This window comes from Mauremys reevesii, linkage group 8, assembly GCF_016161935.1.
Source record: "Mauremys reevesii isolate NIE-2019 linkage group 8, ASM1616193v1, whole genome shotgun sequence".
In the NCBI taxonomy this organism is placed as follows: domain Eukaryota; kingdom Metazoa; phylum Chordata; order Testudines; family Geoemydidae; genus Mauremys; species Mauremys reevesii.
The window spans coordinates 90,074,198-90,362,555 of NC_052630.1; the positions used below are offsets into that span (position 1 = coordinate 90,074,198).

General features: G+C 40.9%; 5 protein-coding genes across 38 annotated transcripts in view; 2 read left to right on the forward strand and 3 right to left on the reverse strand.

Annotated features, from left to right (window-relative positions):
- Window positions 1-3,898: 3,898 nt before the first annotated feature.
- MIER1 (MIER1 transcriptional regulator) lies at window positions 3,899-62,191 on the reverse strand. 9 transcript variants are annotated; one of them, XM_039484665.1, is made up of 14 exons: window positions 61,915-62,191; window positions 35,168-35,192; window positions 33,189-33,227; window positions 31,702-31,847; window positions 28,212-28,382; window positions 21,132-21,264; window positions 18,465-18,529; window positions 15,959-16,031; window positions 12,811-12,962; window positions 11,406-11,487; window positions 9,360-9,454; window positions 6,896-7,023; window positions 5,889-6,028; window positions 3,899-5,005 (listed from the first exon to the last, which is right to left on the reverse strand). In XM_039484665.1, the coding sequence occupies exons 3-14, from the start codon at window positions 33,205-33,207 to the stop codon at window positions 4,680-4,682; spliced, it is 1,530 nt and encodes a 509-aa protein (XP_039340599.1). In that variant the 5' UTR covers window positions 33,208-33,227; window positions 35,168-35,192; window positions 61,915-62,191; the 3' UTR covers window positions 3,899-4,679. The 9 variants fall into 9 exon arrangements, with proteins under 9 accessions (XP_039340599.1, XP_039340597.1, XP_039340600.1 ...); XM_039484663.1 differs by lacking the exon at window positions 61,915-62,191 and adding an exon at window positions 55,213-55,372; XM_039484666.1 differs by lacking the exon at window positions 61,915-62,191 and adding an exon at window positions 55,022-55,139.
- A 534-nt stretch (window positions 62,192-62,725) lies between these two features.
- On the forward strand, window positions 62,726-92,807 carry DNAI4 (dynein axonemal intermediate chain 4). Of its 2 annotated transcripts, none has more exons than XM_039483097.1 (17): window positions 62,726-62,891; window positions 63,669-63,858; window positions 66,071-66,264; window positions 67,628-67,737; window positions 67,966-68,122; window positions 75,423-75,562; window positions 77,616-77,783; window positions 79,549-79,746; window positions 81,586-81,842; window positions 83,322-83,408; window positions 86,004-86,155; window positions 87,031-87,188; window positions 87,393-87,514; window positions 88,548-88,646; window positions 89,413-89,508; window positions 89,594-89,639; window positions 90,475-90,568. In XM_039483097.1, the coding sequence occupies exons 1-16, from the start codon at window positions 62,842-62,844 to the stop codon at window positions 89,597-89,599; spliced, it is 2,184 nt and encodes a 727-aa protein (XP_039339031.1). In that variant the 5' UTR covers window positions 62,726-62,841; the 3' UTR covers window positions 89,600-89,639; window positions 90,475-90,568. The 2 variants fall into 2 exon arrangements, with proteins under 2 accessions (XP_039339031.1, XP_039339030.1); XM_039483096.1 differs by adding an exon at window positions 92,709-92,807 and having other exon boundaries at window positions 62,842-62,891; window positions 89,413-89,639; window positions 90,475-90,628.
- Window positions 92,808-102,879: 10,072 nt separating this feature from the next.
- Window positions 102,880-104,869, forward strand: INSL5 (insulin like 5). The gene is made up of 2 exons (XM_039483099.1): window positions 102,880-103,251; window positions 104,625-104,869. The coding sequence occupies exons 1-2, from the start codon at window positions 103,074-103,076 to the stop codon at window positions 104,867-104,869; spliced, it is 423 nt and encodes a 140-aa protein (XP_039339033.1). The 5' UTR covers window positions 102,880-103,073.
- A 6,540-nt stretch (window positions 104,870-111,409) lies between these two features.
- DYNLT5 (dynein light chain Tctex-type family member 5) lies at window positions 111,410-124,007 on the reverse strand. Of its 2 annotated transcripts, none has more exons than XM_039483275.1 (5): window positions 123,750-124,007; window positions 122,811-122,963; window positions 121,377-121,462; window positions 114,118-114,242; window positions 111,410-112,803 (listed from the first exon to the last, which is right to left on the reverse strand). In XM_039483275.1, the coding sequence occupies exons 2-5, from the start codon at window positions 122,921-122,923 to the stop codon at window positions 112,600-112,602; spliced, it is 528 nt and encodes a 175-aa protein (XP_039339209.1). In that variant the 5' UTR covers window positions 122,924-122,963; window positions 123,750-124,007; the 3' UTR covers window positions 111,410-112,599. The 2 variants fall into 2 exon arrangements, with proteins under 2 accessions (XP_039339209.1, XP_039339208.1); XM_039483274.1 differs by having other exon boundaries at window positions 122,811-122,934; window positions 123,750-124,006.
- Window positions 124,008-129,448: 5,441 nt separating this feature from the next.
- Window positions 129,449-288,358, reverse strand: part of SGIP1 (SH3GL interacting endocytic adaptor 1) — a 189,887-nt gene continuing 30,977 nt past the window's right edge. For 5 of the 24 annotated variants that reach the window (XM_039485429.1, XM_039485418.1, XM_039485420.1 and 2 more), the window contains 26 exons: window positions 280,369-280,413; window positions 227,428-227,491; window positions 218,467-218,491; window positions 214,401-214,478; window positions 212,323-212,379; window positions 210,671-210,725; window positions 208,532-208,707; window positions 200,384-200,395; window positions 193,980-193,991; window positions 193,086-193,110; window positions 192,041-192,092; window positions 189,973-190,058; window positions 189,144-189,236; window positions 187,586-187,660; window positions 184,878-185,333; window positions 178,528-178,655; window positions 176,664-176,790; window positions 171,703-171,762; window positions 170,733-170,792; window positions 151,318-151,429; window positions 141,634-141,789; window positions 140,220-140,352; window positions 139,717-139,919; window positions 138,847-138,911; window positions 137,941-138,105; window positions 129,449-136,410 (listed from right to left, as the gene is read on the reverse strand). In XM_039485429.1, coding sequence (XP_039341363.1) covers window positions 136,388-136,410; window positions 137,941-138,105; window positions 138,847-138,911; window positions 139,717-139,919; window positions 140,220-140,352; window positions 141,634-141,789; window positions 151,318-151,429; window positions 170,733-170,792; window positions 171,703-171,762; window positions 176,664-176,790; window positions 178,528-178,655; window positions 184,878-185,333; window positions 187,586-187,660; window positions 189,144-189,236; window positions 189,973-190,058; window positions 192,041-192,092; window positions 193,086-193,110; window positions 193,980-193,991; window positions 200,384-200,395; window positions 208,532-208,707; window positions 210,671-210,725; window positions 212,323-212,379; window positions 214,401-214,478; window positions 218,467-218,491; window positions 227,428-227,491; window positions 280,369-280,378 — 2,508 coding nt within the window. In that variant the 5' untranslated portion in view covers window positions 280,379-280,413 and the 3' untranslated portion in view covers window positions 129,449-136,387. Of the gene's footprint in view, window positions 136,411-137,940; window positions 138,106-138,846; window positions 138,912-139,716; window positions 139,920-140,219; window positions 140,353-141,633; window positions 141,790-151,317; window positions 151,430-170,732; window positions 170,793-171,702; window positions 171,763-176,663; window positions 176,791-178,527; window positions 178,656-184,877; window positions 185,334-187,585; window positions 187,661-189,143; window positions 189,237-189,972; window positions 190,059-192,040; window positions 192,093-193,085; window positions 193,111-193,979; window positions 193,992-200,383; window positions 200,396-208,531; window positions 208,708-210,670; window positions 210,726-212,322; window positions 212,380-214,400; window positions 214,479-218,466; window positions 218,492-227,427; window positions 227,492-248,077; window positions 248,250-280,368; window positions 280,414-280,788; window positions 280,907-288,358 lie in introns of those variants that run through there. The other 19 variants (XM_039485426.1, XM_039485421.1, XM_039485428.1 and 16 more) reach the window with 19 other exon arrangements.

A 288,358-nucleotide genomic window follows, 5' to 3' on the forward strand; every position in this document is an offset into this window, starting at 1 on the left:
ACAAACTGTATTTAAAACTGGTGATCGACCTGAGGCTTATGTTTCTCTAAAGAACAAAACTGAGGCTATGTTTTAAAATGCTCTTTTTTCAGCCCAGCTCTTAAGGAAAAAACATCAGTAGAGATTGAAATAATTTTGCTGGCATAGCTGATGGGTCAGAAACACAGCTTGTTAGCGTCACAGCAATTTTTATGTAGGGAAATAGACACCAATGGCCCTAGCATTAACACAAGCCATCAGGTTTATGCCATTCAAATTACACTCATATTAATTTATTTTTCTAACCCCTCTGTACAGATCATAGTTGAAAGAACATGTATCAGTTTCTATATTCCTTAGTGAAATGGGATGGAAGTCTGAAGCCATGGGCTGAGGCCAGGCAAGAAGCTTGCAGTGAAACAGGCAGAGTATGTGATCAAACAATTCCATTTTATATCCAAGACCCCATGTCAGAGCAGAGCACTTCGCTCACGCTCCAGGCCTCCCTATCTCAATCCCTACTTCTTCTTCCACTTTCCCATACAGTCACTCACCATCTTCCCTGCTGATTTCCCTCAGGGAACACGGGGCCCATAATCAGGGAGGGCACCCAATGCCTCTGCACAGAGGCAACAGTGGGTGGCAGGACTTCTCTAGCATGGCCATACTGGTCCTCCAAAGCCATGGTCAGCAGCACTATGAGAACCCTTAATGTTCAGATAACTAAGTGCAGGAGACAGACACTGGGCTCCTTGCACCTCAGGCCTCCCTCTCTGACCACCAGCTTCCCGAGTAGGCAGCCCTGTGTGGGGCTAGCTGGATTCTAGGAGGTTTGGTAGACATGTTGTGGGGACTGAGGGAAGGTGAACAAGGGGCCTGTGAAAGGGGAACTGCAGTTGAGCTGATAGCCTAGGATGAAGGTGGAAAAGGCAGTTCCTCTGGGCTAAGGCATCTGTACTTGATACCTCCATCATGGAGGAAGGAGAATCTTGGTGGGGAGCCCTTAGTATGCCAATGCCTTGGTGCAGAGACCCTGCTCACCCTGTGCTGCTGTATGGTAACCAGAGCTGGAGCAGCTCTCTGTAGAACCAAGGCCCCTCACCCCCAACCCCAGGTTCCCCTTCACATAAACCTGTTCCGCCTCCGACCCTCTGCACATCCCTCACTAAATCTCTCTCATCCCTCAAAGCCCCACCAACTTGTCTGCCCTCCCACATTTCTCTCAGAGCCCACCCCTCACAGCCCTGCTGTGGTCTCTGAAGGAACTAGTGAGTCAGGAAGGCAGGAGGCATTGGGAAAGAGAAGTAGCTGATGTAACTGCACAAGTTTGTTGGTTCAGTGTAGCCCAATTAGATAATCACAAATTAGGGAAATAACTGAGTATGAGAGAAGTTTGGAGTTTCTGGTTACATAGTTAGAAAAGGTAAAATTTGAGAAGGTACCTTTCTCAGCTGTTTCCTCTGCAACAATTAGGAAACACAAAGAAAATTCAGTTGTTCACAGAAGTGAGTCTAAACTTCGGAGACTAAACTCAAACTGGAAAGTAGAGGGAATTTCACAATCACAATCTTCCCTATGGAATTGCTACCAACTCCCCATGACTATACGCTTGCATGTACTTCAGAAGCACAGCTATTCACTCAATTACAAGTTCTGCTCTGAATTTAAATACCTCAATAATTGTATACAAAGACAATCCATTTAAAAAAATATTTTAATAAGCTTTTCCAGAATTGCAGACAGGGAATGGGGAAAGGACAAGGGAATTACTAACAGTGCAAAATTACTATGCGTGAAAAAAATGTATAAAACTAATTTGTAAATTTTTAATGTTTTTTTTTCAAAATATCGCTTTAAATCCTTTATAAAGCCCAACAAAGGTTTGTTCTGTTGAACTGAATTTTTGATTCAGGCTGCACTCTTAAAGCACTTCATGAACCAGGCCACCTGATCCAGCTGGATACATCATGACAGTGCTTGAAAAATATACTAAGTCTTACACACAAGCTACTGTCTTTTCAATGCAGTTTGGAAGCTGGTTCAAATATTCCTTGGTTCCAAACTGTGCTGAATGTTTCTAAAATGAATCAAAGTTACTATATTACTAGAATTTTAAATAGTACTAGTAGTGCAATGACTTATCAAATTATAGTGGCTGCATTTTGAAGAACATGAACCAAATATTGTATAAAACACAATGCAAATTATAATTAAATACTTCTTTAAGAATAGCTGAGCATTACATATTATATGATTATGGAATGTCAGATCTCTTTAGGCATACCATAAAAAGATTAAAAACAAATCAACATTTCTGAAAATGTACACAGTGCCATATTTTACACACAAGCCTGAGACAATTTACTTATAAACTCTCCTATAAAATGTTTTTGCAAGTATTTCAACTTGCAAACAAAAATGCATACAAATACATTGAAAATAGGATTCTGATTAAAGTTGTAAAGATTTTTAGAAGCACTGCACTACCTTCATTCTGAAACTTTCTAAATACCATCTTTGATATAAGACTTGATACTTTGGATTTCTGTTAAACCAAATTTTAAAGTTGACAATGACTTTCTCCTAAAACAATCACTCCACAAGATTAATGCAGGCTATACATTAAACGCTCTCTTGATTATGTGTCTCTGTATAAACTGCTAGTTTTAGTTAGATTAATGTCAAGGCCCTAATGTTGGCTGAACTCATTAAAGAGATCTCCTAAAACCTCTGAGAAAAATGGGCTAATTTCACACCCAGCCTAACTAATTACGTCAATGGAGTTACACCAGGTCTGAATTTGGCTCAGTGTATCTAACTGTGCCTCATGATCATTTGTGAAAAGCAAAAACTGGTGGGGAGGAGGAGTTGTGTTTTTGTAAGTCAACATGATAATTAAATTAGTTTGAAACCACATGACCATAATTTTCAAAGTAAAGCTCTGAAGATGTATATAAACTTTTGAAGACCAGCAGACATAACCAAGTTTAAAAATAAGGTAACAGTATATTTGTAAAACCACAGAAGTAGAAGACAACAGTTTATAAATTAGACAATCAGGGCAATGTTTCTTCTGGGTTTCTTTACACTATTTTGTGTAGCTGTGGCTAAAAAGCACTGGTACTGTAAACTTTGTACTTCACAGATATAACCTCCCACCTCAACAAAATTTCAAACATTTACTGGGAAAGCTAGAAAGAACAGATTTAGCATCCCCCTACCTTGATAAGGGTTTTTCTTTCTAGCACCATCTCTTAAAATAGATACCGACACTTACTATTGCCTCTTACATGTATATATGTTTACATACATGCTGTGCCAACTATGTACATAGATTCTGCTTCTGCACCTGAAGTAGTCAATAATATGAATCCCAACGGTTCACACAGATGCAAGATCAGGCCCACAAGTAGCCAGCTGTGCCTTAAATTCCTAACTTACACAATCAGAATCACTTGACCCATTTCCTACCCCTTCTGTGGTCACTGAAATGCACAAGATTATTAAAAATCATCAATGAATAATCTAATGCCTGAACTTGGCTAACAAAGTTTAAACATATTTAAGGATTTGGCTGAAATTAAGCTTTTGTCTTACCTCAAAAATAAAATTTGAAAATGTATAATAAAAGCAAGAAAGTTTGTGCAATAAAAGCATCATGCTTAACTCCAAAATTCTCAAAATCACTATTTGTCCTTAGACAGAAATTTGAGAAGTCAGATTCTCATAATTATGTGACTGCTTTAACCATCCTATTTTAACCATTAATTTTAATGGTTTGCAGTTTTCTGAAAAGAAAACATGACTTGGTAATAAACTACATAAACACTTAAAAATTTGTTTTTAGTGTTTTTTTGTTGTTTTTTTTTTTTAAGAAAAACTTTAGTAAAATAAAATGAAGCTGACAAGACTCAGAATATCTATTTTCTCATAAAAGTTTACCAATTGTACAAGTTAAGAAAATTATACAAGCTTTTGTTTTAAGAAAAGACAGCTCAATCAAGACATAAGTACTGTAAAAATCTTTCAAAGGCTACAAAGAAATCTGGAAAAATACAGAATGTATTTCTTTAGCCCAGATAAGAATATGGAAGACATCATTGATGTCAACAATTTTACATATACAAACCTGACTTGGTTTATTTTTTAAAAACTTCTATATATAAAAATAATCGTGCTCATAACTTTCAGGATTCATAGGAGTTCCTTAATTGTATACCACTTCTCTTCATCTAGACTGAAAATCTACACCAGCTTCTCCATTGTGTCTTGGAATTCTAAAATTTCACATTAACTACTTGTGACAATTTAAATTTGAATCAGCTCTCCTCTTTAAAAAATATAATTTGTACAGTAGAACTATAGCTACAAACAATTTGAAGAATGTGTATAATAGAAATTTCCTTAATAAATTAAGCAGGAAATGTGTTTACCATATAAACAAGTTTATGGATTCATTTCTCAAACACCTTAAAATACTTAAGTGTTGCCAGAACAGTAATAGTCCATAGGTCTGTGAAACAAAATATTCCAGTTCTGCATTTCAGGTGTGAAAAAACAGCAGAACTTCAGAGCCAACTAAAAGGTGTAGAAAAATCTCAGATTGTTTCAAGGAGTTTGATTTTGTAAGGTAACCCATCAACCCTGAAAATTTTAGGCACCCCAGAATTTACTCCAAGGAATAAAATCAGTTCCCATATTCAATCATCCAAAGTCTCTAGTTCTTCAAACTTCCCATGTGATATTGCTTCTTGAAAATACTCTGAGGAACCTGGACTTTCTTTTCCATTGCTGTTGATTCTTCTCCTCTTTGCAGGTCTTTCATTTTTTTCTTCAAAATCATTTTCATTTCTTGCAGCTGAATGAGCAAGTTTAGGGTCAATGGAAAGGTTTTCAGTTTCATATCCATTTGTGTCCAGATCTGTGTGAGGTGTTTTCTTACCACCTGTAGGTCCATTCACATGCAATCCTTCAATTTTTACTTCATCTTTACTGGATATCTCACCGGGCCCATTAGTGGATACACCTGCATTACAGAAGAAATATGAACTAGACATTTAAGCAATTTCTATCAATACAATAGACCCTTAGGTCCATAAAACCAAAAGCCATCCCTGAAGCTATGCTAAGCTGTAGCTCATATACAGACACAACAACATCCTATAGAATACAGCAGTACCACAGTTTTGCTGGATAATCAAACGTTTTTTTCTCTTGCTGATAGCCCATCTTAATTGATTACTCTCATTATAGTTGGTATGGCAACACCCATTTTTTCATGTTCTCTGTATATGTATGTGTGTGTAGATACAATCTTCCTACTGTATTTTCCACTGCATGCATCCGATGAAGTGGGTTTTAGCCCACGAAAGCTTATGCTCAAATAAATTTGTTAGTCTCTAAGGTGCCACAAGTACTCCTGTTCTTTCTACTTCGGATGCGTTACCTGAAGCAAGCACCGGAGAAGCATTAACATGTCACATACTTAACTTTAAAGTCAATGGAACTATTCAGTTAAGCACCTGCACAGATGCATGTAGGACTGAATCTGAAAAGACTAAACTTTAAAGTCAATGGAACTATTCAGTTAAGCACCTGCACAGATGCATGTAGGACTGAATCTGAAAAGACTAAAGCTCTTAAGAGGAAGAAAGTTAAACTTGCCAAACATTTTGAATTGAAATGTATGCGCAAATATGGTCTTTTAATTTTGTAATTTACCGCTGATATCTTGGCCAAAACCCCTTGGAAATAAGATATTTCAAGGGTTCTCTCTATGCTCATCAAAAAAAAATTCCTTTTACAGCTTTTCAGCCCATTTCCAAGATTGCTATGATGTGGCAACTTTTTATAAGTGAGCAAGATGAGGACCAAAAAATAAATAAATAAAAAAATTAGTGTTTACTTACCATTTTGATTACTGTTGCTAGTTGTGCTGTCCTCCCTCTCAGACTGGCTGGTGCTGCTGTTAGAGGTTGTAGGGGGAGGGGACGGAGCTCGACTAGAAGCAGCACTTTCACTTTCATCTAAAAGACGGTCCATGTAATCCCTAAAAATGAACACTACAGTCAGCACTGGCTTGGCTTTTTAGAAGTTTATTGTGTGTGTAATATATTGTGTACACACAGTTCTTTTTTATACCTGCTTCAAGTATTTAGATGGTACCTTATACAGTCAGTTAATATTATAATCTCCTTATACTAATTTTGATCCTCCTGTTATTTGTCCATGGGAAATAAGGGGCCATGTATAACCTTGGCATGAAGGTTGTATATACAGGGAGTCCCCGAAATAGAATGTGATGGGAGGCTGGCATACCGGGGAGGGAATACTGAGAATACAAGGAGCTCCTGGCTGTGTGCAAAATGCGCTCAACATACAGAAGCAACAAAAAGTGTGACCATCTAGTCAAATACTGAAAATAGTTACCTGCAAACATTTAAATGTAAACGAACAGGCTTTGCCTGTGTGCGCACACTATTATTTGTTCTCTGAATATTCAAGTGAACAAAGTTTATTGGCATGAATGTTTGCCAAAACAACAAATTTGAAGTAACTACTGCAGAATACTTGCAGAAAGCCAAATTAAAATTTGTGATTGTGATGGGTTTGCATAAAACATCCATCAATGAATGCAGCTGTAGAGGTTGTGATCTGTTCAGACAATGCACAACCAGAAAACAGGCTAAATTAAATTAATTGTTCAGTGTAAATGGTTAGCCTTAATACTAACAGGTGTTCTATTTTAGCAATTACACTAAATGGAACTGATTGCATTTCTTCTCCTTCGGCCACTGTCCTGCTGGAAACTGAAATTATGGCGTAATCAAGTTATTACTCTATTTTAGAAGAGAGCAATATTAAGAAAAAAGACTATAAATCTGACATGTATGTAAGAAAAGATAGCATCGCTTACGTTACACCAGGATGGAGATTGTACTTCTTTTTCCCAAATCGGGTCTGCTGTGCAAAGAAGTCATACCGCTCTGATTTTTTCCACATGTAATAAAATGCTACACACTCACCAACTGATCTTGTTCGTACCTGTGAAAAAGGTGCCACACAAAACATTGAAAATCCAGATGTATTTTCTGCTAGAGACCATGAGATAAATTATACTTCTGCATGCCTAGAGACTCAAAGCATATTATGAATGATTCCCTTAAGATTTTTCAGCTTTATATGATGAGTGACAGGGTGACAAGATAAAAGTATATAAAGTAATAAATTGTATAGAGAAGGTAGATGGAGAACATTTGTTCTCCTTGTCTCCGAACACAAGAACAAGGAGATGTTCAATGAAATTTAAAAAAAGTGAGAAATTCAAAACCAATGAAAACCTTTTCACACAATATGTAATTGAACACCATGTAACTTACTGACATAAGAACTTGTTGCAGCCAAGAAATTAACATGGAATTGGCCATCGATATGGATATCAAAAATACCCAGCATTGTGATAATTCATGACAAAAGTTTTGGAAAGGATATTTAAACCACGTTTCAGGGTTTAAGCCCATCTCTAACTATTAGACATTAGGATGAGAGCATTAGGATGGGGGTGTGGAAAGCGGATTATCCCACATCCGCCTATAGGAGGGATTTTACACTTTCCTTGGCAGTATCTGGTGCTGGCCACTGTCAGACAGGATACTGAATCAAACCAGAGGTCCATCTAGCCCAGTATGGCAATTCTTATATAGATGTAATATACCTTTTTGCATAATTCAGAAATATTCTGGAAGTTACTTTTCCAGATAAAGCTAAATGCCAAATCCTGATTTTGATCAATTAAAAAGGAGCAAGTTAAACAGGGAAGGCAGGCTTCCCAAGCACATGCCTTTGTATTCAAACATTAATTCACAATGGCAGAAAATTTCTGTGCATGTCCATATCCACACATTTTAATGACTAGTTTAGCTCAAAAAAACACAAGGGGCATGGGTTCAGGTGGAAATGGACACACCCACGAGCAAAATCATGGCATACTACCAGTCATGCAACTATCATGCAAATACAGCTTAAGTATCTAGGTGGGAAACAAATATTTAATAATGGGCTCTTCAATCTACCAGAGAAAGGTATAACATGATTCAATGGCGGGAAGCTGAAGCTAAACAAATTCAGACCAGAAATAAGGTGTACATTTTTGACAGTGAGGGTAATTAACCGTTGGAACAATTTACCAAGGGTCGTGGTGGATTCTCCATCATTAACATCATTAATTTTTATATCAAGATTGGATGTTTTTCTAAAAGATATACCTCTAGGAATTATTTTGGGGAAGTTCCATGGCCTGTGATATACAGGAAGTCAGATCAGATGATTAAAATGGTCCCTTCTGGCCTTGGCATCTATTTCAAATAGCGGAGTACTTTATCGCAGTACTGAGCTGGAGCAAGTCCAGTGGTGACAGGAGGTGTGCTCTGCAGGAAGAGCACTCAAGTGACCACGGGAAGCATCAGGCGCATGCTAACACAGAGGATGCCTCAAGCCCTGACTATTAAAGGAAATGATTTGTGAAGCAGGTTTCATGCCCCTAGGTATGGCAGAGGGAACAACTTTTAGGAACCTGGAGCAGATGTAATATGTCAAATGCTCATTTGACTTCACATTTTACACCAGCTGAGGATCTGCCCTAGAGACTGCAGGTGGGGTGGGCAAAAACATACAATGGAAAACTGTAGAAAGCAGATTCTGAAGCTCCCCTTTTATGGGTTTTACATATGCTCTGACACCCCTCTGGACAAAAAGCAAAACCACCACTGTGCCAGTATTCCTGCAGATTGCAATATGAATTTTTGTTGCTTACTAGAGGGAGACTCCACCTATATTTTATTTCCCAGTGGGTTCTGTAAAAAAGCTTTCATTACCCTTCCACGGCTCTGAACAAGGCATACAGTCCAATCCTGAACTCAACTCCAAAATGTCCAGGTAGTCAATCAGTGGAGAAACTCAAGAATTATTACAATGTGAAAATTCCTACTAACATTGCTGTAACAACCTTGGTTGCAGCATTTCTGAAGATGCCTACCACCCTCTACAGAATCTTAAAGGTTATTTAACAAGATTATAATACATTCTGACCAGTTAAGCATTAGGTGATATTGACGATAAACTCCTTTTTGTAAACAGACCCATTTGAGGCCTTGCACAATGAAAACTTGGCGTTTCAGAATTGTTTTCCCACATCCCATACAATGTCAGCTAACTCTTTAAGCTAATCAGAACACCCTCCTGTGACAGATCAAGTGAAAGAAGGATATGTATAGTACAGTGACTAGAAAAAAACGGATTTGGAAGAAAGTCAAAAAATATTTAATATCTTTTCAGCTACAAAAAAAGTAGGAAAGTAACTTTTTAAAATCAATCATCCTTACCTTGTTTGCCTGAATCAAATGAAAATCCTTTCCATAGGCCTTCAGTCCTTGTTCAAAATTCCTACATTCTTCCTCTGTCCAAACAGCTAACTCTTCTGAAATAAGAAACAATACAGAAAACATACTTTAAAGTTACAGCATAATGATAACAAATGGAAACTCAAAATTCTGATACAAGAATCACTCTATTTAAGTTTCTTAAAGACTCAAAAGCGGAGCAGGCAGGGAGTGCTAAAAGATGAGTGCATGAAGAAAAGAACAGAAAGAACTAATTTAAAAATTTTATTAAGATGATGTTAAAAAAGTGAACGGTACAGAGTTTAAGCATAGATGGTTCTGGTCATCAGGGAATAACATACAGATTATCGAGGGTGCAAAGTGTGGTTTAAGATCGGGTGGCATACGGAATACATAATCTGTAATATCCCCGATTGGGGGTAAAAGGTTGATGGGTCAAAGTACAGACACTGAGATACGAGGGTATGAAGTTCATAAAGTGGCTATGTTCGGGTGTGGAGCATAATGAGTGGATAGGATGATGTACTAAGACAGAGGGTAAAAAGTTAAATGAATGAAGAAGAAACAACAACAGACAGAAGGATACCAAGGAAAGATCTGTACAAGGACAGAAAGTGCACAATGCAGCCAAAGCCACTTCTATAGATTTAGGTTAGTTTATTAAAGTTCGGAATCTTTTTCTGTCAACAAATAAGATTTAGAGCAGGGGTCGGCAACCTTTCAGCAGTGGTGTGCCGAGTCTTCATGTATACACTCTAATTTAAGGCTTCGCGTACCAGTAATACATTTAAACGTTTTTTAGAAGGTCTCTCTATAAGTCTATAATATATATATATATAACCAAACTACTGTTATATGTAAAGTAAACAAAGTTTTCAAAATCTTTCAGAAGCTTTATTTAAAATTAAATTAAAATGCAGATCTTATTAGTTTAGTGTGATCCTTGCTCTTGCTTTTCCTTGCTGAGTTTTCCAATGTCTGGTGGCACGTATTTGGATACTTTAAGCTGCACACAGGCTTCTGAGTGATCAGTTGCTTATTGGCTGGAACTCCAGGTCGGCAGCTGAGGTGAGTGGAGCTGGAGGCTGGTAGGGCTGAGCAGGGCTGGAGGCCGGGACCCTGTCTGGCAGGGGGCCTGCACTGGAACTCCAACCAGAAACAAGGTGAGTGGGGCTGCGGTGGGGACCCTGGCAAGGAGCCAGCAGCCGGAACCCCAGGGCGGTGGGCCAGCCCACCCAGCTCTGGGGTTTCGGTGGTGGGCTGAGCATATCCACCCGCCCCCGCTCTAGGGTTTCAGCCGTTAGCTCCTGCCAGCCGGGATCTCAGCCTGCTGCCAGTCTGGGGTTCCTTCCCCCAGGCCAGCAGCGGGTGCCGAGTGGGACTACTGGCAGGACCCCGGCTAGCAAGGGGCCAGCAGCAGGAACCCCAGAGCGGTGGTGGGCTGAGTGGCTCAGCCCGCCCCACGTGCCATAGGTTGCCAACCCCTAATTTAGAGGCCTAATCTTTTTTTACTTTGAATTTTGAATTCTTGTGTATTTCACACACATTAACTTTAGTGAATTATATAAAAGTCCAGAGGCATGAATATAGAGAATAAGCCCTCCACAATTCCTATTTTAGTTGGGTGCATTAAAATTATAAATTTAGAAAGTTACAAAGTAATGAATAAAAATGTCAAGTTTTTATTCATAAACCCTCTTCTCGTGAGCTATTGCCTAGGTACTTATATATTCATACTATGCCCATCACTTCGTCCTCCAAAATCTCATTTTGGCCCTCAACTTTTAGAAGCAGCGTCAAGCTCATATGGCTGCATTAGAAGTGAACTCTGAACATGGGGTCAGAGTTCATTAATTCCTGGATTTGAGGAAGAGTGATAATAGTGCTACACAATGATGATGTGAAATCCTGCCGTAATCGGAGATATCTGACAGCAGCAATCAATGCCCAAATTTTAATGATTTGCCAAATTAAAGGAGGCATGGGATAAAAAAACACAAGTACATTTAAAATTTGATGTATTCTTACCTCTGGCTGCTTTTACATTAAATCTTAATCTTCTCAATGATTCTTCTGTATCAAAATTGCACTTAACCAATTCATACAATGCCTGGAAAGGTGAAAAACTACACATTTAATATGCATGACTCCATATACTACTGAATTTGTGTATTGCTACAATGGTGCAATTATCAATTACTTATTCTGAACAGTCTAATTTCTCTAAAAATCCAGTAGAACAAACTGTTTTTAAAACAGCAATATAAGTATACAGAAGACTTACAGATAACTTTTAGGTTATTCACCTCCTGGATAGCGTATGTATAACACACACTTTTCCCTTCTTCATTTCTTGTTCTAAAATATTGTATTGCAGCGTTATGTACTGTAAAAATAGTTTCCTTTCTTTACCCTAATTTATAGGACACATTTTTACAACTGATCTCTAAGGGTACGTCCAGACTACCCGCCAAATCGGCGGGTAGCGATCGATTTTGTGGAGATCGATATATCGCGTCTCATCTAGACGCGATATAGCGATCCCCGAACGCGCTCCCGTCGACTCCGGAACTCCACCGGAGCGAGTGGCGGTAGCGGAGTCGACGGGGGAGCCGCGGACGTCGATCCCGAGCGGTGAGGACGGGAGGTAAGTCGGGATAAGATACTTCGACTTCAGCTACGGTATTCCCGTAGCTGAAGTTGCGTATCTTACTGCGACACTGCCCCCCAGTGTGGATCAGGCCTAAGATGCAGAAGTGAGACAACAGGTATAGCCTATGCCCACTCTGTGGCGAGACTCAGAAATGAAATTCTGATATCCCAATAAACGTGCACATATGGTTAGTTACACAAAGAGTAACCAACCTGGGCTGGCAATTTTGTTTTTACCATACATCCTAAAGCTTAGGAAATCTGCAGGACTGGTGATCTTGTGCTTTAAGGAATTTATGCACATTTCTTCACAGGTCCAGACCCCCTCTCCAAAAGATGCATATTAACAAGATTTACATTGTTCTGACATCAGAATTGGACACGTGCACACATCAAAGGGCTCATCAATGCACACATTTGTCAAGTCCATGTTCTTTTGTTCGGGGCAAGAGCAGAATTTGGTTTTATTTAGTAAAGTGCTATAAATTACAACAGGAAGATAGAGACCAGAACTTAGGTTATTGCAGATAAAAAATGTTTCTTAATGCACTTAATTTTAAAACTGAATACGCATTGTGTTATTGATTTGGGTTCTTAAACATTTGCTTTTGTTGGGGACAAGAGGGGTGGAAGCAATTCAGTTCCTCTGATGGGGGGGGGGGGAAGGATAAGATAAAAAAGAAGCAACCCCAAATCAGATTTTGAGGTATGGGTGCAGCAAATGCAATAGTTACAATACAAATTATAACACACTATGGTCACTACAAATGCGAATATGTACCTGTTCATTGTCTTTAATATGTGATCCTTCAGGAATTGCCTCTAGTCCTTTCTCATCTCCTGTTCTCCTGGAGGCTTCATTGAGGAATTCAATCACTTTATCTTCTGTTAAATAATCAGGATTCCACAGCAGCTGGTCATCATTTTCATACACTAAATTAAGAAAAACAAACATAAGTGTAGCCTATTCTATAAGACTCCAACTTCTACTCAACCTCAAAGAATTGCTAGTTTAAAACACAAGAACATTCAAAATTACGAACATGACTAAATACATTGTGCATCTAATCAGATCGGTTTCAGAGGGCTTGTCTACACTTAAAACACTGTAGTGCTTCAATGAAGATGCTACCTACACTGACAGGAGGGCTTCTCGCATCCGCATAGGTAATCCATGTCCCAAGAAAGATGGTAGCTAAGTCAACAGGAGAATTCTCTGGTCAACTCAGCACTGTCTACACTGGGGGTTAAGTCAGTTTAACCGCATCATTCAGGGGTATGGATTTTTTACATCCCTGCGCGATGCAGTTATACCAACCTAATTTCCTACTGTAGCCCAGGCCCTAGAATCATCCCTATATTCTACAAATAGCCTACATGTTCTTCAGAACAACTTAGTTCTGCCCACATATTAACAACGTGCCCTCTTAACAGTAACGCAATGCCGCTTAGCCTCTCTTGGCAGTGGATGTGGCTTGGGGTAAAATATGGAAATCTTTCAGTTCCCAGAGTGACTCCTCCATTTCCAAATCAAATAGCTCTGGATATCATCGTCCACCTCTGCTTGCCCATCAAGGGGATGATCTGAAGATTTTAGCAAGAAAAAAAAATCTCTTCATCATAGATAAAATTCACTTTTCTGTCATGTCAGAAACAAACAGCTCTGAGCATATTCTTCACAACTTGGAGGTCCTCAGCAATGATACACTGGGAGCCCTTTTTGCCTTTTCTGTCAGTTAGTCTAACAATGAAGTCTCAAAATCAAGTAGCCATATTATCTTAGCCAGCTCAGTAATTTGCTGTGCACATCTGAAGAGTAGCATTTTCTTCCCCAAGGGTTTAGGAGCTTTTACACTTTTGTCCTTGGCAGCGGACCGATAACGACGAGTCTTCTTCGAGAGGAGTAAAGAAGTTCAGCGTGTAGATGAGAAGCATAGTTGGGAAAGTAACAAATACTTTCCTGATGTCTTGTATTTTCTAAATGGACAACCTACCCTAAATTCTCAATTACTGAGGGACAATTTTCACTCATTGCTATATTTGCTTCCCACAACCAACTCTCTGTATAACTTTTCATGAGTGATGTACCCGAATACTTGGATGCTAATATCTAAATTGTATTCTTTAATTTATTCACCTAAATTTGGGTTATTACCAATTATGCACTACATGTATTTTATTACTTTAAAAACAAACTTGTATTTGTGGATAATCTAAGCACTAAGCACCAGATGTACAGAGACACTTTTCTTAACCTGCGTATTATATAATTTAATGTTAGCTTTAATAACATTTTTAAATCTACTAAAGTTCCCTCAGAGACCTGGGTCAGATATTTCACTGAATAAATTTTCCTAGTGCCAAGGGATCCGACACCAACATACTCCGCTCTTCCATTGTCCAGGCACCCAAGGGTGAAACATGAAACAAACATCAGATACCAAAACACGACTGGAGCTACATTGATCATGGTGTTAACTAAACTCACCAACCTCATGTATTCATTACTTATTTTTCCTGGGCTCTGCTCAGCTCAGGGCAAAAGTGCTTGCCTTATGAGACACAGATGCAGAGTCCCTAGGTATAAACTCTTTCAATTAACAACACAGGAGTCAATAAAATTGGATTGGGATATCCACAGAGAACGTGATGTACGTCTGTGTGTGTGTGTGGGGGGAGAAGAGATGAGGCCTGCATAATCACTTCAAGGAGCTGGAACTTGTAGACTCAGTTTCAGTGGGAACAGTTAATAAAGGCCCCACAAAAAGATCATTTATAAATATCCATCTCCCTGAGAGAAAATAGGTAGCTAGTGTGTTCATCCTCCACAGACACTGTGCAGTTACGGGAGGGACCTGGCTTAAAGGTAGCAGACTTGGCCTGTATTTCCAAACAGAGAGGGGACCCAAGAACTAAAAGGTATAAAAAACTGCCAATACGTAAGCTGCAGCGCTTATGTACCAAGGCATATGCATCACTTAGACTGGAAATCCATATAGGAAGAATTCAAACAATAAATTATACCAAACTGCATTTGTTATGAAATCTTCATGGAAACAGAGTAAGTCATTAAGCTACTATGTTCAGCCAAGTGCTAAATTTCCTAGATGGTCACAATAATGTAATTCTACCCAAAATTACAAATGTTTATATTAGCAGTACATTATAAGTTATACTTTAAGAACAAGATCTCATCAGCTGAGAGCCAAAGGGTATGATTGCACATTGTCAGTCTCATTTATTTTCCCATTGTAAATGTCAACACTAGTCCAATTTGAGGCCCATGAATAAAGGTTTCATCATGACACACATTTTCAGTTCTCAAACCAGTGATTGGATGCAAGGCCATGAAAAGCTGGTTTTTGTAGGCTTCTGCAGTGAAAAAAAAGCTATATCGTTTTATTATAGGAGGCCACAAGTCATTTTCAGTACAGTAAACTAATAAGAATGGATGAATCAGCAGCAAATTACAAGTATACCTTGTTGAATTTCAGAGAAATACAGAGTTCAAGCTCTATGTTAAGATACCTACCAGATAAAGAAAGGAGCACCAAAAGTAGTTTCTCCACAGCTAGTAGCACATACTTCATCTTTTAGTGCATTAATATTTAAAATAGATTTACTCCTTCCAGTGACATTTTTTAATAGCAAAAGCAACAACCACACCATTATAGCTAGAGATGCATTATGGCTTCCATTTTAAACCCAGATTCATTTATCTGGAACTTTCAACCTATCTAGCTGTAATTTTTTGGACTTGATCTCTGCCTGATTTTTAATTTTTTTTTAATTCAAGCAAAGAAAGATCTGCCATTTCAATTAATAGCATTTAATTTTTTCTAAGATGCCTTGACTGAAATCCACCCTCAAACTTTAGTACAGAAATTCGAACAAATCATTTCAGAAACGCTGACAGCATCAAAGCTCACCTCTCTCATTCTCCTTGTATTTGCATATGCCAGCTGGAATTTCAGCTTGAAACATAGAACCCACCATGATTTCCTGTTTTAAAAACAAAAACAAACAAACAAATATATATATAATGCATTTGACAGTCTTATTTGTTTTCTATAGAATGAAAGAGTGACAATATCCTTTTAAGCACTAAAAAGTCCTGCCACCAATAACCTACAAAATATGTGACAAAAACTAATAGGAATTAAAAAAAAACAATATGGAAATTTACTTTTTGTCTATGAGGCTTTCAGAAGGTATTAAAAGAAACATACATTAACACTAAAGCTGTTCATTTTTTAATTGTTGGGAAGATCAGGAGAGGAAGCAGATAATTTATAAAACTCAAAGTTATCATGAGTTAAAACAAACTTCAATCCTTTTCCTCTATTTTGGGAATTAAAACCCTTCACACTGTGCAGAAAATGTATTATGGCTATTACTTTATGTGGCATAATTGGCAGAGGAAAAAGAAAAGTAAATATGCATTCTTTTACATCTACTTATTGAGATTAAAAACAATTACATGTACTTCATATAATGCTTAGGTTGTATTAAAGCACCCCATCTATAATGATAATTAGAACAAAGATAGCAATTATTTCAGTGTGATTTCTCACTTAAATCACAGAATTTATTTCACTAAATGAAGTTACATTCTCCTGATTGGTCAGATGGAGACTGATGGATATAGAGCTGCTCTGTGATAATGTATGAATACTGTATGTGACATGGTTATCGGGATTTCACAGTATGAATATGTTGGTTTAGTTTAATAGCAGGCTGCTGGAAAATACAAGCAGGAAGTGAAACAATAGTGTAGTAAGAGGAGGCCCTGAGATATAAACCTTGGTATCAGAGGCCTGGTATGAGGCCTAAGGCCTGAACTAAAGTAATGGTCAAGACTTTGCTAACATAAAGCAAAGTTAAGCTGTGAGCCGGAGCAGGCCCTGCTCACAGAAGCTGGCAAGAAAAGGGCTGATGCTGCAAAAAGAGACATACCTAAAAAGGTACTGGACACCAGATATCAGAACATTTGCATACTTGTACACTCCACACAGATAACAAGGAACAGGCTGATCCATCCCAATGACAGGGCCAAAAGGGTAATATGATGGATAGAGTTGTTTTGTTTGAACCAACATGTAAAAGGTGAGAGGCGGCACCTTACTAAGTAGAGGGGTTGCACCTCAATACGTCAGGAGTGATGTGTAACTCGTGTGTACCTCTATAAGAACGCACCTCTGAGTGGATGTCTTGGTCCAGCCCAGAGGGCAGTGGAAAGTCCCGCCACTGACTGAGATGAGTCCATTGTCAGGGAGCACATATGTACTAGCTAGCAGCACCTTAGCAGCATCTTGGACTTCTATGCCAGGGAAAGCTGGAGACTGTTTCTCTTCAACAATAAATCTGGCCCGACGTGCCTTCGTACCTTACTAGAGGCTGTGGTCATTGGGGGGTCTCTCGGGGTCTGCTGTGCCAATTATCTGCGCAGAGCCGGAGCAGCACACAGAGGGAACACACGCATGCAGCCAACTGATATCAACATTGAACAGAGCACAGCACCACACCGGGAGCGTCTGACGACAAATAGCTCAAGATACACTACTCAGTAAACGTTTCAGCATGGTTAAAACACAAGGCCTGAGCTATAACTGAAGATCCTACCTTCAGGTTACAGCCTAAGTTACAGAGACACAGCTAGGGGCCAACAGATCAAAGAGACTACAATACAGTGTTCAGAGATCAGGGAAGTTGTTGCCAAGAAGCTGTTTGGACTGACACCCCTCTCCACCCCCCACGGGACGTCCGAAGAGGTAGGCCTCCCTGGGTCACCACACCGATGGTAGATCTTTAAGTAAGAAACATGCATGTAGACTGTTTTAAAATCCTTCTTCTCCTCGTGTTATGCTTTATTCCTACTGCTAAGATTAAACAACACTTCGGTTTGAGAAGACTGATCACTGGTAAAAAGGAACCAAACTCTGCAAAAGAACTGCAAGTGTCAAACCCAGTCAGACATACTGGGCTAAGCACAGCCTGGACTCCAGGCAAGGAAGTCAGAATGGGGGAAATCTAAAAAACAGAGGCTACTCCTATGCAAAGCAGTCCTTGTCCCTGAAGGGAGTGAAAATAACCATGAATTTCAGAAAATAGACCGTGAAGAGAAAGCGAAGTTTAAAAGGCTTAACTTGGCAGTATTTGTATTTTACCTGCAAAAGTATTATGAAATGATTTATTGAAAACAAGCTAAAGATGACAAGCTGGTGGTTTTAGTTAAATCAGATGATCTTTTCCACCTTCTGGATAAACTGAAAATTAGCAAAAAAGGAGCCTGTGTACAGGAATTAATTCCAGTGAACTCTTATTTCCTGTCTCCTTCTGCTGATAGGATGCAATGCTCACTTATGCTTGGAATAACCAACAGTAAACTACATTTAATAAAGATATATCCTTAACAGCAAGTCCTCAAATGTTTACCTTTTTCCAGTCTTCTGAAGGAATATAATCTTCATCTTCCTCAGATTCTTCTTCTATTTCACTGTCTAAAGAAATTTTTCAGACATTATTTACATGGGAAGTACTACCATAAATCCTGTTCAGGCCAACATTATATGCCAGTAAAGTATGCCTTGAGACAGACTGCTCAACGCCACTGCTGGCTGTGACATCACAACCACCTTTCTGTGAATGAACATACAGCTGGGATCTCACCAAGGAGCAAAACAGGAGACTACCACAACTTGGTCTGTTTTCCAGTTGAAAGGCATCCTATTGTGCCTTAGAAGAAAAAAAAACAACAAACCAACCAGCTAATGTGCTTACCCAGAGTGGTTAAATATCCTGTTAATTGGAAAAACAGCAAACAGGAAGAAGGTTGTACGTTTTTAAGATGCAAGTAAGTAAACAGTCTATCCATTTTTGGGCCTCACCATAAGACTTAATTCCCCTTCATCCAACTCTACCTGTATAGGCAGACAACATTCCAATTGATCAGGTACAGTTTTCTGCAGGCATGCCAGTGTCTTCAATGATTACACTGAACACCAGGTTCTCCTTACTATCAACATAACTGGCAGGCTTCTAGGCTAGTCACCCTCATTTCATTTCAGATCCTGCATCCATCACTGTCTTTTCTCATCCTTACAGCAACACTGGCACCACTGCCAGCCTCTGTTGAACTGTTTGTACACTAGAGCACAACATGTGGGTCACTCCAAATCCAGCTGTTAGGCAATGACATTTAAAATTGCTGGACTTCACAGCACTGAGAAAGCATATTCCTTAATACCTGTGACATTCGGTACTTGCATTTGCTATAGTGAATTTAACATTTAGGGGATGTGTGTCTCTAAGGAATGTTAGATAACAGTCTGTATTATGAACTATCATTTGCATGGTGTTGAAAGTTGCCACAGTAATGTCAGCACGTGAGGATCAGGTAGTAGAAAGACAGACCCTTTTATTAAACGCAAATCAGCGCTCTGTTAAACATTGGCAGAGGAACCAAAAGCTAACCTAGGACATCTGTGTTAGATAAACATTAAAAGCAGAATGTTACTCAGATTGTAAGCTCTTTGGGACAAGGGCTGCCTTTTTCTGCTGTGTTTATTGTGTGCCTAGCACAAGTCCTGGTTCCTGACGGGCTCCTAGGTGCTACCGCAATCCAAATAATAAACTTGAAAATGACATTTCTAATGACATAACTAGTGATGCAGATGTGAAGAATTTTAAATGTTAATTTCCTTTATTTTAAAGCACTGGGTATATGGAGCTATAAGCAACCTTTAACTATAAGGTGATAATGTTTGTTGTAAACTCCAAATACCAGGAATGATACATTTTACCTTTCTCTGGTATAAACGGCTACTCCACACAGTGAAATATTTGCTTGTCCAAATGACTTGGCTGGTAATACCAGATGCTACTCATTAGGAGAATGCAGGTTTGAGACCCAGATAAGTGATATTACAACAGCAGTGAGGGCTAAAGGGAGGGTTACATAACATTAGATCAGCAGTTCTAAGTGGCTGCAAGAGTGAATTTTAAGCACAGCTGAGAAACAGACACATGAACGAAGAGTGGAAGTATGGAGCAGGGAAATGGCAGCATTGAAAATGACATTGGCAAGATAAATATTTTAAAAGCAAATTTCCTTCTCTGTATTGCTATCCCCACCGCAGTTTATTAAAACCTGAAATAATTTTTTAAATCTATTTTAGTTTGATTATTTTTATTCATTTTTCCATTACTGAGATTAGACAAAAAAATAAGCTGTTTTACTTTTGTTTCTTGTCAATTTCATTTTCTAGTTCTCACTCACTAACACACGGGTCTCAAAGTTTTTCATGGAGTAGACCACAACTTAACGGATACTGTCTTGTGGACCAGCACCTCTCCCATTTATAATTTAGTCTGCATGTAGCAACTACAGCAATTGCTTACTTGGAATATTTATATAAGAAAACAAACTATGTTATGGTCTTTTTAGGGTGAATTAGCTATTGAAAATAAGGAGGTGAGCCAGCACCCTGCAGCCAGCCAACTCTTCTTGGACCATCAGCAGTGCTCCACAGACTACAGCTGGGGAAATGCTACAGTTGAGCAATACAGCAATGCAAGGTTACAAACACAGCAGGGAATATTCACACTGATCCTTCAAGCTGGTCCACATGGGAAGACCACTGAAGTCACTGGGGCTCCAAGGGGATGGTAAGGGAGCTCTGCAGAGGTGTAGAGGCATGCCCAGGTGGACCTATTTGCAGGACTGGGGACTACATTTCCACTGAAATGTTAAGAAGTTATTGAAAGCATTTCCATTGGCCTTAGGTTTTGCTTTTCTTTTTAAATTGTGCACCAGATTTAATTCTACACTTTTCCTTTAATAAAACAAATATACAAAGTCCATGACTTGTAAAAAAAAAGAGAGGCTTTATCATATGCTAAGGAGAGTGGACAACAAAAAAAAACCTATGTCTAAGTGAATTGATAATAAAGAACAGCAGTGAGAGAAGAAAAGAAATCTGATGAACACTTATAAGCTGTAAGACTTAGATATTTTTTAGTAACTCAATATTTCATTAATTCCAGATCTTAATAAAGTTATGACAATTTAGATGATGGTGCATAGTACTAAACAGCACATACTTGCATCAAAATATTTACATCGACGTGGGTGAATTATCTCCTGTGGATCTTGAGAAGCAACAGATGGTGCTGGGTCATCATTGGAGGATTGTGTCTCATCCTCCTGACCTGATGAATCCTTTATGGTCTCCTCCTTAAATACAATAAAGCAAACAGGAGACCATTTACACCTTCTGCATTAGAAATAATCATCTCTCTTTTTTGATAACATTTTATTTATATTTCCAGAAATTTCAAACAAAAGAGGCTGTTGGACACATAATAAAGTATAGGTTGTAGTGTTGCAAATGACAGGTACTGGCTGTGGACAGCCACAAAGATTGTTTAGATGCATTACACAGCATTGATATAGATTCTGACAAAATATTTTAAGCAGGTCAGGTTTAACATTAAGTCTTAGATGAGCTAACCAGAATTAATCACTGTATCTAGTTTTTCCAGCATGGAAATTTAGGGTTAAAGTTTTATACCATGAGCAACAATAAGTACTGTCACACTTATGTGAAGTATCCTATACCTAAACAGGCTTTGAGCAGGGATGGGGATATGTTGGATTTCCATTACTGAGTATTTCTATGTTTCGCTAGGAGCAATTCTGGGTGTACAGACCTAACTTTTTGTTAAGCTGTTTGTAAGGATATGCAACTTGTGGATCTTTGAACCAAAGGATAGGTCAATTTCACAATCTTATTCATGTGAAACACTAGCTTTTCACAACATTCTCATACTGGGCACTCAAAGTGTGTCAGTGAACCTACAGATAAACACTGAATGGTACAAATTGCCTTCACCTTTAAGTAGTGAGGTTTTTTTTATGTTTGATGGAGTAAGTTATATGCAATAAGCTAAAAAAATTGAAATTATAAAGGCATAGAGTTCTTTACAGCTCTATTGCTCTTAAAATATACCCCTATCTTTAAAATCATTCCCCCAGAATTTTGGATGTTCTTTTACTATCAGGATTAGGAAACACTGGATAATCATTTCTAATCACATGGAAGGCTACAGCTACATTACAAGCTAGGGATGAGATTCCCAGCTCGCATACACATACAGAGAGCTGGCATGAGTAAAAAATAGTGCCACAGCCACAGCAGCACAGCTCAGCATGCCAAGTATAAACCTGCTTGAACCTCATGTGGGCACGTACTTGGCACAGCTAAGATGTGCTGTTGCCCATGCTACTGCAGATATGCTGCTATTTATACTTGCGCTAAGTATGTGTATGTGAGCTGGGAATCACACCCCTACCTTGTAATGCATATGTAGCCAAAAAGAAAGTTACTCTTCAAGGTGTGAGGTGTCATACAAACCTTCAATAATTAGATTTCACCTCTCAAGAAAAACATACCAGCATGCTCCAATTCTAACATCACTGAGTTAAGTAAAAAATGGTAAAAAGATCAAATATTAAAAGAACAGATGCTGTACAGAAATGAAACCATCATAGTGGGAGATATTAGAATTAAAGAAAGTTACATGAGAAGGGTTAAAAAAATGAGTTAGTGGATTGATTTATGCATTTGGTGAAGATCACTAATGCAACTTGCTCAAACTTATTTGTTGCAACATCTCAGACACATTATGCACATCCTGTATGCTTTTAGTGATAAAGCAGAATATTAGCTGCAAGTTTAATAAATAAACAGGAAATCAAAAAGAGTCCAAATGCAATACAGCCAAATCAATGGTTCCATAGGAACTTTTTATTTTGTAATTTACTGTCATTTCTTTTAAATTTCCACCCTCTACGTTGCATTAGGTACACCTCTCCCCCTCTTTGTTTTCTACGGCTTTGTTTGTTTCCTTAAGTACAATATCTGTACCTTAAAAATTTCTTCTCTCAGAGTTATTCAATGTGCACAGACTTTGCAATTTTTACCGGGGAGCTTTTAAATCACAAGAACAAACTTTCATGCTTTAAAGAGCTGCTCATGTACTCAATGCATTTCATCCAAAGGCTCCAAACCTGTAAACTGATACATGTGGGCAAGAGCCCCATTGATACAAGGCATGGAAGTGTCAACGGAATATTGACAAGTGGACAGAAGGTCCAGTCACACACACGAGCTTGCGGAGTTGTGGCTCTATTCAGCATGAAACTTACAAATGGTCAGAACTTTGATAGGTTTTAACAAAAAATTGAGGTTGACGTAAGGCACTGATGCTCCTTAAGAAGCAAGCAAATGCCATGTTTTGGCCATTTTTGCTATAGCCCTATTTTTAGAAGTATAGTTAGAATTTTACAACATAATTTAATCTTTTAACTAAAAATTGCTGCTAGGATTTCACTCATATGTTGAGCAGAGACCGAACATGTAAGAGTTTGTGTTAAAGAGCACTATTCTTTGCTCATCCAAACACCCAAGTAAGGCAAGCGGCCTACTGTAGTGTGTCCTAGCGTGTATCAGGACCTGCTCAAGATATTTTGCCGCCCCAAGCAAAAACACACACACCACACTGCAAATGCCAGAATGCCGCCCCTGAAATTGTGCTACCCCAAGTATGGGCTTGGTTTGCTGGTGCCTAGAGCCGGTCCTGGTGTGTATAAACTTTTATTTGCTTTATCTTACATGGGATTTACATTACAGGATCTCAAAAACAGCTGTGTCCTTAGCATGTCCTTAGGTCTGGACAAAAGTAAAGGCAACCTTTTAATTAGAGAACTGACAATTTGTGCAAGAACTAATTTCTTGCTGTGGTACGGGCGCTAACCTTTCTAACTTGTGAATATATGTGAACATGTAGATGTTTAAGCAGTAGCACTATGTAAATCTATATTAAAAAGAATACAATTAGATACCAACTCAAATTCTAAGCAGGTGACAGATCAGAGTGTAACCCTTCATTCTTAAAGGTATCAGCATTAAATTACTCTACCCGCTAGGGGAATCATGAGTTGCTGATCACCACTGTATTAAAGTAGATAAGTTAGCCAGAAGGGGGAGCAAATAGAGTACATCATTCAATTAACGATACTTTGAAGGAGTGTAATCATAGGCTATGGGGAAAAAAAGATCGATATAATAACGTCAGCCACTGAATAACGAGCTGAAGAAGTAGATATTATTATACAACTTACCCTCCCGTCACGACGCGCGGGATCGATCCCCGCTCTCCTCTCACCGACGCCACGCCGCCACCGCCGGAGGAGTCGAGGATAGAAGCGTCGAGGGATCGTGGATATCGTATATAGAGCCAGATGATGATATATATCGATAAAAAAAAAATCGCTACCACGCCCATCACGCGCGGTAGTGTAGACGTAGCCATAGTTCAAAAGCTGAGAAAAACTATGCCTCCTCGACTGTATGGGGTTAGTATGTGTAAGGTTAGAGTCAGAGTTGATGGCCAGAAGGGACCACCAGATCGACTAGTTTGACCTGTTGTGTATCACAGGACACCAACACCTCATCCACATACTAAATCCAAGAGCTGAAATTAGACCAAAGCAATCAACAGGAGACCAAAGATTCATCATGTATTTCATTGACCTCCTGATATGACTGATTGTGTTGATCTGATCAACTGTAGATCTCATTTCATTTTGTTAATATCTTGATTAATCAATTCAACCTCAACTGTAGCCTTAATCATTGTATTGTTCCATCCTGTTTGTTTAGGAAAATTGTATTAATTTAGCCAGTGATATGTTGATTTAAATTATATTTGCTTTCACATGATCTTAATAGAATCCATAAATCATACCAAGTTGGTTTCTTTTTCAAAACAGCAACAAGGCTAAATAACCTCAAAGGCACAGGTGATCGTGGCCATAATTTATATTTCACTACCCCGTACACCTATCGTGCAACCTTGTGAGTCACTTAATCTACGTCTTAGTTTCCATATCTGTAAAATGGGTAAGATAGACCTCAGTTGTGAGTACTATAATAAACAGTACATTATTCATATTAAGGACAATATTTCCTTTTCCAATGCATACTAAGCTTCCTAACATCCCTTGATCCTTTCAGTATTAACCATACAAAAGATTTTATATTACAACTGTAATACTGTAAGATTATATGCTTTAAAAGGCTACCAACAATGGCCAAGTTATAATTATGTCATGACACTACAGAACAAATCAAAACCAGAATAATTACAACTATAGTTAAAGGCAGGGTATGGAGAACTGCAAGCAGAAAAATGCCTTCTAAAATAAAAGATGCTTGTTTATCTTAAGAATTCATAGGACTGCATTTTAAAGAGGCCATGATTATAATGGTATATTCTCACAAAATATTTGAGCAATTATATTTATTTTTAACTATTTATTATACAGGAACAATCACTGTCAGTCTTTAATGTCAGTCAAAAGTCATTTAAAACGGATAATTTAAAAAGTTCAGGCAATCTGAAACCATCATGGGATGACTATTTCAGTACCACCCCTCATCAATAAAATAATTACTGAATTATCACATCCATAGTGATAGGCTCAAGTATATAAAATACATTGTTTTCAGAAGAGTCAGACACTATGCTTTAAAGCCAGGGGCGGCTCCAGGCCCCAGCATGCCAAGTGTGAGGTCCACCGAAGCTGCGGGACCAGCGGACCCTCCGCAGGCAAGCTGCCGAAGGCAGCCTGCCTGCTGTGCTTGGGGCGGCAAAATCCCTAGAGTCGCCCCTGTTTAAAGCAGACTATGATCTTGTTGTATATAACTCTACAATATATGCAATTTATAATTTGTCTCTATAGCATCCAGAATTGATGCTATAAAGACGAAATACACCAAGTCTTTATGGGATTCAGTAGATGTTTAGAGCTCACTCCTGAACAAGTGAGCAAAGTTCAAGTAAAGGTGCCTTTCATAGGAGAATAGAAATTGCTAGACTGGGTCAGACCGCTGGTCCATCTAGACGAGTTTATGCTGGATCTGACAGGGACTAGGTATTAGATGAAGCGGCAAGAACCTTGGCAGACAACAGTTATGGTTCAACATGTGTAAAAGGGCCAAAGCTCATTAGTAGTTGATCCTTAACCAACTATAACTGGATATAAAGCAAGAGGGATGAGGGGAATAACACCTAATTCAGCCCTCTGATAAAACCAACTCAGGTTTGGGCCATGTGGACCTCTTACACACAGATCCATTGGCTGTACCATTTGTTGCTTCTTCTACACTTCTATTTGGAGACCTTTTGAAATCAATTCTGCAGTGTTTAAGAGTGCAGTAATCATAATAGATTTGTCTCCCAACATAGTGCAAACTACTTCTGTTTCAGCTTCTCTACCAGATGACTGGAGATAGTTAATGCAGCACCTGTTTTTAAAAAAAAGGCTCCTGAGGCAATCTTGGCAATTTCAGGCTGGTAAGCCTAACTTCAATACCAGGCAAATTGTTAAAAAAATAAAAACATAACATTAGAATACAGAGAACTAGAGATTGAACATGATTTGTTGGTGAGATTCATTTAAAGGGAAATCATGCCTCACCAATCTACTAAGATTGCTCAACTAATAGACATGTGGATAAGGGAGATATGTACTTGGACTTTCAGAAAGCCATTGAAGCCTCACCAAATGCAAAACCAAAAGCAAAGTAAAAAGTTAAGTGAAGTGAGAAGATCCTCTCTCTCATCAAAGAGAAAGAAGAGAGAAAAGAAAAAAAAAGTAAATAAAAAATCAATTTTTTCAGAGAGAGAAGAGTATATAGGGATCTCTCGGATCTGTCCTGGGACCAATGATTTTCAACATTTTCTTAAATGATCTAGAAAAAGGGGTAAACAGTGAGGTGGCAAAATTTCCAGACAATACAAAATTACTCAAGATAGTTAAGCTGAAAACAGACTGTGAAGAGTTACAAAGGGATCTCACAAAACTGAGTGACTGGGCAACAAAATGTCAGATAAATTCAAAATGTTGATAAATGAAAATAATGCAAATTGGAAAACAATCTGAACTATACATACAAAATCATGGAGTCTAAAAATTAGCTGTCACCACTCAACGATCTTGGACTCATTGTGGATAGCTCTCTGAAAACATCCGCTCAATGTGCAGCGGCTGTCAAAAAAGCTAACATTAGGAACCATTAGGAAAAGAACAGATAATAAAACAGAAAATATCAAAATGCCACTATATAAATCCATGCTATGCTCATACTCTGAATACTATATGCAGTTCTGGTCACCTCATCTCAAAAAAGATATATTAGAATTGAAACAGGTACAGAGAAGGGCAACAAAAATGATTAAGAGCATGGAACAGCTTCAGTAGGAGAAAAGATAAAAACGACTGGGGCTTTTCAACTTGGAAAAGAGATGACTAGAGGGGATATAATAAAGATCTATAAAATTGTGACTAGTATGAAGAAAGTGTTATTTACTCATTCACATAATACAAGAACTAGGGATCACCCAATTAAATTCATAGGCAGTAGGCTTAAAACACACAAAAGGAAGTACTACTTCTCACAATGCACAGTCAACCTGTGAAACTCATTGTCAAGGGATGTTGTGAAGGCCAAAACTATAATGGAGTTCAGAAAAGAACTAGATAAGTTCATGGAGGATAGGTCCATCAATGGCTATTAGCCAAGATGGTCAGGGATGCAACTCCATGCTCTGGGTGCCCCTAGCCTCTGCCTGCCAGAAGCTGGGAGTGGATGATAGAGGATGGATTGACTCAATGATTGCTTGAGAGATAGCTCAGTGGTTTGAGCATTGGCCTGCTAAACCCAGGGTTATGCGTTCAATCCTTGAGGGGGCCATTTAGGGATCTAGGGCAAAAATCTGTGTGGAGACTGGTCCTGCTTTGAGCAGAGGGTTGGACTAGATGACCACCTGAGGTCCCTTCCAACTCTAATAATATTCTATGATCTGCATTCCTTCTGAAGCACCTGGCATTGGCCACTGTCAGAAGACAGGATACTGGCGTAGATGGACCACTGGTCTGACCCAGGGTGGCTGTATTTATGTTCTGCTGTGGTTTGGCATCTTGTATCTCCATGAACGGCTTTTATGAGCTATTAGTGACTAAACTAGAAGGAGCATGCAAACTAGTTCAGAATTTCAGGACATAGTACTAGACAACTAAATGGGAATTTTTTTCCAATTAATACAGTCACTTACTTTGTTTTCTCCACTACACCCACTGTTGTCATCATTATCAACATCTTCATCATCTTCTGCTTCCTCTTCCTCCTCTTCCTCCTCATCTTCGTCATCTTCATCTTCTGGGAGTGGGACTGTACCATCATAGCCATAAAGGCTAAGTAGTTCATTAATTGGCATTTCACCTTCCTGAATAACATCCACCAAGCAAAGTTTTGACTTCCACAAAGACATTTCACATTACACAGACCTTCTCCACATTTTACACATAACCTAGCATGGGTAAATATTTGAGGAATGCATGTGTTAAGGCTATCTGAGCTAACATGAAAATGTGGTCATTGGGAAAAAACTGGAAAGCTTACAAATCTGGGGAAAATTACTAGCAGTATAGGAATTTAAACCTGATTTTGCATACATATTCCCATGCACAATACTGACTAGCAGGTCACTGTTCACACAGATACCACTCAGCTCTTCATCACGGGCAAGAAGTAAATACTACTGAGCACAGTGTTGCACTACTTTTCAAAATAAAACTACTAAAAATTGTCTACAAATGTGCACAGTTAAAAGTAACCCTTTAAAATACACCGCCACCTCGATATAACACAACCCGATATAACTCAAATTTGGATATAATGTGGTAAAGCAGTGCTCCCGGGGGAGCGAGGGGGGGAAGGGGCTGCGCACTCGGTGGATCAAAGCAAGTTCAATATAACACGGTTTCACCTATAACACAGTAAGATTTTTTTGGCTCCCAAGGACAGCGTTATATCGAGGTAGGTGTATTTGTCCATTTTTAGGTCTTTTAAATATAAAGAGGTTCTATTCTGAAAGATGACTACATATGGCTCCTAATTTTTTTTTTAAATCATCAACAGTTGTGTCGATACACAAAGAAGCAAGGAATCCAGCTGACAATCCCTTAGCACTGTAGTGCTCCCAAAAGCAAAAAAAGTAAAAATGTATTTTATCATGAAGCCAGTAGACAGGACACAAGCAGCAGATCAGTTGAGTAAGGTGGCAAATTTTTTTACATATTCTTCTTTTGAAGAACTCTGTATCGCTTGAAAGCTTGTCTCTCTCACCAACAGTAGTCCAGTGAAAGCTATTACCTCACCCACCTTGTCTCTCTTTACTTAGGTGGATTCTCTCAGCTTGCCGTACCCCATTACACTCCAAAAAGCTTTGGGTTCTAGCAACTGTTTGTGACAAGGTGGGGGTCAGTTGGTATCAAATTATGATCTCTCTGTTATCCTATTTGTAGAAATATAAGCACTGTAACTGCACAAGTCTGAACTTTCCCCAGGACAGTTACTGTATCCCCGAGAGCTTCCCTGCCCAGGAAAGATGTATGGCACCTTGAAGGGACTATAACTGATATCCATCAAGACTGTAATCTAGGGCCATCACTTCATTTCTCAGCTACTGGCCCAGCCCCATGAAACAATGTGGTTTTTTTTCCCTACACAGGGGCCTACAAAAGGTGCTTAGTGTGGCCGTGTGCACTCGACTTTATACAATCTGTTTTACAAAACCGGTTTATGTAAAATCAGAATAATCCCGTAGTGTAGACATACCCTGGGAGGGAGAAAAGAAACACAACTGTTAGATCTGGAGCTTCTTATTGTGAGCACATGGCACAGAGTCTGAGGCCCTATTTAAGACCATGGAGAGTATACTCTCCATAGGGGCCAATCACCACCACATGTCAACTTCAAGAGAGACTGCCCAGCCTGAGATGCTGACAAACCATGGACTCAAATAGGAGTCAGCTCAGACTAGGGGATGGTATGTCTCTGGACTGTGTTATTTTTAAGGATCTATAACTCTTGAATGCTTTAAAAGTAAAGTCACTATGGTTCAGCAATTCCTTTGCTAAACTTGTGTTTTTTTCTTTCCTACTACATTGTCTCTGAAGGGGTTAAACTAGTAAGCCCGGAGGGCCCACAACCTAAGTGGAACTCATGGAACATGTGACCTGGGAGGTCTGACACTGGTTTCGGGATATACAGGAGCTGGATGGTGGCATTCCACATCTCAAGGAAGGGTGTCAGACAAGAGATCTGAGCCTGGGAAGAGTGTTCCAGAGCTAGAACCAGTGACTAAATTCTGCCCAGACCTAGTTGGCTTGGGTCCAAGAAGGATCCATTCACAACAGGCTGATAACTGTACAGTGGAATACAGGGCCAATTTATAACACCCTTCCTCTACAGAGGGATAGCACATGGCTCTCTTTAGATCTAAACAGAGCACTGTCTTGCTCAGCAGAGAGCCAAAACATGGAAACCCACCATAGTTTCCAACTCCTGCCAAGGAACAAACTCTGGTCCTGACCTTTGAGCACTGCCATGGCATCACAAGGTAGTACACAATTATACCACCAAGTTGATCCTTTAAAAAGTTATATAAAACATAAGGAAGGAAAGCAATTGTATTGAAAGCTCTCTACATACTTGAGGAATCCTATTTCCCAGAATTCACCCTTTCTAGACTAAGTGTCTCGAAATTTGTAATAAACTGATTTACTTAACTTCATTTTCATCTTTAATATCAAACCTGCAATTACAAATGTAAGTGACAATTCGTTATTGTTACTAAAGATTAAACAGGCTAAACAGCTTTTTAAAGTTGAACAGGTGGTGATTTACTATAGTTGAAGAAAATTGTACTTTAGATATAAATGTGAAGATAGTTACATGTGCTCAAAGCCTTTCAACCAATGAAATCACAGACTACATTTAAACTAGTTTAGAATTCATTATGCACGTCCTTAAACCATGAAGTATTGTTCCTGACTGAATAACCAGTTGCAACTGAAGTCAAAATTCTGCCAAGTTCATATCCCCTAAGAGCCCACTTAAAGTAGTATTTAAATGACAGCAAGAGCCTAAGATAAAAATAAATCTTAGACCGCAATTATTTTCAGTACACATTTTAAGATGTATGCATAGTCATCATTAACTGGCGTTCTAATCTCAGCTCTGCTGACAATTCATTATGTGGTCTTGGGCAAATTGCTTAATCCTTGTCTCAGTTTCCCCACCTACAGAATGGGGCGAATATTACTTACTTCATCACAAGAGTGGAATGAGAATGAATGTTTGTACAAAGAATTTAAAATGTAAAATTTAAAAAAAAAGTTATGGGATGAAGGAGTTTATTTACTGAAACTAACGTACTATCAAATGAACAGGGAATAATCAATTTATGTAAAACAAATATTTACCTAGAGCACTTCATTTACGATAGGTCTAAAATATGACATCTACACCAATAGGTATAAACAAAAAAACTATACCTCAACAAGCATTGCAGTCTATTATATATATATATATATATATCAGCTTCTTTGCTACAGATTTTTTAATTGCAAAGTACCTCAACAGGTCACCATTCTTTGGATTTATTTGTTTGCCAATGTATTTGTGATCAAAATCCAACAAAATGCAACCATCTTGCATAAAATGGTATTTTTCTTTTATAACCGATAAGTGCCATTTACCCTTGTAAGATCCTCTATTTCAGAACTGAAGTTTGTTTCTCCTTCCATCATTTCCTCCTCTTCTAATGTCCGTTCATCATCAAAATCATGAACCAGCATATCAGCTGATGGGTCAAATTCATGGTCATCAGATGTTGCTGAACCTCCTAGTATAAAAAATTTGAAAAGAATTTGATCAATCACATCATGGGTTTAAGGAGTTAGCTTGGTATTAGGGATGTCAAGCGATTACAAAAATTAATCATGATTAATCACACTGTTAAACAATAATAGAATACCATTTATTTAATTTTTTGATTTTTCTACATTTTCAATTGCACTACAGTACTTGCATGAGGTGAATTGAAAAATACTATTTATTTTATCATTTTTACAGTGCAAATACACCTCTACCCTGATATAATGCGACCCGATAAAACACAAATTTGGACATAATGTGGTAAAGCAGCGCTCCGGCGAGGAAGGAGGGCGGCGTGCTCCGGCAGATCAAAGCAAGTTCAATATAACGCAGTTTCACCTATAACGCAGTAAGATTTTTTGGCTCCCGAGGACAGCATTATATCAGGGTAGAGGTGTATTTATAAAAAATATATAAAGTGAGCACTGTACACTTGGTATTCTGTGTTGTAATTGAAATCAATATATTTGGAAATGTAGAAAAACATCCACAAATATTTATTAAATTTCAATTGGTATTCTATTATTTAACAGTGCAATTAAAACTGTGATTAATCGCAATTAATTTTTTAAAATTGCGATTAATTTTTGAGTTAATTGCGTGAGTTAACTGATTAATCAACAGCTCTACTTGGCATTAATAAATATTTCAACAATAACCAAACTAAAAACTAAAATAAAATCTAGACATTGAAACTGAAGATGTTTGCAAAGTCTGAAGTTTTAAAGAATTCAACTGTCCTATTTATTCAAAGGAGAGGTTCATACTCTGTTTAGATCGTCAAAAGCTATAGAAAGAATCAGAGGTGAGGGTTTGACTTCAGTTTTCAAAGTACTGCACAGCTGCACACCAACTGCTGCTACACGCAACCCTCAGCTTAATCGCTATACAACTGATAATTTAGGGGTTGGTGTCTTCAAAGGCTCAGATATTCAACAGCCTGCACCAGGAGTTCTACACTGGGTAAATTACTAGAAATATTGACCATGATGTACATGAAGGGAATTTTCTTGGCTTCTTGGAAGGTACCACTCTTAAAACTGAAAGGGCATGAATGTAGTATTGTTATTCATAATTATAGATTAGAAGGAAGTTTTAAGACTTTGCACACTAGGCATTCAGGCAATTTCTACCTAATTTTTGTTTTTCCCCCCTTTTGCATGATTCTTTGTAAAAAAAAGTCTAGATAAAGTAACTATTAGCAGTAATGAGTGAAAAAATAAATGAAAGGCAGACTGCTAACAGACTGAGCACAATGCTGAAACCCGCAAACTATTGATTTATAATCCCAGCACTTCTAACTACTTGCCTTGGGCAAGTAACTTCATCTGTGTTTCAGTTTCCAAATCTGTAAAAAGTGATAATACGTAGCTCACAATGGTGTTATGAGGATTAATGTTTATAAATCCATTTTAAAATATAAATGCATCAACTATCATCATTAAATGAGTTTTAGCAATATTTAAGTTTTCAAATATGTTGTAGTCCAGGGATATTAACAGTGAAATTTAGCATCTACTTTGCAATGGGAAGCTTAGTAAATGTCTTCAGGTTATGAAGTCACTGCAGGTGACAATGTCCATCACAGAAAGACAATTAAGAGATTTCCAAGAAAAAAAACAACTGTTTAAAACATGAATTTAAATGTTAAAGGAATGGAAAAAATTCACTTATTTTAATAAACATTTCCAACTTTTTATAGTACCTAACACTTCAAGGTAGTCATGTATGCTGCTATACAATTACATGATATACTGAATTTTGTTTGGTATTTTCACTACATGAAAGAACACTACTGAACAACGATGCTCTGTAAAATCTTAAAAATTTGATTGCTTTTGTTGATGCAGTAGCTTCCAATGCCAAAACCTGATCTTTTGTAGGACTTGCACCAGAGCAGAGTCTGGCTTTCATTTGAAAAACTCTCACCATAATTTGCAGAAAAACATCTATTTGATTAACAGATAATTTCATAACCAAAAGCAGCATATTCAGTACCTAAAGTAACAAAAATATCCACAGACACTAATTCTAAAAGAAACTCCAGTTTCTCACGGAACACCAGTATACGTAGGTGTGATTTTTTGCTGAAACAGCTATACTGGTACAGCCCCTAGCGTGGATATAGTTACAGAAGTATAAAAGGCCTTATACTGATATAACTGAATCTACACTAGGGGTTTGTACTGCTTTTATTACTAAAGCATACTTAAGTGGTATAACTATTCAAGACAAGGCAGTCCAACAAAAGTGAAGCTGATAATGTTGGAAGACTTGCATTTAAACTACTAGGATGTTAATCCTGACAAGGGCAATCATCTTGGACAAAGCGTTATAAAATTAACTCTGGTTACTGTAGTAGCAAGGTGTGAAAAAGCAAGCACTCAGTATTTATTACAACACTGCACATTAAAAAGCCCAGCAGAAATGAGTTAATCATATCAGAACATCAGACACCAACCAGTTTTTAAAAGATATGATGGAAATTCCTGTTTTTCAGTAATCCATAGAAGCAAATATGCTCCTATAGATATGCTCCTATAGCTCCACAGAGTGTACTGCAGGATCAGTGAAAAAAAGCTTTTGTTTTTCCTGTTAGTGTGAGTGAATTTCATGCATGGAAAACATGGGACAAGTATAACTGTCACTAGTCAAGTACTAGACTATGTTTTCACCCCTCAGCCATGAGTAGCAGCTATGCAAACTACAATGCTCTGTAAATTGATCTTAATCTTGACCCACATCAATTTCTGCACTTTCAGTACTGGTCATCTACTAATCAAAGGCTGCCAATTATGTTAAATTGTGTGGTGGTTTTGTGATGTATGCAAATGAAAAATACAGTTAGTATACATATTCCTATTTGTGTCTTTTAAATGACAAATATAAAATATATCTAATAACTAGGACTAATTACAATCACTACAAATAAAGTACACCAGAATGTAACCATGATTAAAAATCAAATCGGAAGCTGTCATATTCACTGTCTAATGGTTTACATAAGACAACATAAGATGCATAGGAAAGACACTTTCAAAGGTATATGTTATTTTTAAGATTAATTTAAAAGTGATTTAACTATTCAATTAACAAACCTAATTAAAAATTAGAACCATACAACAGTGAGAAACTTGTAGTAACTGGGAATATTCAATGCCTCTAATTTCAACTTTGCACTTAATTCCAATAGCAATAATATTAAAAAAAAAAATAGAAGGTAATGACTAGCATTTTACTGAAGTGTTCCCCTCCCTCTCAAACATAATATTACATTAAAATTTTTACCTGGGCTTGAAGACTGAAGAGAAGGCTACAAAGGAAAAAAAAAGTTAGTTTTTCCTTATTAAGTCTGTACAAACAAACATAGAAGGTGAATTCAATAGCTGATTTAATATAAACGATTATAAAAAAGCAGTGAATTGACAGTCACGTTTTCACCAATATATCAGAAACACCTTAGACATTCTAAGTGGGTTTAAAATGACAAACAAGATTCATTTCCTTCTTTATACTTCCAGCCTTGCTATATTTAACCTAATGGGAAGAATTCCCCATTTTGTGAAGCAGTGACTGAGTTCCTGAGAGTATAAAATACAGCAATTCTGAAACCAAGGTAAATAGCCCCCATCTCCCAAATCATAAGTAGTACATCACAAAAAAAGCCCCATTTATATTTAGATAAAATACTAAAAACTCGCCCGCCCCTCCACCCCCCGAAAAAAGAAAGAAAAAAGGGGAAAAGAAACTGCAATAGGAAGTCCCTGGAAAGCTTAGGAAAGAGAAACTATTAGATATCAATCTGTGACCCAAAACTGGGAGAAGTTTGAAAGTTTTCTTAAAAGCCATCTGGTCCTGCCCAAGCACTAGTGTAATGCTAGTTTGTCAGCAAAACAGGGAATTGTATTGACATTATACTGCAAACAATATTTTAGAATTCTGGAATATAAAAAAGTCTGTACTTCAGCAAAGACCTTTTATTATAGAGGTCCTCCATTGGTTCTAGTGCTCTATATAGGTTAAATCTCCTCCATACTGACTCACTTTAGCAGCCCATGACCTGCATAAGGCATTTCCAGGACACCCGCTACCGTAACGTAAATTGCATTGAAATAAACCTTCTAATGCAACTTGGAAAGAAAGCTGCTTTCAGATTAGCAATTTTTCCAAATGTGAAATACTAATATTTTAAAAGGACTAGCTAAAAATGTTAGTTTACTTGACAATGTTTTGTGTTAGAGCTACAGATGTGCACAAAAGTTACCTGAATATTTTTGCCCTTCTCTTAAGCTGCATCCTACTTTAATGGTCAAAAAGATTTGGAGGTGCGTGTAAGGGGGCTATCGTGGCCAGCAGGATTCACTATATTAACATATACATACCAAAAAAGATAGTGAACGTACAAATATTTATTTCAATGGAGCTATTACAGTTTATTTTAGTCACCTAAGAACAGTCATCCTGGGTCAGACTAATGGTCCATCTAGCCCATATCCTGTCTTCTGACAGAAGCCTGTGCCAGATGTTTTAGAGAATGAATAAAACATGGCAATTACAGAGTGATTCAACCTCACTGCCCAATTCCAGCTTCTCGCAATTAGAGGTTTAGAGACACCCAGAGCATGGGGTTGCATCCCTGACCCTTTTGTCTAGTAGCCACTAAAGGACCTATCCTCCATTAACTTATCTAGTTCCTGTCCTCGGGAGCCAAAAAAAAAATCTTACCATTGTTATAGTTGAAACCGCATTATATCGAACTTGCTTTGATCCACTGGAGTGCACAGCCCTCCACCCCCGAGCACTGCTTTACCGCATTATATCTGAATTCATGTTATATAGGGTTGCATTATATTGGAGTAGAGGTGTACTACTTTGTTTTAAACCTGCTGCCCATTAATTTCAGTGGGTAACCCCCTAGTTCTTTTGGTGTATAATGGGGTAAATAACACTTTCCTATTCACTTTCTTCACAACATTCATGATTTTATAAACTTCTGTCATGTCCCCCCATAGGGTTGCTTTTCTATATTGACCGTCCCAGTCTTTTTAATCTCTTCTCATATGGAAGCAGTTCCATATGCTAATTATTTTTGCTCTTTTTTCAAAGACGTCTTTCTTGAATGGTAACAGCTAATTTAGACCCCATCATTTTGTATGTATAATTGGGATTATGTTTTTCAACGTGCATTACTTTGCACTCATCAACACGTTTTGTGAGATCCCTTTGTAACTCTTTGCAGACTGCTTTGGACTTATCTTGAGTAATACAGTAATACAGTAACTCCTCGCTTAACGTTGTAGTTATGTCCTGAAAAATGCTACTTTAAGCGAAACGATCTTAAGCAAATCCAATTTCCCCATAAGAATTAATGTAAATGGTGGGGGGGCTAGGTTCCAGGGAATTTTTTTTTGCCAGACAAAAGACATATTATATACCAGGGGTAGGCAACCTATGGCACGTGTGCCGAAGGCGGCACGCAAGCTTATTTTCAGTGGCACTTACACTGCCCGGGTCCTAGCCACTGCTCTGGGGGCTCTGCGTTTTAATTTAATTTTAAGTGAAGCTTCTTAAACATTATTTACTTTACATATAACAACAGTTTAGTTATATATTATAGATTTATAGAAAAAGACCTTCTAAACGTTAAAATGTATTACTGGCATGCAAAACCTTAAATTAGAGTGAATAAATGAAGACTCGGCACACCACTTCTGAAGGTTGCCGACCCCTGGTCTACACATTTGACACCATGCAAAGTTGTGGATCTAGTCAAGGCAAGGGCAAAACAACATTTGAGTTTTTTGCAGCAAGATCTTAATATGGGCCTAAAAGTTCAAACTCTAAAAATCCATGCAATAGCTGTTGTCTGCTTGCTATTTCTAGGATGCTGAGGTAGAATTTCATCTCACTCAGGCATAATATTTCACAAAGCTGCCTTGCTTCTCAACCCTTTGCCAATAAAGAGAAATCCTTCTTGGGACCTAAACCTTGTATTAAATGCCCAGACTAAATATCCCTTTGATCCCCTGTCAGAAATGCCCTTATTTTTTGTCTTCAGCACACAGATATTTTGCTGAAATGGAAAGCAGCTAAAGATGGGTAGATGCTGTGGAACGTCATAGTTTGGAGAGGTTTGATCTGTAGTCAGTGCATGTTCTCTCATGGCTTATTGCTTTGGTTCCATGGCTTGTGAAGCATGGCATGCTGTAGTGTAGATCTGCAGAGACTGTTTTTGGAGAACATACGTTGATTATTGGTAGCTGGACTTTTCTTTTTATCCATCCCCTCTTTTACCTTCAAGCAGTGAAACATTCTTCTCTTGCAGTTCACAACACTCTTAAGCAACACCACAGAATGTAAGAAACTGGCTAGTTTCTTTGCTTCTGAGAACACCCTAGGTAGCATCAATTAAGCTGAGCTGTTTATTATAAATTAAACGTTGCTGCTACCTGCATTAGCCAGAGTTCCCACTCACCACTACATATGCCCATTTCAGATTTATACCACAGGCTCTCTTTTGTAGCTATTCTATAAAATTTATCCTTGAAAATAAGGCTTTTATTTGGAATTTTCTTACTCAGTAGTTTCCTTCCCCCCTCCCTCATGTTTACTTTGCATAAACTAAAATTTAATTCTGTCTACTCATTTCTTCAAGCATTGTTGATCAAGCTAAAATAAGCAGAGTTTGAATTTCTTAATATGTGGGCATACTGCAGCAGGTACACAAGGGCCTCATTAATTCACAATAATTGATGGACCAATTGTGTATTGCTCAGTTTTGCAAATTTAAAGTAGGGAAACATAAAAAGCAATATTGTGCACTGAATTTTGTAAAAGTAATGTAGTCAACAGGAAACCTCTTTCAGTACTGTTAAGTCCTTGCTGAAAGTGATGGGAGAACACTGTGTTCCATGTGCCCAAACAGTGCACTATGGAGAATCAGTGGCAATCTATTGCTTAATTTGGATATTAGTAGATTACTAATTTAATTGCCATCTGTATGTGAAATATTTCAAGTATAAAAATATAATTAGGCAGGCCAAAAAAAAAAAATGTGAAGTGTAACTAGCAAAATACACACAAACTAACAGCAAAAAATTAAGTACAGCAGAAGCAGGAAGCCTGCCAAACAGTCAGTGGGACTACTGGACACCTGGGGTGCTAAAGGAGCACTCAAAGAACACAGCTATTGCAGAGAAGCTAAGTGAATTCTTTGCAGTTGTCTTCACTGCATTGGCTCAGGTGTGGGAATCACCCTCAGCTCCTTTCTCTTTCAGGTGACGGATCTGAGGAACTGTCTCAGTTTGAGGTGTTGGTAAAGGAGGTTTTGGAACAGATTGATAAATTAAACAGTAATAAGTCACCTGGACCAGATGATGTTCTGAAGAAACTCAGATGTGAAATTGCAGAACTACTAACTGAGATATGTAACCTATCACTTAAATTAGACACTGTACCAGATGACTGTAAGGTAGCTAATGTAATGCCGACTTTTAAAAAAAGGCTCCAGAGGCAATCCTAGCTATTACAAGCGAGTAAGCCTAACTTAAGCTCGCTTAAGCACTAAGCAAAATGGTTGAAACTATAATAAAAAACAAAACTGTCACCAACATAGGTGAACACAACATGTTGGGGAAGAGTAAGCAGGGCTTTTAAAAAGGGAAATCATGCCTCACCAATCTACCAGAATTCTTTGAGGGGAGTCAACAAGCATGTTGATAAGGGTGATCCTGTTGGTATAGTGTACTTCAACTTTCAGAAAGACTTTGACAAGGTCCCTCACCAAACGCTCTTAACCAAAGTAAACAGTCATGGGATAAGAGGGAAGGGTCCTCTCATGAATCAATAACTAGTTAAAAGATAGGAAACAAAGGGTAGGAATAAATGTTCAATTTTCAGAATGGAAAATGGCTAATAGTGGGGTCTCCCAAGTATCTGTATTGGGACCAGTACTATTCAACATATTTATAAATGATCTAGAAAAAGGGGTAAACAGTGATGTGGCAAAGTTTGCAGCCAATACAGTACAGTAACTCCTCACTTAACATCGTCCCAGTTAACGTTGTTTTGTTATGTCACTAATCTATTAGAGAACATGCTCATTTAAAGGTGTGCAATGCTCCCTTATAACATCGTTTGGCAGCTGTCTGCTTTGTCCACTGCTTGCTGGAAGAGCAGCCTGTTGGAGCTAGTTGGTGGGGTCTTGGAACCTGGGTGGGCCGGCAGCCCCCTATTAGCTCCCCTAAATTCCCTGTGCGGCAGCCGCGCAGCAGGCTATCAAGTGCTGGGCAGTTCAAGTGTCTCTCCCCCCACTGATGTGGGCTGCTCCTGCCCTCTGCCTTGGAGCTGCTTCCGGGCACTTCCTGCTTGCTATGCAGGAGGTTTTCGGGGGGGAGGGGAAGAGGGGTGCTGATGTCAGGGTGTTCATCCTCCCCCCACTCCTGTAGCCGATTTCCGCAGGGTGGGGGGGAGGGGGACATGACAGGGCTCAGGATGGAGGGAGCTTACTGGCAGCAGCTGCTGTCTCAACTTGCTGATATACTTTAAAAGGCAGTGTACTTAGAGTGGGGTCAGCGTACTTAAAGGGGCAATGCACATCTCTCTCTCTCTCTCTCACACACACACACACACACACACACACACACACACACAGACGGTGTGTGTGTGTCTCTCACACTACCCAGCACTTTGGAAAGTGGAGGGAGTGGTGCGCTCCAGTGGGATAGCGTGGGTTCATCATCATGTTCAATTTCCTCAGGGAATATTTGAAACCACTGCCATGCGTCTATTGTGTCTCCTCCCTACATTCGTGCTGCCTTGTAGAGTGTGAGGCTACATTAACAACGTGTTAACCCTTGAGGGTTCAGCTGAGTGTTAGTTCATCATTTAGCAGCAAGGCATTCCCTGGGAAATATCCCACCCTCTGACTTCACCACCTCAATCAAGCTTCACAATCATCATTACTGTGTACAGTATTAAATTGTTTAAAACTTATACTGTGTATGTGTATACAACAGGGGTTGGCAACCTTTCAGAAGTGGTGTGCCAAGTTTTCATTTATTCACTCTAATTTAAGGTTTCGTGTGCCAGTAATACATGTTAACATTTTTAGAAGGTCTTTTTCTATAAGTCTATAATATATAACTAAACTATTGTTGTATGTAAAGTAAATAAGGTTTTAAAAATGTTTAAGAAGCTTCATTTAAAAATTAAATTAAAATGCAGAGCCTCCTGGACCTATGGCCAGGACCCGGGCAGTGTGAGTGCCACTGTAAATCAGCTTGTGTGCCGAAGGTTGCCTTCCCCTACTCTAGAGTGTTGATTTCAACACCTGGGAACTGCAGGAAAACTGGCTGCTATCGTAAAAACGACCCTACCTAAGAATATTTTCAAGAAATTCCTGTACCTCTGTGTAAAATAAGGAACATGCAACAACCATAAATAGTGCAACAAACAGATGGAAAGCCTCGCTGTCAGAATGAAACATTACGAAAAATACTCATCAGAAGGCAATGGCTGAAGATGATGTGCACGTCTGAACAATCTGGACCAACTGATTAGTAAACTTATATTTGCACCATTTTTATGGACTGCCTACCATGTCTTACTATGATAGTCTTCATGGGTGGAGGTATATACACAATGATCCAGTAATATGTGCTTGTGTGACAACAGATGAAGGGGTTGTCTGTCTCACAGAAACAAACAATGCATCAGGAAATGCCCATACAGCAGAATACTTAAAAGTAACAGCAGTAAAAGCTATAACAAACTGTGAAAAAAAATTCAAGTGTCAAGTGTGCAGCTTTGTCACAGTCAATGTTGCAAATATAGCAAAGATAATGATGGGAACCTGAAATTTGACAAATGGGTGCAGTGCTCATTTGAGGCATCTTTTACCCAAAGACTAAAGTACAACTACAGGAACACAGGGAAAATGTTGCTGAATTTACAAAATACTTCCCCAACAAGTTATTTGTTTCAGCTTCACTGAAGAGAGATGAAGACGCTAAACTAATTCTCCCCCAAGATCCATGAAGGAATCCAGTAATTGACTGTTTCAAGCTATTTATTAAGAACTAGCCTATTCTGATGACTATTTGTGAAGAAAATACATATGGTACTATCAGAGCTAACGTAGTCAACATCCAACTATGGGAAAAATGTAGTACAGGGGGGAGTCACATCTTACGTGAGGGTTAGGTTCCGAAGTCAGTGCACAAGGCAAAAATAACGCTCATTGAGTGGAATGATGGGCGAATGGCATGCACTACAGGTACAGTATTTAAACTGTTATTTTTCTCTTTTTTGTTTTGTTTTGCCAAGCGCGTATAGTTAAAAACACATAAGTTAAATGTGCCTATGATGCGACTCCACTGTAGCAGGTATATAGCAGACAGATACAATGGAGGGTGCTTAGGACTAAACTACTCTATTCAGATGCAAACATCTGGTGCATCCTTACAAAACCAGTTTAGCTGACTCATCTGAAGGAAGGAGCAGTAGAAAGTTAACCAAAAGACAGAATAAAGGAAGTTGGGGGAGGGGAGAAGGCAGAGAAAGAAGGTGGGGATTAACAGCAAGCCAAATAGGAAGAAGTGACGTGGTACAGAAGAGAGCAAGATCACCCAGCATGTAGCAACCTCACAGAATCATAGAATATCAGGGTTGGAAGGGACCTCAGGAGGTCATCTAGTCCAACCCCCTGCTCAAAGCAGGACCAATCCCCAACTAAATCATCCCAGCCAGAGCTTTGTCAAGCCTGACCTTAAAAACCTCTAAGAAAGGAGATTCCACCACCTCCTAGCATTCCAGTGCTTTACCACCCTACTAGTGAAAAAGTTTTTCCTAATATCAACCTAAACCTCCCCCATTGCAACTTGAGACCATTACTCCTTGTTCTGTCATCTGCTACCAACGAGAACAGTCTAGATCCATCCTCTTTGGAACCCCCTTTCAGGTAGTTGAAAGCAGCTATCAAATCCCCCCTCATTCTTCTCTTCTGCAGACTAAACAATCCCAGTTCCCTCAGCCTCTCCTCATAAGTCATGTGCTCCAACCCCCTAATCATTTTTGTTGCCCTCCACTGGACTCTCCAATTTTTCCACATCCTTCTTGTAGTGTGGAGTCCAAAACTGGACACAGTATTCCAGATGAGGCTTCATCAACGTCGAATAGAGGGGAATGATCACGTCCCTCGATCTGCTGGCAATGTCCCTACTTAAACAGCCCCAAATTCCGTTAGCATTCTTGGCAACAAGGGCACACTGTCAACTCATATCCAGCTTCTCATCCACTGTAACCCTTAGGTCCTTTTCTGCAGAACTGCTGCCTAGCCATTCGGTCCCAGTGCATGGGATTCTTCCGTCCGAAGTGCAGGACTCTGCACTTGTCCTTGTTGAACCTCAGATTTCTTTTGGCCCAATCCTCTAATTTGTCTAGGTCCCTCTGTATGCTATCCCTACCCTCCAGTGTATCTACCACTCCTCCCAGTTTAGTGTCATCTGCAAACTTGCTGAGAGAGCAGTCCACACCATCATCCAGATCATTAATGAAGATATTGAACAAAACCGGCCCGAGGACCGACCCTTGGGGCACTCCGCTTGATACCGGCTGCCAACTAGACATAGAGCCATTGATCACTACCTGTTGAGCCTGACAACCTTATAGTCCATTCATCCACCCCATACTACTTTAACTTGCCGGCAAGAATACTGTGGGAGACGGTATCAAAAGCTTTGCTAAAGTCAAGGAATAACACATCCACTGCTTTCCCCTCATCCACAAACCCAGTTATCTCCTCATAGAAGGCAATTAGGTTAGTCAGGCATGACTTGCCCTTGGTGAATCCACACTGACTGTTCCTGATCACTTTCCTCTCCTCTAAGAGCTTCAGAATTGATTCCTTGAGGACCTGCTCCATGATTTTTCCAGGGACTGAGGTGAGGCTGACTGGCCTGTAGTTCCCCAGATCCTCCTCCTTTCCTTTTTTAGAGATGGGCACTACATTAGCCCTTTTCCAGTCATCCGGGACCTCCCCGGATCGCCATGAGTTTTCAAAGATAATGGCCAATGGCTCTGCAATCACATCCGCCAACTCCTTTATCACCCTTGGATGCAGTGCATCCAACCCCATGAACTTGTGCTCATCCAGCTTTTCTAAATAGTCCTGAACCACTTTTCTCTCCACAGAGGGCTGGTCACCTCCTCCCCATGCTGTGGAGACATGGGGCAGAGGGACTCAGCCTACTTTCCTGAACAGAGATAGCCTCATGGACTCTGGACAACAAAAAGGACTCAGACTCCAGTCAAAAGAATATCCTAACGTGATAAGGAAACTACGACAGGAACATGCATTTAGAATTTATTGTTTTATATGACCTGTGCTCATCTGTGCTTTACATGATCAAGAGAGCATAAGTGTGTTAGACTGTGCAAAGCATGTGAGTGTGTATTATCTGCTTTGTGCTTCTGAGACAGCTAAACTGTAAACCAGAAGCACCACACCTTTAGGATGGAGTTCTGGGACAAGGTGTGTGCAAATAACTGGTATCTTGAGGGTCAGCACTGGTCCTGGAGACCTAGGGCATGTGGGCTGATGAGTCAGTGCCCAGGAAACGTGCCAGGGAGGCCAACGGAGTGAACAGTGCTGCGGAGGCTCCAGTAGCTTAAGACACCCAGGAATTCAGCAGCAGAGGCTTGGATTCCCCTCACAGCAGACCTAGTTGGTGTCCATGAAGAGACACTTGCTAGGATCTGTGACAAGTATATCTTGGTTGATCAAGATAGGAGTTAGAGCTCCTACAGCGCAGGTGGACAAACTTTTTGGCCCAAGGACCACATCTGAGTGGGGAAATTGTATGCCGGGCCATGAATGTAGGGCTGGGGCTGGGGGTTGGGGTGCAGGAGGGGGCTCAGGGCAGGGAGTTGGGGTGTACGAGGAGGCTATGGGCAAGGGGTGTAGAGTTCAGAAGGGGGCTCAGGGCAGGGGATTGGGGTGAAGGAGGGGTGTGGGGTGCAGGAGGGGGCTCAGGGCAGGAGGTTGGAGTGAGGGAAGGGTGCAGCAGGGGGTTGGGGTACAGGAGGTGCTGGCTCCAGCCCGGCGCCGCTCACCTGGAGCGGCTCCAGGGTGTCAGCGGCACGCAGTGGGGCTAAGACAGGCTCCCTGCCTGCCCTGGCCCATGCTGCTCTGGAAACGGCCGGCACCACGTCCCTGCAGCCCCTGGGGGAAAGTGGGGTGGGTGTAGAGGGCTCCACGCGCTGCCCTCGCCTGCCGATACCTCCCCCAAAGCTCCCATTGGCCGCGGTTCCCCGTTCCCGGCCAATGGGAGCTGCAGGGGGCAGAGTTTGCCCACACCTGTCCTAGAGAATAGCTAATTGCTCTAAGCTTGAACTGGTAGAGTTTTGAAGCTCTGTTCTGACATTATCTTGGATGAAACTGTCCCTAAATGAGCTTCCCTGCTCTTGAAGCTAGCACAGATGGTCTCCACCAACGCTCTCAGATTCGGAAAGTGTGACCCTTTGAATACCTGCTTTCTTTTAGCCCCTAGAGAGGGACTGTCAATACCCCTTTGACACTAGGACCAGCAAGGACAAGGATGATGGGTCCTGGGCTCCCAGGAAAATAAACGGCTAGAGAGAGAGGATGCATGTGGAACTTCACAACAGCATGATGGTGCAAGAGACCACCATCCTGATCAGAGATAAAGCCCAAATAAATGTGACTGAAGAATCGATGACACGATTGTTGTCACCACTGGCTTCTGAATCCCATCCTCCTGTAGAAAAAAAAATGTCCTTGGAGATTGGTATCTACAATTTGTCTCAAATATAAACCATATGAGTAATTCATCTCTTTATGGAATTGACAAATCTGAGTTGTTTCAGAAGAAAATCTGGACTGTGCCAAAACTGCTTGGGAGTTTTCTCCAGGAAGGGTGCTCTCATGAGCAAGTCATCACAGAATGGGTATACATGTATCCTTTTCTGCCTGAGGGAAAACACAACATTATCTAGCATTTTGGTAGGGCAATTAGTAAGGCAACATACTAGCAACACTATCTGCCACATGTGGAGCTGAGATCTTCCTGTGTGGTTTCATATAAAAATCTAATCCTTCAAAGACTAATTATTATAAGTGTCCATAAAACATTGATTTCACACAAAACCAACAAAAAATATTTGCACTGAACAAAAATGTGCAGACTGGCAAAGCAAGAAAAATGCTGCTGGAGAACATCAGAGTTTGATTTAAGGATATTTACTTTGGATATTTTGACATGTGATGTTGACAATTTGTGTTTTAACAGTCAAGGTTTTAATTTTTTGAATCTCAACATTTACTGTCATTAATTATCTCACCCCCACACAGTTTATTGCAATTGTGAAAAATCAATAGAATAAAATGCTTAAAATATAATCCATCAAAATTACAAAAAAAATTGATTTCTGCCAAGCCTAATAATAATAATAATAATGTGTAGATGGTTGATCTGAAGAACACCTGACAATGGAAAAAATCTCCTTTGGAAATTGCTGCTATGGTGGAATTAAAGGTCTCAGTCCTGAACTGTGACTTTGAGAAGAATCTATTCAAGAACTTCAGGTTGAGCACCCATCTGTCTTTAAAAAACCTGAACACTAGAAAGAGGATGAAGTAGAATCTTAAGCCTTCTTGTTCCCTGAAAACTCAATTACCCAAATTAGAAGATGATATATTGCAGTCTACATACTCTGTTATTTCAATAGGTTGAAGGAAGAAGAGGATGTCAATGTAGGCTTTTGAATTGGCAAATATAAATATAGTCTATCTGAAGCATTTCCTTTAAAGGTGGTTATAAGACAAACACTAGAAAGAAACTTATCAAGTTGCAAAGGCGGCTAAATTTGCTTTATGGGTAGAACAGTACAGAATATCTTGATCAAAGATAAAAATCTAAAAAATTGGAACCGGGAAGTTTGTAAAGAACCATCCAGAATATACATCTACTCCATTTCAGAATGGAAGCTGGGCAGTCTTATAAAATTGCAACATGATGTTTTTAACTGCCACATCAGTATTCAGTAGTCTCCCTTGCTAAAACACCAGATTCATGGCTGCTAGGTGAAAGGACTCAAAACACAGATGCAGGATTTGATCTATCCTCAGAAAAAGATTATCAGAACCCAGCAGTAAGAAGAACAGCAGCTCTTAAGACAAAGTTAACAGGTGTGAGTGGCAGACATCATGAGTCCATGCTGGAACTGTGAGAGTTAGTCAGGTTCCATGTTCCTGGATTTTACATTAGACTCATTTTCTACCTAAAATCTTAAAGACGACAAACAGAAGGCCCTTTTCCAAAGTGAGAAGATTGTCATTGTCCTGGATCTCAGTCCCAGCAAAACTTTAGACATCTGGCTTCATCTTTTGTAGTAAAACTATGAATCTAAGATGATTTCAGCTGCAAAAGATTGTGTCTGTTACCATGCTGTTTAAATACCGTAACCAAAAGGTCTATCTAGCCAACAGTGGCGAATGCCAGGTGCCCCAGAGGGAATGAACATAACAGTAATCATCAAGTGATCCATCCCTTGTTACCTATTTCCAGCTTCTGGCAAACAGAGGCTTTTATTCAAGAGAGAATAGATTGCATGGAAAAGTTCTTTCTTGGTTTCCAGAAGCTGTGGGCTAGCAAATAGCCCGGTTAGGCACGGCATCCTAAACTGGATGTATCCATACTTATTATAAGAGATACAGATTGCTGAGTAAGCAATGAATGACACCCAAGACTCCAACGGCTTACAGGAGATGCAAAAAACACACCGGGTTTATCCAAAATGGGATGCATACAAAATTCAGCTAAGGTTGAAGAAGCCAGAGGTGCAGTCTTTAGAATACTAAGGGCAAAGAAGGCAGCCATTTGTCAAGAAAAGCAGGGCTATTCTTATCAGTTGAAATCTTGCCAGTTGCACTGATTTCTGAAACACAAAGAGAAGTGCTTCTAAAAAAGAAATACCAAAACTCTTCTACAGTCCAGAGTGACTATTACAAGTGTTACTCCTGGGGGGAATTCTGTGCTAAAACAAACATAATATTTTAAAATTCTGCATATTTCTCAAACAACCTCAATATAATCATACCAGTTTCAATTATTTTGATAATTAATTTCAAAATACCTGTTAGCAACTATGTCTGTAACAATACAGACAACAAAAGAGATTCAGGAAATTTTTTTTGATCAATAGATTCCTTACTAGGCATATTAATACAGAACTCTGAATAATAATTAATTTAAATTACAATACAGAAATGTATTTCCCACACCCCTCAGAAGCAGTGCAAAGGCTTGAGGGAGGTAGGCATAACAGAAGAGCTGAGGGAGGGGGAAGTGATTGCTGGGAAGGAACCAGAGTGTCAAATCGGAAAGGCTGTTGGGTGGGAGAAGTATGGAACAGGTGTTTTTCTGGGCGGGGAGGGATTGTTAGGGAGCCTCCACCATACAGATGCTGGCTGACCCCTAGCTTCTCTCATTCAGTCAGGCACATTGCCCGTCCCCTTGTGTCCTTGCACCCCCACTCAGCCACCCCTCCTCCCTGTGTGTCCCTGCACCCTCTCCCACAGTCCCCATGCTGATATAGGACCTCACACTGAAAGAAATCTTTACTGAACCGCCTATTCTGGCCTTCAAACAATCCCCCAACCTCATCAGAAACAAGCTCCCCACAGAACAGGACACACCTTTCCTCCTAATTACTGGAGGCGTGTTAACAGGTCACTTCAGCTTGAATGGTCCCTTGAAATGTGTTAACTACTTATGGTAAACAATCTGTTCCATATAGTATTTAGCTGTGACACTAAGGCTATATCTACACTAGAAACTTGGAACTGCTCCTGCAGCAGCGCTTTGAAGTGCGAGTGTGGTCACGGCGCCAGCGCTGGGAGAGAGCTCTCCCAGCGCTGCAGGTATTCCACCTCCCCGTGGGGATTAGCTTACAGCGCTGGGAGCTCCCAGTGCTGGGGCAGTGTTTACACTGGCGCTTTACAGCACTGTAACCTGCTGCGCTCAGGGGTGTGCTTTTTCACACTCCTGGGCAAGAAAGTTGCAGCGCTGTAAAGCACCAGTGTAGCCAAGGCCTAAGGCTACGTCTACACTAAAAACCTGGAAGTGCTGCTGCGGGACAGCTCCCACAGCAGCGCTTTGAAGTGTGAGCGTGGTCACACGCCAAGTGCGGCTCCGAGCAGTCAGAGCCTGTCCACACTAGCACTTTGAAACGCTCACACGTGCTGCACTCAGAGGGGTGATTTTTCACACCACTGAGCCAGCAAGTTAGAGCGCTATAAAATGTAAGTGTAGACAAGCTCTAAATTTTCCAGATCTGAAGAAGAGCTCTATGTAAGCTCAAAAGCTTCTCTCTCATATCAACAGAAGTTGGTACAATAAAAGGTATTACCTCACCCACCTTGTAGCCGTATTGATCCCAGGATATGAGAGAGACAACACTGCATACGATAATGAAGTTTATTTTTTTTGTTGCAAAATGTCAGTAACAAGTACACTTTCCTTTATCACTTCATTCGTCGTCATAGAATAAAATCACTGTTTTATGGACTTATTCCAGGTGTGTCCATACCCAAATATATGAACATCAAACAGGTTGAACATCAAAGTTTTGAATATATAGCTAGGCCATATACTATAACTGTTTCTATTACAATTTAACTCATACAAAGCTCACGGGCTCACCACCTTGGACAAATTCCATTTGTAAAACAAACAGCATTTACGCTCATGCAGCTTTTCATCCATTTATTTTACTAATGTTATATTTAGTTAATTCACCCATGACTAAATTGCAGACACCTCAGAGATAGAATACAGGAGCCATTTAACAGGCTACAGCAGTACTACATAACTATGGTACTTGGTGCAGGAAGTTAACAACTTAATTGGTGACTTGGAGGAAACAACCAGCTGAAATGGCAGATAATATCCTTTGCTCAAGATGGCGTGCCTTCCTCTTGTTACTTGGATATACAAACTGGAGTCTTGTTAGAACTCTTGTGCATTTCTGTATATTCAGGTAATGGCAGTGTTCAAGAACATTTACCCCCACTTGTGTTTGGCAAGAAGGTTGAACATTTGCTGGATTTGTACCTCCAGGCTGGTGTAAGATTACTACTTGAGTATACATCTGAACTCCACTTGGAAATTTCAGCTAAGACAAAAAAATGGATGCCCACTGAAGAATTTTACATACAGTACTCCGATGCTTGGAACTGATTTGGCTTCCTTGTCACCTCCAGATGAAATTTAAGGTGTTTATCTCAGTTTATGAAGGCTTGTTATTTGGCTACCAGATATTTAAGAGATCACTTCTTCTCCCAGAAAGTTGAGGTCAGTTGGGATACTTGAGTCTCCCTTCATACTGTTGAGGCCCATCCCTCCTCAACTTGGGAAATCCGAAGAGCTCATAGCCAGAGGTGATATGATTGTAAAAAAACAAGTGACAATACTACTATATTTCATATAGCATATTATGTTACTGTTAATTAGAACCCTCTTCCCTCCATGGAAGACAAAATGCTTCACAAAATTACATTATACAGAATTAGGTGGCATAACCAGGGGGAAATGCATGTATTCAACTGAGACTTAAAATAGATGGGAAACACATATAGGAAGGCAGTTCCAGATGCCAACTGCTGCAAAGGTGACGGTTCTCATTGCACCATTAATGCTGGGGGGGGGGGGGGGGGAGAGGGGAAGGATGGTGGGATATGAGAAAGCATACTGTCTTAAAAGCTGTGGTATTTAATACGGGCTGACTTCTGTACTTTTTTAGCTAAGGAAACTGCACATGCGTAATTACACTTGGACACAATTGCATCACTTTCTCCACAGCCTTTGTACTAAACCAGAATTCTGATTAACAACTGCATACCTATTTTTGAACCTTAAATACTCAAAATGTGGATACTCAATCAAAATAACATTATATATATGAGTTTTACAAAAGGTTTTAACAGTGAGACTGTCCCCTTCCAGCCAGTGTCAGCCCCTTTCTCCATATTAAAAAATGCAGAACTGCAAAGAGGTATTAATTTATCTTCAAAAGCTTATAATCAGGGAAAGAGTGAATTAAATTGCATCTATACCATTACTAAATGAATGTACAGTACAACCTCAGAGTTACAAACATCAGAGTTATGAACTGACCAGTCAAACACACACCTCATTTGGAACCAGAAGTACACAATCAGGCAGCAGCAGAGATAAAAAAAAACAAATACGGCACAGTACTGTGTTAAACTACTAAAAAAATAAAGGGAAAGCAGCATTTTTCTTCAGCATAAAGTTTCAAAGCTGTATTAAGTCAATGTTCAGCTATAAATTTGAAAGAACAATGTTTTGTTCAGAGTTACGAACATTTCAGAGTTATAAACAACCTCCAAGCCCGAGGTACTCGTAACTCTGAGGTTCTACTGTATAAGCCAAATGTTTCTTTAAACCCACGGCTCTTAGAGTTAATACTACTTCTCTATCTCAAAGAAAGCTGGAAGGCTAAATTCACTAAAATTTGTCAGGTGCTCCAATATCACAGAAATGCCTATAAATTAAAATAAATAAATATAGTCATTAGTAACTAAAACCAAACAATATAAAAAAGGAACATTCAAACCAGTATTAACTTAAAAAATTAGTTTCATTTTTGCAGATAAAAATCAGTTTCATTTTCTAGTCCCATTTACTAGTATAATGGGGTTTGAGTTCCCGTCAAACTATTTCAAGCCCAACATTCCATTAAATTAAAAATAATCCACAAAGTCTTTTCATATTCATATTATATTTGTTCAGCATTTTAAGTCTATAATTTTGGTCTTAAAAAGCCAGCTGTTTGTCTCTTGAACACAAGAGTTTACGATACTTCCTCACTTAAAGTATGTCTACACTGCAGCTGGAAGCTTGCTTCCCAGAGTGCATAGACAGAAACAGGGCTTTGAAGCTGTGCTCCGGCTCTGGGCTCCACTCTGGACAGAAATGCACTAGCTCTGCTTAAGCTAGTGTGCAAAAAATAGCAGTGTAGCCTTGGGTAGTCCAGGCAGCAGTTTGGGCTAACTACCTGATACAAACCCACCCAGACTGCCCAGGTACACACCTGAGTTGCTACCTGTGCTAGCCCTGGCTACACAGCTATTTGTAGCACACTAGCACAAGCAGAGCTAGTACATCTGTCTATCCGCTCTGGAAAACGCATTCCCCACTACAGTGCAGACATATCTTTAGGGTGAGACTGGACTGCCCGTAGGAGGGTCAGCACTGAATTCACAGCCTGTAGAAGAGAGGGATAATGTAGCTTTAAGACAACTTTGAGCCCTTCTGATCCTCAGCTTCTTCCTCACCCCAGTGTAATATAGACAGCCCTCGAGGCCTAAGTTATTAGCAACCCTTCTCAACAGTGCTACTTGATGTGACCCCCATTTAGTCAAATTTAGTCTAAAACTTCCCATCTGAAATCAAGCAAAATCTCTCAATATTGTTCCTACACAATCTGACATTCTCCCAAAAGTGCCCTTTCAGAGCCAGTGCTTCCTAACCCTGATATGACCTTCCAGCCTTGCTCCCAGTACACCTGCTACCACCACCTACAAAGCCAGCATTACAGCAGCATCTTCCTAAGCTCCTGCACCACAGAAATCTTTTTACAGCCTGATTCAGGGCTTCTGGAGCCCCTTTATGCTGCTCTAGCACTATAACATACCATCAAAGGGTCATAGTGAGGATGAGGATCTCCACCTAAGTCCACACTCCTAGAAACAAAGTTTTAAAATAAAGCTCTCTGAAGTTCTCCTGTGGCCTCTGAACAGTTTTTCTTTTATCCAGTAGCAAAATATCAAGCCCAACAGAATATAAGTATAGCTCCAGAACAAGGCGCATTAACATTAAATTAAAAAAAAAAAATCATGATTCACCAGCTTCACCAAGATGGCTTTCTACAGCTCTATCTATGCACTCTGGAACAGAAGTCTCATTGCACTGAGAATTGTATAATCTGTTACAATGTGAAAATACATCGAAAATACAGTATAGAAAATAACTTTTGAAAGGAATGCAGAAAGTACCAGTTACTGGCCCCTGCAACAACATGGTGAACTTGAGTTCACACCAGTGTAGTATGCAAAAGATTTCAGAACTAACACCAGTATTTAATTGACAAAATGTGCAAGCAGTTAGTGAGACTTTAACACACATAGATCCCACATGCTGTTATGTCCAAAACATCAAGTGTCCCTACATCTCTGTGGCCTTGAAGATATGGGAGGGAAGGGGAGTTACATATTTTAATTTCTTGCAGGTTATGAAAATACTGAGGGAGGAGATCTGTGACTCTCACTGAATCCACCCCCAAGATATTGAGAGAAAAAATTAAGGTGTTTATTTCCCAACTGTGGTGACACTGAGGATATGATAAACATATTGAGCACCTTATGGCACAGACTTCTATGGCAGGAAGGAGTCTGAATGCCAAATCAGGATCTTCACGGGGCAGGGGAGGGGAAGAAGGAATACACACTGAAAAGAGGTTTCAGAGGATAGCCATGTCAGTCAGTAAAAAAAACAAAAACAAACGAGGAGTCCTTGTTTTTAGAAACTAAAATTTATTTGGGCATAAATAAATAAGCTTTCGTGGGCTATAACCCACTTTATCAGATGCATGGAGTGGAAAATACAGTAAGCAGGTATAAATGTACAGCACATGAAAAGATGGGAGTTGCTCCGCTTACTCTATTTTCCACTCCATGTATCTGATATAGCCCACGAAAGCTTATGCCCAAATAAATCTGTTAGCCTCTAAGGTGCCACAAGGATTCCTCATTGTTTTTACATTGGAAAAAGAAAAAACTCTCCAAGTCAAAATAAAAGGAGGGATGAAAAAGCGGTGGTTTCATAACCCATAGTTTAAAAAAGGATAACAGATCTGATAAATAGTCTAAAGATGGAGGGGGCTCACTGAGTTGATTAAACTGAAAGACAGTTTCCCTCTACAGAAGAATGGCTTTACTGTATGAACTGCAAATGAACATTTCCAATATGATTCACTGAAATGGTTCCAACCAGCATATTAGTTGAAACTTCCAATTCCAAGTCAAAGAAAATCTCAGCAACATTTCTACTGCCTCTGTCCAGAACATGAAATGAGCAATTCCCCAAGAAGGGTAAAACACTGTCCTTCCATATCCGATCAGAAGAGGCAAATCCCTGCCACACAAACCTCAAGTGTGTCTTTTTACATCCCATTATACACGACCCACAAAACAGAAGAACTACAGATAGTTCTTCCCCATTCTCCCCACTTGGAGACCCCAGAGTAAGGGGGAGCTCTTCCTTCTTTCCCCACCAGGAAAAGCAGCGCCTCTCTCCAGGCACAGTGGTTACCTACCCACACCCAGCTGCTGCTTCCACTCCTGCCATAGGAGTAACACCCTCCACCCAAAGGCTTGCTAGCTGCCTCCCCAACTCCCTAATGGTAGGCGCCCCTACCGTGGCCGGCCGCACAGCCCCGCCCACAGGGGTGGCGCCCCTAACCCCCCCTCCCGTGGCGGGCGAGGCCCCCCCTCTACCATAGGGGTGGCGCCCCTAACCCCCCCTCCCGTGGCGGGCGAGGCCCCCCTCTACCATAGGAGTGGCGCCCCTAACCCCCCCGTGGCGGGCCGCGCTCCCCCCATAGTGGTGGCGCCCTTAACCCCCCCATAGGGGTGGCGCCCCTAACCCCCCCTCCCGTGGCGGGCGAGGCCCCCCTCTACCATAGGAGTGGCGCCCCTAACCCCCCCTCCCGTGGCGGGCGAGGCCCCCCCTCTACCATAGGAGTGGCGCCCCTAACCCCCCCTCCCGTGGCGGGCCGCGCTCCCCCCATAGTAGTGGCGCCCTTAACCCCCCCATAGGGGTGGCGCCCCTAACCCCCCTCCCGTGGCGGGCGAGGCCCCCCTCTACCATAGGGGTGGCGCCCCAACCCCCCCGAGGCGGGCCGCGCTCCCCCCATAGGAGTGGCGCCCCTAACACCCCCCCCATAGGGGTGGCACCCCCGTGGCGGCCGCGCCCCCGTCCCCGCCTCAGGGTATCGCTCCGGGCCCCGAGGCAGTAAGGGGCGCGCCCCTAAACTCACCAAGCACAACCCCCCTGTCCCGACGTAGGACCCCCCGCCACCAGGGGCGGGGCCCTGGCCCGGGGCAGAGGCCCGTGAGAGATACAGGGCGGCCTCCGCTCCCAGGTAACTAACTTGTGGGAAGCTCCTCTCGGCCGCAGCCCCGCGCAACAAGTTCCCGGCCAGCCCCCGCCCCAGAGCCGGGCTCTTACCTCCGCCATGTTCACTGAGCGGGCGGGCGGGACCGACAGGGAGCGGGGAGGGTCACATCGCCGCCGCGGCGGAGGCAGCGGCACCGGCGGCGGCGGGTCACGGTCTGTGCGGCGGCCGGGGGGGGCCGCCGGGGGCAAAGACAACAACGTCACTCCGTACAGGCGGCGGGCGCGCCCCCGACAGCACACTCCCGGCCGGGCCCGACACGGGAACGCGCGCTCCCAAGACGTACAGCACACAGCTGACGTAGAGAACAGAAAGCCCCGCCCTATCAGGTTCTACTCACCAGCAAATGGGGAAATCCTCCTTCCCCCACCCAGCGGTGCAGGCCTCTGGCCCTCAAAGTCCCTTAGGTCTAGGCACGAGCGTGCGAAGGCCGCTCCGGCTGGCATGTGGTCCCGGACCCCCATGTCACAAGCTAGCAGCACCCCTCCCCGTGTCACTCACGAGTCTAGCAAAAGAGTGGGTCCCTCTACAGCACTCACAAATGCTGGTATCAGTCACCTACAAATGGGGTCACTTGAATAACCAGCATAAGTATTCTCCCTTCCCCGGTGCAAATCACCAGCCCATATACATCCCACCCCACCTGTGCAAATCAAGACACCGGGACAAACAGTACAGTACTCAGTATTCACCTTCCCCCAAGCAATGTAAATCACCTGCACATTTACTTCCCCTAACCTTCTCCCTTCCCCGTGAAATCACTAGCACACATTCACCTCCCATGCAATCACCAGCTTACACATACTCCCGATGCAAATCACCAACCAGCAAACAGGGTTCATGCTCGTCTAAATCACCAGCAAATTATTATTTACAGTATAAGCACTGTCAACAGTAAATAGAGTCTCACTGGGTACCCGCCGCCAAAGTGCCCCGAAGACCCGCGGTGGGGTCCTTCCGCCCCAGGACCCGCCGCTCAAGTGCCGGGTCTTCGGCGGCAGTTTGGCAGCGGGGGAGTCCTTCCACTCTAGGACCTGCCCCGAAAACCCGAAGTGCCCCGAAAACCCGCGGCGGGGGGGGGGGGGGTCCTTCCACCCCAGGACCCGCCGCCGAAGTGCTGGGTCTTCAGCGGCAATTCAGCAGCGGGGGCCCCCCGCCGCCGAAGACCCCAGGCCTCCTGAATCCTCTGGGCAGCCCTGGGAAGGAACCTTGGATAAGTGTGTACATTCATTTCCCATTACAGTGCTGGTACCCCCAACTTAGCAGGATACAGCTATCAATTTTTCATTAATTTACTTGTACTAGAAGAGGTACAATAAAGAGAGTTAAAGTTGTTAACTGCTTTTCATTCTCCTCAAGAGTTAGGGGGGCTTGTGGAACAGTTTATTTATGTGCACAAGGATGTCCCTTCAATCCTTCTGAGAGATTTTGATTAAACTTCCATAGAGGTACTCTACAATACTCTCCCGGAGATTTCTAGGGATAGCAGCCTTTTTTCTTTCTCTGTGGTAGGACACTTACCCATGCCAGTCAGAGATAACATTATCAGGCACTATTGCAGTAAACAGGCTAGCAACATACAGGCCCTGGGTGGCTTCGGGACACCAGCAGCAGCAACTGTTCTCACTGTGCCTTTGTTACCCGAGTCAGGAGATACAGTAACTCCTCACTTAAAGTTGTCCCGCTTACTGTTGTTTCGTTGTTACGTTGCTGACCAATTAGGGAACATACTCATTTAAAGTTGTGCAATTCTTCACTCTTACATTGTTTGGCTGCCTACTTTCTCCACAGCAGCCTCCCTACGCTCCCCACAACACCTCCCACCTGCCAGCAGACCCCACGGATCAGCACCTTCCCTCTCCTCCCGTGCCTCCTGCCTGTGGCAATCAGCTGGCTTGCGGCGTTCTGGAGGCAGGAGGGAGGAGCGAGGACTCGGCGTGCCTCCCCTTTCTCTCCCCTGCCTCCAGAAAGTGGCAATCAGCTGGCTTGCAGCATTTAGAAGGGAGGGGAGGAGCCAGGACGCAGTGTGTGAAGTAAGCGGGGGGGGGGGGAGAAGAGATGGGTCAAGGGTGAGAGCTTGGGGGAAGGGGTGGAGTGGGTGGGCTGAGGGTTGAGCCCCCTGCCCCTGGTGCTTGCAGAGTAGGGAAAGCTGCCCTGGAACCTAACCCCCACTATTTACATTAATTTTTATGGGGAAATTGTATTTGCTTAACATTGTTTCACTTAAAGTCTCATTTTTCAGAAACATAACTACAATGTTAAGTGAGGAGTTACTGTATCAGCTAAAATCACCACCAACTGTGGAAAGTGGTGCCAGTATTCAGTGCCATTGCCCCACACTCCCATATAGTTTCATGCAACCAAACAATTCCCTCCTCATTTCCCTCACCCCTGGCAGGCTATACTCGCTATGGCTGGTGCTGTGTGTGGCACTATGCACAATCACTGCAAAGCAGAAGTGTCATGAGCAAGTCTTCTTAAAACTTTTGAGGAACAAAGGAAAAGAGTTATGAATTTTAATTTCTGATTCCTGTTATGACTATACTGACAATGGTAATTCTGTGTGTTTTATTTGTAGGTGTGGCCATTTTAGCCTTGAGGAGTTCCCCCTCTGCACCCATGAGCTAGATAAGGAGAAAAAAGAGGACTCAATGACATGTTCGGCAAAATCCTGCAAGCCACTGCTGCATCAGACCATGAACAGAGGGGCTTGGAGGATGAATACTGCAGACTGTATAGCATGGGAAAGAGCTGACAGCAGCAAGGTCCAGGAGGCCTATTAGGAAAAGGAGAGGGAGATGCACCACAGCAAACACAGATGCTGCAACCTTTTGTAGACTTACAGGTTCAACAATGCCAGGCTCGCCTCCCTTTGCAGTTCATGGAGAACTGAAGCATAGAAGCTCCTTACATGCCCCCCCCCTCAGCATTCCATGTGGCATCAAGGGCCGCATCCCTACCCCTGCCATTCCATCCTGTGATACAGTAAGGACAATCACAGCTTCACACAAACTGACCTGTGGGAGCCACAGTTGGTATATGTATAGCTAAAATGGACATGAATGTTCCTTCCTCTTTTTTTATGCTCTCTCCTAAATTTATTAAGGTTTTAATGTACTTACTTCTAACTCTTTTGTTTGGAAAATAATTAATCTTTATTACTTTCCAACAGATCTGCATAATGCCTGGTGGCAGTGAAAGCAGTGGTATTGTACATTATGACACAACACATAGGACCAGTGACAAACACAGTATAATAATCTTAAATTTAAAGCAAGCACCACAACATTAATAGGTGCATTGTCAGTGTTACATTCATAGATGTACAGCGAGAACATGCAGTTCCTAACAGGCCCCCAAACTGCAGGATCAGGCAGCGCACAGTAAACCACAAGGTATTACTGCACTCACTGTTGAAGTGCTCTTTCAAAGCCTCCCTGAGCTGTATAGCTCCATGCTGAGCTCTTCTGAGAGGCCCTACATCTGGCTGTTCTGACTTAGCAGACAGCCATTCTCTCTCCAACCCAGCAGCAACTTTTCCCCCTGTACTTCAAGATAATATGCAGGACACAGCAAGCAGCTATAACCATTGGGATTTTTTTTTCCCACTGAGATCCATTCTTGTGAGTAAACAACACCAGCGCCCCTTCAATCTACCAAAAGCAACTGTCATTCTGCACCTGCTGAGCCAGTAGTTGAATCTTTCTTTGGTGCTGTCAAAGTGGCTGATATATGTCTTCATGAACCAGGGAAGTAAGGCATATACTGAGTCCCCCAGGATGACTATTGGCATTTCAAACTTGTCAGTGATAATCCACCAGTTGGGAAAGAAGGCTCCTGCTTGTAGCTTTCTGAACAGTCCTGTGTTCTTAAAGATGCAAGTGTCATGCATATTCCCTGTCCAGCCAGCATTGTGGGTGAAGTGTCCCCCATGCATAACCACAGAAAAATAGACCTTTCTGTTGATATACTCTGTGGGTGATCTTGTGCCAAAATAGGGATATGTGCACCGTCTTTCACTTCATCAGTTTGGGAACCCTCCATTATGTCCTGCACGTTGCTGAGAGTCTCAGTGCCATATAGCAGGAGACAATTAATGGCCCTGCAGACTTGCAAGACAAGAGCCCTCACAGTAGATTTTCCAATTCCAAACTGATTTCCCATTGACTAGTAGCAATCCAACACAGGAAGTTTCCACAGTCCGATCACCACTTGCTTCTCCACTATCAATGCAGCACTCATTTTTGGTGTCCCTGCGCTGCAGGACTGGGGTGAGCTCGACACACCCAAAGGTTCTGCAGCCACTGCTTATCATCCCAAGGCTGCATTTGCTTCTTGGGCCCAGAAGTGGTGCTCCACCCTTTGCACTGCTCTGTGAGCACCACCACCAATCTTGAATTGTTTCTCTCTATATCCCACAGCAATCTGCCATCCAGGAAATCATCATGTTCCCCACAGTTCTCATTGAGGTTCTGCAAGGATCGTGCATCCTGTGCTTGCAGTGCTCAAGACACCAGTGCAGAGCTGTGCAGGCTCCATGCTTTGGTTAGAGATGGTAGACAGTGAAAATTCCTGTGCTGGTTTGTGGGATTTTCAAAACTGGTGTAAAAATTATGGGATGGAGATGGCATTATGGGCTAGAGAAAATTGCATGATGGGAACTTGATCCTGCATTCCCAGTCACCTCTGCGCTACTCATTTCTGCCCTGCCATGCATTGCCAAAGCTGCTGAAAACCCAGTGTTCTGGTGGTGGCAAGTTGCACACTGGGATACAACTGTACTCTACATCGAAACAAGCACTCCTGGTGAGTATGTGCACCACTGACGCAAAGAGCCAAGTACGCATAAGCATTAGCAATATACTAACTGTGACAGCTTTATGCTGACATAACTTGTTGACAAAAGTTTGTAATGTAGACATGCTCCTACTCACAGGTTAAATTACATATGTGAGTAGTCCCACTGAAGATGAAGCAAATAGGTCTTCTAAGAACCGGTGTTCACCATCTCCTGCTTTATGTGACAGTGTTGGATGGGATATAACTAGCAGAGGAAACCTCTGGATCCCACATTTGTCCAGTCCTAGTACTGCCTGTTTGCCCTACACTGCAGCTGCTACAGCGGCACAGCTATGGTCATACTGTAGACACTTCCTACATCAACAGAAGGGGTTTTCTGTGGATTTAATTAATCCGTCTCTCTTAGGCCTGGTTACATGAGGAAATTAGGTTGGTATGTCACTTGGGGTGTAAAAAATCTATACCCCGAGTGACACAGTTAAACCAACCTGTGGCCCCTGGGGAAGGTGGGGGCAGAGGGCTCCATGCACTGCCCTTGCCTGCAGGCACTGCCCCCCGCAGCTTCCATTGGCGGGGAACTATGGCCAATGGGAGCTTCAGGGGAGATACCTGCAGGAGAGGGCAGCACGCGGAGCGCTCTGCCTCGCCCTCTCCAGAGGCGTGGTGCCGGCTGCTTCTGGGAGCGGCACGGCACAGCGTGGGGCCAGGGCAGGCAGGGACACTGCCTTAGCCCCACTGCGTGTCACTGCCACCCTGGAGCTGCTCTAGGTAAGTGGCACTGGGCCAGAGCCCGCACCCCAAACCCCTGCCTGGAGCCCCCTGCCACACCCCACACCCCTCCTGTACCCCAACGCCCTGCCACACCCCACACCCCTCCTGCCCCCAACCCCCTGCCCTGAGCCCTCTGCCACACCCTGCACCCCTCCTGCACCCCAACCTCCTGCCACACCCCTCCTGCACCTCAACCTCTTACCCTGACCCCCCGCCATACCCCGCACCTCTCCTGCACCCCAACCCCTGCCCTGAGCCTCCAACCACCTGCCCTGAGCCCCCTCCCACATTCCATACCCCAACCCCCTGCCTTCAGCCCCCTCATACACCCACACCCCAACCCCTTGCCCTGAGCCCCTTCCTGCACACCGCACCCCCTCCCACAGCCCACACTCCCTCCCACACCCCAGTCCCCAACCTGCTGCCCTAGCCCTACATTCATGACCCTGCATGCAATTTCCCCACCCAGATGTGGCCCTCAGGCCAAAAAGTCCCACCCCTGACCTAGAGGCTCTGACCAAGACCAGGGCTCCATTGTGGTAGGGCTTTGGAGCTGTGCTCCGGCTCCGCTCCAGGCAAAAACCTGCAGCTCCACTGCTCTGGAGCTGCTCTGTGCTCCAGCTCCAGGCTCCGCCCCAAAGCCCTGGTGGTAGGCACTGTAAGAGATAGCAAGTGACAGACTCTGCTCCCAAGGAGCTTACCAACCTAAAGACTGGCAAAGTGTTGGCGAAAGGAAATGTTATTAGCCCTATTTACAGATGGGGGGATAGAGCTTAAATGACATGGGAAATTTGCGACAGCCAGGAATTAAACACAGGTCTAGTGCTTGAACCACAAGAGCATTCTTGACTATACATTGTATCCCGTTATCTAAAAGTCGCCCCACTACCTATAACAATCTAAATTAATACCAAAAATAGCTAAACAACGTAAGCTTTTTAATTTTGTAAATTTCCAATCTCCCCATGCCTCACATACACTCTCTCTCTCTGTCAAGGGCACATTGAGATTGCACCAAAATGTTGGGGAGGGGGAAACCTGCATCCACGCTGTCCCTAGGTGAGACTTTTTTAGTCTGTGGTTTGGGTTTTGTTTACCTTTTTTAGGTAAAATGTGTTATACAATATTTATAACCTATGATTATTACACTCAGACTCCAATGCCACCAGTTTTTCAATACTCACATTTTAAATACTTTAAGAAGTTCTGTTACTCTCGGGACTGTTTAGCCACATGGATGCATTGTTGCTTTCCTTACAAAGGGAGAGAAGAACACAGACTTGCCCCAAGTCCCCGTTAATTTGAAGGCAGTGTTTAACATCTCTCTTGCAAGGATTTTGGTGTTTCAATGAGAAAAGGGGGTTACAGGGCCCTGAGCGGTCAGGGGGGTCCAGCTCCTCAATGGTTTTGGGCGGGGGGAGCAGCTCCTGGCCCCTGGTGTGTGTGGGTCCGGACCCTGACCGGTGTTGGGGAGGGCTCCTGGCTCTTACTGTGCGGGGAAGCTCCTGGCTCTTGCTGTGCGGGGGTCCGGACCCTGCCCGGTGTTGTGGGGGGGCAGCTCCTGGCTCTTGCTGTGCGGGGGTCCGGATCCTGACCGGTGTTGGGGGGGGCCGCTCCTGGCTCTTGCTGTGCGGGGGTCCGGACCCTGCCCGGTGTTGTGGGGGGGGGGGCCGCTCCTGGCTCTTGCTGTGCGGGGGTCCGGACCCTGCCCGGTGTTGTGGGGGGGGGGCAGCTCCTGGCTCTTGCTGTGCGGGGGTCCGGACCCTGCCCGGTGTTGGGGGGGGCGGTGGTGTTGGCGGGGGGGGCGCCTGGCCCCTGGTGTGCGGGGCTCCTATCTCTGGGGGGGGGGGTGAGTCGCGAGCCGCGCGGCCCAACGGCCCCGGAGGCCGCCCGTCATGAACAACCTACCCCGCGGCGCCCACCCCGTGTTTCCGTCCCTCTCTGCCAGCCAATCACCTGGGCGCACGTTGGACGGCGGTTGCCATGGTTACCATGTAACCACGCTGCCCCTGGGCTAGCGGAGGAGCGCGCCGGGGCCGCTGGGACCGGAGCTGTATCGAGAGTCGCCCCCGCCGGGACACGGGCACCGAGCCCCCGGCCCGGCCAGCACCATGTCCTCCTTCACCCAGGCCGGCAAGGGCAAGAGGCCAAGCGTCAGCTTGTGAGTGCCCCGCCCGCCGCAGGGCCCTGGGTCGGTCACTGGCCCCCGGCGCTGGGCAGCGGGCTCAGGAGGACACGGGGCAGGCCGGGGGCCCGCGCTCTCCACGGGCCCTGGGTGCTGGTTGTCTCTGCTAATCCTGGCAGACCAGGCTCCATCCCAGTGCTATAAATCTGCGCTGAGAGTGCGGGGTTTTGTTGGTTACTCTTGGTTACCATCGCCTTAGTTTACAAGATCTCTCTCCTAGCTGATCTATGTGGCACGTTTCAAGTGCACCCACCCCTGGAGTAGCTAGGTCCCAGTAAGCTTTCTTTGCACGTAGCATCTTCCACACAAGGATCTCAGGGCATTTTAGAGCAGTGAATGGACTAAGCCATTCATAGCTGTCTTGTGAAAGAGGGAAATGGTAGTACAGATTTTGCAGATAGAGAAACAAAAGCACAGATATATGATTCACCAAACTCAAGCAGAAAATCTTCAATAGAGTTGAGAACTGTACCTATGTGGCCTGAATCCCAGTCCTACATTTTAATCCAAAGACTGTGCTTCTTGGTCCTTCATTTCCATACCAGTTGCCTTTCACCACACTTAGCCCCATAAAGAGACAAGAACTTTAGCATTTCTTCTGTTCTGTTATTTTCCAGTTAACATTTGCTTCTGCGTTTGTGAAGTTGACATTTTGTAGTAAAAATCCACAATTTCGCTACAGCTTTATACTGTTCATTATCTGCTAAATAGTCTATATACATTTCTTGATCACATTTTGTTTGGTTGAAATAGGACATCAAAGATAGAGTTAAATACGAAGAGGACATCTATTTCAGGAACTAGCAGCCAAAGACGAATGAGCTATGTTAGTGGTGTCAACCAAAACAGAGTTGGATCATTGAGTCGAAGAAGCATACTGATAGCTTCTGATGGCAAAAACATGGATAAGGGGTCTCTCATAGGGAGTAGGCATACCATTCAGGTAATGAACTTTTCAATACCAAATATTTTTAATTATGTTTGATTGTTAATCTTAAAAGTTGTCTGGAAAGAGGCTTGGATGGCGTGCAGGGGAAAAGAGGGCAGTGTGACAGGGTAACTCTGACTCTGAATGTGACACGGGTAGGCTTTCTAGGAAAAGGGGAAGCCACTGCAGATATTCCAGAAAGTGAGAAAACCCGTTGGAAAGGATGATGATCAGTGTTTAAAAAGTGACCCTCAAAGGAACAAACAAAGTATCTGTGTCCTTTTTGCTTCTTTACAATATATTGAGGAAGGCTGAAATTCCCCCCCCCCTCCTTTATTTTCTAACTTACAAATAGAGTTTCTGCCTTGTCTTCCCTGTTTTTTTCTAGGTGACACTTTGGAGGATTCCTTGGAAGTCCAGAGAACTAGTGTAGGAGATTCCCTTGCTCTTAAGGATCAGGGATGTTTAATCTTTAACAAAAGATCTTTTATCCCAAAAGGACATCAGTCATATGTGTTAATTTGATTTTAAAATAGTGATTAAAATTAATTTCTTTTGCAGGTGCACAGGTTTCACTCCCTTGGCACTGGTACGTTTGATGTCAGTCCATGGAGTGTTGGGGAAAAACAAGGGTAGATGAGACCACCATTTTTGCTTTTGAAAAAACAAGGAGGATTTTTCCCCCCTTAATCTTATGCATTCATCCATCATAAAGAAAAAGAGAAATATTTCTTCTGTCACCTCCTATATAGCAAATATTTGCTACATCTAGCATATCTATACTTGCTTGCCTTGATTTGGTTGTAGGCTGTATGCAAACAGCTACATGCTCAAGGAAAGCTTGATTCTAGATAAAATAAATGAAAGATAACTTTTATAAATTCAGCATGTTATATTAATATCCAACTAAGGTTTTGCATGCAAACTGATAAAAATTGTCAATCTAGGCTAAAGCATATTACATACATGCATTTCTCTGTTAGTGCAGGGGTCTTACATGGGCCCAACCCATTTCATTAGCCCTGAATGTGACACTAAGGCTGTGCACAGGAATGACTTTTACCCTTAGAGAATGTCAGGTTCCAGTTCTGTTAATATGCCATCTTTCACAAACATTTAAGAATTGTTCTCCTAATTAAACAAAAAGTGGAGAAAACGTTCTTTTGAAAAAAATTTTTTTTGAATTCTGTAATAATAATGCGTTGAATTACTAGAGAGCTTTTATCCAGTATTGTCAAGGCACTTGACAAATCATAATTGCCTCTCAGCACTCAACGTGGGGAGTTATTATCTCCATTTTATAAATGGGAGACTAGGGTAGGGAGATTTAAGTGACTTACAGGGGTACACAGTAACTCCTTAAATAGTCAAGGAATACATATATTTATTGAGCAGTGAAATTTACTTTTTCCGTTACTTGCTTGTGTTGATTTGAAAAATCAGCCATTTAGAGCAACAGTTTTCTTCTTAAGTTGAAAATAACCTGTGTTTAAATCCATGAAACATATTGACAGGAGCATTTGTGTTTCTTTACCTGACAGAGAAAAAATTCCAATATAAAGTATCAAGAAAATTCTGTTTAGAAACCTTACAATCCACTTACAGTATATTTTCTTGCAGAAGAAATTTTTTTAGGGGGCGTGACTAATAAAATTTAATAAAGTTGCACAATTTCATAATCTTAGCACTGTGAACCAGCTAGCCTCTGATTTATACCAGATTTTGCCAAAATGTAGGTCCTCTAGGTTTCTTCATCATGAAAGTTACTATAAAGCAGCACAGCCTGAAAAGTCAGCAGTGATGATCAGGGAGAAAGTGTGCCTCAAGTAGCTGGTGTCTGTAGTTTCTCAGCATATTCCTGAAACAGCCTCCACTTGCAGAGTTCCTAAGAAGCGCTTGGCAGAAACTAAAGATGTCCTCTCATGGTTGAACCCCTTCAGGGAGAGTGGCAGTACAAACAACATCTACCCTCTCAATGTATGCTGGCACAGAGAGGTTCCGTTGCCCCTCCCTATGTTAACTACTAGGGTGAATGTTCCTGTATCTTCTAACACTAATAAAGTTAAATTTTGCATAGCTGCATTTGTAGCTCAAACGTTTGTCTTTTTCACCAACAGAAGTTGTTCCAATAAGAGATATTACCGCACCCACCTTGCATAGCTACATATCATTTTCATTTATTTAGAGAACATAAGATAATTTTTATTATTGTTATTTAAATATTCAGGTATTTGATGAGCAAGGGAAGGATGTAACACCTCGTCCACTCTATCGACCAGAACCAAGTGCTTCGCTACACAGACAAAGCAAAATCTTATCAACACAGGATTTCTCTGGGGCCACTGGATCTGATTTTCTGTCTTCCTTATCCATGCATCAGACATCTGGAGTTAATGCTAGTTTAGTAGGTCCATTCTCAAGGTATGTTGTTGCATTCCTTGGGTCAAATCCTGGCCCATGCTATTCAGGATTCCAGAATGGCCATGTATGTAAGCTTCAGAAGTGCTAGTACCAGGAATAATTGGAGCCCTGGGTTCCAGTCCCTGCTCAACTTATTTTAAGGCCCCTCCCATCTCCTTGGCATTTCCTGTCAGCTAGCTTAGGTGGCTCCCTGCTCAACATGCTGGCTTTTGTGGATCCCAGTCTTAGGCACCTAACTCTCCCTATGTATTGTATAGGGAGCCTATGTGCTCAATTCAGGACTGTGGATTCCACTAAGCAGGAGGGGACTTAAAGTTAGTATCTAGCCCTCAGTTGCCATTGCAGTACTGCATAAACTTAAGGGTTTGCACTATCATTTTTGTCATTTTAAATTTTGGGAATAATAACCAATATAATGGAATCTATCTATAATTTCTCAGTCACACCTTCCTTAGCCTATTTTCCTATGCTGCATTATATTCTTATATATTTTTAGACACACACCTTTTGAGGAAAAGGAAGTATACTAAGAAAACTGTTATACACAAGTATGTTTTAAAAAAACCTTCATCACAACCTTTCCTTACACATAGATTATCACTGTTAAGTCAAAATGAAAAGACACAATGAGACAATTAAGTGTATATGATTTTCAAGATGTTTTCTTATATATTTCAAAGACATTTCAAAGGTTGATAGTGAAAAGTGCTGAAGACTCTCACCTGACAATGGTGGGCTCATAGCATCACATAGCAACATCACTCGCACTTACGGCTAGTAAAAAGTGGGAGGGCATAGTCCTCCCCTTTTAAAAGTGTGGGGGGGCATGGCTCCCTGGCCCCCTCCTGTTCCGGCATCCCTGCTCCACACTTCCCAGCAGCCTTGCTGCTCTAACAGCACCGTTGGCTGTGTGGCCTGGAGATTGGAGGAGGCTGGGGTTCAAGAGGTCAGGGATCTAGTCCCGCTGCCCTTCCGTGTCACCATAGGTGAGGCCCTTGGCTTCTCTGAGTTTCAGCATCCCCAGCTGTGAAATGGCAACAACCACCGTGCTTTGAGATCACTGCCTGACGCGTGCTGTGGTGAATGGATCCCAGATCTTATTAAATTCTTCCCCATCATCTTTTCAGTACCATAGGATACTCTCTCAGATGAAGTCTTAATTTATTAACTCCTTTAAACAAATTCATTATTTTCTTTCCAATGTCTTTCTAGGATTTCCTCTTGCGACACAAGCATTTGCTGTATGCACAATCACTATGTAATGTGACTTGGCTATCCTACTACCAGTAATTCGTTATTTTTGTATTATTTGGAATATTGCCATATCTGGACTTTATTTCTGTATATTTCTTTGTTATTAAAGGACATATGGAAGCAGCAGTATTTCTAAATCAACCACATCTACAACTGAGTCTATGGCAGATGAAATAGTAGAGCCTGGTTCTAGACGAGACACAGCTATTAGCTTATCTGGTAAAGAAAATGTGCTTCTGTCATTACAGAGATTCATACTGTTGGCTTTGAAGCATGATTCTAGGGGACACTGAAGTCGGTAGAAGTTGAGGGGTGCTGAGCACCCTTTGAGGAGCTCAGTGCCCCACAGTATGTGACTCCAAGTCAACACTATTATTTTTTACAGTTAAGTTTTCCTCTTTTGATCTTAGAACAGAAAAATATTTTCATTTTCACATTATTTGACAGATGTACAGGTGAGGCGAGATGAGATAAAAGAACAGCTGACAAAAGAAGACATTGATAAGAGAGTGGATATTTACCTCACAGAGACAGAAACTATCTGGTTATTGGACATGCCAACTGCCATGATGTCCGTAGAATCTGAAGATGCTGAAAAAGTGCAGTATGTATATGTACAATTTCACACACACTTCGGTATCCCGAGCCACAATATGCTCAATGCCCTCAATTTCCATTGACTTGAGAGAGTTGAAAGGGCTCATGAACATACAGGATCAAGGTCTTTACTACCTATATTTCACAAGATGCCTTTTGTCTAAATGCCATACTGTACTCGCTTCCACCTCTAAACATGACAAGCTAGTCTCCTTTACACTGTCTTGCCGATTGAATTTAGACCTTTCACCTACTGGGGCAGATAAAGCAGTTAGTGAAAAGCAGAGGTGGGTCGTATCCTAGTGACAACAAAACCCATTACTAAAATGAATGTTTTATTTAAAATAATCATTTCCCTTTACCCAAGTAAAAAGGCTTTAAAAAACAAATGTCAATCTTTAATTATTTACCATCAGTTGAAGCCCCATTATCATTCTAGGAATGGAAGAACAGGAGCAGTTTTTATTGCTTAAAATGCATTTATTTTGTAGCTGTGCTATGTAAACATAGGAAAAGCAGACTTTTAATCCAAACATTAAAGGAACACACTCAGATAAACATTATATGGTATTAGTAACACAGGAAAGGATATTTGTTTTCTTAAAAAAACCACCAAAACCAACAACCTGTAGAAAGGGGAGGATTTAGAGCCTCATTCTGCAAATACTTGCATTTAAGGCAATTATTCACTGTAGTAAATGCTGTGCTTGGTAGTACGTTTGTGGGAGGATCAGGTTCTAGATGGCTAGAGAGCCTACAGGAGTTAGGTTTTGATACAGAAAAACTGTTCTGGGATTTCTGGTTTATTTACAGCAGTTCAGGTTTACTAAAAAACAATACTCCCCCCTTTCCACCCCCAAGTTTGGCAAAAGACTCTGGATGTATGCTTTCCATGCAGCTTTTCAGTCAGTAATTCCTGAACAAAGTATAAACCAACAAACTAGATAATCTTTATGTTTCCCTGAGGCTGCTGTCTCTTTCTCCTACTAAAGTAACCCAACCCCTTTTAAAGTGTAGAGCCTAAATAGGCTCCGCTGCACCTAATTCATTCCCACTTTGGCATTTTAGGCTAAATTCACAAAGGTACATAGGTGCCTAAACCCCAGACTTAGGTGCCTAAATCCAAATTTAGGCACCTAAGTCCCAGTTTTAGTCTCCATCGTGATTTACAAACACCAGCCATTTCCTGTAGGTGCCTAAACGAACTTGGCATCTACATTTTCAGAGTAAACATTTCCTCTGCCTAAATGTCTGCCTGTGGTAAGCGCACTGCTGCCTCAGCGTAGGTGTTCAGGTGCTTATCTCCCACGTAAGCCCCAGGGTGAGTCATGAACCAGGGAAGATAGGCTTACCTCTGTTGCCTGCGAGGCCCTACCTGGTAGGCATGCTCAGAGACTGCCTGCTAGATTGGGTCCCATTCAAAATCTGGCCAGAGGAGAAGCAGGCGGTGATAGTGCTACCCATCTTACACGTTTTAGCAAGCCAATGATTAGAGCACTCACCTGTGATGTGGGAGACCTGGGTTCAACTCTCTCTCTGCCTGACGGGGAGAAAGAATTTGAAGAGGGCTCTCCCACCCCTCAGGAGTGTGTTCTACCCACTGAACTATGGGATATTCTAATGTGGGGGCTCCCTCAGTCTCACCAGTGGAAGCCGTTCCACTGTGGAAAAATAATTACAAGAGTTGAATCCAGGTCTTCCACAGCCCAGATGGCTGCTCTCACCACTGGGCTAAAAGTTACAACGTGGGTGGTGGCAGCTCCACCACCTTCTCCTCCTCGTGTCGCCACCATTGTGTGTGTGGAGTTGGGTGCCTGCCTGAGTCATTCTCACAAAAAATACCTTAGATGCTTAAGCCTCCTGGCAGCAGGAGAGGGGTGCCTGGTTGTGAATCACTAGCAGAGCTAGACGTCTAACGCCAGGCACCTTTCTCTGTGAGAAGTAGAGGTTTAACAGGCACACCTCTTGGCAGCTCCCCTTGTAGTGTGCTGGTTTTTGTGACTCACAGTCTGACACCTATCTCTCCCCAGTCATTTAATAAGGAACCTAAGTGCCTAACTCAGGCCTGGTCTACACTATGCGTTTATACCAAATTTAGCAGCGTTAAACCAATTTTACGCTGCACCCGTCCACACAACGAAGCCCTTTATATCGATATAAAGGGCTCTTAATACCGATATCTGTACTCCTCCCCGACGAGGGGAGTAGCGCTCAAATCGGTATTGCCATGTCAGATTAGGGTTAGTGTGGCTGCAAATTGATTGTATTGGCCTCCAGGAGCTATCCCACAGTGCACCATTGTGACCGCTCTGGAAAGCCATCTGAACTCGGATGCACTGGCCAGGTAGACAGGAAAAGCCCCGCGAACTTTTGAATTTCATTTCCTGTTTGGCCAGCGTGGAGAGCTCATCAGCACAGGTGACCACGCAGAGCTCATCAGCACAGGTAACAGTGCAGTCTCCTGAGAATCGAAAAAGAGCTCCAGCATGGACCGCACGGGAGGTACTGGATCTGATCGCTGTATGGGGAGAGGATTCCGTGCTAACAGAACTCCATTCCAAAAGACGAAATGAAAAAACATTTGAAAAAATTTCCAGGGCCATGATAAAGAGAGGCCACACCAGGGACTCAGTACAGTGCCGTGTGAAAGTTAAGGAGCTCAGACAAGCCTACCAGAAAACCAGAGAAGCAAACGGAAGGTCCGGGGCATGCAATTCTAGGGGGGTCCGCCACCACTACCCCACCCCTGTCCGTGGATTCCGAGGTGGGGGTGGTAATCACAGCCATGGCTGAGAATTCTGCGGACGGGGAAGATGAGGAGGAAGAGGAGGACGAGCTTGTAGAGAGCACACAGCACTCCGTTCTCCCCAACAGCCAGGAGCTTTTTCTCACCCTGACGGAATTACCCTCCCAGCCCTCCCAAGCAACTATCCCAGACAATGAAGCCATGGAAGGGACCTCTGGTGAGTGTACCTTGTAAATATAAGACATGGTTTAAAAGCAAGCGTTTTTTAATGATTCATTTGCCCTGAGGACTTGGGATGCATTCGCGGCCAGTACAGTTACTGGAAAAGTCTGTTAACATGTTTGGGGATGGAGCGGAAATCCTCCAGGGACATCTCCATGAAGCTCTCCTGAAGGTACTCCAAAAGCCTTTGCAGAAGGTTTCTGGGCAGCGCTGCTTTATACCGTCCTCCATGGTAGGACACTTGACCACGCCATGCATGTAGCAAGTAATCTGGTATCATTGCATGACAAAGCCTAGCTGCGTATGGTCCCGGTGATTGCTGGCATTCAAGCAACATCCGTTCTTTATCTCGCTGTGTTATCCTCAGGAGAGTGATATCGTTCATGGTAACCTGGTTGAAATTCAGGAATTTAAGTAAGGGGACAGAGATGGCCATTCCTACTGGGCTGTTTGCCTGTTGCTTAATAGAAATCCTTCCCTGCAGATAGCCAAGCAGGGGGAAGCGGGGGGGGGGGGGCACGATTGGTGCTGAGCTTTTCTGAGTTTGGCTAGCAGGGATCTTTCCTGCTACCAGCCACGCGGTTGGAGGGGGAAAGAGGGGTGTTTAGCAGTGATCTTCCATACCACCAGCCACGGGGTGGTTTCTGCTGCTGCACGTTAACAGGAAAGAAGCAGCACTCAACGGGCTTTGCTTGTTATTTGGGAAAGGAGGGCGCTGGATAGATGAAGGCTGCAGAAGACGAAAGACAATGGCTTACCATGGCCGCATGCAAGCAGAATTCTGCTGCCCGTACCTGCGTCTGTGATCTGTAACACCAAAGCCGCAGGCACTCAATATTAAGATGCAAAATGCGACCTTGTAGTGAAAACACATGTGCTATGTAAGGTGAATACTGTTGTTCACCGTGAAAGAGTATGACCATTGTTGTCTAAAATGTATCTTTTTAAATACTTCTCTCCCTTTTTTCCCCTCCCTCATGCAGCTGCAAATTTTTCAAGCATCCCTACTCCGTCCTGAAGGCTATCTCAGATAAGGCGGCGGAAAAAAAGGACGCGAGAAGAAATGTTTTCGGAAATCATGGAAGTGACCCGCAATGAAAGAGCGCATCTGAATGACTGGAAGGACATGGTAGCAAAGTACAGGAAAGATGCCAGTGACCGTGAGGACAGGAGGGACCAACGTGAGGACAGGAGGGACGCTCGAGATGAGAGGAGAGATGCTCGAGATGAGAGGTGGCAGCAGGAAGATCAGCGGTGGCGGGATGCAACTCTGGGGCTTCTGCGTGATCAAACTGACATGCTCCGGCGTATGGTGGAGCTTCAGGAACGGCAGCAGGATCACAGAGTGCCGCTGCAGCCCCTGTATAACCACCCTCCCCCCTCATGTTCCTTAGCCTCCTCACCCGCCAGACGAGTAAGAACTCGTGGGGGTAGGCTCCGTGCACCCGCCCACTCCACCCCAGTGGACAGCCCAACCAAAAGGCTCTCATTATTATGAAATTTTATAGTGGCCTTTTACTTCCCTACTATTCTCCTCCGAAACCCCACCCAGGCTACCTTGTCAGTTCTGTCCCTCTTTTTATAATTAAGTAATAAAGAATACATGATTTTTAAACAAGAGTGACTTTTTTCCTTAGAAAGCAAGCTGTGATCGAAGGGGGGGTGGGGGGGTGGGTGGCTTACAGTGAATGAGTCAATCAAGGAGGGGGGGTTCATCAGGGAGAAAGAAACACAACAGTCAGACTGTACCCTGGCCAGTGATGAAACTGGTTTTCAAAGCTTCTCTAATGCGCACTGCTTCCTGGTGTGCTCTTCTAATTGCCCTGGTGTCTGGCTGTGCATAATCAGCGGCCAGGTGATTTGCCTCAGCCTCCCACCCCGCCATAAAGGTCTCCCCCTTACTCTCACAGAGATTGTGGCGCACACAGCAAGCAGCAATAACAATGGGGACATTGGTTTGGCTGAGGTCTGAGCGAGTCAGTAATGCGCGCCAGCGTGCCTTTAAACGGCCAAATGCACATTCTACCACCATTCTGCACTTGCTCAGCCTGTAGTTGAACAGCTCCTGACTACTGTCCAGGCTGCCTGTGTATGGCTTCATGAGCCATGGCATCAAGGGGTAGGCTGGGTCCCCCAGGATAATGACAGGCATTTCAACATCCCCAACTGTTATTTTCTGGTCTGGGAAGTAATTCCCTTGCTGCAGCCGATTAAACAGAGTAGTGTTCCTGAAGACGCGAGCATCATGAACCCTTCCTGGCCATCCCACGTGGATGTTGGTGAAACGTTCCTTGTGATCCACCAGTGCTTGCAGCACCATTGAAAAGTACCCCTTGCAGTTTATGTAGTGGTGCTCCAGTGCCAAGATAGGGATATGGGTTCCATCTATTGCCCCACCACAGTTAGGGAATCCCATTGCAGCAAAGCCATCCACTATGACCTGCACATTTCCCAGAGTCACTACCTTTCGTAGCAGCAGCTTAGTGATTGCTTTGGCTATTTGCATCACAGCAGCCCCCACAGTAGATTTGCCCACTCCAAATTGATTCCTGACTGACCGGTAGCTGTCTGGCATTGCAAGCTTCCAGAGGGCTATTGCCACTCGCTTCTCAACTGTGAGGGCTGCTCTCATCTTTGTATTCTGGTGCTTCAGGGCAGGGGACAGCAAGTCACAAAGTTCCATGAAAGTGCCCTTCCGCATGCGAAAGTTTTGCAGCCACTGGGAATCATCTCACACCTGCAAAACTATACGGTCCCACCAGTCTGTGCTTGTTTCCCGGGCCCAAAATCAGCGTTCAATGGCTAGAACCTGCCCCATTACCAGCAGGATCTCCAAAGCGCAGGGGCCCGCAGTTTGACAGAATTCTGTGTCCATGTCCTCATCACTCTCGTCGCCGCGCTGCCGTAGCCACCGCCTCCTCGCCCGGTTCAGCAGGTCGCCCGGTTCAGCATTGAGTGCACGAGAATGCGCGAGGTTTTTAAAACGTCCATGATTGCTGTCTTGAGCTGAGCAGGGTCCATGCTTGCTGTGCTATGGCGTCTGCACAGTTCACCCAGGAAAAAAGGCGCAAAACGGTTGGCTGCTGCTGCTGCTTTCATGGAGGGAGGGGTGAGGCTGTACCCAGAAGCACCTGCAACAATGTTTTTTGCCCCATCAGGCACTGGGATCTCAACCCAGAATTCCAATGGGCGGGGGAGACTGCGGGAACTATGGGATAGCTATGGGATAGCTACCAACAGTGCAACACTCCGGAAATTGATGCTAACATTCGGTACATGGACGCACACCGCCGAATTAATGTGCTTAGTGTGGCCGCGTGCACTCGACTTTATACAATGTTTTACAAAACCGGTTTATGTAAAATCGGAATAATCCTGTAGTGTAGACGTACCCTCAGGCTCAGAAAATCATAGGCACAACACTGTGATTCACAAGGTGCCTAAAAGTCCCTTGTGCATCTAGCCCTTCCCCCCTGGTATGTCTCTGAACCTTGGTTAGGAGTTAACCCCCAAAACCCAGAGAGGAACTCCACTGGGATGGAGTGTGCCAGGGCTCCGTCCTTGAGCTCTGAAAGCTTGTCACAATGTGTTTGCAGAATTAAGCCATAAGGGCTGGGATCCAGGCTCCCACACATGACTTATCCTGTGAGCAGCAGTTGGCATATTGAACAGCTTATTGTTGATGGCCATCTGCTTCTGGTACAGGATAGAGGGAGGAGGTAATACATCCTAGGTCCCTAGTGGGTCTCCATCCCACAACATATAATCACACAGTGTGATCCAAGGAAAGAAGGAAGGGAAGCAGGAGGGAATAATATGACTCTGATTTAGTATGTATGCACAGCATACATTGAGGATTGACTGGGGGGTGGAGGGTGACCAAACTGTTGGTAGATTCCGGCTTAGTATAATCCACTTCTGCCTTTTGAGTATTAAAACTGAAAGAACTAAAAAAAGACATTTCCTCTTCACTATTTCTGCAGTTACTAGCAACTAGACAATATAGATGAATCACTTTCACTTTTGTATTTAGGCAGCATCTAGTTAGTTTCACTCTGTAGTAGAGATGGGCCAGAGCTACAAATTTCAGAACTGTATCTGAATTTCCCCAAAGTTCAAGGATGTTTGGATCTGATGTTTTGGCTCAGGTCCATCTCTATAATACTTTTCTGATCTAAACAGTGTGGCAAAGTTGGGGTAGCAACCACTGCAAGGGAATATTTTAATTGAAAGAGACAGAAGCAGTAGACTTTAGTTAAAAACACTATGTCCTGTTCAATGTGTAGTTTTCATATGGATAGATTTGGTTTTTTTTTAACATGTATGTAATTTTTTAAAGGGAACGGAACAAGGATTATATTGAGCTTTGTAAAAATAGAGTTGGTAATGATCGCTTTGTGGAAAGGATGATGCAAACTCTTAATGGAGCACCAAAGACTAAAGAAGTGCAATGTGAGAAAATCCTCATGGAGGATAAAGGTAAATTATCCTTCAAAAAAGTGATAAATATAGCCAATGTTGCTTAAGAGCCCTTTTCCATTAAACATTTTGTATATTTGCTAATTGTTATTATTGTGACTTATTAGTGATTACTTATGATTAATTACTTATGAAACATATTCAGGAGAACACTAAAATTAAAGAAAGACCATGCGACTTGGTTGAGGCTACTTTTGTGAAGGTGTATAAGCAGGCTAACAAAGAGTTCAGGAAGTACACCTGGGTGGGAGTTGATTTTCCTGTCCTGCCAAAATTTTTGTGATTTCAATAATTTTTCCTGTCCCAAATTGGGATGGAAATTTAAAGTCTCAAATGTTTGCAGTCTGAAAATCTGAAAAGAAAATTTGGTTTGGGTCCATCAAAATGTTTTGAAGGGTTGTTTCAAACTGGAAAACTGGAATTTTTTGTTTAGAAAATGTCAAAGTGGAATGTTTTGACACTTCCTAAACCTCACAAATATTCTTTGCAATGAGAAATGTCTCAATTTCTCTCTCCTGCAGAAAGTTTCAGTTCAGGCAAATAAGCATTTTTTCCATAAAATGTTTTTGTCAAAAAATTCCTGAGCAGCTCTATCAGGGAGTCCTTTCCCTGCTTATACACCCATGCAGCATCCAGCCAGAACGTTAGTGTTTGCATTTCTTGAGCATAAGATGAAGGTATGGTAGAGTGGCCTGAAGTAGTCTGCATCCCAACAGAGTTGTGGCAGCAGGAGATGGGATAGCGGCATTAGCAGGGCCCCTGCCTCACTTCTGCACCTCCTACTCCTAGCATTTAGAAACTGGTCCAGGGAGCAGCACATTCATCCATTGAAAGGATATAGTAGTTGCTCCTTCTAAGAGCTCTCCCCCATTGTATTCTGTCTGTCTCAGCACCACAGAGGCAGAGTACTTCCGGCAAGGCAAAACTATCCAAAACTCAAACTAAACATCTTTTTGAGGTTTGAAAATATTGATCCTTTTTTGTCCTTAATTTTTCCAGTGGCTCTGGTTTCAGCTGTAGGCGAAGATAGCACAGTATGGTAGCATGGGAGAAGCTCTTTCACAGGATTTCAAATCTCGGTCAAACCAGGCAGTCCTGGCAAACATAGGAGAAGACTGTCTTACAAGACTTCTGCCTCAGTTTTCTAGACAAATTTGGACAAGCATGCAGGCTTTTAGATGTTTATCCAAATTTCAGCACCCACTTATGGCATTTTCATTATGAAGAAGGCAAAAGAATGGCTGTGGGGAATGATGCTCTAAATCTTATTTCTTTGATTTATTTAATGTATATAAACTAAATGTAAAAGGATAGTACTGTAGAAAAAGTAGAGAGGACATATAAATGTTCACATATATGTGTATAGATTAGATTCAGAAATTAACTAGCAGTATATTCTCCACATTATATGCATCTGTAATTCTGATTATTCTACATTCCAATTAGTTGATGTTTTGTAAAGTTGAATACATAAAGACTCATGGGTATATAATTGCTAAGTATTATTAGAGTTTTTTAATAGGAGATGGACACACACACTGATGGGAGACCCTACACATAGATGACGTTAGGACACCCATGACAGCCCCACAGTTGCTGTTGTTGCAAACTTGTCTGACACTGTTTCTGTACCATTTTACCAACGAGATTTGGCATCTCCTATAAAAAGTCTAATATTTCCCTCAATTGTAGTGCTTTACAGTAAATGTTTAGAAGCACAATACAGTAGAACCTCAGTTATGAGCACCTCAGGAATGGAGGTTGTTTGTAACTCTGAAATGTTCGTAACTGAACAAAACGTTATGGTTGTTCTTTCAAAAGTTTACAACTGAACACTGACTTAATACAGCTTTGAAACTTTACTGTGCAGAAGAAAAATGCTGCTTTCCCTTTATTTTTAATAGTTTACGTTTAACACAGTACTGTACTGTATTTGCTTTTGTTTTGGTCTCTGCTGCTGCCTGACTGCGTATTTCCAGTTCCAAATGAGGTGTGTGGTTGACTGGTCAGTTTGTAACTTACTGTGCTATGGTATTGTGTAATTCATTTTTAGGGATAATGGCCACTTCTTGGGACTTGTATGATTCCTTTAATGCCTTGGAACCAACGCTTACATCTTCAGTAACGGAAAGAAGTAGCAGACCAACAAGTGTGAGTAGCAGTAAATCTAATGTGACCAAAGACCGTGAACGCACCATGTCTACGACTTCTACAGATAGAGGTAACTTTTCTTTTCTAGGTTTAAATTTCTACAGTGTTTTTCTCCTTATACAGTTGTGATTATCTGTATTTTTATAAAAATTATACTGAGAAAAGTTAAAGTAAAAAAATAATAGGGTTAAGGTGGCATGCAGAACCTTAACTCTGTCCCCTTGTGTGTAAGAACTACGATAGTGTTTTATTACATGGTCACTACCACACCTAAAAAATACAATATTATATTACACTTTTCTCTGCAACCTTAGCTACTCATTGTAGAATCATATACTTCAGGATGGTACACATGGGTATGGGCAAACAGGGTCACATACTATTTCTCAGACAATACTGTACAATTTTTATAACTCTCAGCAATTATTGACCATAAACTCCTATGCTCACTTTTACCAGATATAAAGGCTATAATGTATATTACAAGAAATAGGCTGCAGTCTTGCAGCTCATCCAGGTCCTCAATTAACAAAACGACCCAACCAGACTGGACAGCATTTGTCCTTCCCTTGAGTCTTGGACATCCATCAAAGCCTTCTAATCATTTTTTTCCCCCAGCTGAGACCCAGATAGAACTCTCTTAGAAGCCTGTCATGGCTGTTCCTTTAATCAACCAGAGATGTGGCTACTGAATGATGTGAAACACTTTCCTCTGTGGGGTATGCTCAGTATGCTGCCTCCAAAGCACTCTTAACCCATCCCCCTCATGGCCTGGTGCGGCTTTACAGGCTGAATCATAAGACTATCACCTTATTTAAAGGGACACTTGTCAAAATAAAAACAATAGCTGTCAAATCAAATTTCCTTTATTAGAGTTTTAATATTACCTTAGAATATTAAAACTGGAAAACATACTAAAAAAAATCTAATGTACTTTCCACCATGTATGCACTTTACTTTTTGCTCATCACTCAGCATGGACAATGGAAATGGGTAGTCATCTTCACTTGTATTTATGGTCATATTCTAATTGGTTTTACGTCCTGGGCCTCATGTTGCAATGTTTGAGTTGCAAACACTGTTGGGGAATAGTTAAATTTAAACAAACAAACAAACAAACAAAAACCAGTTTCTTTTTAAAACATGTGGGAAAAATATCTTAAAATTAGTTTGTTTTTCACTTTTAAACAAAAATACCACCCAGGCACATCAATGGGTGGGGGGAACTGACGGGGTCAGCAGTGAAAGGGGGATGGTCCCAGTAGCAAGAGAGGGAGACACTTGCCAAGAGATAATAGGTAGTTCCTTCTGCTTGGGAATCTCTAGCACACATTGGCCAGAGGGGGAGAGAGGGGCTGATTGGCCAGCATTCCCCAGCTCCCAGAGTTTAGCCCAGTGCAGGGACCATGTGGAGCCTCTTTTGGCTCCATTCCAGCAGCCCACCCTACCCAGCCAAACGAGGAATGGGAACCTAGCCCGATAGAGGCTGCTGGTCTATCCCATCACCTGTTTAACTTGTATATCCTAAATAAGAACTAAGTTCTGCCCTTTGGATACGTGCACATGGGTCCCGTTACCTGGGATGCACACAGACACTAGGGCAGAATTTAGCCCTAAGAGATTGTAGTGTAGACACTTTGTATTACACGGCTATTTGATAGAGTTTTGGAAATACAAAGAAAACAAAACTAAAGAACTAAAAAAAAGCTAATAATGGAGATATTTATTGATGACAAGATTTTCTGGGTTTTTTTTTCTTGGGGCTTTTGCCTGCAAAATATATTGGATTATCCAGCTAAACCTGCCTTTTTCAATATTATCTGTTTGTTTTCCAGAGAGCATAACCTCAAGTTCTATAATCGATTTGGAAAGTGTTATTCTTGCCAGAATCCACGAAGAAGAGAAAGACCATTCTGAAGCTATATTGAAATCAGAAAAATTTCAGCAGGATTTATTTTTTATGGAAAGGGTTCTAATGGAGAATGTTTTTCAGCCCAAACTTGCAGCTTATCGGCAACTTCCTGTTCTTATAGGTATACTTCTCATCAGATAAGTCTTTCTCAATATGAAGGAGCCTGTTTTGCATGCTAACAAATATACCAAGTAAAGATGCCCCTACTCTGAAGTCTTGACAGAGGAACCAATTCTGTTAAATAAAGACAAAAGTTGGGGAAGGATTTGCAAAACCCAAACGGGAGTTGTTCAGTCCTATGCTCCATTTTACCAACATCCCCCAAAAATATACACAGAGCTTTGTGGAAGGTTTGGATAAATGGTTCTTGAGCTGGCTCATCTCCACTATTAACAGCAGTAAACTGTGACGGGTTTCCACAGTATTTATCAAACTAGTTTTTACATTGTATCTTGAGCTTCCAGAAACAATATGGCTTCATGGGCAGAGCACTGGATTTGGGACTCAAAAGACCTGGGATCTATTCCTAGCTCTGCCACTAGCCTGCTGGGTGACCGCAGGCCAATCACTTCCCCACTCTGTACCTTGGTTTATCTCCATTTGATAGATGAGAACAATGATACTGACCTCCTCTGTAAAGCACTTTGAGGTCTACTACTGAAAAGTGCTAGATATGATTGGTTAGTATGTTTCCTTGGTATTACAGCTGTTCACTAGAATACACAGTCTTTCAGCTCAGATTAAAATTCAGGCCAGACCGGTAGTAAAAGTTTAATCATCTGATGGCTGTTCAGTGCCTATGCAAAATGAGAAGGTGGATTCACTGCAGATCATAAGTGGCACTTATTGGACTATTCTTGGCAGTCTTCAATAAAGAAGCCAAGAACTGACTAGGGGGAGAGACTGAACTACCATCTTACCCCTTAGGGGAGGTCCAGGTAAAATAGGGATTAAAAACATATGAAGTGAGGAAGCTCACATGGCCATGGCCTATGTTATATCTGTTCACCAGACAGAGGGCTTCAAGTTTCCCAAGCTGTCAATCCAACACTGACCACAAGCAATAAATTCAATTTTTTAGGGAGGAGAGGGGGGAAACCCACCACCACACCCCCCCTGCATTTTAAAGGGCCCAGAAGAGCTTGCAGACGTAGCTTTTGCCCCACTTATCCCAACATCAAAAATTTCAAATCTTGCATCCTCTAACAGAGTAAATCCCAGAGCGGTATTTGCTCTTGTTTGATGCTTTAAAAATCAGGGAAGTAGATAAGGAAAAGATTTTCAAAATCTCAGATGGGAGTTAGGTGCCCAGTTCCTATTTGAAAGTCTACAGTGGATCCATATTACTTCACAAGAGTGACCTGACATCCCTTCCAGATTTGCAAATTTTGTTAACTGGCAACTAAGCAAAAAAAAACCCCAAAAAAACCTAACAAATTAAATATAAGTATACTTTGCACATTTATATGGACAAATGCAATTTTACTTTAATTATAACATTTCATAGTAACCATTAAATGTCCTATGGTGACAATTTTCAAACCTGGATCCATAAAATTTGGCATCAAAGTTGAAAAATTTACTACTTAGATTAACCACTAAATAGGAGGAAACTGTCTAGGGGAGGGGAGTGGAGAGCGTAGGTTATCCTATAACTACCTCCTGCAGGGTTCTTGAACCCTCCTATGAAACATCCAGTACTGGACACAGTTGGTGATGGGACATTGGACTGTCTGGATCGATTGTCTGATCCAGAATGCTAGTTCCTATGATTCTACAAAAATGTTGGCCACATTTTGAAAAAGTCATGAAATCTTAGTTCTCTGAATCTTCATTACAGTGCTCTGCTATGAAATCTTTGCTGAGAAGTGGGATGAGATCACTGTGTTTCTGGTCAGAATTAGCAGGATTGCAGATTAGTGGAGTACTACTATGATTCTACTGTATTTGTTGCATTTAGAACCAGTTCTTACATCTGATGCTGGCAAAGAGGAAGCAGAAACAGAGGAAGCAGAAGAGGAGGAGGAGGAAGGGGGAGAGGAAGAGGAAGAGGAGAAAGAGAAAAAGGAAACAGTAGTTAGTTCATCACTTTTGTTAGATCTAAGTGAAGCACCAGAAGAAATCTTACCGCCCAGTCTGGAACGACTGTGGTCCTATACATGTGAGTGGACTAATGGCCACAATGTGAGCAGCATGGCTTGGAACAAGTTAAACCCAGTGAGTTACTAAATTTATTCTTCTAACCTTTTTTCTAGAATTGGGTGGGTAATTGTCAAGGTAAAATACTAGCTCGGGAATAGGGTTTCAGATGCTGGGTAGATGTGTGACAGGTAGGGATTCATCCCTGAGGTCAGACAGGTGGTGGTTGCTTCCTGCAGTCTGTATCTTCCTTTGCCATACGCTGTCTTAGCCGCACTGATCCACTCTTTCATGATCTTCAGGATAGATAATTGCACCTCACCATTCCTAAGAATGAACAAATCTACCTTGGAGATCTTCAGTTGGTTCAGTATGCAGCAGCTTACCTTCTCAGCAGCACTGGTCTCAAAGGGCACTTAACCAGGATGTTCAGATAACTACACTGGTTATAGAATTCTGGGTCAAATTAAAAATCTCTGTACTAGTCTTTAAGGCCATTCATGGCATGGATCCAAGATGGTATAGAGACCACCTCTTGCTTTGTGACAATGATCTCCCTAGACCGCTGCATTTCTCAGGAATGAGGACACCAACAACCTTGAGAGTAAGACTCATGAGAATGGCAGGCACAGCTTTCACAGCAGCTGGTACAAGATTATAGAACTCACTTCCTGTGGAGGTCAGAATGACCTCAGAGCACTCTACTGTCAGAGCAGTATACATCTCACTTCTCTGATTTAGCTTTCCCATGGCGACAACAAAAATAACAATGTAGGGGAAGAAGGTAAAAATGGAGGAGGAAGAATATAAAAAAATCAGACTGCTTCAAGGAGAAAAGGGAGGAAATATGGCCACGCATAAAGTCTTTGGGCCAGATCCGTGGTATAAATCTGTTGGCCTGTTCGGTACTGATCCATACATTTATACTGACTAGCCACAAACTAAGAATTGTAAGACCATTAGATGCTTATTTTCGAAATACTCATTTCACAAAAAAAGGTGGTTTTGTGTAGAGAAATACAATTTGAAGAGTAAGGTCCTTGCTGCCAAGTTCCTTGCTTGTTACTTATAAGCCACAAGGTGTAAAGAGCAGTGGCAATGATAAAAATATTATTTGTCTTCCCACCTCAAAATATTAAGCCCTAGAAACATTTACCAGATTGTATCAAATCCTGCACATTAACATAAGTTTATAAAACACTTTATATGCATCTTTATAAAATGGACAGATTTTTATAGGGGCCTCCCTTTTTTGTGGGCACAATTTGTGCTCACTAAAATTGCACTTGCAATTAATTTTCATTCATGCATAGTGAGTAGTGCCTTGCACTTACTGCATTAGAATCTGATGCAGAGTAAATCTTATTTACTTTAATTACCTTACTTTGCTTATCTGACAACATTACTGAGAGGGTGTACTCTGTACTTGGTACTAAGTTTATCTAAGTAGAAGATTTGCACACTTAACTGCTGGCAGAAAGCTGCCACTTAAAATTCTAGCTTTAAATTTCTGCTTTAATTGAAGTATATCCACCAATCTGTACTTTTGGGTTTTAGGATCTTTTGGCTGTTGGTTATGGGCAGTTTGGTTTTCAAGAACAGAAGAAAGGCTTGGCTTGCTGCTGGTCACTCAAGAACCCTATGGTAACACAAGTAGAGATAGAGATAGTTACTTTAATACTTCTTTTGCTGTAATAATTTTGTATGATTTAATAGAAGATCATTGAGTTTCCTGTTGCTTGAGAAAGCAGGACATATAGCAGTAATGGTAATTTGTTGGCCCAGACTAAACCCCTTCTTGAAAATGGATAATAATTAACAATTCTTCTTATTTTTAAAATGTCTCAACTACCTTACTGCTGGTGAAAGATGCTAGAAAACACTGGAGACTAAAGCTCTCGATCTCTTATTCACAGGACAGTTACAGAAAAGGGAACAAGGGTACTGCACACTTCCTCCACAATAGCCTGCCAATGTGCCTCAGATTTGACCTGGAAGAAATATCTATAGAAATTAGCTTAGCCTCTGTGCCCATTCAGCCTCTGTACAGTGGTTTTGTAATATGGATATCTGTCCACAGGGAACTGAACTCATGTCACAAAGACCATCAAACAGCTGGTTAAAACAGTCAGTTTAAACCAACTTAGGCTATGTCTACACTGCACTTTCGTCGTTAAACACCCCCCACACCCCTCCAAAAAGGACAAAAGTTTGAATGACAAAAACCGCTGGTGTGGACAGTGCTTTGTTGACGGGAGACACTCTACCACCGATGAAGCTACCAGCCCTCATTGGGAGTGGTTTTATTTTGTCATTAGAAGAGCTTTCTCCTGGCAACAAAGAGTGGCTACTCTATGTGCCTTACAGTGCCTTAGCAGCATGGACAGTGTAGCCATAGTCTTAGACTGGACAACCTAAGAATGAAAAGCTCTGTATCCTGTTTCCAATCCCCTAGCCAAGATTGTGAATTAATCAGTTTAGCTATTACCTGTATTAGATCCAGGTGTGTAGTTCCTCCTATAAAGATTTTCATACTGTGGGAAAAAGCACTTTTAAGCATTTCAAATATAAAAACAAATTTATTTACCTTGCATTTGTTTTCCCATAATCTTCCTACAGTTGCAAATTGAGGATATTTGTATTTTAAATTTAGGGTTTCCCAGGCCATCTTCCCGTCTGCAATAAATTTTGCGCTGTATGAAAAAGAGTAGGTATTTTTAATTTAATTTCAACATCTGCAGAATGTAACTTTTCATGATATTTTCAATAAAGAGCAGATTTCAAAGATAACATTTAAAAATTTGATGTTTCTATTAGAATAGTGACCCTTGCCAAAACAAATTTTTGAATAAAAAAAAATGAAAATTGAGGTTTTTTTTAATATAGAATAATTTTCACTCAGAAATGTGAAAACTATCAATTTTTCACAAAATCACATTTGCTGAAATCAAAACAAAAAGCAGAAACCTCATTCTGAAGTTTTCAAACTTCACTGTAAATATTTCACACAGCGCCAGCCATGGAAACACTCTGTAATGTCACCAACTCAAATTTGAGTTCATTACTAAATCAAGTAAAAAAGAAGATAACCTATCAGGGAAAATGCTCTTACTCGGATACATCTGGGATGGGAGTAAAGAACAGACAATAACTGGCTATAGGGCTGTCCTTACCCATACGCAAACTACGCAGCTGCGTTGGGCACCAGGAAACTTGGGGAAAGTTTGCCCACCCCTGTACTAGATGGTTTTGTAAAGGTCTAAAATGATTTGGCTCAATATTTGTTTTACATTTTTGATTCTTGAAAATCTCATATTTTAAATACACAGTAAAAATGAATTCTCACAATCAAATTCAAATAATGGTGCTGCTATAGACATTACTCAGGCTAAAACCAAGGTGTTATACCCGAGTTAAGGAGTACAGAATCAGCCTCTAACAGGTGCCTTCCTCCCTCTAATGTTTTAGATGTTCTATCACATCAGTGTTTATGGTACCATGAAATTAACACAGTACAGATCAACGATAATCAAGTTACTTATATGGCTTCTGTCTCTACATTAGCTGAGTGCATAAGCACCAGAATTAAGAGCTGACATACATTGAAACATGCTTATTTTCAGACTAATACCCTGATGACAATGGTTAAATTCAATGGCTTCAGTAGAGTTGCATCTTCTTACAACACGGGCTAAATTTGGTCCATGTAGGCAATGCAATTCTTTAGTTGCAGTCTATAAAAGGTACATTGCATGAACATAGCACCTCGGCTTAAACTACCTAAGATACCTTACATTACAGTTTACCTCCAACTAAACTTCTGCTGATTAGAAAAGCACATGAATAAAAAACAGAGAAGATTAGATTTTAAATTGTGAGACGGGCAAAAATTAGAAGTGGTGGTTTGCTTTTTTTCAAATGTCCGGTTTAGGCTGTAGTGGGGCTCTGGATCCCATCCCACTTTATCCAACCCTCCAAAGTTCAGGGAAATTTTAGGCACTTATATGGTTCACTTTAAGCCCATCTCTAATTCAATTTACAATACAAAAGTCACATTTCTGCACAGCGCTCCTTTCAAATTTGACAACCGTAGCAGGAGATAATAGTCTCAGTTATTTAGAATATTGTCTTAAAGTTGAACCTGGTAAAGCATTTGTAGCGTTAGAAAAATAGTAGTTAGTCTAGCACTTAGCTAATACTCAGAAGAATGAAATAAATGTGCTGTTTTCTTCTGTTCAGTGGCCAGAGCGTATTTATCAATGTGATCATGGTGTTACTGCATTGGATTTCTCTCTGGCAAACCCAAACCTTTTAGCAGTTGGAACGTACAGTGGCACAGTAGCCATCTATAATGTACAGACCCATAATACCACCGCACTTTTGGACAGCAGGTAAGATTACAAACACCCCACCTTGTTGTACTTTTCATGTCTTGTTAGTTGTGGACATTCATTCCATTGCTAAAATTTAAATAAATGAGTGAACAGTAGTGCTCTTGAAAAAGTGGATTCAGTGAATGCAGGGAAGTGCTGCGTAATTCCCCCCCCTTCCCAGCTTTGCTAATGTCTCTCAATTCTGATTTGAAACAAACACTGATTTGAAACACTGTTCCCACCTACAATCCTGGGACTTACTTGAAAAGAAACTGTCAGGCATAAAGACTTTGATATATATAAATGTCCATGAAAGACTAGATTAGGCCAACCATGAAGCAGCACCAGTACGACGATTTGGATACCTAAAGAAAAGTGCTTCAGTCATTTAAACATTATTCTGTAATTAAATATGTAAAAGTATTTTCTAAAATGTACTTTTAAAACAACTTTTCAAAACCATAGATACATGTCTTAAAACTCTGACTTTTCATAGAATCATAGAAGATTAGGCTTGGAAGAGACCTCAGGAGGTCATCTATGCAACCCCCTGCTCAAAGCTGGACCAACACCAACTAAATCATCCCAGCCAGGGCTCTGTCAAGCCAGGCCTTAAAAACCTCTAAGGATGGAGATTCCACCACCTCCCTTGGTAACCCATTCCAGTGCTTCACCACCCTCCTAGGGAAATAGTGTTTCCTAATATCCAACCTAGACCTTCCTCACCTCCCATGAGAATTAAAATAACCAATTAACACATGCCCACACTCCAGAGTGTTTGTTCCAAAGTTATATACACACCAGTTTTGTTGCTTATGTAGTAACTTTTTAAAAATGCATTTCCCCTTATTTCTGTTAACGTATAGCTCTGTTTGCGCATTCCTTTATTTCAGTGAATCTTTTGATAAGCATATAGGCCCTGTATGGCAGCTGAAGTGGATCGAACAGGACAGGGGCACAACGGGAGATGACAAAGGAGAGATATTAATCTCTATCTCAGCAGATGGCAGAATAACCAAATGGCTTATACGCAAAGGATTAGGCTGCACTGGTAAGCATACTCTCTAAGGACTTTCTACACTGGGCTATTGCATAATACCTTATTCCAGGCAATTTCCCTGTGTAAACAGCCCATAGATAAAACATTTCAGAATTGTTAAATATCTGAAGTACTTATGAGTAATTCAGAATGTTCTAATATGTCACTATCTCTTTCATGTAAAATTCATATTCCATGTACTGTCTATTTGCATAGATATGATGAAGCTGAAGCGAACCGCAAGTGAAAGGAAAAGACTAACCGGTGAAAAAGAAAAGAAAAGCGAAGCTCTGATATCTCGACAGGCACCTGGAATGTGCTTTGACTTTCATCCAAAGGTAGGCTCAGGAAATCCATTGTGATTATTAATGTTTCAAATTCAGTTGGCTGAAGTTTTATATATTAGAACCAGGGCCAGCTCCAGCGTTTTTGCTGCCCCAAGCAGTGGTAGAAAAAAAAAAAGCCACAATCGGCACTTCTACCATCACCGCTTCATTCTTTGGCAGCAATTCGGCGGCAGGTCCTTCCCTCAGAGAGGAACTGAGGGACCCGCCGCCGAATTGCCGCCCCTTCCCCTTGGCCGCCCCAAGCACCTGCTTGCTGCGCTGGTGCCTGGAGCAAAACATTATAGGTCAGATCCTCAGCTGGTGTACACTGATGGAGCTATACCATCACAGCTGAAGATTTCACCTCATATGTTTAAACAAACACTAAGTTGTAGTAGTCTCCTGGATTCTGGAGACATAAGCTAGATCAGCCCTAACTGCTGCTCTAACTGTGAATATTCACATAAGAATGAATGAAAATTTCAAAAGAGAAGCTTATGGTGCCAGAAGATTAATACATTTGCCTTTTACTTTTAGCTGATTTTATTCAAGGTTGGTTTACGTCACCAGTGAAACACATTTGGAAATCTCTTTTTTCCCAAGTGGATGTTTCCTGTCTCACAAAATCACTGCATGCATCTCTGCATTGTAGGCACTCTCTAATGAAAGCCCTCAAACAGTTCAAAAATGGAGATCAGGATTCAGGTATAGAGGAAGCTTGCACTGCAGTTGCCCATGTTTCTCCAGCAGTAGCAATAGAATGCTTCTGATGTACATAAGCACTAACAATATTACCCAAAACTGATGAGAGAAAACAAAGCAAGCTAACCCCTATATTTTGTGAGTTTTACAGTTTTGATTGAATTTGGGCCTGATCCCAAAGGCAGGTGAACAAACACAGTTCTCATTGAAGTCAGTGGGAATTTGAGTGCTCAGCATCTCCCAGCAATTTCACAGCCTAAACTCCACACAGCTCTTTAAATATGTCAGGATAAATATCCTACAGGGTGAATCCCAGTTTGGAATATCTGGATTTTTGTTTCAGAATACTAATATATACCTGGCTGGAACAGAAGAAGGGCATATTCACAAATGTTCTTGTTCATATAATGAGCAGTTCCTAGAGACCTACCGAGCACATAAGGTAGGTAAAATTAAATAACAGAAAAAGTGATTGGATCAGATAGATCTCAGAAGAAATGTCTGATTACATGAAATAAGTTTATTTAATTTGTTATATTCAGTAGATGACACACTTTCAACACAGATTTTAAAACCAAAACCTCTTTTCTTAGCTTAGTAAGAAGGCTACAAGATATAAAGCATCAAAACTCTTTTGAAATTATGCTCTTCAGTATATAGATGCTTTAAGAATTACTAATCCTTTCTTAAAGCTTTGACTGTAACTAATTTAAATGTAGTCCTGGCTTTATTTAAAATTAATAATCAGATGAGTGATCTCATTGACCTGGAACTCATGGGTTAATATGGTGAAATGTCCACAAGAGTTTTAACAACCCCAGTTGCTCTGCACCCCAGATTTGTCTCGTCCAGCAGATTGCACTCCCAAGAGTAGTTCTTTCTAACATCCTGACAGGGCATTGAATCAGCAGTGACTCAGAGGGAAAAATGAAACCCCTACTGAATCATCACCAATAAAATATGTTTGGCCTTAGAACATACAGCACATCCTGTGATCTTTGCTGTCCTAATACGCTGTGTATGACCGTGAAATAATAGTATTGTCAGTATTGAGGGGGGCAGATTGTCAAAGACACAAAGGGCAGTGAGGCACCCAGCCCTCACTTAAAATAATTGGGAGTTGGGCGCCTAGTTTGCTTAAGCTAGTTTGAAAATCCCAGCCTGCTAGCTCTGGAGTAACTTGCAATTCCCTTTTCCCCAATGTTAAGGGTCCTGTGTACAAGATAGCATGGAATCCATTCAGTGCTGACATGTTTTTAAGCTGCTCTGCGGACTGGAGTATTATTTTATGGCGCCAAGATTCAGTAAGGCCCGTTTTAACTTTCAGTTCCACCACTAATGTTGTTCATGACATTATGTGGTCTCCAAAATCAGCCTTTGTATTTGCAGCAGTGAATGAAGGCAGAGTGGAAATTTGGGACCTGAGTGTCAGCACGTAAGTAATAACTTTTCTTGAGGAGGATTCTGAGATAATAGAAAGATAAAATATTTAATTATGCTAGTGCCCAAAGGCCCCAGTTGGAATTGGTGCCTGACCATTATAATTACAAAGCATTTAGATGTAATAACGTTGTATTGCATTCTAAAATGTTCACCCTACAGGCAACAGGTAGCGTCTACTAAAGTGTTTAAAGAAAATCCAGGGCTGGGGGCTGGATGACTCAGGGAACTGGGGCTGCTCTTTTGCCACAGGAGTCCTGGATTCTACCACTTCCATTAGTTTTTAAAAAACATCCTTGAGCTTTAACATTTTGGGACTTTTGCACATGAACAACAGACACCAGTGGGGGTTGGGACACCTGCCCCTTCGCCTCTCAGTTTTTGATGAAAAGTGAGTGTAAAAGGGTGTCAGTTCAGAATTATCTACTCACTTACACTGCACACCCACTTTGCCCAGAGTAAATGACTGTACCAAGTGCAATGCAGCAGAGAACTAGGTCCAGTGTATCATTCACTAAAAAGCAAATTATTTCTATTCTAAAAAAATTAAAATCTCCAGCTATTAGGCAGTAAAGCCGATGATTTTTCAGGTAGCCAGGATACCCTGGTTAGCAAGGGTTGGGATTTGAGTTGTATTTATCAGAGAACTAGCAAAATGCACTTTCACTATTACTTAAGGTTTTAGATTTTAGTCTGCCCAGATAATAAAAGTGAAAAGTAAAGATTCAGCCATACCAGGATTAGCCGATTCCTGTAATAGTCCTCTAGACAAATGCCCCATTGGTCTCATTTCTAGTAGATATTAACATCATCTCATTTTTTGGTTTCAGTTTGGACCCCCTGATTGTGACCTTTGCCAACCCAGGAGTGAAATTCACAACTGTGCTTTTTGCTAGAAACACAGACTGCATTCTAATAGGGGACAGTAATGGAACCGTCAGTGTGTATGAGCTGAGGAACATGACTGCTTCAGATAGTAATAAGGTATGACTGACAGAATAAGTGGGTTGATCCTAAGATGCCCATATAAATATCTGGGCCCCTCTTCCTTCTTTAAGCATTTATCTTAAAGAATTAGGTTGAAAAAAGTTTAGCTAATAAAAGATGTTTGTGTAACAACACATGGAATGGCTGAATGGATTCTCCTGCTCTTATACATGCATAAACACTAGGATTTCTGAACTAGAGGGATACATGAGGTCCAATTCAGGACTTGGACTCCACTTGATTGAAAAGCTGCAACCAGGAGGGGAACCACTGCGTACAATTTTTGGACTTTCTCCTAAAAGCTGCAGAGTTCACATATTCCACTGATTCTCTGTGGCCAGAGTCAAAGGAGGGTGTTTTTTTTTTCCTCCAGAGTAGAGGAAGGAGTCAGAGGTGTGGTCTGCACATTTTAACACACACACACACACACACACACTTTATTCCTAGCGTGAGTAATCTCCATGCCCCGTTGGCTCTGCAGGGACTGCATGCACACTCCCAGCCATCCAGAATAGAGGCTCACATTCGTGCTGTCCTCTCCTTAGCAAACTCACTAGCCTCTTTTCCCCACCTTATTTTTACTCTGGCAGAAAAATAATTGCCTGGCTCTTGCAAGGACTTTCCTGTCCCAAAATCCAGGTCTCTCCAGTTTCCTTGGATTAGTACTGAGTGAATCTCCCTACAGTACAGCTACTGTCGACTTCATGCTAACAAGGCAGCAGTGTTCAAGTGAGATGCACCCAGAAGTGAATCCCTGCTGCTCACCTCACTCCTATATTTTAATAGCCACATCTGTGCCAATTTATCCTGAAGCTCTCCTGTGGGCAGAGGATGTGCTGATTAAATCAAACAACTCTGGCTCCCTCATCCCTCCTAGAGCCGTCTGCAAAGGTCTTGGGTATTCTAATAACTGGAGCATCCATGTTACAGTGGGGTCTGCATATGCTCTGGCAAATTCATTACCTGGATCCCTGAACTATACTGTACTGCTTAAATCCATTCATAGCTCTCCCACTGTCCGTGCAACACTGGGCAAGTAACTTCATTGCTCTGTGCTTCAGTTTCCCAATTAGTAAAATAGGGTGATTACCCACCTTTGTAAAGCACACTGATTTCCGTGTAAAACAGTATGTAAAGTAATACTGGGGGAGAGAAAATGCTAACCTTTATGAGAGCCTCACCTGGAGAATTAAACAATAGTTCTTTATTATTTGTGTTACCGTAGTGTGTAGGAGCCCATGGACCAGGACCTTCTTGTGCTAGGCACTATGCAAACAGAACAAAAAGATGTTCCTGCCCCCAAAAGCTTAGAATTTAAGTAATAACTGTTACACTTAAAAAAAAAATTATTACACAATTACCACTATAAGGTACAAAACTTCTCTACATTTTTTAAGCACAGAATATTCTGCAGTAAATTAAGGTGGAAAGATAGTCTTGTGGTTAAGGCATTGGACTGGGACAAGAGATCTGTGTTAAGTTACCATCTCTGACACAGATGTCCTGTGTGACCTTGGACAAGTCACTTAATTAGGCTGTGTGCCTCAGGTCCCTGTTTGTAAAATGCGGATACTATTTCTCTTTGTCTGTTTTGCTTATTTCTCGTGTTAGCTCTTTGTACAAGAGTGTCTTTCTAGGGTTATATACAGTGCCTAGCACGGTGGACTCAGATCACTCTAATACTAATAAAGTGAATAGACTACAGCATGGTGTACGTTGTCCTACCGAACAGGCACTGCCTTGCAGGCTAGCCTCTTCTTATATAGAGGGTTCTATGGTTGAATAAGTTTATGCTGTCAAGTATGATGTTGCAAATGCACGCTGCACAGTCCTACCTGCCATGAAATCTCTTTAAACTACCACACAGGTTATTTCTAAAGGTGCTATTTAGGAAACGGTAGGTCTGTAAAAGGAAGCAACTAGCATCATACAATTAACGTAGCCATTTGCTTCTCCCTTCTTCTTGAGACCCATTATGTGGCTATCATTAATCTAGGACTAAGTCGGGCTTTTTAGATCACTTCTTTTCTTAAGCACAATTACAATGCAATACAGTATCTTTTTTCTTCTTTTACAGGTGGATGCTTTGCATGACATAATTGGCTCTGCTCTAGCCAGTTAACACTAGTTTACTGATAATACTTCTCAGTCAGTAAACAAAGGAAAAGACAACAAATAATTATGTCCTATGTGTGTTTATATCCTGAAGCCTGTCATTTAATTATGCAGAAAAAATCACCATAAATGCTATATTATATTAAATAAAGGGTAACAATTTTCCCATCATTAAATGTATCTGTGGAATCAAACTGAATGCCTTGAATTTTCCTCTGGAAATGCCCATCATTGCACACAAATTAAGTATAAGTTATGCTTCCAGTATATTTTCCTGTATCAATACACAAGTCAATTGCATAAATCAAACAAAATATCCAGTCCTTCCTCATTACCCATATGGATCCCCAGAGTTCTCAGTAAAGTTCCAAGTAAAGAGAGGGCTGGAAACGAGTCACAATGGCAGAAAACTAAGTTCATAACAGACAATTTGAAACGCAAAGGATTTCTGCAAGCATATGTGGAAGTGCTGTTGCAGTTCAAGAGATCATTCCTCTAATTATGACATTGCATTATACTTATGGTCGTGGGGTGAAATCTTGGCCCCACTGAAGTCAATAGCAAAAATCCCATAGACTTCACAAGCGCCAAGATTTTACCCTAAGTCTAGGATTTCATCCCAGTCTTTATTTTCAAAGCACTAAACAGCCTATGTCCTGGGGTATGTCTACACTACAAGAGTAGTTCGATTCAACTTAATTCGAATTTGTGGAATCGACCTTACAAAGTCGAATTTGTGTATCCACACTAAGGACACTAATTCGACTTTGTGATTCCACACTAACGGGGCCAGCGTCGACTTTGGAAGCGGTGAACTGTGGGAAGCTATCCCACAGTTCCCGCAGTCCCCGCTGCCCATTGGAATGCTGGGTAGAGCCCCCAGTGCCTGCTGGGGGAAAAAATGTGTCGAGGGTGGTTTTGGGTAACTGTCATCATTGAACCGTCAATCACGCCCTCCCTCCCTCCCCGAAAGCGCCTGCGGGCAATCTGTTCGTGCACTTTTCTGGTCAGTGACAGCGCGGACGCCACAGCACTGCGAGCATGGAGCCTGCTGCAGTTATGGCCGTTTTCACCTCCTCGCACCTTATCGTCCACCTCTTCCACAGTCAGCTGCTGAGAAATCGGGCTACTTTTCAATGGTGCTGCAAGCACTGGTGGAGCATAGGGGACGTTTTACCAACATCAACGTCGGGTGGTCAGGCAAGGTTCATGACGCGTATGTTTTCAGGAACTGTGGTCTGTTTAGACGCCTGCAGGAAGGTAGTTTCTTCCCGAACCACAAAATAACTGTTGGGGATGTGCAGATGCCTATAGTGATCCTTGGGGACCCAGCCTACCCGCTAATGCCCTGGCTCATGAAGCCCTATACAGGCGCCTTGGACAGTGACAAGGAACTCTTCAAGTACCAGCGAGCAGCGTGACCTGTGACTGTTCAGTTTTTTTACAGAGAAGCTGAACCTGCCCCTGTTTCTTTACCTGGTTACTGTTGACTATCCTCTGCAGTTACATACCCCGTTCACCCTGTTTCCCCCACTTCCAACGCACGTGTAAAAATAAAATACATGTTCCATTGTTACTTAACAAAGGTTTCTTTATTAATGACTTTGCGTTAAAGGGTTGAAACTGGGACGCAGACTGTGCTGGGTAGGGTGTGCGGTGATGTAAAGACCGCCTTTGAACTCGAGGAATGACAGGCTCCTGCTCCTAGAGCGGTCCGCAGTGCCGGACTGGTTGTTTCAACGGAGCCTGCCATCCCTCCTTTTTGGGATTCTGTGTGCGGGGGCTATGTGACCTTGTGGCGGAGGAGGACAGATACAGATTCCTCTACTGCGTGACTCTGCGGTCCAGGACAAGGACCGCTGCATAAGATCTGTAACCGCCCTCCCCCGCTACAAAGTCACATCTCCCCCCACCCACACAGAACCTGGAAACCACCTCCCATACCGACCAGGGTGCCTACTGACTGCACTGTGTGTGTGACCTGCTGCTGATTCTGCCCCCGTGTCTGTACCCTGGTAAAGGTGACTGTCCTATGCAATTACCAACCCCCTTCCCCACCCACCCCTTCAAACACAGTCTTCTGTTAAAAAAGCATGACGGAAACAGTAATTAACAGCAAAGTATTTTTAATAATAAACTAGACAGTTAGGGGATGAAACTGGGATTGGGGCTTGGGTGAGTCTGGAAGGGAAGGACTTCTCAAAATTTAGGGTATGAGAGCTTTTGGGTACTTGAGCATGCTGCTGGGGTGCAGTGACAGTTTTAACGCCCCCCCGGCGCCCCTCCTGGTTATTTTGGGTGAGGGGGGTATGGGACTTTGTGGTGGGGGAGGGCGGTTGCAGATACACTGCAGGGGGGCTCTGTCCTCCTGCCTGCGGTCCTGCAGAACATGCACAAGGCGCCGGAGCGTGTCCGTTTGCTCCCTCATTAGTCCAAGCAGCGTTTGAGTCGCCTGCTTGTCTTCCTCATGCCACCTCTCCTCCCGTTCGCTGTGTGAGTGCTGGTACAGAGAGAGGGTCTCCCTCCACTGGCTCTGCTGGTCCGCCTTGGCTCGGGAGCAGCCCATAAGTTCAGCGAACATCTCGTCCCGTGTCTTTTTCTTTCGCCGCCTAATCTTTGCCAGCCTCTGTGAGGGGAATGCTGTGGCAGGTCTGGAGACAGTCGAAGCTGTGTGATGGGAAAGAGGGAGTGAATTCCTTGCAAAGATACATTTTTGCGAACAATGAACACAGTCTAGTCTGTGTCTGTGAACAAGAGCATGCACAGCACCTATCTCGTGCGCACTCCTGCTGCAGGCAATCCGGAAAGCATAAACTCTGCCCCTGTTCCACCCCATTGCAGTGTCCCCCGACCCTTGGAATTCCTGGTTGAGATCCCAGTGCCTGATGGTGCAAATTTCATTGTCGCGGGTGGTTCTGGGTACATGTAGTCACTCATTCCTTCCTCCGGGAAAGCAACGGCAGACAATCATTTCGAGCCCGTTTTCCCTGGATTACCCTGGCAGACACCATAGCGTGGCAACCATGGAGCCTGTTTTGCCTTTTGTCACTGTCACCATATGTGTACTAGATGCCGCGGACAGATGCGATTCAGCAGCGCTACACAGCAGCATTCATTTGATTTTGCATGACAGCAGAGATGGTTATCAGCCATATTGTACCATCTACCATGCCATTGTAAATTGGCAAGGTGATGATGGTTACCAGCCGTATTGCATTATACCTTCTGCTGCTGTCATAGGTGCCCCTGGCCGAGATCAGCCGGGGGCGCAAAAGACAAAACTGAGAATGACTCCCCGAGTCAATCCCTCCTTTATATCTAAAAATAGAATAATTCCTGTATAGAATATGGGGCTAGTGTATAGAGATCCAGTGTTTCAGAGAACCAGAGAGCACAGCCGCTCCGTGTCAGATTATGCAGGAATGATGAGCTGCATGGCATTCACAGGGGGTGCTCCTGCAACAACCCCACCTGTTGCTTCCCTCCTCCCCCAGCCTTCCTGGGCTACCGTTGCAGTGTCCCCTGATTTGTGTGCTGAAGTAATAAAGAATGCAGGAATAAGAAACAGTGACTTGTTACTGAAATGAAATGAGGGGAAGGCAGCCTCCAGCTGCTATGATTGTCCAGACAGGACATTAAGCAGTGTGGGGGAGAGGAAAACAGCATCCTGCTGCTATGACAGTCCAGACAGTACAGAATCTTTTCCTTACACATGAAGGGCGGGGGCTGATGGAGCTCAGCCCCCTGTTGCTATGATGAAGACGGTTAGCAGGCCTTATTGCACCATCAGCCACCCATGAGGCGGGGAGGTGGGGAGGTGGGGAGAGGATGCTACAGTACTGTGCCGCAGCATCGCGTCTACCAGCAGCATTCAGTACACATAGGGTGACATTTAAAAGAGTCAAGAGATGATTTTTTTTCCATTTCCTTCTGGGGGTGGGGGAAGGGGGTACATTGACGAGCTATGCCCTGAACCGTCGCGGACAATGTGTTTGACCGTACAGGTATTGGGAGATCAGCCAAGAATGCAAATGCTTTTCGGAGACTGCAGGAACTGTGGGATAGCTTGCGTCCTCAGTCTCCCCTCCCTCCATGAGCATCCATTTGATTCTTTGGCTTTCCGTTACGCTTGTCACGCAGCAGCGTGCTGAGTCTCTGCTATGCCGTCTGTCTGCAGATTTTTTAAAAATACTTTGGACCAGGCGTAACATTACAGTAATTCCCCTAATTAGATGCAGGAGTCTCCGAGTGAGATCACCCTGAGGACAGTCACTGAAGGAGATAGAGAGCGCATGCTGCGTGAAAGCCGGCACAAACCAGGGGCCTATGCAGCCGTGCTCGGGGAGGCAATGCTCCCTGAGTACCTCATGAAAGCCTGGCGCGGAAAGGTGTGCTACCACGGAGCACCCAATAAGGCAGCTCTCCCCAGGAACCTCCTGCGGAGGCTTTTCGATTACCTCCAGGAGAGCTTCGTGGAGATCTCCCAGGAGGATTTCTGTTCTATCCCCATATATATATACCTCCTTTTCACATAATTCAGATTCCTGTTCCATTAATACTAAAAGTTTACATGCTTAAAGTGCTTACCGACTGATCCTTCCCCTGATTCAGGGTCCGGGTTAACGGCCGGGGAGGGTTGGTAGGGGCTCTCCGTGAGGGTGATGAAGAGATCCTGGCTGTCGGGGAAACCATCGTTGTAAGCGCTGTCGCCTGCCTCGTCCTCCACAAACCCTTCCTCATCTTCCCCATCTGTGAACATCGCTGAGGAACTGGCCGTCGACACTATCCCATCATCAGAGTCCACGTTCACTGGTGGGGCAGTGGTGGCAGGCTCCGGAGTGTCCATTTGCCGCTTTGGTCTTCTGGTAGCCTTGTCTCAGGTCCTTGATTTTCAGGCGGCGCTGCGTTGCATCCCGGCTGGATCCTCTGTCTGTCATGGCTTTGGAGACCTTCTCGTAGGTCTTTGCATTCCGTTTTTTGGAGCGCAGCTCCTAAAGCACAGACTCCTCGCCCCACACACCGAGCAGATCCAAGACTTCCCGGTCAGTCTATGCTGGCGCCCTCTTTCTATTCAGAGATTGCCTGGACTCCTCTGCTGGAGAGCTCTGCATCGTTGCCGGTGCTGCTGAGCTCGCTCCAATGTCCAACCAGGAAATGAGATTCAAACTGGCCAGACAGGAAAAGGAATTCAAATTTTCCCGGGGCTTTTCCTGTGTGGCTGATCAGAACATCCAAGCTCGGACTGCTGTCCAGAGCGTCAACAGAGTGGTGCAGTGTGGATAGCTCCCGGAGCTACTAAGGTCGATTTCCGTCCACACCTAGCCTACTTCGACATGGCCGTGTCGAATGTAGCGCTACTCCCCTCGTCGGGGAGGAGTACAGAATTCGAACTAAAGAGCCCTCTATGTCGAATTAAATGGCTTCCTGGTGTGGACGGGTGCACGGTTAATTCGAATTAACGCTGCTAAATTCGAATTAAAGTCCTAGTGTGGACCAGGCCACCAGGCCACTACACTAGGCACGCCTGCAGAAGGTCCACCGGAGCCACGGGACCGGCGACCGCCAGAGCACCCCCCGCGGCGTGCCTCCGTGCTTGGGGTGGCAAAATTCCTAGAGCCGCCCCTGGTCCTTACGTGAGGACAACTATATTATCCTAGAGGATTTGGGGTATTGGTTGTCCATAAAAATGGATCATCTTCCCATGTGACCAATTAACAATATTATTCCAAGTTCTAGGCCGTTATCTGCAGTTAGGGAAGGGAGAGATCCCTCTCTAGACACAGGAAAAATATAATCAAAGCCTTGAAGTGAAATGCTCTGCCTGTCAATTGATGAATTCAATATCTGTTCTGTCCTTGAGTGTTGTCATGTGGTGGGCCTTATTTTTTAAATGTACAGAACATTAAGTCTGTCTCATTTGTTTTACAGTGAAAGCTCAATGTTTAAACACAACCTCAAAATTGTACGCCGTTTAGAGACCCATTACCATTCATTTCCTTTGACATTACACACTTTATGACAAAACTGCAAGCTTGACCCTCGACAGAGAACAAATTCACGTATATTTCTGAGACGACAACCATTAAGGTGAATCATGTGTGACAAAAAATACACCATTTCTTTTCATCAATGAAGATAGTTGTTTACTTACCGGTATTAGTAGTGAAAATGCCCTTTCCATCACACCCATAACACGCAGTAACTCACTCTGCACAAAACAATTAAAGTTTAATGTCATGGTGCTGGGAAACACTTTTGATGCTAGGAAGTAATAAAGATCTTCAAGGTTGCTCAAGTAGTTTGTTTCTAAATAGTGAATTTCTGACCTCAATTGTCCAAACCATAGCAATATTCTTAAGCATGTGTTATTGCAAAAACGTTTTAGCAACCTAAAGACACGACGGGCATAGCAATACCATACCAACGAAATAATACAGCTAGATCATAGAGCAGTGTCACAGCTTTCTAAATCTCTCTTTATAGGGCCTATGCAGCATAGTCATAAAGCTTCTTAGCCCTGCTCTTTTAAAAACTCCCACTTTTCAGATGTTACCAAAATAAAATACAGGCAGGGTCTGATCAGAAACAGTCAAATGAAAAAAGAGTCCCGTTCAATTATATCATGTAATGGCAGACAGCTAAAAGGAGACAAGTTTTTAAAGTGCTTATATACCAATGCTAGAAGTCTAAATAATAAAATGGGTGAACTAGAGTGCCTCGTATTAAATGAGGCTATTGATATAATAGGCATCACAGAAACTTGGTGGAATATGGGGGATTTCAATTATCCCAATATTGACTGGGTACATCATACATGTCACCTCAGGACGGGATGCAGAGATAAAGTTTCTTGACACCGTAAATGACGGCTTCTTGGAGCAGCTGGTCCTGGAACTCACCAGAAAAGAGGCAATTCTTGATTTAGTCCTAAGTGGAGCACAAGATCTGGTCCAAGAGGTGAATATAACTGGACCGCTTGGTAATAGTGACCATAATATAATTAAATTTAATATTCCTGTGGCAGGAAAAACACCACAGCGACCCAACACTGTAGCATTTAATTTCAGAAAGGGGAACTACACAAAAATGAGTATAGTTAAACAGAAATTAAAGGGTACAGTACCAAAAGTTAAATCTCTGCGAGCTGCATGGAAACTTTTTAAAGACACCATAATAGAGGCTCAACTGAAATGTATACCCCAAATTAAAAAAACATAATAAGAGAACCAAAAAAGAGCCACTGTGGCTAAACTACAAAGTAAAAGAAGCAGTGAGAGACAAGAAGGCATCCTTTAAAAAGTGGAAGTTAAATCCTAGTGAGGAAAATAGAGAGGAGCATAAACACTGGCAAAGGAAGTGTAAAAATACAATTAGGAAGGCTAAAAAATAATTTGAGGAACAGTTAGCCAAAGACTCAAAAAGTAATAGCAATTTTTTTTAAGTACATCAGAAGCAGGAAGCCTGCTAAACAACCAGTGGGGCCACTGGACGATTGAGGTGCTAAAGGAGCACTCAAGGACAATAAGGCCATTGCGGAGAAACTACATGAATTCTTTGCATCGGTCTTCACGGCTGAGGATGTGAGGGAGATTCCCAAACCTGAGCCATTCTTTTTAGGTGACAGATCTGAGGAACTGTCCCAGACTGAGGTGTCATTAGAGGAGGTTTTGGAACAAATTGATAAATTAAACAGCATTAAGTCACCAGGACCAGATGGTATTCGCCCAAGAGTTCTGAAGGAACTCAAATGTGAAATTGCAGAACTACCAACTGTAGTCTGTAACCTATCATTTAAATCAGCTTCTGTACCAGATGACTGGAGGATAGCTAATGTGATGCCAATTTTTAAAAAGGGCTCCAGAGGTGATCCCGGCAATTACAGACCTGTAAGCCTGACTTCAGTACTGGGCAAATTGGTTGAAACTATAATAAAGAACAATATTGTCAAACATATAGATGAACATAATTTGTTGAGGAAGAGTCAACGTGGTTTTAGTAAAGGGAAATCATGCCTCACCAATCTACTAGAATTCTTTGAGGGGGTCAACAAGCATGGGGACCAAGGGGATCCAGTGGTTTTAGATTTTCAGAAAGCCTTTGACAAGGTCCCTCACCAAAGGCTCTTACGCAAAGTAAGCTGCCACGGGATAAGAGAGAAGGTGTTCTCATGGATTGGTAACTGGTTAAAAGATAGGAAACAAAGGGTAGGTATAAATGGTCAGTTTTCAGAATGGAAAGAGGTAAATAGTGGTGTTCCCCAGGGGTCTGTTCTTGGAGCAGTCCTATTCAACATATTCATAGATGATCTGGAAAAAAAGGGAAAATAGTGAGGTGGCAAAATTTGCAGATGCTACAAAATTACTCAAGATAGTTAAGACCCAGGCAGACTGCAAAGAGCTACAAAAGGATTTCTCAAAACTGGGTGACTGGGCAACAAAATGGCAGATGAAATTTAATGTTGATAAATGCAAAATAATGCACATTGGAAAGCATAATCCCAACTATACATATAAAATGATGGGGTCTAAATTAGCAGTTACCACTCAAGTAAGAGATCTTGGAGTCATTGTGGATAATTCTCTGAAAACATCCACTCAATGTGCAGCGACAGTCAAAAAAGTGAACAGAATGTTGGGAATAATTAAGAAAGGGATAGATAATAGGACAGAAAATATCATGTTGCCTCTATATAAATCCATGGTATGCCCACATCTTGAATACTGTGTGAAGATGTGGTTGCCCCAACTCTAAAAAGATATATTGGAATTGGAAAAGGTTCAGAAATGGTCAACAAAAATGATTGGGGGTATGGAACGGCTTCCATATGAGGAGAAATTAATAAAACTGGGACTTTTCAGCTTGGAAAAGAGATGGCTAAGGGGAGAGATGATTGAGGTCTATAAAATCATAACTGGTGTAGAGAAAGTAGATAAGGAAGTGTTGTTTACTACTTCTCATAACACAAGAACTAGGGGTCACCAAATGAAATTAATAGGCAGCAGGTTTAAAACAAATAAAAGGAAGTATTTCTTCACACAACACACAGTCAACCTGTGCAACTCCTTGCCAGAGGATACTGTGAAGGCCAAGACCATAACAGGGTTCAAAAAACTAGATAAATTCATGGAGGATAGGTCCATCAATGGCTATTAGCCAGGCTGGGCAGGAATGGTGTCCCTGGCCTCTGTTTGCCAGAAGCTGGGAATGAGCAACAGGGGATGGATCACTTGATGGTTACCTGTTCTGTTCATTTCCTCTAGGGCACCTGGTACTGGCCACTGTTGGAAGACAGGATACTGGGCCAGATGGACCTTCGGTCTGACCCAATAGGTCCATTCTTATGTTCTAAAAAGGATGGATAGAATAATTATAGCTATTTTGGAGTTTGTTTTGAGCATGTGGAAATAATCCATTTTCCATCATATTCCCTGTTGTTTTAAATTTGAATTTCCTTTTAACACCGTACATCTCCAGGGTCAGATTTTCAAAACTAGCCACATACAACTGCACATGTACATATGTGCACCATCTAATTGATTCCATAAAGATAGCTTGTGTGCAGAAGCAAATTAGGTGCCTATTTTGCCATGTGCATGTGCAAATACCTGATTTACTGGTGCACAAAAAGTACCCACATGAATAAATTCAGTACGTGAAATGGGTCTGGGTGCCTAACTTTGAAAATCTGGCCCATATTTTTAAAAACAATTGCCAAATTACATGAAGGAACACTTAGCAAGAGCAAAAATGATGAATAGGCGTACAATTAAATAAATGAGAACTAAATAACTGAAAAAAGTTAAAATCGCTCTGTAGCTTGAGATTTTTAGTATAACACAAATGACCAGATCTCTATTAAATGGTCATAATTAGCACAGCTGTGAAATTGGCTGCTGTAGATTGAGCTTTTCCACAATCAAAAACAACATACACAGTTAAATGAGTGAAAGATGCAATAAAACTTCCATTCATTTTTGCAGAAAGTACTCATCAGTAGTGTTGATCTAAGATAGTGCTCTATAAATATGCTGCACTACTGGATATGCTTCCATTGTTAAGCAATAGTGCTATTTAAATATACCCTTTAATAATTGTTTGCTCAGAATCCAAGTGGAAATCCTAAAGCACTTAAAATGTTACCAGAAACAGCTGATTAACTCACATGCTTGACAAACATTAAAGCCTCATGAAAATGAGCCCTTGCCCTATAGAGTCAATGGACATTGTATATAAATAGGCTGGATTCAGCAGAATCCTCAGATCTTGGCATTGCTGGCCCTCTTTCTTCCCCACTGAATTCTGATCCAACAGGTGCCATTTCTGCAAAATGAGGGGTGCAATCCTGGGTTTGGTTTTAATCTCTCTCCTGATAGCAATCTCTGACGTAAACGGTGAAGGGAATTATATGAAGCTTTGTGGGAGAGACTTCGTAAGAGCTGTCGTCTTCACATGTGGGGGATCGCGATGGAGAAGGCATTTGAGTGACGATCCACAAGATCTATTTGGTAAGTGTTGGGTTACGTGCAGTGGGCTCACTTCTTCCCTCGTATGCATTCACAAATCTAACTGAATTCAGCAGGGAGTGGTGTCGCCTGGATGCCTCTAAGGGCACAATTGGATGCTTAGTTTCTTTTATCTCTGTAAAATGTATTTCTTGAGTCGGTATTGTGGGGGCTTTGTTTCAGACAAGGAAGTGAAATTGCACAACTTTGCACTATGTTTCTCTGAAGCTTACCTAGCTTAGGTTTTTGTTTTGTTTTGTTTTTTTAAATAAAGAAGGATCTAGGTTGAGATTTTCAAGCCAATTGTGTGCTAAACACTTAGTTTTGAAATTCTCAACCCTAGTTTTTATGTCAAGGGGGGGAAATCCTGCCCCCTTTGAAGTGAATGGAAGTTTTGCCATTGTCTTCAAGAGGCATGTTTTACAGTACAAACTGATTTGCAAATTACTGGGAAGTTTCAGAAAATTCAGCAATATACATTAGAGTCATACCAGGGTAATACACATCGCTAGCGATTCGTACTCAAAATTTGGGACCTTAATTATAAAGGATTAAATAAGTCAGTTTGGTTGTAGGAAACCATTCTTTCTATGTATTTTATGTTTTCCAGTCAAGCATCTACTTTTATTGAAACTCTTATACTAGTGAAAGCTTGACACTCATGGCTACACGCAGAGAAAAACGTTTGGCTAGAAATACTTCTGCAAAATACTTTAGAGAACTAGCCAAATGGGGAAATCACTTAACTCTGTATTAGGCAAGGAGTGGATGTTGCTGTACTTTATGATCCTTATTCTCTTTTTTAAAGAGCGCACCACATTGTATTGAGAGCTTCAAAATACCGTATTCCTTAAAATGCACCTGAATTACAAACAGCTGGGAAACAATTTGCGATACTAGGGTATAATTTTTTTGAAAATCTTGGAACTATTCATATCTGATACATAAAGCAGTGGCACTTGAACTTTAGGAAGGAATGTACCATATCATAGAACAGTATGTTGATTTTAAATGCAATGGTCAGAATGAAGCGGCATTGTTAGTACTTTGAAACAAACATACAGTTAGTTTCAGCCATCAAAGCAACTGCACCAACAGATAACAGATTTCTTGTCCTCACTTAAACAGCTGCAAAGAGAAGCTATAAAAGAAGTACAGATTCTTTAATGGGATATTAATAAGCTCTTTAATTCTCAGACATCTGTGTCAGTGCAATTCTGGTGAAATAAATGTTAATGATCAGGTAAATCCTAAAACGTTTGACCTTTTAGTTTCTTTGGTGTAGGTACTTTATCTTTTCTGTTAGAGCTGAAAGTCTACACTTTACTAAAGATTCCATGCCCTCAAATTTTAGTTTGTTTCTAATTTTTATGCAGAAGACAGAGAAAGTCACCTGCATTTGCCACGTGAAAACAGTGATTCAGCAGAACCCTTGGAATATGGCATTCAGAATCCAGAACCCATGAGGGAAGAAACCCTTAACATCAAACCCCAGGCTCAGAGAGACTTAAGAGGCATCAGGCAAAGGTCTATACAAGAAAGGCGGGAAGTGGTTTCACTGCTTACTACATCCTGCTGCAGCATCGGCTGCAGCGAAAGAGAGATAAGTTCACTGTGCTAAAATGTATCAGACGCTGGACGGATTATATCCAATACCTTTAATACATTAAAATAATCACAACATGTAACTGTCTGAAACTAGACTATTACAATTGTGTTTCTTGAATTCTAGCTTTATTTTCTGCATCACACCAAGAATTAAAGGTTAAATTTTAAATAGTATAATGCAAAGGAGCTTTGAAATGCCTTTTTGTGATGATTGCTCAGCTCTTTGTACAAGGCATTTAACATGTTTTAAATAGTTAAATTTCAAACCACATGTGCTAATATTTTCCCGTGTCCAATAATTGTACTAGTTTCAGTTTTTGTGGCTACATTTTAATAAAGTGTGCAATGTACCATGTATGTTTCTCATTGTACTTTCTTGCTTATGAACACCCCCAGCAGGATTACAAAGCTGGGGGTATACATAGCTGATAGTGTCACTCAGAGATCAAAATCATAATAATGTAGTATCCATAATGCCTTAACAATATGGGTATCAGAATGAAACTGTGATTCAAGCACCCATGCACAACATCAGACTTGCAATATCAGATCAGACCCGTGATCCATCTAGTCCAGTGTTCAGTCTCCAACAATGGCCAGTACCAGAAACTCCAGAGAAAGTTGCTAGAATTCTCATAATGGATGATTATGGAATAACCTGCCCCTCAGCAAAGTTTCTTCCTCGAAACCCCAACAATTCGTAGCTGGCTTTTGCCCTGTGCATAAGGGTTTGTAGCCCTTATACTTGTATCTTATTGTGAGCTGTTGGTGGCCCCACAGTTCTCCAAATAAAGTCTATACAAGGTCAATTCTGGGTACAAGGTCAAATTTGCCCCCTTACAGAGAGATTGAGATACAGTTCCGAGTTCAAGGAGGTACATTTCCCCTTGTAACTAGAGACAGACTTCAACCAAGATCCCAGAGTCAAAATATTTTTTTTTACCTTTATGCACCTTAAAAAAGGACATTTACCCAAAAGCTCTAAGCATTTTGGATATTTCTTAAAAATACATATCAAACCCCCTCCACTGCAATGAGACAACAGCTATATCCTCCAGTATGACCCAAACCAGCAAGCCAAGCAAACAAAAAGTTAGAACTACCCTCCCTCTCCAGCAATTCACCAGCTTCTCAAGTCTCTCCCACTTTCAAATCCCTTGAATAAACAAAACGTGGCTGGCCATTTGCCCTGAAGATCATTAGATCTGATGTAAAATTTTTCAAAAGTATTCAAGTGGCTTAGGAGCCTGAATCTAATTTTCAAAAGTGACGTAGGCATTTAAGAACCTATGGCCAGGTCTACACTAAAACGTTAGGTTGACCCAGCTGTTTGAACTGTTCAAAGTGTAGACATAACCCAATTCCCATTGACTTTCAGAGACTTAGGCTTCGAAGTGTCTAAGTCGCTTTTGAAAATTAGACTCAGGCTCCTAAGATACTTGTGCTCTTGAAATTTTACCCCGAGGGCATTTTGATTCAAGATCATGGTAGTAGAACTAGTTTATAAACTATGGGGGCAGCTTCTGCGCTCTGACTGGGCTATTGGCGATAATGGTACAGAGAGCTCTAACTCCCTGGACCAGCCGGGATCTCAGAATGGCTCCAACGTAGAAGAAAAAAACAGTGCTTGCCTGGGGAATTAGATAGGCACCATTCGTGCTAGGAATATAACCCAGTCAGAAGACCTGGTTGTAACACAATTCAATTTTGTAGCATGGATGGTACCTACTCATGCCCCCATAACCAGGCCAAAGCCTTGGACTGTTCAAAGCTTTTGCCCAGTTATAGGGAAACCAGGAGAGGTCCCATCCACACTTCAATTTTCAAATTTGTATTGTAGTTGGATCAGGGGAGTGTTGACAAGCAGACAATCCTGAAGTTAAATTGTGACAATATGGCACAATGGTCAATTCAGTCACTGCCCTTGATCTGTAACATCTGTGCTATTCTTGCAGAGAAACTCTCCTGAGCAGAGAATGAGGAATTGAGCCAAATTGCAGGGCTCCAATGAGGCCAAACGCCTTATCTTGGAACAAGTTCTGCAACGGGGTAAAAATGAGGCAGGGTTTATTCTGCTTTTTCTATCTAGTGTTTTTAAAAACAAAACACATTGAACGACCCTTTTTAAATAGATAGCACCAAGGAGAAGTTCAGAACATAAAAAATTTGTATTAAAGATTAGGTAGTAAACCTAATGCTGCAATATTGATTCAGAAGAGATGTACATTTATAATAATCAAATGTATATCCAAATATTAGGTATTTTTCTTTTATAGCAGTGAGTCTCAAACTTTTTTATACTGGTGACCCTTTTCACACAGCAAGCCTCTGAGTGCGACCCCTCCAATAAGTTAAACACACTTTTTAATATATTTAATACCATTATAAATGCTGGAGGCAAGTGGGTTTTCGGGTGAAGGTTGATAGCTTGCAACCCCCCATGTAATAACCTTGTGACCCCCCCCGAGGGGTCCTGACCCCCAGTTTGAGAACCCCTGCTTTACAGTATTAGCAGTAATTGGCCTAAGATTAAACATTCATATATGTAAGAAAATTAGTCCTGACTTTAGATCTTCTACAGCAGTGGTTCTCAACCTTTCCAGACTACTGTACCCCTTTAAGGAGTCTGATTTGTCTTGCGTATCCCCAAGTTTCACCTCACTTAAAGACTACTTGCTTACAAAATCAGACATAAAAATACAAAAGTGTCACAGCATGCTATTACTGACAATTTGCTTACTTTCTCATTTTCACCATATAAATTATAAAATAAATTGATTGGAATATAAATATTTTACTTACATTTCAGTGTGATACTTGAGCTGGTTTTTCACTTGTGAGCCTTGTCTGTGGGGCTGAAGCATGTAACTTAGCTTTGCAGGGACCCCGGGTGATTGCCCTTCTTCCCACCCCCTAATGCCAGCCCTGCACTGCCAATCCCCCTAAACCCATCCCATGACCCACAACCCAGGTTGTGAAACACTGAGCTAGATTAGTTGAGTTCCGCCTGAAAGACCTCTGTGTACCCCCAGGGGTATGCATACACCTGGCTGAGAACCACTGTTCTACAAAAGTCTGAGAGGCTTTTTTACCAGATTTTTACCATCTTTTGGAAACACCTCTGCTTCATCTTATAAAAAAAGGAAATGAAAGCCTCAAAAAAAGTAAATGATCCATGGAGTAACGTACATCAGCTGGTTAAGCAACGAGCCATTTCAGTGCTGTAAAAGTTAGGCCCTGACCACTCTACTACAAGATAAAACTGAATCCCCTGCCATATCTGGGTAATGGGCTTTTTTTGTTTTTGTTTTTTTAACAGTTCAGTATAACTACAGTATACGATTTTTTATGTTGTAAAGCTAAGTTTATTTAACATCAAGAGCTAAAACCAGTTGGTTCATATTGCAGATGCTGCTGTGCTATTTTCACTTTTGCTAAACTATAGCCACTTCTGATGGAACATTAACTATAAATTCACATGGCTTTATGTATAGAAATAAATAGAAACCAGCTCAGTGTTTCTCATACGCCAAGAGAGATTTATTTTTGACACTTTAGAAAGTAATTTAATTTAAAACCTAAGTTCCACATATTTGCTTTCTACTATAAAATTAAAACCCAAGCAGACCTGCTTGGAATCATGGTACATTTTGATCTTCCATGAAAATTCCTGGGTAAAGCTTGTTATGGGAGTGATATGTGCATGAATATGATCTAATCCATCCAATATATCAACAGGTCTCTAAAGTGCACAGATCTAAAATGCAAGCTGTATGGAAGGTGGACTTAATCAGGTGAAATTGACCTGCATACCATATAAGGACATTTCTCCCCTCCTCCTCCCACAACGCTGTGACATTGCACTCCCTATGCTTATGAATGTGAATATGATGTAACTGCAATATGCTTTATGCAAAAGGTCTCTTGTAAGGTATCATTACAAAGTTTATAATCTACTGAGTGTGTTCATCCTATTTATTTGCATGTATTATTTCTATGTCTGAAGTTTGGAGAATAAGATCTAAACTTGTATTACTGATGTAAACATATTAAGTGGAAGCCATTAAGGGTACTTCAGAATCAGTGAACTGTTTACTTGCAAACCTTCCTGTGTAGGTATGGGCCAGCCCCAGAAGAATGGAGGCTGGGGTCTTACAGTGACATGTGACCATGTCACCTGATAAAATATATCTTAAATCTGGTACTTTTCCATTTAGGAGGAGGAGTGGGGACCCAGAGAGACAAGATTACCACCTTGTATCAAAGCTATAAAAGGGGGTGGAGCAGAACAGAGGGGGTGGTCAGTCATGAGAAAGCCCCAGCTTAACACCTAAGATGTCTGCTAGAACTAACTAGGACTGTACTGGGGAAAGGATTGGGCCCAGACTAGGAAGGAGTCTAGTCTGTGAAAGAAGCTTATTGGAACATGGCTGAGGGTGAGATATTACCTGTAATCAGTTTCTTAATGTATGAGCTTAGACTTGCGTGATTTTGTTTTACTTTGCTTGGTGACTTACTTTGTTCTATCTTATTACTTGAAACCACTTAAATCCTACTTTTTATACTTAATAAAATCACTTTTGTTTATTAATAAACTCAGAGTAAGTGATTAATACCTGGAGGAGCAAACAGCTGTGCATCTCTATCAGTGTTATAGAGGGCAGACAATTTATGAGTTTACCCTGTAGAAGCTTTATACAGACTAAAATGGATTTATTTGGGGTTTGGCTCCCATTGGGAGCTGGATGCTGGAGGTAGGTAACCTGCTAAGCTGTTTTCGGTTATGTCTGTAACTTTGGGGGCGTGGACCAGACCTGGGTCTGTGTTGCAATAGGCTTGCGTGTCTGGCTCAACAAGGCAGGGTTCTGGAGTCCCAAGCTGGCAGGGAAAATGGGCTCAGAGGTAATCTCAGCACATCAGGTGGCAGTGCCAAGGGGTGTCTGTGACTGAACCTGTCACAAACCCCACCCCTGCAAAATCAAAAACTAACTGGGCTTTACCCAGCTACTTGGGGTTTAGGGGTATGAAAGCATTCATCCAAACGGTCTCCACTGGATTCTGTGCTCCACAACTCCCTGTGTCTAAGAGCTAGTTTATCAGTGCTCTTATGACATAGATCTGGATAGCATTATCAGGGATCAGACAGTGTTAATTCCTTTAACTTTGTTTCCTACTTTTCCTCCTCCACATTTCTTCAAATAGAAAAGAAAGTTTAAAATAATTCAAAACCAAATATTACAAGACTTAGCAAGAATAGCTAGGGGTTTTAAACTGCAACATTCTGGCTTCCAAATACTATACAAAGAACATTCTAAGAGCACCTCCCTGATAGCACATGAACCCAATAATAAATAAAAAGGGGATTTATTGTACCATGCTATGTTAGATTTAGAGAAGTATGTAAAAGAGTTCAGACTCATCTGTAATACAAGAGTACTCTCATACGATTTATTTGGTTGTGGGGGGGGAGAAAAGGAAGACACACATATTTGAGGACTGAAAGCTAGCTTCACCCAGAACATATGCCAGTTTATAAGGACTTGTCAGAGGAGAGGAAGGAGAATATGCAGTGCTCACTGGGAAGAAGGTATTGTGATGATTTCTGGGGAGAGTGCCAATTCAATGTTCTCTGTGAGGTAAAGATACCCCCAGGTGGAAGTATCTCCTGCCACCCTTCAGGAGAAGTCCCCATAGAGCCAAAAGGTTTTTATGGTGCAAGGATGCTGCTTCTCCCTATACCAGAAGTTTCGAACCTGGCCCACAGAAATGTAATATAAAGGGTATAAATTCCATCTTTGTCCACGACACTTTTTGTATCAATGGGGATTCCATAAGTGAATCCAGAGCAGAAAATATCCCTAATATCTATACATACTGTTTTCAGCATTTAAGATGACCTCATGCTCTGCCTTAGTGGTACCCTGATGTACCAATTAAAAATCGCTTGGTACATTTGGGCAGAAAATGGTATCTGGCAATATGTCAAATTTCTTATGCTATTTAAACAAAAGTGTTTTCTTCTTCTATTCTGAATGTTGTCATCTCAGCTTTTCTGGGTAATTTATCAACTATTTTCAAGATGTGTACTTGTAGGTATAAAAATGACAAGGAGCAGAACAGATAACACATTTAAGCCTTTTAAGAAACTAAGGCTTTGTCTACGCTACCACTTTTGTTGGTCAGGGTTTTTAAAAAAAAAAAAAGAAGCCACACCCCTGACTGACATAAGCGTCACTGGCAAAAGTGCTGTGGACAAGCTATGTTGGTGGGAGAGGCTCTCCTGCCCACATAGCTAACGCTGTTCATTGAGGGTGGCTTAATTATGCCAGCAGGAGAGCCCTCTCCCCTCGGCATAGAGTGGCTACACACAGGAGACCTTACAGCAGCAAGGCTGTAGTGGTACAGCTGTGCCACTGTAAGGTCTGTAGTGTAGACATACCTTTATCTTTTAGGCTGAGTAGACAAGGATTTAACAGGATTTCTATATTAATCCAGAAACTATAAAGAAATAAAACCACCTTAATTAAAAACATGAAGTCCAACTCTTGCACAGTACAGTTTTAACTAGTTAATTTACTTTATTATAAGTAAAATGGAAATGGAATTTCATATACATACCACAGATTAGACACATTGCTGCTTACAGTACAATAAAACATTTCTGAACATAATTAACTGTTGTTACCTGTCATGATACTTATCCAGATTTTCCTCATAGCTCTTAATCATTACTAGTTAAGGGCCAAAATCCTCTCATTGGAACCCCCCCCCCCAAACAAACAAGCAGTGGGACATCTGCAGTTCTGCAACACTGGAAATAGGAGCAGGAGGAAAGGAAAGAAGGTCTGATGGGGCATACTCAGTTAGCCCCACCCTGCTTCACCTGCAAGAGCTGTCAGGCATGGAGGGGGCAGTTAAAAGGAGAAAGCCATCTTACTTGGGGACCAACCAGGAAGGACAGTTTAATTTGTTACCTGGAACCTGTTGTTGGTGGTTAAGACAAGCTGCTACAGCTGGGATCTGCGCAAAAGGAAGGGGGATGAAATCTGAGCCCAAAAGGTCAAAGATTCTTGTGGTTTGTGTTTACGCTGGACTTTGACTTGGGGACTTTACTACCATGGAAGGGGTAGATCTTCCTCAGTGACTTGGCAAGGGGCCTAAGCCACATCCATAACTAAAATGTGCTGAAGACTCCATTGGGGAAATTGAGCCAGAGATGCCACGTGAGACGGGGGTGGACATGGACAGCACCTCTGTCAGAGGAGGGTTAAAGACAATGAGTTGTGTGGATCTCCCACTTGTAAAGCCTTTCAGGGTACTGGTCACAGCTCATGACATGGTTGTGCAGCTGCCCAACATTTTAACTCCAAGATGAGGGCAGAAGGGAAGGATTTTTTTACTTCTGCAAACCCCATCTTGGCCTTATGCACAAAGCCCTTTTACTGGCGACTGAAACTGAGGACCAGGATTTAATTAGAGCAAATAACAATGATACAAGCTAATACAGTGATATGTGGTTCTGAAAAACAGGTGCAAAATGTCATTTTAGTATGAATAATTTCCTGTGGAAAGGAACAAGAGCAGAAAATGGTTTAAGTGTGCATGATTATTACATTTACCACTGAAAGGCTTATTTCCCCCATTTTAAAACAAATGTAAGCTGACTGTCTTCTAACAGTTTTTCTACAATATAAACATGATAACTTAGATCTTTTTCTTTCACTGATAAACTAGAGCTTTTCATTATTCAAAATAAACAGCATAGACATTTGCAAGAGCAAACAATGAGGTATTTTTGAAAGCATACGATGAAAATGTATCACTCGCAGGATCCCAAATGCATCTGCTTCCAATTCGCATGCTCTGTTCATTTAGTTGTCCAATATGTACAATCACAATAATTTTGTACCTTGGTATCATAAGGTCTTTTACCCGAGCCTTAATAACCTATAAGAGAGACACATGTTCAGGAGGTTCACAGGTAAAAATCACTGCATTGATACAGTGTAGTATAAACATGTTATGTAAAGCATTACTAGACATTTTCAAGAATCTTGTTGGTAATCACCTAACCATAGACTTGAAACATCATCCTGTAAGTATTCCAGTACCACTAGAGGGTGGAATATGCGAGACTGAGGTTACAGCACCAATGAATCAGTATTTTCAACACTGATGATAGTGATATCAGTTCTTGGAAATGCCATATCCCCAAAGGATTAACTTCAGAAGTTGCATTTACAAAAGTGGTGGCATCTTCTTGAATAATTAGAGACAGAACAGTTCAAATATGAAAACTGTCTATGAAAAAGATGGCACCTTCACAAAACCAACCAACCAAAAATACCCAAACACACAAGTTTTTACTGCCTTTTACTCCTGTTAGCCTTACAGACCCATCTTTGGTAAAAGAATAAGTTGCATATGCTATTCTTTCTCAACAAAAAAATCTGCTAATGATGCCCAAGTTTCACTCTATTACACCTAGGCAAACTACTGAAGACTTGCACACGTTACCAAGCAGAATTTGCAACAGCACAAATGCATAAGTATCACTGAGGGGCTATTCTGGATGTTTCTGGAGGATTAAGTTCAGTGAACTGAGGCCCTCTAACTTGTAAATGAGAGCATCCACACAGGGATTTAATAGATTTTAACTTCATACTTTTAGTTCACTCGTTTTAGTTTCTCTAAGCCCTATATTCTACTTACTAATATTGTCTCTTCTGACATGAAAAGCCAAGGAAAGGAGATTTTGAAGGAAAAAAAATTATGAGGCATTGTCCTGCCAGGGGTACAGGGTTTGCCTATCCCCAAATCCGGCAGATGCTGGGGATCCACAGAAGGAGAGTTAGCACTATGCTCCCACATTGCCTCTGGTACACCTAATGCCCACTCACATGGTTCCTTGGGAGGACAAGGTCAATGGAACCATGTCCTATTGGTCACAGTAGTCCCTGTGACCATCCCAGGAGCTATGCACAAAAGTTACTACAGCCTGGAACTGTTCCATTTTCTGGGTAAATTTTGAGGACCAGAGGAAGGATGATGTGCAGTCTCTGGCCCACCCGCTTGTCACAAGCCTGACAAGTCATATTCCCCTCCCAAATGCATACCCCAGACATACAGAAAAGGGTCCACCAGAGAAAGCGGGGAGACTGTGCATGAAAGACCCCTTAGTGCATGGATTTGAGAAGGGGGTGAATCTGACCCATCATTTACTCCAAAAGCCTAATTGTACTAATAATTTATTTTTTATACCTCAGAGATGGTTTTTGTCATTTGTCTGCATAGCTCCGCTTCATATTTTTCTTCTTGAAGATAATTAGTCAGCACATCCTTCAAAATATTATTTACTGTGACCACTGGAAAACGTTTTGCAGGACCTGGTATATGTAGATATTTTATAATGCTTTAATTTATAAATCCATGTTGAGAATAACTGAACACATTGTAAACTGCTTTTTTAACCCGACTAATCAAAATGACCAATGAAAGGGAGTTAACTAGAACAGTGAACTAGTACACTAGTTCTCTCTCTCTCAATCTCTCTCTGAATTCAAATCCTGGATCAGGTGAAAACTACAAATATTTTTATGATCTCAAATTATAAAGCTATCACACAATTTGGTATGGGTTTAAGTCTATTTAAGAGAGACCCAGAACTGAAACACGAGGGATGCTAAAGATCAGGACTGAGGTGCTTCGTTTAACCTTGCAAGGCATCTCTGGTTCTAGCCAGTGCTATTGTAATATTTCATTTCAAGAACATTAGTTCACCCACAAATTAAACAGAGAGTGATTTTTATTACTGGAAAATAAAGCACCTTCAAATTCATATTTTTTCTCTTTAACAAGTTTGTAATAGATTTACCAGGAAATTAAGTATAAACAAGTTAAGGTTTGTAGCACTTTGGGAATTTTTAATGAGATTCCTTGTTTGTTTTCATTCCCCTCCAGAATTTTTACCAGAAAATCAAACTGACATGTAAAACAAGAATGACAAGTATGTAAGAGATCAATGGATCTTTCTAATTGGAGAAAGAACGAGGAGTACAGGTACTTGTGGCACCTTAGAGACTAACAAATTTATTTTGGCATAAGCTTTTGTGGGCTAAAACCCACTTCATCAGATGCATGGAGTGGAAAATACAGTATAAAGACTATTTTTTATTTATACACACACACACACACACACACACACACACAGAGAACATGAAAAGATGGGGGTTGCCTTACCAATTCTAACGAGACAAATCAATTAAAGTGGGCTATTAGCAGCAGGAGGAAAAATCACTTTTGTAGTGGTAATTAGGGTGGCCCATTTCAAACAGCTGACAAGAAGGTGTGAGTAACAGTAGGGGGGAAAATTAGCATGGGGAAATAGTTTTTAGTTTGTGTAATGACTCATCCATACCCAGTCTTTATTCAGGCCTAATTTGATGGTGTCCAGTTTGCAAATTAATTCCAGTTCTGCAGTTTCTAGTTGGAGTCTGTTTTTGAAGTTTTTTTCATTGAAGAATTGCCACTTTTAGGTCTATAATTGAGTGTCCAGCGAGGCTGAAGTGTTCTCCGACTGGTTTTTGAATGTTATAATTCTTGACGTCTGATTTGTGTCCATTTATTTTTTTGCGTAGAGCCTGTCCAGTTTGGCCAATGTACATGGCAGAGGGGCATTGCTGGCACATGATGGCATATATCACATTGGTAGATGTGCAGGTGAACAGACTAACATGGCTACCACTCTAATTGGAGAGTAAATATATGGCTAGCTGTGATCTGCTAACAATCACTTGAAACAAATGCTATGACGAGAGCCCTACCAAATTCACAGCCATGAAAAATACGTCACGGACCATGCAATCTGGTCTCCCCCAGTAAAATCTGGTCTTTTGTGTGCTTTTACCCTATACTATACACATTTCACAGGGGAGACCAGCGTTTCTTAAATTGGGGGTCCTGACCCAAAAGGGAGTTGTGGCGGTTGGGGGTCAGAAGGTTATTTTAAGAGGGTCATGGTATTGCCACCCTTACTTCTGCACTGCCTTCAGAGCTGGGCAGCCAGAGAGTGGCGGCTGCTGATGAAGGGTCTAGCTCTACAGGCAGCAGTGCAGAAGTAAGGAGGGTGGCAGTACCATACCATGCCATCCTTACTTCTACACTGCTGCTGGTGGTGGCTCTGCCTTCAGAACTGGGCTCCTGGCCAACTGCCCAGCTCTGGAGGAAGTGCTGCCGCCAGCAGCAGTCCAGAAGTAAGGGTAGCAGTACTGCAACTCCCCCCTACAATAACCTTGTGACCCCCTCCCCCACAATTCCTTTTTGGGTTTATTTTGATCTAAGGGTTTTTTTAACCTCTTCTTCATAGTATCTGAGTGTTTTTGATCATTAATCATCTAAGGTGCACACAAAAAATACCTACACGAAAAATACCTACAGGTTGTTATACCCATTGCATGCTGAAATCTATTGAACGTGGATGTAATACCCTTCAAAGTACTGGAAGCAGCTGGATTATTTCCTTCCTCATTTGCCTCAAAATTCAAGCACACTCTATCATCTCCTTGGAAAAATGTGGCTGTGGATCAGGCAGTTATGTGGCAGAAACATACACTTGTTTGATCCTATAAAGTGTTCTCAGTACATTCTTATGCACAAGTCTCAGTAAAAAAAGACTGGAAGATAATTTGCAAGATCTACAAGTGGGCCATGTACAGCTAGTCAGGAATTTTTCAGCAAACCATCTTCCCATTGAAAAAATGTTGATAGTCCTCACTGAAATGGTTTGCAGGAAAAGGTCAGTTTCAATAAGTTTCTTGACTCGAACAATAAGCAGGGTGGATAAAAACCAATGATTTAAAAAAAAATAAAAAACAAAACAGATTTTTTTATTTAAATCGGGTTTTTTTGATAAAATGCTTTTTGAGGAAAAAACCTGCCTAAAGATAGTTTTAATCAAGCAAGATACATTGTAGTTCAAAGATATCTCATCATGGAATAGGGATTATAAATTCTAATTCTATAGTATGAGACAATATATTCATGTAATGTTTAAGAAAAGTTTTGTAAATGAGTTCCAATAATTCATGTATTAGGGACCCAATTTTATGGGGTTCCAGGGGCTTCTGTGTAGATTATTTAGGTTAATCTTTCTGTCTACTCAATGGGATTCAGTGCTTAGGCTAGAAGATACCATCAGAGATGCTTAGTTTTCCAGTTCTCAAACGGTGGATTTGTGTCTCCAGAGAGAACATGCTTGTTAACAGCAAAAATGTTTTTAAATAAATAAATAATATATAGAGGTGAGAAATAACAGACCTTAACCCTATTGTCCCTCTGCAAATTTGTGTACACAGAGTCAATCCCCTACCACGCTCTAAAAGTGCAAAGTTTCAAAAAGTTCAATGAATAGAAGATTGTTGGGGGCAGAAGGAGAAGAAGTCTGGAGATAAATGTGAGAAGGGAGGGACAGGCAGTAGAAACAAAAGTGAAACTGTTTGAGCAGCATATTTCAGAAGTCTTGAGGTCTTTCTGAGGTAGCCTTCATTGATTTGAGATCTACCATACCATTCTCTCACTAGAAGGGAAAACCTGTATTGGCAGCAGGCCGCAAAAGAGACCCAGTTTGGGAATAAGAACCATTCAAGAAATATATGTTTGCTGATGATGTTTTAAAGAAAGTCACACCAGTCAACTGGCAGAAGTCACTTAAGCACTTGGATTCAGAGACTGTTGAAGTGATAATCTCACTTATAACACCAGTAGCTTCTTCTGCCGGTGTAGAAAGAATATTTTCTTCCTTTGGACTAATTCATTCCAAATTGAGAAATCGTTTGGGACCTGAAAAAGCAGGAAAGCTTGTTTTTCTTTTCCAGATTATGAACAAAGAGGAAAATGAAGCTGAAGACGACTGAGTTAGCTGCAGAAGCCAATATTTTAAGTTTCTCATGTTGGCCTGGCTGACATAGTCGATTTAATTTTTTTTTTTTAATATTTCATTTAACTATTTAAGTTTAAAACAATTTTAACAAAAAGAAACCTGATTTTAAAGAAAATGAATGTTTAACTAAACTAAAAAATTCATATGCTTGTTTTGTTAAAATATTATATGTTTGCTGTTGAAGAAAAAAATCCAGAACACATAACGCTGTTGTTTTAGTTAAATAAAACAATTTAAATGTCTGTCTGGTGATGTTCTCCTCCTAATACAGCATGACAAGAAAATCCTCCAAATATTAACGATTAACCTGTTGAATTGGAGATAGTTCACCTCCCAATGACTTCATAAATATCTGCTTCAGTTACCTTTGTAAATGAAATAACCAATCATTCATTTTCTGATACAGCTGTAAAACTAATCTGAAAAGTTTTCAAAATAAATCACTTTAAAAATGTATAGTGTGTACCTTCTAAAAATGAAACATACATCTATCTCTGAGTTGTGAAGAATATGTATTAAGGTTATAACAACCAGCAAGAATGCAGTTTATGTAGAAATCCATGATTAAATCAAGGCTTCCTGACTCGTGATTTAAATCCACCCTGACAATAAGTTTCAAAATTGATCAAATGTTCTCTTTCAAACTGTTGGAAATTAAAAATTGCAGTTTCCTGTTTTGAAACATTTCATTTTGAAATTTAAGTTAGTTACAATAAGATAGCACCAGAGATAGCATTCACCAAGAGGTTGCAGAAGAGAATGAAGAGGAAATGGCACCTGCAAAGGAACAGGCTGGATTTAGACCAGACCGAAGTGCAACTGATCAGTTATTTGTGATAAAACAAATATCAAAGAAATGCACAGAACACAACCAAACCTGTTACTACAACTCTATAGACTTCAAAGAGGCTTTTCATTTAGCAGAAAGGGTTATGGCAAGTTATGACAACGTATAGCAGCCCCTCAAAATTGATCAAGCAGATAGAAAATATCTACAGCAAATCAATGAGTGCAGTGAGAGTAGACAAGAAACTGATGGAATGGTTCAGCACGACAACAGGAGTGCATGCTATCACCAGATTTGTTTTACTTGGTACTGGAAGCAGTAATGGCTGTAGCACTGAGAGATGAAAAGGGAGGAGTCTTAGATTCAGAGATGACATGGACCTCCCAGAATTGACTAAGGAGGATTTACAGAGAATAATTGACAAGGTAGAATGGGAAAGAGTATCAAAGAATCGGAATTGTGAAGATGACATAAAAAACAAGAATTGGACTAGCCGCTACTGCATTTGAAAAACTGCAAGATCTGGAAGGCTAAAGACATTTAGATAAGAACAAAAATCAACATATATGAGACAACTGTCATGCTGATACTTGCTATACAGATTGGAATGCTAGTATGAGGAAATCTGAAGGACAAAATATTTTACACTGCTGAAATGAACTGGCTGAGGAGAATACGGAGCTTCAAGACTGCAGAAAAAGAAAAATGAAAAGAGAAGAAAACAGCTAGGGCAAGATAAACACCTCTACCCCAATATACTGCGGTCCGATATAACGCTAATTCAGATATAATGTGGTAAAGCAGCGCTTTGGGGGACAGGGCTTCTTTACTTCGTTATATCCAAATTTGTGTTACTGCAAGAGGTTCCTCTACGCCTGCCCGTTACTTGCTGCGGCCCTCTCTGGGCCCCCCGCGCACCCCCCACCCCAGCTCACCTCCGCTCCGCCTCCTCCCATGAGCTTGTCATAGCTCTGCTTCTACTCCCTCCAGGCTTGCTGCACCAATCAGCTGATTGGCGCAGCAAGCCTGGGAGGGAGCGGGGAGAAGCGGAGCTGTGGCACACTCATGGGAGGAGGCAGAGGTGAGCTGAGGCAGGGGGGCCGCAGCAAGTAAGGGGGGGTGCAGAGGAACTGCTCCCCGCTCCAGCTCATCTCCACCTCCTCCCCTGAGCGCGCTACCGCCGCTCCACTTCTTCCCCCCACCCCCAGGCTTGCCGGGCCAAACAGCTCCCTACCCTGATATAACGCGACCTTACCTATAACACGTTGGGATTTTTTGGCTCCCGAGGGCCGCGTTATATCGCGGTAGAGGTGTAATACATGTACAGAAGACTCAAGAAAGACAACAGTGATGGTTTGCACACATATCAAGTATGGACTCAGAAAGGATACCATACATGGCAATCAATACCAGAGTGCATGGAACTAAAAACAGGAGGACGGAGGATGCATTGGATAAATGCAGTGAAGAATGACAGAACAAAAATGTTTAAAGATGTACCAGCCTCACAGCTTTGTTCAAAACAGAAAGTGGAGGAAAGACTTCATTTGGCGCATCATTGCTGTTGAGCTGATGGATGGGAATTTAAAAAAAAAGTAAATGTTTAAAAATGAAAAATGGTTGAAATTTAACTGAAACAATTTGAAATTATCAAAACAAAATTTTGACTCAAACTGAAATCTTTTTTGGTTTGTCAGTTCACGAAAGTTTTCAAGGTTGCAACTTTTTGTCCCAATTCAAAATGGGATTTTTTTTTTTTTTAATCTCAAATATTTTGCTGGGATGGGAAAACTGTTTCCCACCCAGCTCTAAGGACATGAAGTGGACAAGCTTTATTCATCTACCATGCTGTAAATGGATTGCTCCTATACCTTTTGCCAAAAAGGATAAACGCCTTCTCTTGCTATTATCTGGATTAGTAGTACCTTACACGCGCCAAACTTTAGACACCTAAATTTTGTTTCAGTCAAAATATACATCATGCGGTTTTCGATTCTTAACTAAGACAAATGTTGATCCCCAATATTCTCGTGCGCCGAGACTCTTATGATAAAGCTATTTTATCGGGAGCCATCATGACCATAACAATTTGGGGCAGGGACAGTTTTTTTGTTATGAGTTTGTACAGTACGTACCAAATAATGGCCCTAAGTATTACCTCAATATAAATAAATCAAACAGATAAATTACTACGCCTCCTAGTCTACCAATTAAGAGAAGCACTCTTGATAAAAACAAACAGTTATCTTAAAGAGATACTATCAACTTCAAAATCCCATTTCTCCCTGAACATTTTCAACTTACCATTGTTACAGATGGCACCTAATATTATAATAACTGAAAGTTTAGAGAAAAACATTTTTCTCTGAATTTTAAATTGTTAATTTGATAACTTGATGCACTGAACTGCAATTTGGCATCTAGTCTGTTTCAGTGTTTCCCCTGTAGGATTTTTTCACAGCAACAGGAAGAGGTGTGATGTGTTTTTGTTTTTTTAAACAGAGAGAGGTGATTGTAAAACCACAAAATCTGGTAAAGAGGACTCAACAGCAAATGTATTAATAGAAATGACAGTAGTTTTCAATTCTTTTCAAAACTGACTACATTTTGACTGTTTCTCGATTTAGGCAATATCTGAGTTATGCAGTTTACATTTTGGATTCATAGAGTTTAAGACCAGAGGGGATCATTAGAGCCATTAATTTAACAGATATATCACAGACCATTAAATTTCACCCAATCACCTGTACTGAGCTTATTTTTTTAGTGTGAGATGGAGGAAGAAGTGTTCCATACCCAGCTGATAAGTGTTCTCCAACTGAACGGCAAGACGAGGAATATCATGGCCAGGTTCATCCATATAAGACACTGTACTCATGGAGCTAAAAATAATTCAAGAAGTGACTGTATAAACTAGTGTATATTGAAAACTATGTTGATAAAAATAGATTCAAAATTTTAGATGGTACAGAAACACAGCTTTCTCTCTCAGAAAATGTTAAGATAATTTTTGGACTTGTTTAAGTCAAAATGGGATCAGTTAAGAATGCCTTTTCTCAGGACATTAGGTGCTAAAGAAATATGTTGCCACTCAGTGGGAAACATCATTAATGCATTATGCACTAAAGAGTAGTGGAAACAAAATATTTGCTCTTTCTTGTAAAGCTAACTATTTTCAAAGGACATAATGCATTAATTTGCCAAACAGCCTTCTAAACAGAGCTTCTGTTTTGGAAATTAATATGTATTTAAGAAAAAAAATTGATTTTTCTAGCTGCATGGGGTTGAACAGAGGAAAGCAAAATGATCACTTTTAAACTTTAACTTGGTTTTACTAGAACAGAAATACACCAATGAAGCCCAGAATTTAGAAGCAGCTAGGTGGCCAACTACTTAATTTTAAGTAGGATGGTGGGGGAGTGGATCAAGATAAATAAAAATTAATCTGATAGGAACTCGAATACAACAGAATTGGGTACAATACAAGACAAAATTCACCTTAAAAATACAGCTTTACAAAATATAATTTTGGTAAATACTTTGCCAAGCTTCTTTGTATCCAAACTACTGCCAAGCAAGTCTGTGGACTGAGGTGTCCCGTAAAGGAATATTCTAGAATATTTCACCAGGAGTCAGATTAAATCTACTTTCTGGTTCCAAATGGAACCCACTGGTGAATGTGTTATTGTTTCCCCACTGTGTAAATCCACAGGGGATGAGTTGTTATAACCTCCATGCTTTAGCTAATGATGTAGCAGCTCATGGTTTTCACTCTGGAGGTTTCTGGTTCAATCTCCAACATGGTAGCCATCAGCTATGCATTTATGAAAGTGACTGGAGAAACACTGCATTCCAAATCCATTCTAAATTCTCGGCTTCATTACTGTGTTTGCTATAGTAAAACCAAATTAATGTTTAAAAAAATGATTGGTTTGCTTTACTCAACCAATCACAGCCAGCAAATTCAAAATGTTCTTTTTCTTAAATGCACATTAGTTTTGAAAACAGAAGCGGTGCTCAGAATGCACACTGGAAGGAATAATTAGAAGAGTGAAATCCCAGATATTTTTCCTTTGTAATTATTATGCGAAAGAAGCTTTCTCATAATGCTTCAGAAACAGGAGTTATATTCAAAACATCCCCTCATCCATTACCTTTTTTATGTCTCAATGCAACATTTTCCTGATATATTTACATTATTTTATAATCCAGATTAGAAAAACTACTTACTCTTTGTTTTTTCCAAGGATTTCTTTTGCTCTGACTTCATGACTGCTCAGAGAGGATACGCTGCCTCTTTTCTTTAACAGGCGTGCTGCCTTATCCTTAGCTATGTCCGACATGTCTATTAAATCTGAGAATTTATATAGTATGACAGAGACCCTGAAACATACAGGTGGCTGTAGTAACAATATAACTATTTAGCAAATCAAGGTATGTGCTCTATTGAAAACTAATTGGTCCAAAGGAGATTTTACAATACTACAGTGAACTAATAATCCTTGGCCTAAAGTTTGTTCCACGTACCCAATCAGAAACAACTGAACTGGGGCATCATTGACTACAAAATGATACCCCTGTTTTGAGTTTGCAGTAAAAAACTGGCACGGATAGGATTTTAGCAGCAGAATTAAGATGCTCTAGCCCCATCTTTGTGTAGCAATAGCCACGCTATAGTTAAGCATCGCTTTGTGTAGCAATAGCCACGCTATAGTTAAGCATCGCTTACACACCCTTTATCATCTCGCTGGAATAAAAAGTAGTAACATTTTCGTCACTACAGTCAGCAGAGGTGAGTGACTGACACACAAAGGGGAGAACTACTGAGGAAGAAGAGGTCTCTTTTTACATTTAGTCTTCAGAGTAGAGCGACCTTTGAAAGCCTGTGGTGTGGTCCGATCCGCTGCCGGGACACACCACATTTCACTCAGGCCACGCTAATCCTCCACTGCCCAGGGCTGCTCCAGGCACAGTGTGTGGCGAGCTCTCGGGGGCGAAAAGGGCTACAGAAGCGTTAGCCAGGATTCTACATGGCGAGCACGGGTCCCTTGAGGATACAGAGCAAACAGACGGGAGCTCTGGGGCAGCCCAGTCCCATTACCCCGCTTCCCACCCAGCACCCCCCCCACCTCCAGCTCCCCGCCGCCCCCGACCCAGCCCCGCACTCACCCCCACCCGCAGCCGACGCGCCGCTTGCCAAAGCAGCTGCGGCCGCTGCTGGTTTCCAGGGTTACGGCCAAACACGCCCCCGCCGGGGCCTCCTCTGCCGGGGGCGGCTCCCACCCCGGGCCCAGCCCAGACGGCGCGGAGAGGGGCTCGCCACGGCCCGCGGGGCGGGGGCAGCGTGCGGGAGCCGGGTTCTACCCGGGCCGGCTCGGCTCGCCCCCTTCCGCCTCTGATTGGATGGCGGCCGGGAGCGGGGGCGGGGCTGCTGGCTTGACCTCCCCGCGGCGCTGCCCCCGCCTCCTCCCCTCTCGGGCGGGGCTGGCCTGGGAACGTTCGCGGGGGTGCAGGGACCGTGAGCGCCCAGCCCCGCGCGCGAGCCGCGTTATGCCGCACGCCCCGTCTCCCGCCACAGGCTGCGGGGCCGCGGAGCAGCCCGCCGGGCTCCAGCCCGGGCTGCGCTCGTGCAGGGGGTGACTGGGAGCGGCCGGGCCTGAGCACGGCGACGCCCTCGTGGAGAGGCTCTGTCGGGCGCGGAAGGGCGGCCGCGGAGCCCTAGCAGGGGCAGCGGTGCTGCGCCTGGCGGGCTCCCTCCCGGCCTTTCCCGCTCTGCGCGGAGCGGGTCGAGGGGCTCAGGCTCGCCCCGCTGCCTCAGGAAGAGGACCGGCCTGGCGGCACCGCAGGGGTAGTCAGCAGGCAGCCCGCAGGCCACAGCCAGATGCTCTCGAAGTGACCCCCACATCTTTGTATTATCTCCTCGGGAGTCTAGACCTTGACTAGACCTCCTTGCCCAAGACATTTAGACCTTGACAAAAATATTTGACTACTGCTGCAAGCCTCTGGTGGAGGTGGGGTGAGTGTTGGTGTAGTAGGTCCTGTACATCGTGGGGAGCAAGGCTGTAGTGTGGCCACTGAGGTAATTAGGTCAGTGTAAGCTACCTTAGGTCACCCTAACTGTGTAGGGTAGAGCAGGCCTTAGCTCACTGTTTGGGTGAGGCAGTGGTAGAGCTGCCCTGAAGACTGGCCCTACTGCAGCCCCATCTTCTTTACATAGAACAACTTTAACTACAATCTCACGCTTCCCACCCCCCTTCACCACACATGTAAATTATGTGTATGTTACAGCTCTCCATGTTGAAGGTAGCAGAGATTCAACTTCTTTGCTATGTATGAAAAATAAAACACATCCTCCCCCAAACTACAGCAAATATGCTCTTTGAGTACAAAGTTAATTTTTACAAGTAACAGTTAATTGCTTTATGAATTATTATTTGCTGTCTGCCTGCTATTCCCCAAGGGCATCTTTTACAAGTTTTGCCCTGAGAGAACAAAGCATTTTCTGGTTTAAGAGCTGACACTTAAAAGTGCTCTAAAATCTACATGCATACAAAGCTTTTACTTTAGAAGTCCTGTCAAAGAATATAACATTAAATGGAAGGAAGCTGAAAGACTATAGGAGCCAGCAGCATTGACTAATACTGAGCTAGGATACTGTTGTCAGTCAAAGCAGTAACTTAAGTTTATCGTGGAAAATAAAACAAATTTCAGTTTCCTTCCATAATTCATTCTAGCTACACAAAACAAAAGTTTCAAACATCAGTTTCTTCCCTCACATCACTAGTTTCTGTAAAAAGGGGTCTGAAGGAAATGGCAAACACTATAAAAAAATTGTCATGGGGTCATGTTAGTGGTACAAAAGTTGGTGGGGGGTCTATTAAGGGATTCCTCAGATATAGTCTCCCACTAAGGAGTTGATTTTAATAAACTGCCTGAAAAGTAGTATTCCTAATGAGAGGTGTGTGCTGAAGAGTTGGGGTCATTTGTTCAATCACCCCTAAAATAAGATGCTCTCATAAGATTTTCAGATTCTTATAACTTTTTTGGTGCAGAGCTAGGGGAAAAAAAACCCTATAAACTGTTTGACACTTAAAAATTAGATTGACCTAGGCCATGAAAAATTCCACACCTTGAGCTCTGTAGTTAGTTTGACCTAACCTAGTATAGATGCAGCTAGCTCAATCTAATTTTTAAGTGTGAAATTTATAGTATGGACTGCCCCAAGATCAACTATTGAACAGTAACAAGGACCAATTTAGAAGTATTTAAAAAGTCATTGCACTACAAAAGCCCTAGTTGCATTGTTCTCATTCAGCTGAGAATATCTCTTTGAAATTAATGGTCCACTTCCTAACTCCCTGAGCTTCCTGTGCTGAACGTGGAGTGCAGAGCCTCTTCTCCACATACTAGGCCAGACTGTCCTGGGTCTAGCTGATACATGAACTCCTCACTGCACCACCAAATTCCCTCCTCCCCATGACCCCTCCAACTTTACCAGGCAGGTAAAGGTGACTGGTATGGGGGTGTATGGGTTCACAGCAGCAGTGGATGTGGAGTGGTCAAACGCAATGGGCATGGCAGAGGAATTAGAGCAGTGAAGGAAGTATGGGGGCATTGGAACAGTAAAGGGGGTTTGGACGGTTATAGGAGGGTATTGCTTCCCTTTTGTCAACTTTTGCCCCTCAGTGCTGTATGCTGGCACAGATGCCGAGTTCTGAGAGGGCAGTACACCCCTAGATGATGATCCTCAATAATATAAGGAATTTCAGAAACCCTGTTTGATGACTAGAGCTTTAATGAAGAGCTAGGTTTTCAAAGATGTCATTTTTTCAGATCATCATCAAAGGGCCCTTTTACACTGTGGGAGCTCAGAAGCGGTGACAGCAGAGGGAAAGATGAGCATCTTCCCCTGCAGTGACATACTGGCTGGGGGAGAGGAAGTGGAGTCATCTGTGCCCTCCTGCCCTTCTCTCCTGCCTTTTCCTACAAATAGCCTCATCCCTAACAGTTCATCTCCATGACTGCTCCACTAAGCTGATGGAGGAGGCTCCAGGTCTCCCTTTTCCTCCACTGCTGCTGTTCCTATGATAAAGGGGAGGTCAGAGCAGTGCAGGAAAAAGTTGGACAGGCAGTGAGGAGACTACTCCAGCCAAGTGCATTCTCTGGCTGGAGTAATAATTGCCAAGGAGCCTGAGGGAGTTTAGGGGCAGAGTTGGCCTGTGGAAGAGGAGAGTGCTGAGAAAATATTTAAAAAACAAAACCAAGGAAATTAATGGCCCAGAAACATCATTAACACAGAGTTAAGGTTGCCCAATGCTGTCTTGCTCTCTTCCAGAATGTGGGGAATGGCTAAACTTAAGCTTCTGAAAATTGGGAAATAAGGTAACAAACTTATATAGCTGAAAACCATGACATAGATACATACCACCCCCCCATTGCAACCTTAATTCTGCCCTCAGTGATGCCCTAATATGCCAACCCCACACAGACTAGCACTCTACCCTTACAAGTGCTGCAGGACACTTCAGGAGTAGAGTAGGAACCTCTGATGAAGGAGAAACTTTCAGTTATGAAGAATGGTAATTTCCCCCCAATACCCTTAAACAAATTATTCAAATGTAGCCTATGTACAAGTTTCCAATGAGTTTGAACTACATGGAAAGATTGAGGGAAGAGTGTGTTATTGAAAGCACTATGGGAAAAATTGGTCTGATGCTGGATGATAAATTTAATGATTTTAAATAATTTTAAATAATTTTAATTCCTAAAACTAGTTGAGTTGCTTGTGAATTCTGAGAAGAAAATTCATTTTGTACTCAAAGAGTAAGTGCTGTATTTTTGGGGGGAGGGTAGGGGAGGAGGACATGCTGTATTTTGAGGGACTTAGTCTCTGTTAAGTGCAAAATTCAACCTTAACTATGGAGTCATTGCTCCATTATTAAGGCTGCAAGTTTGTCACAGAAGTCACGGATTCTGTGACCTCTGTGACTTCTGCAGCAGCTGGTGTGGCTGGCCCAGAGGCCATCTGAGCAGCTCATGCAGCCCCTGGGCCAGTTGCACCAGCCACTGCTGGGACAGTCTCGGGTCACCGTGCCCCTCTCCCCCAGAAGCAGCAGGAGTTTGGGTGAGGGAGAGGACCAGGTTGGGGCACGGGAAAGGGTGAGGGCTTTGGGCGGCGTTTACCTTGGAGGGACTCCCCAGAAGCGGCAACATCCCCCTCCCTCAGGTCCAAGGCATAGGTGTGGCTAGGCAGCTCTGCTTCTGCTTCTGCCTGCAGGCACCACCCTCTCAGCTCCCATTGGCCATGGTGCCCGGCCAATGGGAGCTGTGGAGCCGGTGCTCTTGGCGGAGGCAGCGCAGAGTTTTTTTTATTTACTGCCCATGACTAAAACATAGCCTTATCTATAATATAAACACCATAATATCCTTTCTGAATACAAGTTATTTACACATTAGTAATACACTTGCCTCAAAATCAAGCCCACATACATATGATAAATATTAAACATTTATAAATGCTACATATACATTACTATTAACAAACAGTAGATTACCAAAAACTATCACACACACATCTGATTGCATTATCACTACCTATAATATATGTAAAACACAGGGCAGTGCCGGGGACCCTTACCTTTCTTCAGTACTAAATTGGCAAAACTGACTAAAATAAAACCATATAAATGTTTTGACAGGGGAAAGCATTACTCATTTATGATGCCAAGGATAACAGCAGACAATTCTGATTCATTGTCATATGTTTAAACTTGTGGTAATAACATTGCAAATACTACATTTGGAAACTGATCCAAAACAAAAAAAAAAGTATTTTAATGTTTTTCATTTATTTTCAAGAAAAAAAATCACATTTAAATTACAACTTAATCAGGTACTTAATTTTGTTCTTATGTATAGAATTAATAAACTTTGTTCTGAAATTGGGACCTTATTTGTTGTAATAGTCTATATGGTAAATAATTGCATATTCAGAATTTTGTGAAATGGGTCATTGGGAAATATCATGAAGGAAAGACATTTATAAAAAACATTATTTACAAAAATGATATCCACATATTTGTATCCTAATCTATAAGGCAAGTAACATTTAAAATATGTTGTTTCATGATTATCCTCAACAAGTCAATACAACACATTCATATTACCAGTGGTCATATACAAAGCTTTGCTGCAGTATGTCGAATGCAACAAATCTTTGTATCTTTTACAGTTTTTCTCTGAGAACATTAGGTAAGCAGCAAAGTTTTCATCACAGACTAAGCAGTAACTAGGGCATCATAGTCTAAAGATACAGTATATTTAATTGCATGTGTAGGCTAAAAAGGCCAGACTAACTTTTTAACTTAAATCTTAAAAATATACTTGTGAAACTTAATCCACATATTTAAACATTTTATACACAAGGTATTTTATAAAACAATATATAGGGTAGTACATTTGGAAATCTAATTCACTTCTGGGACTTAGTGTGAGTGTTTGGAGCATTACTAACAACATAAGAGTTAGTAAATAGGGCCCAATCCTATAAATACTTGCACTCATGCTGAAAGTTAAGCATGTGTGAAGTTCCACTGAAGACACATACATCAATGTTTGAGGGCAGTGGCGGCTCTAGCCAATTTGCCGCCCGAAGCACGGCGGCACGCCGCTGGGGGCGCTCTTCTGGTCACCGGTCCCCCGGCTCCGGTGGACCTCCCGCTGGTCCCACGGCTTTGGTGGAGCATCCGCAGGCGTGGCTGCGGGAGGTCCACCGGAGCTGCGGGACCAGCGGACCCTCCGCAGGTACATCTGCGGGAGGTCCACTGGAGCCGCCTGCCGCCCTCCCGGCAACCGGCAGAGCGCCCCCCGCGGCATGCCGCCCCAAGCACACGCTTGGCGTGCTGGGGCCTGGAGCCGCCCCTGTTTGAGGGCTAGGGCTTTACACTGTAATATCTTAATTTGACTCAATCCACCCAATGACAATGTACATTTTGACAGAATTTCTCTGACCTGAAGTAATTGGTTGATATCATTATCTTTGGAAAATCTTGGACTTCCTATAAGATGCCTATAAGATTTTTATTTTCTTAGATATACAGTGGGGGAGAAAGATGTGGTTTTAAACAGTGCACATTTGGCTTAAGAATTAAACTTCAATACCTCATTTACACAAAGATTTGCCAAGCAACTTGTAAGAAACAAGTAAGTTAATTTCAAACAGAGGATCAATAATATTCTAGCCCCTCTCTTTAAAAATGCTGATTCTGGACTGACTTTTCACATACTGCTTGGCCTGTAGTGAAGTCATGCTTATATGTAAACCTTTGAATAACATCACCAAACAAACACTTGAAATTGTCATGAAAAATTGACCAAGCAGCAACATCTGTACTCCCACTCTTAAAGATAAAGGGGAAAATTGCACAGGCAGAGACCATTGCCTAACATTTCTATTGCTCATTTCTAGCCATGTTTAATGGTGCAATAACTAAAATACTGACTAGCATAAAAGATGTCCAACTCCACAAGAATTCCCTTCCTAGTAAACTTGCAAGGAAATAAAAACTCTGGTTTTGGAATGCAGTCTTTTGAGAGAGTAATTTCCTTTCATTTTGTGTGATAATATATATTTTGGTCACGATAAGCTTTAAAATGAAGATTTTTAAACAAAGAATCTTATGTAAAAACAATACCCATTAATAAGAGAGGGGAAATAAATCTATATTCCATATATCAAATTGGTTCTGTTAAGTCTATGCCAAAATAGATGTCAGAAGTTTAAGTGTGACAATATTTTGTACTGTATTTAGGAAATTGTCAAGCTATTTCTGCAAATGCAGAATTCTGAGTACCTTTCACTGAAGTGCATACAGACAGGAACTGCAGTCAACTTAATGTCAAGTTACTGTACAGCTATAAAAGTGAGGAACGAGAATGGCATGAAAGATCGGAGGAAAACCATCATTACCTTTTTATGTTGCATTGTAAACATTCAGTAAAAGATGTTTCACATTATTCCTCTCAGGCTAACAATTACTGTTTATTGTGATCCAGCCATTTTAAAATGTTTTTGGTTCAAAACATTAAGCAGTGATTGTTCATATTATGCTTATGCTGAAAAGATCTTAGAAAGAACCATTAAAACATTTTCACAGGGTCATTCACTGGTGTCATCTTGTGTGCAGCTCTTTAACATTAGTATTTCAATTCAACAAAATGCCATTATTAATAGGTGTTTGTTAGTCCACAATTATGTTGTAAAAAACCAAATATATATTTTTCACTTTAAGGCCAAAAGCTTTTAAGGGTCTCAGGCCAGCCTTCCATTTTGCTTATCTAGAGGACAATAGGTGCAATAAATTGTGAACCCAAATTATATTATGTAAATGCTCCACTACTTGATTTTTGTGGGTATGTATATACCTAAATGCCATGATGTGCACCTACAATTAATTCTGCTCACAATTATTTGTGAGTACAAAACTGCAAGTGCAAATGAGTGAGACCACTTTTTAATACTGAACACTAGAAGTTCAAAATAAATACTTATCTTTGATAACATTAAAACAAAGCAAAAGCTGGACCTTCATTGTCAAAAGTGCAGATGTACATAATTTCAGTTATACATTTTTTAATGACAGTTTCTCCAGCCCAGACTGCAAATATTGCATCATCCTACCAGCAGATGGCAAAGGGAAATAAATCCTGAATTTAAATCAAAGAGTGAAGGGACTCCCTTCCAGTTCTGTCTCTAGCAGGCTGAAATAACTTTCTGGTTGGTTGAATATAACTCCCTATCTACAAGGCTATGCTTCCGGGACAAATATTTTGTGTGTCATTTAAGTTGCATAGGTTATACAAAGGGACCTTAATGGATCTGAGCAGAAATAGGAGCTTTGTGGCAAGTAGCCTTAAAACAAAAAGCTACACAGAAAGAAAGTGGTATTTGAGAAGAAAAATAATCAAAAACCAAGTCAGGTACTTATTATATGGTAGTATTTCATAATATAGAATGATTTTACATAGCTATTAAGGGAAACATAAAAGTCGCCTAAAGAAGTCTTGCATAAGGAGGAATATAGGCAAGCTGAAAATTGATATAGTATGTATGCCCACAGTCAACTTGTTTAGGCCGAATAGTTAGCTTTCCTTAGACATATACTCTGATGACGAATGCTACCCAGTTCTATTTAAAAAAATAAAACCACACAACTCTGTCATTACGAATTGAATTGAAACTTCATTTTGAGGTGAGACCACCAAAAAAAACCCTAGCTAGCAAAATCTCCATTTCTGATACTGTTATGTACCATACAAGGGAAACGAGAACTCTGGAGTGATACATTCACATACAGTGGTTACCAAACTGAAAAAGAAAAGAATGAATATTCTTAACATCTAAAAGACCCAAGTCTGCAATCATCATGGAGGTAAAAACTCCAGCTCAATTCAATGGGAGTCTTGCCTATATTGAGATCTTGCAGGCTCAAGGTGTCAGAAACAATGGAAGAAAAAGCAGACAGTGACAACTAGCTGAGTACATCCTTTTAAGAAGACAGTCTACTTCTGCTAACTATTTTATTTAACCAGGCAAAGAGATGGGCCCAAATCCAAACCTGGATCCAGATCTAAATTTTGCTAATGTATAAAACTCTGGAGCCTTTGTTTTCTTGAGACAGAAGGAAGGAAGGAAAGAAGACTTGAAACGTATCCATCTAGCACAGAATTTCTATGTATTTCTACCTACCGCACATTATGAGAATTGTGATTAAGGGCTCAGTTTGCTGTCTACATACTTTGCTTGCTCACAACTGAACATATGCATGCAATTTGCATGCATACACACTTGGTCGAAAGGTCACCTCACCAGTATCTAGCCATGTACGCACAAGGCTGCAAATGCACACTTACTCAAAGGCTGGAAATCAGCTATATGATGCTGGTAAAGGGTTTTGAAGGACAGGACTATATAAGTGCTAAATAATATAATTTTGGACAGCCTGGCACAGTGCTAAAGACACTCAAAGAGCAGAAAATCTGAGATATGCTGAACACAAGCTCGGGCAGAACAGCGTATAAGACTGGTCTTTTCAACAGAACTTCCCTAGTTACATGATCTTTTTTAATAATGAAAATTGTAGTGATGGATGTAACTATAGATTTGGTTAAATCAGTCTTTCAGTTCTTGAAACAAAGTTATGGTTACTGCACATACTTGTTTTTCTTTGTGAAAATGTCCTGTTAGCCTCACCACAGCTTAGTCAGTGTAGGAGATTCTTCTGCTATGAGAGTTTTCCTGAACTGAACTGAGTTTACAATATATGGATAACCTCTGTCCACAAAGAGCTAGCATTTACTACTTTTTTTTGTACTTTTGAAGTAGTAGAGGTGTATATGTGTACAGGTACCCAGACTCTGGTCTATTCATATTCAGTTCACATCAGGGAGGCTATGCAGTTTAAGTACAGTTACTGAAGATGTGTGTGTCATACTACAATACACACACTGTACTCTTGTCAAAAGTAACATGAGTTTTAGTGGGCATTTTATAGTATAAATAGAGCAAGTTCTTTTTTGCAACATTTTAAAAAGCTGCCATTTGTGTTCATCATTAGCAAGTTCTAAATCTCCTTAACATAAAATATAAAGTGAGTTACATGTGTACCAGTAATATTTACATTAAAAAAAACATTTTTGTATGGATTACAATTTTTGAAGCTTGGTTTGCAAATTATGTATTGTATATTTCATAAACTGATTTGAAGAACTTCTCTTTTCTTGTAGGTTTTTATTTTTAAATTACTTGCCCTATATTCAATTCCTATTTCAAATAGATGTTGGTTGTATAGTCAATACAGTCATATGTCCAATCAGGGGAAAAAAATCAAACCAGGCTGGCAAATATCCTATTTAGGAATACTGTCATGTTCATTTTTAAATGTTTGGAGGGTGTATGAATTTTGATAACTTAATTGTATTTTAATCTCTACCCTGTTACATTTTATTTTTTGTGAACATGCAAAAACCAACAAAAGTTGATTATCTTTAACATACATCTTGAGTTATTAATCTAGGACTCTTCTCAGAGTGTCAATATTTCCAGGTTTCTTTATTTGCTCTCAGTAATTTTAAAAGAAAGGTGCGCTTAAAAAAAAAAAAGCACTAAAAGTTCAGCAGCTAATAAGCACTTATCAATATGTATGATTTTTATGAAATGAAAATAATGTTTTTATTTTTGATTGACATTTTTGAGCCTGTTGCTGGCAATTTTTGGGACCCTAATGATATGGGGAATTAATTTAGAGGCTGAAAATTAGCATTATTCGGTATTACACATAATTTCTATAATACCCAACATCATAATTAATGGATGCTCCTGTAGTTCTGTGTACCTCAACATTAGAACAACTTTAATGTTTAATTTTGAACAGATATTTCATTTTCACACAGCACAATTCTTACATTAAAACAAGACAGAAACTACCTTTCTACCATTTCAGCTGACAAGCCATTAATGTCTCAAATAACATCACTATGTTTGCCAGCAGTAGGCTAAGACATGCCAATTTTACCTCAAAAATAATTTCCAATTGCATTTCACACAGTAATGGGTCTGTGTCACAAAATGTAAATTGCATTTGGATCCCAACTTTGTGTTTGGTCAAAGGCTTGGTTCAGGCCCATCTTTAATTTTGCGGTTCATCCAAGATGAGACATGTTCCTCACTCAGTGACTTTTCAAAGTATAAAAGCAAGATGTAGACACCTGGTTTATCACAGCAGATGAAGATTTGTGAAATTAATATTCTATCACACTCTAGTATGACAGAACTCAAGAGAATTGTGAAGACAAACATAACGTCCTTTTTCTGCTGAAGACTGGCTCACCTATTAGGCTGCACATTGTTTAATCTGCAGTTTCATGAAGTTTTCTTTAAAAATAGTTTCCTATCCAAAAGAAAAATTTCTCATCTTAGAACCCCAGAGAAAATCTTGATTGACATTCTGCTCTCCTTACATGCATGAAACTCAGTTCCACAAGCACAAAGTAGGATAGTGGAATTGAAATTGACTATGCCAATCTCAGAAGAAACATATAGGGCCAAATTTTCAGCCACAGACTCCAATTTTAAACACCCACTTTTATGCATACAACTATTTCCCCCAAGTACAGCTATTTTCTTATGCAAATGAGAAAACTGGGTATAAGATCTGCAGGTATAAATGTGTACATTGTGCACACAAAATAGACAATGGGCTCAGTTAGCTGCCAAACTAACTGTTAGCCCCATTTTTGTGTTTCCCTTTATGATATTGTAATTTAGCTCACATTACAGTTCTAGCATTTTTTTTAACACTGATTACCAAAATAAATAAATATATAAAATAAATAAAACCACAGACCTGACAAGTCATGTGCCAAATATGCAGTGGGAGCACTTTAAAAGTTTTTACTGGTTCTATTGGTCTGGTCTACTACAGACACAGGAGTTAGCTCTCTCAGTTCAAAATATTTGAAATATAACCATTGTAACTACTCAGTCTTTGCACAACACAAAATTGTCCAGTTGACAAGATAAAAGACAGTGAGTTAGGAGACCTGTGTTCTATTTCTGACTCTGCCATTGACTCAACTCTGTCACCTTGGGCAGGACTTAAATTTTCAGTGCCTCAGTTTCTCCATGTGTAAAACAGAGCTAAATCCGTCTTCACTTGTATAAAGCACTTTATGATCTATGGATAAAAAGTGCAGTATCAGGGCTACATAGTAGGGTTATATTGCATTCTTTCTCCAGTTATCTTTGTTTGGGGGGTGTTGTTTGCTTGCTTAGGTTCTTAATTATTGAGACAAGGAACTTTTCTTACATGTCTGTGAAGCATCTTACATAGGGTGCTCCAAAATTCCCCAACAAACAGCCTTGCAAAAGTGGAGGCGGTTGCTGAAAATGTGCCCTTTAATACAATTACTATCTGTGGACATACAGACTCCTGTAGGCTCGGAGTCTTAAATTGCCTGCTTCTTTAAGAATCTATACATTTGTGAAGTGTCAGAATATTGAGAAGAAACAAGAGTCCATAAAAGTAGAAGACAGTGTTTGGAAAAGTTGCATTATTTGTTATGAAGTTTGAAATAAGTATTTTAAGAAGTATGGACATTGCATTTTAGTATTTTGGTTGATTGGGTTTTTTTGGGAGAAAATAGGTTATAACCTCAGCATTTATTAAAATATTCTTTTGCAGTTAAACCAGCTAAACAAATGAAGATAGACCTTTTATTTAGCACTATTATAAGACATACTAAGGACCGAAGAAAAAGTAAATCCGTTTGCAGGTTCTACTTAACTCTCTTTTTTCATGAGGCACCCCCTTTTTAACAGCTACCAGTATTGTATTTAAATCGTATATATATTGACAAAATGTAATCTACCTCTGTAAGCATTGTGCCATTCAACAGTACTACTATTAAATTTGTATACCACAGTTTAAATTACATCCATTTCATGAATGGTAAAATTCTAAAACTCAAGTGTCTAACTGCCAAAATACAGCCTTACTGGAATGAGTACAATTTACAAATACAATAATTACATTTTAAAACCATTAACAATGTTACATCTAGAAGTAAATACTGTCGGACTGGTCAAGACGGTGTCTTCTCAGGAAAAAAATGCTGAAAGTCGCTGACACTTCCAACAGAAGTGCCCCAAGTGCAGGATTTAGTTCATTTCCCTTAAACCGTAATTCAAACCCGTTCCACACAGCAGTCCTTGATTATATGGATTTTCCATATACTTGTATAAGCTTCCACTAGTTATCAGCCAAGTATTTTCCTATAAATAGAATGTGTTAAAACAACAGGTTACTGAGTGTATGATTTCCCCCATTTATTTTGTAACTAGATCCATAGCAAAATTTAACAGTGATACTTGATCTCACCCTGGTTCCAGTGACGTAGTCCTGGTTTTACACTGATCGCTGCAAAAATCACACCCTGATTGTGTTTTTTGAATATACATCTGTCTGACCCATTTACCAAATGCTACATTTCACACACAGGTGCTCATTCTCTCTGTCCTAGAGGAACCCAGGCCTTGAAACCCCAGATGCAGGAAGTCCACTGAGAGCAGGGGTCCACTGGCACATTACCTTCCCCTTCTACTCCAACAAGGGGCCTGAACCCAGACAATATTATTCACAAACATGAAAAAAGTGGGGTTGGGCCAACCTGGCTGGGAGCTGTGCTTATTCAATACATATCCTGTGAAGATTCTGCCAGTGAAACGCCTATAGATCCCTTGATGGCACTTAAAACTGCTGTCCCTGGCATAAAACCCAGTGGAGATACCACTGCTTGCCTCTCTTAGGGATGAACCCTCCCCTTGTGCCTTCGAGAGTGAATCAAAACATTAGGCCAGAGTTTACTTTTACTACGTGTCGGCAACAATAGTGAAAACTACTCAATCATTGTTTTTTAATATGCACATGCATGAGGGTCAAGTCTGCTCCCTGGATGGACAGACAGACATGGACACATACATACATGCACAAGAAGGGGGCAAGCAGGGGCATGGCCCCCCAATAATCAATGGGGGCACAGAGTTCTGAGGGCTGTGGTGGGGACACAAAACGTCTCCTCCTAAAGCCATCAAAATTTTATTCCTGAGCACTCCCCTGCACACGTGCTCACATACATGCATTCCCTTCCAATCTTGTCCTTCATGCCTTTGAGAGTCAGTAACAATGTACCAAGAGCAAAACAGAGCCCAAACTCAAAGAGCTGAAGAAGTTTAGCAGGATATATATTAGCAATTTTTCAGAACAATATCTGCCTCTCACTCAGTTGGCAAAGCAGTGATGTCTCTTCAACATTTAATTTCTAATAGCTTGTGTACAGTTAAATAGACCTTTGGAGGATACAGTAAAACCAGTCTTAAGTAGTCTTCCAAAGGGCCAACAAAAATCAATTACTTGGAAGAAGTAATTAATTAACCCCTGAACAAAATGGTTCTAGAAATCTTCATGAAATTTTAAAGCAGCCTCTTAAGACAAGGGGTAGCTTTTGGGGATGGTTCCAAGTGTAGATTGTACTGTACACTTTGTGCATGTGTGAACTCTTGGAAGAATTCTCCATATTCTTGTTGGTTAAGGCACAAAATGTAGGTTTTTGGTAAAACAGTAATAGGTATTTTATATAGACACCTTCTATCAGAGCCCTATGTACAGGAGTTATCCCCACTTCTTAGTACCTTATCTTGCAAACTCTTTCCTCACTGCAGGGATAAATGTATGGCAAGTGGCCAGCACCTGTGACTCTTACTGATACAACCCCTACCCAGTCAAGGGGTTTGTGACATGCTTACCTGCTGCAAATCTCTTTTTAATGAGTGAAAACCGGTATCCTGCTCCAGCAAGTTCGATATCACAGCTGGAGAGAGTGCTCCCTTCACTCGTAAACTGCACTACCAGTGGCGAAGGTTTGCTTGGTCCGTCAGATAGCTGGAATCTTGCCAGCAAAGAACCCACACCTTTGGATTAAGAATTCCAGAAGATCATTACAAGAGAGGAACGCATACACTGCTTCTGGGATGACTCTTAGCATGGAATCCAAGTGAATGGAATAGTAAATAACATTCTTTATTCTAAAAGTGCCCAGAAATAAATCTGGTTCCCCAAGTTATATAAATGGCAGCAAATGTACATTGATAAGAATGTGAGCGTTTCATCAAATCATACTTCAGCAGACTGTTACCTTTTCAGACTTTAGAGATATAACTCAGATAGCAAATATACTGCAGGAGTCACACCAAATAGAAAGTACATGCAAGCATGCTGGATCCCTAGTATGTGCAATATGACATGCTGAAGGGCAGTTGGCCCAAGGTGATACCTTGAGAACAGAAAATGTTATGAGGGAAAATAATGGGGATTACTCAATCTTGGAGACAGACTTGTAGGACCTCCACGGGGCTGAAGACACTCAATTGTAGAAATCAACTGGTTTTTCTTTGATGAAATTAGAGCCCAAACCATTACACATCTCCCTTTACACTCCTAAAATGGGCAGGAAAATGTGTGACCAAACAGTTACGGTGATATTGTTCACACTTTACATAGCTAATTTGCTCCTGTGCTGTGAACAGTACCCTATGTCAAGTTTCATCAGGAATTGATTTGTTGATGGATGTGCACAAAGATAAACTAGTCAATGTCTTTCATTAAAAACAATTAACAACTGACATCAATTAAATGTAAACTTGCATTATTACCTCCATTTTCTGATTTTTGCGAGATATCAGGAATCTTCCACAATATTCTTTGCTGTTCAGCATTCCTAAAAAAAAAAAAAAAAGAGAGAACAAACTACTGTAACTGTAGGAGACAATGGAGGTAATGAAGGAGCCCTTCTCAGTCATTTGCATTCTAGAATAGGTAGTGGGAGCAGTGCAAAATTTGTTGAAAATGCTTTCTTCTGGTTAGGAGTCTCATGAGGTTGTACTTTAGGTTTGGAACCAAAACGAATGTAACTGCCATTTTGGCAGTTATCTGTGCTGTCACCGATGTACAGTGTTAGCTGCTGAGTTAATTCAAATAAATGCAAAAAAATTATTTTAATAATAAACTACTAGGAGGCAGTCTGGTGAAGTGCATAGGGACCAGACCTGAAAAATCTGAAGACCTGAGTTCTAGCCCCAACTCTGCCAATGACTTACTCTGTGACCCTGAGCAAATCACAAATTCTATGCAGCAGTTCCCCTATCTGCAGGATATGGACAATAATGCCTACCCATGATTATAAAGTGCTTTGAGTTCTATGATGAAAAGCACTCTAAGTGCTAAGTATCATTAATATTAAGATTACTGAAGTGACTTTCACCTTAATGCATGCTGGTTAAGATCAGATCGTTCATTTGTGAAAATGACAGAAAAAAATCAGAGTAGCATTTCATGTCTTCCTTTGCTCCAAAATGTAGATTCTAATGTCTAGCATCCCCATTGTGATCCTGCATGCCTCAGCTAGAGCCTTATAAATATCAGCATGTCTCTATACCTATTGGGGATGAAGTACTGTTACAATCACGAAAGTGACAGGGATGGCAAACAACAGGGTATGGCTTTGTTGAACTAGACTTTCATACCAAACAGCAGGTGGAAGCACAGCTTGAAGTTTTGTTACTCCTCCATCTATGGGAACTAGGAACTGGACATTGTTTAGAGCTACTGGTGTAGTCATTGCCTCTGTATTATATTTGTAGTCAATGCGAAGGTCAGTGCTTGTAGATTCACACCGCCAGCTCACTGCAAGGTTTAATGGAGTAGACTGAATACCCTGGGCAGATACCTTAGAAAATGACAGAAAAACAATATTTAGTTTCCTCGAGGAGAGAGGGAGAAATCTGCATCTATGGATATAAATGTTGATTTTAGAGCAGAGAACTCCCCGCACTTCCCCAGTAAGTTTTTGTAAGGGACTCAAGTCACACCCAGTCCAGTGGTATTGAGAAGAAAACACCTGTGCAAAACTTCTTGTAATTCCTGTACTGTTTCAGGCAATTGACTTTTTTGTACTAGAGACAGGTTCTATTAATGCTACAATGTTAATTACATTTTTGACAAAATTTTACTTTGCAAAAGCGCTTACCTGGTATTTGAGCATATCCACATTGTAATATGTTGCTTGTGGTTTCTGTTCAGACACTTTTTTTAGATGAGTCATCAGATTTGGCATGTTTACCCAGAATTCCTTTGTGTTGGCATCAGTTTGTGTACTGTCACTATGGGTTTATAAAAAGGTAAAGGATGAGCTATTTTCATAAACAGAATCTGTAAAAGGAAGTTCTTCTCAAAATGATCAGAGGACATAATCTTGGGCATGTTGTATAACAGGATTTAATTCTACACTTACAAAACAACGCCCTTCCGTTTTTTGAAATGCTTCATCAGAACTCTACCTTGGCCTCAAATGTAAACATCTCCACAGGTGTATTATGTATATATAACTTTGTAAGTTAATTTCTCTTGAGAACAAGGGCCTAATAAGCACTGGCTAGAGCTGGACATAGTGAGAGAGAGCTCTGTTAAAATCTTCTACTCAGCTGTCAGATGGGTACGTCTTTGGGGTGGCTAGCTTGCACTGCAGGACAGGCTACATTCTATTTTTGCACACTAGCTTGGATGAGAGTTAGTGGGAATAGGTCTCCTCGAGCTGGGAATTGCATCCCCAGTTCAAAGTGGACACATATCCAAAGTGAATTTAGTGCCTGAGAGAATTGCAGCATTGCCAGGGTAACATTTTCAAAATTACTCAAGTGACTTAGGAACCTATGTTCCATTTTCAAAAGTGACTTAGGTGCTTAACGATGCAGAAAGGCACCTAGTGGGATTTTCCGAATCACTTAGGTTCGTAATCCCTCTTTGATTTCCATAGGAGTTAGGCATCTAGGTGCTTTTAATAATTGACCTCTGAATTTACTTTAAAGTTTTGAACCCATAACCAGTGGTGAAAGCCTAATGCAGTATCACAATGCTTCTTCCATATGCAGTCTCCAACCAAGAGCACTAAATTGGTTTAACATCAACAATATTAAAGGCTCTTCTAAATGAAGGCGGGGGGGGGGGGGAAAGAGGGGTAGTTTGGTTGGTAGCCAGCCCCAGAATTAGGGAAGCAGAGAGGTGGCTGGGTCCTGCATAGAGTGCAGGTTGCCAAGATCTGAGGATCTGATCCATACTATCCAGGATAAATTGCCAAATTGACTATAAACTAAGTGTTGTCAAATGTGCAAAGCAAATGAACAAGAAATGGAGGACTCATTGATGTTAGGCATTATTCGAATAACTAAAAAATTCAAGCTAAAATATTTTAAAATTGACTGCATCCTATTCAGCCTTATTCTCAATAATATTAAGAGAGATGGTTTTATGAACAATTCTGCAGGTCAAGGTTTAAACCTCCATAGGATCGCAGTATTTTATTCCCTTGAAATGTTTCTTGTAATGCATCCACAGAGTAACATTTCTTGTAAGTCTCTACAAAGTTTTTGTAAAATGATATTTACCAGCAGAGAAGTTGGGGATTTGGCAGGACGTGTTCTAACCTGTTGTAATTTATCACACGGAAGGTTAGAACAGACGGGGCTGGATTATTGGCGAAATGTCTGGTAATTCCGGCAGGAAACGACAGCACCATTTCTCCAGTTATCTTCACTATACATCTGCAAATCAAATAAAAGGAGACAAAGGGAGAGAAGACAGAAAGCAGCTTAAAATATAGCCCAGGAAATGAATAATCTGGATCAAGCTAGGCATGCTGGACATGGTGACATTTCATTCCTTCCCTATTATACTGGAAAGAAAATCATCATCTTCCTAAAACAGAATTAGTCTGAATAGAGATAAATAGGAAATGTGATCTTTCTGTGAATGCCTTTGGACTTGCTTTTAGAAACAATCTGCTTTACTCTTCATAACCGAAAAACAAAACCAACCATCTTAAACTGAACAATTGCCAACAGCCCAGTTTTGCCTGGGACAGCCCTAGTTTTCTGCTCTCTGACCCAGGGAACCGGAACTGTAATTTCATTGCAGGTCCTGATCCAGCCATATTTACTGCTGGCTTGTGGCTGCAGAAGCAGCCCGCTTTTAGTGTCTCTGCTTGTACGAGGAGGAGGGTCGGGGGCAGCCATCAGCACCCTTACTAGCAGCAGCTCCAGCTCAGCCCATTCCCGCAGTCGATCAGCAAGGAAAAGGAATGAGTCCAATTCAGATGTAGTGAATGTCCAAAATGCAGGGATAGTTATTTTGAAAGAGGAATAAAGAAGATATTAGAAAGCGTTGTTTCTGGGAGTCAGATCGCAAAAATCAATGAACTTACCAAAGGAAACTAACATGCCCCACCTTGTCTGAGTTTTACCCACTCCACTCAGTGCTTTCTGATGCCAGGTTTATACATACATGGTAAGCCCACAGCACTGCTTGAATTAGTGCTAAGGCTGACAATGTTTGTGCTGAGACCAGCATCTTTAATAATGAAGCAGTAGGTTTCAGGATTCTCGTATTTATGGAACAGTGATTCCATAAATAGGAGGTGGAGGATGAAGTGCACTCTGGATACAATATATAAACTAACTGGGAAACCCCCGCATTGATTTTTTGCCATTTTTATTTCCTTGCTGACTGGTTGTTTCTAGGCCTCAAACTAATTCAGTGACCACACTATTAGTTCTTTGCTTGTTGCTGATCCATGTACATTAACACAAAGAAGCAGACCACATTGTGCTCGGTATCCATGTGTTGACAGCAACTTTCTTACAGGACCTATCACGTCAAAATATAGTCTCTGAATTTATATTCCTGTATCTTTTAGAGCTCATACAATATCTCCAATATACACAGATAGCATGCCATAAAAAGTTTAGTGCCAATGAACTGGAGTATCTCTTTCTTTGCTGAAAATACAGAGTGTGGCTGTGTATCAAAGTTATGCTGTAAATCTAAGTTTAAGAGAGAGTCATAGCAGGGAAAAGATATAAATGGAGCATGAATGTGACTTTTCTTGCTTTAAATTCAAGTATTGTCATCTGAAAACACTCAGATCTTACCAGTGCAAAACAGTCATGACTCTGGGGGGGTGGCGAGGGGAGTACATGATATGCTGCCAGTTTCTGGCTGTGCAATGGTCTATGTGGCACCCATAGGCTGTTCTGAGTTATGCCACAGGCTGTTTCAACCCCCATTTGGCCCAGAATCTTGCCACTCATTCTCAGCTGCCCTGACTCTAAACTCAGGGCTGAGAATCTAGCTCACTGAAGGAGATACATACATATATTATTTAATGTTTGCAGGGAAATTGTTGAGGGCATTGCTCACTAACATGTATAGGACAACCCCATATCTCCAGTGAGTGGTAAAGAGCATTTAAGGAAATTCTGGCAAGAAGATGTCCTTTAGTACAATACCATGTCTGCTGTATCAAAGGAAGGACTGATGGGTGAAGTGGCATTCTAGTGGTATTAGTTTGTGTCTGTCTATCAACTACATGCTGAGGGAGGCAACAAGTCCACAGGACTGGAAATCAGGAAACCTGGGCAAGTCACTTCACCTCTTTGTGCCTCCACTTCCCCATCTGTAAATTGGGAATAATGATACCTGATACCTTCCTTTGCAAAGCTTCAGAATAATCCTCAGCTCCTATACAGCACTCTTAATTCATAAATCTCAAACATGCAAAAACTTCATTGAAAGCACTTAAAGCTGTTAAGGGCAAAGAAGGTTCAAACTGAAACACAGAAATCAGAAAATACAGACCAAAGCTAAAAAAAACCCCAACCCTATATTCTCTCAGACACCCACCCACCATCCTGAGCAAATCAACCATAATCACCAAGTATAAAGACAGGCTTTGAGTCCATCCATTTCTTTGTAGTTCTCTATGGTTGCAGGAAGTATAGACAAAGTAAATCTTGGTTTCTGAATGCCTGCAGGGCTTTGAAGAACAAAAAATCACTTTCATGGAAAGTTCAGTTGTTATGCTGGATTTATGCCATTGGAATTTGGCCCAGTGTACTGGTGTAGGAGGGATAATAGGTTAGTATAGCCACACTAGCTAGCATCAGGTCAGATTTGCAATATCACAATGCAATATCCAGAAAGTAGGGAGGGAGAGAAGAATGGCAGATTACATGTATATTACTCCCCCAATAAACCCTACAGACTCAGTTTCTAGTCCCTCTCTGTAACTACATTTAAAATTAATTCCTTGATGAACAGAAATAGATGTCAATTAAAAATATTTTTCAGGCCATAAAACAGATAAGCACAGAAGCAGAACTTTTCTCTAGTTACTTGTGGGCACGAGAACACTGGTAATTTTCCTACCATCGGAAAATCAAACCTATTAAGAGGATTTAACTATCTGTGCATCTCTAACCTATGAATGGCCCTTAAGAGAATATTATTTCACTCCTATCTGTAAGATCTTTTATAACCAGTGTTCCATATTTAATGTGCATAGTATATAAGTACATTAAAACTAGCCCACATAAATTATATTGATAAAACAACTAAATAATGAATTTAAAACTACTCTGTTATACCTGTTGTGTTAAACCCTATTTCAGGATGAATTTTTAAATTGCTCAACGTGGGTGAAAGGTGGCAGGAAGGTAATTTTTACTTGCAACTGTATTATTTAGAATTGTTGTTAGACTATCACAAAACAGACAGAGAAGTGTTAAACTAAGCTTGTTAGATCTAAAAGAATTGTTGATCAGGGGTTTTCAAGGCTTCTGGTGAGGCTACAAATTAGTCATAATAGACCAGAACCTTCTTAAAATGAGAGGAACCATCCATTCAGAGACAATCAGAAGCCAATTTTGACTGGGTAGTTTGATATGGTAGGGTAGCAATTCTGCCCTTTTTGCACGTTTATTTTTTGAGGAAGGTTTGGCAACGTACACACATGAACATGGCAGTGAGCTCTGAGAATGGCAGGGTGCTGGAACATTAGCACCATCACACTGACCAGCATGACAGGACCTGGAGTACCATAATCGATAAGTCATTTCCCTGATCCGGAAAGATGTTCGGGCAGTATCAGATGAGATTAGGGAACCAGATTACATCACTGTCTCTATGACCATCTACGTTTCTAGCTCATCCTTATTCCCCTGTCTTTTTTATCCTTCTGTCTAACCATGCAACACTTCGCTGTGATGAGGGATACTGGCTATAAACAATGCCTTACCAGCCTGATTCCAGCAGAAGCTTGGCTGGACACAGAGTGGCTAATAAGGTTGTGTGCCATGAGTTGTGCCTGCAGTTTCCCAGGAACTAAATTGCGAGCTTCAGAGACAATCCTATCTTTTGCTGTTCTTTTCTCTTTCCCGTAGTGTTTGTTTTTGTTCTCCCCCACACCCTCCAGTGTTCATTTGTGCTGAAAAACCAGACTTGAATCACAGAAGCTAAAAGCAACCACTTAGCCTGACCCTCTCTCTTCTCCTAAAGAATCACACATTTAAATGCGTTTCCCTTTAAAAAGCATTATCCCAGAAGCAACCACCTCTTACCTGTCTTGTGAAAATGGACAAAGGGCCAAAGGAGAACCCGATAAGATAGGGATTTTCAACCTTTTTCTTTCTGAGTCCTCCCCCGCCCCCCATGCTATAAATACTCCACGGCCCACCTGTGCCACAACAACTGTTTTCTGCATATAAAAGCCAGGGCCAGTGTTAAGGGGTAGCAACCAAGGCAATTGCCTGGGGCTTCACACCACAGGAGCCCCCATGAAGCTAAGGGTAGGTCCATACTTACCCGCTGGGTCGACGCGGAAAGTTCGACTTCTCGGAGTTCGAACTATCGCGTCTAATCTAGACGCGATAGTTCGAACTCCGAACGCGCTCCCGTCGACTCCGGAACTCCACCACCGCGAACGGCGGTGGCGGAGTCGACGGGGGAGCCGCGGAGTTCGATCCCGCGGCGTCTGGACAGGTAGGAAATTCAAACTAAGGTAGTTCGACTTCAGCTACGCTATTCGCGTAGCTGAAGTTGCGTACCTTAGTTTGACCCCACCCCGTAGTGTAGACCAGGCCTGAGTTGCTCAGGCTTCTGCTTCGGCCCTGGGCTTCATCCCTGTGCAGCAGGGCTTAGGCTTTCTGCCCTGGGCCCCAGTGAGTCTAAAACTGGTCCTGGTTGGTGGACCCCCTGAAACCTGCTCGTGGCCCCCTAAGGGGCCCAGACACCTTGTTGAGAACCACTGTGATAAGAGACATCAGGAAAGGGTGAGACAGAGGAGAAACTGAAATTGATTTTCTAGTTCACTGTCCAAAAAAAAAAAAAAAAAAAAAGAGAGATACTGCCTCAGGTTTTCAGGGATAGAAGAAGATTTCCCATTAAACTTAAGAAAGGCTACTTTTACAAGTTGCAGCAGCAGCGTTGCAGCGCTGGCTATGGCAGCTGCTAATGGCCAGCGCTACTGTGGGTGGCCAGCTGGAGTGTCAGCCACACAGCCAGCGCCGCAGCGCTTACACTTGCACAGCTGTCACCAGCCAGAGAGGCAGTGCACAGTGGGCCCCCACAGAACACCCCACCCGTTTTGCGCGCCGCTTGCGCTGGGAAGGGTGAAGGCTATGGGGAAGGAAGGAAGGGTCATTCGTGCGCGCCAGGTGCCTCCTCCGCATCAGTCATGCATTCATTCAGCGCATTATTCATTGCGCATGCGCCGCCATCTCTGTTGTTCGTGATTTCTCTTTCTTGGGCGCGATTTCTGTGGCAAATGGAGCCCGATCTGCTGATGACTGCTGTCACCTGTGTGCACAGCACACTTTTCACTTCCAATTCCTCAGTGCAAAGTGACAGTGTGACAGTGACGACGATATCGACGATATCAATATGCGATATCATTGTGACACTGTCGGCATTCAGTGCTTCACCGCAAAACGAGCGCCGCCGCGCGCGAAACAAGCACTGAGTGGTGGGAACAAAGTCTGGGGATCACACTGGGGATCATGGCAGTGGCTGCAGACAGCAGCAGCAGAACTTTGAGTTCACATGAGAAAGCCACTTGCACTGCTCGCCGCGCACGGCGCGCCAAGGACACAAGCGCAAGGACTGAAGATGATGAGCGCTGGTGGCGGGTGGAAGCTGCATGGCATTGCAAGACAGCAGAAGGTCGGTCGGACGCACACCGGGTCCAGGGAAAGTGGAATGTGGGGAATCGGAATGTTGCAAGGCAATTTGCAAATAATCAAGGCCTGCTAAGAAAGACCGTGAGGAAGGAGCGGAGTCGGGAGGGGGCTTGCATGGATGAATGCTTTAATGGGTGGGATGTGGAGGGGATATAGATATGATATATTTATTCTATATTCCCCCCCCCCCCTGGCATCAATCGCAAATAATTTAATCGTATCTCTATGGTTCTTCTCCGATCACCGCGGCGTTTCATTGATCATTTTGACATTTACACAGGCTGGCCTGGATGGGTGCATGCGATGCGCTCGGCACATCTTCAACAAGAAGAGCAGCAGGCAGTTTTTTTTCCAGACAGGAAGATCACAGTAGGGGATGTCGAAAATGCCAAAATGCCCTTGATGAGACCCCCCACCCCCGCACCTGGCTCATGGAAACCCTAACCAGGAAACAGAAGCTTGCAAAGGCAAGGACCGGTTCAAGGCTGAGCTGCAGAATGTGCAGAATGTGTGCTTGTGGTTTTTTTGGGGTTTAAAGGCTGATGTTTGATGTTTGTATGGAAGCTAGGGGGGGGAAAGCAGCATCCCGGTTATAAGCGCTTGCTGTACCTCCCATAATATTTGTGAAGAAGGGGGTGAAACATTCAGTGAGGCATGGACCACCATCCCTAATAATGGGTGTGATAATAACTGCTTACACTTATATTCTATTATCCATACTCTTTCTATTTTCTGCTGCCTCTTTTCAATTACTAGGAAGCAAGAATTGTTTATTTAATAAAAACTGTTTGACAGACAGACAGACACATTATTGAAAACACAACAACTTCCTTGACAGACAGAACATTTCACACACACAACAAGTCACAACATGTACAGTCTGGTTGTAACATGTCTGACTGTTGTTTTGTTGGGTGATCTGCACTGGATGGGGTTGATGGCAATGGGTAAGGGCATAGAGGGGTGGTGTGGAGGCTGGGTGGGGAGGAATGCAGGGGTTGGGGGTATCAGGTGGCTGGTTGGGGTTGGGTGGTGTTGGAGGTGTTGGAGCTGAGGAAAGGTGGTTGGCTGGGGAGGGGTGGGTGGGGGGGGACAGGACGGGTGGTGGGGGTAGGATGGCACGTGGCTGGGTGTGGCTTACAGACGGCTCTGCTTAGGCTGCATGGCCTGCGTTAGTAGTGCCTCTACTTTTTCCTGGCTCTCTGCATTTGCTTGTTTCTCTGTGCTCTCACTCTGGCTTTCTCTCTCTCTCTTTTCTCCTTTTTCTCTCTCTGTTTTTTCCTTTTTCTCTCTTTTTTCTCTTTTTTCTTCAAGTTTTTTTCTCTTTTTTGAATTTTGATTTTTTTCTCAAATTTTGAAGCTCTGTGAAACAACATTCTGTACACACACATCAAACACACTAACACACACAGCATTGATATCCATACAGCAGCAATGATTTGTTACACTGGGGGAGTTCTCACTTGCAACTCTCTTGCATTTCTTCATTTGCAACACAACAGAAGACAGAAGAAAAAAAAAAGTGAGAGAGAGGAATGGTGAGAGGAGAGTGAGGGGGAGAGTGATCTGGAGGTGGGGAGAGAGTGAGAATGAGGATGAGATGAGGGATCTTATCTATCTCTCCTATCACTAAACTAAAGAGTCTCAACATTTTTTCAGACTTCTTCTCCAGAATTTTTTTCAACAGTAACATCACTTACAGGGGAAATGGGGTTAGAGCAGTCCTACAGCAATTGGGACCGGTGAGCAATGGCTGTTCCCATGTGCAGAAAGACCCGCCCGGGTGTGGTCGAGGCGCACGCCACGTCCGTCACTGGGACAAGGGACACCGTGGACGCCAAATAAAACCAAGCGCGGGCATATTGCTGCGCAGCATGAAGCTGCTTTGCTCTGGATGATAACTGCAGAAGATTATGACGCGGCAGATAGACCACATCAACGCTCCCACATCCAGCAGATGCACGCCATGCATCCATCCACCCCCCCTCTCCTTCCAGAAACATTTCCAAAGAAAAAAAGCCGCTACCGGTAGCACTTCCGCCTCTTGCTTGTCCTTGGCTGCCTGCTGCTGGCTGTGCAACTGCTTACTTTCCCTGCTGCTGGAGCTGGAGCCTGCCTCTGCATGCCTTCTCCTTTCTTCCCCCCTTCCCCATCCAGGAGCTTCCCACTCTCTCTTCCTCCTCCTCCTCCCTCCTCCTCCTCCCCCCCAGCCCCCTCAGAGTGTCCCTCGTGTACCTTGGATTGGCAGTGGGGTCACCCAAGTATCTTCTCCATCTCCCTGTAAAAAACGCAGGTCGTGGGAGCAGTCGGATCGGTGACCCTCCTCGCTTTGTAATAGGCAGGCGCAGCTCTTTAACTTCACACCTGCATTGTAGTGCGTCCCGCTGATGGCCCCCTATCCAGCATGTCCTTGCTATCTGCTCAAAGATAATCGTAATTCCCCTCGGCCGGGAGCGCAGCTGTGCCTGCGCCACCCACTGCTGCTGGGCTGGGCTCGTTTGCTGGAGGGAGCATGGTGGTTACCTAACCTGTAACTGATTAACTGATGCACACCCACACCTGGCTGCAGCAAACAGGAGGAGATTTTTTAATTTCCCGGCATTTAAAAGGCGGGTCACCTGAGGCACTGATGTGCAGAGTGGCTGAACAGGAAGGATAGCTCCCTATTCCCTCTGGGGGGGGCAGAAAGCGCTGGTGAGTGTCCACACCTGCTGAGCAGCGCCTGTGTCTCACCCTGCCTGCACTACCCCAACCCCAACGGATTTGGGCCAGCAGCCGCAACCAGCAGGGAGTGCAGCTGGTGCTGCCCCCTGCAGTGGTGTGGTGTTTAATGCTGCAGCTGAAAAGCTCCACCCCAGCTGCAACTTGTAAGTGTAGCCAAGCCCAAAGACAAGTTATGCACTACCTTTGAGGAAGTGAAAGCAATAGCAGTCATCTCTCAGTGTGAACAACAGTACAGTATAGACATGCTGTATAAAATCTCCATTATCAGTGGGAAATCTATTCTAGACACAGATACAAGGGGTGACATCCTGGCCCCATTGAAATCAATCGTTTGCTAAAATAGGATTTTACCCTAAACCTTTTAACTCTGTAAAAGCAGCAAAGAATCCTGTGGCACCTTATAGACTAACAGACGTTTTGCTGCAAAACGTCTGTTAGTGTATAAGGTGCCACAGGATTCTTTGCTGCTTTTACAGATCCAAACACGGCTACCCCTCTGATACTTTTAACTCTGGCAACTCCTATCTAGCCAATAAAAATCATCATTCAAGAACTGGGTGTTTCTGTTTTATGGGAATACTTTCAGCTAGAAATGGGCACAAAATGTAACCCCAGAGCTGAATGCCCTTTGACTTTGGGGAAGATTCAGATGCATCCAGACCTAAATCCTTTTTTGAACTTATCTATTTGAGTATAGCTCTACCTAGAACCTATCTACCTGTAGCACTCTACAATCTGATTTCTATTGGTGATGAGCATCTGCAGCTCGCACTCAAGATTCTTATATAAAATGTGACCTTCAAAATGCTATCCAGACTCAATTGTCAGAACATTCCTGTAAAGTAGGCAGGCAGGCAAACATATTCCTCACTTTACAGATGTGGAAAATGAGTGAAAGAGAGGTTGAGTGATTTTCCCAAGGCCCCACAGCGAGTCAGAGACAGAGTCAACCATGTTATTGAGACAGTGCTGGCACTCTTCAGGAGTCCCTGGCTCTTTGTTCTGTGCTCAAACCATGACACCACTCCACTCTTCACCCACCTTTTAAAAAAACCACACCCACTAACTAGTGGGTTTGAACAATAAGATGCGTTCACAGTAACTTAAGTTTTACTGACAACCATCAATAAAGGAGGTATTTTCCTTTGATTCACACCTATAATTTCCTTTAACATTGATGGGACTTACACACATCCAGAGACGCTATAGCCCTGCTAGATGTTAAAGTTGACTCATGGCCTTGGAAAGCTCTGGAAATAATGACTAATGACTCAGACATTACATTGAAAAGATTTGTACCTGAAGTTGACTATTCCACTGGGTGGGGGTACCTACTTGTTAGGATCCGCTCCTTTGAAGTATGCATTAACAGTTTCTGTGAATGCTGCCGCTACAGGGAGGGTATCCTGTGCCCCCATCGTCAATGGACTGGGTCCCCTAGAAGAGCCTGCAACAGAGGAAAAACTTTCACTTGTTATGTGCGTATAAAACATTACAATTACTCAAAGCCAATTGTATTGGGGTGGGGGAATAAAGAACCATTTACTGAAAATAAAAAGTCAAGTCTGGCATTTTGCTTTTATTTGTGAGCAGTAAAAGTCCCCTGGTGTTCAGAATGGGACTGAATATGTTTACAGATGGTCATTTACTCTCTATATAACCAAAATAATGTAAGTTCTTTACTGCGAACAGCATGTGAAAGCAGAAAAACACAGGCAGTGACACACATCTGTAGGAACTTTGATGCTTTATGAATAAGACAGTATTTGCATGACAGTTTGTGCAGTACACATCTGTGTTCTACAAAAGAGAGTTGGGTGATTTTTTTAAACCAAAAAACTCAGTTGCCCCACAATTTACAGTAAAGCATTTGGCACCATTTTGTTTTGAAGGGATGAGGCCCAAGGCCGCCTTTTCGCTTTTGTGCCTCATGGGAAGCACAAACCTTTGCATCTATTCCAAGGCAGCACTGGCTCTGCACTTCCCTTCCCTCTCCCCTCCACCCAAACCTAACTGCAGCTGCTGTCTGCAACAGGCTTTCCTCTATAGGAAGCAGATACATGTTTCTCCAAGCAACGTTCACCCAGACTAAATACCTGAATGCCTTTCTGAGATGGAGGTTTGTACAGGCACTGTTTGCCTGCCCAGCTGCAGCCAGGCTCTCATAGGAACATGGCCAACAGAGGAGGGGTAACCCAGAGCAACAATTCAGGGGTCCAAGCTTCCATGACAATGGGGATTCCTTTCCTTTTGGGTCTTGGAGATCTGTGGGAATATTTCAAAGAAACTCTGGCCCCGATTCAGCAAAACCTTAAGCACATATTGAAGTCCTATTGAAGACATTAAATAGGGATCTGCTTTAAGTGCTTTGCCGAACTGGGGCTTTTGACATTCACCTCAGGGAATTTCCAGCCCCTCCCCGACATAGGCACATCTGTAGGAGGATACAATTTGGCCTGGGTGATTTGTGAACCTTTCGGAATGGCTAAGCCCACTTACAAGCAAGACTAGTGTGAAATATGGTTTCAGATGGAACCCACACGAAGTTCTGAATTCAACCCGGAATCAGACAAAACTTGGCAGTTCAGGTTGAGTTTTGGGTTCAAATTAAATTCAGAGTGAAACTCAGGGATGCAAACCCACGGCAATTAATTCAGGAGAGTCATATAAATGAAAAGAAATTATGATTTCAGTGATTAATGTATCAAGATATTTGCTCCAATCATACACTGCATGTTCTGTAATGGAGATTCTATGCAGCAAGCTGCCACCAGGCATACTCACATGAACACTAAAATAACTAACCCCTGGGTGTTTGCAGCCATTGATTTTTCCTTTGCTGGCAATGAGCTTGTTTCTATGTAAGAAATCCTAAATTAGCACCAACGGGGTAAAAGCTGAATAAAGTCAAGTTAGGGGAAAAAGAGTAGATGAATTCAGAATTTGCATATAAATCAAAGATGGGCATGTCGGAAATTTACACACTACTTTCCACACTGACAGCTAAAGAAGGTGCCTTGTTTACTGAAAACAACAATAGAAAGGAGTATTTCCAATAACAAGTGCCTTGGGCATCAAATATTGTTTGGCAAAGATCTAGTTTCTCTCTTAATGGAAATTCTAATAGATTAGAATGACATTAATTAGTTGTAATTTACTAATGGCATGACATACTAAAGCTTTGAGACTATAATAATGAATGCCTTATACCTTTCATTCTTTCTCTGGTAATCTGAATGCATGTTCAGACCTTCAATCCGTATCGTGATAGACTATGCAAATCAATAAATTAGGGATGAGAATGGGATTAGTGTGTGGGGGGTGGGGAATGTAGCATTGGCTTGATTTTCAAAGGTACTGAGCAGTCAGCTCCCATTAGTTTAATTAGAATTGGAGGTGCTCAGCACAGCTCTTAAAAGCAAGCTTTGTATTTTTTTAAAAATTATTTATTTTTTTTTTTTAACTAAAACCAGCCCATTAAGTTCTCTATCCTGCCCTGGCTAAATCTCTCCCAGAAACAAAAAACAATCTGGATTATTTCAAAAGTAAGGCTGTGTTTTAGAGATGGGATTTTAAAATATAGACATCAAACTATGCCTACCAAACCTTGGGGCTTTTATTTTGCAGTAGGAAGTTTGTGCACTGCTGGCATTAACATATTTTGCAAATGCAGTTCCGTTTATTCGAGCTTCCAAGGCCTTGATGCAATAAAGATTAATGGGTTAGGTCATTCAGTTCACCTGCTGCACGTGTAAATGCAGCAGCAAACCCCTGGATGTTTTCAATCCACCCATAATTTACTGAGCGAAGATGCTGAGGTATAGGGATAAAGTGACAAATGGGGGCAGCACTAGATTTAAGCATCCTAGTATGGAGCAGGATTCCAGTGCCTGTGTGCCATTGAAATGCCTGTATCATCCATGTGGGACAGTTCTCCTTACTGCTGCATTTTGACTTAGAGTTCTTGAGGAGGGAAAGGATCAAACCCATGCAGAAGCAGCAGTAGTAAGGGAAATACAGGTCAGATAGCTGTAGCTTTTAGATCTCCCCATGAAAAGGCCCAGAGATCTACCTATCAGTGAGAACACAAAACAGGTACAACAAGGGATCAGCTGGTAGATTCGTTACCCACCACCCTAAATTTTCTGAATCTTAGAAATGGATACACCTCCACAGATTTATTCCAGACTTTGAACTTAAAGGCATATTCATTGCTGAGAAACATCCGAATGTTGTGACTAAAAACCAATCAAACAAAAAAAAGTGGGAGAACAAAGTTGCTTCAGAACTGGAGACTGTGGAGTGTTTGTAAGGCTCAATGTCCTGGGCTATTCAATGGACTGAGTGAGGATATGGAATTTAGGAAAATGGATTATATGCTGTTCTCATCTGGAGCTCTCTTTCCCTTTGTAGGAACAATTTGAGAGTCTGAGTCTATCCTTCTTGAAGAAAAGGTATGTGAAAAGTTTTCAAAGATCTATCAACTGCTTCTAAAATATCATTTTTTGCCATATCTAGTCCAGAACTGCTATATAAGCAAACACATTTATACTTTCATTGTATCTTTTGATTGTCCTTAGATCTGGATGTGAGCAGGAGTTTTCATCATGACCACACTTCTCTCAAACATTTATGATTGAACCCATTTTTTTTATTATGGGTTTGATCATTATATATTTATATGACACCACTCCCCACAAATCTGGATCTTTATGCCAATCTTATAGTACAACCTGGATCAGAATAGTATAGTAACTGAGATTAGCATTAAAGGAATAATTAAGTAAACTTTGGATGAAACAAATATCTAAGTTTAGACAACATATGTTCAATAAGAAAATATTAAGATATTTTAGACATTTCCCTCTTTCTCATTCCCTGTACCTAAGGCACATCACTAGGTAGCTAAGTAACACACACAAATGACTGTTGCTTATTTTGATTGCTTGGATTTTCTCTTTTAATTTCTAATGTAGTTTAAAAGTGTGTAAAAATTAAGGTAGCTAGGCATCTCCTCTTCGACTGGACTTCTGAAGATGCTCAAGAAAGTGGGTTATTTCAGCAAAGTTCTGAAATAAAAGATGTTCAATAAATTTGCACCAGATCAACTTGTTTCAGTCTATAGGACAAGCAGAATAGACATTTGGATAATTGGCCCACTTTTTGTTAACCACACATATATACACATGCACTGTGCAGAAGGATGCATCAAACACACATCTGAATATGATTCTTTTAGGATGAGGGCAGAAAACGAGTGCATTCACAGTTTAATGCAAAGGTGCTAGAAGCTCCTTAAATGAGTTTACCCAAAATTCAGAGATCCACCATGTAAACCTGAGTCCACAATTAGGCCTAAGTAAAATCCCCAGTTTTTCCCTTCTGGACAAGCTAATTCATCCCTAAAAGCAAATATATTCACAAGTATTCAATAAAATATTTGATTTCTGAAGCAGACATCATACTGAACTACAGAGTGGCTTTTTCCAATGCAGTGTGAAGACTGCATGATTGTGTGATAACGTGCTATATCTACTAAAATAGCAACCAATGCAGAAAATGATTGCTGTGCAGATTAAACAAGCTCTCTTGCACTCACAAACTTCACTTCTGCACCTTCATTCAAAATTCCATGCTGCCACATTCTACTGATGTGCTACTGAAGGCAACAGATATGTTGTACCCGTCCAGACATCCCTAATACCAGCCAAGCAGATAACAGATCTGCTTAAATCCCTGCAGCTAGATTCAGAGAAAAAAGTCTGAACAGCAGCAGCAAGATCCTTAAAGCTTAAACCTTTCTTGGTCATGAGGAAACATTCCCTAGTTTTCAGCATTTTGCAGACCCAAACGCTATTTTGAGCCTGTGACTGCAGAATTCATTTTAAAGGCAGATATTTTATTTCTGCTTAAGTAATCTTGTGGGAGGCATCTCCAGCTTCCCTACACTATCACACACACATCTCCAACTTGGCAACTCTGCACTGAGCAACACTTTTGCAACAGAAGGTTACAAGTGAATGTATGAGACCCCATCCTTATCATAGAGAGTAGCTAGCTCTGGAAATGGGCTGACACATCATAAGATCCCTTGTACCTGAAGGAAGGAATGTCTACTAATAGCATTTTCCTTTCATAGACAGTACAGGATTTGAAACAAAGAATGAACAATAAAAAGATCTTCTAAACTATCCAGATACCTAGGAAGAGAGAGAACTAGACATTGCATTAATCCAAATCATCCTAGGCAAGTATCTGTTATGACATTCACGAAGGCAGCTCAGAGTTATTTGTGCTCATGTGAAGCAATTAGACTAGGGATGAAACAGGTAGAATAACGGGATACTGAAGGGCTGTAAGATGATGAAGAGTTATGCTTACATTTGGCGGAAACCACATCCATATATTATGATAAATACAGAACTAGGATAGCACTTAATTTCCTATTTCCAAAAATTAGTTTTCAACCGGTAGAAATTATTTAATATCTCTGCATATCTAATTTAAACCCCCTTATTATTTATTCCAACTTCCAAAGCACAGCTTTTATTGTAAACATGTTCCATCATGTAAAAAATCAACGTTCTGCTGGGGGAAGAAATGAGACTAGTAAAAAGTCTCTTTGCATTGATACTACAGCTGAAGAACTGAACTTCTTGGAAGTGAAATTCTGATATCTTTAGAATAGCTCTGGACCTGTATAAAATGATAAAGTAGGATAAAAGCAGATTATCTTTGACTTTAAGTACAAATGATGCTTTGTGAATTTGAGAGTAATGGCTACACATTTCTACGTTTGGCTCTTCAGCAGTCCCTAAATATAAAAATGATGTAACGCTAGTCTGACTGATGTGTATTGGTGAACTTGGTGCATTCTCTACTAATTTTCAAAACCAGTTCAGCAGGAGTATCCACAAGACAATTTCCCCCAGACTTCCCCAGCTAATGTGCCTGAAGTCTGGCTTGAAATGATCATCTAGGATCAACAGAATTTAGTTTCCATGCCCATTCAGTCTTTGTCCTCTTAGCTAAAACTGAAATACAGAAATGCCAATTAAGATACAGTTCTTGTGATATGGACAACTGCCCACCAGGAACTGGACTGAGACCACCAACTCATTTCACAGAGCCCAGTGAACAGCCATCAGCTGGCAACAACTTTCAGTCACAGAGCAAGGTGAATGAATGTTGTAAACAATTATGAATATTCAGTCACATTTTAAAATTAATTTCTTGGATTGTTATCACATCTCCTTTTGTGTTCATCTTCTGTGATTTTTGAGTGGATGAGTTTACTGGCAGGAATGTTCATTGAAACAAAACTCTCAGTGATCTGGGGAGAATATTTGTGGAAAGCAAATAGTGAATTCATTAATATGAATAGTCACTAGGAGTTAACCTCATACAACCAGGTAACAGAAATACACCCCATGATCTTTGTGTCCAATCAAAACTAAACAACATTTTTAATATTCACAGTCAGACACTTGCAGCAAATGAGCTACAGATTAGAATTCTGTGAATAATTTGAATACAGTTCAGACAATTGTAAGCTTTTCACAGACAATTCGTAAACAAAAAAGAGGCAAAGTTAATCAAATATCTGATTCCCTGAAAATTATTAGCCCTGCTCTATACACTAGTGTCTTGTACTGGACTCAAACTGGTGGCATATTAGTGAAAACTACACAGGGCTCATTATTACGGACAGAATCAAACTATAAAAATCAGACCTGGCGTGAGGAGACTCAGCGTTCAGGGGTATACTGACCCAGGATTTTGGATTGGTCAGGATGGGAATAGAAGATTAGATTTCAGCTCTACAACATTTCTTTCTTTCTTTCTTCTCGTCCTGCATCCTCAGGAACATAGAGCATCCACCAGTTTATGCCATTTTTCAGTCTTGTGCTAGTCTGTTCAGGCTTCTGAGTGTCCTGATGTTGGATCTGCCTTCTTTTGCTACTGTTTTGCATAATGTTTCTCTTCCCAGGTGGTGGTTATGTTATCACTTCCTGTGGAAGTTGTGTTGGGGACATCCTTAAAGTGTGTCCAAAATATGTTTGTCGTCTTCTTACACCATATTTGATGCTTTAGATTGCTTTGCTCTACTTAGAATATCTGATGGTGCAAGATACTCTTTCCAATGGACTCTGAAGATCTTCTACATGTATTTACATTGGAATCAGTTGATCTTCTTATCAATTTCCATGACTCTGCTCCATAAAGGAGGACAGGCCTGATGTTAGTGTTACAAATTTGTATTTTTGTGTCAGTGCCAATCATGCTGCCTTTCCAAATCTTTTCAAGTTTATGAAAGTTGTTCAATGTTTTTATATTTGTCATTTGATTTCTAGCATGGTGTCATCATAATGGGACATCATCTCACACTCTAGATAGGTAAAATTACTTGCTTCTTAGCATTTCTTCGGCCCCTCTAATGGTTACTTTTGCGACACTGATGTTTTACCTTCCCCAGCTGGTTTTGCTGTACTGCCAAAAGCTGAGTCTTTTCCTCCATTAAGCGATATGTTGAACTAAGTATGAAAATGTCATCAGCAAAATCAAGGTCATCCAATAGTGGTTTATCATTTGTCCATAAAATCGATCATTTGCCTTCTGCAGTTATTTTCCTCGTGACATGGTCAATGTCCGACAAAATTTGTGACATGTCTAGAGTAGGGCCATCTCTTCCTATTACCAACCCCTATGCGCACTCCAGTCCACTTACAAGTTATTCTGAAAGATGACCTTCTGGTCAAAACATTATTGTTATCTTTACTGACAATAGTCAACATGCTTTGATCCTTACCTTAATTCTATTAGCAGCCTGCACACTGATATAGCACTTTCTAAAAAGGGAACAATAAAAGCAGTAGAGTGGGTGGAGGTAGCCACAGCTTTGGATAACAAAGGTACAGAGAACCAACAATGAAACAACAAAAAACATTTTAATTTTAGGCAATAGTGGCCGCCAGAGGGTTGTAGAGTGTGGATGCTGTTATTTTGTTATAATTTATTTTCATGCAAACACCCAGCAGGGAACAATTCACTTGTTGTTCAAGTTGACACAGGACCCAGGATAAATTGAGAGTACTAACAGAAGAACTCTTACTCTGTTTGAAATCAGAAAATTTAGCCCAGGTCCCTCAAACTGGAGCAGTGACAACAGCAGCAAGTGTGGGTTTGTAAAACCTCATATAAGAATAATAGCCAGGAGGGTGCAAACGTCCCCACCATATTTATACATATATGACACACATTTGAAAAATATTATCAGGCATCAGAATCAGAAACATCAAAAATATCTTGACAGGAAAAGAGGGACTAAGGCTCGTTAGCCAACAAGAAGCAGAAGCTATCATGCAGCTGTTATCCCTTGAAGAAAAATAATCTGCACTTGGGAAGCAAGATAATTAATGGCATAAGGATTTTTTGAGTAATTTATCTGGCCATCTATTTTAGTAATTCAATTAATGTCTATGCCGAGAAGGGTATAATTGGGCCACCAAACCGTCAGTGATTAACCACACCAAAAATTAAGTAGGAGTAAGGTTTTGCACATTTTTAAGACTTTGGCGCTGAGGGTTTAAATACATACAATGGAAACTAGTGTGTGTTCATTTGTTAGACAATGGGTTAAGTAGCATGTAGATTCTGCTCATAGGCAACAGATCCTAGAGGCATTAGTAAATTGCAGTGCAAGAGGAGATTATACAATCCCATACTATTATTAATGAGAACTGTTTTCCACATAAACTCTGCTATAGGAGTCTTTGGCATTTACATGAGCAGACTGAACAATAGTCAGGATAGTTGGGGAACAATGTACTCATAGAGGATGTTCTTCCTAGTATGGTTAGAAGAACCAAGAATGGCTTTGTCTATCTAAAGGAATCTAAGTGAGTCACACCATGCCATAGGTAAATCCAGGTTGCATAAAGCATGTGTGTGTTTCTTTTATGGACAGGAGGGATATTTTGGTCCTCCTTCACTAATAATCTTCTCTATCAACCAACTGTTGGCATACCTCAGTTGTTTAATCATTCCAGGTTATATATTCCATTCTGTACACATCTATAAGAGACTACAGTGCAGAGACCTATATAATTAAGTTAAATCAGTAGATAATGTACATCTTTTCTTTTTCTAAACTCCAGACAAGATGCATTTTCCTTAAAGGTGAAACAAAGCCTTTTAGCTGCCAAGTTTTCTGTCCCTGCACTCAGGGACCTCATCAACTGTAGCTGGAGGCACAGAGAATCCTCAAATCGGGTCTTGTCACAAGTCACTTGTCACAAAATAGTTGGAAACATTTTCCTCATTTAGGGGTTCAATCCTGCAATCCCTTATGCTTATGAATTGTCCCTTCAAAAGAATACTGCTCGTTTCTGTTCCTATTTTCAGGATTGAGCCTCCAACAGTGTTTCCAAACATTTGGTTGAAAAATCAGGGGTGGACTGATGAGGCAAGCCCAGATTTAAAAAATATGTGGACATTGCTGTACTCAGTGTTGCAACCCCTAACTGATTTAGGAGCCTAAATCACATTTTCAAAAATGGTTTACGCAGTTAAGAGCTTAAATCCCATTGACTGGATCTGAATTGGGCTAGGGTATGAAACCAAATCAGAATGAAGACTCAGATTTGATGGTGCCAAAATCTCATGAGGTATCTCATGAGATTTCCACACGGTTTTATGAGTTTATGAGACTTCACTCATCTTGAAGAGTGAAAGTCACATGAAAATCAGCTCTTCCCATATTTCCACAATTATCAGCACAATACTCTTCAGAATAAGAGTCCTCTTTTGAATTCAGGTACTTCTGAACAGGAACAAGAAAATAAATTCCATCATATTTTAGATTCAACTTTGAACCAAAATCACAGGATGGGTTTAGGATTCAAGGTTCTTGTTTTAGATTATTTTAAAAATGACTACTTTGTATACAAATCTATAAGATTTTTCTATTAATGATTTGAGATACCTAACAGCTTTTATGTAAGAAGGTTCAAGTTTAATGATGCTCTAATATATTTTTAAGTACTAACATCAGTAATGCACTCATGTACTGGGGGCTTTGGGGAAGGCCTAGCTAATATATGTACTGTGGCATCGCTTCCAGAAATTGTAATTGTTGCTTCAAGGTCCATATTTTATAAACTTTTCATTTTGACAGGATGATCTGACAATGAAGATGAAAAACCTCCATTTTTAGGAGGACTTTCTAGCATTCCATTCCATTTCTTTTCATAGATTCCAAGGCAAGAAGGGACTCCTGTGATCTAATCTAGTACAACAGAGGCCCTAGAACTTCCCCAAAATAATTCTTAGAATGTATCTTTTAGAAAACCATCCAATATTGATTGAAAAATTGTTGGCGATGGAGATTACTCCATGCCACTTGGTAAATTGTTCCAATGGCTAATTACTCTCACTGTTAAAAATTATGGACTTATTTCCCATCCGAATTTGGCTAGATTCAACTTCCAAACATTGGCTAGTGTTATATTTTTCTCTGGTAGGTTGAAGAGTCTGTTACCCATGTAGACACTTATAGACTGCAATCAAGTCACTCCTTAACCTTTTCTTTGTTAAGCTAAACAGATTGAGCTCCTTGAGTCAATCACTGTAAAGCTTCTTTCTAATCTGAACCCCCTCCAATTTATCAACATCCTGTTTGAATTGTGGGCACCAGAACTGGACACAGTATTCCAACAGGAGTTGCATGAGTGCCAATGCAGAGGTAAAATAATCTCTCTGCCCATACTTGAGATTCCGCTGTTTATACATCCCAGGATCACATTAGATCTTTTGGACATAGCATCACATTGAGAGCTTATGTTCAGCTGATTATCCAGCACGACCCCAAATCTTTTTCAGTCACTGCTTCTGAGGATAGAGTCCCTCATCCTGTAAGCCTACGTTCTTTTTTTCCTAGATGTATACATTTTGCTATATTAAAAAACATATTGTTTGCTTGCGCCCAGCTTACTTAAGCAATCCAGACGACAGATCGCTCTGAATCAGTGACTTGTCCTCTTCATTATTTACCATTCCACCAATTTGTGTGTCATCTGCAAACTTTATCAGTGATGATTTTATGTTTTCTTCCAGTTCATTGATAAGAATGTTAAATAGCGTACGGCTAAGAATCAGTCCCTGTGGGGCCCCCAGTGGAAACACCCACTTGATGATGATTCCCCATTTACAGTTACACTTTGATACCTATCAGCTAGTTTTTAAATCCATTTAATGTGTGTCATGTTAATTTTATTTCATTCTAGTTTTTAAAAGAAAAATATTGCATGGTACCAAGTCAAATGCCTTCCAGTATATTATGTCAATAATACAGTATTTTAGCTTTATCAGCCAAACTTGGAATCTCATCAAAAAAAGATATCCAGATAAGTTTGACAGGATCTATTTTCCATAAACTCATGTTGATTTGCATTCATTACATTACCCTCCCTTAAATCCTTATTAACTGAGTCCTGTTTCAGACGCTCCATTATCTTGCCCAGAATGAATGTCAGGCTGACTTGATTATCTGGGTCATCCTGTTTGCCCTTTTAAAAAGTTGATATGAGATTTCTTACGGTCTTTTGGAACATCACCAGTGCTCCAAGACTTATTGAAAATCAGCATTAAGGTCCAGCCAGCTCCTCAGCCAGCTCTTTTAAAACTCTTGGATGCAAGTTATCTGGACCTGGTGATTTAAAAAAATGTCTACCTTTAGTAGCTTATGTTTAACATCCTCCAGAGAGACTAGTGGAATGGAAAGAGTGCTGTCATCACCATATGATAATGTAGGAGCAGGATTTTATAATTGTACTATGAGAATTAATGTATGATTTGATTTCATCCTGCCAGCCACCCTTTTTTTAATAACAGAAAGGAATGACAGACCAGAACAATCCTTATGACTGATTGTGGTCACCCTTTTGTTTTAGGATAAGTTATAATGTCTACTATGGTTTCCTGTATGTATTACAAATTAGTCACTCAAGTTCAATATACATTTCTTTGTTTTAAAGTTTTAGTGAGAGACAGGATCTTGTATTGTATCTATGTTAAGGAGATTAGAAGAATGTTAAGGGCCTGAAGCCCCAATGTGAATTGTTTTCGTTATAAGATTTAGCAAGGCTTGATTTACAATGTATTCTGCTGAATATAAAATACTGTTGTCTGTATACCTTTGAAGGTTTCTGTAAGAGATTGTTTGTGTGAATGAGGAATGGATGCATCAGGAAAAGATAAGGTGTGAAAGCCATCACAAATGTCCAGATGGTCAAGAAAAAGTGGGAGACTTGGAAAAACCAGGAGACAATCAGAAAACATCCATTTTATCTGATGCTAAACATGCTAGCAGCATTAACGACCTCAGAGGTGAGGCAGGCACCCCCGAAGGCGAGACAACAAATAGAAGATAACGATGGGAAGCCCGACAATAACCATTAAATGATAACAGCAGAAAACCCCAAGATTAACACCACTTAAGGACTAATGATTACAGGATGACATTGCAAAATGCATGGACTCAAATGGGAATTTACAACTATAAAGCTGGGGTGTTTTGCCATGGAACTCTGGGTTCAGTCCTGCAAAGCCTCGGAGCATCGGATCGTGACCGACAGAGCCCAGCTCCACACTCATGCTCAATCTAACTGGCCATTAGATTGACTCTAGCTACAACAAACTGGTAACTATAAACATCAACTGGCAGGACTATAAACATACAACTGGCAGGTGTATATCTGCAATTTAGCATGCCAGTTTCATAACAAAACTATATTACAAACTTTCTGTAGCACTCAGGGAGAAGTAAGCATTGAAAAACTACAGCTGGTCTAACTAGCTTGGATAATAAATAATAAGACTTTGCACTTACACAACATGGCACCTTTCATCTAAGCATCTGTTGTGATAATTGGGCCAACAAATTTACCTAAATGTGAGCTCAACTGTAAAAAATGAGCACCAATTTATAAAGAATAACACCACATGTCGATGGATAAAGGAACACAGAAAGACTGAATTAGTCCAACCAAAATGGCCTACTGATGTAATTCAAGGACTGTGTTAAGATCATGGTAAACAAGGAAAGTGTGGGACTGGAAATTAATGAACCAAAACTGGTGTGTTAGAAATCAGGCCTAATTGGTGGACAAACTAAGAAGGGGACAGACTATTACGCCCATCACTACCTTTTGGGGTTCTTAAAAAAAAGGGAGAGTTGGAGGGGAGAAAATACGGATGGACAGAGGCTATCATGATACTGGTAGACTGAAAGAAGGAGAAGGAGTGAGCTTCACCTCTCCCGAGACCCTAGACCTTCTTCATCCTAATCCTGAGAGATGTCTTGACCAGACATCTCTGGTGGCACTGCCACCTTCACCAGCTCAATCCCAAAGACCATCTGGATGTGAGACTTTGTCTCTTCCTTCCCTAGTTCTTCTCTCTCTCTTGTTTTCTTCTGTCTAATAAGAATAGAGATTAGCTGGCCAAAACTGTTTTTGTTTGTTTGGGTTTTTTGGGGAGACATTGCTGTAAGCCTGTGAACAGGAAAGGCAGCTAAAAGCAATGTCTTGAATAGCCCGATACCAGCACAAGTTTGCCAGGTCTGAGACTGGCTTATCAGACTGTGTGCACGGTCTAGGTTTTTCCAGAAGCAAGGCTGCAAGTGAGAGTCAACACCAGAGACAGAAGCTGCATTTTCTATCTTTGTTGTTCTTCTCTTTCCCCTTTTGGGTGTTTTGTCTTAGTCTTCTAGGAAACAGGACTGGACTTTAACAACAGCAACAGCACAACTCCAGCCCAGCTCAACCAACTTTTCTCTTTTCCCCAAAAGGACAATCTTTACTGCCATCTAAGACACCGTCAGACCAGGTCCCTCCCTCCCCTTCTAAACATTCTCTCCAGCTAAAGGAACAAGGGATGCTGTTAAAATGAAAGTCTTATTTAATACTTTACATTTCAAATGCTTTAACTCTTTTTCCTTCTTTTCTGTATCTTTAATAAAGGGTCACAAAGATTTTAGTGGTGTGTTTCCCATGGAACTAAAGTCTCTACATACCAAATCCTGAAACTTGTTTAACATTGGACAGTGACAGGGTCATATTAACACCTTTGACTTTTGGGGCCCATATATTCAATTTAAATTGATATAACAGATCTCCCAGCACTTTACAAACATTAATGAGTTAACTACCTCACAGAAGTGTTCTGAGGATTAAATATTATTTCCCTTTCTACGATAAGGAAACTGATGCTCAGATGACTAAGCCAAGGTCACACAAGAAATCCATGGCATAGGCAGAACCGAGATTTCCCAACACCAATTCCTGAGTCTTAATCAGAAGACCATATTCCCTATCTAGTTGACACTCATCCAGTGAGTATACCAGCACCTTACAAGTTCCAAAGGAATCATACATGTTTCTCTCTCCTTCTGTCTGTTCCCCTAGTCTTGTCTACACTAGCAAAAAGAAGCAATCAAACCTTCAACGACTGTAACTTTGGTAGCAACATTGTAAGTGGTAGAGAAAATGGGTTTTCATGACACGTAGGTAGGAATGACTGAGCTGCACCACTGTTTGCAATTGCTGGAATATTGGAATATATAATTTTGAATATATACTGTCTCCAAACAGGATAGTTCAATATAGTCAACTTTGAACAAACATTGAGATGGCATAATATCAGAACAAAATCATGCAGAACCCTTTCATATATCACCTGATTCCCAAATCTACAGCAGCTGACTTAATCTTTAGCAAGAAATCCATTTTTTTTCTGGTGTATCATTCACTGAGTTAATAGTGCTAACAAGTTCCAGATGCTATAGATCTCTTTTTATACCATTATAGAACAACTCATAGGTCAAATCCAAAAATAAATCAGGACTCCAAAATTTAGGGATAGATAAAGGAATATTGCAAAATTAGAGCCGTAATGTATGGAAGTGTAATTGCTTTATTCAACTGTATTAATTTGAAACTACCTATATTATTGTCTCACCACTTTTCCAGCAGATACTCATCAAGATATACAAAAAGGTCCAGATTACCCAGTGGGGATCTGCATGTAGAACAGGAGTAGGGTGAACAAGGATGGGTCAGCTGTCGCTGAGACATGCCACCCTATTAGTTTGAGAAGGAGTGAATCAAGGACTGGGGGATGGGTATACCAAGTGTACATGGTTTTCCTATCGACAACCAGCAGAGAATCTCTGGAAAAATACAATACTGCCTAAGGTAGTACCATCATCTCTACAAAGCCCCTCCATCCATGCCACCAACATCCTCTCTTTGAGGAAGGGGATTGCTGATAGGAAAATGAATAAGAGTCCAGGAGACAGAGCAGAATCATAGGGCCTACATGCTGAAGGCCTTCTGAGGATATCTGGGGAACCAAAGCACATGTCTGCCTCACACAGATTGAGCAAGCTAACTCTGTTTAACGTCAGTGGACCCAATACCTCACTTGCTTTCACAAACCACAATAGGCCCACCTGACAGGCCCCAGACTATGGATCCCCTAAGCCCATTCAGAACCAAGGTGAGGAAATCTGCCAAATCGCTCCAGAGAAGAAATCCCAATTATCTCCTCCAGACACAAATCCTCCCAAAATCCAGCTCCATGACCGGGCCACTCTAGTTTTGTCGATAAAACAGAGGGAAAGTTCTCTCAGTAAACATGATCTGACTATTCTGAACAGAGGCAGCTGATATTTAGCAAACTGTCAACTGGTCAGAACAGCTCCACCAGACTACCTGAATAACCAAATGGTTGTGTGTGTATAGGATTGGCAGCAGCACTTAACTTTTGATCCAATAGAACTCTGCCATGCTCTTCAAACTGTGAGTCTTCAAGCCTGCATGTTCTCTGTGTCTATGATGGCCAATCTATTATCTCCAGATGAAATGGCCCAAGATACTTGGCTGAGTCATGTATTGTATTCTAATCTGAGGATTACTGAGCCAATTTAATGAATGTTAGAAACAATTAACTTTTGAAGGAATATGTAATTCTCTTGCATCTGCAGACATGTCTATCCAAAGGGGGAGCTATGTACAGGATTTTTTTCTTCCCTCTCTAATTTAGGAAAAAGGAACTGCATCACTGTATTTCACCTAGCCTGGTATCCTGTCTCCAACAGCAGCCAATACCAAATGCTTTGAAAGAAGATGCCAGATACTCCTGTTATGGACAATTATGAAATAACCTGCCCATAGGGAAATTTCTTCCTAAATCCCGTCAGTCAGTTAGTGGTGGTTTTAACACTCTGGCTTTAGATTTGTGTAACTGCAGGTTTAAATGCACGGCCTTTCCATTTCACTGGCTATCCCCTTGCTTTTGTACTATTAGGGGAAAAATCAGATGATGTGGTCTCCATAAACCAATTAGGAGATTACATTGATCCACATATGTAGTATCTGTGACAGCAATAATATTCTTTGTTTTTACAATTTTATGTTTTTCTTTCCATGAATTTTTACAAGTTAAAGTACGTTGGAATATTATAAGAAAGCACATAAAAATCAGATTATAAAAATTGTTGTAATACTGAAGATCAAGAATGGGAGTGGGGGAAATAAACTAATAGGGATTAAATATATAATGATAATGGTAGAATATACACCTTAGAACTGTGTAGTCAGTCTTCATATAAGAGAAGAGAGTAACTGTTAGTCTATAAGGTGCCACAGGACTCTTTGTTGCTTTTTACAGATCCAGACTAACATGGCTACTCCTCTGATGTTTTATCATAGAAACCATCAGGCTATTGCGTCCATTCCCTTTCCCAGTACAGAACTGTTACCTAAAGTAAGAATGTCACTAAACATCAAGGCTAAGAGATCACAATTATCAAAACCCTTTTTCTGTGCAACTTATAGGGATGATCCGCTACAAATGTTTAATAATCAGTCTGCCCAAATTTTTACCAGTGGTCTAGTGATCGTATACTGCACTGGATCTTAGCCAAGAGGGTAACCCCAGCCCCCCCTTCTTGAATACTCTCTATTCCAAGACACACACCTTGTTTCAGAACCAGTTCAGCATTACGTTGGCAACAACTTCATTAAATGAAGCCTAAGAAAAATATCTGGTAGGAGCTGGAATGTTGGCTCTTTACCTCAGCTGAGCCACATCAGATTATTCAAGATATTAGCAGCTCAAAGAAAATGCTTGGCAGGTATAACTCTAATCATAGAAGATGCTGAAAGCCAGCTGATGTGTGCAACAATCTAAATGCTGAGTGATGAAAGCAGATTCTAGGATTGTTTACCCAGAGTAGAGTTACTACATAAGAAACCTGAAATAGTACATACAGAAGCCCAAGAGTTTTCTATTTGGGGAACTTTTACTAGAGGAAAAAAAAAGAGAATGCTTTTTGGCTCTGATTCAGAGGAAACATTTCTAAGTTATCTACAAACAAAAAAAAGTAGTAACTCCCCCAAATACTTGGCTCCTTGATGGTGAAAAGATCTGTTCAAGAATTAGTGAATCCAAAGAAGCAGCTAGCAGGAAAGAGAGCTTCAATAAACATAAGCACAATCATATACGACTTCCGATAGCAAGATGGTGATGAGACTCCTATGATTTGCCTCCTCCTTATTATCCTTTTTTGAGGATTCTAATTTAAGAAACAAGACTTGGCACGTCTTCACTCTGGATGTTTTCTAATCCAGACACTTGGAAACAACTGTAGAATAAGATGCCAGATCTCACATACCCACTGATATGACAACCTTTGGGATAAAGGCAATGAGCAGAAGGAAAGAAATAGTTCCATCATGGATTTTGTAAACCTTAAGGGAGTTTAACCTTGGCATCTTTCAATCGATGTTCAGATGAAAAGATTGTAAGAATGATAATCCTAGTTTTAGTTAAAATCAAATTGACTTACTGAGGTTATAGACGCACTGTCCATTGTTTGCCTACCACCCTTTGCCTACCTTAAAGCTCCTGAACTGGACTCAGTCCTGGCTAAAATATGCCCGCCTCTAAAATGCTGAGCAAGGACTATAACTCCTCTCACGTACTGTGTATAAGTACTATATAAATTGTATTTTAAAACCCTGGAAATGTTGAGAAGCTTGCCATAAGTTAGGAATTGGATTTTATCCCTCCTTGCCCATCTCCCTGACCCACATTCTAGCTCAAGAACTAATGTTAAAATATAATCTATATACTTCCCTAAACACCACAACATAAGCTTCACATCTCTGCAGCATAATTTGAAAGCACTAAGACTGCCCTCATCCAAGTAGGCAAATAGACCATAAGATTTGTAGTGCAGGCATTTTAGTGTCTGATTGTAAAGCAGGCATGATGTGTAAGCAGTAGCTGATTTTCCAATGTTAATAACTCAGCCAAAACTTTTTAAATATCAAAAAGCGAGAAACTGGATGGCTCAGAGGATTACTCACTCCTGTTCTATTCAAATTAGCCATAGATACATCATCTGGTTAAGTTGCTAGTGTCCTACAGTTACCACCATTTGATGGCTAATCTGCTGCCTATGGGAAAACTGATGGTCTCAGTCCACTCTCTATTAGACAAATGCCCAATTCACTAAGCCACCATCACATTTGTCACCACGTATAGTCATCTCTAATGTCAGACTAAATGCTGAATGGGCATAGAGACTCAATTACTCTTTCACTGTTTAAAGTTAGTCCCCCCCAGGTCAAGCCTGAGGTCCTTAGTAGAGAGGGGCAGCTTGCACTCCTTTTGCCCACGGTGCCTATTCTCTTTATACACAGATGACTTCACTCTCCAGTGCTGTCAACCTGGTAATTCTTATTAGCAATAAACTCACGTAAACCACCCAGACCAGTCAAGTGGACTTTTTTTCGTTTGCGCACACTTAAAACTTAAAGGCCAAACAGATTGTGTTTTAATTTGTTCCCAGGATAGATGATTGCATTTTTAGCCTCAAGTGAGTTTTTAAAATTGACTTGAATAAATCTCTGAAAACAAAAATTTATAAGGGACAGATTTTACAGACTCAGCTATAATACAAGAGTTGGTAAAGGTTACTGGTAATTCAAAGTGAACAGACTAATTGCACAGCTCTCTAATTCAGAAGGATAACTCAATTTTATAGACTGAAAATTAATTAGATACAATGCTGGGATTACGCAGATGCTGATGAATTCTGTACAGCAGTTGTAGGACACATTTCCTGATTTCCTACTTTTACAAAATGACGAGTAGTACCCTCAAGATAATCATATAGATGTTATTTTCACATTACTCTCCAATATACCTTAAGTATGTCACAGGTTTTCTAGGAAGTTTAAAATGGGCAGTGTGCTAATACTAGTTAAATCACTCAGAAGAGGGTAAAGGCCAATAGAAAATAAAATAGTAATTTAGGTTTCAATCATCATATTGTGTAGCGATACATTTAGTGTACCAAATGGTTTGCAGAAGAGTGTAAAAAAGCCCTGGTTGACAGAGTCAAGTTCTTTGGCAATATAAGTGATTTTGTTCTGTAGAATATATTCATGATTTACACAAGAATAGTCTCTTTTTGTTCTTTAAAAAAAGTAATTGAAGGGAGACAAATGTACAAATCAAATTTAAATGATCCTTGTTGAACTTGTGATATGATGTCATCTAAGTAGCCATAGCATTTTCATACAAAAAGTTAGAGGGGAAGTTTTGAAGGAAACCGTAGGACTTAAATAGTAAGAGCAAAGGGGAGTAAGTTACAAGCTGGTATGCTATGTACTACTTACCTTCAAAAGTCAAATAAAACTTTCCTCTGTCAAACCAAACGAGGGAAGGCTGTTCATTCTCTGTATGGCCAGGAGTTGAAGCGGGATGGGAAAGGTTAAGGAGAGGGAGAGAGAAGGACACAGTGTGAGTCACAGAGCAGGTAACTTATCTCACTATGGGGGAGGGAAGAGGCACTGCAAGCTGTTAATGTGCAAGGAAAAGGGGGATGGTGTTTAAAACTCTGTTTTTTGGTTTAGAAAACAGAAAGCAAAAAGCAAGCTATGGAAGACTAGATGGAGGGGTGTTTTTGCCGGCTTGATAGTAGTTGCCTGTGCGTGGAGTAGAAGAGGCTTCCTGTTCATGCAGGCTGGGTTAGTATATTTAACTGCACTTGTTTTGACAAACTTCGTCACTTGCATTATCCTCTTCATCTCCAGTGGTGTCTCTATGGTGCTTAAATAGGATTAGCAAGCTGTATTGGGCAGGAGGCTGTACCTTGCATTGGCTGTTGGTGTTTTTGTAAAATGTATGTATTTTTTTAAATTGTATTTTAGGACATAAAATTCCAGGTCAAGCACCTGGAGTAGAAAGTTCTAATTTAATTTTTTTACCCTTCCCACCAGAATTACCAGTTTACTTGGACTCACACCACCTTGAAAGTACCGGAGAACAAACATTATAAATATTCTGTACTGCTGAAATAATTTTAAAATGTATTTTTGAGCAGTTAAATTTATTCCTTCAATTTAAATTCACAAAACAGTAGCATATCACCTCTCTCAATCTTTTTGGTCACGGAGAAACTGTCATGCAATGTCCTGCTATTTTTTGTGGCACGAGTTCCATTTTTAAACATATGTATGTCATATGCACTGGACATTCATGGTGGTTGAGGAGAAAGCATGTCCGTAAGTTTTATAGGCATTCTTATGAGACAATGGCTTGGAGTTTTAATCCAGATTTCTTGAAACCACTCTGCTAATACAGTACCTGCAGGCGTTTCACAGTGCCTTTCAAACGTGGGCAGTTTGTCAATAAAAGCATCATCTTCTGATACCATGAGCAAAAGAAACGTAAAAGACAAAAGAATGAAAACACAAATGCCAAATGAAATCAAGCAGTGCACTATATCAACAACATACAAGAACTTAAATGAGAAAAATAATTTAAAGGTCACTGAAATAGAAACAATGGAGTCTTTCTTTCTACAATGTGTTATTCAAACTGCACAAGCAACAACAAAGAAAGAAAACCAAATCACAAGAAGAGACAAATAAATAAAATCATTCTGTTCAATATTCTTTTGGATAAGGTCCATCAAATGGTATAATCTTTGCAACTCTGAAACAAATCTCTAACAGCATAGTGGGGCTAGTTAAAAGCTCTGTTCATTACTATATTTGGACTTGCACAGATACGTATTTCAAGTGGATGGACAAATGGACAGGGAATGTCTTTTTTATGGCTATATGAGTCTAAAGAGCAGCCAGTACATCTGTTCCTCAACACAATGCGAGTCCAATACTCTTACTGTGCCACAAGGTAAACCTGTGGGGTTGTCAAATGTAAGTACAGAGATCTCCTTCTAAGAGGCTAGTTCAGGAGTGGCCAGATGTAGCTTTGACTAGGAGTCACTGCTAACGTAGGCTCTGAGCTATGAATGTTCCACACCTACTGCTCTTTTCTCTTGATGACACATAACTGCCTTAAACCAACCGCTGTTTGCTTCCCTCTCTGCTGCAGCTTATAAGGACATACTACTTCACACAATACACAGTCAATCTGTGGAACTCATTGGCAGGGGAAGTTGTGAAGGCCAAAAGTAAAACTGGCTCTGGACATCCCTAAACCTCTGACTGTCACAAGCTGGGACTGGACGATCACTTGATAGTTGCTCTGCTCTATTCATTCCCTGTGAAGCATCCGACAGCGTCCACTATCAGAAGACAGGATCCTGGGTTAGATGGACCATTCATATGACCTAATATGGCCATTCTTATGTTCTTATTCAACACTCTTTTGGCAGCAAAAACATACAACTTTATTTGCTTTAGCATAGGCCTACCCGCTGCCTCTGGCCCTATTAATTTGTAGCAAAAAAAATAATCAACATCAGGTCAAAATGGAAGCAGCCAATGGCATATTCAGCTGCCATAGAGAGAATCACACATTAACCTTTCTATTACACTGGGGAATCCTGGAGTGGGTTGCAGTTGTTTTCTGAGTGGCACTTGAATCACCTTTATATGAAATGACAACACACTAATCCATGAAAGGTTTAGCCATGCTTCTGAACTGCTGATACCTCTCAAAAAACCTCCTACCTCTGCCTTCTGTGCTAACATCTGTGCACACTTCCAGGTAACATGACAAGGATACATTTTAATTTGAAATGAATAGATAATCTCAATCACCCCTCAGAACCACTCTGCTTCTGGGAGAAAGCAATCAGCACTCCCATGTGACACGGGACAAATGTGAGGGACTTTGGCAAAACAAAGATATATTTGAGGAATATGCTCCCACACTCCAGCACTATTCAGGAAAAGGGTTCATATGGACACAGAGGAACTAGGATGTGAAATGGAGTGCATGGCTGGCCTGTTAACGACTACAATAAATACACTTGTTTACTAAAAAGATGAAGGGAGAAGACATTCATTCCCAATGCTAAAGAAAAGCCTGTCTGTGGCTAGTGCATTGAAGAATTTATTCAGTAACAACTCATCTGTGTTAAAATAGGTACCCTGTAATGATGCCATGGTATGTAGAGATATACTGTGACTGGCTGAGTGAGCCCCCGATGAAGGAATTAGACTTGCCCTTTCTAGTATGTATACTCCCTCATGCAAAAATATTACTTCTTTCAAATTAGAGATCCACCATATGCAGGGGCTATTAGAAAAAATGGGAGGGGCAAGAGAGGGAAGAGTCCTGACAGAACTGTTCCTTCTGCACTTGCTTTACCAAAAAGGAAGCAGCTTCCCTGCATGTTTACCTCTTAAAAGTGTTGAAATCCTACAGGACAGAGTGGAATTTTGTGGGGCAATATAGGAGCCACAATTTTCAATTTGCTCCAGGTGAAGTGTCAGTGCCCAGGGTCACTTAAGCAGCTTTTAGAAGGGTGCATCTTCAAAGCAATTTAAATATTGTTTATTGGAAGCATTGCCTACATCTACTAAAACTGAAAAAACCCAACACTTTAAAAGCTTAAGCAGCAGCCACAGGGATTAAATTTCCTGAAGGAACAAATCCAAGATGGCACCCAAGAGAACATTCCATAGCTCTTGTGATATGCAGTTGTGCAGGCTCTCTTATTTTTAAGGTGATTGTACTGTGTGCTCTTGGTGCACACGAAAAATTTAATTTATTATCTTGATGTAGGAACTCTCTCAGTATAATTAGGAAGATCAGATTCTAAACCCCGAATTCAGACAAAAGCTACTTACTTTTTGTGAGATTAACAACCTGATTTTTAAACAAAAGAAGTTTAGATAGTTCAGTGATGGTTATAATAAGCATCTCATTTTTGGATGCTGCTCTGATCAAACCTCTGAAGCTTTTGCAGTTCACCTATCACTCAGAGTAATTAACTCATACCAAAGTTATACCCCAATAACCTTGATTCTGATGCTCAAAGCTGTAACTTTCACCTCAACTAGTATTGCTTTCATCCCCCAAAAGTACAATCCAACAATTAAAAGGGTAATTAAATACCAGTAGCTACTTTTTTGTGCTAGAACCTTAAAGGAAGTATTTTTGCAACATTGTCCTGTGTTCTCCTCACAGTACATGCTATACTGACTGAAGGAATGGAATAAAAATCATATATGAGAGAAGCAGAGAGATTTTCCTTCCACTGACAAAGTATATATGTCCAGGAAATTAAATAGGTAGAAAGGAATTCAACATGATTACTGAGGGGAAGCATTTTTATTTTTCTTACATTGGAAAAGATTGTTCATGAATGCTGAAGTGTTGGCAAAACATACCATATTTATCTCAACAGTTTGACCTGCCCGGAGACTCATCTAAATTTCATTCAAACTTTTCCTAGCATATCTGAAACACAGATCAGCTTGTCCTTTATTTACCCTTGATTTCTTTATGCTATCTGCTATGCTATTTTCAAAGGTGTGCTCACTGATAAGGATCCAAATATTAAATGAAAATCTATGTTATTGAATACCAATTTCAGAGATGCTATATGAGAATTACAAATCACACATTTTTGCCATTTAGTCCTCATGTACATACAGAGCATGGATCCTTGCTCTGTGCATTAGAGGAAAATACATTCTAATTTGGATTTAATAAATTATATGCTGACTGGTTGAAATGCATTTATTTCAGGGACATGCTACAATGTAATGGTGACCACCAGGAAGTGGGAATAGAGGATACAAACGTAAAGAAGGCGAGTGGAAAGTGAAAAAATGGTAGAATGGAGACTTAATAAATCAAAGCTACAGCAAAACATAAATAAAGAAATGAAAATGCCCTTGGGTTTTAGCCAGAGACGGATGCAAACTGCAAACATTCAGATCCAGACTTTCTCCACGTTTGAGAAGAAAGGTTGAATCTAGGGTTCAGCTCAAACTACCTCCATTTTCAAACAAACAAAAACAATTCCTAAAATCCTCTCTTTGTATTGGGAATAAAGCCTAGGAATAAAACCTGTTGTTAATACTATACTTTAAAGCTCTCCAAAAGTAATGCCATTCAATATCAAAGTGGGGACAACACACACACACTTAATTTTCATTTTCAGATGTCCTGGGGTTTGAACATTCAACAATAGCAAATTGGCTTCCATAGGGGACAGCTACACTGTTTCAGACTAACCAGGAAAAACAATTTCAGTGGCAGTGCAAGTCCCCTTCCCCCATGAAGCAAATCCCATATAGTAACTGAACTGAAAATCGTCCTGAAAGAAAATGGAGAATGTAAGAAGCAAGCGATAGGAGAGCTGGCGAGACATAGTTCAGTCAGATGGCGGCGATGAGATAAGGGGCAAAAACAATGGAAAATTAGGAGAACACCTGGAACAGAAAAGGGATTGAAGATCTACAGAAGCGAGAGAGAGGTGTCTTGATGAAGACAGAGGGAATACGAGAGAGAGAGAGGAAACAAAGAGACCTGGGTCTGCAGCAGATAAGAGTCCATATGAGGAGACGGAGCAAAAACCTCGTAAATGAGAAAGAGGCAGAGACAGAGAGAATAAAAGAGTTTCTTGTACCAAGAAAGGGGAGGGAGGAGACCCAGAGCCATGACTCAAAAGCACCCAAACCTAGGAGCTGTCAGCCTTACAATATTTTTGTATTTATTTTTTCACACTACAGAAAGCGTTACCTAATCTACTTAGCAAGTGAATCACGTTTTTAAAGAGTGTTTTAGTTTCCTCTAGAAGGAAACTGCACCATTTTTTCCAAGTTCTAAGATGTATCAGAAACCCTAGTTGTTTTGAAAAGTTCTAAAGCTTTTGCAAGACCCCAAAGTTTTGCTATCTACCACTTTACAGGCAAATATCAGACTGAAAACTCGACATGGTTTAGGAGTAATTGTTTCCAGGATGCCACCATCCAATTTTAAATCTTGGCTCCCCCAACCCACCTCCCACCAAAAAAGAAAAGAAAAATGTTCCCATTCTTCTTTTGACTAAGTTTATAGATATCAATTAAAACTAACACCAGACCTCATTGGTGATATCTTTTACTTTTACCAAATACCCATACTCTTAAAACACTTTTATATCCAACAGAATAGGAAAACTCCTGTATAGGCTGGGTAATAGTTTATATTTCTTTCACTTAAACTGCTTTAAAAGAATATGAACATGAAAGCAAAAATTTAGAAAATGATAACACAAAGTAGAGGGTTTCAGAAACTCAAATTTTTAAAAAAGCCATTCAACTCTATAAAAGATTACAAAAGAAACCTGTCGTTTTTACCAACTGTGGGAGTAGTGGCTGCACTCAAGGAATTGGTGGATGATATGGAAGAAGTACTTTCAGCACGGGCTAAAGGTGCTACCGGAGGAGGACTGGATGAGTGAATAGGAGGGCTAAAAGGCCTGGACTGTAGAAAAACACAAAATAACGCAAGATTAAAAATATACATACTGTAACATTTACACCAGATATAAACAGATGCCTTTGAACACAGACATAAGGCTTTTATATACCAGTAATCTCAATACCTTCTTCACCCACAGTAAATAATGTGGATCTTAATGGGTCTCACACCTTTAATACAAATGATGCTTTAAAGAAGATAAGGCCTAGGAAAATCGATGAAAAATTCTGTCTTGCAAGTCTAAGTTTGTTTTCTCCTCTTGGGCCATAAAGTATTCTTACAATTTTCAAAAAATTGGCAGTGCTATAAAATTTTAAAACAAGCAGGAGAGAGATGGGAGAATTCTAGACATAGACGACCCAGCGTTTGCTTCGGACCCCGCAACACCATCTAACTACGAGATGGCAATTTAAGGCTAGAAAATGCAGGACGGATGGTATGTTATGGGTAAATACTACACAAAGTAAATATTCAATGAGTTGCCACTTGTGGCTGGATTCACACACATTAAACCTTGTGATAACCCACTTGAAGCAATAAGTGTCCATTAGGTCCTAGTGGAGCCAACCCACTGTGATGAAAAGATATATGTATAAATCCAAAGAAAGAAAGAAAATTATTTTTTCAGGGCATGATTCTGGAATCCTTCTGCAGGCCAAACTCTCGCTGGCTAGTAGAGTTCTAAACAGTACTAAGAGTTCTACATGCAATGTGCTTTCAGGAGTGGGCCTTAATTCCACAATTCATTAATATAGAGAAGGTTTGTAGCAACATTTTAAAGCATTACAAATCATACCATTTTAAATGATACATGTTGTTCTTATTTATACAGTATTTAAAAATGGGGACACAGGATCATTATTGTAGGGTGATATACCACCAAGATTAGAACACATCTTCCCCTCCTCACTAGCCAATCAGGATTTCCCAGTGTTCCTATGACAAGACACTTAAGCAAAATACTGTAAGAACGATACTAAGTCCCATGCAAACTAGAATACTTGCTAATTCTGTTGGCACAAGAGCAGCAACCTATTATAATCACATGGTTATTTCTGAGGATCTTCAATTGAATGAAAGTTTTAGGATATGTAAAACATGTGCGTGAGTGTGCCATCTTCCATCATTTAAAGACAATCTACGCTTTACTGCAGGATACTCTTGGTTTTTAACCTGTAGGACTGAGTAATTAACTGAAAAAAAATTAACTCAAAAATAATTCACTTTGGCTGCACTGGGGTCCTTTTGTGTTGGCTTTCTGCAAACATTCCAGTGAACAAATTTAGTGACAGGAATGTTTCAACAAATAGCACATTTTAAGGCAATGTCAGAAAACGTGTTAGGAAAGTGAATCTTGAATTCATAAACATGAGTATTTGCACCAAAAATCCTGATTCTAAGAGTTAGGGTGTATCCAAATCAGGGAACAGACAGTCTACTGTGTCCAATCAAAACTACCAAGCAGCTCATACTGCACATACTGAATACGCACAGTGAACGGTTAGCAAGCCATCAGCAAAGTAAGAATCATTCACAGAAATTCTCCCATGTGTAATTTCGAATGATGAATAAATTATAGAAAACTGAACTGGTCAGGGACCATTTGCAGACTCATTTATTTGCTATGAATTACTTGCTCAGTTCTATTAACTTGTTTTATCAGACTGGAAACAAACACAAAATTCCTGATTCATTGTGAATCCCCTCTCTCATTAGTGGTTATGAAAAGGGTGAACATACCACATCGCCAACTCCAGGCTTCCCTGGAGGCAGTTTTGGCCGAGATGGGGGCCGAGGTGGAGGAGGCGGTGGTGTGGGGCTGCTGCAGGCAGCCAGTGGAGTCGCTGGGCGAGCCGGAGATGAAGAACCTGAAATAAACACAGACTATAAATATAAGATTAAACTCAAGCTGCTCTCTCAGCACTGAACTCCCCATAGCGTACTGCGTGCTATCAAGCAAACAAACACTAATCCAGCTTCCAACTCACATTCACAGCTACCACATTGCAAGTCAATCTATAAACATGGCAATGTGGAAGAGTAAGTTACAGCTGATAACCAAGAAGGCCATAGTAAAACCCAAAACTCAATGATCTGCTGTGGAATCTGGTTTGAGCGAACTTCATACCAAGCTCTAAATTTGCACATGCACATGGTAATGCAGACTTTGTTGGTGTGATTTTCTGAACACAAAATCAGAGGCTAAAATTTGCTCCATGGTGAAAAATTTTATTTTTATATTTGAAGTATCAGAAGTTTTAAATCTTCTCTCTTGAACACCAGTATCATGTCTGTAAACTACATGCTGGCAGTTTGGGAGCAAGTGGTTGCCTTGTACTTCTGTTTATTGCAGTGAGTTACTGTGAGAAGCAACTACTGATGGCCTAACAATATTTTTCAGTTTAACTTTCACAATCTCTTCCCTTAGTCCCTGATTTCTCTTCTGGTTATTTGTATGCAAGTTTCTCTTCTCTGCCTCTGAATGTTTTAAATTCATAATGTTGATACAGCCACACGTTTTTTGGATGAGGGAAAAATAACTTTTAGTAATTGACATTTACTAATATATTTCCTGGAGTAAGGAGATGATTTTTGTATGTACATGCAGTGGGGGCCTGCTTTTCTCAAGCATCATTGGTGTAAGACAGTTGTTATTTCAGACATCTTCATGGATTTCCATGAAAGACTGTAAATGCAAGACAGGAGAAAGAGAGATTTTCTTAGAATTCACTGAACATTTAAAACAATAGCAGTGTCCAAACCACTGAGAGAGTGGGTGCGTCGGAGGGGGAAGGTCCATGCTATGAAACAGCTTTAAAAAAATGTTTTCAGCCAGCATTATTTGTTAGTATGGTGGCCAGGACATAACTGACTGGGAAGAATTTATCCTATTTTATAGCTGGAGAGACTGAATTTCTCAGTTTTTCTCATTGTAAGCACAGTAGTATGGAGGGGATTGAAATAACTGCAGTAGGCACTATGGTGACCATAATGGTTTGTAAGACTGGGCTTAATTCTTGATGCTGAATACATGATATAGTCAAGTGTTACTTCAGATTTGTTCCTTTTTAATCTTTGTTACAAAATTACAGTGAGGCTCTATCAAATCCTAGTTATATAGCTGATATAGAGGCTGAGGTTAACAAAGATGACATTTAAAATAACTAACTCTGAATGAATACCTGGTTTAAAAAATAACAAAAAACCTCCAGAGTCCTTGGTAGAAGTGGTTTTGATGGGGACAAACCTTGCACAAATCTTTTAATTTTAATTTCATTGCCTATTATTGTAAGATGGCAATCATTAAACATGAGTGAGGACCAGAATGGGGAAAGCGGAGAATGTTATAAGGTCTCTGGGGAGCCCCAAAGAATCCATTTAAAAAAATTATTTAAAAAATAGTTACCATAAAAGACAAATTTTAAGTAGCTAACTGTGGAGCTCAAATGTTTCATTTTGTCATTGATCACTGTCACCTTGCTGTGAAGATCGACTAGCTGCAACTTAATAAAAAGGAATGAGATGAGGTACTTAGCAGAATACTTGACATACTATTTTGATGTAACTAAGAAAATTTAACAGACCAGGATAAGTTCAGCAATCATTGATATTGTACAAAAGTACATTTTATAGCGTATTGTGCAAAAAATATCTTTAAAACTCCTTCAACTCCTAAACTAAGATTTACCGAAACCTCTAAATAGAAAAGTCCTAAGATTAAGGATAGATACACTGGGTCTTTCAGGACTGTTGTTAATGAGTTTTACAGAATACTTGAAAACACATTCTGTTTGGCACTGTACTGTCTAATTTTCTAACTATATATTAGGACGGGCTGCTTTGTTTTTCATTTTTCCATTTAAACAGAATCATTTGCCATAAGAATCTAACATTTGGTTAGTTTAAAAACATGGAAGTTTGAAAATGAAATTTATAGATACAAAAATTTGCTCCTATGTTACATAAAATCTTGGGTCAAAAGTTAGGTTCTGCTTTTTTAAAATGTTGGCCACCAATTTCTGCACTTTGGAAAAACAAGCCGCTTCTATTTAGGAGCCTAAAAGTGGATTTAGGAGACTAACCTGAGGCACCTGTGTTTGAAAATTTTCCACTTCAGACCATAAAAAACTTATTGCCCTACAAGAAGGAAATTATTCTAACAGGACTGCAGGAATTCTAAGGGGACAGGATTAAAACTTGTATTTATCCATATTAATGTTTTAAGTAGTTAGAGAAGCAACAACTGTTAATGTTCTAGATATAAGAATTTTAAAATGGAAGATATTTGTTCAGGGGCAGCTCTAGGATTTGCGCCGCCCCAAGCAGGGCGGCATGCCGCGGGGGGCGCTCTGGCGGTCGCCGGTCCCGCGGCTCCGGTGGACCTCCCGCAGACGTGCCTGCGGAGAGTCCACTGGTCCCGCGGCTCTGGTGGACCTCCCGCAGGCATGCCTGCGGATGCTCCACCGAAGCTGCGGGACCAGCGGACCCTCCGCAGGCATGTCTGCGGGAGGTCCACCGGAGCCGCGGGACCAGCGGACCCTCCGCAGGCGTGCCTGCAGGAGGTCCACCGGAGCCTCCTGCCGCCCTCCCGCGGGATGCCACCCCATTCAAGATCCCTTGAATTCCACTGCGCTTCTATACCATTTCTGCACCAAGTATATACAGCAGAATTCCACTAATCAACATGTAACTGAATGTAATCCCACATCTGCAAAATCCAATTATAGCTACAGAGCTACAGAATTCTTTGCCTTTAAAAAAATGTTCTGCCATCAAACCATTTTATAGCTCTGGAACATATCCAGCTAACATCACTCTACTTAAAAGTAAAGCATAAGCAGAAACTAAAAAATAGATATGCATAACAGACATTGGTGAGCATATGTGTGTGATTCCTCAATTAGCTACTGAAAGGGTTAAAAATTAGAGATTAGCCAACTAATTTGGAAAAAAAAGAACCAACCCAATCATATGCCAAATAAGGATCAGAAGCCAAATCCCTGTCCCTCCGTCTCCCCCCTTCCTGCCTTTTTTTTTTAAAAAAAGGTTAGATGGCTGAGGCAAGGACCTCTCAATTTTTTCCTCTTATGACCACCAACAGGCCTCCATTTTGGTGTTTGAGCCGAGCCAGAAGCCCCTGCTGCTATATTCAAATCTCACAGCTTCCAGGACTTCCCAGGAATAGAAAGACAAAACATTCAGGGACATCTCTGACCGGAGGACATCCCAAAGCAAGTGGAACCTGAATGCCCAGTTAGTCAGAGCCTAGCAGACCAGGTAACTAAAGGAATATCACCAAAGGATTTGGAATGGAGTGGGAGAAAGGCCTGTTCAGAGTTTGGAGAGGTACTTATTATAGCACAGGTCAGGAGAACAAAAGGATGTGGCTTAAATGAGTAGGGAAGGGACTTATACAAACCCAAACTGTCAAACTTGCCCTCCACCAATGGTAATCTTCCCAACTGCTGGCCCTTTAAAAGTCACACAAGGAATTCTGCATCCCACATTCTTGTAGGGTGGCTTCCCACATCAGCATTATCAAGGAGGTCAGACATATGCTGACCGATCACATGCTACAAGAATAGTGGTCAGTTAAACACACACACAAAAGCCAACACACAGCTATCAGGGAAAAGAGGATGGATCTTCCAAAACACAGCAAAATTAAGGAAGACATTGTTTAATGACCCTATATATGGCATGTTCAGAATTCCACCTTACCCTATAGTAGTATGGTCATCACTGGGTACTGTTAAATGACAATGGTTTTAAGTTTCTCTCACTCCCATCTGCATAGTATGTTCCATGCTGCCCTCCACCCCATGTGTGGAACATCCTATTTATCCCAGTCCCCCAAGCCACCAGGGGCGGCTCTATGTATTTTGCCGCCCCAAGCACAGCAGTCAAGCGGCATTTGGTGATGCGCCTGTGGGAGGTCCGCTGGTAACGCGGATTCGGCGGCATGTCTGCGGGAGGTCCGCCGGTCCCGCGGCTTTGGCTTACCTGCCACCGAATTGCCGCTGAAACTGCAGGACCGGCAGACCTCCCACAGGCATGCTGCAGAAGGCAGCCTGACTGCCGCCCTCACAGCAACCGGCAGGCCGTCCCCCGCGGCTTGCCGCCCCAGGCACACACTTGGTGCGCTGGTGCCTGGAGCTGCCCCTGCAAGCCACCACCCTCTCCTCATAGAAATCCATCCTAAAAATTCAATTCTGCAGTGTTTATAAGGGGTTTATAATTATTACAGGAGATAGCCCCACATTTTCCAATGTGCTCCATCTTCTGTGTGCCTGCTTTTAGAGTGCAAACACTTCAGAGCAGGGAGCGTCTGCATTTCTGTGCATTGTACAGAACTCAGGAAACAGCTGGTGCTAAACAAAAATATCACCAGTGTCTAGGGTCCCTCTCTCACTAAGTGTGGAGCACCCTCAACTCCAACAGACATCAAGTGTGATCAGTACCTTGCAATACAGAGCACTTTACAATCCCAACACAGAAAAATCACTTTACCCACCACTGAAATGCTCACCTCCAGGGCAGAATCCGGATTAGTTTAAAAAAAACAAAAACAAAAACAAAAAACCAACCTTCCCCACCTGGGGGATTTCATTGAGAGTTACATTCTGCCACATGAAGTTGAGAATGTGAAAAGGATGCCAAACGTAACTCAGGAGCAATCTCCAGTTTTTCATGCCCTCAGACACTACATTTCTGTGGTATTCAGCAATGCTTTTACATACAATTAAAACCATGGCCTAATTAAAGTAATCAGAAAATATCTGTTTTAAGTGGGAAATGCACTAATGCAAACAAAGAATTTCAAAACATGTTCAACACCAGCATCAGTGCCCAGTGTAAAACATGGGGTTCTTTTTCTCCAAATACCAATAACTTCTATCTTGCTTAGGGCCTGTCTACATGGGGAAGTTGATCAGCAGAACTACACTGGTATAATTATACCTCTATAGTTATACTGCTTTAACTTCCCGTGTGGACATTCTTATGCCAAGAAAAGAGTGCCTTTTGCTGGGTTAGCTTATGGTGTAATGTCCACGTGGAGACAGGTACTAGTATAATTACAGCAGTATATTTATACCAGGATAGTTTTGCCAGTAAATTTCCCCACGTAGATGAGCCTTTAAGTCTTTAAAAATAAGGTGATCAAGTTGTACCCCTCTTGAGAACGACATGAAAGACACTGGGAAAACCAACCTCCAACAAGGTCATTTGACCTAATGGACGTATACCAATTTGGAATTAAACTGGTGAAGCCAATGAACCAGCAAACTTCAAACAAATCCATGTTTTACTCTACAGTGTTAATTTTAAAAAGCCATTTATCAAAGCCTAGTTCAGCGTCGCACTATCTAGGATTCTCAAGGACATTCTCAGAATGGTGAAGGAGAGATATACTGAATTTATTGCATCACAACTTATATCTGCAGGGCTTCTGTTTATTTGGCTTTGTTAGCCTTTAAGGTGACTTGGCTGCACGTATGCTGTCAGTGCCTCATATGAACAGACAGTGAATTCAAAGAATTTCCTGCTTTACTTAAAAGTGACAGTTTTGTTTTCTGAAAAGCCAGCAAAGATTTGTCTGTTTTTCCACTATTTTTGTTCATTTTGCAGTTCCTGGAGGATATTATGGCAGGCTGGCAACTGTGCTGAAGTCTGGGGCTGTCAGCAGCTTGGGGCCCTGCAAATACTCATGTATCACAGGTGGATATCTGGGAGAGAAGTTCAAACTGTTGAGCATGTGCACTTATTTAAGGCAATAAACATGATCTTTGGTGAAAAGCTGTCTAGATTTACACCTTGGAGTCTGATTTGCAGAGTCACAACTCCCCCTCTCATGTCAGACACTCAACAATGACAGGGTAAAAGGAAACATGATATCCAGGGTACAAGCTCGACTCGGACCACAAGAGCATTATATGAAAAGAAGACGCCACTGGGGGCACAGTACAATCAAACAAAAGGGAATGACTGATGCTTAAAAGCCAGCTAAGAGCAGCTAAAAGGTTGTGTTCACACTGCAGCAAAAAGGCATTCATGGGCACATTGAAGCACACTCAAGCCATAAGACATACCACTGGTGCTTCCTGTGCCACTGATAGGGCTGGGTCCAGGTGATGACACCACTGTTCTGTAGGTAGGTGGTGGAGGGGGAGGTGGTGTAGCTCTCTGTCCCAACCCAAAATCTTTAGGAGATGCTGTTGTTTCTAAGTTATCATCTTTAACGTGGGTTTGCTCAGAAATTTTCTTCTGAACCTCTTCTAAATTGAGAGGTGATGGAACATTGCGGGAGGTTTCAACAGCTGGAGATTCAGCTGGGATTTCTGATGCCACAGGTGGGGACACCACTTTTTCCCTTGAAGTCAACTCTGCTGTTACGTTTTCCGGGGACTGATCAGAAAAATTGACCCACTTATCTTCTGCGTTAACAGCAATAGACCTGGGGGACAACACTGGGCCAAAAATGCTGTCCAAGTCATTGATGGATGGTAGTTTGTCACTTTTGACCTCTGTTGCTGTCTGGTCACTTCCTGTGGTCAAAGTAGTTTATTTTAAACTTTAATATTGATGGTATAGCTGAAGTTGCACTATACTCTACATTTATACGGGGCTTGCAAAGTCAGCTACATTCCAGCAGCGATACTTAAAAAGCATGTTTTCTTACTAGCTATTGGAGACATGGTTCATGTGCATGAAAATATCTACGTAATACGGTTATGCACAATGTACAAAAGCACATATGGGATTAAAATATATACATTATATGAAAAAAGCATGCACTATATACACCATATGTATACCTTTCTTGTATATTACTTTACATCATATCTGCATCCTGCTGAAATATATAATTGGCTAGTGATGTTCATTATGCATTGTCTAAATAACTTAACATTGTGTGAATTATTACTAAATTTTAAAAATACACACACAGCACAGTAACCTGAGATTCACTTGAGATAACCTGCATATTTACACAGGTTAATGCACATACGCTATTTTGGAACACTTATATACTGGCAGTGTACATGCAATATACTGTAGCATACAGTGTGTATGTATTTCAGTTGTAACCTACTGTGGATACTGGGTTTTTTAAAGGCTTTACTCATGAACTGAGTCATCACGCACCATTTATTGTTAATTTTTGAGCAAATCTAGCCTTGTAACCAATGTGGAAATAGAATTCATCAACATAGCTGTATTGCAGCCAATGGAAACAAACCCCACATATTCCTCTAGTACTCAGATTTTTCTGTCCTTCTTACGGTGGAATACTGATGATCAAACTGGACACTCACGCAGTATAGCATCTTTTATGGAAGATCTCAAAGTTAAGCAAGCCTAACCGCATCCCAGAGAGGTTGTATTATACCTATTTAATGAAGGGGTACACTGATTAACACAGTGATCTGTCCAAAGTCTCAAAGTCAGTGGCAAAAGATGGTCCAACCCAGGAGTCCCCAGCTATACCCACTATAGCACTACTATAATAACTACATACCCTCCTGTGTACATCCATCTACATCTATTGCATATTCTTAGATTTTAGAAAACCATCTTCTGACTCTGTTGTCACAGAGGACTCATGCTGTATTTTAGGGAGTAAAATGTATTCAATTTTAAAAAGAGACCTTTCTGTATTACCACATTTGATACACATACTGAAATATGCTGCAAGCCAAAAGCCAGCAAATATATAGTCACACATGGCTGCGTATTTCATTTGCTCTTGTTGATGAATGCTATTTTATGCAGGTTGACAACTGCCATCTGACTGCATAGCTATAAAATGGAAAAATGAAGATACGTGAGTATGAATAAAGATATTGATGAATAGAGCACTAAGTTCATTGCATAGAGATTCTATATCACTAAATGGTTCAATAATATACCACATTTGCATTGAATGTTCATGTTGCATAATGTAACTATTGTTTTCCATACAATGCATCTGTTTCAAAGAACAATGATTGCATTTCTTTATTTAAACATACAGTTCTGATTTTAGTTGATAAATTTATGTCTGCTAGCCACCTCGTTTACTCCTGTTGCATTCCACATAGCCTAGATTTCTTTCACCATACATCTTTATAAGTATTATAGTTAGCAAAGCTATTTGGCATACCTCTGCATGAACAACACTGAGATTTTCTAATTCTAGATTAAATCCCAACTTTGCACCCAAGCCTCCCATTGAAAAGCAACAGGAGTTTGGGATAAGAATTACAGGATCAGACCCTGAATTGCTCTTAGAAAAAGGAACATTAGTTTTTCACCCATATTTCACAAGAATTGAACCTTAAAAATACATTCAAAATGAAAGTGAAAAGCCAATTTAAAGAGCTACTATAACAGTTTCAGGTATAACTTTAGAACTAGTGTCACATTTTTTTACTAAAATGGCTCAGAACCAAAAAGTGGGAGAGGAAATAAATCAATAGATAGTAAAGATGACAAAATCATTAAAAAACCAAGGGCTCTGTATGTAGGACTTAGGTGGTATAATTTTGAACACAATAGATGCTAAAACAGCGGAAATAAAAAGGAAACATAAAATGCATGTGAGTTAAACATATACAAGTACGTTCAAATACATGGTCATTATGCAGATTTCCTCAGAATGGACCTGATTCTATAAGTATTTACATATGCAGAAATTGCACTGAGGTCGGTGGGGGATTCTGGAGTCAGTGGTTACAGACCCATGCTCAGTTATGCATGGTATATATCTTATGCAGTATTATTTGATGAGCTAATAAACGTAATGCCTCATTCTTACCTATTCCAACTGTTAAGGGAGAACCAGTCCTAGGTGGTGTAGCTGGAATGTTTTTTGGTGGAAGTGGTGGAGGTGCTGAAAAACAGGTCAGAGGAAAGAATATAAATTCAAGAGATGCATTAACCTGAAAAAAACCTGTGTGTTTGATTCTTTGTAGGTTTCTCCTGTTCAGGGTGTCTTCTTTTTAATGCCATTGAAGGTTCAGAGATGGTAAAGATTAATTGCACACTTGTCCCAAGATTCAGCAACGTGGCACAGAGATAGGACTATGACTGCTTTTTATCATGGCAGATTATCTTAAAATTCTTGCATAATTAAATGATGAGTATAGGGCAATTAGTGTGCATCACCACTATCTGTATCAAAATGAACGTCAACAAAGGCAAGTGCAAAGAACTACACTTAGGAAGAAAAAAAATCAAATGCACAACTACAAAATGGGGAATAACTGGCTAGGCGGTAGTACTGCTGAAAGGGATTTGGGAGTTACAGTGGATTACAAATGAAATGTGATGCAGTTACCCTTTACTAACTACTTATAACAACCATTCTGGGGTGTATTAACAGGAGTGCCACATGTAAGACAAGAGGCAATTGTCCTGCTCTACTCACCACTGGTGAGGCTTCAGTTGGAGTACAGTGTCCAGTTCTGGGCACCACACTTTAAGAAGGATGTGGAAAAATATCAGAGAGCCCACAGGAGAGCAACAAAAAAGATAAAAGGTTTAGAAAATCTGACCTAAGAGGTCAGGTTAAAAAAAAACTGGGCATGGTTAGTCTTGAGAAAAGAAAACTGAGCGGGGCCCTGATAACAATCTTTGAATACATGAAGAGCTGTAATAAAGAAGAGGGTGATCAATTGCTCTCCATGTCCACTGAAGGTAGGACAAGAAGTAATGGGCTTAATCTGAAGCAAGGGAGATTTAGGTTAGATATTAGGAAGAATCTTTCAAACTATTGAGGACAGGTAAGTACTGGAATAGGTTTCCAGGGGATGTTGTGGAGGTTTTCAAGAACAGGTTAGACAAACATTTGTCAGGGATATCTAGATATATTTGGTCCTCCCTCCGTGTAGCAGGCTGGAGATGACCTATCAAGGTCTCTTCCAATCCGACATTTCTATGATTTCCTCTGGAGATATAACTGTGAATTAAATTTAGGATAGCGGGATCTTTCTTGGAGATAAGCAGGAGCTATAGTATCCATCATATGCTGTATTTGTTCCTAGATATCTCTCTCTCTCTCTCTCTCTCTTCAGAGAAAGAGAGAGAAATTTAGCCTTGCAAATCCAGATACATTACAGGCAGAAGCTTCTCTCCCCAGGGATGAAGTGCATTGTCTCCTTCATTCTGAAAGCTATCTATCCAATACATTATTAAACTAATGTCACCTTTTCCCATTCTAGTCTGTTGCAGTTGAAGTCAGTCCAGTAAAAACAAACTAACTTGCCACACGATTACAGTGTTCTAGTATACCTATATATTGCATAGTATACCTAGCCCAGATAATAAAAATGAAACACCTGATTTTTCAGACTGATAATCAACACTTAACTTACTTCCAGTTGGAAAAGGTCTTGGTAGCTTTGGAGAATCTAGACTGGAATTCACTGGCTGGACAGAACCCCATATCTCTGTCTGATCTAAAGGAGCTGAGAATACAAAAGTAAATCTCATACACCAAAGCAATACAAAATAATTTCAATTATAGAATCCACTAATTAATTATTAATATCAATTTCTACCAGACAGAAGATACAAACATTCCATCGATACTTGGATTGGCACATGCTTCTCCCTGACTCAATGTCTGGCTGGAGCTGATGTTCCTTTTAAAAGGGTTTCAAACGCCTGGTCTATCTGCTTAATATAGAAAGTCACATTCACAGAGAAAATGCCATGATGTTACATCCTCTGGGATGCTGTTTATATTTAACAGAGACACTCTCCAGGAAATTATATCCCTTGTGGTTCTGTTTATATTGGATTGAGGGGCCTACACCTGGAGCATATGATATCCCCTATGACTATGGTTTGGTTTGTATCAGAAGTGTAAGTTACTTACAAAACTGATCACTGATTAAATTTGATTTTGCGAGAGGGTAATTATTTTGCATGCACTGTAACTACTAGTTAAATGTTTATCATCCATTTATAATCTGCAGACTGTGCCAGTTTCTATGTATTGTACAGGAAGGAGTAACCCAGGGTGCAATGTCTCAACGGCAGGGAGAGTGATCAAGTAGACTTGTTGCACATTTGACCTTATTACAGAATTCACTTATTTTTTTTAAAAGGCTTATTTCAAACTAACCTTCCCATTTTTAAAAAATGGCCAGGCTAGTAAATAAACAAGCAAGCAACCCACCCCTCTGTCGATTTTCATACCTTCCAACTTTTGTTCCTCAAATGCTGACTCCAGTGGTGGGCCAAACAGTGGGGCAAGGGCTGAAGGATCATCCGGGGCTTTTTTGCTGCAAGGTAATACAAATATTAGCATAAGAAATGTAAAGAACGAACTGTAAATGGGCTTAAAGGATGAAGAGGTCCTGAGGTGTTGGCCTCTCAGTGCTATGTGTGGAATTAAAGGGCTAACTAGCATGCATGCATACCACACTCTCTACTCAGGGCCGCATGGGCGGGGCGGGGGCAAGTGGGGCAATTCTCGCGGGGCCCTGGCCCCCGGAGCTTTTTCTGCTCCAGGTCTTCAGTGGCAATTTGGCGGCAGGGGGTCCTTCCGCCCCGGGACCCACCGCTGAAGTGCCCTGAGGACCCCGCGGCAGGTGGTCCTTCCGCCCCAAGACCCGCTGCCAAAGTGCCGGGTCTTCAACAGCAGGGGGCCCCCACCACCAAATTGCCACCGAAGACCCCGGGCCCCCTGAATCCTCTGGGTGGCCCTGTCTCTACTGGAGATACTGCCAGCATTGATCAAGTGTCTGACTATATAGCCTGCAAGCGGCTCACCCACAGGGAAGATGAAAACCCTCAGGTCTACTGAGAACTTGTCTGTACTGTCCTGTCGTTTGGACTTCTGGGGTGTGAGGTGCAGCACACACCAAAGTGCTGTAATTGACTCATGTGGATGCTGCTGGCACAAACTAAAAAGTACCTGGTTTGCGTTAATGTTGTCCTATTTGAAAAGGACCATGCTAATACAAACTAGGTTACTTTTAGTTCATGCCTGCACTGTCCACACAGGGCAGTTACAGAGCACTTCAGCATTTCAATGTGTGCTGCGTGTGCACACACACACACACACCCCATAGTTGCACTATGGTGCACTGTAGACACAGCCAATGTGAAGATTCTTCTTTAGTTCAGGTGACAAGGATCTGTGCTATTATAGCAAAGGTGCCAAACCTAGTTAGCCATGGATCCATTAGCTTGTTGCTCAGATAAATGTGTTAGTCTCTAAGGTGTCACAAGAGCTAGGCACTAGAGAGATAACTAATATAGACAGATTGCATAGATAACTCCTGTTAATACAAATAAGTATTATTCTGGATATCAATTACTTGCACATCAGTGGCAGATCACCACCCTTAGGGTGATGTTTAACATTAAATGTTTGGCTTGGCTATCTTTTTTCTGTTTCATTCCATACATTCCATAGCTTTATTCCAAAGATTAGAAGAGACCTGATTGTTTTATAGTATCATGGCATCATCCCAACATGAATAAAGAAAACTAATATAAATGGCCTCAGCAGGCCTTTATTTCTGCATTTGCTTTTGGTATGCTTCTATATCTATTGATTTTTTATACAGTGCCTATCACCTGATAGCTTTACAAAGTTGTTATAGTGAGCATGAGAGGAAGCATCATGAATAAATACAATCACTTTATATAAGATTTGATTGACCTTTCAACCAAAGGTCCCAAATAATATAGCTTGGTAAATAGATTACAAACAAGACACGCAAAAGTCTGATTACACACTAGACACCCATCATTGAAATATGCAAAGCCACCTATGAAATGGAAGGTGGCTGTGTTAGTGATAACCAGACAGCTAAGTTGTCACAGGTAGGGAGCTAAATTTAGATAAAGCTTTCTTATTTATCAGCCTTAAAGCACACAGTGAACTCTTCAGGCTGGCACTGAGTCATCTTGATCCAGTAGGCAGGAGAATATATTAATATGATTTACTTTACTTCATGGAGGGCACTTCCACTTTTTTACATCATTCTTACAATTATGATTGGTTCCAGGAAGCAAGATGAAATGCTGGAGATGGTGTTTTTAAGAAATGCTTCTTTCCTGAAGTTGCTACCAAGAATGGTATCAAATCTAGATAGTTTTGCAGATTTTCATGTACAAAACGAACAGGGTATCCACTCCCGAAGTAGTTGTGGGTTAGGTAATAAGTTAACTGCTCATCTCTACCTTTGGTGCAAGGATCCAAGACTAACATTGTGCAATATCTAGATTAATTTACAATTTCTTTCATACTGACCTTACAAGTTCTGGAGTTGGTGTTGAACGCCTAGGTCTTGCTATCTCTTCACCTGTCACATATGATAGTTCTGTTTAGATCAGTTCTCACTAGTTCTGTTTAGATCAGTTCTCACTTGAGTTCTCTATCTCACTTTTTCACACGAACTACTCAAAGAGGTGAGTCACATCAACTACATTAAACTAGCATGCACTTACATGCTAAAAATTAAACTTGGGCACTATGACATAGAAGTCAGAGGCTGAGTGATCTCAACCCATAATAAGGTGATGAAGTGTAATTCAGCTCCCCAATACATACAAATATATTAATCTCATCCCTTTATGCAGGGATTTACAGTGTGTGTGTAACTCAGCAAATCACCACATACCAAGCCCATTGTATAGCTGTCTGCATAGAAAGCAGAATCTAATTGTCTGCTCTCTAATTTTTCTGATTTGAGAGCACAAAGGCGTAAGCACTAGCTTTTCCTTCTTTATTCCTCCTTATTAAAAAATTTGTCATTGGGACTATTTTACGTTCCAAGAAATATAGTCTGTTGAACAGGGTTGTATGCCACCAACTTAGAATGCTCCATGTGCCTTTTCACTTTAGAGGCATCATATCACATTAATAGTAGGGTGACCAGACAGCAGATGTGAAAAACAGGGACAGAGGGTTGGAGGTAATAGGAGCCTATATAAGAAAAAGACCCAAAAATCAGGACTGTCCCTATAAAAATTGGGACATCTGGTCACCCTACATTAATAGACTAAGTTAATTTTATAAGCAACACGTTCTTGAAGGGTGGAACACTACGTACAGCAGTTCAACGGCACATGCGCTGCATCCCCCATCCATTTCAAGGATTCAGTCATTAATAATACAGTACCTAGAGTTCTCCTTTAAGAGTTACTCTTTGGGAAATGAAAGTTTAAGCGTACTTTGAAAACTATGTAGAGGAGCACATGTTTTGACATAAATTTGCCTTCTTTAAAGTTCACGAGAGAATCAATCTTCTTGAGACACTATCTGTTCCTGCAAGCTAAAAAAAATATATACTTACTGGACAAATTCCTTTTAATTGCACCCTGGAATTAGAAACAAACACTAAGGTTTAGGACCAGATGAGCATAATTTATATGTAAAACAGGTAACAAAGCTGACATCTCAATTTGATTGAGAAGACAAACATCAATACTAAGGAGTAAATGAAATTTGACTCCAATCCACCATCTATGCTGGTAATTACCTTTATGACACACATAAATACGTTATGGAATCAGTTTTGCTCCTGAAGAGAATGGCAGGGCAGGCAAGGATAGGGCATGGTTGAGGAATAGGTACTTAAATGCAATTGATATGAATGGCAGCCATTTTCAGGATTTTCATTTATTCCTACCACCTATCAGGGGTAGCACCTATTCCTGTGTTCTTTTAAGGCCAGCTTTTAAGCAACAAGGCAGGGGCAGCCATGGGAGAACACTTCCGGAGGGTTTCATGGAACATCTTCCACAACAAGCTGCTCAATGCTTTAGTGTGTATGCTGGGCACAGTGTTCTTGCAATTAAGCTGAAGCACCTTCTCCCTTCGGTTTTCTTCACCCTGTTGGACTGTGAGAACAACACTACACCATGCTCAGCAGCCCAATAACAAAGCACTGATGGCCCAGGCCTGCTCTCATAACCATAACTCATTCACACTGCTGCTGGACTGAACCCTGAATGACCAATACAAATACATATGTATTTGAACAAAGAAACATGTATATTGACCTCTCTGATACATCATTCAGAAGGTTAAATTAAAAAAAAACTTACACCAAATAAAGTTTATATTCATTTACTTCACTACATATACCAAGGAAAAAATGATTTAAGGCTAAATAAACCAGATCCCAACAACTAGTCTGCCATTTTCACAACAAATATAAGGACTACAAAATTGTAAGAGTTCTTACCGGGCTGCGCCTCTGTGATCAGCAAGAAGGAAGAGAGAACAGACACCTAGTCAGAGAATGACAGATCAGTAAACAGACTTGGGTAATATGAGATTTTTCTAATTAAATAAATACAGTGTTTTGAAAAGTGAACTCCCGCACCCTCGCTCCCAGCCAAATTTGGGTTTTGCTCATTAATGGTGATGACCTTGAACCTGCTTTATATACCCTTTTTTAGAGATTTACAAGGCTGTCAGGAATTTTGGGGGTAAACTACATAAACATTAGGCTCCAGAATCACAGTGGGATGGAAGATGTCTGTTAGGGTGCCTGAAGTTCCCAACTTTAGGTGTAATAAGTATATCCCTCAGGCATCTCTACAAGCTTCTTCTCCTTCCCCTCATTCCTGTGGCAATGGAGCTCTCCTCCTCACAACTCAGTTCTGAAGTGAGAAACCTCCTTACAAGCACCTTCCCACTCTCAGGAGTAATGGGCAAGCAGATGGGCTGATTTGCTTTGCTCATGTTGTCCTCCAGGCTCCTCTGTTCTCAGCTACCATACTCCTCACAATACGAGCGGCTCATGGAGAGCAGAGGAGCTGGGAGAGTGCACAATGGACAAGAGTTGTCTGAACCCACCCACATAAGCAGTTTCAAGAGAAAAACCATGGGAGAACACGCAGGAGATTTCTTGAGGATGCCTGAGAGATGGTATCCAACCTGTGGAGACTTAACAGGGGTGCATCTGATCTCAAGATCAAGTTCCCTTCCTCTTGTTCTGTCTTTCTTGCTTGCAATAATTCCTCAGTTCTTTAGGACCATGCCATAAAATAAAGCTGAGTCAATGGATAATTTTTCAAGAGGCGGCAAATTAAAAATGATCAAATGCACTATTTTAATTATTGTTGGGGGTCATCCCAACTACAGAGAGTGAGAACTGAACACTGGTGCGTACAACGCACTCCAGATTGTCCTTGTCTCAAGAAGACCAACGCTCTAGGGCAGGCACAGTCCAGACATACAGATCTCTCTCTCCCTCTGAGCTAGTAATATTAGCGCTACAGGGGATGGCTAATACCCAACATGTGTAGAGTGTTTTATATATTACATTTTTCAAAGTGTGTCACAATCAATGCTCAGTGCGCCTGGGAAGGAGGTACCATATTCTTATCCAAGTTTTACAGATGAAGAAAATAAAGAGAGATAGAGGGTTAGGGCATGACTCTGAGGTGCTGAGCACCTTAATTCCCTCTGAGCTGAGATGTAAGAATGCTAAGTATTGCCAATATTAGAGTCACTGGAGCTCACTGCAGGACTGCGGGCACCTGATTAGCCCAGAGTCCTGATGAGCTGCTATTAGAACTCAGTAGTTCCAAGCTTAAAGTGTCAGGAACTAAGCACTAGGTCATGTTGCTTTGTTACAGTAAAAATATCTGCCAGAAAACACAACAGTGTGTCCTAGTGAGCCCTATTAGAATAAACTCATTTTGTTCCTTGTTCCTGTAGCACCTGGAATTGTCTCTGCACAATTTTCAGCCACTTTAGCTTCCCTTACACCATGAGACTAACAAACTAGAGTTAGAGGCACTTGTATGTCACAGTTCAAATCTCTGACCAACAACCCACTGAAGCACTAAGCTTAAAATAAGATATAAAAAGCACCGAGTATCTAGCTTGGGGCACTAGCCTTTCAGCTCAAGACACCTGGAGTCAAAGCCCAGGTCAGATTCCAAGTGAACAGCAGTTGGCTGGTTTAATTTTAATCCACATTTGTAAATCACAAAATGCTACAAAGCAATTTGATAATGATTGAAAGATTGACAGTTTCTTCTCAAGAGGAAAAATCAGGGAAGAGGCATCACTGGAGCTCACAGGACCCTTCCATGAGGAGGGGAAAAAACCCAGGATTTAAAAAAGAAATATTAATAGAAGCATAAACCCAAAAGATTTGAAGCGACATTTCCCTATTTAAAAATATATTTAATTTACCAGGCTACTGGAAACCTTTTGTTAAAAGAAATTGAGTATTTTTGGGTGCTAAGTCAGGTGTCAAATGGAGCCCACGTGTTTTAAAGACACAAGTCTCATCCAACTCTACAAGGCAGGTTAATGGGTTATGCCGTCTATGCAGGGTGTCATCTCACCCTGAGGCGTCTTTAAACTTTGAGAACACTGCCAAAAAACAAGCCACAGACCTCCCCGGGGAGAGATTCTTCAAACCCAGATCTTGTGAGGATAAAGAAACTGCAGCAGACCAGCAACTATTTCAAACGCGTGGCACCTAAATACCACGGTGATGCGTACATTATATATGCATTTGAGAAACAGAACTGGACTAAGAGGCAGTTGGTTTTGAATGCCAGGGTAACAATGACTAAAAAGAAAAAGCTCTACAAAAGGTTATTTTCAGGAGAGAAATAATTGCCATTAACAGAAAGGAAATATTTCCTTGGAAATTTTCAGTTGATTGAAAATGAAAATCACAGGGTTTGAGAACATGCTGTCCCAGCTCAATGACTACCTATTATCAATAAGGAAAAATACTTGTTAATGTGAGCCAATGTAAAAAGAGTGAGTGAGAATACTAAGCCAGAGGCAGAGCACAAGAAGAATGGATTATGGGGTAGCAATTACCCCTCCACACCCAAAAAAAGTCTCAATTTGTGGTTCTGGGTACTCTTGTGTCCTTACTAGTGTACAGAGGAAGGCAACTCAGTAGCAGAACAAGAAAAGAGTATAATAAGCCAACACCTTGGTGTATGCTTCAGAGGTGTAATGGGGTAGAAAGTTGTACATATACATGGAGTCCATCAGCATTCTCTCCTAAGTGTCTTCCAATGAATATGAAAGCCCTAGATAGGTTGTAGAATCTCCATCACTGGAGATTTTTAAGAACAGGTTAGACAAACCTGTCAGGAATGGTCTAGTTATTATGTAGTCCTGTCTTAAGTGCAGGGGACTGGACTAGATGACCTATTGAGGTCCCTTCCAGTCCTACTTGTCTATGGTTCACTTCTACATTTCTATGAAATTCCCTTCCCTATTTAAAGGGCACTAAGTCCCAATGAGAACCTGTGTGTGCACCCATCAGCTAAGTTACTAGCTTCACAGACCATGTTTGGACAACACAGGATGTTATTTATTTCGCTTGGATTTGCTTTGGTATCACTATAACTTTACCTGCTGATACAAGCAATAAAGATGCCACCGGCATAGATCTTCAGCTGCAACTGACAAGCTTGGTGCAGTGGGTGGGAGGTGGGGTATGCTTTGGTACTCTGAAGCTCCCTGATCCTGGGGTTAGGAACTCCAGCAACCTCAGATATCCTTTAAATTGCTCCTAGCTGTCTATGACTCCTAAGTGCTGTACCAGTAGCTGGGAACCACGAGAGCACTGTCCACATCTCCTAGAGCTACTACATAGGAATTCACAGAGGGCTGGCAGGGGTTTTTGGCTGCTGTGTGCTGCCAGAGCAAAGCAAATCAACCAGAGGAAGGCTGAACATTTGACCTATTGTGTGCGCTTGTATATAATTGAATATATATACATATACAGCATGTGTGTTACAGCAGAGATAAGTTAAAATGTATGGATAAAATTAACGGTTTCATGAAATCAGTGATAAAGTTGAGAGTAAGGTACTACATATTCTTCAAAACCATTAATATTCTTCTCACACCTGCACAAATACCTGAAAGAGACAGTCTCTTTGGGTTAATGAATTTGATACAAAAGTATTGACCATTTTTGAAGACAATGCTAAGCTGAACGGTGGTGTATTTACTGCACATAGTAATCAACAGTTACGGAACTTGAGCAAGGACATCTCCCTTTTCCCTGCCAATACACACACATATTCTTAATGTCAAATGTCACATCAGAAGTGGAGGGGGAATTTTTCAGGGACCTGTAATCAAGTACAATTAAATTCATCTAAGGTTTTAGAAGCAACTGGTGATGTTCCAAATCAAGAACCATACAAGTTCTTATGACCTTGCTGCCACATAAGGTCGGGGATTTGAGATGTTCACATTTCTCAGTGTTTGAGATTCTTGTGTAAAAAAACTGGAAAAGCCATGGTACATGTGCCATTATGGCCAGTCATGCCAAAGTCACAAAGAAAGTAAATGAAGGGATGCATGTCATTTTCCCACCGTTTTCCAAGAAACCTCCTAATCTGCCTTTGATTTGTTTTTGTTTTTTCCTTTGGTGTAGCCAACTGGTAAAAATCTTTTTCCTGTAATAAACAACTGCAACTTACTATCACCACATATGTGTCAATCAAAATTGAAGTTACTCATGACATCTCTCAGACTTGTGTTTCTGTTATCTAGGTGTTCTGCAAACAGATGGTGTAGGGTTTTGGAACTTCACATGCTATCAGTCAGATGTGTCAAAATCACAACTGCCTTGGGCATGCTCTTCTTGTTTTGCAAAGCTCCACAGTCATAATTTTATGTATTTTTGCAAGTTTGAGAAGAATTTTATTTGTTTAAAAAACAGAGAGAACTTCAGTGGTTTTACATAACAAATAGTTGGATTTAACTGAAACCTCCATTGCATAGCTTTAGAGTGCCTCTCTCATTCTCCATCCCCCTAGCCCTCCACTCCCCATTATCCAAGGGCCATCTCATATTTTAGTCTTTTCCCTGATCCATATTCTCCCCTTGTTCCGCATGTATTATTTCCATTAAGGTTAATGGGAGTTATGTGCACAATGAAGACTTGACCAGACCTCTGTATCTTTGGTTAGCTCATTTATCCTACCATGGGACAAGTCATCTCTCATTTTGCAGCAGGTAGGCCATTTCATGTGTATGAATGCAGCTGTCTATACTGCCCAGTAAGGGAAATAAGTAAAGCAGGAAAAAAACTATGTGAAATTCAATAGACCTGTGACAAAGTCCATGGGGTCACTGGGTAAACAAATGTACCTTTGATAATTAAAGGTATGAGTGTTTTTTTAAAAGCCAAGAGAGCATTCAAATTTAGATTTAGATTTTCTAATAAAACTTGACTGTTATTTGTGAATGGTTATGCAGACAGCTAACATCAAAAAGTCCCAGATTTCTGGAATAGGAACAAAAGCCACATCGATACAGACACATCACCTGCAATACAGACACACTGCAGGAAAGCTCCACCTAAAATTTACTAATTAACTTCAAGTTGAAGTTGCAGTGGTATGGAGAAAATGAATCAGAAAGGTATTTCTGTTATAGTGGGACGTTTATAGACCAGAACCTCAGCCAGTGTAAGATGCAATAGCTCCACCAACTTCAGTGGAGCGCTACCAAGTTAGGTGAGTTAAGGATCTGTCCCTACATTTTTTTTCTATGACAAGGTCAAATGCATAGTGTTCTTCTTAGGTAGCAAGTCCTCTTATAATTTATTTATTTGATCAAAGTAATTTTTAATATGGAAGAAAATACTAAGATACTTCATAAAATTTCTTAAACATTTGGTTTCTTTTAGTGATGAAACAAGTGGACTTTTACTTTACTTCAAATCTTTTCAAAACTATTTTGGTAGAAAAAATATTTACCATATGCCACAAGAAAACTTAAGTGATAAGAGGTACTGTAAGGTAGCAAAGTGAAGAAAGGAGAGTTCATCTTCAGAACATGTACCTAATATGCCTAAATAACTAGAACTTATCACTCAGCCTATCTTACAACCCACTTCTCAGTCCAAACATTAGCCAACAAAACTCACAAGACTCCCGACTGTCTGGAAAAATCATTGTTTTACAGATGGCAAATGAGGTAGAAAGTTCAAGGGACTTGCCCAAGGCAATAGGAGGATTAATTATAAGAGATGAGACTAGAATTTAGAAGTTCCTCTCTTGAGATCTGGTGCTCAGACCACACAACTCATTTAATGCTCAAAACTCTGTATAGGCCTACACGTTATGGCATGAAAATGTATAACCAAGTATTTGGCAAGAACACATTCATATTGTTAATGTTACTACAGCAGCAAAGGTTATGCTACAGAACTTTTGGTTTCCCCATCATCTGATAACTAGACATGTAATGTAATGTGCATTAAACATACCATGGGTGAAATCCTGGCCCACCCAAGTCAATCGGAAAACTTTCATTGGCTACATTGGGAACAGGATTTCATCCCATAAATCTTTGGGCAAAAAACACCCTCAGACTTTCCTCTCTTCATACAAGCCAAAGGGGAAAATAATTAAATGTAATGGAAGCCAAACCTAGCTCATTTAAAAAATACCTTTGAATTAAATCCACAGGAGAAATAATAGACACCATCATTTGTAAACAATGATATACGGTATTTGCATTTTACATTTCAGTTCTACAGACAAGTGAAAAATGGACAGAAGAAACAGAAAAAACACCAAAGCAAAATATTCTGTTAAAAAAAAAAAGGTAGAAAAAGAGCAAATTATTTCTTACCGGACTTTTCCTCTACAAGAATGCAGCCAAAATAAAAAAAAGAAAATGAGAAAATAAGATATTTTCTAAAAGTAATTAACGCATGGAGAAACAAAAGTTCTACATCTATGGAAAGCAGCATTAAAAGCCTACCTATTAAATGGACAGCAAAGTGGTAATTTTTTATACAAACAGTCTGAATATTATTCAGGTAGACATAAGATTATAGTGAAAAATAGTATACAACAACACAGCACTTTTATTTAAACCATTTACAGAAATGATTACATGTTACTGGCATAGCTGGCTATTTCTAACTATACTCAAAGCTAATTTTCAATTAAAAGTTTAAATTCTTAAAAGGGTTTATATGACAAGAAAATAAAGTGCCATACTCTACAAGCTTTGACAAATGCAAGAATGATGAAAGGATCCAATCTCAAAATGTTGCAGCCTTCTAAAAAAATTATTGCTCCTAAGCTCAGCACTCTAGCATTTTAGGCAGGGGATGGAGCAGGGGTCTCCAACGCGGTGACTGCGGGCGCCATGGCGCCCACTGGGGCATCTAAGTGCACCTGCATACTGGCCAGCGGACGAGCATCCACTGAAATGCCGCTGAAATTCAGCGGCATTTCGGCGGCGATGCCTCTGGATGACTCCACTTGGCAGCATTTTGGCGGATGCTCATCCGCTGCCAGGGTCCTCTATGGCTCGTTGTCTGGTGCCTGCCAGACAAAAAAGGTTGGGGACCACTGGGATGGAGAAATAGAGCCTGGCATGACTCAAGGGAGGTGACCACAATTGCATTTGTTTCATCAAAAGCTCTTCCATTTTTAAATAAACTTTCAACTTTTTCAGCAGTCTTCCTATCCCATAGTGAGCTTCAGCTGCTATGCTAGTTAGAAAAAGAGATTTAAATGATGCTGCTCACAAACTTGAGAACAATGGTCCATCTAGCTCAGTATTCTGTCTTCCAACAGTTGCCAGTGCCAGGTGCTTCAGAGGCAACACACATTACATGGCAATTAGTGCCATCTCCAGTTGTCCACTCTCAGATTCTGGCAGTCAGACACACAGAGCATGGGGGTTCATCCCTGACCATCTTGACTAATAGCAGTTGATGGACCTATCCTCCATGAACTTATTCTTCCAAGATCTTTTTCTTGACTGGTACAATTAAGTTAGATCACTTATCAACGCTGAATTTCATTTGCCATTTTGTTGCCCAATCACCCAGTTTTGAGAGAACCCTTTGTAACTCCTCGCAGTCTGCTTTGGACTTAAACTATTCTGAATAACTATGTATCATCTGCAAATTTTGCCACCTCACTGCGTACCTGTTTTTCCAGATCATTTATGAATATGTTGAACAGCACCGATCCCAGTACAGATCACTGCGGGACACCACTATTTACCTCTCTCCATTCTGAAAAATGACCATTTATTCCTACCCTTTATTTCTTGTCTGTCAACCAGTTACTGACCCATGAGAAACTTATCTATATGGCCACTCCATGGAGGAACTCAGAATGCACTCTACGTTCCCCCAAATGAGTAAACAACCTCTCATAAAATACACATTTATTTATATGTCATAAGTACGGTAAATCTTTACTGGAAACAACTGAACCCGCTGTATGTGCTGCCATGACTATGGCCGCTGCAGCAGCTATGAAACATAATTACATTTGGGAAAAAACCTCATCTCTCTAAATGAGGTATTGTCTTCCAACCTAGGTGTATCTGATTGGTGGCCACTCTGGAAAAGGCAACCAGAGCTGTTAGGTTTTAATGGGTGGTTATATTACTGCACCAAATAGGGTGATCTATCACCTTGAAGTTCAGAGGTCAGTTGTGCAAGAAATAGAAGAAATACTGTGTATGATTGAGTTTTAATTTTTAAATCGAGAAGCTAACTTTTACAGTGAGTGGTGAATTTATCTTTTATTAAGAACACATGGCTGCACGTTGGGCTTAACAACAAGTTCTCTCTAGCAAAGATGGTTCATTTACAAAGATCTGAAGATTCCAATGCAATGAAAATAATGATTTCAAAAGTTTTCTAATGATTTTGACAGTTTCAAAAAGTTAATATAATTCCTGTAAAAATGTCTGATAGCTTATTGGGTCACCCCGAGTAGCTCTGGTTTTCCTAAATATTACCAGGATGCTAGGTTCAGAAAAAAGTGTTTTATTCAGGTCATTATTCCCCTACATATGGATAAAAGGCCATGGCACCTAAATAAAAAAGTGACATGATTTTCAGAGGTGGGGAATGCCTGCACATCCCAGGGTCATCTATAAAATCCGTGAGAGCTCAACACTTCTGAAAAATCAGACCACTTTTATTCAGTTGTTGAAATATTGAATCGGGATTCTGTCTTTTTCAAGCATGCATGCATAAATTTAGGTCAGGACCCTAACTTATTAGCTTGTACTATAAAATATACTCATTTTAGCATAAATGAACATTGCTTAAGACCACTAAAATACCCTTACTACTCGGGGCTGGATTTTCTGTGGTAAAAATAGCAGGCAACATGGCAGGGATTGCCAGTTAAAAAAAAAAAAAGGAAGGAGGCTGGGGATGTAAAACTCTGGCACATGAGGATATAGTATCTGATGTCGTCAGGTTGCATCATCATCATGAACTATCCCAACAAGTAAAGAAACATAAATTAAACTACTTCCAAACAGGAAAGAATAGGTGTATTCAGGCAAACTAGAAAGCAGCATCTATCTGACCATATTTATATACTGAGAGATTCTAACAAAACAGAATTGAGCTATCATACATTCAAATAGAACAGTTCCTCTGATAATCTGACAAAACAGAGTGATTAAAACTTAGCAGGAGGCTTTCAGCTCTTCTCTCACCAAATAACTGCAGAGGTTTCATCTCTGTTATGGTCAGCCAAGGGAGGTTTTGTTTGGCATCTCTGTGAGGATACAGTTGACTTTGACAGGACAACATCCCTCTGTTAAAATCTGTGATTCTCACCTCAAAGCAGCATATTTAACAGCTTAGAACTACTTGAGTAGCTGCAGTTTTATTTTTCATTATGAAAAATGTGGCAAGTCACTTTCCAGCTTCCTTCCCTAGTGACTGCACAGTTCTTTTTATTTCAAGAGATTATATTTATGCTTCTAGACAAGTCTAATTATTCTTTCAGACCCTCCTGAGCCCACTTCCTGCTTTCCCACTGTACCCACTTAGACCATTTCAGCAGAGCTCCAAATGCTAAAAGGGACAGGATGCAGGTAAATATTGTCCTGACAGTAAATATCACCCCGACATCCTGTCAGGATGATATTTACCTGCATCCTGTCCCTTTAACAGTTTGGAGCTAAGGAACTGTAGAAGCTCCTTCACTGGAGGTTTTCAAAAGGAGGAGGTCGGGTAGCCATCTGTCTTGGATGGTTTAGACAACAACAAATCTTGCATCTTGTCAGAGTGGTTGACCCTTGCATTCCCGTCTAACCCTATTGTTCTGTGACAAGAAAAATAGACTAGTTAGTTTACTTTTGTTTAGTCATTATAAGGGTTTTATCCATTTGTACAAGGATGCAGTGGTACAGGTTCGGTTCACTTTCCTTCAGTTCTGAAAATAATACCTCCTTGCACTTATATAAAGCTTTTCATCAGCGGATCTTAAAGCACTTTATAAAGGAAATCAGTATCATTACTCTCATTTTACAGATGGAGAAACTGAGGCACAAGGTCACCCAGCAGGCTAGTAGCAGAGTCTCATAGAACCCAGGTCTCATAAGTCAGCACTCAATCCACTAGGCCACACTGCTCTAAGTTAGCTATTAAAAAAAACAAACCAACCTTGTTAAGGCAACTTTTAAAATACACGCATTTTTAACTTGATGGTATTCTTTTCCCTGAATTGCACTGACAGAATTCGATACTGTGTTTGCCCATGGGAGTGAAGCAGACAAGTTGTAGCAGGAGATTAAAAGGAAGATAGTTTGGTTGAATGCAGGCTAAAATCCTTTCACTTTGTGGACATGCACTTGTGTTCAGGGGTGCTGAAACAAATTTTTATAGTGGGTGTGTTGAGAGCCATTGAACTAAACTGTAAACTCTGTATATGATTGAAACCACTTCAAGCCAGGGGGTGCGGAAGCATCTACACTTGTGTCAATATTATCTCGTAAATAAAGCTACATTTTCAAGGAAGTGTACCTAGTTATTGAACCAGAAAAGGGCTCTGGTATATGTGCCAGATCCCCAGGTCATCATCATCAGCGATCTCTCAAGTCGAGATTTACATATGGGTTTAGAGATGACTCAGGATTCACCTGCAGTAGGTACAGACATTTCCTGGCAGATCAGCTGCCTGCTGGGAGAAAGTTCTTTCTTTTTCCTTCCTCTTCTCTCTGTCTTTTCAGCTTGGAGGGCAAGGCATTTCTCCTTGAAGCGGGCCACTGCCTGGAGGAGGATGTAGTGCCATTGAGGTCGGTTGGTGGCTTGCTCCTCCCATCTTGTGATGTCCATCAGTTTTCTTGAGATACACTTTCAGTGTGTCTTTGTAGCATGTCCTTTGATCATCAAGGGATCTCTGACCATGGGTGAGCTGAGAATAGAGGGCTTATTCTGGAAGGCGAGAATCTGGCATCCGCATACAATGTCCACCCCAGCAAATTTGGTGCATGAGGATCATTGCTTCAATGCTGGTGACGCTGCCTTCAGTTATATGTGCCAGATGCCCAGGTGCACTGTGTCTGCTTTGTGCCAAGTTGTCACTGTTCTAAGATTGCAGAAATTGAGTAAGCGAGCAGGGAAGATCACCAGTGTGCAGGGTTGATCCTGCAGTGAGCTACATCCACTGTAGGGTTTACATGACACATGCCTTCCTTTTTCAGTGTATCAAGAAAGGGGGACATAGTTAGAACACATATCTGCTATCCAGTCCCGGCCTAAGTATTCAGCCCTTCCTGGTTCTTATACGCCAATGTACAGAAAACCAGCCTTCAGGCTAGTTTAACACAACATATGGTGGTAGCTGCTAAAAATAGCACCAGAATCAGAGCGGCACAAAGGAGTGCTTTATGCCAGCTGCGCACACTGCCCCTTGACTTCTGCTGCATGTATTTTGGGAGTGTCCATGAATCTGGACTTATGCCTTTACCTTAGATAATCACTCCATGAGCGATTCCTCATTTCAGACAGGCCACATATAATCCAGTTAATTTAGTGTTAATATTTAGGGTCAGATCCTCCAGCTGATGTGAACTAGTGTAACTCCATTGAACTGAATAGAGCTATGCTGATTTACAGTAGCTGAGGATCAGGCTCTTAGTATCTTTCTCTCTCCCATTTCATCTCTGCCTATTGTTTCTTTCTAATTCACATATTTCTCTTCGATGATCAGCATTGCAACAACTAGCCTAGCAAGTCTAACTTCTTCCAGGCAGTGTCAGTGGATCAGGAAGCCACATGCTCCACAGAATAATAAAGCCATCATTCTGCATGATTTACAGTCCCCACAGCTCCGGAAATGAGAGTCCCAAATTGACTCTTGAACCCAGCTTCCGCACACAGCAACAGAATACGCTGCTGTCCTGCCTCCAGGCCAGCTGCAGCATCTTTACGATTTTATAACTGTACAAGTCAGCTCACTAGAACAAAGACTAGCCACAAACCAAACTCTGACACGTTTGCATGCAAAAGGGAAGAGCTTCATGCAGCAGCAAATTAACAAACATGAATGTGTTTGCAAAGGGACTAAATCCTGCTCCATATCAGTCAAAGGCAAAACTTCCATTCAGTGGAAAAAGAATCACAGAAACTCGGAAACAGATACTTTCATTTAATTTGTAAGTGAAAATAGGCTTTGATCTTGCAGTGTATTTAGTAGAGTGTGCAGTTGTGTGGGATTTAAGTTGTTTTTTTCTTATTTCAATTTCAGGAACGCAAGGCACAAGAGAGCAAGTGGCCACATGAGCCTAATTCCTTTTATGTTGCTTCATGTGAGTTTTCTTTCAGAATTATTAAAGCAGGGTAACAGCTAAGAAAAACGTGATTGCCAAGAACCGACCAAATTTTGATACTCTCTTAATGTATCTTCATTTGCCTGCAAACATATTTCATGGTCTTTAATATTCTTCAGATGAGATCAACCCCAAATTCATAAACTTTAGGGCAATTAGATGACCAAAGTACAGAATTACTCGATGAGTTAGTACCACGCATCTGACAGTCATGAATTATGGAGATATGAGTTATTAGTGAGGGTGAAGGACCTCAGAATGGGGGCTGCATTGTGGGCTAACTGCTCCAATTTATAGATTTCAAATTCTACATAGAGCACCTGCTACTTGTGAAGAATAGCTGTACTGTAGTTTCTGCTGCTTAAAATGAGGATAAAATATTTTAATCCCAAAAGCAGAAATCAGACACTGAAGAAGCCTATTAGATCTTTTTGCCCCGTCTCTGCACCTGACAGTAAACAACTGATCCCTTTGGTATATTTTTAGAGCTTTCTCTATTTTTAAATTTTCCAGTATTTGACCTCTCCCCACTAAATGATACCCATGCCTATATAGATACACACAGACATATGCACATTGGACTCCTGTGGCTGTGATGTGGCAAAGAGAAGCACAAACAGATTTGGTTTAGACGATGTCGCGTGATCCTAGGAATTTTAATACAGGTTCTGGGCTTTGAATGTGAAACTCCAGGAAGCTCCCTGGTCACAATGAGGAGAAAGCATTTAAAAATCACAAAATGGGACAACTATGAGAGTAAAACTTCCATAGAGAAACCACACAGACAGGTTATCAGCAGAGTTTGGGTTTCATCCCAGATCTAAAACTCCCCACTTCAGGGAAGGCTAAATGGCGTTACTTAGACTTAGTGATGTTGCACTGGCCTAGAATAAGGGGGATGAGAAAGACTGCAGTTTTGGTTCATTTTCACTTTGAGTTTTTGGAGTGTATTCTCATCCCAAACTCAAAGCAAGATGCCAGACTTGCAAATCCAGGCAACTTCAAAAACATTTAAAACTTTACCTATGGAGAGAAATCACAGAGCTTTGCACAGCTGAATAGATTGGGATAGCAAGTCAGAGATCTTGGTAAGCTTTGAAAAAGATACATGCTAATAGAATGAAAAAGAGGAAGGGTTTAATGAAATATGGTCCTTCCTTTTAGAAATCTAGTTTTATTTCTTCATTAAGGAATGTACATGTAACATTGTGTATCAGTGTTATTACAAAGATGCATAGGTGTGATTGTGATCTGGAAAGTAACAGATCAACTCAAGAGGTCGTTCTGATGGATTTTTATGTACAGCAGAAAATGAAACAAAAATTAAAATTAAGATGTGAAAGGAGGAAGGTAAAAGCAAGGAAATACACGAGGCTTAATTCTGATCTTACTTTTGCCATTTTTACATTTTGTAGCATCAACAACTTCAGTGGAGTTTCACCTTATTGTTTTATTGCTATTACAGTACAATCTCACTTAGTCAAGTGTCATGAGAGATACCGAGGCCCAATTCTCCGACCCCTACCCACGCTGAGTAGTAATTTTTTACATGAATTATCCATCCCATTGATTTCAATAAGGTGACTCATTGTACGGAACTGCCCAATGTAAGATTGGCAGTATCAGGCCCTAATAAGTTTTGATATAGGAGGGAAATTTCCACACAATTAACAGATACGAGGGGAACATGACCCTGTTTTGGATAATGGGGAGTTTCAGATAACTGGAGTTTGGATTGTCCAGCTTCTACTGTAATAGCAAATACTAATTTTTTAAAATAAGAAAATAAGAAAAAAGTATACATATTGGGTTTTGGTCATTTGGAGATGTGTGAAACTCACTAAAATAAAAGAGTCCATAGAGAAGTTGTTATAAGAAGACTCTTCATAATATTTTAACATTCAGGAAACTTTATAATATTTTAGCACATTTTGAACTAAAAATATCTATTAAAAATCATGACACTAAATCTCCCAGAGCTATTCGTGGCTGCTGGGTGACTAAACTAAGAAATGGTGTCTAAACTAGACAAAGTGCAAAAAAATTTTATTTAACTATGAATCAGTTTGACGCTCAAACAACAGACTGGGTGAGTACTAATACAATTAGCCAGGATAGGATGTTATTGTCCTCCCAGCTGTGTAAAAGATTAAAACACAAGGCACTCACCACTGGAGATGGAGAAAGTGCGATGTTGCCTATTGATGCTTTCAATTCATCTACAGTTGCTGCACTCTTAAGAATGTCTTTAGCCTGCAAAGGCTTAATCTTAATGTTAAATTTCTTGTGTGACTCTTCTTCTTCTTCTGATTCGCTTGAGGAATAAAAGTGCTTTCCTTTGGTAGGTAGATCACAGTTAAAGAATTTTTTGTTCTGCTAAGAGGTAGGCTTTTTATACAGAGGGGAGGCAAACGAGTACCCCCATCCCCATCTTTTCAAACTCCTAAAGTCAAGTTTTCAAAAAGTGCCTTAGGCCCATGTTCTAAAGCGACATAGGTGCTTAGAAGCCTAAATCCCTCTGATTTTCCAGTAAGATTTAGGTTCCTAAGTCACTTTGGAAAATGGGATTTAGATGTTTTTGAAAATTTTACTCCAACTGTACACCAGCAAAAAGGGGTAACAGAGGATACACATTTTTGCCAATCCTGTCACCACTATTCCATTTTGTCATATTTGTATATGATACACACACAGATGTAAATTGCTGACTGCTCATAAAAGTAGGTAAAACTGCACTGTGGGATAGCATTAATTTACGAGTAGTCTTTTCCCACCAGTCAGCACTGTACCAGTTTACACTCTGTGCACTAATACGTAACCAGGAAGTTTCAGTGGCAGCAGAGGAGAAAGTTATGAGTCTGTTTTCCCACGGTCTGCTTACTAAAGGCAGCTCACGGCACAGGCCAGATTCCTGTATGCAGCGTGGCTGCTTTGTATCGCACCATTGACACAGACTACCCGTAAAGTGAGCAAAGCCAGTAAGGGAGATCACTCCCATGCAAAGGGTGTAGTAGCCCCAAATCTTATGCCACTAACTTCCCCTGAAACATGGATATGGTTGGAGGAAAGGGGACTTAGCCTTCACTGTGCCAATCCTCAGCTGTGTGTTACATCCTGGAATAAGAGAGACTTCTTCAGTCTGTTCAAACAAAATGCAGAGGTCCTGGCCAGCAGGAGAAGGGAGAGCACATGTGAGCTTTCAGCCTCCTTCGTTTGCACACCTCATACCTGTGCCTCATAGTGGAGGAGATGGGCCAGTGTGTATATATTGTTCTACATTTTGAGAATATCTAAAATGTTATGGCGCCTCTGTACTAAGTAAATAAAATGTACAGCTATCTTAAGGGTTTTCTATGGTGCCTATCACACCCTAGATACATGTATTTTAAATAAAATATGCATCTACACTTTCACAGCCTCTTACACGTCAGTGTAAATGGATGGTGATTTTCAAAAGGCAAATTCATTTGTGCTTCAATTTGCTTTTAGAAAAACAAGATGTCTCCTCTTGCTCCTGCTTACGTCCATTTAAATGGATGAAAGGAAGAGTGTCAACAGTTAAACAGCTATTAGATCAGCATAAACAAGCTGGAGACTAAATACAATACTTTGCACATTTCTATATTAACTTTCATCAGAGAATCACAGCATGATTTATAAACACTCACTAGTGTCACTAGTTCGTTGGGAAGGAAAGTAGTAGCACCCCCATGTTACAGATGGAGAAACTAAAGAATAGTTATGTGACTTGCCCAAGTGAGTCTATGGCAGAGCTGAAAATAGGATTGAGAATCTAGAGATCTGGGTTCTGACCATTAGATGATGATTCTTACTTTTCAAGACTCATAAATGTAACATTTGCTCAGCTCCTCGAGTTTTAATTCTCTCTTACAAGGCCAAAGGCATTCTGCAGAGAGACGTAAACTGCTTCTTTCCTCCAATGAATGAACACACTGCTTCTGCAACCCTTCTAGTTTCTGCCAACCCAGAGAAAAGGACTAGAAATCTGCTTCTATTCACCATAAGGATTATCATCGCATCTGTTTTAGTGGCATGCACTGAACATAATTATTTCTCAGTGCACTTCCTATCCACTTACTCCTTTCTGTTAATTTCTTATGAATAAAACAAAGCAATTAGAAGTGCCTTCTGGTTAACTGTATCAGGCGATTTTCCACTGGGCTTCACTTTTAGCAAAGGAATAATAGTGTACAGAAAAATCAGGAGAAAATTTCAGTGACCACTCCATGAACCCATGATCATATTACTGTTTGCAAACTGAGATGCAAGGCGAACAATAAAGGATATAGCCTGGTTCTTCTGGTCTGATGCTGTATCCCTCTTCATCAAGCTCAGGTGAATTCTGGGCGGGGTATAAACAAAGCAAAGTAATTAAGTTCTTGTTAAACATTTTATTAAAGAGCAGCTTACGCTAGTTCTTCTGCCAGGAGGATATGTCAAAGGAAACACTGGGCTGAGTAAGTGAGCTTTACCCAAAATTAGAAAAAGATACCGCAAGCTGAAGAGAAGGGTTTGTTTATAGGAGGCTTATAGGAGGAGCTGCACTTGCTAATATCTGTAAACTACCCTACCATGCCAAGGGATTGCTGTTAACTCTGGCAGTGTCAATCAAATCCACTGCACAGAGCTGACCTGGCAAGTATAAGGGTTTGGAGAGAAAAGAAAGGCAGGATTGTAGGAATTGCACAGGATTTTAACAGTCTCGGTTGGGTTGATGCAGAAACTACTGCAACTACAGTCCCCAGAATTAGGCAGGTAAAAAGTGCTGGGAAGAGGGATGGAAACAATGGAAGGCAGGCACCAAAACTAAGAAGCCATATAGTATAGAAACACAATCGTTCTAGGGAAGGACTTCTACTCTAGAACCCATACATTCCAGAATAGCATTTGACCCTGCAGGCCTTTGAGCCTGTAGAATAGGCTATAGAATCAGACCCACAGGCAGTTAAGGCAGAAGTTATTAGAGCTGCATTTAACATAGTTTTGAACTGTTCGCTTCTTTGCAGGTAAATGTTCTCAATGTTCAATTGAAATTTATTTTTTTTCCAATTAACTTTGACATATTCCATATTGATGGTATAATTGGTCTCAAATAGACCTTTCCTTATTACTCAGGGTAATTGGTACTTAATGGGTAATTTGAGCTCCCCAGTCTCTGGACAATTTTACACAATCTAATTAACATGCGGATATAAAATATATTTCAGAGTAAGGTTAGGTTTCAACTACACATTTGTAGGGTGATGAAATAGCTGAATTCATTTTTTTCTCCACAGTGATGTAGTTCAACAGTAAGATTCACTCCATCACTTAAAGAGGCATACTCAGCATGAAAAAAAATGGGTTAGTTCCCTCATATCAATTTTTGTGGTTTTACAATTATAGTTTCCTATTTTCATTGCAGATTTTTCTCTCTCCCCTGTAGCTGCAGAATACATGAACAACAAGGGAAACTACCTATAGTTAAATCGACTGCACATGAAACCCTGTCAAATTCACGTCAAACAAAAAAATCTGGAGATAATATTGTTTTGATGAATCACTCCCAGTTCCAGTAATCTTAGGTGTAACTCATAACAATAGGCAAAAATTTTTTGGAGGGAAGTGTGCCTTGCAATGTGACAGTAACCCCCACTTGCTCTAGTAATAGTCGTTTCCACATAACGAAGAATGTGGAAATGAAAACTGAGTCTTTGCCTGAAATACATAGTAACATTTGAACCAGGCTGGAGTTGTGAATACTCCAGGATGTGATCTTCATTCTGAAGTGGAGAGAGTGAAATGAAGATGCTGCATATGAAGCAAACACACTTGGACCAGTGAAAACAATGATGTCTACCAGAGTGAGATAATCCTGCAGCATATGAAGGTATATGAATTCCCCATCACATAGCACTGACATCTATTAAATGGGGGGAGGAGATCATCCTGATACTTACATATCTTTCCCAGTCAATCTCTGCATAAAATCCATTTGGAGCTCCATTACTTTTCTTCTGTAATACATTTGAGAACAAATTTACAATTTTTAAATTGAAAAGCTAAGAATCACACAATGTCTATCTGGAGCAAACTACTGAAATCTGTCACAGAATGGCCAGACTAGCAACCCTCTAAAGAAACTGGTCAGTACGGTTAGATGATCGTGATGTCCCTATATAACAAACAGCTATTTCATACAAATTTTAAGATAAGGTAAAAGATTGATTTTTGGTAACAAATAGGGCAATTCAAAATCCACAGCCCAGCAAATAAATGATACTTTGCATTTCTGTAGAATCTTCCACGTCTATTTCAGTGCACTTTATAAACAACCATTAATTGAAATCCATAACGCTCCTGTGAGGAAGGGAAGTAAAATTATTAATTCACTGTGCTGTGCTGAGACACTAGTGCTAAAGGTTCATCACCACCAAGTATTGGACAGATATCCACAAAACCTTCACTTATTGAGTATACATAGCTTTCTTCGGATTGCAACAGCAGTAGTTGTGGGGGTACATATACATATGTGTACATGTAGAAAGCCTTGTCAAAAGTAATGTTTCATTTATATAATGAGCCTCCTTGCTTAGTCATCATCCACTGTTTTAGTCTTTTCTGGAAAAAAAAATCATGATATACCAACAGGTATTATTGGTTTCTGCAGAAAGTAACATTGCTTTCTTATAAGCAGTAAACTGTGTTCATTGCAGAAATGGTGCTAAATCGTACAGCAAAAGTGACTAATTTTCCACCTGAGGTGTGTGCTGATAGTCTAAAGAGGCTCAGATTGATGTAGGGTCAAACTCTGCTATTATTTACCACACACACCCCCACAAGCCCCACCCAGGGCAAAACCAAAAACTGATAGCTGGGCAGAGTTCTGTCCTTAACTTGAGAACTTGTACTCTCAATGTAAATTTTAATTGCAAAGTTATAAAACATTTACCCAAAGGAGTTTATAAAAACAAACAAACCCTAATGCACCTTTCCACAGAGTGGCGCAGATGAAGACCACTATAATGTTCAGACAGGAATTGCGCTGCATTTCTGATGTCACTATGGTTAGGTTCATCTTAAAGCAAAGTTAACTGTCTCTTCGCCACATAATAAAAAATGCCAAAGAAGTCTCTACAATTAAAATGTACTGTACGTGCAACAAACCAATCTCTTTTCAAATCAACAAGCTGTTTACCAGTCTGAGAGATGTCAAACTAAGCACACTTATGCATGCTAAACATGTCAGGCCACACTTAAGGCACTAAATATGTTTAAACAATCCTCTAATTTAGATACTTAATATAGGCCCAGTTTTCAAACTCGGGCAACTAAATTAGACAGCACCCAGAATGGAACTGGGTTAACAGTAGCACCAGGGCACTCACATACCCACATTTCAAGGCCCAATCCAACCTCCACTCAAATCAGTGGAGAGACTCCTATTGGTTGAAGTTGGATCAGGCCACAAAGCACCAGTTTGCAGCAAGCTGGTGTGTGATGCTACCCTGAACTAGCATCCTGCAAACCAGCTATCTGTGTGGACCCTGCTGATTCACATTAACAGTTCTCTAATGCCTTTTACGCTAACCCTCTTTGAAACAGGACTATTCAAAGCACATTAATGAACTATTAATGTGTCCAGAGGGTCCACGCCCATAGTTAGTCCACGGCAGGCCAGTGTGTGGTAGAGTCACACCCCAACTTGGTGCCAACTGTTCATGTAGACAAGCCCTAAGTCTTTCTGTTTTTATATCATACTCATCACTGTAGTATCAAAGCACCTAAATGCAGAACTGAGTACCTTATTTTAGAGGCCGAGTAAAAACTGAGCTTTGAATGTGCTCCGCATAGTTGTTAATCTTTACATTTTTAGTAGTAAATTTGTATTTGCTATTAGCTAACATATCAGAATTCTCTCATTATATGGGAGTCTGAAAGGTATTTTTCCTAATTTGTTCAACAATTTTTAAAACATTTTTTTACTCACTGTTTTTATTACCCTTTGGAAGCTTTAAACTGAAATCTGTTTCCTTACCGAAATTTTTTTTCCTCCTTCACGTGCACACTCTGGTTTGTTATTGAAGGGTGGCTCATGAGGATGAGGGCTGGGAAGCTGGAATGGATTTTGGTTTTGTAGAAAAAGTGTTAAAGTATTGGGAGGGTTTTAAACACACAAAGAATGACATGGAGTTAGCAAACATACTATACAGTTTAAAAAGGAAGGTTGGCCAAATTTGGTTCCTTTAAATGTAAAGGAAACATTGGGACTCATACCAGGGCTCTATTCACCAGACAATAGGCTTGGTGGATATTGGGCTACAGAGGCTTTATGATATTTTGTATCTCAAGGACGCATCAGATCCTATTCCAGGTTCAGCAAGCACTTAAGGGGCCTGATCCCACAGGATTAGGCCCTAAATCTGTAAAATGTGCAGGAAGAACCAGGTAGCATTTCAGCAGCTCTCACACTTTTTGTAATGTGTACTCCTTCTTAATAAACATCCTTTCTTGACTGTCTCATGGACACCTCCACTCTACTTGATCCACAGACCACCTTCCCTCCCATTCACAATCACCGTATCACTCCTGTGGAAACTACAGCAGTTGTTTGCATGGAAAGGTAATATTCAGAAGAGATTTACTACATTTTGTCTATCTATTAATGCATGTTAGCAGCTGGAAATGGGGAAGGAGATGTCAGCACCATCTGACCACCAACTGTCCACCGACCACAACTCGAGAACTTCTGCTCTATAAAAAAAGATCAGCACATGTCAACAACTGATACAGTCAGAATGGTTGGGATTCTGTAGTTTGGGATTTCAAGACCATACCGTGAAGACAGCATACTGGCGGAGGTTACACCAAGGGTTAGATTCACAACAGGACTTATGAGAATAACTGCCACTTTAGGTGCCTAAGTTGCAGCATCAGGTCTCACTGGGATTCACAATACCCCCACTCAGCTTCTATCAAACCCTGCAGCCTCCTAAACTTGCACGGTGCTTAAGCCAAAAAGAGACCGGACCATTAAAAGTCTGGTTGGTGGGGCAGGCAGGCAGGGAGTTGTGCACCTGGATCTGCACAACTCCCAGGAAGTGGCAATATGTCCCTTCTGCTCAGGGGGTGGCCATGGGGGCTCTGCATGCTGCCCCTGCCCCAAGCGCCAGCTCCGCAGCTCCCATTGGCCAGGAACTGCACAGCCCCTGTGGCCGCCTCTCCCCCTAGGAGCTGAAGGGACATGTCGACTGCTTCCCAGGAGCCGCCTGAGGTAAATGCCACCTGGAGCCCACACCACTCCCTCCTCCTACACCCTAACCCCCCTACCCCAGCCCTGAGCTCCGTCCCACACTTCAAACCCCTCATCCCCGGCCCCACCCGAGAGCCTGCACCCAGCCACAGCCCTCACCCGCCACACACACTCCAAACCCCTCTGCCCCAGTCCGGAGCTCCCTTCTACACCCCAAACCCCTCACCCTGGAGCCCGCACCTGCAGTTGGAGCCCGCACCCCCAACCCCCTGTCCCAGCCCAGTGAAAATGAGCAAGTGAGCAAGGGTGGGGGAGAGCGAGTGACGGAGGGAGGGGGGATGGAGTGAATGGGGGAGGGCTGAGAGGAAGGGGCGGAGCCTCAGGGTAGGGGTGGGGTTTTCTCAATTAGAAAGTTGGCAGCCCTACTAGGTGCCTATGTTTCTGCCGCTGCACATGTACTCTCTGCACATGTACTCTCAATGTGATGCACAAACTAGGGGAAGATAGGTGTTCCTTTGCCTAACTAACTCACTTGCAGGACCCAATCCACTAGGAGTGTTCAGAGGCTGCTTATCAGAGAGCTCATGAAAAATGGCTGGGGGCAGGGAAAGTGGGAGAAGAAGGCCCTCGCTCATAACTTTTAGCTCAATCATTAGCTTACAAACCTGCAGAGGCTGATTAGGGGTTTGTGGGGCCCTGGGCCAGAGCAAGTGGGGGGCCCCTCCTCAGCCCTTTTGCCTGCAATCCCCCCAGGTTCCTCCCCAGCACTCCTGCCAGGGAAATGGGGTCAGGATGTGGAGGTTTGCCCTGCCTCACCCTCAGCACGACACTCCTGCTAGGGAGCGAGTGCCTGTAATACTAGATCTGACGACAACATTTGCTACTTCTGCTACTCTTTAGCATCAACAACAAAAAAGCCATGATGTGGTCTGACAAGCTACCCACAACTTTGGCACCCGATCCTGCTACCACTGAAATCAATAGTAGTTTTGCCATTGGTTTCAGAAGGTGTTTTAATCTATTAAGTCAGGAGTGGTCAACCTGAGCCTGAGAAGGAGCCAGAATTTACCAATGTACATTGCCAAAGAGCCACAGTAATACGTCAGCAGCCTCCCATCAGCTCCCCTCTGCTCCCAAGCACCTCCCACCCACTGACAGCCCCGCCCATCAGCATCTCCCCAGCCCTCCCCGCACCTCCCGATCAGCTGTTTTGTGGTGTGCAGGAGGCTTGGAGGGGGTGGGGGAGGAGCAAGGGCATAGCAGGCTCAGGGGAAGGGGTGGAATGAGGGCAGAGCCAGGGGTTGAGCAGTGAGCTGGTGCCCATACAAGGAGCTGCATATTAACTTCTGAAGAGCCTCATGTGGCTCCGGAGCCACAGGTTGGCCACCCCTGTATTAAGTTAACTCTTCATTCTTAGACTCCCTATATAGGGGGCAGCCACCTTACACTTTTTTCTTGCTTCAAGAAGCGCAGCGTGGTTATGTCTGTCTACGTGACACAAAGATGAACAGAATTCCCCCACATATCACTATCTCTGGGTAAGTATGTCACATTTACAGGAGACCTCAGAAATTGCAGAGGGAGAAAAGGAAAGTTGCACTGCATTTGAAACATGAGGAGCACTGCACACAGAGAAGAGATAAGGCAAATCCCTGACTGCAGCTGACATAGAAAAGAGAGACGAAACAGTCTGAGAGCAGCAGAACAGGAGGAAGAGTCCAAGGGCAGAAAGAAAAGTAAAGGAAAAGGAGCAGAAGAGGAGAAACAGAGGCTGAAGACTATGGAAAACAGATTTGTACATTCCACAGTTTCATGTAATCTGGAAAGCTTCATTTTTTCCCCTTTCTTTCTGATGAATAGAGCCTTGATTGAAGTGTTACCCAAAGTTTAGTATTCTGGACTCCATTTCTTGACATTTCTTAACAATTAATGACAAAGGGCTCTATGAGTGTAGTGTTGTCACGAAGCTAAGGATCTTGGGTCAGATGCCAAAGACTCTTAAAGCGGTAATTAGGCCATCCAATTTTTGTGTGATTTTACGGGAGACACATATGGATATTTTTAATGACTGGTTTAGTTTCCACTCCAGAGCTCGGAGTATGATGCACAGCAACTAGTTTCCCAGCTGCACCAGTTTTCCTTCTGAATGTGTTCCTAATTTTTATTTTAGGCATAAGCTTTTTAAATCCGAGTACAAAATCTCTTTAAAAAAAAAAGCACAGTAAAATTGATGTCTGAACCCAACATACTTCTTTGCAAACTGGAAATTTAGGAATCAAGACCCCTCTAAAGTCCAGTTTTAGTAGGGACATTCATTCCTAAAACCATAAATTAAAGCAGCCATAATTTTAAAGTAACGACTCTCCTATTTTCAATTTAATATAGCAAATAAAAATTGCACAGAAAATAGTCAAATTTGTCACATTTCTCTTAATAACCTTTCAGATTATTAATCCATTGTGCAGAAAATCCTGTATAACATTTTTCCATAAAAAGTAAAACACATATAAAAAAGCAGCTTTCAAATGCTTGATTTTATTTAACATTACCTTTGAACTATTTTTATACAGGATTTATAAAGTGGCTGTATGTACAGCACAGATGATTTTGGCACTGCATCCATATTGGCTGCTTATTTTTTGACAAATAAACAATCTTCCCAGACTGAATTCCTCTGATTTAAACAAACAGCTATCTCGTAAAGAGAATTTTTAATGTATTTACTACATTAAATGGAAATAGAGAGAAAGTGTACGACTTCCTTATGCTGATTTGCAGAGGACAATGCTTTTAGACAGACACAGACTGAATGCCAATAAGAATAATTTTATAAGAAGAGTTCAGTACTTACAATTCCATCCCTGTCTGGTGATCCTCTGCAACAAAGAGAAAATACATATTAGTCAAAAAACAGTCTAATGCAGCCTTTGCTGTTTAACCTTTGGGAACAATTTTCTCAGCTAATTCACATGAGCTGTGGTTTTTATGGTCAGCTACTGTCACCCACCTTCCAATTGATAAGAACCACAGGACTGCTGTGGTAACAACATTTTCGTAGGGTCTTAATATCTCTTTCATGGGATTTGTACACCGTACCCTTCTTATGGAGAAATGTGGACTTCTGTTTTCAGTGTTCGCTCTTTACATTCACATTCTGATATTCCTTTCTCCCAAACCTTACTAGAGATGTGTTGCATGTTCTTTTAGAAGACACAGTAGAAATAGATATACGTTGACAATTTAGGGCCCAAGCCGGCAAATACTTTCTACTGAACATAGTCCTTTCTTCTGCGAGTAGTAACTGCACCGAAGTCAGCAGGACTAGTTATCATATTAAGGACTGTGCTTAGTAGCATTTGCAGAACTGGGCCTTATGCTACAGCAAACATGGAACAGCTACAGATATGGCAGGCATGTTTATTTAGCATTATATAAATATGATCAAGTGTTGAGTGAAAAGATAAAAGTAATTATTAAATCCAGCCTCCGCTCTTCCCTCTCCCACACTCCCCACATCCTTCAGTCTCATCTAGTGCTATAGATGTTCCAAAGACTCATGGTCAAGACTTATGACATTGTAGAAAATCTACAGGCAGCTATTGCCAACTCAAGTATAATTAAACACACCAATGTCCTTCATTGAACCACTCGATAATTATTGTGTATTTGCCTTTTCTTATTCTCTGATTTAATATTTAAATCTTACTCATTACACAAGGTTCCCAAAATATTCTTCTAAAGCAGCAGATATAATATAAGATTCCATATTCCACATGTGTTCCTTAAGCTTAGTGATTTTAGTTTTGGAGAGGGGATATTTAGACTCCCTAGAACTGCATGTTTGAATCCCGGCAGAGATGGCTCAATTCTTCCTCCTTCAGAGGTATCAGTGGACTGCATATTGTGTGCTTGTGCCCAGGTTACCAAACAATCCAGATCTGTCTGTATCGGTGACCTGTCCTCTTCGTTATTTACCATTCCAACTTCTGTGTCAACTGCAAACTTTATCAGTCATGATTTTAGGTTTTCTTCCAGGTCATTGATAAAAATGTTAAATAATGTAAGACCAAGTCCCTGCAGAACTTCACTAGAAACACACACATTTGATGATGAGTCCCCACTTACAATTAAAACAAATATGACTTTCAAATTAGCTCAGGATGATGAACACTGTGCACATCAATATCAGACAAGTAGCTTATTTTATCAACTAAGTAAGTAACTTTAGAGATTTTTCCTGGTCTCAGAATTCCCTCTAATTCCATTTCCCTTCACTCACTCAAGCAAATGTTCCTATCTCCTTAGGCTTTTCATATGCTCTCTTGATCTGTGCTGGTTTCCAAAGATCGCTGACCTGATGGCCTCAAAGGCACCCCATTGGATTCCTGGCTCTGAGACCATCTGAATCCAGATGTGTTCTCTGCTTTAGCTTAAAACTCTTGAATGTGGAGGCTTGCAAATTCCTCTGCATTACATCTGTGCTATTTCAGAATTCCTGTTCTCCAGGAATTAACTTGTCCCATTAATATTGATTCTGGACTTCTATGTAAGCTCACTGTGCATCAGTACCTTTGTTGGATGCTGACACAGATATGGTAATTTCCTGCAGTATCCCTGAAAACCCTTATTGTATAAAACAAAATTGAATTGTGGGTCAGGATTGTATGTAACCTCTTGGGGTGGGGGTGAAGGAGGGAATTGATGAGACCAATGAAAAAACTGGGAGTTCAAAACACTATACTGAAAACGTGCCAGACAAGTATGGACTTTTGGGACAATAAGTGTTAAGTGGATTTCCTGGGGAATCCCTGGGAGAGGTTAATGAAAGTTACCTAACTATGAGTTATGCAAAAACCCAGCCTGTTGAAGCTATGCTCTGAGGAGAGGCTTTTTGTCTGCTGGTAACCTGATAAGCCTAATCTGTATAAAGAAATGGCTGCTCTTCCCAGCCTTTGTTCTGGTTCTGGATCTAAGACAGATATGAACTTGTAATTATGAGGAAAAATCCAATGGTGGTTTTTGGAAGGACTGAAAACTACAAGCGGTTGGGGTGACCTCTGCTAAGTTTTTTAGCAGGCATGTAGCTTCTTTTATTGTTTTAATGTATTTTCTCTGTAATGTTTTTACCTCAAAAGTAAATGTGCTTGCTTAGAAGGAACTGTGTGGTAACTTACAACTGCAGGCAATAGACCAGTCTAGCCTTCAGAGAAAGAAAGCACAGGCACTGTTCTGTTTAGTGCAGTCCAGGGAGCTGTGTAGCCTTAAAACAACTGGCGAGGAGGGAGTGAGGCCTGGGTCTGCCCCCAAGAGAGGTGATGGCTGGGAGCTGGAAATCTGTAAGTAGGTGCCATTTAGGGACCATGGAGGGAAAAAACACAAATGCAGTTATCCTGAAACTGTGACAGCTGCATCATGTCTGATTGCCGACATACCCATACGTCTTCTTGGGATGTGGCTATGGTAAGAGAATCAGTACTGTTGCTGCAGCTTATGCCAATGGACAATTCCTGTATGTTCTTCCAAATGACATCTCTTCCTGCCTAATGTAGCCAATTATTTTAGTTTATTATTTATTGTGTGATGTTATGATTAATGTTATATTACATATATTTATTGTATGTTAATTAGAGTTAATTGAAGGATTATAAAAGTATAAGATTGATCAGTATTTACAGGAACCAAGGATTAGACATGAGTAAGACAAGCTGAAATGCAAAAACCTGTAGGTTGAGGCCTGCAAGACTTTAGCTTAGATATTTTAGGCCTTGGAGACAAGAAATGATGACATAAGTGACCGGGAAATAACCCAATGCTCTAGGATTATGGGAAAAGAGGCACCAACTGGTAAGATTGCAAACAATTACCAGTGGCGGCTCGATGTTTTTTGCCGCCCCAAGCACGGCAGTCAGGCAGCTTTCGGCCGCGTGCCTGCAGGAGGTCCACCGGTGCTGCGCCTTCGGTGTACCCGCCGCTGAATTGCCGCCAAAGCCGTGGGACTGGCAGACCTCCCGCAGGCGTGCCGCCGAAAGCCGCCTGCCTGCCGCCCCACGAACAACCAGCAAGCCGCCCCAGGCATGCATTTGCTGCACTGGTGCCTGGAGCCGCCCCTGACAATTACCCAGAAGATTAATATTAGATCATAAAAATACTGTCTGTCTCTGACATGTGTCTTAAACTACAGAATACAGGTTGTGTGTCAATGCTAATGAGAATAAAGGGAACTTACACAGTCTATAGAAAACTGGGGTCCCTTACGTTTCCAGGGGACACAAACCAATAAGAGGGTTGGCACTTTCATGGACATGCACAGAATGCAGGTATACACCAAATCACATTATAAAAAGGGGATGCCCAGAACAGGAAAATTGAGCTGCCTCTGAGAGACTCCAGCAGGAACCATCCCTCTACTGATGATCAAGCCATGAGAGACCCATCAGACCCTAACACTGTTGTTAAGGATGTGTGTATAACTATATTTGTAACTTGTGCATAGGTCTGTATAGAATGTCTATATGCTTGGATGATCATAACTTTAATAAAACTTGTAAAACAGTCTAGACCTTGTCCTTGTGAATGTATGTGTGGTCACTACTTTGGGTCTTTATGTGTTCCTAGACAGACTAACTCTGAAGCAAGTAGCAGAGGTGACTTGCACTCTGTTAAGCTTGAAACTGTAGCCGCCAGAGCCAAACCCACTACCACATTACAAAATTCACTTTAAATAAAATAATAGGCTACACTAACAGCAATGTCAATACAGCAAATAGATTCCTGTCTCCCTTCTGTCCTCAGCTTAAAATATTGCAATCAGTTCAGTTTCCTCTCCTCTCCACACCTCTACTTTATTGAGTTTGTCCCTTTTTATGGCTTCATTCCGTTTTGGAAACTTTGGAGTTGATTGACATCTCCACTTTCCTCCTTATTTGAGCATATGCAGCCAAGGTCAAGCCACCTGCTCTTGGTCCCTGGTGCACTGTTACCTGTGCTCTTGCAGACTGAGCTAATTATCCCTTTGCAATCCACAGTTAAGTTTAAGAAATGTTAACAAGATTCTTTTATAATAAATCTAGCTATAAATATATATTTCATTCCATTAATCCTTGATTATAGTTACAGAAAAAACTAGCATCATAAAGCAAATTGGATTACTAAAGCACTGCTGAGCTTCGTTAATACTAAAGTTGCCTATTTTGAGTTGTCATCTTCACCCAAGTTTTCACTGACGTTCCTTGCTCAAGCCCATGGGTGATATGTTTTCAAAGCAGTTACAGACATAATTAGAATCTTCAGAGCCTCTTCAGCTGGAGAGACTCAACTGTTAGTTAATGTCTATAAGGAATACTTGATCTCACTACTACCCCTCTCATTGTTGTAATTTTTTCCCAAGAGCTCAGACACTATGGTGACGAGCACCAATGTCAGACCCTAGCTAGCTAGATTGATTTTGGGTCTTCAGATATGATAGTCCGTAATAGTAAGTATACGACTAAGTACGGGAGGCCTGTTACCGACTCTATAGAGAGCCCTTCTCCTTGCCCTAAATTTTCTGTCAAAAGGGTTATGTTTTTCTATAACAGCTGCCAAGAAGTAGAGAATGTACCCTAGTGTCTAGAACTGCATCAGTGTGATGGGGTGGACCAGGCCTAAAGGCCCCCTGCTGGAGGCCTCAGGGTTCTGCCACACCCATCCCAGGAAAGGAGCAGTGGAGAGGCTAGAGTGGCTGCAGGAGAAGCAGCCAATCAGGGCCCAGGAGAAGAATGGACAGCTGAGTTTGCTGGCAGGGACTGGGGGACCAAGAGGCTCCTGGCTGGCTGCTAGGGACTGAGTAAGGACTGAGGCTGGGGAGGGCTACAGAAAGATAGTGTCTCCGGGGAGGAACCCTGGGGATACTGCCCCATATCAGGACTGGACTATTTAAAGACTAAAGCCCAAGAAGGGCTAGATGGAGAAACCTCCAGAGGGGTACTGAGATAGGCCCCTGTGGACTATATACCGCAGAAGGAGTTTGGGCTGGCTAACGTGCAGACAGTGTGACTCGGCCAGAGGGCTGAGTCACTGAAAACCCACCTGAGAACCACCGAAAGGGGTCTCCAGACCAAAAGAACGCAGACACGCCCAATCAGAAGGGGGCACTCGCGAGAGGTGGGTGCCAGCCCCATTACAATGAGACTGACAAATAAGCGTGTCTTTCACTCCCATGCTATGCTGTCTCTGCACTGTGAGCCAAAAATTACTCATTACACTTACAAGCATGGTTTAAAAAAAATGGCAATAACTGCCACAATGGCAGTAGGACATTCCTACGGCTTCATGCATGGGAGTCAGCCAACCGATGGAAAGGAAAGGCAGAGCGTGAGAACACTTGTAGGATCTCATTTTGGGGTGGATTTTATTGAGGGCAGGGCCTCATGCATGCGTAATGAAATAGAGGCTAGACTGGTAGACAAACTCAAAGGAAGGGAGGAAGTGGGGAGTAGTGAATGACAAAAGATGTAGTCCCACATTTTCTAGTGGCTGGAGGCTGAGGAAGCAGATATTTGTGGTTCTGCAGCTACAAGCTAATAAGTATTCTCCTTTTGCTCAAGTATTAGCACTACCAGGTTTTACAATGGACACATTAGCATAATTATTGCTTATGGTTGCCATTGTTTCCATCCTACTAACTTCTATGCTATGGCACCCTCATCCTCCTCCCCACCCCACAAAAGAAAAAAAATCACCCCACCCACCCCATCAAAACAGGAAGATAAGCCACCTCCGTAGCTTGCTAATTAAAGTGTTTTCCCTAATATAGTCTCTCCTACCAGCTCATTATCAAAAACAGCCTCTTCAGGATTCATTATCTTAACTCTTTCATCAGCGTTCCTACAGCCTCTATAAAAACACATCATTTGAAATTAATTGCTCGAATTATGTTGTGCAACTGGTTAGATACAATGTAGTAACTAGATGTTGGTTTCATTGATTTTCTTTAAGCAAAAAATATTTATAGTCTTTGTTTCCTGTATCTTTATGATAAATTATAAATGAAACTACATATGACCTATGTGGGTGTCTTTGTAGTTGGGCTGGCTGACAAATAGGCATTTAAGTATGCATCTCATGTTCTCTTACTAAATCACTCCACGTTTGGTTTGGTTTTTTAGGTTCTCTGTGTTTTTAAACCACCCCTCTACCATTTTTCATATGATTTTCTTATTTCTGACTCCAATCCACTTTTTATTCACTGCCTTTTCCTTTCATTTCTGTTCTACCCATCCCAGCCCACCTCTACCATCTCATGGCTACTTGCTTTTTTCCCAGTTCTTTAGTTTTATCTGTCTGTTCCCTTCCTCTTCTCACTATTGTCATCTACCTCCTCATCTCTTTGCCTTCATCCCATCTCTTCTCAACTTGCCTCACCTTTAGGGTGACCAGACAGCAAGTGTAAAAAATCGAGACGGAGGGCTAACAGGAGCCTATATGAGAAAAAGCCCCCCAAAAATCGAAACTGTCCCTATAAAATCGGGAGATCTGGTCACCCTACTCACCTGCCTCATAGCTGTTATTTGAGACAGCTCACAGGCTCACATGCTGTTCCCTAGTCAATTTCAATGAGTTTAAGTAGTTGTTTGAGTCTGTGGTATCTGTTGCTAAGCAACCCATTCACAAGCAAAGGTTGCAATATAACAGTTACCGCCATTTTGCTGATGCAATGGCCCAATTTTCTTTTATTTATTTATTTATTTATTTATTTATTTATTTAATGAAGGCCTTTTTGTTCTGCTTGAAGCACAGATTTCCAGGGATTAACGGCTTGCGCAGGTATTTTCAGGTTACTGATGAAGATGTACAGGAACTTCACCTCCTTTTTTTGAAGGCAGAAGAGGCCATTGCCTGTGGCATCAAAATGTAATTGGAAACAACATAGTTATTATTCTCCACTTTGCCTATGGCAGCAAAATCCTACAACTAGCCCCATTTCGATGTGCATCTCAGTGACACAGCAACATCAAGCAGAAGTGGAGAACTGGCAAAAGCAGAAGCAGCACAGAGCCCTCTAACTACCTATAGAAATTTTGTTGCAAACAAGGGGCTAGATTCTGTCAGCTGTTTTCTGGAAAGACCGTTCAAAGGGCTACACCAGGATGCTAATTATCCACAACCTCCTTTTCATCAAAGGGAAGGGAAGCTGGTCAGCATCACCTAAAGATACAATAGTGACTAAAAAGGGGACATAGCCAGGGTAGCTGGGGATGCATTGAATCAGTGCATCTGCTGGGCAGATTTCAGCAACAGGGTTCCTATGGCACCTCAACTGCAGATTAAAATGGTCCTCACTAGGTGGAAGTCAGAGGGAGGATGTTGTAATCAAAAGCACAATCTGTCCAGGAAATGCTGGATATGTTCACAGAGTTCCAGTGATGGTCACATCGGTATTAGGTAATTTAGCAACCACATGATTGTGGTATTAGTGTTGCCACCCATCCAGGTTTTCCCAGGATCATCCCTTTTTTGAGGTGACTGTCCTGGGAATTCTGTAAGGATTTTCAGTACACATGGCCAGCTGTCCAATTTTATGGGCTCAGGAATATCCCAGATGTTCCTTATTTTTTGTACCTCAGAGGTAGCAACCTTATGTGGCACATTTTATCTGGGCAAAAAGATATGGATTTCTCCATTGTCAAAAGCTAAGCACATCTGAGAAGCCTTAATTCCCTATCCTCACCCACCCATACTTTCTTCCATAGGTGTATCACTCCTCCAGAGGTTGCTTTACGCTCAATTGTACAGCAGGTGACATTTTCTGTAGTCTTCTTCTGTTGCTCTTTCATTTATGATTCTACTTGAACAACGTATGTTTTCAATTATAACTTTTCCAAAATACACTTATTATAGTGGTATATCCCTTACCAAAGAACCCTACAGCATGTTGCAGCATTAGGACAAAATCATATACTTGAAAAGGAGTACACTAAAATAAATGCCACTTCCCCTAAGTGACTTCAGAAATTGAATGTTTCCATGAAAACAGTACTTAGAACAAGCCAGCTTAACAGCAAGAACCCTTAAGAACTGGTAATCCTATTATGCATGATCATCATCTACTCCCAGCAATGAAACATCACCTTGATTCTCTCTCTGAGCGATAACTACTTCTGAAAGCACATAAACACAAAGCCAGTTGAGTGTTTTACTACTCCAAGGACTGGCCTTGACCTGTTAAAACAGCATATTTAAATGGATGGTGCATCTAAAGAGGATTCTCAGCAGACCACATGCAAGTTGGTAGTTTAGACAGAGACACTCACCGCAGTAATATTCCTCTAATTTGCACACCATCACTGCCACTATTTGGAAATGTGCATGAAACTAAATTGTCCCTACAACATTAGATGGAAACAAGCATCATGTTCATTTGGCTACTAGATTAATATGAACGTAGGACACAGGATTAGAATGGATCTCCTGGTTCCTTGAGTCTCTTGCTACTGCAGGCAATCCTGCCACATAATCCTTGTTCATAAATTTGTCCAGGTCCACCTTCAAGTAAGTTAGGTTGCTTTACCCCACTATTCCTAGTGAAAGGCCGTTCTGGAACCTCAAACCTTCTTCTGGATTTCCAGCCTAAATTTATTCATGGCCAGATTATACCCATTTGTTCTTGTGCCAACTAAAGGACAATTTTAAAATGTATTGTTGAATATCGCACTGCCAGTTTTGAATAGTAATGTATACAACATATGTCAAGTGTATATAGCACTTCTACAGTGTCCTGATATAAACATTTTAGTCATTCACAAATACATTAAGTTGTATTGCACAGACTTACGTGGAATCAGTGTCCTTTTCCTTCTTCCGTATTCCAAAGGCCTTCCTTGTACGCTTTTTCAATCCTGTGAACAAAATGAAGATGACTCAGAGGGAGATATTACTATCAACCTAAAATAAGTAATGCTAAAATAAAGGTCACATGCTCCATTAGCAGTTGTAATTAAAAATAGATAGGGCTTTATAGCTAATACATACTCTCATACCTTTTACCAGTTCATCTAAAAATATCTATTACTTTATTCCATATTTATTGAACATCACATGTCACTCAGTAATTATGGTCAATAGTTTTAATCATTATATTAATTTTTTGTATTAAGACAGACAATTTCATTAAAAAAATGCAGTACACCAAGGCAGATTATTAGACCACTGAACTACATTTTAAGGAGTAAAATGCTCAAACTAGCTTGTATCAAAAGTTCAGAAGAGCACACAATACTTCTACCAACATCATGCTCTTCATATAGCCGTAGTAACATTGTGTGTGTATAGAGGTGGGTCTGCCTCAAAAAAAAAAAAAGCCACATGGAAGCAAAAACATCCATACACAATTACCATTTCAGCCTTGCCAATAGATCAATATACTATATATATCATTCTGTGTGGTCAGTGCTTAATCTGTAATGATAGAGATGCCGGGGCTCAAGGAATTTTTTTTACATTCATAACTGATGCAGGAAGCCCAGAGGTGCCAGGGCTATGAACTGCCAAGCCTAGAGGTGTCGGGGCTCAGCCCTGGCACAAATTAAGCAGAGTAGATACTTGTATTATAAGTATTATAGAATGTAAATTAGTCATCAAAGAAAACAACCAAAAAAACCAAGTTTGTGTATGCAACCTGCCACATTGTATGAAGGATACTTTAGGTAGGGAGTAATTTCGACCCTCTTGTACTCAGACTTCTGTTGCTACAATGGGTACCCTTCATTCCACCCCTAGACACAAAGTGCTCCTTCACCTTGCTCCTTGAATATTCCCTGATGGGATATCTACAAAGCAGTGCCTGTGCAATCTGCTCAGCTTGCTGGGAAAAGGGTGCTGTAACAGCAACTGCTACCAGAGGATTGAGGGGTGAAGCAGAGAAAGCAGTTACAAGTGCTTGTTTGGAGCACTGAAATCCTAGTCAAACCTGTTGCAGAGAAACTTACACCTCAAGTGGTCCCTTCCTATCTAACTAAACACCTTTCTCATGTATTCAAGCATCCGCATGCCAGGCTTCCTTCTGGAATCTAGATTACGGCACACATCTTAGCCTCTGTCATTCAAAACAAGAGCCATTCAGTATTTCTGCTCTGAGGGTAATCTTTGCCATTTGTTTGTCTTAAGATAATCTTTCCAAAATATAAACAGCCCATTCCAAGTACCAAAAATAATAGCAGCTGTGAAGCGTGGTCATAGATACACTAATGACTTCAGGATTTAGCTAAGTGTACTTAGTATTAATTCTCATTGACTTCAATGAATTCTGAGTCAGGATAGAGCAAAAGCAGTTTTAGGGTTTCCAGATTTGATCCATAGATCAGGAGGGCTATAGAAGGCTATTTAGAGCTCCCAGTCTGAATTCTGCTCCCTACATTATTTATATTATGTCATATCTCAAACTACTTTTCAGATCTAACAAAATCTCTCCTATTTTCGATGGGCCAAACACAAGGTCCTCATTCAGTCCTTACACACAATCTCAAAACTTGAAACAAGAGTTTTGAAGGACTGCAAGATTTTGACTGCTGCTGTCAGCAGGTTAAGCTGGTATTTTTCAACCCACTGTCTTACAAATGTGGCCATCTGGCTCTCAGGCACATTCCTCAAAATTCATTTGCTAAAATGTGAGATTTATAGCTTGACTGTGCAAGTTGAGGCCTTTTGTCCTTCAATCCTCTATTGCGAAGTCAGTAAGTAATATCTGATATAGCCTGCCTATTTATTATGATTTATGTGTATATGAAACTGGTGTTTAAGAACATGCAAAAAATACTCATCCATTCTGAGATGGGAATAATGGCAAGGTTAGCATTAGAATTGTTCAGCTGTCTCTTACAGATCATATATTCTAGGAGAGATTTTCCTTTAGCTCATGTGGTTGGTGGCCTGTATATTTAAAGTTCTGACTAGCCATGATATGCAGCAGTTACAACTATGAAGTTCTTCGTGGCATAGGCGCCAACTCTAGGGTGCTCCGGGGCTGGAGCACCCACAGAAAAAAAAAACTAGTGGGTGCTAAGCATCCACCAGCCACATCTGTTTGACAGCACCTCCGATCAGCTGTTTGGTGGCTGGGGGAGGGACTTGGGGAGGTTGGAAAGCAGCAAGTGGGCGGGGGCAGAGCAGGACAGAAAGAGGCGGAGCACGGGCGGGGCTTCAGGGCAGAGCATCCCCTGAGGAAAAGAAAAACTCAGCTCCTATGCTTGGTGGCCATGGATTTGTTAAACTAGTGGTTCTTATACTGGGACATATGGACATCTGGAGATACATGGAGCACTTGATCATGGATGGCACCTCCAGTCATGCTGGTGAGATGGTGGCTCAGAGGACAAACTCCTGTAAAAACAGCTGTAAACAAAGGGGAGTAGTTGGCACTAAATGACATACCAGCTCGTGCAATATTGGATTAGAAGGTGCAACCTTGGATTAGAAGGTGCAAATTCCACCAGCATGACTGGAGGTGCCATCCATGATCAACAGTCCCAGAGATACAGGAGCCAGGAGTCACCAGAGTCCACCAACAAAAGGAGCAGCAGGAGAGAAAAAAACAGGCAGCATGAAAAGGGAACCAGTTATTATGGAATAGGGAAGGATGTGCAGGTAAAGGGAAGAGAATGGATGGGAAGAGATGAAAAGATCAAAACGGGCGATAGTCCAAATTATTGTTTTAAAGAAGATGAAACACACTGAATTAAAGAGTTAGGATACCTAAATACCTACCTACTGTTACTTTTACTGAAAAGTCACTGTAGTTGTATTAGCATACAGGCCATTGATGGGGTGAGAGGTGGTCAGCAGAGACCACATCTAAAAAGATGGTTATCTGAAACGCCTCTTCTATAGTTTTATGGGCCAGATTTTCAAAAGTACTAACCCCCAGCAGTTCCCATGACAACACTTCTGGATAGATTTTCAGAAGATCTCAGCACTCAATGTACTGTGCTCTTTTGAATCTAGCTGCACATTGCTAATATGTGAATTAAATTAGTCTCCTTGAGTGCTAATACTAACACATGTGATGTGTGTGACTGAACATACCCAATGTGTATCAGAAGTCTCCAGGAGCCTGTGAAGACTAAAATGAATACTTATACAATTAAAAAGTTTTATATTCTATTTTATATCAAGAAACTTGACCTGTCAGTATAGCGTTAATGGTGATGGGGATTAGAACACAAAGCCTAAAAGAAAGTATGATGAGGAGCACAGGGAATTAACCATCGTGAATGGAGCAAGCTTTTGGGACCTGCAAAACCTGTATTTGTGGGCAGAGGGCCACTCTCAAGATAGAGAGCATCACCAAGTATGTGGGATGTCTCAGCACACTGATGAGTTGCTTCATTACCTTAGGATCATAATACATGGTACCAACTCCAGAGAAGAAAGGGAGTAAAGAAACTGAGGGACAGCCTCACCTCCCCAAAAAATAACTTCACTGGAGGCCTGAAACATCCTAAAGCCGGACTCAATCCTGAACAAAGAATTTCAAGCCTGTTTCACAAGATAAACTTTAGTTTGGAAGTTTAAATGCAGAAATAAAGCGCCTCAGTGGCTGCTTTAATACATCAGTCAGGAATTACAAAACAGCTAATCCATGCAAATACTGACCTCTTCAGCATTACAGGGGTAATCTTCATGGAAGGATGTACTGTTCATGAATATTTTCTCTAAGATCATCAGGCTAAAAGTGGTGTTTCTTCCACATCACTCATGTTTGACTCACCTTTAAAGATATCACACATGTATGGAGTCCCAGTTCCAATTCCAAGATATTAATGATATACAGTGATGTCCCACCCTTAGCCAAATTTGTATTTGGCACTAAAAAAACCCTAGAGCAACTAGTAGTGCTTAGTCAACTTTTGCACTGATACTTCTCTTTTATGGGACATTAAGTTCGCTTTACCCCTATTTAGTACTTAAAGATACAGTCTATGCGCAGTAGCATTATGCAGAGTGGTATCAGACATCACAGAAGCAGCAAGGGCAGAAGACTAACTTTAACTGGTCTGAAACACCCAGTCACAGATCAAGGCAATAACTGACAACTCTGCTGACGTGGATTATTTTTGTTGTTAGGAGAAAGGGGATAACGTGCCTGGTGATAGCACAAGCAACGTTCTACAAAATGGCAGCTGTGATATCACAGCCTTGGAGTATTTTCCTGTGAATTTCTTACTCTTTTCAGGGCTGACTGCTACTCACAATGGTGCTGTAATGATCATGTTGCAGAAGTGCACTGGGAATAGATTTTGTGGCATTTCAGGCTGAAAATAAGTTTCATGGGTTTATTTAGAGTTTATAACTCATGGCTTGGGCAGTCCTGATGCTTGCTAATACCATGCAATGCCAGCCTCTGCTTGGTCACTGGTGACAGTCTATTCCCAGTGGGCCTCTCTATGGTTGAAAAAGGCACTGCAGGACTATCTTTTCACCTGGGCATCTACCCTGCTTCTACTAACTAATATTGAAATGCTTCCCTGCCTTTCACAAAGGAAGTCCTGGCATCATAAATGTATTTTAATGAGCTGTCCCAGTCCCAAACACTTTTTAAAAAAATACTAAGTAATGAAATTCCATCCTTGGGCAATGACAGACTTGACACTTCCTGAGACCACTTTAATCTTCAGGCAGCAGCTTTTAAAGTGATGGCTAGGTACTAAAGGAGACTGCCAATTAGCTGAATCCCCCATCTGGCAGCTGCACTCCCTGTATGTATGTTATCCTCCACACTCCTGCATTAGGTCAGGTTCCAAATTAGCTGATCTACTAGTTGGGCCAAGGATCCTTCTCCTTGGCCAGATGAGCCTGACCTGTGTTAAATCTGGTCTCAGCTGGAAGTCACTATCTGTGTATCATTCAGGCTCTGATGAAGTACATTGTTGGTCAAACCTGTAGTGCAATCAGTGGTCATGGTCTATGCCACAACTCAGAGACCTTGTTTGGTGACTCCAGACAGCATAAACTGAGTTTAGTTAGTTAGTGAGCTAGGGAATTATAAAGGTTTTGCCTAGATCCAGTAGCAGCAAAAAGAATCATCCTAACAGACCCATTTCTTTTCTACAAGGAACACTATCAAACCATGCTCCAATATACCTATGCTGGCTTAGATGTGGAGACAACACATATCCTTGTATGAAAATTATCCATACCCTTAGTGTGTAAAACAGCTCAGTATAGAGGTTAATTGTTTTGAAAACTGATCCCTATAACCAATTCCCTTTTTCCTTTTATTATTTGTAGTTGCTAACACCAATTAAATCAAGAGTATATCAGGTATATACTTGACTTCCAGTGGGAAACAAAAATAATGTTTTTGTTTTCAATAAATGTTAATTTAAGTCAAAACTCTCCACCAGTTTTCATAATAGATTTTTTTAAATAGCAGATTTTTTTCAAAGATTCAGGAATTAAATTTAAACATTTCACTACATTAATGCAAAACAGGCAAATTTATTTTAGGATAATGCAATGTGTTAGCATGGAAACATTTATTGAGGATTGGTATTTTTAAATCAGGAAAGACTGAAATGTTGGGTTTTCCACTAATTAAGTACTAGTTATATTTTACTAAGATATAATAGAGAAATTGCATATTTATTTTTATTCGTATAGTAACAATTTTAGACAATTACGTAACTGGTGTATTGTCTGTAGTATCATACATAGTGCATACATGCTTCAGTGTTAATCAGTGTTGAGAAGAGCAAAGATTCACGCACTGTAGTCAAAAGACGACGCAGTTGGTCACATGGAGTTAGCTCTTCCTCCTTACTTCCAGCTCCTAAAATGCCTTAAAATACAGGTAAAAATATATGCTCTGCTTCCCCCTAACTTTACTTTTCTAAGTAATTGCTATAGTTGCACAAGAGTGTTATGGGATGGCAAATAAGAGAGCATGTGTTGATACAGAGATTGCCTCAGAGAAAATTAGGTTGACATTTGAAAAATGTTTGGACACCACTGTAGCAGAATGCTATTGAACACTAATTCATTCCCATCAGCATACAGGAATATAAAAATACTTAAGCTATTGCCAGTAAACAGGAAATGACATGATAATGATCCCCTTTGGGAACTGAGTAACTGAAGGTAAATCCAACAGCACATAATGAATGGGGACATAATTATACGCTGCTTTGCTGGGTATTAAAATAGTCCTGAAACATTTTCAGTAAAAATAAATCAGTCATTAGTGCATATGCAGAATCATGTACACAAAAGAATAGATGACTTCAAAATTAATTCACAAAAAAGTTGATCATATATGACTCTTAATGGCATTATTATCAGCTTAAGCAATCGCATAATCCTATTGTCTTTTCTGTCCCTACACCAATATTCACCATCCTTCCTCCTCATGTCTTCATTCAGACTGTCAACTTGTTTAGGTACTTATGAGAGTCTCTGTAATAATTAGTATCCAAGCACCTCTCAGTATTCCTGTGAGGTATACAACTATTATACTCATTTTACAGAAGATAAACTGGTACACAGTTCAAATGACTTGCCCAAGATCACACAGGAAATCTGCGGCAGAGCTGGAAATTTAATGGAGATCTCGCGATTCCAGTCCTGTGCCATAACTACAGGATTATTCTAATAAATATTGCTGCCTTTGTATTGAGAGCTTTACCAGACATTGAGGTAACACACACACACACGCGCGCGCACACCAACCTCTCTGGGTTTTCCCAGGATCATCCCTTTTTCGAGGTAGCTGTCCTGGGAAATCTGTAAGGGTACTCAATATACACTGCCAGTTGTCTAGTTTTATGGGCTCAGGATTGTCCCAGACGTCCTGGTTATTTGAATCTCAGAGGTGGCAACCCTAATGTACACAAGGAGGCACAACCCAGGTTCCAACAAACAGACCTGAACTGTAGTAAAGTCACAGCCCACACTACATGTGCCATAACTGGACACAGCCAGTTGTACTTCCTATTGCATACTACTGCCAGGTCTCTTAGATGGATAGGCTAAGATTGTCAAAAATCGGAGCCAAAATGTAGGCTCCTAATTCCATATTCAGGCATATAAATACGAGGCCAGATTTCAAAAATGCTGAGCACCCTACAGTTCCCTTTGAAAACCTGGCCAAATTTATATGCCTGACTGTAGATCTAGGAGCCTAACTTTAGGCACGCTCCCTATCCCCTCAACCTGGTAACGTTCACTACACTAACTCCCCTTTGGGGCATGAAAATTTTCTTTTAGTCTCTGCTGTAAAACACTGTGCATATTTGTGGTATTTTACATATGAGAATTAAGAATAATGTTATAGCTGACAAAACCAAGAACTAAAAAATGGCCGTTGGTCAGGTCCTTTTGTGCAGATATTGATGTGAATGGCATGCAGGAGAAATCCCAAACCTTAGTAAAATTCCACTTGCTCTTTTCTTTGTACGAAATGTTTTTCTCCTGGCTACTGTCAGATAGCCAAAGACTCTAGCATCTTATTCACCCTTCTTGATACCGTTTCCTTCATATCCAGTTCTCAAATATTCTGTGTGTGTCACATAATGTTCTTCTGTAAGGAAAGGCCTGACAATGATTCTGCAGAAGCCAATTCAATTTATCTCATCTTTACATATTTAAAATGACAAAAATTAGTGCAGAGAACGACGCCGAGAGCCAGCCAAGGAATGCTTTTATTATGTTCATTCTACAAGCCAAAGTGCTCGTTTTCAACTCTCATGATTGATGCTTTATTTTTCTCAACACTGCTTACTTTGAATGTGTCCTTGAGTTGCAATTCAGTTCAATATTCCGTGACATTCTGCACACTTGTTGATAGTTGCTGTTACAAGCATGTCTAAACACTAGTTTTCTCTGCATAATGTCAAAATCACATGGGCTAGCATTGGGCTTGGTTTTTATCATCAAAATGAAACATTAAGTTCATTTCTTAGTACTCTCGGTGACAGATTTCAAGAACTGCAGTGGTATAAAAATCAGCCTAGTTTCAACATTTAAAAACACAGCATCATTACCGACGACAGGAAACCGCATTTACCACACTTCAGTACTACTCTATATGAGCCACTAAGTTTTGTGCTAACTTGAAAGATCTAGAACTTGGGCTTGAAATCCTGGCACCTACTGTTGAAGTTTTGCCATTGACTCAATGGAACATGGATTTTGCCAGGTATTTGAGAGACTGCCTTGTCCTTAGTGCCCCACCATGAAAGTTAAGATGTGCTCAGGACCTTTTGCTGCTGATGCCCACGTGGCAGGACTTCTTAAACTGAAGGATTGCAACTATGGAATTTGCACCTTCTAATCCAACAGAATGAGTTTGTCAACCTTCAGGGCACAAGGCAGGGTTTAATTTGTTCCAGAAAGTCCTTCAATATTTGTGGGGTGGGGGGACTTGTGCAGGGGCCCCAACGAGACAGTTGCTTAGCACATAGGGAGGACACTGGAACCCTGATTTTATTAAGTTACTCTATGGGGTAAATAAAATATTGTGTAGTCATTTTGTGAAACAAAAGCAGCAATAACATACTACATGTGGTATGAATCTTTAAAAAGAAAGAAAGAAAGACAACCACCCCATATCAGGTTTTGAATCCACATCTCCAACAGTGCACTAAGGAGTCAGCATGAATTTACTAAGAATAAATCATGCCAAACCAGCTTCATTTCCTTCTTTGACAGAGTAACTGGTTTGGTGGATGGGGGAATGCAGCGGACATAATATACCTGGACTTCAGCAAGGCTTTTGACACAGCCCCACATGACATTCTGATAAGTAAGCTGGAGAAATGCAGGCTTGCAGAACTACCATTAAATGGACACATAATTGGTTAAACAACCACAAAAAAAGGGTAACTATTAAATGGAATGATGTCAGATTGGAAGGAGGTCTTGAGGGGGATTCCACAGGGATCAATTCTGGGTCTGATGTTATTTAACGTCTTTATTAATGACCTGGATGTAGGAATAGAGAGCATACCGATCAGGTTTGCAGACGACACAAAACTGGTGAGGGGATTGGAAACACTTTGGTGGATAGAGCTAAAATTCAAAGGAATCTGAATAAACTGGAGAACTGGGCTATAGACGACAAACCAGTTTTACTGCTCCCCCTATATTTCCCCTTGTTGTTTTTCTCCTCTCATCCCTCTGCAAATAAATATTTTCCTTTCTTCTATCCATTGTACTTTTCCTGTGGGTGGGTGTGTTCACTCTGGCGGGGGAGGGAGGTTTGGAACAGGTGCCCCTGGCGTGGAAGGGATTTCTCCTGCTGCATTCCTGCGCGCGCCTTCTCTTGGCCAGAGCTGCCTGCAGAACAGACCCATCTTGGCCACAAGGGCGCTAAAGTTACATCAGTACAGTGAAGAACACCTTTCTGAGGAGTAATTCAGTAGAGCTTGAGAATATGCCCATGGACTCTACTACACTGTGAAACTTCTGAGACAGGTGTTCTCTACTGAGAAAGGGAAAATAAATCTCTTTACTGCTTCTGGAAACCACACACTGTAGGCTTTGCCTAAGGCAGGAACGTGGGCACGAGAGAGCTATTCTAAAAAAGAGAGGAAGAGGCGGCTCTCATAACACAGCTCTTTACATAGCACTAGAAAGTTATAGGGGAATTAATATATTTGTCCTTTATGCAAATAATTACAACTATTCTGAATACAAACATCTTGGCCCCACATCTAAAAAGGAGAAGGAGCTGCTGGTAGGGGACTGTGTGTGAGGGGTTGTCAGTTTTGGAAACCGCACCTGCTGTAGGTCCAGATTTGTTAATTTCATAGGCACACTGCAAAGCTCATTTCCCCCTCCCCCACTCTTTGTTGAGGAGCATATGGGATGCAATCTCTATGTTTACAGGCAGGCCTTTTCTGTTGTGATTGTTCTCTGCAGTTGTACTTTAAAAAAATAATACCACCATTAAACAGAAAATTACTTCTGGGTCTGGGTCAGTCATTCTGAGACATGTTTATTGCATCTTTCCATAATGACTATATTACATAAGAGTTTGATCATGTAGGGCTGCAGAGATTCTCAGGTCAGCATGATCTTACATACACCAAGTATGATGCTGAGCACAGGCACAGTTGGATAAAGGAAACTGTTACAGTTGCTTTGGCAACCTCAACTCAATTTCCTTGATTTTGTACATTTGTTCAGTGTAAGGCACTGCTTATACCATATCTGGTTTTTGGTTTAAGGTCAACTTCTTTCATAACGGAGTATGTTAATAGCTAGGTGAGACCTACAAAGATCTCACTGCACAAGCGTAACTTTATCCCCTATGCATTAAAGGTTGGAAAGAAAAAAAAGTTTAGCAAAGTGATCTGTATTCTTAGTCAAGATAGACCTCAATGATTGACTTGACTAAATATTCAGACCTAGTGTTCTGCTCAGTTACACAATGGGTTAACTATCTAAAGTCTGCATAAAATGATAAAGGTTAGCAAAAAAGGTTTACTAAATGAAAGACTAAAATAGAAAATGGCATTGGAGACAGTGTCTTCACAGCCTGAAGAAATGCCCATTGTTGAAGCACGTTCTCTAATCAAACTCCCCCACACTCCCTTACTTGATAGGCAACCTGCTCAGGAGACAGCATGCTGAGGCAAATCCATATTTGTTTGATTTCCCCTTTTTATGTTATTTCTGGTCACAAACTAGGTATTTTTAATTTGAAATCTCCTGTCAAATACTTACCGGCTACAGTTTGTGCCTCCTTCCCCTCACAACAATTTAATGTTATCTTGACATTAAGATCATCTTATTTGTTCTATAGGAAATGCAAGACCCATTAAAAGTCCTTCCTCCCAGTTAGGTTTTACCTGTAATGACACACAATGCAAGGTTTTCATTTTACCCACTTTGCAACAGACACCTGTTTTGACACATGGTTACCTTGAAGTAGGGTGACTAGATAGAAAGTGTGAAAAATCAGGACGGGGGTGAGGGGTATTAGGTGCCCATATAAGAAAAAAAACCCAAATATCAGGACTGTCCCTATAAAATCAGGACATCTGGTCACCCTACCTTGAAGGCAGGCCCAGCAGGCATGGAGGTGGCTCCCTTTTCAAAGCCTATGCCAAAGCTATCATACAGATTAGCTGTATGAAGGTATTTTAAGCTACTCACCTTCCATTCTACTGATTATTTCATTTCGAGGTTACTTAATCAGCTAGTCCTGACTGGGGTAAGGTCTCAGGCCATCTGGTTTTCTGTTGCAGCACTAAACTGTCACCTGCTTCTGGCACAGTTATTTGGTTCATACCTTCACAGCAGAAAAGCAATATTTTTAGATATGGTAAAGTAACTATGCTGGAGACTGGAAAAACTGAAGACTAGCTCTTTTCATTAAATGACCATTGCAGAAAAGAGAAAAATACAAATACGCAGCAAAGGGACGTCATCTACAGATATTTGCTGCCCACAGGCTCCTCTTCTCCTCCTGTCAACTGTCCCAGGGAATATGTCAGCTATTGGGAAGGGGAACCCTAGGAATTCTAGTGAACAGGGTCAGTCTGTCCCACTTGCAATTCAGGGGAATTAGAAGTAATATAATGAAGGAGGTGCAATGGGAGTCTGCATTATGATCTTCCCATTTGGAAGAAGGCTAAAATAGTGATTAATTTGGATGCCATTTCTCTCTGATAGAGGTTACACGTTCTGAGATTAACTCACCCAAGCCCTGGCTTTAGTGGGAGGAAAACTGTTAGAATGTCATATCTGTCTTTGAAAAGACAGAGAATCATTTGAGAGGTTGAAATATATGGAAATATAGTTCCGCATTTTATTTTGAAAGTCTCCAATCTCATGTCCTAATTACTTGAGGTGCTGAAGAATTGTAGAGTTAAACGATTCTTAAAAATTCATCCTTATAATGCATCAAATTAAAAAATCTATAAAAATGGACACAGTGTTTGGCAAAACATCCCTGATACACTGGAAATGCTGCAGTTCTGGGAGGGTGCTTGTAGACAGAGGTGAGGAACTGACTGCTAAGACAGGAAAGGGTGGTGGCAAGCGAGAAGGCACTTAGGTGGCAGAAAATGGACACAAGAGAAGGGAATGAAGGATATACGGGAGCGGAAGGATCCTGATACAGAAAAAAAGGATCTGAATTCCCCAGTTCAGAGAAACTAAAAGTTCAGCTGCACAGACTTTTAAAGTGATATTTGTCTAAAGCAGGGCACATACTCCTCACCTTTCTTTACCAAGTACCACTTTCACTAAGCCAGCATCAGGGCATTGATTTTAAATTCTCTCTCTCCAGCAGAGCTAATTTAAGAGCAGTAACAGTGCCATAATGGCAGTACTAAGATACACTAGCATGAGTAGGTTTAAATCTCTACTGGTACACAGTTTTTTTAAAATCCATATCTTCTTATTTGTTACAGTATTTGAATTAAAAAATTTTTAAAAGCTCTATAAGAATACTTATTTCTGAAAGCAAGGTTACAGCTAGTGTTATTGAGCCTAATAGAAAGTTAATCCTACATCATTTAAAGCTTCCTGCACTATTTTTCCTGTCAAGTATCAGAGGGGTAGCCGTGTTAGTCTGGTTCTGTAGAAGCAGCAAAGTCTATAAGGTGCCACAGGATTCTTTGCTGCTTCTATTTTTCCTGTGACCATCATCTCATATCTTCCATTTTGTAGCCCATGTTTGGGCTTTGATATTCCAAGAAACATTGCTTGAGGTTGAGGAAGGAATTCCCTTTTGTTTATTTATTTCCCAGTTATGCATGCGTTCTTCAACCATACACAGCTTGTTAACCCAACTGTTTAAATTATGGTTTCTATTTAAGTAGCAAAAATAACTGTTGGTGACAAAGGTAGGTCAATTTAATGTTGCCATGTGCATAGTCCATGTGCCACAGTTACTAGCCTAATTGTACTTCTGACCTTGCCTGGTCTCTGAGTGCCTCCTTTCTCGAATTCAGGCCTCTAGCATTCAGCTGTCTCTCAGGGTAGAATCATGTGATTCTCCCATTGTTAGACCAGGCCCTGGGTTGCAGTTCTTTGTGCATCAACAAGAGCTGGGTGAAATGTTTCAGAAAAAACTTCTCACCAAAAAAAAAAAAAAAAAAAAAGTATATTCAAATCAACTGAACTAATTCATAAATTGGTACTGAATTCACTGAATTATTTAACTAAAAAAACCAATCCTCATACAATTCCCCAAAAAATCTGTTTTGTTTTGACATTTTTTACTTCAAATTTACTTTAAAAAAGTCAACCTCTTGAAAATGAACTATTCATTTGAGCTGAAATTGTGTTTTAATTTATTGGAAGGAGCTTTTCCAGTGAACTGAAAATGCACTTATTTGCACAGCTCTAGTATCAACTGTGATTTATCTCAGCAAGTCTGACTTACGTCCGGATCCTGCAATTTTGTTCACTCCGGTAGCAATGACAGCAATTAACAGACTGATCAAACAGCCTCCTTAAAGTATTCCTTACTTAGAGTGAAGGCATTTGTGATGCTGTAAGACTGAAATATGGCCATGTATATCATTGATATTGCCGCTGTTAGACAACTGCAACAAATCTTGCATAAAGTATGTCATGTAAGGGGTCCCTGGAAAAGTTCTGAAGTGCTAAATAAGATTATAGTCTTTAAAGCCATGTATCATAACTGTATCCAAAGTTATGAATATTGACTACATACCTGTATCTCAAAATGTGTTTGTTCCTGGGGTAACTCCCACAAGGTATTTTATATCCAGTCTAGCAAGCACCTTGTGAAAGGACTATTCAAGCTGGATGGCCCATTAAAAATACTTCACTCTAACCATGGGCCATAGGAGAAACTCATTCTGCCCAGATAAGCCTTCCTGTGGATGGCTCAGCACAGATATGGGCAATGACTACCACAGAGAGTCATCAAAGCATATAAGGACATGTGGTATGCTCATGTGACCCTGTACTCCAAGGGTCCCCAACGCGGTGCCCACAGGCATCTAAATGCACCCGCGTCCTGCCAGCAGTTGAGCATCCGCCAAAATGCCGCCGAATTTCTGCGGCATTTCTGCAGCGACGCCTCTCGATGACGTCGCTTGTCAGCGGCAAGTGAGGTCATCAAGAGGCGTCGCCAACGAAACACCACAGAAATTTGGCGGCATTTCGGCGGATGCTCCACCGCCACCATGGTCCTTTGTCTGGCGCCTGCCAGATGAAAAGGTTGGGGACCACTGCTGTACTCCATCTTAGAGCAATAATTTTCCACAGAGGCTTCTGAGCTCTGTTTGACCCAGTGAATTTCCAGGCTCATGGCAAAGGATATAAAAAAGACCTCTGAGATGTCTCTGTTTTTCCTCTTTCTGGCCCTAATTCTCTGGACTGTGGCTTTACAACTAAAAGGAGCATCTTGAACTATGGACTGCGGACCTTCCAATTTTTTAGAAGTTACCAGAGAGACTACAAGTCTATAACATCACTGTTACAAAGCTGATACAAGAACTTTGTAATTTCTGTATGTATATGATCTATTAACCATTTTTAACTTTTCTTTTTTTTAATAAACCTTTAGCTTTTAGTTACTAAAGGATTGGCAGTGGCGTGATTATAGGGTAAGAGCTGGGTTTTATATTGACCCTCTGTTTGATTAAATTGATTTTCATTGATGGTGAGATAAAGGCTGGAATGCCTAAGGAGACTGTATCTCTGACTTCCTCTTAAGTAGTGTGGTGAGACAGAAGTTTACTTTTGTTACTGGCTTGATATATCTAATGATGAATAACCACCAGTTGGGTGCGAGTCTACCTTTTTTCCTCAGCATTTTGTCCTGAATCTGGTATTCTCAGCTGTGACCCACTGAGGCACAGTGACATTTCCGAGAAAACATATCTTAAAAAACAATGAAAACAACTGTAGGCATCCTGCATCTATCTTTTCCAGTGCTGTTGGAACAATTTTTACAGTGGGGGTGTTGAAAGCCATTGAACCAAACTGTAAACCCTATACATGATGGACACCACTTCAAGCCAGGGAGTGCTGCAACACCCCAGTTTCATCACCCCTGATCTTTTCCCTAAGGCTTATCATTCCTTGGAGCTGGGAAGGCTTGACTTCTTTAGATTCCCTCCGAGAGTCTCTCACTCTCTGTTGTCTGTCTCACCAGTAGTTCGTGACGAGTGAAGCCTCCTTTTCCGCCTCTAAGACACATTTTAAGTCTTTAGTCTTCTTTTGCGCTCTAGACTCCAAGCTTGTCAAACTAGGTTTGCAACCAGTTGGAACAGGATCCTTAAAACTAATTGCTTGCTCCACTGTCTTTTAAGCACGTGCTTGGGGTTGCTTCTCTAGAACTTGTCTGGCTTTCCTATTAAGTTAGATCAATACATTAGGGTTGCCAATTTTGGTTGGAGGTATTCCTGGAGGTTTTATCACATGACATAATCTCTTATTAAAGATTAGTCTGTAATTCCTGGAGGCTCCATGGCAATCCTGGAGGGTTGGCAACCCTATAATACATTCACACAGGAAATTCTAATAACCCTCTGTAGTCATACAGCAACTTTACCTCACTGATCAGGTCAGTTACAATATTCATACCATTATTACATATCATTATTCAAATATTAGTACATATCAGCTCCATGACCAACACACTTACTTGCAATTAAGATCTCAGCTCATTTTTATAAGGCTATTCTATAATTTCAGTAACTATGTTCTGAATATATTGCTCTTCTAGTTTTGTTTTGTTTGTTTTTTGGGTCTGGGGGAGCTTTATTTGAAGGTCCTGCTATAAAGCTAGGGTTTTCTTTGACCTGCTTTATAGGATAGAGACTGAGGCATTATTTGCAGCAGATGATGTCAGTCACTGTTGATGACTAATATGCCAACAGACAGGTTAATGAGTATCATCATATGGATCTTATTTCTCTTTGTGTTCCTACGCGAAGAGCGTGATCAGTCTGAAGGCCTGGAAACTTGCTGTCTTGACATCAGAAGCAAAACATTTTAACCACCCTTTGTCTTGGTGCTAAGGGGTTAATGGTAGTGTATAAAAAGAAACAAATATCTTTACTGAGAAAGTGAAAATTATAAACTATAGCATGGCTTTTTTCCTATATTTGTTGACAGCTCTCTCAGCACAGGGACAGAGGATCTGAATGGCCACAGAGGATGGGTTATCCGCTCTCTCTTTGAAGTGGCCCTGCACATCTACATTTGAAATGCAGCAGTGGAGCAGCCTGTGGATGCTTGCACTCTTACTGGCTGTGCTGATCACTGTGGATATAAACAGAGGATTCAGTCTCTAGAGATACCAGCCAGGACTTTTCATTAGCATTAAGCTTTCACAATTGCATGCGTGGACCCACTCACATTTTCAAAGAGTTAAAAAAGTTGAAGAAAGAATCAGTGTTAACCTTTGGCAGCAAGACACTAGAATTCAAAACAGAGCATCTTCTTCTAGGCTAGCTCCATCATACAACCTAAGTAAAAATACTTTAGCAGATGCGTCTAGGGTGACCAGATAGCGGGTGTGAAAAATCAGGACGGGGATGGGGGTTAATAGGGGCCCATATGAAAAAAAAGCCCCAGATATCAGGACTGTCCCTATAAAATCGGGACATCTGGTCACCCTAGATGTGTCTGGAAAAGAAGACTGAGATCCTTATCTTTGCTCTGGTTTCTTTATGCCACACAAAAAAGGCTGGGAGCAGCATAAAGGGGACCTAAAAGTCCCAATGCCAGTCAGGGGAAGACTCCCCCCTGGTGCAGACACTGAGGAAAATAGCCATAAGGTTGCATCCTGAGGATTCTCATAGCCTTGGTGTAGGGGGGATGCAGTGTCCCATATGGTGGTTCCAGGGAGGTGATTTAAGTTAGGCCTAGGGCCACTTCTGTTCCCAAAGCAGCCCATGATTGGGAGGATGCCAAAGGTGGCTTAAAGCCACTACAGTACCCCTTCTCCCAGTGGTGCAATTTTTGTGAATCTCAGACTCTCCCCCTGAATTGCCACTAACACTGCATGAATACTATATTAACAGCAGTTAGTCAGAACAAATTAACATTAAGTCTTCGCTAAACAATTGTTTCATTTGCCTTTACCTAAGCATGTATGATGTCAAATCACTGCAATACAGAGCATCCTTCTACTAACATGTGGGGGCTCTTTTCAAAATACAACACACAATTAGTATGTAGTGCAAAAATCTTCAACATAAGTAAATAAAATATATAATACCAAGCTTTCATTCTGCAAAAATTTAAACAAAGTCTTCTGTATCCAATATAATTGTAAATGCGTGTCAGTGTTCTAAAACTAGCATCTCACAAAATGCATTTTCATTTCCTGCATTCTCTTGGGAAGTGTTTCCTTAACGCTTATAATAAATTTCATAGAACAACGGTCTAGCCTCCAGCCAGAGAAACCACATCAGTGGGCCTAATACAGTAGGTGACAATGACAAAGTTGGATATAGCATCCAAACACCATTAAAAATAGCAGAATGGTGGTGAGAAAAGTGATTCAGTATCCTGTTAACATCAAATACCTGAGGGGAAGAATTTTAAATCCATGTCCATAGTTATGGGATTCCCTGCCCTCCGAGATGTGTTCTCTGAGGATTTCATATGCTGTTGACTTGAGGTACATTAATGCTTCACCTTTGAATGTTCTAGCAATTGCATGCTCTGGTCCCCATTAAAAGTCAACATTTACTACCTATTAATTCTAAGTGACAATTCTGAGGAAAGGGGGCAGGAGTAAATGTTGGCTTTTCAGTGGCAGTCACCACGCTCCATTTTCTGAACTCTTCATTATCCCCACCTTTTTAAATGCATAGTGAAGATGGGGTGAGGGAAGGGATTTTTTTTCCCCCAACAAGATTTGAAGACAAGGCCACAGTTTTCCTTAATAATAATGGAAGTTGGGTACACTAGGGATCAAATTGTTTCTTTAGGTGTCTAACTCCTTTACAAGATTGTGTGCTAACTATACAACTAAGGGTCACCTGAGAAAGTGAAGGAAGATACCATGAAATGTCTCAGGATATCTAGTTACATGAGAAGACAAAGTTTTCACATTGTCTGCCTGCATTATATTCAAAATAGCTTATTCAGGCTCTTTCAAAGAGCATAGCACATCACAGTTCCAGGAAAGAATGCTTACAAGACTAATAGCAAAGGAACAAGGAAGATAAAAAAGAAAACCTTAAAATTGTTGTGATAATGCATTGACTATGGATTGGGATAGTGGGAGCACAAGATGACCAAGTCCATTTATTTGCCTCAAGGGCCTTCACATTCCTCATTCTAGGGGAAGGTTAAAATATAGAATTAGATATATTTTTGACAGCTATCTAGATTTGGTAGTATAGTAAGAATGGTGTGTGGGCAAGATCCCCTTGGGGAGCTCCACACAGCTAAAAAATAGGCCTTGATATGTCTGGACAAAGGGACCACTTGTGGTGATCCACCAATAACCTACACAGATGATCTGCAAGCATATTCTGAGCCCCAAGTGGTGGACTGCTTTCAGAAGTATAGATCTCTGCCACCCAGCCCCTGAAGGAGTCTGAGCTACAGTCTGGTGTACTGGACCACATAAGTGTGTCCCAGAAGCCTTAAACAGTTTCTCACCGTGCTGAGAGGACAAGCCTTTAAGTCCAGAATGAGGCTATGCATTGCATGACACCTTGCCTGAGATAGTAAGGCCCTAGCCATTGTCAAGTCCAGGACCACACTAATAAACTCTATTTTCTGTTCTGGCAACAGGAGGCCTAGTGCATCAAAGGTGGATTGGATTATGTGAATGCTGACTACCACCTGCACAGAAAAGGACTGCATCATGACTTATTCTACACCCAGTGTAAATTTAGGCTCTAGATTAATAAACATATTATGACTGAAAAAAGTGGACATGTCCTATTCATTTTGGAAGCAGACTTTCAAATACTGTAGCAAGGAAGACAGCGTGGCTGGTTGTCCTAATTCAGGGTCTAAGGGTGGAAAGCCAGGGTCTCAGTAATTAAGTTACTGCAGCCCTCAATTTTTATGCAGGGAGGGATAGCTCAGTGGTTTGAGCATTAGAAGTCTATGAGTCTATTAGCATGCTAAACCCAGGATTGTGAGTTCAATCCTTGAGGGAGCCACCTAGGGATCTGGGGCAAAATCAGTACTTGGTCCTGCTAGTGAAAGCAGGGGGCTAGACTCAATGACCTTTCAGAGTCCCTTCCAGTTCTATGAGATAGGTATATCTTCATATATTATTAATTAATTTAAATAGCACAATGATTTACTCATTCAGTAGTTTTCAAAGACATGGCCCATTATGGATCTATACCAATCCTTGGATCAAATCATGTAACCAGACCTCTTTAATAGGCTTATTAACTGAAAAAAAAATACCAAAAATATGATCAGAATCTAAACAGGGAACATGGCAACATGATATAGTCAATTTATAACTGAACTCATTTACAAGTATAATTGCAGATGTTACACAACAAGGGTAAGAGAAAGAAAGATGATTAAAAACACTGGAATGAATGTATGATCTCAGTTACATTTTTTAGTGCACCTAGACAAGAAATATGGATCAACAGTCAAGAACTCATCTAAAACTACAGATCAGGGCTTGACTGCATGGGCAGAAGTTTTTGAGCAGTCTTCAAAATTCTACCCGAGCGATGCACTTGGAAGATACTGTGTGCATGAGTGTGTGTATTTACATAGACATACATGCAACCTGAATTTATCATTTGACAAATACTGTGCATGGCCCCAGTCTTGTAAGCAGATCTCTTTGCGTGATCAGGGCTTAAGTACATACTATATATAACATATAATTACTATCAAATTAATCTTTTCCCCCCATCACCACCCTCCAACCAAAAAATCCACCATTTTCATAAAAAAATCATTACACAGGTGCCAGAATGGGATGGGGAAGGGAGGCTGAAATATGCAAATACAATATTACTTATCTAAGCTATGTGATTGGATTCACTTCCATATTTTAAATTATTTCTGGTTAAAACATACACCAAAGCCATCAAACTAGTTTTAACCTCTTATCTTCTAGATTCTCTCTCAGCTCAGTGTATTAGTAACACATGAAGAGTATTCACCACCCCAACACACACACACACACACACACACGTTCTGAAGATTCCTGAACCCTATTATCTTATACAACACTGAAATGCTTAAATAACGCCTTCGCCGCCCCCCTGAGGTTAGTGATTAGAAAACAGAATGTCAGGAGACTTGGGCGCTATTTCCAGCTCTGTCGTGGGTTTAATCTGTGCCCCTGTTTCCCCAAACTGGAGTTAATAATGCTTATCTAGTTCACAGAGTGTTGAACTTGTTAACATTAATTAAAGCTTCACAAGGTGTTCGGAGTCCATGGTGGGGGGGGAGGGGTCCTACAGAAGTGTCAAGTACTATGCCTGTGATTACTACTACGCTCACCCTCCCTTCTCCACCATTTAGAGGCAATCAGCAAATTTCTTTACCTTTTTTCATGGTGTTTCTTCTAAATGACTCCAACAAACCAAAGATTCATCCTAACATTCGTAGCACTAGATTAGCTATTGGCCAGCTCAGTCTGCTTCCAGTCGCATGTAGTCACTACCTTATACATCCAGCTGACTGTAGTTTTCTCCACTCAAGCAGCTCACTCTATTCCAGTCCATCTTACTGACCTTGTGTAATGCTGCAGCTTTCATAACTGTAGGTGCACTATGTTCATTGCTCTCCCTTCCCCACCCCCACATCAGCTCTTGTGTTACACTCTCAAGTGTTACGTAATTGTGGAGGCATGTTCTCTGTCTTACTAAACTATTTGCCTTTCCTGTGGTTCACCGGCAACAGATATTGTGCTATGGAAACTACAGTTCAACACAATTGTATTAAATCACTACATGCAGCTGACTCCTCTGTTCTGCACCTAATGAGTTCTCCCAGTTTCTTTCATCATTGCTGAAGCCAAACGGATCAGTTTGTAGTTCCTGGATATTCCCTATGGGTAAACTGCTTTTTAAGTCAACCTGCCTTAGTATCATTCAATACATTTTCAGATTTCAAGGCTACACTGCTCATTAAAAGGTCTACAGTGCCAATCAACAACAGAGTTGCCATCACTGTTGTCACAGTTATTTTATATTCTAAGTATAATTAAAAACGTTAGTGTCTCAGCTGCCATAGTGGGGTAACTGTTGGCAAATGTGGGCTTTTTAATGATAACCCCAGTATCTGCCAATTTGTTTTGTCACTTGTAAGAATTCAGAGATGTCTCTGATTTGAATTTCAGTATGATTTTATCAGGCTTCGGATTTTGCAAATATTTTTCCATTTGTTTTGGCATGAGCCTGATTTCCTCTGACATATTTCCTAGTCAAGGAAGAAGAAAATATGTCTGGCATTTGCTGTCTATCTTCCTCTGTGAAGACTGAAATAAATAATTCATTATATTTCTTTTTACCAGTGTCTATCTTCTCTGTCAATAATTACCTTGGTTATCCCCTTGAGGAGCTACTTTAAAAATGTCTTGTTGACTTGACTGGCTGTTCAATTTTCCCTTCTTTCTCAAAGTTTCCTTTTCTTACCACATTTAGACTTATTTTTTATTATTTCCCAGAACATATTCAAACTCCCTGTCCCAGTAAGTGCAACAATTCATCACCTATATAGGCTTCCTTCATATGCCCACCAGAGCACTCATACTTGTGAAATTTGTTTGGGTATGTGTCAAGACTTCTAGATTTTCCCTAATCAAGCAACAAGGATTTTTTCACATGAGTTGTGATGACAAGCACCTAGAAGATATGACATTAAGTATTATGGTTTGACCAACCTGAGCATTTCTTCCTGATTTACTGATTCCATCACCTGAATTATTCAATACTTGGTGCACTACCTATACCAGCTGTAAATCAAGTAATGGGTGTCCAGAGGAGGACTCTTGAATTTTACCCCTCTCCGTCAGCTTTAAATACTCTTAAACATTTAACGAAAAGGCACAGTTCTTACAATTTATCTATTGATTCTTGTATATAAAGGCAGTCTATAAAAATGTAACAACTATTAAAAGGATAAACTGGACCATTGTTCTTTGGCAAAGAAAAAGCACGGGAACAAAACTCACACTGCAGTCATGTATTTGAAACATATGACTGCTAAAGCTTGGGGAGTGGAGGCAAAAGGCAGAGGGAAGGAAGGTCCAACATGCTCAGTGACATCAACTTACATTTTATCTGACGTTTACTATTCTCATTTCAGTGGGAGTTGAGGCTATAGATTGGGACTAGCTACCAACAAAAAATTTTAGCCATAAAGTGTAAATCTTTCAGGGTTGTCCTGTAACTTACTGAAGTAGAATTCTACAAGGCACCTCCCAACAGGGAATCTAAAGGAGAAAATTTCCAAAACAAGTCATCCCGTGGTAAATTATTTTTCAATGTGGGTTATTCCTGTTGACCACTATTCCTATTGTAGTCATCTATTCATTCCATGCCCATCACCATGGGATCTGAACAGCCACAGTCTTCTACATGTTACCATCAGACTCACTCCTGCAAACACCTTTACTACTTTGACAGCTTCAAAATATTACACCAATGGGGGGGGGGGAGAGAGAGAGAGAGAGAAACCCTTAAAAAGTTTTATTACATCATGTTATTGATTACCTCTAGTGGAAGGACTGCAGCAAATATAACTACATGGCCTAACAGCGATCAACAATTTGAGTTTTACACACACACACACACACACACCCCTCTACCGTCTTTCTCCCCTGTAGGGATCTCTTAATTTTGATCAACAGCTTTATAAAATGCTGGTAAGATGAGAGATGAAAATGTTTGAATTATAGAATATTAGGGTTGGAAGGGACTTCAGGAGGTCTTCTAGTCCAACCCCTTGCTGAAAGCAGGGCCAATCCCCTGATTTTTACCCAGTTCCCCAAATGGCCCCCTCAAGGATTGAACTGGGTTTAGCAGGCCAATGCTCAAACCACTGAGCTATCCCCCTTGTGTAGCTTGAATGTGTACAGCATCTCTGAAGATTCATGCAATACAAGAATGAAGCAATGCTGGCCAGTCAAGTATTCAGATTTGGTTTGGGATACAGGGAGTTGCATTGCCTGGAGAGATCCGGGGTTTGTGTTGCTTGCCCACTTTTCACAAGTGGATTCTCTTTAGTCAAAGAAGCCGATTACTGAACACCTTTTCCTTAAGAAGCCTGAAAGTTAGCAGGCTCTTTAGTTTGAAAAATTTCTCTTAAAAAACTATGGCACCCATGCCCACTCGCTAAGCTGAGAATTGGCCCAACGTGACTATGCAGCTTGTTGGCATATACATGATTTTTAAGTCTTAGTTTCAAGTAGTAATGAATATGATTAATACTTCAGATGTGACTCAGCTGTGCATGTGGCTAGAGAATGAAGGCTACATTTGGTAATGAAGCAAGTAGAATTCCATTATTAAACTACTGGTAAGTGTGAGAATAAAACTGCAGTTCTCAAAGGAAGCCAAGCCTGTCTAAATATGAATCACTAAGCAGCGCTATCACATAATGTCTCGAATTTGTCTTTCGGCAACAAAGATGGAGAAGAGACAGACGTGCAATTTTCACTTAAGAGCGTAACCTTTCAAATTTCATGAGCTAAGCAGGGTGAGGGCATGGCAAAACTTAAAACGAGACTCCTTAAATGAGAGCCTAGGGGTGCTTTTGTCCCATTGCAGGATACAACTAATGTGCATTACTACTTGTAGTTAATGGGAGTTCTTCATATCCCATAGGAGCTGGGGGTAATAAGGCCCCAGGTGCAGCAGGAAGTGATTCTGGTGACTGAAGGCCTGATCCTGAAAGTTGATGAACCCTCTCACTGAATTAAATGAGAGTTACATACGCTCACCATCTCTCTCCAGGCACTCTTCCTTGTGAGTAAGTACTGAACCAGTGCTGTAGCAAGAGCTTAAAGTCTCAGAATCAAAGGGGAGACTGAGGTTGTATAGGTTAAATTCTAATTTTTGTTTTGAAATGCGATGGCAATGGGCTGTCAAATTCCAACCTTAGCAGGCTTTGAGGAAGAAGTGGATTTTCAGGAGGGATTTGAAAAATAGAGGGAAGGAACCTGGTACACTGGGAGAGGGAAACTGTTCAAGGGGTAGCATGAAAGATATGGGTGCTGAGTCAGGAGCAGACAGACAGAGGACATGAAGACAGCAGTGAGAAACAATTATTGTGTACCTAAAGAAATTAAGAAAACAAAAAAGAGTTTAAAAACCCTCAGATTTTCATAAAGCTACACTGTAGTACTGCACTTTGATTATTAGAATCTACCACAAAAGCTAGAATTGGAGAAGAGGCAGGAAATCAGTAAATACTGATAAAAACGTGCTCATATGTAGCAATATAGTTCGTATGATCTAAGTAAGGCATTTGTTTACATTAAATTGAACCAGGGTCAAATTTTTCTGACTTAGGATCCAAAGTCCATGGATCCTAAGTCAAAAAAACCATATCTGAAGAAGGGCCTTAGACCTTTTTGAAATTTGACCTGGGTTTACCAAGTTGCTAGTAGAGGATATTATATACTGGTTTTACCAGATTTACTCTCACCACTTTCTCTCTTACGTAACATGATACATTGCTAGGATATAATGTAATGTAAAACGTGGAGAATTTAGGAAGATTGGGAGAGTCAGGGATACAGCTGGCAGATGCATAATAAAGTTAAGTGAGCGTTACTGCTTTCCTTACCTCTTCCTTTTTCACCTTAGAACGGGAATCCTGCAATTTTCATTAGTGAATTTGAAAAGATATGACAAAACTATTCTCTGCAATTGATATTCTACTTGACTAGATCTCTCAGGCAACCACTGGGCCACATCACACAACTTGATTGAAGCATATGTTTAATTAAAGCCAGTTGAAATTAAAGCTTTTGTATTTTTGCAATGGATAGAAAAATATTAAAAAATCTAAACCAGATGGCTTCATGTCGACTACAGAACTGATGAAGACAGAGCATATGTTATTAGCAAGAGTCACATAATACATGCATTGTGGGACTCTTCCATGTTTCAAACAATAGCACAAGAAAAGCTGGTGTGCTTTGATAACGGTACCTTATTTTGTCACTCCATGCTGATCTTTCAGTTTTAGTAATCTAAGTGGAACTCTAAATGTGGAAAACATGCAGATGTGGAATTCTGTTCTCCTTGAAGGATGGAAAAACCTTGGCAGTTTAGCAGTGAAGTTGCTGGCTGCTCCCTAATGCATAGATTATTCCAGATATCAGATTCAGCAGTACAGATCTGAGGGCAAAGTAAAGCCTAAGTCCTATTTTGGGGGAAATGGGAGGAGAGAAAGGTGGAGGATGGAGACGGAAAGGGAAAGGAAGAAGAAAAAAAATCAGTTGAAAGATGTCCCTGCATGATATGCATTATTGGTTTCAATCTTGTAACTATTGAACAAGTGTCCTTATCACAAAAAGAATCATAAGTCGCACCCTGGCTCACAGTCTCACCTGAGAGGTCAAAGACTAGAAGGAACTGAATTAACTCCCTTATTTCTTCAGGTGGTCCATGCAGGGACAGTGGGAGGAAGCTTATAATTACTCAACCGGTGGAAGGAATGTGATCTCCGAGCCTCGCAATTTGGCACCTTTCAAAAATACTAAATGTGATGTTTTTTAAAAGCAAGTCTTACCTGTGAAATTCACACATCCCACTGCCTGATTAGTTTATACTGTCATCAAATAGGCTGTAGACTTAATATTCAGACTGAGATTTTTCATGTGTTAGTGAATTTTTAGAGATTAGGTTGCAAGAACAACATTTATTCTTGCAAACAGTTACAGTAAACATTGCTCTGGCTAATATATACACACAGCTAATCCCAAAAAAATTAAGATTGAGAGACATTTGTTCTTTCCCAATACCTAACAAAGAGCTAAAAATCTGGTCATGTTATAGAAGCGGCTTGTGCTACATTTTAGACAAACAGAAAATAAGGAGTATTCAGAAAAGGTACATTGATTTTCTAAAAGTTTACTGGAGTTGTATGAGGGAGTCCATTTCTGATGTGATATACTGTATGTGCATACGGACATTGTACAGTACTCATCTTTAGTAAAGATTAATTTAGGTAAAGCATAAAGCTGCTCATGTGCTCCAGTTTCCTTCCTCCTTTCCTGGAGGTAGGAATTTCCTTCTTTTCCTCCCCATTTCCCATGCTCTGCCCCATCCTCCCTTTTTAAAAATTGTTTATATTGATCATTGTGGGAAAGCTAAAGCAGGTTGTTTGTTTGGAAAGCAAAGAGATCCATGGCCATTCTAACCTGCTTCTGAAGGACAAGCTACCAATAAAGTTGTGTCCCCAATCTCTCACAAATGGATAGTTCCTGAGGAATTTATCTGTCCAAGGAAACAGTGGACTCAGAGAAGTAGTTTCTTGGCTTAGACTAGTACTATGGAGAGTGTTACAGATGAAAACGAGGACCTTGAACTTGACTCTGTATTCAGTGGGGAGCCAGCCAGTGTAGCAGAGCACTGGGGCAACATGTATATCTATGTAACTGATAGTAAGGATCACTCATTCTCCAGGGACTAGCCATAACTGAAGGGTGTTTTAGAACATTTCTGGTAACTTCCCTCAGATAACTTAAGAAAATCTCTCCTTTCTTTCCTGCCCCTTCCACTGGCGTGCCTATTTTCTTCCTTTTCTTCCACAGCCTCTCCACTAGGGTGAGGAACTTTGCTTTCTGATAGCCAGTCTCCTCTTGCAACCCATACTTTGTGAACAGAATCCCAGTGCATGGGGGTGTTCCTTCTGACTATATGATGTTTTCCTACAGTCGAACTCTTCCCAAAATCATGATATCTTCCTGGGACATGATAGATGAGGTAGCTGCCTATTCAGTCTCTCTCTACAGCCACCTCTGGAATCAATGGCAATGCTTTGTGCTCAGACAGAATTCACATTTTCAATACACATACAAACAGCCTGATTAATCCTCAACACCTTTAAGAATTTGATAATTACTAGCCTATTTTTACAGATTGGGGAAAATGGCATAGGTGAAGTGACTAACCTAAGGCCACCCAACAAGTTAGTGTCAGTTCCAAAATTAGAACCCAGAACATAAAGATTTAGAATCAGGATTCCACATAACTGTTGTTTAATATAATCAACAACAGAAAAGAGGCTTGTTTTGATGTTCCTTTTTTATAAGGAACTTCAAAAGCAAATACATTTGAAAATTGTATTGAAGAGTTATTGCTTTAAAAAATGCCCTTATTCAAATCATGCTACACAGGTAGAGACAATTCTCTAAAAGCTTTGCTTTCAGTAAAATCTGCAAACATTTGAATAGGACTTTTTGGCCCCCAAACTTAAATTTAAACCTCATTTGTTGGTCAGTTATTCCATTATGTACCGTTTCCTGTAAAAAACTAGCTGCAGACATTTTCCATCACAAGAAACCTTAGGAACCATTAACAAGCCACCTAAGATCAATTAACCCAGCTTTTGGACACACATCAAGTAGCACTGAGGTCACAATTCATTGGGTCTCCTGATATATTTTTAGAATGAGAGAAAGCTCTTGTGAGGTCCAGAGGGCTCACCTGCAGGAGGCTAATTGCTTTAAGATATACCCAAATGTGCAAAAAGTGATTTTAAAAATCAATATTTGACTTGCAGAACCTTAAAAACCATCTACAGTGCAACAGGCTCATGGCATAATTGGTCTTTTCTGGGTTTTGCAGCATTATATATTTAATATTAGGCAACAATAAAATCACTGTCTAGACCAAGGGTAGGCAACCTATGGCACATGTGCCGAAGGCGGCACGCGAGCTGATTTTCAGTGGCACTCACACTGCCCGGGTCCTGGCCACTAGTCCGGGGGGCTCTTCATTTTAATTTAATTTGAAATGAAGCTTCTTGAACATTTTAAAAACCTTATTTACTTTACATAAAAATAGTTTAGTTATATAATATAGAAAAATTTTAATGTATTACTGGCACACGAACCCTAAATTAGAGTGAATAAATGAAGAATCGGCACACCACTGCTGAAAGGTTGCCCACCCCGGTCTAGACAGTAAACTTATTCATTAAGCCATTATGTTTAGCTTCATCACAAGGAATTTGTACTTCTTATAGTTGTCACACATATATTCAACACTGAGAGTAATTAAGCAATGGAACACCTTACTAAATGTTGTGGTGGACTTCCATCACTGGACATTTTAAAATCAAGAACGGATGTTTTTCTAAAAACTGTTCTGACTCAAACACAACTTTTAGACTTGACACAGAATTTATTCAGGGAAACCCCATGCAGGAGGTCAGACAAGATGACCACAGAAGTCTCTTCTGGCCTTAGAATCTATTAATTCAGTTGCTCCCCCAACAAAAACTAGAACAAGATCACTTTTCTGAAGCCATAGCACCACAGATTGTGCCAGATCTTATCTGATCTCACAACCTATGCAAAATTGAGCCTTGTCGGTACCATGTGGGAGACTACAAAGGAAAAAGTAATAATGAGAAATATATTAATCTTTTATACCCCAGACTTCAGCTGCTATTCAGTTTCCCACAGCACACAGTATGCAGCTTTGCTTACACTCCTACTCCCTCCTCTTTATTAAATTTATCACCGTGAGTTTATTTTTCATCATTCACTTTTCAGATTTAGAATGGTTTGGCACCTTCAGGGGAGAGATGAGTCAGGAACTTGTCAGTGGTAATGAGCCAGTTTGGGGTTATGTATTTTTAACCCTCCCTCTGGCCCCATCTGCATGCTTTCCTTTTCAAAACAAAAGCACAAAGCCTTCATTGGTACAAAGTGAAGGTAAACTATTTAAGTGCTAAGAAATCAGGATAGGATATATTCAGTGAAGATATTAACCTTAACTCCTTACATTGCATGTATGCATTACAGTTAGGGATACTGGTTCACTCATCAAACTGAGCCAGAAATTTTGAAGGTCTAATCCAGTCCAAGTAACTCCTCCCACTCCGTTTTGGGGATAGGATCTGAGCCCTTAACTGCCGAAGCAGCTCTTTTCTAGGTGTTGACAAGTAGTGATGCCCACAGATACCCAGCACAGTTTCATGCACCCAAATTGCTTATCCTTTGGTGCTTCATATCAGCGCCATTGGGAAAGTTCATCACCTTTTGACCGTAGCAAAACAGCCACAGAAGCATCTCAACAAAGCCTTCCATCACCAAGACAACAAGGGCTTAAGTGGTACTGTAGGAAATGGGAGAGATGTCGCCTCAAAACAAGTTTTAACACCAAGAACTTTTGTAAATGTGAATGCAGAGGCGCGCACAGGAATTTAAATTTGACTGCTTTGGGGGGGGCTCATTCTGTGCCCCACCCATGGCCTCGGGGCTGGAGGATCTCTGTGCCCTCGCCATGGCCCCTGCTTGGCTCCCCTTGTGCACACCTCTGTGTGAATGCATGTAGCTGAGTAATGCATTCAATCTTACCAAATGAGCATGCTGTGCCACTACATACACATTACAGGACTATATGATACAATACCTATTATAAGGCACATATGCATGGAAGAGAGTTAATTTGGTGTGGGCCTCTCACTATGATTTTTGTATAAATTGTCAACCCAAACTTTACATTAAAATATTTAAGATGTGCTATCTAGATAGTTCCATTTGCAGTAAAATATCTACATGTATTATGAACTCATCTTTTTTCTTTTTAATTTATATAGCATTTACAGAGGAATATTGAAAATGTTCATATTCTGTGATTTTTATGTAGCACACAAAGAATATTAAACAATTGTCAGATAACATGTGTTAGCATCTAAATTATTTTGTCTCTAAGATTTTAAGAATTACACTGAAATGTTTATGTTCCTCCACAAATAAAGCTTGTTTATTACAGTTATAATACTGTTATAAGTATTAAATTAATTCAAATCAATGGTTAAGATGTGCATGACAGAACAAAAAGGCAGAAGAAGTGGGAGACCATGAAATGTCTAAACAATCATTTTTTATAGGGCATAAACTAGGATAACACAACTTATAACAAACCTGGATTTGGAGGGTGAGAAGGGACCCAGATAGCTAAAAGGAACTAGGTCAATGTTTCAAAACCAAATCAGGTCATAACAAAGAGCTGTTACCATACATCAGCTTTATGGTAGTCTACATGAAGCAAGTAGGTTGTCTTAGTCCAATTCCCAATGGCCAATGATCCACATCACGAAACCTAAAAATTTGTGCCAATTAGTATCTTCACTGGATGTGTGAGCTGAGAGGCTGCAGATTTAATATGCAAGACACCAAGCCACCCCCTTAAAATTTACAATCGTGCTGGATCAACCAAGACTGCATATCCATTTGTGGGGGGAGGGGGAGGAAGCTTCTAGGATATCCATTGGTAACCAAGGGGCGGGGGAAGGGGAAGGAAGGTGTGGTGCTACTACTAAATCTTAAGCAACCCTTTCTAAATGAAAAGTGGAACAGAATTAACCATCCCACTCTGGGGTATTTTCCTCTAGATGTTACTCTTTTCAAGATAAGGTGGCCACTTGCACTAGTGCCACAAGGTATGTAGTGCATCATGAGGGTTTTGTGAATGGATTGTGTCTGCATTTGGGAGTGGAAATAAGGCTGACTATTTTGTGTTCTCTTATCTATGAACTCTGATTAGGCAGAAATGCCATTTGTTAGTCTGGGAATATCACACAACCTGCTGGTGCCTCACCACTTTTGGTCTATCCCCGGATTGAATTTTAGCAACACTCAACACTCTGCAGCTGGCAGGTTCAGACCACAGTACCTTGGTATCAGGGTGGACTGATTTACATCATCAATTTTAATCATGTTTTGCATTTGTACTTTAGTTATATTAATAAAGAAAGTTGATTCTCAGTAGTTGGGAATCATTAAAACATGTTACTTTGCAATTAAATGTAGCCTTTACACTAAATTTGGTTCTTCTTTTTGCTATCCAGGAGGATTCACTAAAACTATACACATTTACTTAAACAATTTTATGGCTTAACTTACATTTATTCAGATTCTGATTTTTTAAAATTTATTATTTTAGAAAAGATGAATGGCACATTTCTTATTTACTAGATGATTCGGGTCAAGCTCCATTCAGATGGAAATACTACAATACAATTCTGTTTTTGTGCATTTGAGTTGAATTTGTAGCTAAAATTACACCTTAAATGTGCCATCTTTTAAAATATATTCTGTATATACAAACACACGTTTCACACTCAAAACTAACTGATTTATTAAACAAAAGGAAGTGTTATCTGTAGTTAGTGAATTGAGCTGATAATTCTAAAATCTTGAAGCACATGGTGACCAGAAACAAGTAGCTCTCGTCTTCTCACACCTAGTTTTTAATTCATAAATTGGAGAGGAAAACAAGGTTTCCTGCTTTTTCAATTTCCAATTTGTTTCTTAACTTTGAATGAACAAGTTTTGAATTGAGATCGTTCAGTAAACTGAACATAAGAACTGCCATACTGGGTCAGACCAAAGGTCCATCTAGCTCAGTATCCTGTCTTCCAACAGTGGCCAATGCCAGGGGCTTCAGAGGGAATGAACAGAACAGGTAATCATCAGTCCCAGCTTCTGGCTAGGGACACCATCCCTGCTCATCCTGGCTAATAGCCATTGATGGACCTATCCTCTATGAATTCATCTAGTTCTTTTTATAGTCTTGGCCTTCACAACATCCTCTGGAAAAGAGTTCCACAGGTTGACTGTACGTTGTGTGAAAAAATACTTTATTTGTTTTAAACCTGCTGCCTATTAATTTCATTTGGTGACCCCTAGTTCTTGTGTTATGAGGAGTAAATAACACTTCCTTATTTACTTTCTTCACACCAGTCATGATTTTATAGACCTCTATCATATCTCCTCTTCGTCATCTCTTTTCCAAGCTGAAAAGTCCCAGTCTTATTACTCTCTGCTCATATGGTAGCCGTTCCATACCCCTAATAATTTTTGTTGACCTTTTCTGAACCTTTTCCAATTCCAGTATATCTTTTTTGAGATGGGGAGACCACATCTGCACTCAGTATTCAAGATGTGGGCGTACCATGGATTTATGTAGAGGCAATATGATATTTTCTGTCTTATTATCTATCCCTTTCTTAATGATTCCCAACATTTTGTTAGCTTTTTTGACTGCTGCCGCACACTGAGTGGATGTTTTCAGAGAACTGTAGAATAAAACGTAGAATAAACCTCTCTGCACCTACTGAAGAGGTTACTGCTGTCAAAAGCTGATTTAACACTTCAACAAACTCCGGTTCCAGGTACTTAGCCAGTAACTTCACCAATTGAGAGGGTTGACTTTCTTTAAAAACTTGCCAAACATGTACTACTTAATAATATTTTTGTATTTAATTTTAGTGGTTTTAATGGATTGTAGTAAGTATAGGCCCTAACACAAGTTCCAATTTCAAATGTAATTTTAAAATGTTTTGTTTTAAAAAAAATAAAGCTAATTTAATTTTTTTTAAGTGGATTTATTTTTAAATCATTGATTTTTATCCACCCTGGTCAGTATCTGTTCTGCTTTCTAGGATTAAAATGCTTCCCTACCCACTAAACTGGTGTTCTCAGCCATGGATACATATACAGCTGGGGGTATGCAGAGGTCTTCCAGGGGGTAAGTCAACTCATCTAGATCAGTGTTTCTCAATCGGGGGTCACAAGTGCAGGGCTGGCATTAGAGGGTGGCATTTTTCTTGTTTTCAGAGGAGCTGAATTTGAATCACTTGACTGAAATCTATGAAAGCCTAGGAGCTTAATGTAATCAAACACATTTGAATTACACATTTAATTACTTTTACTGTCTTTTACTATATTTTGACTGCAGACCATATTACCATCTGTTTTTAAAGGTCCATAGAGGAAGCAGATGTAAGCTGGAGTGGGGAACCAATGACTATCTGATTTTTTTTTCTTACTATAAGATTTAACAGATAATTAAGAAGAGCAGCAGTCTATGTGAACAATAGAGGTGCTGCAATTAATTTCATGTTTTAATGCATTAAATAAAGAACATTTAACTATAAATTGTTTCCCATCTTTTATTCATCAATGTAATTATATCAAATGCTCAATACCTGCTTTCAATGCAGATTAGATTTTTTTTTAAAATATAAAGTCTTAGAGTATGTACACACAGCAGCCAAGGGATTTCACCTGCCTTTTTTCTGCAAGACAAAGAAGTGGCCCAATTGTTATGGAAAATAAGTTGGACTTGGATAAAGTTTCTCAATTTAATTGACTGCTGGCATAAAAGAGATCAAATGCCTTTTTCAAAGGTTTTGTGTTATTTAGAAAGGTGCCCAGAACAGTAATAGTATAGAACAGGATCTTTCTCCTTTAAATAGCTCTGGTCAAGACTCACTTTATTGTTCTTCCCTGCTGACTAATTAACCACTTGAGACAATATCTAATAGCAATGTAGCACCTTTCCTGTGAAGGTCTCAAAACGTTAAAGACACAACATCTCTGTGAGATCACTTTATAGCTTGGGAAACTGAGGCAAAGGCAATACTAAGTGCTTTGCCAATACACCAGAGTTAAACAGAAAAAAATAGAAGGGATGGGACCCAGGAGTTCTGGCTCTCTGTCCTTTATTTAACTGCTAGACCCTGCTTCTTTGCCCCGCACCCCCAGTTAATCATCTGTAAAATGTCAGGTCCAAATTCTCAGCCCTGACCTCTGATAGCAGGCATGTGCTATCACTGCATTGCTTGGAGTATCAGCTGTGATGCAGCTGATTTAGATGCACAACAATGCACATCCGTGTTTCAGAAGGAAGGATCAAGTTCCAAAAGATTCCAGATTTATGTTAAAGAGAAGACAAGGAGCTTTCAATGTGAGAAAACGTCAGCAGAACTTTGTTCTATCCTAACTGGACAAAGCTGATAAAATCCCCCGCATCCCCATGGCTAACAGGAAACAATCACTAATACTCAGCTGAGATTTTAACAGGTCACATTTCTGTTGGGAGGCAGTTCTGGGACCTGAGCTGTGCGCCATCTCAGCAGATTGCTGAAGAGCTGCAACACACATTTTTTATTTGGCCTGTTTTCTGATGAGCCGTTTGCTGCACACAATCTATCTACAGACACCCACGCACATTATACTCTGCATGCCAATATCTCCTGAAAAGAATGCTGCAAACCTTTCATTTCTTTTTCAATGGATCTAACATTACTTCTGGGCTTACACAATAGTGTCCTTGTAATCTTCTTCACAGTACTCATAACCAAAATTAACTCTTTGGTTACGGCATAGCTTTACGGGATATGACTGCTTAAAAAAGAAGAAAAGAAAAAAAAATTCACCTTTACATACATGTACTGCAGACCGAGCAATGAATAGTCCTGAAAATTATTGATTAAAAATAGATTGGATAATTTCACAGTGTATCATCAATGCAGAACTGGTTATTTTAGAAGTTTTAGTATTTATACTACACAAATACTTCAGTATTTTTCAAGACTATAACAGAGTTCAAAAAAAGAACTAGATAAGTTTGTGGAGGATAGGTTCATCAATGGCTATTAGGCAGGATGGGCAGGGATGGTGTCCCTAACCTCGGTTTCCCAGAAGCTGGGAATGAGCGACAGGGGATGGATCACTTGATGATTACCTGTTCTGTTCATTTCCTCTGGGGCATCTGGCATTGGTCACGGTTGGAAGACAGGACACTGGGCTAGATGGATCTTTGGTCTGACCCAGTATGGCCGTTCTTATGTTCTATTTCTTTCTGTTAAACTTGGGATCCTTGGCTAGTTACAAGATCTAACAGACTCTCTTTTATTTGATACCCTCGGCCTGTAAACTCAATTTCTGTGCTAGATGCAGGGCCGCCCAGAGGATTCCGGGGACCCAGGGTCTTCGGCGGCAGGGGGCCCTTCCGTTCCGGGACCCGCCGCTGAAGTGTCCCGAAGACCCGCGGCGGGGGCCCCCCCGCCGCCGAATTACCGCCAAAGCGCAGCCCGGTCTTCGGAACGGAAGGGCCCCCCGCTGCCGAATTACTGCCGAAGACCGAGCTGAACTTCGGCGGTGGGTCCCGCTCCGTCTTCGGCGGTAATTCGCCAGTGGGGGGCCCCTGAGCGGAAGGACCCCCCGCCGGCGAAGACCGGGAGCGGAAGAAGCTCCTGCGCCCGGCCCCGCAAGAGTTTTCCGGGCCCCCCGGACCGAGTGAAGGACCCTCCTCCAGGGGCCCCGAAAAACTCTGGTGGGGGCCCCTCTTGCTCCCCCCCTCTGGGCGGCCCTGGCTAGATGCAGCAGAAATGTTTATGATGCCCCTTGTAGTCTCACTGCAATAAAGAAATGTGGGTTTTATTAAAATAAAACATTAAAACGAAACAAAAAACTGTACTATTATGCTGATGAGCATTTGTAATTGAACTGTGTTTGGGCTAACAGGGTTTGTGGACTATTTTCTAAGGATCAAAGGTTTTGTACATATTAATGGCAGTTTATGCTGGGCTGTAAAGGTGAAAAGAAAAAAAAAGTTAGAGTAGAACTGACTGAATGAAAACATTACAAAATTGAAAAAACAACACATGATAAAAACAGAGTTTTTAAAGTGCCCTCTACCCAAATCCTTCTGTGGCTCCCTTCACCATCTTGTTTCTGCCCAGTTTCTAATAAGGGACTTTTTTTTGCATGAGGCATGTGTGACAACCATTTCACTAGAGAAAGTCAACTCTGGCTGGGATCTCATTGTAAAATTGAAGTTTTTGCTGCAGCCAGGGGCAGTCTGGTTTATTCAAGTGCATGTTGTATATTTTTCAGTATATTGTCAAGGGTGCCCAGAGGCTGGGACTTTTTAGTTTTATTATAAAGTGAAAAATATATAGACATATTAAGCATTGACTCCACATCCATGCGCCCTTCACCCTTTTGTACCAACAGAGACCACACATTTCTATTTACACTTTTAGTCTTCTACAATTTGAGAGCCCATTTGATGCTATGGTTGCTTGCCCTTGACAAAAAAGCTTTTGAAAATATATGTAAACAAACAGCCCTGTCAGTTACCCCATGAGCAAGTCAAATAACCCAGCACCAACATGAGTAGAAACATCTGACTCACAAACAAACAAAAACACCGGAGCATTCCACACCATCTCCGTATGAGCAAGACAGATAAGATGTACCTTGAAGCACAGCCTGACGATCAGTAAACTCGGGTGGTTATAGACTAGAGGGAAGAAGTGAGTTATCAAGACATTAAGGCCCAGATTTGTGAAGCTATTTAGGTGTTGCTGTGCTCAGCGTTGCAACATCTACCTGATTTAGGAGCCTAAATCCCTTTTGAAAATGAGATTTAGGCTCTTAAATCAGTTAAGCATTGCAACACTGAGCGCAGATGCCCAAATAGCTTTAAAATCTGGGCTTAACATTGTTATTCTAAAAGGGTTTATCCGTTACACTGGTAGGCCACTAGTAAGCTTTCTTTCAGGGCAATTCATTATTTCTGTGATGACTGAACACTATTTACATTAAAGCGTAATGGAATGTTCTACTCAAAATTCGGCTTTTCTTTATATGGTGTATCCAGCAAGATAATGTAGTGTTGGCCTGTCCCTCCTCCTCCTGGAAGCCTTTTGAGTGGCCCCTCTTCCATCATCATCAAATACCAACTCCCTAATAACACTGTTGCTTTAAACTTAAGTTAACTAATAGCGCAGGAGACTGGGAGCCAAAAGACCAGAGTTTTGTTCCAGACTCTGCTGCTAAATACCTCAGAAGCCTCAGAACAGTTAATAAATCGCTTTATGCTTCCATGTCCCTACCAGTAGAGTAGGAAGACTTACCAACTTTAAAGTGATTTGAGATTTTTAGATGAAAGGAAAGTTATAAAAGCAAAGTATTACATTATATAATTGTATGATTGTAGAGTTAGACACTGTGATGCTGTATATTTAATGCAAAAAAGCCACTTTCATATTCTGTAACAAGAAAAAACTAAAAAAAAAATCCATAATTTAAAAAAAAAATCTTTTTTCTTTTATTGCATTCATGCCTCCTGTATGTTTGCTTTATATTCATTTGCTATAAAGAACATTCACCAAAACTACATGTTAAGCAAATGTTGCAGAACAATTGCCAGATTCACCCCGGAAATAAGAGAGAGACTCATCCAAGCAGGGAACAGAAATACGCCATTTTGACCTGCAGGTCTCATCAAAAAGGTGCAAATATTCAGTATTTGCAACAAACTTCTGTGAACAACTTAAGCAGTATGAATAATTCACAGAAATAATTTCCCACATAATTTTTAACAAAACTGGAATGAACTGGTATGAATTATTTGCCGTGCTCTCTTTTTAAATTGTTGTGACTGATACTTTCTAAAAAAGAAGCGGTGCTTAAAAGTCTTACCACCGTATACCAGTCAAATAAACTATACAAAGTTTTTCCTGTGTTTTCCTTGTTACTTTCTGGTAGAAGCTTGAAGTGAGTTTTAGATCCTACACATTTAGACACGGCTAGGGAACATTCTAAATCAGTGTGTTGTAGATACAGCTGGCCCCTACCTTGCCTTTGAAATGACAAGGCTCTACACAGAACAATTGTTAGAGGAATTATTTTAATCTGAAAAACTTTTTAATAAATGTTTCTTAAGAATTAATGCTTAGGGAATTTATGTATTAATCAGTCATACTAATGGATTAAAAACGTAAAAGGGAGACAAGTTATAAAAGCTAGAGACAGAAGAGACCTGTTATCTTCTTGCCTATCCTCTTTAGAGCTGTGCGAATAACTGATTTTTTAGTTCTCTGGCAGTTCTGAGAAGTTTGTTTGTTTGTTTGTTTGGGGTCAACCAGAAATTGATTTTTTTCACAAACTGAAAGGTCTGAAATTTTTCATTTTGGCCATTAACCCTTTATTAACAACAGTGAATAAAAGCAGAAATTGAAGGGCTAAATGCAAAAACCAAGGAGGAAGAGCTGACCTTATACCCAAGAACCCAATGGCTAAGATACTAACCATCCAGGTTCAAATCCCCACTTTGGACAGGGACATCCCAGTTGAGTGCTCTAACCACTGGCCTATCCATAAGAGGAGAAGCACCTCCTTCTCCTCCCATTTTGTGAATTTATTCAACTGGAAATTTTCTGAAATCAACACAAACTCATCAAATGAGTCAGTCAGCCTGAATTTGCATTTTTGGCAAAACAAGTTTCAGCCAAAAGTTTCACCCAATAGTGCATTTCATACCCTGCCATCGCAGATCCTCACGGAATCTTCTTTTTCCAGTGTAGATTTAAGGAACACAGGGGATGGGGCTTCTGCCACTGCCAGAGATTTTTTCAGTGTAAGGTCACTATTTTTCTTCGCACATCAACTTCATCCCATTTTAATACACTGAAAGTTTTGCATTGAGTAAAACTTTCGGGATTAAACCTCTTGTTAGTTCAATGGGTATATTAAATTCAGGCATTTAAGAATAGCTAAGAAGATAGAGAAAAAAATAACTTCTTACCACATCTCTAAAACCACCTACACATCCATTATTACATGTTGGTAATGATCAAAGCAGAACTAGAGAGAGTGTCTACCAACTCATCTGCAGAGTCTATCAGAGGCTCAGTCTTCATCAGCAGAGAGAGAATAAAATATCCAGAGGCCACTCTTCAATTCCATACACAATTCTGCCAATCATGCCACAGCATGGTTTTTGAATGCTTCTGGAAAGGCCTCAATGTTTTATTAGCGCTATCACATGATGCCACAATCTAGTTTTATTTTCAGGTGATATAAAAGCTGGAGGTGAAACTATTTATGAACACGTCTGTTTTCAATTATTATCATGGAGAGAGTGGTGTATGGTGGTAGGGGGATGGGGTGAAGACACTCAGAAGAAACTGAATATGAGAACTGAAAATTACACTGAATGGAACATGGTTAATGTAATTAAATATTTATGTATAGAAAGCGTGTGATATTAGATGTAATGTTCAAAGTTGTTTTTGGGAAATCACAAAACTGAACACCACATTTATACATGAAGGGCATGCTTTAACTGCATGCATGTGTATTATTTATTCAACAACATAGCAGTGTGCATGCTTAATGAGTTCACATCCTGCTTCTACAGATCATAATTTTGAAGGTTCCTTGGTCAGGATACTAACTCCTAAATCTGCTTGCTTGACAGCTGCAAATGGGTGAGAGCAAAAGATGCAAAATGCTGCCTTGCTGCAATCACACGATGTTTAAATGCCTTCCAATATTCCTTCTGAATAGGATGCTGCTCTTCCTTAATTCAGCCTATTTCAAACTGTGCTCGAACACATCCCACGCTTGATGAAGCTTAATTCTCAACCTGATGTTTTAAGTTCCCTACAGCATGTCGGTGTAGGACTTAAGAGTATTTTTCTCAATAACTCATCTACAAAAAGAGTTGCCCTTAATAGCAATAATTTTTCTGACTGCCATGGGCCTAAACAGTAATAATCTCTGATTATTTTTTTAAATTGTCAAATGTTATCCTTTGCAAGATGGTGTTTTTTCTGAAGAAAAAGCCATGCCACCAAAGGCTTTATCAGAAGTCTGAACAGCCACTTTGCTGAGGATAATGGAAACCGGCAGTTACTGAGCATCAAATGGATCTGGGATAAATTGCAAAAATGAAAAAAACAGAGCAATCTTTGAAACATTTAGAGGTTTAGAGCAGATGTTTGTTCACATTTTCCCTCCTTCCCCTACATTGTTCCTATTAATTTGAGGTTTAAAAGAGAGGCAAAAAAAACGACTCTCAAAGCATCTCCCAGTGCTCACCACCTCAGACTGTACTTCTATTAAGAAAAGAATGTAAATCCCAAAGTGTCAGAGCTTTTTAGAAATTTTGTCACATTTAGTTTGCTGCTGCTTCTTTCCTTCCCATCAGTTAGTTTTGACTCTGGTCAATCTGAAGGGCATTTCTGTCAAGTTGTCTGTATTGTTGAGAGAGACCTTTGTAGAGAACTTAGACCCTAAGTTCCAGGTCCAGCACGTTTTGCCAATCTTTGGAGTGAAGGAAATTGGCAGAGTTGGGAATGTCACAGATATCACTAAAACCCAATTTTCTCCCACCCCCATCATTCAAGACCTCCAACCCCTATTTATTCTTACTGCTAGGAGGGAATGCCCTGTAGCCTTCTTCCCTTTCTTCTGCTCTATTTGGTGCAGTGCCCTCCACCCAGAATCTTTGGGATGTACCAGCTGGCTGCTCTCCCACATCTTTTATGTTCAGGGAGCCACCAGGGAAAGCCGTCACCCCTATGGGCCTTCTGCGGTCAGGCCATGGCTTCAGGTCTTGTTCTTCCAAAGATCAGTGGACGAAGAAAGCTGACTGTCTTCTCCTAACTTAACTAAACCACAAAGCCTGGTAGCACCATAGCAACCATGGACTTGGGGACTTATAATTCTATTGAGTGATTGAAAGGAAGGCCTAAAGATTCACTAGGCCTAATGGAGCAATACCTTTCTTTATGGCTTAGAGGAAAAGCTCTCTTCCCGACTAGGGAAGTCAGGATGTTTCCTAGCCCCTGCCAAGAAGGGCTTTGAGATAAGGGAATAGGGAGACAAGTGACCTCGCCTAGCAGCCTCACCCCTCCAAAAATGGGGGCCCTGGGGTTGCTAAAAGTTTGAGAACCGCTGCCATAGAGTATTAGCCAGTGAAACCTGAGCTAGATTCAAATCCAGGAGACACCCCACCCCTTCTGAGTTTCCTAAATTTTTGGAAACAATTTGTTATCTTCTGCCATTCTTCACTTGGACCATTCATAGAGCAATCACACAGATTGTTTTAGGCAATTGCACTGAAATCCATACCTTGACAATACTGCAGTTAAACATCTACTAAAAAGGATCTATGAATTGGTCTAGAATTTCATAATCACTCAAGTTAAGAAATCTTTCTAGCCACAGCCTGCACTGCAGCAAAAGGGATTATATGCACATCAACACTGAAAATGTTCCTTAATGAGGAATACACAAAGCTGTCACAACAAGAAGCCACAAATGAGGTTTAATGAGCAAAATAGGGGTGGTTTTGCAAAACTAGATTATGATCATATCATGTGATTACGTGTTCATTTCAACCTTTTAGTTCCACATGTATGTACATGGTATGTGCGTTGTGCATTTTAGAGACCATTGTGCATGCCACTTTCAGTACAAAAAAAATATATGTGCATTCCACCAGCAGTTAGGTACATGAACTGCATGCCTGGAGCCTACAGCAAGACCACCACATACTGTATTTGTATTTCTCAGATGGAACTTCACTGAATGTCTGTCAAAGAGGGTTCCAGATTCTGATCTCACATTAGCTTAAATCTGGAGTAACACCATTGGAAGCAAGTCAATTTACATCAGTAAATTAGACCAGAATTTACAGACAGGAGCTTTGATTCAGGAAAACATGCCAACATGCTTAAGTGCATTCCCATGTTTGGGCCAGGATCCCTATTATTCCAGGTTTGTAGATAATAGGCAAAATTTACTGCTGCTGCATATTGGCACAGTTCTGTTGAGTTCAGTAGAGTTCTGCCAACTTATATCAATAGAAAAAACTTTGTGATGCATTTGGTTCCTGCTCCCTTTCTTTTTTTCCTAAATACATTAATTTAAAATGGGAATTTATTATAATAGCTGTTCTTAGCATCTGTGAAGCACATTCAAATTAAAAAATGCAATCCTGTTAATATTGTGCGGCTTTAAATGTAAAAACTGTAACCATTCTACAAAATGGGGCAGCCTTTCCTATTCCTAGCATTAAACAAAAATCAGCCAGTGATTGAACACCAGTAAAATTAAACATGTAATCGTAAAGGAAATAGGGGAATATGCCTAATAGATTACTAAGCAAACTGGGTGAAATGGAATGCCACTATATCATCTGTGATTAATATATTCAGCTAACAAAAACAAAATGTCAGATCAGTAATGTGGTTTGATTGCTGTTATTCTATTTGTTGAAATTCAAATATATTGGTCTAATAAAATGAAAGTCTGCAAAAAGATTTGAAAAAGACGTACTGCAGAGAGATAGAAAGATTTTCAGGCAGCGTAATCTTAAAGATAGAAAAGATGGCTGAAGTTATTGTGTTTGTATTCCTGGATCTGAATGATTAGAGCAGTGGTCCCCAACACAGTGCCCGTGGGCGCCATGGTGCCCGCCAGGGCATTTATGTTCACCTACCTAGGGCCCAGCAGGGGAGAGAAGCTGTGGTCCTGTGCCTGCCGGGGACAGAGAACTCCGGGGCTGCAGGCTGCGGGTGCCAGTGTTCTCGGTCCCTGGCAGGCACGGGACTGCAGCTAGGGTGACCAGATATCCCGATTTTATAGGGACAGTCCCAATATTTGGAGCTTTGTCTTATATAGGCGCCTATTGCCCTCCACCCCGTCCCGATTTTTCACGCTTGCTGTCTGGTCACCCTAGCCGCGGCTTAAGCCGGAGAGAAGACATGGCCCCGCGCCTGCCGGGGACAGAGAACTCCAGGGCTGCAGGCTGCGAGTGCTGGTGTTCTCTGTCCCCAGCAGGCGTGGGGCCCACCTAGTGACCAGCAGGGGAGAGAAGCTGGGCCCCACGCCTGCTGGGGACAAAGAATTCTGGGGATGCAGGCTGCGGGCGCCGGTGTTCTCTATCCTCCCAGCTTCTCTCCACACTACCCAGAACTGGTGCCAAAAAACCCAAACAACCAACCAACCAACCAACCACAAAAACCCAAACGCTCCGACTCTGCAGAATGGACAGAATGCCGCCCCGTAGCATGTGCTGCTCCAGGCACGTGCTTGCTCCACTGGTGCCTGGAGCTGGCCCTGTATGTGAGTAATTGTTGGCGCCTGCCACACTCTTCTGAAAACATGAATGTGCTACTGGCCACAAAAAGGTTGGGGACCACTGGATTAGAGTATAATGGCACTTTACCAACTCACATGCTCTATGAGCCCTGCACTCATGAAATTGCTCCCTTATGTTTCAAATGTAGATTTTTCAAAAATAATTCATCTTATATTAGTAATATGAGTTCATTACAAAATCTGCTATTAAATCTTAGCTGAGAGGTAGGATAAAACTAGCAATTTCCAAAGGCACACAAGGGAGTTAGTTGAATGTTAATTTCCACTGACTTTCAAAGGGAGTTGGACACTGTGCCTTTCAAAATGTCCCCATAAATAACTAAAACTAATCCGTAGTTATCAAAATAAATGAACCAAATGTGTTTTGGAGATGCATTATGCTTGCTTTTCTATGTGTATTTAATATTTTACATTGGAGACTAGGAATCCCAGATATTAGTGCGAAATAGCAAGATACAGCTTAGCTCATACGATTACTACTCTACACCTACTATTGTACATGCCCATGTTGTTTTACCTGACTCTTTATACTTTTCACATGATAAAAATAAATAGGAAAAATAATTATTTTAAGTAGTAACATATTCAGAGTGACTTTAAAATTGAAATCTTGCAAAAGAAATTTGAGAGCATGCAGGAGCCTTCAAACTCAGCAGAGAAACACAACCCATAAACTTTGGATCCAAATCAGACATGCCCAAAAGCAGAGTTCTGGCTGGGCCCAACTATCAAACAAAATGGTCCTTATAAGCCTGCATACACTTTGGTATCTGTGCCATTGTTGTGCACTGCTATATGTTTACCTTTCCTGTATGCACAGCACCACCACTGAAAATCCTGAACAAATTCTTTTAATGACAACAAAACACACGAAACCACGTCATTTTCCTAAGTGCTCATAAGTCAGCAAGAACGTTTGTAGCTAGCAGCCATTTTCGTGTCCCACTATTGAAAAATGAGATAGTTTGTGATTTTGCTCACATTATACAAAATGTAATTCTCTCAACAATAGACTAAGGCAAATGCAAAATAGAGTTTTCATTTCTATCTTTATCTCTTTGCTGCAGATGTGTTTGAATATTAGGATCAATAGCGGGGTGCTGGAACAATTTTTATAGTGGGGGTGCTGACGGTGGAAACCAAGGAAATCATGTACTTGGTGTTTGTTATTACTACTTCAAGCCAAGGGGTGCAGCAGCACCTCTAACACCCCTAGTTCCAGCACCCCTGATCAATAGGGAATCTACTGTGAAGATCAAATGCTTTGCATTTGGAAATTACTCCCTCTGAAATGCCATTTTACTGGAGCATCTGACCGGTTTCATCACTATGGAGGAAATGAGCTGTTTTTCTTTCCTTCTTTGACTCCATGCTAGGCTTGAAGGGCCCCTTGTCTTGTTACACAAACACACATTGATAAGTGCAGCAAGTCTAATTAAAAAAAAATTGTACACATTTTACACCAAGATTGTCCTTCACGTGGTTCTAGAGCTGTACAACCTGCAATATGTTGCCAGGGAGGCAGATAATGGTGCAGAGATTAAATTCAAAGACCAAATTATTCTGTCTGGCTTTCAGATTGATTTGGCCAGAGTGTTGAAATGACATGGGAAGTCCTGTATCTGGCTTTTCACCTCATCCATGAAAAAGGGCAACTTTTTCAAGAGGGGCCACTAATTTTAGGGATGCCAATTTATGGGCATCTAATTTAAGATATCCTGGACCTGATCTTCAGAAGTACTAAGCCCCACAATGCCAGCTGAAGTTGATGGGAGCCAATAATGCTCAGAACCTGCTTTAATCCCTACCTCATGAAGGTTCTTCCAAAGCCTTTGAAATATAACAATAAATGGAATGTTTTGCTGGGGAGCCTCAGTTCCCCAGTGATGAAATGGTAATTAAAAAAAACTTTACTACTTCACAACAGGAGTATTGAGAGACTAGATTCATCAACGTATTTTAGCTGCTCAGATGCTATGGTGTTGAACGCTATTATAAAGAATCTAGATCCCCCAAATGCATTTTACCAGTCACGCGGTTTCCATCATCTTTGGCCGTGAACAGAATCAAGTATCGTCAAGGCCAACCTCAGTTATACATAAGGACATAACTCAAAAGTGGACAATCGAGTCCATTGTCCAACTTCTAACAGTAGCCAACCCCTCAGGCTTTAGAAGGGCACAAAGCCTTTAAAATTGAAGATTGGTGATTAAAATTAACAACATGTGACATGCCGTACAAAGGACAGCAAATAAAGATATGGTAACAGCCCATTTTGGCTGGAAAAGAGAATACACTACAAGAGAGATACTATCCATTTGAACTATATACTGCATTACCTTCGCTTTGCACAATGCTGTCTTGCCTGAAGGACAAACAATGGATTTTGCTGCATTACACTTGCTTCTGTCACCATATCTAGTCTTTAGGTGCAATGCATACAGAAGAGATTTTGCTGTCTTAATATTTTTGGGTTTAAATCATTAAATCATTAACCTAGGTATATAAATTGCAGCATGTTGGCACAAATAGTGAATTTAACCAGCAAGAGATGTACCTTTCCTGAACTGCCAGTCCCAGGTCCATTTTTGACCCACTCTTTGATACTTTTTAACAGTCAGTAAGATTTATTATTTTACATTCACCTATCTGAACTATGATAAAATGTCAAGCTAGCTGCAGAATTAACAGTGTTTGAATTGGGGATGAATTTCTCCACCTGTTCAGGAAGTTATACCCCTGTTCTCTGATGAACCCATACCTGCCAGGACCTGCTTTAATCCCTACCTCATGAAGGTTCTTCCAAAGCCTTTGAAATATAACAATAAATGGAATGTTTTGCTGGGGAGAAGATAACCCTAGACCAGGGGTGGGCAAACTACAGCCCAGGGGCCATATCTGGTCCTTCAAACATTTTAATCTGGCCCTTGAGCTCTCGCCAGGGGGTGGGGGCTGGGGCTTACCCTGCTCCATGTGTGCCATGGCTCCGCACAGCTCCTGGAAGCAGCAGCATGTCCCCCTCTGGCTCCTACACATAGGGGCAGCCAGGGGGCTCCAGATGCTGCTCCCGCCCCAAGCGCTGCCCACGCAGCTCCCATTGGCTGGGAACCCCAGCAATGGGAGCTGCAGGGGTGGCGCCCGTGGACAGGGCAGTGCGCAGAGGTACCTGGCCGCACCTCTGCGTAGGAGCTGGAGGCGGGACATGCCACTGCTTCCAGGAGCTGCTTGAGGTAAGCGCCACCCAGAGCCTGCATCACTGACCCCCTCCTGTGCCCCAACCCCCTGCCCTAGCCCTGAACTCCCTCCTGCCTTCTGAGCCCCTCGGTCCCAGCCCAGAGTACCATCCTGCACGCCCAACTTCTCATCCCCAGCCTCACCCCAGAGCCTGCACCCCCCCCACACACCCACACACACACCCACACTAACCCGCTGCCCCAGTCCAGAGCCCCCTGAACTCCTCATTTCTGGCCCCACCCCAGAGCCCTCACCCACTCCTGTACCCCAACCCCTAATTTCATGAGCATTCATGGCCTGCCATACAATTTCCATACTCAGATGTGGCCCTCAGACCAAAAAGTTTGCCCACCCCTGCCCTAGACCCACCAGGAAGATTTTATGCTAAAGATTTTAGACTAAAAAACTGTAAGTGGCAGGAGAAGCACAACAGTCACAAAACGTAAGGCCAAATGTTTTCAGAAGTGCTCATTAATTGTGTGCGACCCCCTTGCCCAGGATCTCCAGAAGTGCTGGGGATTCGCTGCTTCCAATGAAGTTGCAGACGGGCAACACTCAGAAAATCAGAGCCTCAGTTGCGTATCCTGATAGGGCTTGTGGGTGTCTCAGGATTTAAAAACCTGGCTGAGGGTTCTTCATGACCCTGTACCCAAATAATCCATTTCACCCCCTGCAGCCATGAGTTACACACACGACACTATCCTTGCAGCAAAGGCCAGCGGGGTGTGTACATGCATGGGAGCTGGAGAGGAGTAGAAACGAGGATCCAAACAGAACTGTCCCATCCCACATCAAAAGCAGCTCACATTCTCTGCCAATGTGTTCCCCCTACCATCGTAGGTTGACTATCTGCCAAGCTACTGGTCTAGACAGACGGATCAATACTTTGATTTGGAGAGGAACAGAAGCCAACAGTGAAAGGATTCAACTATGCATATAAGAGAGGACCCACAAGTTGGCTTTGCCTTTCCTTACAAGCTATGGGGAAAAAAATCAGTTTACTTCACTAGGGTAACCCCTAGAAGCAGAATTTTATACAGGGAAATTTGTTATTTCCCCAAGACTGTACATAGCTGGGCCTGATCCAGAATATCGTAACTAGCCATCCCCTCACACCAAATTCCTGGCTCAAGCCTAGTGCATCTTGATATCAGTCCCACTCAGAACATCAAAGCCAAAACACCCCCAGAGATGGGGATGCTTTGATTCAAATCAGAGATTAAATAATTAATCTCTAGATTAAATAAACCTGTTTGTCTGTTCTGTTGGAGACCAACCTGGATATATTTTGTGGAACACATTTGACCCTAGGGATGCAATGACTAAAAGGGCCATACCACACAAACTTGAAATGTAGATTCGTATCTACCTGCAAATGCAGTATCTTCACTGAATGGAAGTGAAAAAAATACATCTCTTAACCAGCCCTTCCAAAAGAATAGAAGATGGAGCAAATTATCCATTGCAGATGATGGTTAGTTATTAATTTGGATAGTGACTGATCAAACCATTTGTGAAACAACATAGACCACATGCTCACAAGCAGTAAAAATGTTAATATTGTTTACAAGGCTGTTTTAAACAGCCAGTACATCTACAAAAACCCAACAGTAGTTTAGAGAGGTCGCACAGATTCAATGCCACATTAACAAGGAGCAAGGATTTTGGTTGGAATGCATAACCCTAAAAGTATAGTGTGATTCTCTAATATCTTTGTAGAAGACCTAGGTGTAACATACAACATTCTGTATCAACAGTAAGGTGCCAAAATACAGATCTAATAGTTGTGAACAGAATTGTTTTTCAACACTGTTTTTATTATGAATGAGCATGAAATAAATTCCAGATATAGATCCACTTCCAAATGTTCCCATAATCAAAGGATGAAGGACCTTTTGGTTTGTCTGAGGCTATATTCGGCACTCTATGTTTTGTTAGTATACAACATTACTATTAAATATGTATTTATGAAATTTTAGAGACTGATATTACAGCACCTATCAATTGTGCACCAGCAAGCTAGAAAAATGCCCTTTATATCTTACTATGTATCACAAGAAGTGTTCCTATTAGCGATATTATCCAGCCTATTTGACTAGTTACCATCAGCCAAGCAAAATCGTGAGAACCATTGCTTGTGCATATACAATTGTTCTGCTATTGGTCACCATTACTCATTCAGTCCTTACACCTTTCCAGGTAACTTTTGCTACTATCACCTGAACTTGTTGCATCAGTTATCACCCCAAACCTACCAGTGGCTTTGCTCAGAAAACTACAGAAGACAAAAACGCATATAGAAACACTTCCATGTTAGAGCCCTTAGGATTGCTAGTATTGAGGAATTCATGTATGGAACAATAAAGCATCAATATCTAAGACTATAGTGAAAGCATCATTCTTGGTTCTCCTCTTGGTAACCAAGGGAAGACTTTACTAACCAGTGTCAATTCTGTATATTCAGCATGACAGTAAGAGAGTCTGGTCCTGCAAGTGCTGCAACACACTGAAGTCAATGGAACAGTGGACTTGCAATACTGGATCCATCCATCTACTCTAGTTATCTTATTTCTGACAGTGGCCAGTGCCAGACGCCTCAGGAAGGTGCAAGACAATTATGGAATAACATGTCCAGAGGGGAAGTTTTTCCCCTAACTTCCTGCAGATCAGGGAATAAACCAGCCCCTAAGAATGAAGTTTTCTATCCCTTATAAAAAAAATTATCCAGTCTAATGTAACTGTGGATGTGTTCATTATCCATATAAATGCCTAATCCTTCTGGAACCCTACTATTAGCTTCAGTAATATCTTGTGGCAGAGAACTCCACAGGTTAATTATGTTTTGTATAAAGATACTTCCTTCTATCAGTTTTTAATTCACTGCCTTTCTATTGTATTGAATGTTCCCTTGTTCTTGTATTATGAGAAAAGGAAGCACACAATTTACCTCTGTTATGCCATCCAATCAGATTATTTGAGTAAGGGTTACAGGATCAGGCCCAGAGTTACTTGACAACTCAGTGTGAAGATCCAAATCTCTATTATAAAGTCATTATACCAAAGACTATTGAGAAGGTGGAATTTCATACCTGGTTTTTAGTCATTTGAATACAATTTGTGTAGTTGTGTCGAATGATGCAATTCTGTTACAGGTGTGTTTTCTCTCAACATTTTAAAACTACAGGAGATTGTATGCTCTTTGAGAAAGAGACTGTCCTTTCCTACATGTTTGTACAGTGCCTGGTTGGCCTCCAGTAGGCACTAAGGCAATATACAAGCTAAACAATATAGTACGCACTTCCTAAGTGTCAGGGTGGTTAAGCACTGGAATAAATTGCCTAAGAAGGTTGTGGAATCTCCATCACTGGAGATTTTTAAGAGCAGGTTGGACAAACACCTATCACAGATGGTCTAGGCAATACTTAGTCCTGCCATGAGTGCAGGGGACTGGACTAGATGACCTCTCGAGGTCCCTTCCAGTCCTATGATTAATTATTGTGAAATTCAAGACTGATTTGCTTCTGTACGCAGTGTAGTTGTAGCCGTGTAGGTCCCAGGGTATTAGAGACACAAGGTGGGTGAGGTAATATCTTTTATTGGAACTTCTGTGGGTGAGCAAGACAAGCTTTCGAGCCACTCAGAGCTCTTCTTCAGTCTGATTTATTTCTTTTAGCCTAGACATTCTATGGCCTATGTTCAGGAGCCACTGTTCTCTGAAGGCAGCTGCCATGTTGGGTTTTTTTTGGCTGCTTTTTAAGATGCTCATTATGATTTTTAAGCATACTGTGAAATATACGTGCCTTTCCTCAGGTATTTTTAGATATAGCAAATGCACCCTATTACATGTCAGGCACACACACAACAATTTAATAAATATGATTAAAAATGTATAAATACAACTTTTGTCTGTTTAAAATAAATCCATCAAGATGCCCACTCAAGAGTCAGAAGAGGAGTCTGACACCGTACCAAAAAAGGTCAATAGAATTAGGTTCTACCTTACTGGTAGAGGAAAACATTACAGAGCTCAGAAATATCCATCAAGAATATTAGGCTCCCATATGTTTAAATCTAGGGGCTATTAGTTAGAGGTGACCCACATTCATTCTCCGTCCCTTTCCCACTTTGGATAATGAAAATCGATTCATAAATTTCACTTTTCTTTCTAGTTAACTTCTCTTTCAGGTTCTCAGACACTAGCACAGTAACCCAATGTCATGGTGGCAAACACTGCAGAGGACTTAAAAGAACTTTTAAAAAGTTGTAGTTTAAGGAAACAGCTTGGTTGTGGGTTTTTATAATAGCTTGGTTTTATAAAACCTAAATTTCAGGACAAGTTTCACTGGACAGTGACACTTTAAGAATGTTCCGGTACCAAGACATGAGTCTTTGCAAAATGATGGTCTTCAGAATTAGGATGTTGATTGTATTGTTTTTGTAGTCCTTAAAACAGAACTCTTGTTTTAAACTATTAACAATTAATCAAACTTGTTAACGATTGTATCCACTAATTCTATTGTCTTGCTTCCTTTCTAGACTCCCTGAAGCATTAAGGTAATTGAAAAAAAACACAGTAAGCAATCTCATAAGGGAGTCACAAACATCCAACCTGTAATTTTTAATTCCTTTTTTTTTTTAAACGCAGGAATGTTTTATAAAATGTTTTCTTCTCTCAATAGAGTCAACAAGAGCCCCCTAATATTTGCAGTTTCATTTATCTTTTCTCTGTAAGGCACAAGGTAAGCAACCTGTGTAGGATGCATCTTTTAAATCCATAGTAATGCTGTCCATAAAGCTCAATACAGGCCTTCATTTAATTCCGCACTTTAGTTTAGGCAGCACTTTGATAAGCTTATCAGAATGGACCGAACTGACAGTCTGTGATGACACAGTGGACTACACTGCAAGGGGAAATCAAAGGGTTACATCAGTATCATCTCCAGAAACACACTTTAACCATATAATTCACTAGACAAATAGCCAGAGGGAAAAGACAATCATGAGATTTGCTAAACAGTACAAGGAAAGTAGTAAAACTGAACAACTGCTATTTATTCCTATGAATTCTTCTTGAAATTAAGCCACACTTAATATATGTTGTAATCAGCAAATTATCTAAATTTATATGTTTTTTTTCCATCCTGCAACAGCTTAAGTGTCTCGCTACCAAACACACACACACTCCCCTCTGCAAAAACACAAACAAAAAACCCAACGAGCCATAGATGAATTAGAGGTAATGGAAAGGATTTGAGCCTCAGGCCATTAAAGACTGTGTTTTTGAAAATTATACCTGATACTAGTTTATATCTATATTTTAAAGTTAAAGAATCAGACAGCAATAACCTTAATTATTTTAATAGCTAAATACCCCACAAAAAGTTATGGAACAAAATAATAATTATGTGCAAATCAATATGCACTATAGGATCCAATTTCTGTAAATTTCAAAGTAAATATTTAAAAATCAATCCTCAAGATCTTTGTTCAATGTGCAGGATAACTACATAACTATTTTCATAGTTGATATGGAGTACCATAGCAGATTACAATCTTTATAGTTAAACCTATTCTAGATTCAAAATCCTCCCTGTCATCCTTAGAGAGGCCAGTATTTTTACACCATTGTATGGTGTGAAAACCAGAAGAATTGCAGTCTCAATACAGCTGATGATATATGTCCTGATCAATTACTGTATCGGAGGTGGTCCCTTCCTATCTTTATCCAAGTGATTGTAAAATGATTAAGAAGAATCTGATTTTAACAACCATGAAGTATCTACTCTATTGTTTTATAGTTCCTTTTCTTAGTAGCTTGCTCAATAAAGCATAAAAACAGCTTTATATATGGTTGAATAAAAAAACGACAGGTTGAAATATATTCAAGAAACAACAGGAGGCTTTTGCCATATATGCCTAGATTTGCATCCTTACGAAATTCCTGTAAGTATCTTCTGTCCTGCAGCAGGCCACATTTCCTTTGCAGCCCTCTCATTTCTTTCTGAGTCTCAAATACACAAATAAAAAAATAATTTTAAACATTTAAAAAAACCTGCATCTCCAATCCAGAGACACTTCATGGCAAACACCCCCTTGGGTTCAAATGCATTTGGTCCCCCCCTCAAACAATTCAGCTGTATACCCTTAAAACTAGATTGTGGGCAAACAAAATCCTATCTGGATAAATTTTAAAGAAAACCTACATAATCTGGCCTGGGCAACATTTTCAATGACCAGCCTTGTGCCAATGTCAAATTCAGAAAGTGAATTTCCATGTAAGTGATCAATTAACACTTAATCAAACGAGCTTAATGCAAAATACCCCATATTCACATTTATTTTGTGATCAGGACATTTCTATACCACTATGAACCATTGTGAATTTTATCTATTTTATCACCCTGAGAGGATCAGGTTAAACAGAAATGTGCACATCTTGAATACCACACACAGTATTGAGGATCTGACTGCAATAATCTAAACATGCTGTATATTATATCACCATTTGCCACATGCCAGTTCTGAAAAAGCTTCCAGACGTTTTTTAGGAGAAACATATACCATTCCGTCACACACACACAGAGCACATTTTCCTGCCCCCTCCATTAATGCGTTTAAAACTCTAGGAATATTGCAAGACATACTCAGAAAATAACCTACCTTCCATCATGGTGGCAGAATTGCATTCCTCAATTTCCAAGGAGCCTGAAAAAATACAGGAAAATTCTATTCCAGTTACCAGATGCTTAATGTAAGTCCTTAAAATAAATGCTTTAGATCCCTGATTTGTACATCAGCCAGAGCAAAATGAAAAAGAATGCTAAGGCAAAAAACAGGCCATGGATGCTGCTGTATCCATATCACCTCCAGTATCACAGAAGGATGCTGAAAGAGAAAGGGAGAGAAAGAGAGCTGGCTTGGCTCACACGCCTGCCAGCATCTCGGCCAATCCCTCCTGCTCTGTACCTCGTCACATGGTAGCTTGCTTGCATCTCCTGACACAATACCCCTCGAGAACACAAGAACCCATTTCCCATTTTTCCCCCCCACTTTCACCAAATGCATAACCCCTTTTCGTACCTTGTGACGCACTTCCCCTCTTTATAATCCTATTGCAGCAGCTGGGTGAACAAGATTAATTATCAGCCACTGTCAGATTAAGAGAGGGCTCTGCCGTGAAATGTGCACATAAGCAGGACTGCAAAAAAAAATTAAGTCTGAATAAATAATCAGATTTTACTAGCATTGTATGTCTCCCTCCATTCAGTGCAATTACATCCTAATATCAGTGCATTCAGAATGTCAGTTTCTGTATCTCTCTGAAACAGAGGCTGCAGCTTTGCTTCACATTGGTGTCTGCTGATCCCTCTTCCCTCTCTCTCTCAGCCATTCAAGAGAAAATCAATTGGACTGACGTCACATCATAAACAATTATCCCCAAAAGGATGATGCAGAAGAAATTTCATCCAGACCGCCTTCAAGACAGCCTTGGAATTAATTTCGCATGAAGAGCATCAGAGCCAAAGGGCAGGGAATTGCCATTAAAAAGAGGAAACAAAAGACACACACAAGGGAGTGGGGCTCTCAGATCAGGCTGGAAATGCATGAGAATTTCAGGGGTGAGGTCGGGGGAGGGAAAAAACAAAGCTATGGATAGCAGATTGCAGCCGTTCAGCATGCACAACCCCTAAAAACAGAAGCACAACCTGTATTAGCTTCAGCAGTTATCAGTCATCTCTTAATTATAGTATTGTATGTGAAATGCTCAAACAAAGCTTTTTTTTTTCCTGCCAAGCATGCTGAAATCATCTTTCTACAGGATTCCACTTGAGTCTGATACTGTAAGCTGAGAAAGCGTTCTCTCTTAGAGAAGCAAACTGCTACCGCTCATGAATTTCTCTGCCATTTATAGCTACCTCTGGATTTTCTATGGGACCCATCACTCCAGTATCTGAGTCAATCCTTATCTCAGGTTTTCTCTGGTCATGGTGTGCGTTTTTTTAATGTCTCCGTAGTAGTTTTCTGCTATGCAATTTTAAACCAAGTCAGATGGGACAGGAGAGACTAACTTTTTTTTTTTTAAAGGCACACACAAAGAGATGATTGAGAGATTTAACACTTTTCGAGCAGTTATCAGACATGTTACTGGAGCTATACAGGTTATATTCTTGATGCACCTAATGAGGTGTATCTGAGGCAGAAAAGGAATTTTTGCTAATAAGAAAATGCTTCCCCCAAATATGCCATTTCCACAACTGCAGGAAAAGGGAGAAATCTCTCACGTCTTCATTTAGAGCATTACTACTTGCCATTTCCTTCCACAGATAGGCTAAATTTTGGCCCAATGCTGCATAATTAATCTGCTCTGGTGCAGAGGTCAGCCCACATGCAGCATGTTACAGAATCAAGGTCTTTGGGACAGAACCTGGGCCTTCATCTCAGTCAGTTTATTTAGTTAAGTGTCTCGGGTTAAGAGAGGACAGTGACTGTAAATGCCAAGAGTTGTTTAAATAAGGGATGGATTGGGAGAGGGAGTCTCAGCATGCCTGACCAACTCCAAGATACCCCAAGGCCATGCCATCTGCCTGATCCAGTGCAGCCCCAGTAGGTGCAAGTGTTCTGTGCTGCTCTTTTAGAATTTCACCAACGAGGTGGGGCATTTGTATTTAATGAACACAAGGTGTATTATAAAAGGAGGGAAAAAAATATATGAAACACAATCAGGCAGAAGAAAAAAGTTTATAACAGTAAAGATCTTCCAGTTCTTATATGCATATCTGAATGGCCTGCTTTGGGACCTCTCTCCGCTTGCCTCAGCTTGTGACAATCTCCTTGACTTTTACAGACAGAAAAGCTGCCCTCCCAACCCCTAGACAGAAACCTAATGAGGCGGCTCCCAAAACTTCTCCATAGTGTGGACCACACTTTAGTAGGGAGAACATTCCCCTTCCATTAAACAAATGACAACCCTGCAGCAACTACAGCACAACTCAAGTAATATTAGGAAAGCATGTAAAATGTATTTAGCTGTCTATGAATGTCATGAAGCAGATGGAAATAAGGGGTTAGCACCTGCAGATTACCAGCAAGTGATCCACTGAGCAGCATGGAAACACTGACCAAAAGGAAAGAGGAGCGGCACCGTTATTTGTATACCCCACAAGCTTACAATCTACATAGTCAAGACACATGGCTGGGTGACGAGAAAGGAAGTATTATCCCTATTTTATTGATAGGAAACAGAGAAACAGAAAGATTAAGTGACTACCCAATGTCATTTAATTTCCGCATTCCTGAGTATATAGGTGCTGCAACTAGGGGTGCTGGGCATGTTACCGCACCCTCTGGCTTGAAGTGGTTCCCATTACACAGGGTTTACAGTTTGGTTCAATTGTGGTCAATTTCCTGTATGCCCAAGGTCAACAGAAAATTTGTGGCAAAGACAAAGTATTGAACCCTGATCTCCTGGGACCCAGCCCAATGTCCCAACCGGAAGGCCATCCTGCCACTCACCTCTACTTTAGTCACTCACCAAAACACCTACAAAATTTAAATTAAATCAATTCTTTTTTAAAACTAAAATCAAAATTCATGTTCTCTGTAAAAGCCCAGAAATCTTTAATCTCTCACCTCTTTGCCTAAAGAATTGATTGGCCAACAAACTCAACCTGGAATAAACCTAAAACCTCCATTTTCTAATACTTTCTCCAGGAATCCTTCTACATTTAAAGAATATTACAAAGAGTAAATACAAAATATGCAGAGAGTGGAGAGAATAAACTTGGCAATAAAAAAAAAAGACAACAGAGAAAAAGGAGGAGGATACAGGCCAGTCAGCCTGACCTCAGTCCCTGGAAAAATCATGGAGCAGGTCCTCAAGGAATCAATTCTGAAGCACTTAGAGGAGAGAAAATTGATCAGGAACAGTCAGCATGGATTCACCAAGGGCAAGTCATGCCTGACTAACCTAATTGCCTTCTATGATGAAATAACTGGCTCTGTGGGTGAGGGGAAAGCAGTGGACATGTTATTCCTTGACTTTAGCATTCTTGCCAGCAAGAAAAAGAAGTATGGGCTGGAAGAATGGACTATATGGTGGATAGAAAGCTGGCTAGATCATCGGGCTCAATGGGTGGTGATCAATGGCTCCATGTCTAGTTGGCAGCCGGTATCAAGAGAAGTGCCCCAAGGGTCGGATGGAGGAGACATGGATTGCACCCTAAGCAAGTTTGCAGATGACTCTAAACTGGGAGGCGTGGTAGATGCTGGAGGGTAGGGATAGGATACAGAGGGACCTAGACAAATTAGAAGATTGGGCCAAAAGAAATCTAATGAGGTTCAAGGATAAGTGCAGAGTCCTGCACTTCGGACGAAAGAATCCCATGCACTGCTACAGACTAGGGACCGAATGGCTGGGCAGCAGTTCTACAGAAAAGGACCTAGGGGTTACAGTGAATGAGAAGCTGGATATGAGTCAACAATGTGCCCTTGTTGCCAAGAAGGCTAACGGTATTTTGGGCTGTATAAGTAGGAGTATTGCCAGCACATCGAGGGAAGTGATTATTCCCCTCTATTCGGCATTGGTGAGGCCTCATCTGGAGTACTGTGTCCAGTTTTGGGCCTCACACTACAAGAAGGATGTGAAAAAATTGGAAAGAGTCCAGCAGAGGGCAACAAAAATGATTAGGGGGCTGGAGCACATGATTTATGAGGAAAGGCTGAGGGAACTGGGATTATTTAGTCTCATTCTTCTCTTCTGAAGGGGGGATTTGATAGCTGCTTTCCACCCACACAGCTTCAGGAACTCAGTCACCACCAATGTACCCTAATCAGAAACGCTGAGGAAATGGGTCTTTACTTTTCACAGGAAAGAGTCTAGACTCTTCTACACTATACACCATATTAGGACCCAAGTCAACATACATCGTTGTCAGAAATCCTTCAGGTACGTAGGTTTGGGGATTACTTAACAGATTGATTGTTTAACCATCAATATGAATTCCTACAATCCACACAAATTCACTACACTTCTTAAATGGACGGTAGCATCACCAACGGCTCAGGAAAGGAAAGGAGTCTGGCCAGCTTTTGAAAATCCATTTATATTTTAGGTTCTGGTAATCGTATCACACTATACTTGTTATTCTCTTGCCCCCTGTTAAATGTGCCCATTTTATTCTTTTTTTTCAGTTTAAAGGCATAGCTGCTTTTATAAACCTATGATTCTACTAGAAAGATATCTGTGCATTTAAGAGCACCACAAGTGCTTCTTGGGATGAACAGATTATGTGTACTTTACCCATCACTGCAGCACTACAATCACCACCTTATGGATTACACACCTGTGGTTACTGGCAACACACATGGCTGCAGAAACACCCACACTGAAGTTAGTCTTTCGGAGGCGTAGAAATGGTATGTTTACACCTCAGTAAAAAACCTGCAACACTAAGTCTCAAAGCCCGGGTCAATTGACTCGAGCTGTGGGGCTAAAAACTGCAGTGTAGCCGTTTTGGTTCGGGCTGGAGCTGGGTTCTGAGACACAAACCCCTCACTAGGTCTCAAAGTCCAGGCTCCAACCTGACCTCAAATGTCTACACCACAATTTTAGCCCCCACATCCTGAGCCCTGTGAAGCTGAGTCAGCTAACCCAGGCCAGCCACAACCATGCAATGGGTCTTTTATTTCAGGGTAGACATGCTTTAAATGAACAAATTGAGAGGGGCAGAGTAAGCAAAATCTTTTCGGAGGTTGTGAGCTTTAGACTCCCATACAAAGACATTCTGATCATAGCCCAGTGTATCATAAGATTATACTACAGCACTGATCATCGGGAACTATTGAGCACTGCGTTTTATGAAAGCTTCACTGTCATAAACAGTTAGTTAAGGGTTAAGGTTTTTGTCTACCTGTAAAGGGTTAACAAGCAGTACCTGTGGACACCTGACCAGAGGACCAATGAGGGACAAGATATTTTCAAATCCCTGTGGAGGGAAGTTTTTTTCCTCTTCTTTGTTTTTTTGTCTCTCTCTCTTGGGAATTAAGAGAGTCCAGACATCTTAATCAAGTCCTCCCAGGTTTCTGCAATAAATTCTTCTATTCAAGCTAGTGAGTATTAGCAAGGAACTAGTATTCTTATACTTTTATTTCTGTATTTGCAATTCTGTGTTTTGCTATAGAATTTCTTGAAGTCTGTACTGTTATTGCTTTTACTGAGAAAGAAGGGAGGGGGAATTCTCTCCAGAGATTGATAAGTTTAGACCCTATATATTGTTCCATCTTGGTTACAGAGACAGTGACTTTCTTTTATTTTTTAATAAATCTTTTCTGTAAAGGACTTGGTTAATCTTTCTTTGGGTGGATTCTCAGGGAAAGGGGAGGGGGAAGCATCCCTCTGTAGTTAGATCCCGGTATCTCTCCTAGGAAAAGGGAGGGAGGAGGAAGCAGGGGGGAATGGTTTATTTCTCCTGGGTGTAAGAACTCCATGGATTTGGGGCTCTTGGGATCCCCAAAATCCTTGGGGATCTCAAGAGCCCCAAATCCATGAAGGACTGTGTCCCAATCCACGTACCTGATTGGGTGGTGGCAGCTTTTATCAGATCTAAACTAGGATTTTTAGTTTAGAGGGAAACCAGTGCAGGTCCCCATTTTGGAACCCAACAGCTCTAGTGGGGGTGAGACCTATGACATTCACAAATACACAAACATCATAACGTTCATATTAAATAATACTGAACTTATACTGCACCAGCATCCAAAGACCCCAGTCAGAGTTGAGACACCATTTCACTAGATACTGTGCAGGGACATACAAAGACACCGTCCCCGCCCTGAAGAGCTTATGGCTCCCGCATCTCATTTCTTACAGTATCTGTAGCCTAGCTTCTGCTGACACTGCCTTTGGAAATGCTACAGGAGTTCAGTGCTGTCTAAAGTTACCCTGGCTGCTTTATTTAATGTACTCAATTTTTTGGTTCTATATAATAATTAAAAAGGGCAAAGCAATTAAGATGCCATTGAGGCAGCCAGTTAAATATGAGGAAGGGGGAGAAGGAAATGTCAAAGATTAGCCTGCCAAGTTCCAGGCCAATGCTACAAATAAGTGTTCTTAAAAAAAAAAAAGCCACGGATAATACACCACATGAGCAGGTGAGAATAGCCTTGCATGTGGTTTGATAGCTGCTCTTTATCCATGTCCATCCCAAGGTGGTGTACCTGTACAGCTGGGACATACTTAGATAACACTTTTACGGGCTTAGGTGAGGAGAGCATTAAAAAAAGGGCTGCTAGAAGGTTATCCTTGGCAGCCTTTCCCCTAAATAGGTTGAACCACTGTGCCTGCAACCTACATGGCCTTTTCCTAAGGCAGGTCAGCTCACTCCATCCAGCATTCATGGCCTTTCATCTGGTTACATCAGCTTGCTGTGTATGCAGCATGTGTGACCTAACATCTTTCCTCTGGACAGGCCAGCCCATTGTGCCAAGTGTGTTTTCTGACTATCAGAGCTCATCATCATAAGTAAAATTACCCATGGGTACCTTATCATCAGAGAGTACCTGTATTTTTCCAAAAGGGTTCAGAAAGTGCCAGTAGTTCATTAATTCACTTATGCTGTGTGCAACCAACACAGCATACCAAATCATCTATTATTTACCTACCTTCATTTATCTTGATTTACACACACACACACACACACACACACCCTGACATCTACACGGTTATCTGTATAAACACCTGAGCACTTCAGTAAGCACTAAAAAGTATTTGCATTTATTTTTAAAATATGTATTATATAGACTGGAAGAAAATTAAACTGATCTAGTTTAAAATCAGTGGATCATCCCTGGTATAGCGTCTGTACAACTTGACTGTGTTCCGTGGAGTTACAGTCAGGGATGCATGTCCCACTTAGTTTAACAGGACAGAAAATGTTAAACCTATCTGCAGAGCCACACTGTTAAATTCTTAACCTTTGAAATAATGACACCTTTGAAATATACTAGCACCATTCAGCACAAGTGCTGTTGCTCACGTTCAGTGTTGTGTGACTATATTTCCAATTTGGAAAATTCAGTCCTACAATATATATCCTGTTGCTCTCTCTCTAAAACACATGGTGCCTTATTTTGCAGGATTTATATTCCTATCAATATTTGTAAAAAACAGGCATGACTTTTACTGCAAATCTGTCTCCCATGCTGGGTAATAGGCCAATAAATTATATTTACTGTCTGTAGAGTTATAGAAGCAGCCTGGGAGAATTTGTCAGTGTTTTATTTCTGAAAGTTACAGTGGTCTCCATATTACTTTGGCATTTATTACATTAGTTTAAGGAGGGCACTGGAAGGTGACAGCATCAGTTATTATTTTAGCAGCATGCAATGCCAGTATTAGTTTACAGAGGAGACAGTGTAGCCTAGTGGATAGTGACTCAAGGGACCTTGGGACACTTCCTGGCTCTATTATTGCTTTGCTTGATGACCTCAGGGAAGTGACTTCCCTTCTCTGTGCCTCAGTTTCCTCACCTGCAAAATGGGGATAAATCACACTGACCTCCTTTGTAAAGAGCTTTAAAAACTATGGATGAAAAGCACTATATAAGAGTGAAAAAAATCATATAATAATATTTCAACACCAAGGACAATCAGT

Bases quoted from the DNA above. Each gene is read 5' to 3' on its own strand.
- MIER1 (XM_039484663.1), bottom strand. The intron at 21,265-28,211 runs GTAAGTGACTGT...ATTGTATTTAAG, and splicing joins GGTGTAGTGGAGAAAACAAA to GAGGAGACCATAAAGGATTC. The intron at 16,032-18,464 runs GTAAACATTTGA...TTTTTAAAACAG, and splicing joins CTTCAGAAGACTGGAAAAAG to GAAATCATGGTGGGTTCTAT.
- DNAI4 (XM_039483096.1), top strand. From the start codon at position 62,842: ATGTCCTCCTTCACCCAGGCCGGCAAGGGCAAGAGGCCAAGCGTCAGC. The intron at 86,156-87,030 runs GTAAGATTACAA...CCTTTATTTCAG, and splicing joins ACCGCACTTTTGGACAGCAG to TGAATCTTTTGATAAGCATA. The intron at 90,629-92,708 runs GTATGACTGACA...CTTCTTTTACAG, and splicing joins CTGCTTCAGATAGTAATAAG to GTGGATGCTTTGCATGACAT.
- DYNLT5 (XM_039483275.1), bottom strand. From the start codon at position 122,923: ATGTCGGACATAGCTAAGGATAAGGCAGCACGCCTGTTAAAGAAAAGA. The intron at 114,243-121,376 runs GTATGGAACACT...TACATATACCAG, and splicing joins GGAGAACACTTATCAGCTGG to GTCCTGCAAAACGTTTTCCA. The intron at 112,804-114,117 runs GTATAAAAAATA...TCTCTCTTATAG, and splicing joins TGACAAAAACCATCTCTGAG to GTTATTAAGGCTCGGGTAAA.
- INSL5 (XM_039483099.1), top strand. From the start codon at position 103,074: ATGAGGGGTGCAATCCTGGGTTTGGTTTTAATCTCTCTCCTGATAGCA. The intron at 103,252-104,624 runs GTAAGTGTTGGG...ATTTTTATGCAG, and splicing joins CGATCCACAAGATCTATTTG to AAGACAGAGAAAGTCACCTG.